Source organism: Sus scrofa, chromosome 14 (assembly GCF_000003025.6).
Source record: "Sus scrofa isolate TJ Tabasco breed Duroc chromosome 14, Sscrofa11.1, whole genome shotgun sequence".
NCBI lineage: Eukaryota > Metazoa > Chordata > Mammalia > Artiodactyla > Suidae > Sus > Sus scrofa.
Window position 1 is genome coordinate 22,649,641 of NC_010456.5, and position 239,023 is coordinate 22,888,663.

Here is a 239,023-nt window from a genome sequence, read left to right on the forward strand (position 1 = left end):
TATGAATTTTTACATAGGGAAACTACCCTGGATTATCCAGGTGGATACAACTGAATCACAAGAGTCCTTGTAAATGAAAGATGAAGCACTAATTAGAAACAGAAATACAGGGAACTATGTCTAGTCACTTATGATGGAATATGATAATGTGAGAAAAAAGAATGTATACATGTATGTATAACTGGGTCACCATGCTGTACAGTAGAAAAAAAAATGTATTGGGGAAGTAAAAAAAAAAAAAGAAACAGAGATATCACATATTGAGAAAGATGGTAGGCATTGCTGCCTTTGAAGAGAAAGGAAGAGACTGTGAGCCAGGGAATACTGGAAAAGACAAGGAAACAGACTCTCCTCTAGAGACTTCAGAAGGAACACAATCTGTCAATACTTTGATTTTAGCCGAATGAGACCCATTTTGATCCTTTTTTTTTTTTTTTTTTTTTTTTTTGCTTTTTAGGGTTGCATGTTTGGCAAATGGTAGTTCCCAGGCTAGGGGTTGAATTAGCTGACCTACACCACAGCCACAGCAACGCAGGATACTTAACCCACTGAGTAAGGGCAGGGATTGAACAAGCATCCTAATGGATACTAGTCGGGTTCGTTACTGCTGAACCACAACAGGAACTCCTGGACTTCTAACCTATAGAACAATTAGGAAACAAATTGCGTTGTTTTAAGCCACAACACATGCAGTAACCAGAAATTAATTCAGTAACTAAACAACCCAACTCAGATAAGTAGTACAGGAAATAATAAAGGAGTTTGGCTGGTCCCTTGAATACCTTAACTGTAAGTCATTGTTGTAGACTTTGTAACAAAAGATGAACCACCATTAGATGGCAAATGGTCCAGACAATCAAAAACATGAAAAGAGGGGGTTGCTGTCATGGCTCAGCAGAAGGGAATCTGACTAGTATCCATGAGGATGCAGGTTCCCTCCCTGGCCTCACTCAATGGGTTAAGGATCCAGCATTGCTGTGAGCTGCAGTGTAGGTGCAGCTTGGGTGCCATGTTGCTGTGGCTGTGGCATAGGCCGCCAGCTATAGCTCGTTTGACCCTAGCCTGGGAACTTCCATATGCCCTGGAAGCAAAAAAAAAAAAAAAAAAAAGTGAAAAGAGTTTCATTTTGTTAGATTTCAAGGGCCAAATCAATGTGTCCAAAATTAGATAATCAGATGACATAACACCTCCTGAAAAAAGAAAATGTCAAAAGTGGTGAAACATGCCTGGTAGTGCTGGGAAGGGGATCAAAGGACTGATACAATTTTCCAGGAGTAGGGAGGTCAATGCCCCCAAGTAATATGCCTACATAAAACCAACAGGCCAACTTTGGCAGGAAGTACAAGTCTCCCTCAATGGAACAAGGAATCAGGTTTGTCTCCTCACAAGCTACCTGCTAGCTTCTACATCAAAAAAATAAATAAATAAAATCCTTTACTTCTGCCAGTCTATGATGGAGACACTCCATTTCCAGTGTGATGACTATTACAGGTGGTAATCAGTGATAAGGAAGGCTTGATAATTTTCTTTTCTCAAAGAACCATGGACATCTACTTGACTGCTGTAGATAGTCTGATAGGCAGCCACAAATTGTTTTTATTTTCATTTTATTTTTTATGGCTGCACCCAAACATACGGAAGTTCGCAGGCTAGGGGTCAAATTGGAGCTGCAGCTGCCAGCCTACACCACAGCTCACAGCTCACAGCTGGATCCTTAACCCACTAAACAAGGCCAGGGGTTGAACCTACGTCCTCATGGATACTCTTCAGGTTAATTTCCATTGAGCCATGACAGGGACTTTAACAAATCGTTTTTATAGTCTAGAGCCCCACAGAGTTAGGTCTTTCTTTTCTTTTTTTCTTTTTTCTTTTTTTTGCTTTTTAGGGCCACACCCACAGCATAGAGGTTCCCAGGCTAGGGGTCAAATCAGAGCTACAGCTGCTGGCCTACACCACAGCCACAGCAATATCAGATTCAAGCTGCATCTGCGATCTGCATCACAGCTCTTGGCAATGCCAGATCCTTAACCCACTGAGATCAAATCTGCAACCTCATGGTTCCTATTTGAATTCATTTCTGCTGCGCCACAACATGAACTCCCCAAAGAGTTAGGCCTTCACCCTGTTGATCAGTACTCTTCAAAGTCGCAGACCAGACAATTGGACCATTGGCAACAATTTTTTTTTTGTCTTTTTGCCATTTCTTGGGCTGCTCCCACGGCATATGGAGGTTCCCAGGATAGGGGTCCAATAGGAGCTGTAGCCGCTGGCCTACGCCAGAGCCACAGCAACTCGGGATCCGAGTCAAGTCTGCGACCTACACCACAGCTCACAGCAACGGTGGATCCTTAACCCACTGAGTGAGGCCAGGAATAGAACCGGCAACCTCATGGTTCCAAGTCGGATTGGTTAACCACTGAGCCACGACGGGAACTCTGGCAACAATTTAAGAGTCCAAAGAATCAAGGTAAAGAGTTCCCTTGTGGCTCAGCAGGTTAAGGATTCAGTGTTGTCACTGCAGCACTCAGGTCTACTGATGAGACACAGGTTTGAGCCCTGGACGGAGAACTTCCACATGCTTTGGGCTCAGCCAAAAAAAAAAAAAAAAAAAAAAAAAAAGAAAATCAAGGTATTAGCCAAAGCTATGAGAGTGACCTTCAGTTCTGATCACTGAGTATTTCTGCTTTCATATCTGCATAGCTGGAGAGCCACTGAAGCCTGATGGACCCCAAAACCAAAACATGAGTGAATTAAGCCAGATTTTCAGGGAATGTCTTTGAATCAAGGATTCTTTGAACCTGAACCAGTGAATATGCTGAAGTGATGGGAAGGGGCAGAGAGGAAAAGCTTCAACCAGGGAGAAGCTGCCAGTTCTTCTTGTACAGCTGCTGGGCTATGTTCTTTTTTTTTTTTTTTTTTTTTTTTGCTTTTTTAGGGCTGCACTTGCGGCATATGTAAGTTCCTAGGCTAGGGGGAGAATTGGAACTGCATTTGCTGGCCTACGCCACAGCCACAGCCACGCCAGATCTGAGCTGCATCTGCAACCTACAATACAGCTCATGGCAATGCCAGATCTGTAACCCACTGAGTGAGGCCAGGTATTGAACCCGCATCCTCATGGATACTAGTTGGGTTCGTTACTGCTGAGCCATGAGCGGAACTCCTTGGCTATGTTCTTGAGTATAGCATTTCCATTTGAACTAAAGGCCTGATTAGCCAGGCACATAGTGTCTCCAACACCGAGTCCAATAAGGTACTGTGATTTGCTTCTTTTCTATCCAAACTAAATTTCTTTGAAGAAATTTTATTTATTTATTTACTTTTGGCCATGCCCCACAGCATGCAGAAGTTCCTGGGCCAGGGATGGAACCCACGCCACAGCTGTAACCAAAGCCTCAGCAGTGACAACACCAGATCCTTCATCTGCTGAGCCATGAGATAACTCTGAGAAATTTTAAATTCTGGTCTTTCCTATGACCTGAATCTGAGACCAGGAGAGATGTACTTTCTTCTTCTTTTTATGGCTGCACCTGTGACATGTGGAAGTTCCCAGGCTAGGGGTCAAATTGGAAACACAGCTGCAGGCCTATGCCACAGTCATGACAACACCAGATCCAAGCCACGTCTGCGACCTTCACCCCAGCTTGTGGCAAAGCCAGATCCTTAACCCAGTGAGGGGGGCCAAGGATCAAACCCACACCCTCCCACGGTGTTGGATCCTGAATGTGCTGAGCCACAATGGGAACTCAAGGAGAGATGCACTTTATGACAAAGTTGACATGGAGTTCCTGGTGTGGCTCAGCAGGTTACAAACCCTTCTAGTAGTATCCATGAGGATGTAGATTCCATCCCTGGCCTCATTCACTGGGTTAAGGATCTGGAGTTGCTATGAGCTGTGGTGTAGGTTGGCTTGGATCCCCCATTACTGTGGCTGTGGCTGTAGCATAGGCCAGCAGCTGTAGTTCCGATTCGACCCCTAGCCTGGGAAATTCCATATGCCACGGGTGCAGCCCTAAAAAGCAAAAACAAACAACAACAAAAATCACCAAATGATGCAGTTTAAATTACACAAAGGAATATACAGTGAAAGATGTCTCCCTCGCTCCTTTGGGTGCCTTCTTCCACTTCGGAGGTCTCCGTCCGATATCGTCTGGTTCCTCTCAACCGCGCAGTCATGGACCGCACAGTCCATGACTCGGCTCCTGGCCCACCCGCACCAAGTCTTCGCCCACCGTTCACTTTCAGGCGTCCAGCACTGATGATCCTAGTGCAGCCTTTTTTGGAACACACACCTTATTTCTGCTAGATTCCAAAAGGCGGAATCGCTGAGTCAAAGGAAACGTGCGTTTGAAATGAAAAGACTATGTGTGCACCGCTGCCCTCCAAGAAGCGGTCCAATTTATACTCTTACGACTGGCAACGGAGATGCTTGCACTCTCCAGAGCCCTCCCAGGACACTAGCAACATTCTGATCGCGGAGAAAGAGACATCCGAAAGTTTCTACCTGCACTTATCTCGTCGTTTGTCACATATCTATAAGCCATCTGCCCTTCCAACGCGGCTTTGAGAATTTGCTTCGGTGCCCAATACCCAAGTTACTCAGTCCCTTTTGCCCGGACTTATCATGGCGTCGACGGCAGCTACTTCCGAGATCCTCGGAGATCTAGAGGTCTCGGCCAGCATCAAAGATGTCGTCCCGGCCCCATCCTCCGGTCTGCGCACGCTCGGCTCACCTCCCCACGTCCACTCTAGATGGCCACCGCCCCTGTTCCGCTCTAGCCGCCAGGCTCGGTGGTCGCCACCGCCCGCCAATCGTAGGGCGCGGACGCCGCTGGCCCCGCCCCGCGGATCAGCTGAGGGATCAGCGATGTCTGTTGACAGCAGCGGCGGCGGCGCGGCCGGTTCCGGGTTCCGCGCGGGGCGGGGGGTAAGCGGGCTGCTGGCGCGGGCGGGACGCGGGGGAGGCCGGCGGCGCGGCCCGCAGCAGCGTGGCGGGGGCGCCGAGGCCCGGGCAGCTGCGGGAGAAGCGGCGGCCCCAGCCCCCGCCTTTGCGGCCAGAGTCTCACCCGACGTTTCCGGGGCTCGTCAGATGTGAATCCGATGGAGCGGCCCGGGGAAGGAGAGCAGCTGCCGCAGCAGCAGCCGTGGGGGAGGCTCCTCCGCCTGGGCGCCGAGGAGGGCGAGCCGCACGTCCTCCTGAGAAAGCGGGAGTGGACCATCGGGCGGAGAAAAGGTACGGGGCGGAGGTGGGATGGGAGACATGGGACGGACTGAGGACGAGTCCGGGATGGGGGCGGTGGACGGAGGCCGAGTGCTGGGGGACCCGAGCAGGGGCCAGGGCGGAGATCTGGGGCCCGAGGACGAGAGCTGGGCAGGACGGGACCCACCGCGCTGTGGGAGGCCCCTGGGCGGGGCGCTCTGAGCTTTCCAGTTTTTCCAGTGTAGTGGGCTCTCCTGTAATAGCTACCATTTATTCACTTATTGCTCTGCCCAGTCACTTCTGAGTGCTTCGTACAGATTCTTTAATCCTCGTTACAGCTATATGAAGTGGTACATTAATTTATTACGTAGAAGTCAGTGTTTTCAAGTTCATTACCACCCAACGCGTCTTCTCAGACCTTAACGGAAAAGAAATCAATAGCAGAAGGAACACTGGAAAACCCACCGATATGTGCAAAATTAAATAACACCCTTAAACAGCCATTGGGTCAAAGAAATCAAAAGGGAAATTAGACAATACTTTGAGATAAATAAAATATAACATACCAAAACTTGGGGGTTGCAGGTAAGCAGTGCTCAAGGGAAATTTATAGGTGTAGGCAGCTACATTCAAAAAAAGATCTGGGAGTTTCAGTCGTGGCTCAGCAGTACCGAACCCAACTGGTATCCGAGAGGATGCAGGTTGGATACCTGGCCTCTCTCAGTGGGTTAGGGATCCGGGGTTGCCATGAGCTGTGGCATAGGTCTCAGACGGGGCTTGGATCCCGTGTTGCCCTGGGTGTGGTGTAGACCTGTAGCTACAGCTCCTATTAGACCCCTAGCCTGGGAACTTTCATTTGCCACACTTGAGGCTAAAAAAGAAGGAAAAAAAAGGATCTTGGAGTTCCTGCTTGGCGCAGTGGGCTCTGTGGTGTCTTAGGAGCTCACTGGGTCACAGGTTCGATCCCCTGTCTGGCACAGTGGGTTAAGGATCGGGTGTTGCTGCAGCTTTGGCTTAGATCTGACTGCTACTCGGATCTGCCCCTTGCCAAGAACTCTATATGCCACGCCCAGCTCTTAGAGTAGAGCTGCTTAAATACTTGTTGATTTAAAGAACAAAGGAAGCTAAGAAGTTGAAGAAAAGTCATACAACTAGTGAGAGAAAGTGCCCTCACCCTCCAAGCTTACTGCCTCTGGACTAGAGGGGACCATCTGCTAAGTTTCCTTGTAGCTTTTCTCCTGGGAGAGAGGGGCACTGATCGGGTCAACAGAAATATTTAGTTTGTCAATAATTTATCATTCTGACTTTATACTTTTAAATGGGAGAATGAGAAAGATTACTGTTTCATATTACCCATTGTGATGTACTTGCGTGTCTTTATCGCTTGGGTTTTTTTGGAAGGCAGTCTTAAATACCAAGATCAAGTTAATTTTTTTTAACAACTGTAAAAGCATTTATATATCTTCGTTAGAAGCTTTTGGAGGTGCATTAATTGTCTTTCTTTGGTGTAAAAGGAAGTTTGGTGAAGAGCAGAAGCCCTGGAGACATACTTCTTGGGTTTCCATGGGACACCACCTCTGTAAATTTCTTTGGCTAACAATTTACCTTTCTGTACCTTTGTACCTACTTTGTAGGTTCATTGTGAAGATTAAAAGAGATGGTAAGTAGAGTGCTTAGAAGGATCTTGGCTAAGAGTTAGCACCTAAAGTTAGCCATTGTTATTATAACAGAACACTATAGTAGCATTTTACATGTTAATGCAAGGAACAAAAATGTGCTGGTATCAACCTTTCCAGCAAAACATAAAGGTTGAGGTATTAGTCTGCCCTGGCTGCCATCATAAATACCACAGATCAGGAAGCTTAAACAACAGAAATTTCTTTCTCAGTTCTGGAGTCTAGGAAGCCCAAGCTCAAAGTGCCAGTCGATTTGTTTGAGAACCCTCTTCCTGGATGGCAGACAGCCGCCTGCTTCTCACTCTGTCCTCACCTTCTGGACACAGAGCTTTGGTGTCTCTCCCTTTTTTTGTATGAACCTCAGCCCTATCAGATTAAGTTCCCACCCCAATGATCTCATTTAACTTTCATCACTTCACCAGCCCACTCCCTAAACACAGTCACATGGGGTTGTGGGATAGGGTTTCAGTGTATGAATTTTAGGGGAACACAAGTTGTAGAACTTGGTTATGTTTATATTTATTTTAAAACTATTATAGGACTGCTCTATACAAGGCATTATTTTGAGGAAAAGGGAGGGCAGAGTTCACGTGTGTGGGAGGAAGTGGAGGAATTCGCCTTTCTGAAGAGCTCCCCATTCCCAGGGGGTGGCGGAATGTGCGCCAGCCGTGGAGAAATGAACCAGCTGAGTGACAGGCAGGGCACATACCAAGAGTAGAACTTGAGAACACAGTGTTTCAGTTCTAAACAGGGTGCTGATGTTCTGGTGTGGAGAGGCCTGTTTAATACCCATGCTGGTGACATGCAGCTAGCCTGGGTCTGGGTTGTGAAGAGACCATCCTGGTGGTTGTGCTGCAGGAAGGGGGATCCCCTTCTAGGAGTCTTGTCTAACACTCAGAAATGACTTGTCTGGAGTTCCCAGCGTGGCTTAGCAGTTAATGAACCTGGCTAGCATCCGTGAGGATTCGGGGTCCATCCCTGGCCTTACTCAGTGGGTTAAGGATCCAGCATTGCCATGAGCTGTGGTGTAGGTTGTAGACTCGACTTGAATCCCGTGTTGCTGTGGCTCTGGCATAGGTCAGCAGCTACAGCTCCAATTAGACCCCTAGTCTGGGAACCTCCATATGCTGCAGGTGTGGCCCTAAAAAGTACCCCCCCCAAAAAAAAGAAAAAAGAAAATGAATTGTTTGGAGTTCCCATCATGGCTCAGGGGTTAATAACCCCGACTAGCATCCATGAGGACGAGGGTTCAATCCCTGGCCTCATTCAGTGGGTTAAGGATCTGGCGTTGCCATGAGCTGTGGTGTAGGTCACAGACATGGCTCAGATCCTGCGTTGCTGTTGCTTCGGTGTATGCTGGCAGCTACAGCTCCTATTCAACCCCTAGCCTGGGAACCTCCATATGCCACAGGTGTGGCCCTAAAACAGCCAAAAAGAAAAAAAAAAAGAAAATGAATTGTCTGAGGAGACATACATGCTGACAAAGCAAAAGACTCTTGGGAGGGGATGCCCAAGTGGAGACCAGGGAACCCTGGAGAACTGCTATGCCACATGACTCGCAGTCTCTGGTTTTATGGGAATGAGGTTAGTTTTTGGGCTGCCTCTGGCCAATTGTCTTGCTGGGCCCACATTTAGTCTGGCTCAGGGTCCTTCCTGGTGGCGTGTGCACCCCACCCAAGACCGATTCTGGTGCTGAGGATCCTAGGAGGATAGTCATCTCCTCCCTCCTGTTGGCCCCTCCTGAATCCTCCCAGTCAGTCTTCAGGGCAGCACATAGTCCTTATCAGGGCCTCCTGCTGTGAGACAATTCCTGCAAGCAGCTATTAATCCTGCCTGGCCAAGGTGGGCAACGGTTAGGGTTACCTATGCCCAGTGCAGTGGATGATCTTGAGCACAGGTGAAATCGGCCTTGGAGAAATGTAACAAAGCACTTCCCGTAAATGTAGAATGCTGGTGCAAATAAGATGTCTAGTGTTTGGGAGACATAGTTCACACCTAGTGAAATTCACCCCTTTTAGGTGTTGAGTTTTGAGAAATGGATGTATCACTACAGTCAAGGTGGAGAACATTTCAGTCACCTCAAAGAGGTCCTGGTGGCCTTTTGGAGTCAGCTCCTGCCCCTGAGCCCTAGCTCCTGTCACCTACTGATCTGATTTCTCTCCCTGTAGTTCTGCCTTTTCCAGAATGTCAGCCAAGGGGCAGCCCACAGCACCACACCACAGTCTTTGGGTCTGGCTTCCTTCCCTTGGCTGCTACTTTTGAGGTTCATCTCTGGCAGTTTTGTGTATCGGTAGCTTGTGCCTGTGTTGCTGAGCGGTGTTCTGCAGGTTGTTTATTCATTCACCACATGTACTGCTTTCTACGTTTGGTTATTAAAAATAAAGTCACTGTAGATCTTAGTAGCTATAGCACAAACCTGTTATAAGCAAATTAGTGGCTCAATATTAAAACACTCCTGAAAGCTTTTATTCTTTTGACTTAAGGAAAGAAGAAAGTATTTGAGGATTTTCACCCTGGATTTAGTGCAGATGTAATGATTGTATTCAGCAATAGAGGCATCCTCCTTCTGTTTTCCATTTTCTTAGACATGCCCATGTGCCTTTAATAATTCACTCAGTCATATTTTCTGTGACCCTTAGTCATTGCTTCAATTTTGTGGTGATTTGTGAAACCTCAGATTACACAAAGAAGAAATTAAGGGCTAAGATACTGAAGATATTTAGGAAGCCCCTTTGTTTCTTTAAAGTTGTATAATTATCAGGCTCTCTGAGTATGTATGCATATTGTAAAAATGTCACCAAGACGCAGGTGATGTGTAACTGGAGGTGTTGGTGGGGTATATCTTCTAGGTAATGAGGAGTCAGAAGGGTTCAAGACGTAGTCTTCCTTCACTTTGGATTAACACTTAAATGCTTTTTTTTTTTTTTTTTGTCTTTTTGCCTTTTCTAGGGCCGCTTTCTGTGGCATATGGAGGTTCCCAGGCTAGGAGTCCAATTGAAGCTGTAGCCATCGGCCTATGCCAGAGCCACAGCAACATGGGATCTGAGCCATGTCTGTGACCTACACCACAGCTCACAGCAACGCCAGATCCTTAACCCACTAAGCAAGACCAGGGATCGAAACCACAACCTCACGGTTCCTAGTCGGGTTCGTTAACCACTGAGCCACGATGGGAACTCCTGGATTAACACTTAAATGCTTTTTAAAAAATTTTTTTGTACTTAAGTCCTGTCTCTTTTTGCTGGCACAACATGGATCTTGATTTCCAATCTCATGCTCTGGTTAAGCAGAGGGTGGTGGTGTATGCGGGCCCCACAATCTTAAGCCAGCATGTCTCCTTTTCTGTTTTAGGTTGTGACCTTTCATTCCCTGGCAATAAACTGGTCTCTGGAGATCACTGTAAAATTGTAGTGGATGAAAAATCTGGTCAGGTGTCGCTGGAAGATACCAGGTAAGCTCCTTCTGAACTTCATTTCTGTTTCCTCTGGTAGCTTCAGGAAACTGACTTGAAGGCAGTGACTACGGATGAGAGACAAGGTCCTGCTTTCTGTAGCTCAGTAGTTGGCTAGGTGCTCAAGGTCCTGGGGGATGTATTTTCTGGTTTCACTTAGTGACACTTTAGGGTCTGTGACCCTTCTCAAAAGTGGTCAGATTTAAGCAAATATATCTCAGAAATAAGTAAGGCAGTGATACATTTTGGGTTCTTAACAACCTCTTCACATTAGACTTCTACTAATGAAAAAGTCCCTCCTTCCTCCCTCCCTTCCTTTCTTTCCCTTCTTCCTTCCTTACGTTCTCATGTGTATGTCTAGATCCATCTTATCTTTGTCAGTATTGTGTAATAACTTATTTGTCAGCTCCTTTACTGATGGGAATTTATTATTTTGACTTTTTCTGATTATAAATGACACTGTGGTGACTCTCCTCCAGAACCCTTTCCATTCAGGTCTAATTATTTTCTTGGGGTGCATTTATAGGAAGGAATGCTATGTCAGCAGGCACCTGTTTTAAGCCTGGTACAGGTGGCAGATTGCTTTCCATCAGAATCTTAATTGCATGCCTTTCCCACAGGATGTTTTTTTTAATCTTTATGAAGATCAAGTGCTATGAGATTCTTTAGTAACAAATGGTCTTAGGGATAGAAGACCAGAAGTTAGGTTTTATGAGGAAGAACTGATGCTGCCTTTCCTCCTTTCATAGGTAGCAGATCAAGTTCTTTACTTTTCTTTACGGTACATAGCGTACAGTAACAGTTTTGGTTCCAGAACCGCCTTTCTGCCTCAGGTCCTGGCTCTCCCACGCTGGCTGTGGCACAGTATTTGCTTCCTAGGGCTATTGTAACAAATCACCACAGTCTCAGTGGCTTAAAACCACACAAATCTATGATCTCTCAGGTGTGGAGCTTCAGAGTCCAACTCACTCCTCATTGGACTAAAACCATATTGGTGTCTGCTCTTTATGGAGGCCCCAGGGGAGAAGGGCTTTTCTAGCTACTAGACGTCACTGCTCTCCTGGGCTGAGGTGGCCATAGGGGCAGGGGCCTTCCAGGCAGAAGGAACTGCAGGTGCAAAGACCCCAGGCCTGAGCAGGAAGACCCCCAACACTACACTGGAGAGTCCAGACTTGAGCCTGAGGGCAGTGAGAGGGCACCCAAGGGCTTAAGCAGAAAAGGGAAAGCAGGGTTTTTTTGGTTAGAAAGAACTTGAGAACAGATTTTGGGAAGAGGCCTGGCAGCAGGGGCCTTGACAGGACAGTGGTGGCACTGCTGGGTTTTGTAAGAGTGGTGTCTCGCTAGGATGGCTGCCACAGCCCTTTGAGCACCCTCTGCCTAGGTCTGCTCCCACACGACAGTGGCCGAGCTGAGTAGGTGGGATGAAGACCAAGTGACTACATAGCCTGACCTACATACCATCCGGCCCTTTCCAGAAATCTATAGTGGAAGTTGGCTCAGAGGTGAAGATACAGCCTTTTCACCACTGGGGTCCTTAGCCTGTCACTGAAGTTAAGGCATGGGTGGATCCAGTGCCTAAAATTGGGTTGGTTTGCTCAGTTGCTGTGTTGGGCTTTTGTCAGCACACTGTTTCCCTTGCCTGCATATTGTCTTCGTCCACTCCTGACTTTCCATCTGATCTCCACACAGGAGCCCCTCCCCCAAAGGGCTTCCTGTCCCGTCTAACTTAGATTCCTGTGTCTTCCATCCAGCAGCATGGCCCCTGGTCAGCTGGGGAGACCTCCCAACCGCAGGGACTGGCGCTGACTCTCTTCTGCCCAGGACCCTCTCAGGAGGGATCAGTGCTCATCTGAAGAGTGAACTGAGCTGGGCTGTGGCTGCTGGAGGCGGGTGAGGGGTGGGGAGCTGTGTGGACAGAGGCAGGTTCTGAAGCAGGAGAGAAGCTAGAAATCACAGCCCAGGGCTGCTGGTCGGGCTGAGGCTCTGCTGGAAGCACCTGGAGGAGATCGTGGGGTTGGAACAGAAGAGATGTTACAATACCTGACAGTGGCATTGGGCTGGGAGTGGGGGACAACAGGAGGGCTTTTTCTAAGAGAATTGAACAGTAGCACTTGTGTATGTGTGCTGTTAAATATTTATGTCATTCCTGTGAGTATTTTTATCATCTTCTAAGTGGTAGTGATGAAAAATAATAATTTTATACAAAAATAAAAATGTCCTCGTAATAATTTTGTTAGAGGCCCACTTGAATCAGAAATAGCATTGAGGAGTTTCCATTGTGGCTCAGTGGTAATGGACCCGACTAGTATCCATGAGGATGTGGTTTCAATCCCTAGCCCTGCTCAGTGGGTTAAGGATCTGGCATTGCCATGAGCTGTGGTGTAGCTTTCAGATGCGGCTCGGATCTGGGGTTGCTGTGGCTATGATGTAGGCCAGCAGCTGCAGCTCTGATTCAACCCTTAGCCTGGGAACTTCCCTATGCCAAGGGTGTGGCCCGAAAGAAAGAAAGAAAGAAAGAAAGAAAGAAAATACCATCAAGATGAATATAACCCAACATTCTGACTTGCATTCAGAAATTCAGGTTGTTTCTGGAGTTCCCACTGTGTCTCAGCTGTTAAAGAACCTGACTAGTATCCATGAGGACTTGGGTTCGATCCCTGGCTTCACTCAGGGGATTAAGCTGTGGTATAGGTTGCGGAGACGGCTTAGATCTGGCGTTGCTGTGGCTGTGGTCTAGGCCAGCAGCTACAGCTCTGATTAACCCCCTAGCCTTGGAACTTCCATATGCCACGAGTATGGCCCTAAAAAGACAAAAAAAAAAAAAAAAAAATTCAGGTTGTTTCTAATATTATCTGATTGAATACTGTGCATTCAAGTGAAGTTATGTGACAGAAAAATAAACTTTTAATGTTCACTTGGTTTTTTTCAAAATGGAAAAGATGTATAAATTAGAGAATAACAGATCAAATGAATGTTATTCTTTTTTTAAAAAATTCTTTTCTTTTAGGGCTGCACCTGTGACGTATGGAAGTTCCCAGGCTTGGGGTTGGATCCGAGTTGAAGCAAGGCCAGATCCTTTAACCTATGGAATGAAGCCAGGGATCAAACCTGCATCCTCATGGATACTAGTGGATCCATATTCTCCGTCCTCATGGATGCTAGTGGATTCTTTACCCACTGAGCCACAATGAGAACTCCCTGAATGTTATTCTTTTTAAAATTCAGATAATGTAAAGTGGCAAAAAAATAAAATCATCTATAATCCTGCCGCTGTGAACATTTTGATCAAGCTATCTGTATATTTAGGTGTTTTTTTTTTTTTTTTTTTGTCTTTTTAGGGCCGTACCCATGGCATGTGGAAGTTCCCAGGCCAGAGGTCTAATTGGAGCTACAGATGCTGGCCTACACCACAGCCACAGCCACGAGGGATATGAGCCACATCTGCAACCTATACCACAGCTCACAGCAATGCTGGATCCTTAACCCACTGAGCAAGGCCAGGGATTGTACCCTCAACCTCATGGTTCTTAGATTCGTTTCCGCTGTGCTATGATGGGAACTCCTAATTTGATTTCTTTTTTAAATTTAACATTAGGAGTTCCCGTCGTGGCGCAGTGGTTAATGAATCCGACTAGGAACCATGAGGTTGCGGGTTCAGTCCCTGCCCTTGCTCAGTGGGTTAACGATCCGGTGTTGCCATGAGCTGTGGTGTAGGTTGCAGACACGGCTCGGATCCCGAGTTGCTGTGGCTCTGGTGTAGGCCGGTGGCTACAGCTCCGATTCGACCCCTAGCCTGGGAACCTCCATATGCCGCGGGAGCGGCCCAAAGAAATAGCAAAAAGACAAAAAAAAAAAAAAAAAAAAAAAATTTAACATTATAAGTCTATAAACAGTTCTACATTATCATACTTTAAACAAAGAAACAGGTGTTCCCTGGTGGCCTAGTGATTAAAGGACCTGGCACTGTCACTGCTGTGGCATGAGTTTGATCCCGGCCCAGGAACTTCTCTACATGCCATGGGCACTGCCAAAAATAATAATAATAACAATAATAATGATGATAATAAATTTCAAAAAATAAAAAAACGCAAAAAACAAAAATGGTTAATGTTGAGCTGCTTTCCTAGTGGTTGTAAAAAAGGAAAATTTTAACTCCCAAGTTATTTTAAGTGGGATAAATTGCATTTTTTGTTGTATCCACAGCACTAATGGAACAGTAATTAACAAGCTGAAGGTTGTTAAGAAGCAGACCTGCCCCTTACAGACTGGAGATGTCATCTACTTGGTGTATAGGAAGAATGAGCCAGAACACAGTAAGAGAGAGGCTTCCTGGATGGGCACACATGTGGTGTGTGGTGGGGAAGCCCCAGCCATACCTGAGAGCATTGTGGGAAGGGAGTCTGTGGAAGCTGAAACTTCCCAAAGGAATGTTAGTATTAGCTACATTCCCTCTGGGGGCAGCGCAGGGCACACCCGTGGCATGCAGAAGTTCCTGGGCCAAGGATCGAACTTACACCTTAACAGTGACAATGCCGAGTCCTTAACTGCAAGGCCACCGGGGAACTCCCTACATTCCCTTTTTTGTTTACATAGTTTCTGTCGTGAGTGGTGTCTGATGGAGAATGGGAGTGTTGGAGTTCCCGTCGTGGCGCAGTGGTTAACGAATCTGACTAGGAACCATGAGGTTGCGGGTTCGGTCCCTGCCCTTGCTCAGTGGGTTAACGATCCGGCGTTGCTGTGAGCTGTGGTGTAGGTCGCAGACGTGGCTCGGATCCTGCGTTGCTGTGGCTCTGGCGTAGGCTGGCAGCTACAGCTCTGATTAGACCCCTAGCCTGGGAACCTCCATATGCCGCAGGAGCGGCCCAAGAAATGGCAAAAAGACAAAAAAAAAAAAAAAAAAAAAAAAAAAGAGAATGGGAGTGTTGACCTTGAAGTCTGAACCCCAGCCATTCCTCCAAAACACCGCCATGGTTATGAGCCCTGAATCTCAGAATGGTGGCCCAGGAGAAGTGAATGGGAATGGGTGAGATGACAGTGGAAGAAATGGAGTTGGGAGAGTTAGACATAGGAGAAGGGGCCGGAGGCCACTGAGGGCTCTGCCTTCCTAGAGTCACAGGAGACATCAGGGTTGGACTGGACTCCATCAGGGATTTCCCAGCTCTGGGCATCGCTGTTTGTGTTTGGGGAAGAAGGATGATAAGAGGACATGGAGAGTTAGGGGAGTCCTTCGAAGGTTCCCAGGAATAGGAGGAAGGGGGCAGATTGTTCCCTAGGTTGTTCTTAGTAGGCAGAGGCAGTCCCTGGCCATGAGGATCTTGTGTCTTCTTCTGCTGGTTTGAAATGACAAGCAGGGCATAGATTCATCACATCCTTATTGCTTTGCTTCCCTTAGCCTCCTGACTGCAGGCATTTATTTTTCCTGAGGCTTTTTTTTTTTTTTTTTTTTTTTTTTTTTGCCACTCCTGTGGCATGCAGAAGTTCCCAGGCCAGGGATCAAACCTGCCAGTATCCCAGCAGTGACAATGCTGGATTCTTAACCCACTGTGCCACCAGGGAGCTCCCAGCCTTATTTATTTTAAACTCAGTTAAGGGGACTTCTGTTGTGGTTCAGTGATTAACGAACTCGACTAGTATCCATGAGGATGTAGGTTTGATCCCTGGCCTCGCTCAGTGGGTTAAGGATCTGGCATTGCCATGAGCTGTGGTATAGGTCACAGATGCAGCTCAGATCCTGCATTGCTGTGGCTGGGGCGTAGGCTGGCAGCTACAGTTCCAATTCAACCCGTAGCCTGGGAACATCCATATGCTGCCGGTGCGGCCCTAAAAGACAAAAATAAATTAAAATAAAATCTATTTTAAAAATAAATAAATAAAAAGTAAACTCGGTTAAGATGTTTGGGATCACTTACTTTAGAATCCCTTAAACTGGCAACCACAGATATGAACCGATAGGTCGAAACAGTCGGCAAGGACAGAGTGACTGTGGGGTCACGGGAGGGAGGAGCAGAGAAAAAGGTGTTGTTGCCCAGTGTGTGCCTGACGCTGCTCTGACCAATGGGTTTCCTTTAGATGTGGCATACCTCTACGAATCCCTAAGTGAGAAGCAAGGCTTGACAAGGGACTCCTCTGGTAAGTGAGATTGCTGGACATGTGGATTCTTGGCAGGAGAGTAGTAGTGCTCTGCCTGTGCCCTCAATTGTGCTCTTGCTCCTCTTGTGCTTACAGAAGCGAATAAAGAAAATGTGTTCCATGTGACCAAAGATACCTCAGGTGCAGGGCAAGGCGATGGTCCCCAGGTCCTACCGTCATCGCCCGCCACTCAGGGGTGCTTTGAGGAACCACAGCCATCAACGTCGACGTCAGACCTCTTCCCCACGGCCTCTACCTCTTCCGTGGAGCCCACTTCTGCAGGGCGAGGACCGCCCTCTAGCTCCGGTAAGAGAGGCACCTTGGGGTGGTAGCCACGTGGCTGCTAGTTCACTAACTGCCTTGTGCTTCTGAGGTGACAGACACACCCCTGAGGGGTTCAGAGGTGGCTGGCTATAGTGAGGTAAACTCAAGAAAAGGGCTGAAGGTCAGGAATTATAGTACTGTGGTATTTTTTATAGGTTGTAATGCGCATACTGTAAAAAATTACACAAAGGGTACACTTTGGTTTTTTTTTTTTAATGACATCTTGGATTAACTGCACCTAGTATGAATCAGTGGTGCCATAAACTGCTGTCTTTTCTGCGAGGCAAGTGAGTCAGAATTTCTCTTTGTCTCTCTCACAGGCTCCAGAGGTGCAGGTGCCTCCCCAAAAGGGTGTGGTCTATCTGTGACCAGTGGTGACATTGCCAGCTTCCCCTCGGCCCTCCCAGATAGGGAGGGAGCCCCCTTTCCTCTGTCAGAATCCCAGGATCAGGAAGATCTGGAGCCCGTCAAGAAGAGAATAAAAGCAGGTCAGAGCCCTGTGATTCTGTATCCTTGGTACCCCAACAACTCTGTCCCTCTGCAGAAGCCGAAGGCACTGTCCTAGGCTCTTCCAGATGGCAGTCCAGGCCTTTTTTTTCATGCTCATACTGTTGGGATTGAACTGTTTTTACTGTCAGGATATGCTCTTGGTCTGGAAACTGCATTCTCCAGTTGCAACGCTGTCTTGATAGGACAACCAGTTTTTAAGACTGTATTATCTTTAAGTGATAGTTTGAACCTTCGCATTAAAGGTGATTTAGGGAAAAGTCTACACCTTAAAAGCCAAAGTTGAGGGAATTCCTATTGTGGCTGAATGGGTTATGAACCCAACTAGTATCCATGAGGATGCAGGTTCGATCCCTGGCCTCACTCAGTGGGTAAGGATCCGGCATTGCCATGAGCTGCTGTGTAGGGTCACAGATGTGGCTTAGATCCCATGTGGCTTTGGCTGTGGCTTAGGCCAGCAGCTGCAGCTCCAGTTTGGCCCCTTGCCTGGGAACTTCCATATGCTGCAGGCGCAGCCCTAAAAAGTATAAATAAATACCAAAGTTAGGAGTTCCTTGGTGGCTCAGCAGGTTAAGGAGCCAGTGTTATCACTGCTGTGGCTTGAGAAACTTCCATGTGCCTTCGGTGTTGCCAAAAATAAAAAATAGAAAGTCAAAGTTTAAGAGATTGAAAAAAAAAAAATTTGGGAGTATTGCTGGTAGGACAGTAGCTGTGAGGCAGGCCTGAGAGAGGCCCACGGATTGGAGCAGTGTGACAGGAAGCCTCCAGGAGGGAGGGCCTCAGAAAGAAGCTGAATTGTCTTCTGTATTGAGTGGAGAATTGAATTGATTGGCCTGGGGAGATACGGAATGAAGCAGCAACAGGTACCTGAAAAAAAATAAGCAAGCAGGAGTTCCTTTCATGGCTCAGTGCTAACTAACCTAACTATTATCCATGAGGATGCAGGTTCGATCCCTGGCCTCGCTCGGTGGGTTAAGGATCTGGCATTGCCATGAGCTGTGGTAGAGGTCACAGATGCAGCTCGGATCTGGTGTTGCTGTGGCTGTGGCATAGGCTGGCTGGTGTAGCTCTGATTCGACCCCTAGCCTGGAAGTTTTCATATGCCACAGGTGTGGCCCTAAAAAGACAAAACTTTTTAAAAAGCAAGTACAGTAGTTCCCGTTGTGGCTCAGTGGTTAATGAATCCAACTAGGAACCATGAAGTAAAGGGTTCGATCCCTGGCCTTGCTCAGTGGGTTAAGGATCTGGCGTTGCTATGAGCTGTGGTGTAGGTCACAGACACGGCTCAGATCCTGCATTACTATGGCTCTGGCATAGGCCAACGGCTACAGCTCCGATTAGACCCCTAGCCTGGGAACATCCAAATGCCATGGGTGTGGCCCTAGAAAAGACAAAAAGAAAAAAAAAAAGTATAAAGATCAAACCATTTTTAACTCAGAACAATTGTATAAAGAAGAAAACTTAATTATAATGCTTGGATGGGCAGTGAATACTTAAACATAATAATGTAAATACAATATATTGAGCCAATAATTGTGTTAGAATAGTATCGGGAAGGAGGCCCTCCTTCTCTGCTTCAACAGATGTGATGCCGTGTTAGTGGCCAAAAAATAATAATAATAAAATAAAAATAAGATACAATGAGGACAAAGTCTTCTGTCCACAGGTCAAGGTATCTGTTTCCTCCATGGTTGTGATGGTCAGAACGTGTCCCTTTCCCTCCTTTCCCTTGCAGATGGGGAGCCCCACCTGAAGCTGCCCATGTTGGTGGCAGACCAGTGCCGGGATGCCCAGGCCAGCCTGGACGTCAGGGCTGCAGCCACGAAGCCAGATAAGATGGAGGAGACACTCACGTGCATCATCTGCCAGGACCTACTGCACGATTGTGTGAGGTACGTGTGTTGGAGGGACACACGTAGGGTGAGGAGGTAGGGCTCAGAGGAACAGGCCTGGGGGTCACTTTTGGGGTTATCCGCTGAGTTTACTGCAGCCTTTCTGTTTATGGGGCCAACAAGCTGGAAACCTGGCCAGGTAACCGAGGCCAATCAGACCTATGGAACTAAGGTGCGGTGGCTCTGACTTCAGTGGCCTGGTCCCCTCAGAGGTGGAGCTGGCGAGCTGTACCCAGTGGTCAGTGTCCCTCGTTAAAGAAATGCAGTAGTTAACATGGAGTGACCCTGGGCTATACAACAATAGATCCCTGTTGCTTATCTATTTTATATAGAGTAATGTGTATATATATGTTAATCCCAACCTCCCAATTTATTCCTCATCCCCACCTTTCCCTTTGATAATCATAAACTTGGTTTCAAAATCATTGAGTCAGTTTCTGTTTTGTAACTAAGTTCTTTTGTATCATTTTAAATGAAATTACCCATTTAAAGTCTGCAGAGATATTTAGTACATGAAAGATGTTGTGCGGTGCGGACCATTACTTCTGGCTCCTTTGAAATATCACCCACAAAGGTGACACTGAACCAGCAATCATCACTCTTGCTCCCTCTCCCTCCCTGCCCTTGGCCACCAATGGTCTGCTTTCTACCTCCATTGATCTACCTCTTCAGGATATTTCATATAAATGGAGCCACATCATTCGTGACCTTTTATGCTTGGTTTTTTCCACTTAGCACAGTTTTTGAGGATCAGAAACATTGTAGCATGTGTCCACATTGCATTCTTCTTTATGATTGAGTAACATGCCATTGTCTGTTCAAACAACAAAGCGTTTTATCTGTTTATCTGCTAGTGGCTATTGCCCTGAGTTGTGTCTACCTTTTGGCTATTGTGAATAGTGGTACTATGAACATGTGTGTACATGCATTTATTTGCATCCTTGGTTTAAATTTTCTTAGGTATATGTCTAGGAGAGAAATTGCTATCGGCAAAAGGCCGTCACACCCAGGAGTTAGCCCAGAGGGAGCAATTCAGGAAATCCTGCTGTGTGAGCCGTGTTCTACACACCCACATCACACTCCCTGTTAATAAAAGAAGTCTTTAAAGAGGACTCCTTATTGGGTTTATTCTCTTGAAGACCCTATCTGTGTGTATCCTTGAACAGGCAAACATATTTATACTTTATTCTGCTAAGCCTAAAATATAAAATATTTAAAATAAAGACAAACATTCCAAAGGGGAAAAAAACAAAAACAAAAACATGGAGTGAATGTCCCAGAACGAAGATCTGGACATAGCTTACGGCAAACCCTCTTATCTGTGGGAACTTAAGACTTAGAATCTGTCCGAAAACTGGCTATGTTTTGATTTATTTATTTATTTATTTTTGGCAGTGCCTTTGGCATGCAGAAGTTCCCAGGCCAGGGATAGACTGCACGCCACAGCAGTGATAATGCCAGATTTCTAACCACCAGGACATCAGGGAACTCCTGAAGTTCGGTTTAGAGCAGGTCTTTTCCACACCCGGTGTCTCCACTCTTCTCATTCCTGATACTTACTCTCTGTCCCTCTTGGAGCCATGTGGCCTCTCGTTTCTTACAGTTGACAAGCACAGAGTTAGAGCAGTTGAGAATGAATGCCATGGTTTTGCACAGGCACTATTTCTCAGGTGGGTTGTGAGAGGCTGTTGGTATCCCCCTGTGTCACCTGAGGATGCAGCCCTGGCCAAGTACCTGAGAAGCATAGGCCTGGGTCTGGCTGAGTCAGAAGAGCACAGGGGTCTGGGCAGTTATCTCATTTTTCTGTTTTGTACCCAAACCTCTGAGCAGGGCCCCCTCTGCCTCTGGGGAAGGCAGCAGCATGATGCTGGGTCCCTGGCCCTGGCGTCCGGGCCTGCTGCACTGGGTGGGCAGGTGCTCGGTCCTCAACTGCTCTGCAGCTCTGACAGTGTGTCCCTGTGCCCTCAGCCTGCAGCCCTGCATGCACACCTTCTGTGCCGCCTGCTACTCAGGCTGGATGGAGCGTTCCACCCTGTGCCCCACCTGCCGCTGTCCAGTGGAGCGGATCTGTAAAAACCACATCCTCAACAACCTGGTGGAGGCGTACCTGCTGCAGCACCCAGACAAGGGCCGCAGTGAGGAGGACGTGCGCAGCATGGCTGCGCGGAACAAGATCACTCAGGACATGCTGCAGCCCAAGGTCAGACGGGCCTTCTCTGACGAGGAGGGGAGTTCTGAGGACCTACTGGAGTTGTCAGATGTGGACAGTGAAGCCTCGGACGTTAGGTGAGCCTTTTAGGGGCAGGCCGAGCAGTGCGGGCCAGGTGGTCTGGGCTACTGCAACCTGGTGGCGGTGTCACCAGTCTTGTGCTGAGGACGCCACTTGCTCAGGTGACTGTAATGAGGCTTGCTCACTACCCTGCCTCCTATGATAGCCTTTTGTTTTAGGAATACATGGAACATTTGTTGTGTTTTTTTTATTGCTCATCTGTTGTTTTTTAAGTGTATTAAGCTATAACTGACATACAGCTGTATATACGTTCAAGGTGTCCAGCATAATATTTTGGCCTATTTACTATGAGAGGATTGCCATAGTAAGTGGTTGATCCCCTTTTATTTGCTGAGTTCTCGTCAAGTGCCCTGACTGACCGGCTGAGACACCACATAAGCACACTTATTCTCTGTGCTTAACTGGTGAGGCATGAGTCCTATGACGTAAGTTGCTGTATTATCACCTGTCCAGATGCTGTTGTACAAATGCCATGAGGCTGAGAGGATGCATTTCTAGGAGACCTTATTCTGTCTCCTGCAGAATATTGATGTTCTCTGACTCAGAAGTCCAGGGTATGAATTCTGCATTGAGGCTATAATATTTAAAAAGAGAAAAAATACCCCCCCCATTATCTTTGTTTCTTTTCACAAAGTTTTTCCCATGATGGTCAAGCAAAAGAAGAAAACAAAAAAAATCACTTTAGTATGGACTTATTTTTTGGTCTTTTCAGGGCTGCACCTGCAGCATATGGAGGTTACCAGACTAAAGGTCGAATCAGAGCTACAGCTGCCACCTGCAATACAGCCACAGCAATGCAGGATCTGAGCCGTGTCTGTGACCTACACCACAGCTCATGGCAATGCCAGATCCTTAACCCACTGAGCGAGGCCAGGGATCTAACCTGATCCTCATGGAGACTAGTCAGGTTCTTTGTCCACTGAGCCACAATGGGAACTCCCTAGTATGGACATTTTATTGTGTGTTACTCAGGCCATACGTTTGGGTAGTCACACATTAAGTCTTTTTTTTTTTTTTTTTTGGTCTTTTTAAGGCCGAACATGGCGGCATATGGAAGTTCCCAGGCTAGGGGTCCAATTGGGAACTGTAAGTGCAGGCCTACACCACAGCCACAGCAATGCCAGATCTGAGCCACGTCTGTAACCTACACCACTGCTCATGGCAACACCAGAGCCTTAACCCAGTGAACGAGGCCAGGGATCGAACCTATGTCCTCTTGGATGCTAGTCAGATTCGTTTCCACTAAGCCACGACAGGAGCTCCATGCTCTTTTTTTTTTTTTTTTTTTTTCTTTTTAGCATTTGTTAAATTTTTTGTAATGTTTGAATTTAAGAGGAAAGCCACAGTGCATATCCTGCATTTATAGTTTTGTGCACATGTCCAGTTATTCCTTGGGATACGTGCGTGGAAGGGGGAGGCTCAGCTCAGGAGTCTCACTGAGAGGGCACCTTGCTGGACTTCTGACATCTGTCATCAGATGCCCATCAGAAAGGTCCTCGTGTAGTTCTCATGTGGCACTGTGAGTTAAGGATCCTGCATCACTGCAGTTGTGTAAGTTGCAACTTGCAGCTCCGGTTCCATCCCTGGCCCAGGAACTTCCAAGTGCTGGGGGTGTAGCCAAAAAACCCCAAACAAACAGAAAGGTCCTAGTGATGGGTCTCCTTGGGATGTGTTGTGGTGAGAATGGGACAGGAAGGTGTCTTTTTCTCATTTACATGTTTATCTCACAAGTGCCATTGATCATCTTTTCACTGTTTGTGTGTTTTCTGGTCAGGTCTTGCCTAGTTGTCCTGTGGGTGGCAGGCTCAGGAGGGCATCCTCTGACTGAGACGAGGAAAGAGTGCATGGACCTCTTTCCTGCAGATTCTGTTTTACTGCTGGGTAGACAGTTAGGAGGTGCAGGGATTCCACTGCTGGTTGGACAGCCCCTGAGCAGAGCAGCATCCAAGCAAGCACATTTAGCTCAGATTTGAATGAAGGGAAGGGTGTTTCCTGGCAGCCGAGTGTCGCCCAGCATCAAACCCGGGAGAGCAGATCCTGCCCAGTGTGTGGCTGGAATGACTTCGCCCCAGGGGATGGTGCTGGGAATTGAGGGGCGAGGGGTAGACATCTCAGAGGCCCAGGAGTGGCCGAGGGAGCTGGGTGGTGGCAGGGAGCAGAGCCCACCCACCGCTGCTGTGCAGGATGAGCGCCAAGCAGCACCGGGTGAGGGCGTCTCCTTCCTCTTGGCAGACACTGGGTGGTGGCAGCTGGTGCAGAGCTGAGACATGGCAGTGGGACATGAGCCACAAGCTGGGGTCTGGGTCTTGTCACCACCCACCACAGCAGCAAGTTCGGGCAACACCTCATTCCTCAAGCTCCCGTGTGCGCTTTCCTTGCAGCCAGCCCTACATTGTGTGCCGGCAGTGCCCTGAGTACCGAAGGCAGGCCGGGCAGCCTCTTCCCTGCCCTGGTCCTGGCAGTGAACCGGGGGCACCACAGGCCCCCTCGGAGGCACCATCAACATCGACCAGCGTCACAACAGGTGAGACAGCCACACCTTCTTTGCTGTCCCAGCCACTTGGGATGTGGGCAGCCTTTCTGCTGGCCCCTCTCTGCTCTTTCTTGCCCACGTCAAGTGGTCCCACCACCTTCTATAGTCCCTTTCTTCTTATACCTGTTTTGGGCTGAGAAACCAGATAATTAACTTGGTTGTCTGTGGGCCTCTGCTTTGGGACACCTGAGGATTCAGTCCTGGATTTAACGCTTCCCCCCCGAGCCCGCTGCCTCAGGACAGTTGGTGTCCTGACTGTGTTTGACAAAGCCCAAATGACCATCACACGTGGGCCTCTCCAGTGAGGGACTGGCCTCTTTCCAGAATAGGTCATGATGTCACCAGAGCCGCCCTGAGCATCTGTTCGCTGTCTGTTCCAGTGGGCAGGTTCCCAAGCGCCATCAAGAAAGGGAAAGCATGGGAGTTCCCACTGTGGCTCCGCTGTAACAAACCCGACTAGTATCTATGAGGACTCGGGTTCAATCCCTGGCCTTGCTCAGTGGGCTAAGGGTCTAGCGTTGTGGTGAGCTGTGGTGTAGGTTGCAGATGCGGCTCAGATCCAGTGTTGCTGCGGCTGTGGTGACTCTGGCTCATGGCCCCACATGTTGTAGGGCCTGGCCTCTTCTTAGCCACTGTCAGCCTGAGCCTGTCAGGTATTGTAACCCAGAGCCACATTCTAAACTATCTGCCAGGACACAGTGCCATGGCCCTCGGAGGTTTTCCTGCAAACTCTGCATGTGGGCATGGCTGGGGCAGTGTGTGGACGTCCCTTTGGGACTGGTAGCGAGTGTGCCTGCACAGACAGCCTTCTGTGGGGTCTGAGATTGCCTGGGGGCTGAGCTGCATGGGCACAGGTCCTGGTGCAGGGTCAACTGGCAGAAAGCGAGTATAGAAATTGCTTCAGTGTTCCATGGTGTGTGCTTTATGGCCTGCCCTTCCTTTATAGGAAATGGTAGAAAACCTTCAAGTGATCGTTGAAATCTGGCTGCAGCTACTGAACCAAAAGATAACTTTGGTCGCTTTTCAGTCTATTTAAACTTTATCATTTAAATGGTAGCCTGCCACTTGGCTGTTGAGACTAGATCTGAATTCTGTCCAGGTTTTCCTGCAGGTCTGTGTCTTCATGTGTACTTGGTAACTGCCCCTCTTTTTTTTTTTTTCTTTTTAGGGCAGCACCCGCGACATATGGAAGTTTCCAAGCTAGGGGTCAAATGAAGCTACAGGTGCTGGCGTACATCACCGCCACAGCCACACTGCCCCCAAGCAGTGTCTGTGACCTATGCTGCTGTTCATGGCAATACCAGATCTTTAACCCACTGAGTGAGGCCAGGGATCCAACCTGCATCCTCATGGGTACTAGTCGGGTTCGTTACTGCTGAACCACAACAGGATCTCAAGTAGCCTCTCTCATGACATGCCTTAAGCTGCTCTTGCTGCCTGTATGCTGGAGGTGGTAGCGGCAGTGGCAGCCTGAGCTCTTGTCTGTTCTGCAGCCCAGGACTACGTGTGCGCCCTGCAGGGAAGCCACGCCATCTGCACCTGCTGCTTCCAGCCTATGCCGGACCGGAGGGCGGAACGCGAGCGGGACCCCCGAATCGCCCCCCAGCAGTGTGAGTGAGGGTGTGCATGTGCACATGCACCCTCTGCCTGAGGACCTTCCCCACCACAGACCCTCCCCACCGTGCAGCCTCTCCTGTGTGTCCTTCCAGTGCAGGTTTCTTAGGCATTGACTTTTGTGTGTGGTGGGAAGTAGGGACGTAGTTGTGTTTTTTCCAGCTGTGTAATCGGTAGTCCCTGCATGACCATCCTGAACAGCTTGTGTTCTCCCACCAATTCGTGCCCATGCACTGAAGTTCCATACAAGGAACATATGACCATACACCATAAACTGAAGTTCCATATAGTGGTGGTTCTTACTCTGGATCCTGTATCTGACATTTGTCCCACATTGGGGCCATAGTAGTTCTCCTCTGTCTAGCAGATGAACTGTGGCATTTTAATTGGCAGTTTGGGGATTACTGTGAAAATTGGGCTTGTTGTTGCTTTAACAGTTACATGGACCTACTCCTCTCCTTGCTGGGTGGTGTGACTGGCGATCATGCTCTGTGTCCACAGGTGCCGTTTGCCTGCAGCCCTTTTGCCACCTGTACTGGGGCTGTGCCCGGACCGGCTGCCTCGGCTGCCTGGCCCCATTCTGCGGTAATGCCACCCTGCCGCCAAGCTGCTTTGCCGTTCTGGTGGCCTTGAGGGTAGTGACGGAGTGGCCACGTGCTCAAGGAGAGGCCACGTGGGTCACCACACATTCGATCCCTTTCCCTGGCGGGCTGTGCAGCTTTGCCATTTTAGGCGTGTCAGCAAGTGTTAGTATAAAACCAAGGAGGAGCAGAACAGGGGGATGCGGAATTATACACAAGGGCCCCCACTAAGACACAAGGCCTGGCTGCCACGTCCGGACTCCATGGCCCCAGATCAGGAGCTGTGCAGACTGGCTGATTCAGAGGGGACTGGAACAGAAGGGCTTTTACTCTCTCTGCTTAAAGTTGCATTTTGTTGTGGAACTTCGTATTCTTTGGAGACTTCGTAATGAAGGAAATTTGGTTATCTGTGCTGGTGGGGTGGGGTGGCCTGGTGCTTTAGTAAAGTGACTATGAAACGAATCATGCTGCTTCCCTCCATTCCAACAGAACTCAATCTGGGTGACCGGTGTCTGGATGGGGTGCTGAGCAACAACAACTATGAGTCGGATGTCCTGAAGGTACGGACCGGCCTGGCGTGTAGACTCTCGGCCACCAAGGCCAACAGGAGGCCTCTCAGAACATTCCAGTGCCTGCATTTCTGACTAGTGCTGCCACTTTTTGTCTGTTTCTCCCCACATTCCCCCACGTAGGTACCCCTACCCCATTGCGCCCCTCATGCTAAGAAGCCACAGGAATTGTCCCCACAGTTTCAACCCCCACTTGCCCCGCGCAGAGCCTTTCTGGGGCTAAAGAGGGTGGGGAGCAGCTGGTCCTAGGGTGGAACAAGGGACTCCCCTCTGCCCTCCTGCCATGTGTCAAGGAGCAGCCTGGCATGCAGAATTTCCCAGGGGTCAAACCCTCAGCTCCTGCAGTGACAATGCTGGATCCTTAACCTGCTGCACCACAGGAGAGTTCCAAGCCCGCAATTTACATTCGCACTGTTTTAACATGTGTCAGTCTCTTCCCACGGGTCTCCCTTCAACCTTTCCTTTCTTTTCTTCTTCTTTTTAGGGCTGCAATTGTGTCATATGGAAGTTCCCAGGCTAAGGGTTGGATCAGAGTCGCAGCTGCTGACCTACACCACATCCACAGCAACGCCAGATCTCAGCCACATCTTCGACCTACACTGCAGCTACGGCAATACCAGATCCATAACCCACTGAGCAAGGCCAGGGATCGAACCCGCATCCTCATGGATAGTAGTCAGGTTCTTAAGCCACTAAACCACAACAGGAACTCCTCCCTTCACCCTTTCTGTGCAGGGCCATGCAGCCAGGGCTGAGGGCCTTACCACCTGAATGGAGCCTCATTAGTACCACCGTGCTCTGGTAGATGTCCACATGGCACTTTCTTGTAGGTTTGCACAGCAGGAGCCATGCAGTTCCATGTGTCAGGGACAGAACACAGATCCAGACCCCTGGCTTGTCATGTGGTCACGGGCCTGTCCCCGCACTGTGGCTGTCCTGGCCCAGGTTAAGTGTCTCATTGCTCCTGGGCCAGGAATGTCTTTGCAGAATTTGTGAGGGAATATGTAACTCTTACACTCAAAGTTCTGAAGCCAGCCTGCCCTTTGAGATGCCAAAGAAGCATCTCAGACAGAAATATCGGGTTCTGGTTTGTGCCTGATGACGTATCTGTCCCCCCTCCCCTGGTCCCTGAGGCCGCCCCACCTCCGTAGGCTGTGGTCCTCGGAGCAGACCCCCATGACCACACGCAGGGCTCTCGGCTGCCCTCTGCAAGTGCCCCTGCATTTAGCTGCTTTAGCTTGACCCACCTGCAAGCGCCTTCTATAGAATGTAAATCCTCTCGCTATTTCAGTGTTTCTCCAAGCTTGTGTTTGTTCTCTCACCCGTTCTCCCATTGTAGAATTACCTGGCCACCAGGGGCCTGACGTGGAGAAACATGTTGACGGAGAGCCTGGTGGCCCTGCAGAGGGGTGTGTTCTTGCTGTCTGGTAAGCTTCATGGCACCTGCCTTCCCCTCCCGAGTGTGATGCTTCCCAAGGATGCCTCTGCCTCTGGTAAAGCAGTCACAGTACTCGGGTACACTTAGGTGGTGCTACTTCTGTGCTTTCCCACATTCACAACTACGACCTTTGCCTCCCCAGCAGAGTCAGAAAGGTTCTCATACTCTTGGATTTTTTTTTTTTTTTTTTTTGGGTTTAAGTTGACATGACACATTCCAGAATCTCTTTTTTCCCATGGGGAGGGAAGGGGCACAGTTGGAGAGTGTTGCTGCCCGCTTGTCAGCATTAGGATCCTGGGGCTGGTTGTTCGTAAACCCTCAGGGCCCTTGTTGGCCTGTCACTCAGTGTGTTGGTGACTCAGTGAAGGCTCGCCCCCCTTTCCCAGGCACCCCTAGTGCATCGTGAAATGTGAATTGCTGTCATTGAGGGAGGGTCCAAAGAAATCAGCAAGTGATTCTTTTTTCTAGGACATAAATTATTATGAAAGACTAGAGCAGTTTGCTGGAGTCCTTCTACTATTTTTTTCTTGTGGGTACATTGTGATGAACTTCTTGGGTTTTCTCTGCTGGGATGGCTGTGTGTTATAGGGTCTTAACTCCTTTTGCTTTTTAATGGCTTACCATTTTTATAAGTATGACGTGGTTCACAAAGAAAATGTAAGTGGTACAGGGAAGTCTGAAGGGTAAAGTGAAAATCATTGATTCCTTTCACAACCACCCTTCTAAGTACCTATACCCATGTGTACATGATTTCCTAAATGAAATCCTACAGGTATGCTGGGAATAACCTACTATTTATTCACTCAGCAACATGTTTTGGACCCTTTCTATGTCAGTAAAGAGCTATATTTTGATTTTGATTTTTTTTTTCTTTTTAGGGTCACAGTCGCAGCATATGGAAGTTCCCGGGCCAAAGATCAAATCTGAGCTGTAGCTGCAACCTACGCCACAGCCACAGCAACACCAGATTCTTAATCCTCTGCACCACAGGGGAATTCCTATACCTTGATTTTTTTTTTTTTTTTTTTTTTTTTTTTCCTTAGGGCCACACCTGAGGCATATGGAAGTTCCCAGGTTAGGGGGGTCAAATTGGAGCTGCAGCTGCCAGCCTACGCCACAGGCACAGCAATGCAAGATCCAAGTCACAACTGTGACCTACCCTGTGGCTTTTGGCAATGCTGGATCCTTAACCCACTGAGCGAGGCCAAGGATCAAACCTGCTTCCTCATGAATACTAGTCAGATCCTTAACCCTCTGAGCCACAACAGGAACTCCATTTTTAATATTTAGTGGATTGGGGTTTTTTTTTAAATTTTTAATTATTATACAACACTCTGATATCATAGTTCATTTAGCCAGTTTGTTAGTAAAGGATATTTAAGTTATTTTCAGCTTTTTGCTATTTGAAACAACACTGGATCTGTTGAACATGCAGTACTGTAGGTTTAAAAATTACCCCCTTATGGAGTTCCCTGGTGGCCTAGCAGGTTAGGGATCTGATGTTAAGGTCACTACAGTAGCTCTGGTCACTGCCATGGTGCAGGTTCAATCCAAGGTCTGGGAACTTCCACATGCCACAGGTGCAGCCAAAAAAAAAAAAAATTGTCCCCTTAGGATAATAAACAGGACTGTTGGAGATGTGCCTTGGGGCTGAGGGCCAGCATCCCCTGAGCCCGTCCAGGTCTTAAAAATATGAAAGAGGCAACCAGTGAGATATGTTTTATCTGCCATGTTTGATCATTAATAAAATTAAAGGTCTTTTTGTTTTATGGGCCTTTTGCTTGTCTGTTTCTTGGTCCATATTAGGCTACTTGGATTTGCGGGGAATGAGTTTGTGTGACATCTTAGATAAGGGTACAACGCATTGTCATTTGTGTTGAAGACATGTCTTCTGCTCTTAGCATTTCGCCTTTGTCTTATGAGTTTCCATTGGGATGTTCAAACTGTCAGATTTACAAATCCTTTTCCTAAGTCCCATTTGGTTTTCACATCATCCTTAGAAATAGCCCAACAGAAGCTATTCATTCCTCTTTATACTTTTTGAGATTTTAAAAAAATCTGTATTTTTTGATCCAAGTGGAATTACTTCGCTCTGAGAAAATAAGTTGGTGTCTCCGTTGGTTTTGTTCTGTTTTCCACACACCCAACCCACGTCTCTGTGACTCCATCGGTGGGTCAGTGCATTGGTTGCCTAGCTGTGGGTAGGGTCACGCCTTTCCTAGAAACTCAGCCCAATGGCTGCTGGGCCTGTCTGAGGCTGTGTCCTTCCAGATTACAGAGTCACTGGGAACACCGTGCTGTGCTACTGCTGTGGCCTGCGGAGCTTCCGTGAGCTGACCTACCAGTACCGGCAGAACATTCCCGCTTCCGAGCTGCCAGGTAAGTCCCCCCCTGCCCCACCACCCCTGTTCTGTTGGCCTGGGCTTTAGGATGAACTAGGGGTCCTGTTTGGGCCTTGGCTCTGTGTTCTCGGCTGGGGAGAAAGGTGGGTGGGCAGGGGCTCCAGGGCCAGGTTCATCTCTGGGCTGTGTCTGCCCAGCGCCCACTTGGGCTCTGGGTCTGGGAAGTGGGTTTCTAAAACAAGATGCCCAGAGAATGTCCTCTGGACAGCTGGAGAGCCATCCTAATTCCAAGTTGGGTTTTCAGTTGAACGTCTTTTCCATTCGGGAATCTTAAAACAGTGCAAGAAAAAGAGCTGTGATGTGTGACTGGATGCTGTGCGTTTCAGCTGCAGTTTCTCTCTGGTCCTGGCCCTAGATCCACTAGGCTAAGTGTGCGTGTGAGAAACCTGACACATACTGCTTTTTTTCTCTTCCTAGTGGCTGTGACGTCCCGTCCTGATTGCTACTGGGGCCGCAACTGCCGCACTCAGGTGAAGGCCCACCACGCAATGTGAGTGCGGCGGGGCCGGGGGCTGGGACGCAGGCTGGAGGAGTCCCCCGCAGACAGGCAAACCTGCACTTTCCTAACAGGAAAGTTCTTTTTTGGTTTGGGTTTTTTTTTTTTTAAGTATTTTGGCCAAGTTGATATGGCAGCATATACTAATTTAGTTGTCACGCTTTTATAAAGTCACATCATATAAAAAGTCCTCAACACTTAAAAATGCTGCTTTTCAGAGTTCCCATTATGGCTCAGTGGTAACAAACCTGACTAGTATCCATGGGGACGCAGGTTCAATCCCTGGCCTTGCTCAGTGGGTTGGGGATCTGGTGTTGCCATGAGCTGTGGTGTAGGCTGCAGACATGGCTCAGATCCTGCGTTGCTATGGCTGTGGTGTAGGCCGGCAGCTGTAACTCCAATTCGACCCCTAGCCTGGGAACTTCCACGTGCTGTGGATTCGTCCCTTAAAAAATAAAAATAAAAATAAATGCTTTTTTGTCATCTCCTTTCGTGAAACATTTGCAGGCAGATACTCACATTCTTCTCCATGCAGCCCACTCATTCAGGGTTCAGTCCTTCTTAACGTGGTGGCTGTAGTTGCTGAGAACTTCCTTCCCCAGCCACCTCCATGCATGTGCTGCTGCATAACTGGGTCCGCCTTGGTGCTGCAATTACTCAAACACCCTCACTGGGAGTTCCCACGGGGTCTTTAGCGGCCCTCACACTGACATTTGCATAGCCACGTGCAGTTGCCTAAGGAGCAGGTTTGCCTCCACTTCCAAACCAGAAGGAAGTTACATGAATCAGTCTCGTGGGGAGTTCCTGCTGTGGTACAAGGGGATCGGGGGTGTCTCGGGAGTGCTGGGACACAGGTTCAATCCCCGCCTGGCACAGTGGGTTAGGGATCTGTGTTGCTGCAGCTGTGGCTTAGGTCTTGCCTGCAGCTTGGATCTCGGATCGGATCCCTGGTGCAGGAACTCTATATCCCTTGGGGCGGCCAAGAAAGAAAGAAAAAAAAAATCAGTCTTGTGGTTTGATGCTGTTTGAGGCTACCATAATCCCCAGTCATTTGAAGGTCAGATTAATGTAGCTGAGAGAGCACCCTTGGTTCAAGAGACGTCTGGAAGACGACAGTAAAGGTGACGGACTGCCTCTGAGGAATGATTTTGTGGAGTGGAAATCTTGCTTTGTATTTGAGCCTAAACTGTGTGGAAGAGACTATTTCGTCCTAAGAAAAGGGATTTTGGTAGTAACTGGGCAAGCTTTCTCAATAAAAACTTGGATGAGAACAGCAAAGGCCTGTCATCCTCTGGGACTGCCCTGTGGTGCCTGGGGGAACTGGCGTGGTACAGCCTTGAGTCTCTGCCCTGAGAAAATCACCTAAATGTTCAACTACTCTTATTTATTTATTTATTTAGTCTTTTCTAGAGCCACTACTGCGGCATGTGGAGATTCCCAGGCTAGGGGTCGAATCGGAGCTATAGCCACCACCCTACACCAGAGCCACAGCAACGTGGGATCCGAGCTGTGTCTGCGACCCACACCACAGCTCACAGCAATGCCGGATCCTTAACCCACTGAGCAAGGCCAGGGATCAAACCCTTAACCTTATGGTTCCTAGTCAGATTCGTTAACCACTGAGCCACAACGGGAACTCCAACTCTTATTTTTTTATTATTTTTTTCGTTTTTGGCCGCCCCATGGCATATGGAGTTCCCAGGCCAGGGATCAATGGCAATGCCAGGTCCTTTAACCCATTGTGCCAGGCCGGGGATTAATCCTGAGATCCTGGCGCAGAGATGCAGCCAATCCCATTGTGCCACAGAGGGAACTTCTTCAACTTCTCTTAAATTTTAAAAAGGAGTTTCCTGGTGGGTTAAGGACCTGGGGTTGTCAGTTCTGTGGCTCTGGTTACTGCTGTGGCATAGGTTCTTCCACATGCCGAGAATGTGGCCAAAAAGGGGGAAAATTTTTTTTAATTTTAGAAATAATAAAAATTTCAAAAAGAGAAAAGAGGCTGCACTTGGGGTTAGGTTGCTTTGACAGTATGAAAAACATACCATTGCCAAGCCCCCAGCCCACAGTTGACCTCTCTTGTCTCTTCCAGGGACAACTTCATAGTTCCTTTATTTGCATGTCTCTGATGCCCTCCCGTGTAATTGGACTGTTTTCTCCTTGCAGGAAATTCAATCACATCTGTGAACAGACGAGGTTCAAGAACTAAACTAAAGTGGGACACCGTGACGGCTTGGGAGTGTTGGAGGTCAAAGACACGTGTTTCAGAAAATACTGAATACAAACATTTTTAGGGCATTTTACGGTGCTGGGGCTCCTTGTGTGCGGCACTCTGATAGGACTTTTCTCTTGTGGAGAGACCCTCTTGGTGAGGATCCCACAAACTAGGGGTGCCCAGAGCCCTCCCGCCACAAGAACAGCCCCCAGCCGACCCTTCCCGTTGAGATGGAGATGCACATTTGCTCTGTACCTTTCCCACAGCCATGGTCAGAGCAGCGTCTCTCTTCCAGAAAAGCGTCATGGTAGAAAAAGGAGTTTGTTGGAAGCGTCATGTGGTTTGAGGAAAGGCAGCACAAGTTTACAGCCCGTGGGTCGCACAGCGTCCTGGGTGGGCGCCAGAGCGGCTGCTGTGGGTATTTTCATAGATTCGGTGCTTATCTTCTAATAAGACCTAAATATCTCAAACTGTAGCACAAATGATATCATTTATAACTTACAAATTGACTAAAATTGGGGGTGATGTGATATTTGAAAGAATAAGCATATGTTTCTGCTACTCCGGACCCCAGAGCCTCTGTGGAGCTCAGCCGCCCGCTGCTCCTCAGCACAACTGCAGCTCCGCCAGGCTGTCCTGCCAGGGTTCGGGGCCCAGGGCCGGGGTGCAGTTGACCCTGGTAGTGCCCCCAGCCAACCCAGAGTGTAAGGGGCCTTGGCCTCCCTGCCCCTTCCTCCTGCGTTGGGTTTGCCATGTCATCTGGAATAATACTTGAAATTTTGTTCTTTGTTTAAAAAAAAAAAAAAAAAAGTTTTTTTTTTGTTTTTTTTTTGTCATCTGTTGAAATCACCAGTTAGGTTTGTCGACAAAATTGTAAATTTTTTGCTTCTTCTCAGGAATACAATTTTCAGCTTTGTCTTGCTCTTGATACAGACTCTGAGAAGCAGCGCTCTGTGGAAGAAGGCCGCCTTCCCGGGTTCCAATAAACAAGCCTTGTCTGTTTCTCTCCCCCCTGCACGCTGGTTCCTTTGTTGAGGCTGTGATGTACTCCTTCCTGTGGTGGTGGGACTGGCTACCCATGTCACTAATTATCGGTCCATGTGACCCAGGGGTCGGGGCCCAGGGCTGAGCATTGGAGAAAAGGCACAGGTTCCCTTGGATCTGCCAACCCTGAGTCACGGCCTTTAATCCCAGGTCAAAGCCATGGCTTTGGGCATGAGACTGCCTTCCATACCTTGACCTTGGTTCATCAGCCCCTTCACTTCTGACCGAGACCCCTCCCCCACAAAGTAAGAACAGAGATGCAGATGTGCCGGCTTTCTTTGCTGAGGCTTGAGCAACATGCAGCCTTCCTGGGGCTACGCTGCATCGGACCTCAGCAGACACCACATCAGCCTCCCAACTCCTGTGTTACTTGGAGTCCTCATTTCTCTTTCTTTCCTTTCTTTCTTTCTTTCTTTCTTTCTTCCTTCCTTCCTTTCTTTCTTTCCTTCCTTCCTTCCTTCCTCCCAGGCCAGGGATCAGATCCAAGCCTCAGTTTCAGCCACAGCTGTGGCAACACTGGATCCTTAACCCACTGTGCCAGGCCAAGGATTGAACCTGCGTCCCTAGACTCCCAAGATGCTATTGATCCTATTGCACCATGGGGAGAACTCAGGAGTCCCCATTCTGATGAGCATATAGGGTCCGAACAGAGCTTGTCAGCTCTAACCTGAGGGAGGGGCCTTGGGACCAGGGCGGTGGTGCTCTGAGCCTGAGTGTGCACCATGCCAGCTTTTTATGACTTTCTGTACTTGCTGTTCCTCAGTGCCCTCCCTGCCCAGCAGCCAGCCCGCAGTTGTGTTGGAGCCCTGCTATGTGCTTCTGTCCTTGTGGCAGAGGGACCGTCATGTCTTCAGCTCCATGTCCTCTCAGTCTCACTCAGCCGCCCCCAGACCCGCGTCCCTCCTGGGCTCCCAACAACCCTATCAGAGAGCCTGCCCCCCCCCATCTGCTGGGCATTGTCCAGGGGCTGCACACCAGCCCCTCTTGGTCTGTGGGTCCAAGCACCCAGGTGATCACATAGAGTCCTCTGGGCGCCTCTGTCAGGGCTCCTGGTGTGATCACGAGCCCAGGAAGTCACCTGTGATACCTCATACCCAACAGGGTTGGAACCAGGCCCAGATCTGAGAGCCTCAGGCTGACATTAGTGATTCTGCCCCAGGGAAGTACCTAGTCTGGGAGACAGTGGCACCTGAGATGAGCCTTTCCTGCAGGGGCCCTGCAGCTAGACCAGCCCTGATGCAGGGAACAAGCCCAGAAAAGCTCAGGTTCTGAGTCAGGATTGGTGCTGCAGAGGACATCAGCTGCTCAGTGCCAGGAAACTAGCCTGCGCTCTGGAGAAAGGAAGCAAAAGGGGGTATTACTTGGGTTTAGGAAGCCCAGGGTAGACTTGACTGCAGTGTGGCTTGTCACCGTCCTGGGACCCTCCTCTTCCTGTTTTTTGGTGGCAGCTTCCTTCCAGTCAGAAGCTGGTAAACTGGTGGCTTCCCCACCAGTTCAAACAAGTCTGTTTCTGACCAAAGAGCTGATGACCAGCCAGACCTGAGCCTCCCACTCCCTGCCAGCTACCAGCACCCACCCCACAGGCCTAGCCAGGGGACACAGGCTCCAGTGTCACCCTCAGGAAAGCAGACAGACTCCTGGGCCACACAACCCACAAGAACTTAGCCCATCTGATTGTTGGACCTCATGGTCCAGGCCTGACCCCAATGGAACCATGCCGGCTTGGGTCTCGGTTACCTGGCCTGGGAAGGCCAGCCTAGAGTGGGGTTCATAGGTCCCTGCAGAAACAAGTAAGGTGTTGAAGTTCCCTTTGTGGCTTAGTGATAAAGAACACAACTAGTATCCATGAGGATACGGGTTCCATCCCTGTCCTTGCTCAGTGGGTTAAAGATCCTGAGTTGTGGCTGTGGTATAGGCCGGCAGCTGCAGCTCCAGTTCAACCCCTAGCCTGGGAACTGCCATACATCGTGGGTGAGGCCCTAATAAGGCAGAAAATAATAATAATAAATCTAAGATCTTTGGCACACAGAAAATGCTGCCCAATCTGGCCTCCGTGACTCTGTCTCCAAGTTCCCACCACTCCCTGGCCTATGACCTGCCAAACAGTACTTACTAAGAGATGAGTGCAGTGCTTCGAATAGCCTGCATGACATACAGCCCACCAAAACTGAATAAAAAAAAATAATTTGGCAGTTCCCACTGGGGCGCAGCAGAAATGAATCTGACTAGTATCCATGGGGATGCGGGTTTGATCCCAGGCCTCACTCAGTGGGTCAGGGATCCAGTGTTGCTGTGAGGTGTGGTGTAGGTTGCAGACGTGGCTCAGATCCTATGTTGCTGTAGCTACAGCAGCTGCAGCTCCAATTCAACCCCTAGCCTGGGAACTTATGCCTTTGGTGCAGCTCTTTAAAAGAAAAAAAAGATAATTTGAACAGACCAATAACTAGAAATGAAACTCTACAAGCAAAAGTCCAGGACAGGATGGCTTCATAGGCAAATTCTACCAAACATTAAAAAAAAAATTATACCTATCCTTCTTATTTGTTTATTTTTTTTCTAGGGCCGCATCCGTGGCATATGGAGGTTCCCAGGCTAGGGGTCTAATCAGAGCTGAAGCTGCTGGCCTACACCACAGCTCACAGCAATGCTGGATTCTTAACCCACTGCACGAGGGCAGGGATTGAACCCACAACCTCATGGTTCCTAGTAAGATTTGTTAACCACTAAGCCATGATGGGAATTACTACTTATCTTTACTAAACTCTGCCAAAAGATTGAAGAGGAACACTCCCAAAGATATTCTATGAAGCGACCATCACCCTCATACCGAAATCAGACAAGGATTCTACCAAAAAAATTACAGGCCAATATCTTTGATGAATATAGATATGGAGTTCCTGCTGTGGTGCAGTGGGTTAAAGATCCAGTATTCCTGCAGCTATGGAATGGGCTGTAGATATGGCCTTGGATTCAATCCCTGGCTCAGGAACTTCCATATGCTGAGGGTGTGGCCAAAAAAGAAACAAAACATATAGGTGCAAAAGTTCTCAACAAAATTTTAGCAAACTGAATCTAAAAACACATAAAAAAGATCATAAAACATGACCAAGAGACTTATTCCAAGTTCATAAGGATGGTTCAACATAAGCAAATCAGTGTAATACACATTAACAAAAGAAAAGTCAAAAACCACAAGATTGTCTAAATAAATGCAGAAAAAGCTTTAAGATTCAAAATCCAGACGTTCCCATCGTAGCTCATTGGAAACCAGTCTGACTAGTATCCATGACATAGGTTTGATCCCTGGGCTCACTCAGTGGGTTAAGGACCTGGCGTTGCCATGAGCTGTGGTGTAGGTCGCAGACAAGGCTCAGATCTGGTGTTGCTGTGGCTGTGGTGTAGGCCAGTGGCTACAGCTCTGATTCAACTCCTAGCCTGGGAAACTCTATGTGGATACAAGTCGGATTCTTAACCCGCTGAACCACAACGGGAACTCCACCCTGCTCTTTTCTCTTCTTAACTCATCACACCCTGTCTTGTATTTCTATGTTTGTTATCTGACTCTACAATAGAAGGTAAGTTCTGTGACAGTAGTGATTATATGTGGCATCAAAAATGGTACTTGGGAGTTCCCGTCGTGGCGCAGTGGTTAACGAATCCGACTAGGAACCATGAGGTTGCGGGTTCGGTCCCTGCCCTTGCTCAGTGGGTTAACGATCCGGCGTTGCCGTGAGCTGTGGTGTAGGTTGCAGACGTGGCTCGGATCCCGTGTGGCTGTGGCTCTGGCGTAGGCTGGCAGCTACAGCTCCAATTGGACCCCTAGCCTGGGAACCTCCATATGCCACGGGAGCAGCCCAAGAAATGGCAAAAAGACAAAAACAAACAAACAAACAAACAAACAAACAAACAAAAAAACCAAAAAAAAAAAACCCAAAAAGAACTACTTGTAAAAAAAAAAAATAGTACTTGGCATACATGGGCCACAGTGAATTGGAAGGAGGGAGGGAGGGAAGGAAGGTAGGAAGGAAAGAAGAAAGGTGGGTTGGCTAGTGGATAACAAAACAGGGTATATCTAAATAAGTATTATGCAGCTGTGAAAGGAGCTAAGTTCTGAAACATGGTAACACACAGATGAACCTCAAAATACTATGCTAAGTAAAAGAGAAGGCAGTCACAAAAGGCCACATGGTGTGAGATTTTATTTATATGAAATGTACAGAATAGGCCAATCAATAGAGAAAGAAAACAGATTAGTGGTTGTCAGGGGCTGGTGGAGGGGAACAGAGTGTATATGGACAAGAGGGATCCTTGGAGCTATCAAAGTGTTCTACAACAAACTGCAATAGATCCAGCTTCAACTAAATGGATTAAGCTCAGTGTTATTTACTAAAATTTAGTAAGTGTAACTGAACTTACTTTAAAAATCATTGAACTGAACACATAAAATGGGCTAATTATATTGTATACACATAATACCTTAATAATAAATAATAATAATAAAAATAAGGAGTTCCTGCTGTGGCACAATGGGATTGGCAGTGTCTCTGCTACTCTGGGACATAGGTTCAATCCCTGGCCTGGCATGGTTGGTTAAGCTGTGGGTTGCCACAGGTGTGGCATAGGTGGTAACTTTGGCTTGGATCTGATCTCTGGCTGCGGAACTTCTTATGCTGAGGGTCTGCCAAAATGAAAAAAAGAATAAAGTGGGAGGAATCTTCCACCCCATATTGTGGCTTGCTGTAAAGCTATTTTGGTGAAGACTGTGGTGTTACAAGAAGGCATGGAGATCAATGGACCAGGGCAGAGAACCCAGAAACATTCAACAAACAGCCAACTGATTTTTTTTTTTTTTTGGCTTTGCCCACAGCACGTGGAAGTTTCTGGGCCAGGGAAGGAACCCGTGCCATAGCAGGGACCCAAGCCGCTGCAGTGACAACGCCAGATCCTTAACCCACCGTGCCACAAGAGAACTCCTTTGTGTTCTTTACCTAAACCCTAAAAGCCCTTCACCTAAACCTCATGCCTATGCCAACAATGTTTTTTTTAAAGATAAAACACTGCTACCGCCCCAAAGCAGGAGTCACTTTTGCACTGGTACCTGAAAGATAAGTGAGGACTGGCGCGGTGGAAGGTTGGTGCTCAGGGGCGACGAACAGGTGCCAGAGCCACAACTCTGCACCTCACAGACCCCACCCCCGCGTGCTTACTAGCCAACCCCCAACGAGGTAGGGGCGGGGTGGAATGGCTACGCCGACACCCTGACAGCTAGGGCGGGGCGGGGACCAGAGCCTGGCCACGCCACTTCCGCCGGAAGCTCAATTGTCCGGCTTCCTGTCGGAGTTGGTCCGGCCAGTCCCGAAGCTACTTTTTAACAAGGGAAGGTGCTCCAAATTCGCTTCCTGAAGTCCGTCTCAGGCGAGTTTCGACTAGGCTGGATTCCAGCCCTGCGGCCGGAGCATTCGGGGCCCGAGGGCAGCTGCTGGCTAACAGAAGAGGGCTTTCTCTCTTCCGGAACGGAGACAGCGCACGCAGGCTTCCGGGGGGTCATTTTCCGTCGCCGCGCCGTGCTCCGCCCCCCGCGCAGCCACGTCTCAGCCAGAGCAGCCGGGCCGGGCGTTCGCCGCGGCTTCCGCAGCGCAGGGGTGAGGGTCGTGGGGCGGTGCCTGGGCAGAGGCTTGGGCTGGGGAAGGCGTGGGGAACAGGAGGACAGCGGTTGGGTCGGGGCCAGGGACAGGCGAAGGGCGGCTGGGCTTTGGGCGCACGCGAAGGGCCGGCCAAGGCTCCACCTGGAGCGGCAACGCCCCGCGCTAGTCCGGCTCCTCACCGTTGGTAGCCTCTGGGCCTAGAAGCTGCACTGTGCAGCTGTTAGCGGAACCGGCCTCATAAATATCCCAACATTCGCGTTCTTCCGTAGTGCTGTCCACGCGCGCCGGGGAGTAATTTGTTCAGAGGTTCCCACGGCTGCTGTTGGAGCTGCAGAGAAACATCTCTTGTCCTTGTGTAGAAGTTCTGTCAAGATGACAGGCGTGACATGGTGTCCGGTGGTTAGTGTGAAGCCTGGTTTAAAGAATCCGTGTGTGCTCTGCTCTCTCTCCACCTCGAGTCCATCTCATTTCTGGGTGTTTCACCAGAATGTGTTTCATAGCGGTGTTTTCATCAGTGTAGTGATAATTTCCAGAGGGAGTGGGACCAGGCGTCGTCTCTAGTATGATGCAGGTGAACAGCTCGACCTTCATTCAACAGCTCTTTGCTGAGTGTCGGTCGTGCCCGGCACTGTTCACTGTAGATCCTGGGTGATAGGATTGGAGTCGTGTCAGGGCCTCACTGAGCTCGCGCTGTAGTGGAGGGATACAGACAGTAAATGAAGCCATTTCTGAGAGAGTATTGCGTGGTGCTTGGGCCAGATCTATAAGAAGGTCTTGGGGGAGGTGACTTTTGAGTCAAAGCCTCTATGACAAGAAACTAGCCATGCAAACATGCGATAAGACTGTTTCAGGCAAGATGACCAAGTGTGAAGCCCTGAGGGAGGAGTAAATTGGTGTTTTTTTAGATACAGTATGGCAAGCGTGTAATGAAAAAGGAAGAAAGTGAGAGGGGACAAGGATGCAATGTAGGAAGGGGCTAGACGGTATGCAGCTTCCTAGTTCGTGGTAAGAGGCTTAGATTTTATTGTCAGTGTGATTGAAAACCACTGGGACATTGTAAGCCATTTACTGGGGACTCATGGTTTTTTTTTTAACATTTTAAATTATCCCTTAAATATTGCAAACATTACTGGAGTGATAGCTTTCAGTTGCAGTGCACCTCGAATGGTAAGAAAAGGAAATAAAAATCATATGACATAACTCAAATTCAGAAGTAGTCTTTTTTATTTTTTTTAAGCCAGTTGCCTTAAGCAGCAGTGTGCTTTTTTAACTTGCAATGTTAGTTTCAGATGTAAAACATAGTAATTTGATATAAATACTGGCTGTATTCTCTGTGCTGTACATTACATTCTTGTAACTTATTTATTTAATTATTTTTATTTTTTTTTGGCTATACTTCCCAGGCTAGGGATCAAACCCTCACCACAGCAGTGACAATGCTGGATCCTTATCCTGCTGAGCCACCAGGGAAATCCAGGTTTTAATCATTTATTTACTGAAGTTCCCACTGTGGCACGGTGGGTTAATGATCTGGCTCATCTCAGTGGAGGTGATGGATCAATCCCTGGCCCAGTGCAATGGGTTAAGGATCCTAAGTTGCTGCAGCTGTGGTGTAGGTCACACCTCTGGCTTGGATTCACTCCCTGCCTCGGGAACTTCCGTGTGCCAAGGGTGTGTCTAAAAAAAAAAAAAAAAACAAAATTCTTTAAAAATTTAAAAAATTTATTTATTTTATACCTAGTAGTTTGTACCTCTTAATCCCCTTCACCTACTTTGCCCCTTCTCCTTCCCTTCTCCAGTGACCACTAGTTTATTCTCCGTATCTGTGAGTCTGTTTGTTTTAATATTTGTTCATGTGTTTTATCGTTCAGATTCCACATATAAGTGATAACATACAGTATTTGACTTTCTCTGACTTATTTCACTAACATGATACCCCCTAGGAGTTCCCACTGTGGTGCGATGGGATGGGTGGCATTTTGGGAGTGCTGGGACTCAGGTTCAATCTTCTGCGCAGCACAGTGGATTGGTGATCGGTGTTATTGCACCTGTGGCTTGGGTCACAACTGTGGCTTGGATCTGATTCTTGACCCAGGAACTCCACATGCCTTGGGGCGGCCAAAAAAAGAAAACAACAAAAATAAAATCATAATATCCTCCAGGTCCATTCATGTTGTCACAAATGGCAAAATTTTATTTGTTTATTTTACCTGCACCCGTGACATGTGCAGGTTCCCAGGACAGGGATCAAATCTGCACCACAGCAACGACCCCAGCCACTGCAGTGATGGTGCCAGATCCTTAACCTGCTGTGCTACAAGGAAACTCCCAAACAGTGCGCTTTCTTAAATGAGAAAATCTTTGACTTTTAGCTATTGATTTTGACAAGCAACAATTAAAGGGAAAATAACACTAAATAGCTGCCATTTATTGAAGACACAGGACGTGTGTCTTATTGCACTTAATCCTAGCACAGATTTTTTATTTATTTTTTCATCATCGTACTGATGAGGTCACCAGCTAGGAAATCTGCCCCTCAGCTCATAGCTGAAGGTGGAGGACTCAGGACCTAAAGCCAAGATGTGTGATGTCTGAGTCTGTCCTTTACATTATATGATGACAGCAGGCTTTCTGGGCTTTCACTTTGGCTATGCTCTGTTTCTAATCGCCGATAGGGACATCTTAAATAAGATGGGCTAGATGGAGCTGTTCATGTGCAACTGCCAGATCCATGTAATCCGCCGTCTGGGGGAAGCTGGAATCACCTGGATGTTAGGATGGTGCTGCTCCTTCTGAAGTCTCCTGACGTCAGACAGTGGTGAACCTAGAGTTAGAAACACTCTGAGGTTCTAAGTGATGGCTGTGCCCCGTCTCTTCCCTCTGGGAAACACAGCAGAGTGCAGGCAGTCAAAAGTGGTACTGTGATTGGACTAGTTCTTTTTTTCAACTACAGAGTGGAGTGCATGTAAGTAATCACAGCTTCCTTGTTCTGTGCTCCCAGCTGTCTGACCCTCCTTGTCCTGTTTTTGTCGGCAGACTGAGATAATGAGGCCCTGAGTGACTGAGTCATGCTAAGGAAAGTTCATATGAGCTTGAGGGGAGACAGAGAATACCCATTTATATGTGTGAGGAGAAGTGTCTTTTCACTAGAGGCTGTGACTTCTGCCTCTGTGGCTTCAGGAAGCACTGCATGTGAACAGGAGCCACCTTCATAAGTTACCAAAACAAGTCACAGTCCTGGGCTCGAATCCTTGGCTGCACCTTCCATCTCTGGAGGGGGTAGGGTTCCTTGGGAATCAGAGACTTCTTGTTTAGCAAGAAATCCAAGTGAAAAAAAAGGGAATGTGCAAAAATGGAACAAGCAGAGTGAGTGATGGCATTGGGCTCAAATAGCCTGGTGCATTTCTCTCTGTCTGTGGCATGCCACCATCTCAGCCAGTGGTTCTCTTCCTTGCCCAGGGTTAAGGTTAGGTGTTGTCATGGCAAGATTTGGTGGCACATCCTCTGTGGCTCCTTTCCTGCCCTTTCTTCTCCGTTGGCATGTCCTGTCTTTAGTAGGTAAGTCCGATCCCGCTGGCTGTCCTGCTTTTCCTTCTCGGCCAGGTGACACTGCTCCTCTGGGTGGTGGCCATCACAAGCTGCTCTCCCAGGGGTGATCTTTGCCCTCACTGGAACTGTGGCTTCCAACTCTTTTTAGTAGAAGTAGAGTTTTTTGATATTTGAAAAGGCATTGTGGATGCTCAAGGATGCAAATGCTGTTATCATTTTGTTTTGGAAGCACTAGCTTGATTGCAGAGAGGTGGAACATGATGGGGAGGCAAGGATTTAAGTCCGTAGCCTGTGTTGGGCACCACTCCGTGCAGGGAGTATGTGTGGGGCGGAGCCGACTTGGGGAGGTGATTATGCCTCCAAGGGTGTTAGTGAGCGTGATGGAATAGAGGGCACCCACACAGCTGCAGTGTGATATGCATGCCGGGGGTGTCGTGAGGGCAGAAGGGAGTGGGCCAGGAAGAGGCTTGTGAGCAGTGTCCCATGGTAGACGTGGACGGATCCACAGGGATTTGCCTGGTACTCAAGGGGAGAAAGGCACCGTCACAGAGTCCAGGCTTCTGCCTGAAAAGCACTGACCTGTCTTTGTTACCCCCTCAGGCATCTTAGGGAGCATGGTGGAAATTTCGTTTAGACATCTTCACCTGCACCCCCACAAGACAGAAGCAGACATTTCAAAGCAAAATGCAAACATTTCCTTTTGTTAAGGGATGTGTCAGGATGGCTAGCACATACAGTATGCGATTTGCAGTGGCAGTTGATTCTGCATTCCCACACGTCCATCTGTAGTCATCCATCCTTGAAGTGGAGCCTGTAGTGAAGGGACAGCCTGGCCCTTCTTTAGTTTTTTTGTTTTTTGGCTTTGCCTGTAACACAAAAGTTCCGAGGCCAGGGGTCGAACCTGCACCACAGCAGCAACCCAAGCCACAGCTGTGACAACACCAGATCCTTAACCAGCTGAACCACCACAGGACTCCGGCCTGCCTATCCTTTTGCTGATATGCCTTGCCTTGCTTTGCCTTGCATTGCGGGCCTATTTTCTACAGTGTCACATCCTGGCCTGGCTGTCTTACCTCCAGATGTTGCCAGGGAGTGTCTGGGACAGCAGCCATGAGGCAGGCTCAGCGAGTGTCCCTGTGGTTTTCTCTGGAGCCAGGACCTTGTGAAATGGTGATTTTCAGAGGGGCCTGGGTGGAGGTGTGCATGTGCAAGGACAGGTATGGGGCCTCCAAGGGCCCATTTGTCTACCTAGCTCATCCCTCAATCTGGTAGGTGTGTCCAGGATGGAAGAGGTTATGAGATTGAGGGCTCATTGCACATAGGATCACTTTTTGGTTGGCCTTAGTACTTCCCTTCATTTCAGACGTCATCCTCAAATATTTACATGCGCTGGGCACCATGAGCCACAGTGGCTCCCAGTGCTTTTTTTTTTTGGTCTTTTTAGGGCTGCGCCTGCGGCCCATGGAGCTTCCCAGGCTAGGGGTCAAATTGGAGCTGCAGGCCTACACCACAGCCACAGCAACATGGAATCAAGCTGCATCTTCGACCTACACCACAGCTCATGGCAATGCCAGATCCTTAACCCACTGAGCGAGGCCAGGGATCAAACTTGTGTCCTCCTGGATGCTAGTCAGATTCGTTTCCACAGAGCCACAGTGGAAACTCCCCCAGTGCTTTTTGAATGAGCTATACTGGATTTTAGTTACCCATGTTTTCACACAGTTCTATCAATGGTCCTTTCAAGTACAGACCCGAAGTGCTGGTTTTGCAGGTAATAGCACACATAGCCTTTTTACCTTCATAACAGTGTCATAGCTGGCCTGCAGGGAACCAGACTGCAGAGGAATGTGTGAGTGCCACACACTACAGAGTTCCCAAGATGGACGCTGCTGTTGCTGGTCACTCACCACTGGGTAGACCAGGTTGTGCCAGCCACCAGGGATTGCTAGTTTGTAAGTGAGAGATGGTAGGGGACTGGACAAGCAGGTGCAGTGGCCCACTGAGTGAGGGTCAGCTCCTGCTTAGGCTCTTTTTCTGAAAGGAATGTCATGTAAGTTTTAGCCCTCAAACTGTGAAATGGAACAGTACTAGGATAATATGAAACCTTATCTTAAAGGAAGCAAGTACCAACACTTCTGCAGAATGAATAATAACAGCACCCTATCTTTTGATGAGGAAATGAGCTGATAATATCCTCACTACACTTCAAAAGCAGGAGTTCCCAAGTGGTTCAGCAGGTTATAGATTGGGCATTGTCACTGCTGTAGCATGGGTTAGATCCCTGTCCTGGGAACCTCCGCATGCCACAGACGCAGCCAAAACAACAACAACAAAAGCAATAGCCAGTTGCCAAACATGGGTGAAATTTTGCTTCCTTAAACTCAGCCTGGTAGGATGGGCTAAGAGATAGCAGATCCTGTAAGAAATAAAGGCTGCATTGGGTCACTTGCTGTGAGATACTTTATCTCTGGCCCATCCCAGAGTGGCCTCTCTCCATGTGTCCTCGTCCCCCTTTCTGTGATAGCATGCAGTTTACTCCACTCCAGGAAGTGGCATTGTCCACATTGCCTGGAGCTGTGGCCAGGGTACTGTCATGCCAGGTGTCTAGGGAGAGGAGCTTGCCCTGGGTGTCCAGTACTGAAGCCACTGGCCGCATGTGGATATTTACACACAAATTATGCGGATATTTACACACAAATTAAGTTTGAAGAAGTGAAAACTCACTTCCTTAGTCACCCAAGTCCTAGCCATTGACAGAGCTTCTCTTCCTGGCAGGATAATCTTAAAGACCAGCACCAATATAGAGAACACCTTGGGGAAAGGGCCTGGGTGTGGCCGGGTCAGCATTTTATCCTCAAAATCTGGGATGCTGGAGGATTATTGGTGCTCAAGGATTATTTCTTGAATGAATAAATCTACATGTGTTTATTATGCAAATGCAAGTTTGGAACTAAATGTTAGTCTTGGAATTGTTAGTTCAAATCTGACAAACAGCTCCCTGATGGCACAGCAGGTTAAGTAAGGATCCCACATTGTCATTGCTTCGCCTCGGGTCGCTGCTGTGGCACAAGTTTAGTCCCTGGCCCCAGAACTTCCAGTGCCTTGGGAGTGGCCAAAAAAAAAAAAAATCAGACGAAGTTTCATAACAATCTTCTTTCTCTTTTTCCTCCTCTCAGGTATCATGATATTACTTGGTTTGATTTCAAGCTATCTGTGAGCCTTCAAATCCTCTCCCCAAAATGGAAAACCTAGGGTGGTCCATCCCAGGAGCTCTTGGCTGTTGCTAATGGCAGAAATCAAACTCACCAGCAGTTCCCTCACAGCCCCTGAGTGTCAGCCCAGCCTGTGTCATCCTGGCCATGGATGGTGTGGTGGCCATGCAGGATGGTCCAGAGGACAGATCCAGCAATGGCCCCGAGGCTCTCCCAAAGCCCCCAGGCTCACTGGCGCTACTGGACCAGCAGGAGGAAGCCCAGTGTAAGTTGCCAGTTACTCTGTGTGCAGTTGACATTGTGCCTTGAAACAGAATGTGGGTCAGCTTGCATTTTGGAGGAAGACTGTGGTGTTCCTAATGAACTTTTTAATTCATTCAGAGTGTGTTTTTAGTAATCAGATGAGGGTTTTTTTTCCTTAGCTGATGCCAACTTTGAACCAGGCACCACGTGTGTTAAACAGGATAGGAGCCACCCCACTTTGCTGCTCCAGCAGGACAGAGCAGCGTTGTTTAGCCTTGAGGCTTCTGTAGGTCTTCACTGACACATTATTGTTCCCTACCTAATGTTCTACCTTTCTTGGTTGGTTGCCAGAATTTTGCTCACTGGCGTCCAAAAATGGTCCACTGGTGATCTGAGGATGATTGGATCCTCTTTGCACCTTTGACAAGTTATTTGTGCATCAGAAGTACAGGGTGAATTAGTCTCTCTGTTTTCATGCCCCTTCCTGGTCAGTGTGTGCTTGAAAACCAGAGCGTGTACATGTTCTGATTTCCTAGCAGAAACTGCATTCCTGTTCTTCTAAAACAATGCTCAAGCACCTAAAGTGGCTTTGCTGGTTGTCTGGTTGCCAGGCGAGCCCAGTGTGCTCAGGCCAAGACCAAGGGCTCTGCACTGGAATAGCTCCAGACCTGCCACTAAGAGCCGTGAGCCCTGAGGCAAGAGCCTCAGTTTAGCTCAGTCTCACTCTCCGCTTGAGAAAATGGGCAGATCTGCCTTTGTCTTAGGATAGTTCTGAGGCTGAAAGATGTGGCCTCTGTCAAATGTAGGCACGTGGACAGCACCCAGAAAGTGATGCTGACCATGTAGGTGACATCACAGTTACTTGTTTACCCATAATTAGGCTTGTGTTTGGAAATAATCAAGTCTTATGCTTTTTTGGCCCTTCTTTTAGATTTTTTTTTTTTAGAGTCCAATAGAATGCTCAAAAAAATTCCCTTGTTATGTAAACAGGAAGGTTTAGAGACTCTCCCAGATCTTTAAGCCCATGAGAAAGTGGTATTTAGGCCCTGATTAACTTACATTTGAAACGCAACATCTCCTCCCCTCCAGCAGTGGGGCTAGAGGGCTGTTTGTGTAAGAGAACAGGGGGTCATGTCAGGTCCCATCTGGCTCTGCTGCGTGTCTGGGGTACCCTGTTATATTCTGGTTTGCCTTTCAGGGTGGCCTGACAATAAGCAGCCGTATAGTTGGGATTCACATTTTAAGTGACAGAAACCTAGTTTAAATTTGCTTGGGCACAAAGGGAATTTCCTAGATGCAGCCTGAGTACGTCATGAGGTCCGAGTGCTGCTGACCCCAAGAGAAGGTGGGGCATCGACATGCTTGGGAACCCCTGGAATTCACCCGAAGTTCTTTGACTTGGTTCTTTGACTGCTGACAGGCTGGCCCATTGGTGGCCTTTCTTCCTTGTTTGCTTTTGATAGAGAAATAGGTTTCAGTTACTGTATAAACATGTCTGTAATGTTAGTGGAGGAAGCTGAGCTTGATACGTGGGCAAGTAGTCATCACTGGTTTGTCAGTCAGAAGCACAAACTCTGGGTTCTGAACTCAGCTTTGCCGTAATTATTCAGATCAGCTATTCTAACTCTGCCTTTGATTTCTTGTTTTGGAGGATAAACTTAAGTTTTGAAATCAGCCCTTTGTAAATGGGAGGCTGTGATACTGGTTGGCACTGCTGTTAACCTGCCTGTGAGAAACATCGTCAGCTCTGTTTTAAGCATTTGTGGGAGGTTTTTTGCTATTTTTTTTTTTTTTAAACAGACTCATAAGATTTCTCACCAGTTTCGTTAAAATGAAAAGGAAACACTCCTGCTTGCATTCTTGGGTGGAGAGTGAGGAGGGCCTTCCACAGATGAGGGGTCAGGCTCTGTGAGGCCGAGTAACTTGTCCCACATCGCCCACTTGCAGAAGGGAACCAGCTCCTCTCTGAGCAAACAGAGGCTGTGGGGAGTGTCCATGTGTCTGGATTCAGCTGTATGTCTGAAAAATGACTTTATCTCATTGTTAAAAACCATGACAGCCCAGCACATCATCTTTTCTAGGCACCAATGTCGAGGTAAACAGAGCATCAGATGAAGGCGGAAGCCAAGGGGACACCTGTCAGAATGGGCCGATGCCACAGTTCCCAGACCCTCCATCGTCAGTGGGTCCTGACGCCTCTCCAGGTGTGGCTGGTTTCCATGACAACCTAAGGAAGTCTCAGGGGACTAGTGCTGAGGGCAGTGGTAGAAAAGAAGCTTTGCAGTCCCTGAGACTCAGTCTTCCTATGCAAGAAACGCAACTGTGTAAGCATCTTCCTGCTGGGCTATTCCCACCCTCCCCTTCCTGCCTCCCCGGGCCCTTGTCACTCACCATGCTTGAGGCCCAGGTGTAAAGGGCCTGTGCGTGTATATGTTTTGTCTCCCTGGCTAGTGAGCAAGTAGCCAGTGAGGAATTGATCCCAATAAGCTTTTTTTTTTTTTTTTTTTTTTTTTGCTTTTTTGGGCCACACCTGAGGCATATAGAAAGAAGTTCCGGACTAGGGGTTGAATCAGAGCTACAACTTCAGCCTGCACCACAGCCACACCAGATCCGACCTGCATCTGCGACCTATGACACAGCTTGGGCAACACTGATCCTTAACCCACTGGGCAAGGCCAGGGATTGAACCCACATCCTCATGGATACTAGTTGGATTCTTAAGCCACAATGGGAACTCCTCAACAGGCTTTTTTATGAGTTACTTTCATGAACATTTATTTTCTGCTGAACCTTGTGGATTTGGGGGTGAACTGGCAGCCTGTAGAAACCTCTAGGCATTTTTCTTTTCTTCTCCTTTCTTTTAACCCCCTCTGGCCACTTCCGAGGCATGCCAAAGTTCCCAGGCCAGGGGTCGAACCCAAGCTGCTTGCAGTGACAACGCCAGATCCTTAACCCACTGCACCTCCAGGGGACTCTGAGTTTTAGATATTTTAAATTCTGTTACTAGCTAAAAAGTTGTCACAGTAGTTCTCCTCCTGTCTTTGAGCAACAGGCCCCTTGTCTGGAGCCGCCTGGGACAAGAGGCTGAGGTAACCAGTCCGGGCTTCTGGGGACACAGCTTGGCCTTTACCCAGCATGGTGTCTGAGCACCACTGGCATGAGTTCTCTTTATTTTCCAAAAGCTCAGTACATCATAATGCACTGCTGCAGAAGTTCAGATTAGTTGTGGAGGGAATCACAACCCCAGGTGTAACTGTGTAAAGGAGGCTCATTCGTGCTCCCCGCCCCTGCCTCCCATCAAGACTGATTTTCATGTTCCCCTGGACTGTCAGGGAGCAGGCCTAGAGCGTGGTGAGAGCCCTGGGCTGCTCACACAGGCACTCAGATTTGGTTATTTGGTTCCTAAAAGGCACAAAATGCCTGTGTCCTGTTCTACCAGCTGGAAGTTGCAGGGAGTGATATGCTGGTGGCGTGAGCACAACCCTGGGCCTGGCCACTGTGTCTGCCACCAGGCAGGTCCTATCTGTGGTAGGTGTCCAAGGCTCACAGTTTATAATCTCCACGTGGAATCAGTCCTTTCCAACTAGACGGCTGTGTGTCTAGAAGCCAAATCATGTCAGTACTAAAATGCAAGACAGGAATTCCCGTCGTGGTGCAGTGGAAATGAATCCAATTAGGAACTATGAGGTTTCAGGTTCTATCCCTTGCCTTGCTCAGTGGGTTAAGAATTTGGCATTGCCCTGAGCTGTGGTGTAGGTTGCAGACACAGCTCGGATCCCACATTGCTGTGGCTGTGGTGTAGGCCCATGGCTACAGCTCCGATTGGATCCCTAGCCTGGGATCTTCTATATGCTGTGGGTTCGGCCATAAAAAAAATAAATACATAAAAATAAATAAAATGCAAAACAGCCAAGTTGCTGTTCTGATTTGTCCTCTGTACCATGGTGCATTGTGAATTTCTAAATGGCCATTTCCCCACCACAGGCTCAACAGAGGCCTCACTGCCCCTGGAGAAGGAGGAGCAGGTCCGACTTCAGGCCCGGAAACGGCTGGAAGAACAGCTCAAGCAGTACAGGGTGAAGCGCCAGCAGGAAAGAGTGAGTCTCCCACTTTCGAACAAGCTCATGGAAAACGTCATGCGTGAAAAACAATCATTAATTGGGCATGATTTATTTCTCTCTGCTGGGAAGGGCTTTGTGCCTCTCTGGAAAGATCATTTTTCTCATGTAGTTCCCCCGCTTTGGGGAGAGTCCACAGGGCTCTGTTTCCTGTTCCCTCTGGTCCTTCTTCCCTTGAAACAAGCATATTTTATTTCTCAGTCCCCATGAGAGAAGAAGAGATGGCAGATACAGTACAGTTGCTCTCTGAACTTGAGCAGTTAGTGCTGGGTTTCATTTGTTTATTGTGTAAGTGTTATAGTTTCTACTGAATGGTGTTAAGATATGTGCCATGTCACACACATGGATAAGTACGCCCACATGCTATCCCAAAATCAGTTTTATTCAGGTGTGAAACTCTCATTAGGATGCTAATGAAAGCAGCCTTTTTAATCACATCAAGTGACTCTAGGAAAGGGGAGTAGGAATGTTCATTTCACTCTTCTTCCAGCTTCCCTATGGACTTGAAAATTTTCAAATTAAAAGAATTTAACTCTAGGAGTTCCCGTCATGGCTCAGTGGTTAACGAAACTGACTATGAACCATGAGGTTGCGGGTTTGATCCCTGGCCTTGCTCAGTGGGTTAAGGATCTGGCGTTGCCGTGAGCTGTGGTGTAGGTTGAAGACATGGCTCGGATCCCATGTTGCTGTGGCTCTGGAGTAGGCTGGCGGCTACAGCTCCACCTCCATATGCCGAGGGAGCGGCCCTAAAAATAGCAAAAAAAAAAAAAAGAATTTGATTCTAACTTAAAAAAAAAAAAGCCCACTTTCGATGAATGACTTAGTAGTGACAAGTCCTCATCAGGGTTGGCTGTTTGTTTTCCCAAGAGAGAACCTTGGCTTCTCGAGTGTCACTGCTCCGAAGCCAACATAAATGGACTGGAAGGTCCAGCACCAGGCTCTGAGCCAACAGAAGCTCCCGCCCGGTCTGTCCAGATGGATTGCCAGAAGAATTTACAATGATAGCCGGTAGTCAGTCATTATATGTGCCGGGCACTGTGTTAAGTTCCCCACACGTTTTATGCTGAGGCTCAGATGGGTAAGGAACTTGCTGGAGGTCACTCAGCTGTAACCTAGCAGAGCCAAGAAACAGACCAGACAGTGTCCCTTTGCCACAGCCTGTCCCCGGCCTGCCTGCCAAAGGCTTTAAGGACAAGTTCAAAGTTCTATTTGCCTCTCTTTTTCTTTTTCTTTTTAGGGCTGCTCTTGCAGCGCAGCATATGGAGGTTCCCAGGCTAGGGGCTGAATCAACTATAGCTGCCAGCCTACACCACAGCCACAGCAACATAGAATTTGAGTTGCGTCTGTGAGCTACACCACAGCTCACAGCAATTCCGGTTCCTTAACCCACTGAGTGAGGCCAGGGATGGAACCCATGTCCTTGTGGCTGCTAGTCAGATTCATTTCCGCTGAGCCATAACGGGAAATCCTGTCTGGCTCTTCCAACATTAGGCAACGAATGTGTCAGGAGTTCAGTGTGAAATTTATCATTTCCCTGGTTTTTTTTTTTTTTTTTTTTTTTTTTTTTTGTCTTTTTGGGGGCCACACCCGTGGCATATGAAGGTTCCAGGCCAGGGGTCTAATTGGAGCTGTAGCCGCAGCAGTACCGGATCCGAGCTGAATCTTGCACCTGCACCACAGCTCGAGGCAATGCTGGATCCTTAACCCACTGAGCGAGGCCAGGGATTGAACCCGAAACCTCATGGTTCCTAGTAGGATTCATTTCTGCTGCGCCACAGTGGGAACTCCTCATTTCCCAATTTTAATCATTTTGTGTATGTGTGTGTGTATATCAAACCTTAGCTTCAGTAGGAAAACTTCTCTCAAGCTGATGGACTCTTCGCCCGCTGCTCTGACCAACTTGACAATCCTGCCTGCCCACCTGCCCCCTGACCCCCACCCCCTGCTGCCCCACTGAGGAAGACAGGAAGATGTCAGGGACTTTGATCCCCACCTGTCCCTTACTCCAGAGACCCTCAGGCAGGACCAGCCAGGGCAGAGTGCAACCTGGAAAGTGCCATCCTCATGCAGATCAGCATCCGGTTCAGGCCTCCCCATAACCCGGGGAAGCTCAGGGCTGAAGTGGTCACGAGGGTCGAGGTGCCAGCAGCCAAGTTGAGGCTTGAACCTGCCTAAATGCAGAGCCATGCTCCCTATTGCGAGGCTTGTGACGAGTCAGCGTGGCCTGTTGGTTTATAGAACCGTACAGGATAACCGCGTGAAGCTTTGTGTAAGAGCACAGGTTAGTTCAAATGGGAAACTTTGCTGATGGAACCCATTATAATGGTTGTCCCACATGAAAAGAATCAGGAGCATCTCAATAGGTGCGGAAGAGGTAGCTGATAAAATTCAGAACTTTTGATTCAAAAATACAAACAAAAACAAACCAGGAGTAGAAGCACATTTCTTTAGGAATGTAGTTCACACCTCATACCTAAATGGTATAGACTTTTTTTTTTAATTGTTTGTCTTTTTAGGGCCACACCTGAGGCATATGAAGGTTCCCAGGCTAGGGGTCAAATCAGAGCTGTAGCTGCTGGCCTACACCGCAGCCATAGCAATGCCAGATCCGAGCCGAATCTGCAACCTACACCTCGGCTTATGGCAACGCTAGATCCTTAACCCACTGAGTGAGGCCAGGCATCCGAATCCTCATGGATTCTAGTCAGATTCATTTCCACTCAGCCACGACGGGAACTCCTAAATGGTATAGGCTATGAATAAAAGCCCTTCCTTGTTCATAGTCTGATAAATGTCCTGAGAACATCTCTGTCTGTGCCTTCACGTGGAGGGGATGATAGTTTTTATGCAGGAGGAGCACCTTCTCTGTGCTGTTTTTTTTTTTTTTTTTTTTTTTTTTTTTTTTTTTGTATTTTTAGGGCCACACCCAAGGCATATGGAAGCTCCTGGGCTGGGGGTCGAATCGCAGCTGCTGCTGCCGGCCTACATCAGCTGGAATACAGAAATGCTGAATCCAAGCCTCATCTGTGACCTACACCACACCTCACAGAACTCCAGGTCCTTAACCCCCTGAGTGTGGTCAGGGATTGAACCTGCTTCCTCATGCATACTAGTCAGGTTCGTTACCACTGGGCCACTTGATTTGACCTTTCCCACTAACCTGTCCTGAGTTATTGGGTAGAGGTTTTTTGTATCTGTTAGTTGATGTGTATTGCCCTCCAAATAGAGTAGACTAGTTTTTCATTCTGGTTAGCAGCATGTAGGACTGCTAACTTTCTCATCCTTGGCAGAATTAGAAATAACAAAAATTGAATTTTTGTCCTCCAATAGCTGAAAGAAACAACTTCCTAACAGGAAGTATTTATGGATTGGCTGTTTGGGTGTCTGGCAGTCTTTGTCCATTTTTCTCTTAGTGTCTTTTTCCTCTGGAGGTGCCATATATAAGGAAATTATCCCTTTTTAGTTAGCATTTACATTTTTTTTAGTTTTTATTTTTTGATTTTTAAATTTTATTTTTTAATTTTTGAAAAATTTTTGACTGCACCTGTGGCATGTGTAAGTTCTTGAACCAGGGATCAAACCCACACCATAGCAGTGACCCAAATGACATTCAGTGTTGACTGGATCCTTAACCCACTGAGCCACCAGGGAAGTCCCCCTTTGGTATTTTTGCAAATAATTTTTTCTCAGTTTGCCATGTCTTTTGACTTCTGGCATATTTTTTGCTGCACATCAGTTTTGAAATGTTTACAGTCAAAATTTTCAGTCTTTGCTGTTACTTCTTTTGGCTTTACTTCATATTTAAGAGGAGCTCCCTGTTTGAAGGATATAAACAAATTCACCCATGTTTTTTCTTATATAAAAAATAAGAGCCAGTATAAAAAGTATTAAAAAGTTTTGGTTTTGACTGTGAAAATTGACTCTGTTTGAAATGTTTTGAATGAAAGCAAGAGATAGGAATGACCCTCTTTGTGGACAGCTGGTCACTTGTCTCAAATTGCTTATTTTGTATCTGCCTTCTCCCCACTGGTTGGAATACTCCCTTATCGTGGTGCTTCATAAATACCTATAGACCCCACCTCATTCTCGTACCACTTCCTGGGCTGAGTTCTGTGTCATCAGCCTTTGTGCTGCTTTTCTAGTTCTCAGTGAATCTAACCATGGCAGCTTTCTAGTGTGTGTTACCATCCGGGAGGCCTGGTCAGTCCACTGCCCCACTCTCACTCCTCCTCACTGTTCCTGGTTCATTGTCCTTCTGGTTGTATCCTAGCATCATTTCAAGACACTCAGCCTCTACCTTGTCCCTTGCTGCTTTGGGATTGCATTGACTTTTTAGAATAACATAGAGTTTAAGATTAACCTGTAAGAGAGAGGCATGGTGATTTAGCACCAAGGAACTCTGTCTTCCTTCATTCCTAGACTCATTCAAGGCCCCTTGGGAAATTCTAGCTAACATGATGATATAAGAAAAAGAATTAAGAAGTATAAATATTGAAAAAGAGGAGAAGTGGTATTGTTTATCTAGTCACTTATGATGGAGCATGATAATGTGAGAAAAGGGAATGTATATGTATATGTGTGACTGGGTCACCTTGCTGTAGAGTGTAAAATTGACAGAACATTGTAAACCAGCAATAATGGAAAAAAAGAAAAATCATTTAAGATGTTTAAAAAAAAGAAATGGTATTACTATTTGCAGGTGTTTTTCTCAAGGAAAACTCTGGAGAACCAACTAAAAAACTGCTGTTATAAACGTTTACAAATGTAAAGTTATTAAAATAATTGGGGTTCAGAAAATTATGAGTTTAAAGTAAAAATATGAGGGAGTTTTCATCATGGCTCAGTGGTTAACGAATCTGACTAGGAACCATGAGGTTGTGGGTTCGATTCCTGGTCTTGCTCAGTGGGTTAAAGGATCCGACGTTGCCGTGAGCTGTGGTGTAGGTCACAGACGCGGCTCAGATCCCGTGTTGCTGTGGCTCTGGCGTAGGCCGGTGGCTACAGCTCTGATTCGACCCCTAGCCTGGGAACCTCCACATGCCGCGGAAGCGGCCCTAGAAAAGGCAAAAAGATAAAAAAAGAAAAAAAAAGAAAATTACTGGGAGAAGACAATATTTATAATATCAACAGAATGATAAAGTGTTTAAGTATTAAGTTAAAATGGCTACAGAAATTCAAGAACTTAGTTCTAGGGCATATAGCCAGGCTGTGGATCAAAATGGCAACAAATGTGGGTTAGAATTTAGATGCCCATAACTTCCTCTGTGAGGAACATGCAAGCAGATATGAATAAATGGAGGGAAATAGCTCATTATTCCCTCAGTAATTTAAGGCAGTTTTTTTTTTTTTTTTAAGGCTGCGCCAGCGACATATGGAAGTTCCCAGGCAAGGGGTTGAATCTGATCTGCAGCTGTGGACCTGCATCTCACCTGTGGCAATCCTGGTTCCTTTAACCACTGTGCTGGGCTGGGGGGGGTCAAACTTGATCCTCCATAGCAACCTGAGTCGCTGCAGTCAGATTCTTTCTTTTCTTTTCTTTCTTTCTTTCTTTTTTTTTGGGGGGGGGGGTGTCTTTTTAGAGTCACACCTATGGCATATGGAAGTTCGCAGCTTAGGGGTTGAATTGGAGCTGCAGCTCCCGACCTACACCATAGCCATAACAATGAGGGATCCGAGGTATGACATCCATCACAGCTCACGGCAATGCCGGATCGTTAACCCACTGAGCGAGGCCAGGGATTGAACCTGCATCCTCATGGATACTAGTTGGGTTCATTACTGCTGAGCTACAATAGGAAGTCGTACAATCCAGATTCTTAACCTATTATGCTACAGAGGAGCTCCAAATTCAAGGCAGCTGTAATTCAATGGAACTTCTAAAGTTTTATTGAAGTATAGTTGACTTACGATATTGTAATAATTTCTACTGTACAACAAAATGATTCAGTTACACATATACCTGTCTATTCTCTCAGGTTCTTTTCCCATGTAGGTTATCGCAGAATAGTGGGTAGAGTTCCCTGTGCTATAAACCAGGTCCCGACTGGCCAATCATTCCATATATCACAGTGTGCATATACCAGTCCCCCCCACCCCAAGCTGTCCCTTCCTCCAGCCTGTCCCCTTTGGTAACCATAAGTCTCCAACAGAACCTTTTTTAACTTGAAGAAAAATTTCGAGTTTATTTAAAAGAAAAAGTATGGAAGGATAGCCAGGAAATTTTTGTAAAGGAAGGGCTTCCTCTAATAGATGTTTAAACTGCTATCAGATCCCAGCCAGGAAAGGCATGTGCTTGGACCATCATGGGCCCTGACATGGAGGCAGTGAGGTTACAGAGGCGAGAAGGCCTGGGTGGAGTCATGGTGCTGAGCCTCGTGGTGGGGGGGTGCTCTGTTTATAGAAGTGGTGCGGCCTCTCTGGATAGCAGTTTTTGAGTGCTGCTTATCAGTTTCAAACGTAATTCTTGTACTTTTGTTTCCTTCTCAGTCCAGTCAACCCGTAACTAAAACGAGACTTTTTAGCACACTTGATCCTGAACTCATGTTGAACCCAGAAACCTTACCAAGGGCCAGTGCTGTGGCCATGACAAAGGAATACTCCTTCCTGCGCACCAGTGTCCCTCGGGGGCCGAAGGTGGGCAGCTTAGGGCTCCTGGCACATCCTAAAGAGAAAAAAAGTTCCAAATCAAGCAAAATTCGGTCTCTGGCTGATTACAGAACTGAAGAGTCAGATGCCCAGAACTCTGGTGGAAGTGTCCCAGCTGTGGACTCTGCCAGGGCTTCCCTGAAGCAGAACCGGAGCAGCGGGACGTCAGTGGTGTCTGAGGTCAGCCTGTGTCCTGAGGCTGACGACCGCCTGGAGAACGCGTCCCTGACGGGAGACAACGTGTCTGAGGCTGACGGAAATGAGAGCGACAGCTCCTCCTACAGCAGTGTCTCCACCCGTGGGGCACTCAGCCTGCTGGCCAACAGCCTGGGTACAAGAGAGGCCCCCTACGTGGTCAGTGGCCAGGAGGTGGCCGCTGCTGCCCTGGGCCAGTTCCCCTCCATCTCGGATGTCCTCCAGGCTGCTGCAGCTGAGCACCAAGACCAGAGGCAGGAGGTCAACGGGGAGACGCGGAGCCGGGCAGACAGCATCTGCAGCAGGTGGGTGAGGCAGGCATCCAACCGTACCCTTGGTCTTGGCTGCTTCACTTACACGTGGGTCTTCCTCTGTAGAAGATGAGATCGGGCGTAAGGAGCAGTCACCTGCAGTAGCGAGATATCCTGTCTCCCAGGGTTTGTGGAGGCCTGACTAAAGCTGTTCAGGTGCTCAGTGGGCTCGCATCACTGTAATGGTGTTCTGGCCAGCTGGTGCCCAAGGAGGCCCTGCTGTGGGCGGGAGGGTTTATTGTAGCAGTCTCATAAGAGCTTTAGCTTGCTACCGAAATCTCATTCCTTGTTTAATTTTTACCATTATTATTATTTTTTAACAGCCATGCCCATGGCATGTGGAAGTTCCCAGGCCAGGGATCAAATCAGAGCTGCAGCTGCCAGCCAGCACCACAGCCATAGCAACGCCAATGATTGAACCCACATCCTTATGGATACTAGTCAGGTTCTTAATCCCCTGAGACACGACAGGCACTCCTCCTTGTTTATTTATTTATTTTTTTTCATTTTTAGGGCTGCACCCTTGGCATATGGAGGTTCCCAGGCTAGGGGTTGAATTGGAGGTATAGCCGCTGGCCTCCATCATAGCCATAGCAACACAGGATCAGAGCTGAGTCTGCGATTTACACCACAGCTCACAGCAGCACCACATCCTTAACCCACTGAGCGAGGCAAGGGATCAAACCTGCATCCTCATGGATCCTAGTCGGGTTCATTAACCACTAAGCCACGAAAGGAATGCCCTCCTTTTTTAATTTTTAAAAATTAGGGGAGAGTAGCAGAGATGTGTGGGGTGTGGGGAGTATGGATAAGTGGAGAGGAAAGGTGACGATCAGTCGTATTTCCACCACCTGATCCTCTGTGCCTTTATCCTCCAGTGTGTCCATGGAAAGCTCTGTTGCTGAAACTCATGATGAAATGTTGCAGGTTCTTAAAGAAAAAATGAGACTTGAAGGACAGCTGGAAGCTTTATCATTAGAGGCTAGTCAGGTAATGGATATTTGATGGATGTATTAATGTACCGTGTCTAAGAATGTGCAACTCCTGTTTTGCTGCATGCGGTTTTACACGTGTCTTTAAGAATAAGCCTTAGCATCGGCAGCAACAAAGTCTGTGTTCTCAAATTTTTGTCTGCTTGATTTGTCAGCCTCAGAAAGAGGTACTGTTTGCTGCTCCAACCGCCTGTAGCTTAGCTTCTCCTTGTATTTCTATCAGTATTCTAGTTTCCTCTGAAATGCCTAACAGTCTATAACAGATTTCACCTTTCCCTAGCCTGGTAAAATTGTCGTCTTTGCCCCTTTACCACTTTTTGCTTTTTCTGATAGGAACTTTGCTTTGTCTGGTTAACATATACCTGAAAAGCCATTTTTCCATCCCTTAGTTTCAGCTTTCCTATCAGTGTTAGGGTAAATCACTTCATTGCCTTTGACTCTGCATTTGGCTTGGGGAGTGGGGATGGCACAAGACACAGAAAGATATCCTCTCAGGAGCCTGTGCTGTGGGCAGAGGAGGAGGCAACCCTGACTACTTGCTCTGCTTCTCATTTTTTTTTTTTTTTTTTTTTTTTTTTTTTTTTTTTTTTTTTTGTCTTTTTTGCTATTTCTTGGGCCGCTCCCGCGGCATATGGAGGTTCCCAGGCTAGGGGTCTAATCGGAGCTGTAGCTACTGGCCTACGCCAGAGCCACAGCAACGTGGGATCCGAGCCGTGTCTGCAACCTACACCACAGCTCACGGCAACGCCGGATCATTAACCCACTGAGCAAGGGCAGGGACCGAACCCGCAACCTCATGGTTCCTAGTCGGATTCGTTAACCACTGCGCCACGACGGGAACTCCTGCTTCTCATTTTTGAGGTGGCTTTTCCCCCCTTTTTTGGCTGCCCCAGGGCATATGGAATTCCCGGGCCAGGGGTCAGATTCGAGTTGTCGTTGTGACCCACACTACAGCTGCAGCAATGCTGTGTCCTTTAACCTACTGTGCCGGGCTGGGGATCAAACAAAGCTGTGTCCCGGCACTATGTCCTGGCACAGCAGAGACACCATGGGTGGCATTGTGCCACAGCGGGAACTCTTAAGGTGGCTTTTTTTGTACCCTCCATCTTGGGACATAGATTGACCACCCTGGGTACAGAAAACTCTTGACTGAGGAGATGATTACCAAGATTTTAGGGTTAATTTTGGTTGTACTTGATTTTCATCTTCTGCCCTCGTTTAGTGTGTAACCTCATCACATACAATTATGCTTCATCTGTATTTGCTCCCAAACAATTTCAGAATTTTAGCTTGCTTTTTCTTTTTTCTTTTTTGGCTATACCTCTGCCATTCAGAAGTTTCAGGGCCAGGGATCAAACCTGTACCACAACAGTGACCAGCGCCACAGCAGTGACAATGCCAGATCAATGCTAAGCCACCAGGGAACTCCACCTTAGCATGCTTTTACTTTACCTTCTTAGCCTCCTGGGATTTGATTTGCTCTTCAGTTGTGTCCAAAATCAAGATCTTTGTGGGTTGTTAGGGGTGCAAAACTTCCTGACATTTCTATGAAGATACCACTTGTACTAATTACAAAATCTTATTGCATTTGCTCAGTTAACTCATTTTTCAGGGGTATTTCATGAGGTTGATTTTCTCCTGTTATGTGTTGAGAGCAGCTGTCTGCTCCTTGCTGCATTTTGGAATTGCTGACTTTACGGTGGGTGGGAGATGCTGATATAGGGGTGGAGGGGCCGTGAAACGGCACCTGCCCTTTGCTCATTGTCTGTCCTCTGCTGCCTCTGGGGCCTGGGGCTTCTCGAGATACCACCTTTCCTCTCACTCCCTGCCATGTCCTACAGACAGTGGTCCCTGCGGTCCTGCCCCCCAGCCAGACAGTGCCTCAGGCTGCTCGGTGCCCAGCGGCCCATCTGCCATCCCACAGGGCCTGTCTTTTGTAACGGCAGCCTGTCCCTGAAGACTTACCCTGTGGATTTTGTTTTCCCCAGAGATGAGCCTGGCTGCTCTTCCTCTGTTAGAGCTCCCTCGGCACTCCGGGTGCTCAAACTGTGTGTGCTTGTGCCCTTTTTTGGTTTTTCAACAAATGTATTTTCTACCAAATGTATTTTCCAACAAGCTTGTGGGTGAGCGGGTGCTTCCACAGAGTCATGGAAAACATGGTGCTTTTTTGTAAAGTCCACATGTTGGACACCTTTCTTTGTCTCACTGGCTGTGTTTCAGCAGACCTCTTAGTACACAGGGTGGAAATGATGTATTTTCCTGAAAGTCAGTATGGCTGTTTGGGGTCTTTCAGGCACTTAAAGAAAAGGCGGAGCTGCAGGCGCAGCTGGCCGCCCTGAGCACGAGGCTTCAGGCTCAGGTGGAGCACAGCCACAACAGCCAGCAGAGGCAGGACTCACTCAGTTCGGAGGTGGACACCTTGAAGCAGTCTTGCTGGGACCTAGAGCAAGCAATGGCCGACCTGCAGAACATGCTAGAAGCCAAGAATGCCAGCCTGGCGTCCTCCAACAGTGACCTGCAGGTGGCAGAGGAGCAGTACCACCGACTCATGGCCAAAGTGGAGGAGATGCAGAGGAGCATGCTCAGCAAGGACAACACAGGTGGGCAGCCTGTCCCCACATCTACTTCCTGATTGCATGCAGGTACCAGAGACCTGGGGGCCCACAACCTGTGGTGACACCAACCTGTGGTCATCTCAGTGCTCTGGGGTGCTGGAGTCCCTTCTAATTGATACAGATGTGTCCGCTTCCCTAAAGTAAATGTTTCTATTTTGGATTTCGGTTTTCGTTTTGTCTTGTTTTGTTTTAGGACCGAACTTAAGGCATATGGAAGTTAGCAGGCTAGGAGTCAAATCAGAGCTGCAGCTACAGGCCTGTACCAAAGCCATGGCAATGCCAGATCCTTGATATACTGAGTGAGGCCAGGGATTGAACCCATGTTCTCACGGATCCTAGTTTGGTTCATTACCTTTGAGCCACAGTGGAAAATCCTAGATGTTGTTTCTGATTGAGCCTGTGGAATTCTGGACATTCTTGCAGGTTCATCAAAGGGGTGGAGTGGTCTCACAAATGGGCTTTGACCTTGATTGTCAGTAGTGATCTGCCTTCAAAGTCCATTGTTGTTTGTGGGTATTAGACCTGCCTGCTTATTCCACACAATCAAAGAGGCTATTTAAAATAATTTATTTTATTTTATTTTTAGGGCTGCACCCATGGCATATAGGAGTTCCCAGGCTAGGGGTCAAATTGGAGCTGTAGCTGCTGGCCTACACCACAGACACAGCAATGCCAGATCCAAGGCTCGTCTGCACCCTACACCACAACTTGTGGCAACACAGGATCCTTAACTCACTGAGCGAGTCCAGGGATCAAACTTGCATCCTCGTGGATACGAATTGGTTGGATTCTTAACCCACTGAGCCACAATGGGAACTCCTGCTATTTAAAATATTTAAAAGCAACACTTAGACTGTTGACTAGTAAATCTTTGTTTTTCCAGCCCTAAGTTCAGTTTTGAGGAACCACCTCCGAAATGATAGACAAATGGACACAGTGGAAACGAATCTGACTAGTATCCATGAGGATGCAAATTCAATCCCTGGCCTCACTCAGAGGGTTAAAGATCTGGCGTTGCCATGAGCTGTGGTGTAGGTCGCAGATGCAACTAGGATTCCATACGTTGCTGTGGCTGTGGTGTAGCCTGGCGGCTACAGCTCTGACTCAACCCCTAGCCTAGGAACCTCCATATGCCGTGAGTGCAGCCCTAAAAAGACAAAAAAAAAAAAAAAAGAAAAAGAAAGCAAGAAACAAAGAAAGTTAAGTGAGGTGCATTGAGAGAGTAACACACAGAAAACCAGGTGACCAGGTGACGAGATGTGACCAGAATCCAACCCATTATTTCCCCAGGAGCCTTCGTAGAGAAGCGCCGCTGTGAGGAAGGGGTGGCTGTGGTCCCTGCCGCCTGCAGAGAGGCTGGCTGGATGGGGCGTCGGTGCAAGCACTGTGCACTCCCGGCAGCTCGGGGGTCTGAGTGGCTGTGCTTGTTTGCTTTCAGTGCACGACCTGCGGCAGCAGATGACAGCCCTGCAGAGCCAGCTACGGCAGGTGCAGCTGGAGCGCACGGCGCTGAGCAGCAAGCTGCAGGCATCCCAGGCGGAGATCTCGTCTCTTCAGAGTGTCCGGCAGTGGTACCAGCAGCAGCTGGCCCTGGCCCAGGAGGCCCGGGTCAGGCTGCAGGGCGAGATGGCCCACATCCAGGTATGGCCCCTGGTGAGGCGCATGGCTCACAGTTCACATCTCCTGTGCGACAGTTGCTTTTTTATTTGAAAACCTGCTGACCCCTCCTCCAACACACATCCCACCCTGTACAGTAACCTTCCATGACACAGAGTTTTGCAGCCCTTGCCTGAGCATTTTTCCTTCTAAAATCATCCTCTTGGGGATATCCTGTGATCTGAGCTCTGACTGGAACGAATCATCCCCTCTCTGGCGGGTGCTTTCCATCCTTCAAACTCAGCTTTGAAATAAATCTACATCTGCCTAGTCTCAGGACTCAAACTGGTCCCCGTGGAGCTGTGCCTTTCTCCACTTGCCTGCACCCTGTGGAAACACATCCCTATCTTCCCACACTGCCCATGTGCAGCATGTCAGCCCCTGATTCTGCGTGAGTGGGAGCAGGTGCAGGTCCACAGGGTGAACCACGGCACTGGGGAGCCTTTGGCAAGGTGTGAAATGTGCTTCCTTCCAAATCCCTGTGTTCCCACTAATTGGACCGCCTATGAGGGCACTGAGGATGGCTTGGTCAGCCTGTCTTTTTTGAATTTTACTGTGGGTTTTAGTTTCTCTCCTAACTTTTTTTGGTCTAGATAAAATATTGTAGGTTAAGTAAAACTTCATTTCTCCAGTGGAGGATGTAAAATATTAATTTCACCAAACCTCACCACATGCTCCTTTAAAAAAAAAAAATCTGAAGTCAACAAACATACAAAATAGTGGGGCTTTTTTTTTTTTTTGCTCTTTCGGGCCGCATCTGTGGCATATGGAAATTCCCAGGCCAGGGGTCGAATTGTAGCTGCAGCTGCCAGCCTATGCCACAGCCACAGCAACACTGCACCTGAGCTGTGTCTGCTGGAACCTTAACGCACTGAGCAAGGCCGGGGATTGGACCCCCATCCTTAATGGATACCAGTCAGGTTCTTTTCCACTGAACCACAGCGGAACTCCCCAAAAGAGTGGGCTTTAAAAAAAAAAAAGTTTATATTAAGCTAGAGGACCATATAGATAAGCATTTGTTCTACTTATGATGTACTTGGAAATAAACTCTTGGAAGTCAGTGCAACTTTGAAGCTATTGTGCATTTATTTGCAGCATAAAGTATTTAGAGAAGCCAGATTTGTATGCCCTGACATAAGTCAGAAATGGAGATTGAGAGAAAAAAACTGAGGAAGGGTCCAAGGGAGTGACAGTTTGAGAACCATAGCTTGTTTTCAGATACGTTCAGCATTCTTAATTAGGGTGTGTAATACATTTTCACCCTCCTTTCCCAATGACATAGACGTGTCTTGGGAACATTAGGAGGAGGAGAATGCTGCCAGGATGGGTGGCTGTGAGGCCCTGCCTGAAGGGGTCCTGGGAGCAACCCTCCTGGGCTAGCCCTGTGTGGAAACCCTCACCCTGGCGGCCTCACTTGTGCTTGGAATCGATCGACTCTCTACCGTGTGATATATTCTTTGCAGGTTGGACAGATGACCCAGGCAGGCCTCCTGGAGCACCTGAAACTTGAGAATGTGTCCCTGTCCCACCAGCTGACAGAGACCCAGCAGAGATCCATCAAGGAGAAGGAGCGCATTGCCGCCCAGCTCCAGGGCATTGAGGTGGGACCACAGCGTGTCGCTCTTGTCTTGGGGTTTGGGTGTTTTTTGGGACACTGATCAAGGTTAAGAAAACATACCAATACATGCACACATATGCATATAAACATTAATGCTGTGTATGTATGTGTGTGTATCTTTTTTTTTTTTCTTTTGCTTTTTAAAAGGACTGCACCTATGGCATATGGAAGTTCCCAGGCTAGGGGAGCAGTCATGCTGTAGCTGCCAGCCTATGCCACAACCACAGCAACTTGGGACCCAAGCCATATCTATGACCTACACTGCAGCTCATGGTAACACCGAATCTTTAACCCACTGAGTGAGGCGTGGTATCAAACCCGCATCTCATAGATACTAGTCGGGTTTGTTTCCACTGAGCCACAACGGGAACTCCTATGTATGTACATCTTTATTCTTTCAAACTATGTGTGATGACTTAAATTTTGGGGATTGTGTTCCTCACATTGACCACATGCCCATCCCCTTTCCATCTCTGATTATCAGTGGTAACTCAGGGCCCTTCTCTGAACAGCCATGTGGGACAGAGGGAGGGCAGGCAGGGAGGAGCTGAGTGCACTTTTGTCTGCGAGCCCCCAGCCTGTGTCACCATTTAACCCCCCAGCAGCCATGTGGGGTTGTTAAACCATGTCCAACTGCTTCCATGGATTACTCCAGGGTAGTGAGATGCCGTGGCTTTGATCTGTGCTCTTTTTCACCCGTGAGACCTTGGACTACATCTTAACCTCTCTGGGCTTCATTCCTTTTTTTTATAAAATGAGGAGGACAATACCACTTTGTAGGCTTGTTGGAAAAAGTAAAGAAGAAACAGGGTATTTATCCTCTTGACTGTGTGCAACAGGGCAGTTTTGTGCTGAGTGTCAATGGCTTTTCAGTTACATGGAGAGTCAGTGTCCTGTGACTGGTGTGGCCTCCCATTCCCCCTTCTCTGCATGTGTCCCTTCGTCCTCACGGATGATGTGGATGATGAAAGACAGTTGTGTCTGTCAAACATGTTTCAAGGGCTCAGTGAAAAAGCTGAGATGACTTAAAGTTATAAGCTAGTGTTTCTTCCCTAAGAAAACACCTAGATACTGGGTCTCATCTACATAGTTGAGATGTAAGGAATGCCATGTTTATCCCATGGTGCTGGTCTCTAGGTCACCAGGTGGCATCAGGAAGTAATCTCAAGAAAGAGAGTGACCTGTGTGTCACAACCAGAGTGGGGACATGCTACAGCCTGTGTTCACACAGGCGGCAGTTGTGGTGTTTTCAGTCATTGCTTAACCAGTTCTTAAAACTGGGTTATCGGCTTGCTGCTCTCTTTAGCCAAGCCCAGGGTTCAGCAGGGGTGCTGGGGGTGGAGGAAGTGGTGGGCAGCCTGTCTTGTAGACAGCAGATCACCAGCTTTCTGCCCCCTGAGGCCCTTAGGCCCTCTGTCTCCCTGTGGGTTGCAGACAGGGCAGTGATGTGTATGGGGGCTTCTGACCAGGCTGAGGGGTTTACCTGCTGAGTCGGCTGTAGCCATGAGGTTACCCTGCTTCTTAATAACACTCTATCTTCTGGGCCTAGGCTGACATGTTGGACCAGGAGGCTGCCTTTGTGCAGATCCAAGAGGCAAAGACGATGGTGGAGGAGGACCTGCAGAGGAGGCTAGAGGAGTTTGAAGATGAGAAGGAGCAGCTGCAGAAGATGGTGGCCTCCGTGGCAACCCTGGAACAGCAGCTAGAGCAGGCAAGCACTTGCACGGCCTCGAGTTCATGCCCAGGATGCCCAGGCCGGACTCATTGTGCTGGTTTGTGCTGGTCTGTCCCTTGGTTGGCCCATCATCGGACCTGGCGGGTGTTTACTTCTGCTAATGTTAGATGTAGACCGCTGCTTGCAGAGTGTCATCCAGATTACTCAAAACCTGAACCTGGAAAAAGTATAGACTCTTGGGGCAAACGGTGTTTTCATTCAAGAGTAGTCATGCTGACTTGAGTACCTTTTTTCCAGGTGAAGTTGACTTTGCATCAGCGAGACCAGCAGCTTGAGGCTTTGCAGCAGGAGCACCTGGACCTGCTGAAGCAGTTCACCTCGACTCAGGAGAATCTACAGGCCAGGGAGCAGGCCCTCGGTGACCTGCGGGTGCGCTGCGATGAGCTGCAGGCCCGGCTGGATGAGCTGCAGGGGGAGGCCGCCTCTAGGGACGACACGATTTGCGTCCTGCAGAATGAGAAGATTGTCTTGGAGGTGGCTCTGCAGGCAGCCAGGAGGGAGGAACTTGACCCAGGGTCGAAGCGCCAGGAAGAGAGTACTGAGGAAACGTCGGAAACTTTAGAGCGATTGAGAGAAGAATTAGCCATCAAGTCCAGCCAGGTAATGACGGTTATCACCCTGTGAGGAAGTCATGCATATAGGAATTTTTTTTTCTTTTTTAACTTCTTTAGGTTTTTATTTTTCCTATTATAGTTGATTTACGTTGTTCTGTCAATTTCTCTGTATAGCAAAGTGACCCAGTCATGCATATACATACATTCTTTTTCTTACATTATCCTCCATCATGTTCCATTGCAAGTGATTAGCTGTAGTTCCCTGTGCTATATAGCAGGATCTCATTGTTTATGCATTCCAAACGCAATGGTTTGCATCTACTAACCCCAAATTCCCAGTCCATCCCACTCCCCCTTGGCAACCACAAGTCTGTTCTTCAAGTCCATGAGTTTGTGTCTTTATAGGTTCATTTGTGCTGTATATTAGATTCCAAATATAACTGATACCATATGGTATTTGTCTTTCTCTTTCTGACTCACTTCACTTAGTATGAGAGTCCCTGGTTCCATCCATGTTGCTGCAAATGGCATTATTTTATTCTATGGCTAAGTAGTATTCCATTGTATCTATGTACCATGTCTTCTTAATCCACTCATCTATCGATGGACATTTAGGTTGTTTCAATCAATGTCTTAGCTATTGTGAATAGTGCTGCAGTGAACATAGGGGTGCATGTTAATGTTTTCAGTGAAAGTTTTTTCCAGATATATGCCCAGGAGTGGGATTGCTGGATCATAGGAAAGTTCTGTATTTATTTTTCTGAGGTACCTCCATACTGTTTGCTGTAGTGGTTGTACCAATTTAAATTTTCACCAACAGTGTAGAAGGGTTCCCTTTTTTTTACACCCTCTCCAGTGTTTGTTATTTGTTGACTTGTTAATAATGGCCGTTCTGACCGATGTGAGGTGGTACCTCATAATAGTTTTGATTTGCATTTCTCTAATAATTAGTAATGTTAAGCATTTTTTTCATACGACTATTGGTCATCTGTATATCTTCTTTGGAGAAATGTCTCTTCAGGTCTTCTGCCCATTGTTCAATTGGGTTGTTGGTTTTTTTGTTGTTGAGTTGTATGAGTTGTTTGTATATTTTGGTGTGAGGGTATGTTCCAGTTTCATTGATTTACATGTGGCTGTCCAGTTTTCCCAGCACCACTTGCTCAAAAGGCTATCTTTCCCATTTTATATTCTTCCCTCCTTTGTCAAAGATTAATTGACCATAGGTGTCTGGGTTTATTTCTGGGTTCTCTAGTCTGTTCCATTGATCTGAATATCTGTTTTTGTACCAGTACCACACTGTTTTGATGACTGTGGCTTTGTAATATTGTATGAAGTCTGGGAGAGTTATGTCTCCTGCTTGGTTTTTGTTCCTCAGGATTTCTTTCACAATTCTGGGTCTTGTATATAGGGGTTACATATAAATTATATTGGTTCCATATAAACTTTTGTATTGTTTGTTCTCTTTCCGTGAAAAATGTCATGGGTAATTTGATAGTGATTACATTGACTCTGTGGATTCCTTTGGGTAGTATGGCCGTTTTTACAATATTAATTCTTCTAATCCAGGAGCATAGAATATCTTTCTGTTTCTTCGGATCCTTTTTAATTTCTTTTATTTATTTTTTTGGTCTTTTTATCTTTTTTTAGGGGCCACACCCATGTCATATGGAGGTTCCCAGGCTATGGATCAAATCAGAGCTGTAGCCACTAGCCCACACCAGAGCCACAGCACGTCAGATCCTTAACCCCTTAACCCACTGAGTGAGGCCAGGGATTGAGCCCGAGTCCTCATGGATGCTAGTCGGGTTCGTTAACCACTGAGCCATGATGGGAACTCCCCGAATCCTCTTTAATTTCTTTCATTAGTGTTTTACAGTTCTCAGCATATGAGTCTTTCACCTCTTTAGTCAGTTTATTCCTAGGTATTTATTTATTTATTTTGTCTTTTTAGGACTGCACCTGAGGCATATGGAGGTTCCCAGGCTAGGGGTCTAATTGGAGCTATAGCCACTGGCCTATGCCTCAGCCACAGCAACACCAGATCTGATCTGAGCCTGCTACCTATACCATAGCTCATGGCAACGCCAGATCCTTAACCCACTGAGTAATGCTAGGGATCAAACCCGAGTCCTCATGGATGCTAGTCGGATTTGTTTCTGCTGAGCCACGATGGGAACCCCTATTCCTAGGTGTTTAATTTTTGGTGGTATGATATTTTTTTTTCTTTTTTTCTTTCTTTTTTTTTTTTTTTTTTGTCTTTTTTTTGCCATTTCTTGGGCCGCTTCCACGGCATATGGAGGTTCCCAAGCTAGGGGTCTAATCAGAGCCGTAGCCACCGGCCTATGCCACAGCCACAGCAACGTGGGATCCGAGCCTCGTCTTCGACCTACACCATAGCTCACTGCAATGCTGGATTCTTAACCCACTGAGCAAGGCCAGGGATCAAACCCGCAACCTCATGGTTCTTAATTGGATTCGTTAACCACTGAGCCACAACGGGAACTCCTTTGGTGGTATGATTAAAAAAAATAACTGTATTTTTATATTCCTTTTCTTTTCTTTTTTTTTTTTTTTTTTTTTTTTTGTCTTTTTTGGCCTTTTCTGGGACTGCTTCCACGGCATATGGAGGTTCCTAGGCTGGGGGTCCAGTCGGACCTACAGCTGCCGGCCTACGCCACAGTCACAGCAATGCCAGATCCAAGTCACGTCTGCGACCTACACCACAGCTCATGGCAACACCGGATCCTCAACCCACTGAGCAAGGCCAGGGATTGAACCTGCAACTTCATGGTTCCTAGTGGGATTCGTGAACCACTGCACCACGACTGGAACTCCTCCTTTTCTAATACTTCATTGTTAGTATACAGAAATGCAACTAATTTATGAATATTGATCTTATATCCTACTACTTTGCTGAATTCGTTGATCAGTTTGATTAGTTCGAGTAGATTTTGGGTTGAGTCCTTAGGGTTTTCAATATAGAGTATCATATTATCTACATAGAGTGACAGTTTTACCTCTTCTTTTCCAATTTGAATACCTTTTCCTTCTTTCTTTCTTTTTTTTTTTTTTTTGTCTTTTTGTCTTTTCTAGGGCCACACCCGCAGCATATGGAGGTTCCCAGGCTAGGGGTCTAATCGGAGCTATAGCCACTGGCCTACAACACAGCCACAGCAATGTCAGATCTGAGCTGCATCTGTGACCTATACCACAGCTCACAGCAACGCCAGATCCTCAACCCAATGAGCAAGACCAGGGATTGAACCCTCAACCTCATGGTTCCTAGTCGGATTCGTTAACCACTGAGCCACAACGGGAACTCTCCTTTTATTTCTTTTGTTTTTTGGATTGCTGTGTCTAGGACTTCGAGTACTATGTTGAATAAAAGTGGTGAGAGTGGGCATCCTTGTCTTGTTCTAGATTTTAGCAAGACGACTTTCAGCTTTTCTCCATTGAGTATTATAATGGCTGTGGGTTTGCTGTAAATGGCTTTTATGTTGTTCGGGTAGGTTCCCTCTATACCCAGTTTGGTAATTTTTTGTTGTTGTTGTTTTTTTAGGGCTGTACCCATGGCATATGAAAGTTCCCAAGCTGGGGTTCCAATCGGAGCTGTAGCTGTCAGCCTACGACACAGCCACAACGATGCCAGATCCGAGCTGCATCTGTGACCTACAGCACAGTTCACGGCAATGCTGGATCCTTAACCCTCTGAGCGAGGTCAGGGATCGAACCTGCATCCTCATGGATGCTAGTTGGATTCGCTAACTGCTGAGCCACAATGGGAGCTCCAACTTTGGTAATTTTTATCATGAATGGATGTTGGACTTTGTCAAATGCTTTTTCTGCACCTATTGAGGTGATCATGAGTTTTTTCACTTTTCTTTTGTTAATGTGGTGTATGACGTTGATTGATTTGCATATGTTGAACCATCCTTGTGAACCTGGGATGACTCCCAGTTGGTCACAGTGTATGATCTTTTTTATTCTTTTGTTTTCGCTTTTTTAGGGCCACATTTGTGGCATATGGAAGTTCCCAGGCTAGGAGTTGAATCAGAGCTACAGCTGCCTGCCTACACCACAGCCAGAGCAACGTGGGATCTGAGTGGCGCCTGCGACTCACAGCTCATGGCAATGCCAGATCCCAGACCCACTAATTGAGCCCAGGGATCAAATCTGCATCTTTGTGGATACTAGTCAGATTTGTTTCTGCTGAGCTATGATGGGAACTCCCTGTATGATCTTTTTATATGTTGGTGGATTCAGTTGACTAAAATTTTGTTGAAAATGTTCATGTCTATGTATATCAAAGATACTGGCCTATAATTTTCTTTTTTGGTAGTATCTTTGTCTGGCTTTGGTATTAGGGGGATAGTGAATTCATAGAACATCTTTGGGAAGGTTCCTACTTCTTTAACCTTTTGGAAAAGTTTAAGGAGGATGGGTATATGTCCTTCTTGGTATGTTTGGTAGAATTTACCTGTGAAACCATCTGGTCCTGGACTTTTGTTTGCAGGGAGTGTTTTTTATTTCATATTCAATTTCATTTCTAGTGATCTGTCTGTTCAATTGATCTATTTCTTCTGATTCAGTTTTGGCAGGATGTATGTCTCTAGAAATTTGTCTCTTTCTTCTAAGTTGTCAAATTTGTTGGCATACAATTAATTGTTCATAGTATTCTCTTACGGTTTTTTGTACTTCTGCAGTATCCATTGAGATTTATCCTTTTTTCTTATTTTGTTTATTTGGGTTTTTTCTCACCTCCTGGTTAGTCTGGCTAGAGGTTTGTCAGTTTTGTTTACTCTTTCAAAGAACCAGCTCTTGGTTTTATTGATTTTTTCCTATTGTTTCTTAAATCTCTATTTTATTGATTTTCTCTCTACATGATTTCCTTCCTTCTGCTGACTTTAGGTTTTGTTTGTTCTTTTTCTAATTATTTTAGGTGGTGGGTGCATATAGGAATTAATGCTGGTTGTTACGTCCTTTTTTTGTACACCTCCTTTTGTAAACGTGGAAGCATCCTTCCAGGGCAGCACCCAGGGCTCCGTTTGGAGCCAGCTGGTTGGGGGTTCTGGTTCTTAGCAACTGGGTGTGTAGAGGCTGAAAACTGGGAAACTGAGTTGGTTTGGGGCTTTGAAAGGAATCTACAGAGTTCCTGTTGTGGCACAGTGGAAGCAAACCCAACTAGCATCCATGAGGATAGGGGTTCGATTCCTAGCCTCACTCAGTGGGCTAAGGATCCAGCATTGCTGTGAGCTGTGGTGTAGGCTGCAGACATGGCTCAGATTCCATGTTGCTGTGGCTGTGGCATAGGCCAGCGGCTGCAGCTCCAATTCAACCCCTGCCCTGGAAGCTTCCACATGCCATGGTTGCAGCCCTAAAGAAAAAAAAGGGGCGGGGTGCGGAATCTACCAAGAAACACCAGTTTCTCTCCACCTATGATGAGGAGCTAAGATTGGGGAAAGCCGTGTGGGACTTTGCTTCTTTCCCTTCCATGTGCCTGAGTGCATGCGACCTCCCTGGGCACATCAGCAGGGCAGTGGGTGAGGGTGGGAGGCCTGAGGGTCCATGACCTAGCACGCCACACCTGAGAGCTGCTATGCTGTTTGTGATGATGTTGGCAGAGATTGAGCAGATGTCGATGAGAAAGCTGTAGGGTGTGGAGGAGGTGGAGGTAGTGTCGGGAATGCTTTTGTCTTGGAACCCCACTCCATGAGCAGCAGAGACAAGAGGAAATGGGTGCCACTTGCTTCCTCTGGGAGGTAGGCTGCAATCTCTCTGTAGACAACCCATGCTGTCACCTTGTAGAGCAGACGCTCTGAGGCAGGCCATCCACACATCTGCATACCTGTCCCTCCTTAGGTATGCGTCCTTTCTGGAGCCATCAGTGTAATGTCTGCACATGTGTCCCTTGTAGGTGGAGCACCTGCAGCAAGAAGCTGCCACCCTGAAAAAGCAGACACAGAAAATCAAGGAACAGTTTCTTCAACAAAAGGTAAAATGGGAGTTCCCTGGTGGCGCAGCGGATTAAGGACCTGGTGTTTTCATTGCAGCAGCTCAAATTGCCGCCGTGGCATGAGTTCAATCCCTGGCCTGGGAACTTGTATATGCCACAAAAGTGGCAAAACAAAAAGAATGTGTGGTTGGTTTTCTTTCTGTGAGACAAGCGCATCAAGAATAACCTGTGTATTTAACTATTGCCCTAGAAAGAAGTTATTCAGAAGGAAGGTAATACCCAGACTCCAGGTTTAAGGGCAGTTCGCTGATTCTAAGATACACCTACACCCCTCCCATTTTTGTGCCTCTGAAGGCAGATGCATTTTCACGGTGGGGCTGGCATCTGTATCTCTTGGGTCAGGCCCTGCTGTCCCTTCAGAGTGAGCATGTGTCACTACCATGCGGGTGTAAAAAAAATTACACCACAGTGTAAAAATTACACCAAATGTAAAAAATTACCCTACGATCCAGCATTGAAATAAGATGCTTCACAAGTCAGTGAAGCCAGTTACGCTGTGGGAGGGGAAAGCACAGAGCGTCAAGGGTCTGAAGAAGGGTGACCAAGGGCGTTGCAAGTGATTGTGGGTCTTATCACGTAGTTGTGAGCAGGGTGCCAACCAGCAGCCAGACAGCACACCTGGAGGGACAAGAGACACCTCTGCCCCCGAGAAGGGTCCAGTGGCCCATGTGGCTGTTCATGTCTTACCCAGACCTGCTCAGGTGGTAAAACTGGGCTGGGTCTCATTGAGTGGTATTTGGATTTGGTGAAATAGGTTATCTTTAACCCCACCCCCATCCCCGCAAGCTCTGTCTGGATGAGTGGGGAGCACTTTTATTTAAGCCACTTGAGCCCTCGGAAGACCCCGCCCCTGTGGCTGCAGCTCCTGTCTTGTTGGGCAGGTGATGGTAGAAGCCTACCGCCGTGATGCTGCCTCCAAGGACCAGCTTGTCAGTGAGCTGAAGGCCACGAAGAAGAGGCTGGACGCAGAGGCAAAGGAGCTGAGGCAGGAGTTGATCAGACTTCAAGGGGAGAAGAGGTCTGTGGAGGTCGAGCATGCACGCCTGCAGAAAGATGTGACCCAGGCCCGACAGCAGGTGGCGGATCTCGAAGGGCACCTCCAGTCTGTGCAGAGGGAACGCGACCAGATGGAAATGAACTTACAGGTCTGGGGCGGGGGGGGGCTTGGGTCTATGAAGGTTGGGCTGGATGTGCTGGGGCCACCATACTGTGGGTGTGATGTGTCAGGTCCCGAAAGTGGGCCAGACAGGGTCCAGGGAAGCAGATGGGCTAGAGGCTGCAGCTGAGAGCTAGGAGGGTACAGGTGGAAGAGAGGGCCTGGGGAGCTGGGCCGCAGGGCCAGGGGGCTGGGGAGGCTGCAGCTGCGAAAACACATGTGCTCAGGGCTGCAAGGAGGAAACAGCAGTGAGAGTAATGCTGGGAGGAGCCTTGAGGGCCCTTGGGCTCTGCAGGGGATTGCCGGAGGCCTTCCCACTTGTTCCCACCAGTGTTCTTGGCACAGGCCGCCCAGGACAACCTTGACCTCAGTAAAGTGGTCACTATCACAAGATCCTCTGTTAGGATCTTCCTCAAAGCCTGTGTCCTGCAAGGCAGTCCTGGAAGGGTGCCATTTACCCATGAGGAAGCCAGTCCTAACTTTGGGTTTCTGGTGGAGGGCTTTGCATGCCTCACTGTCTTTTTCTCCCTTTATCTGAAGTCTTTGCAGTTTGATAAAGAGCAGATGGTTGCTCTCACGGAGGCCAACGAGGTGCTCAAAAAACAAATAGAAGAGCTGCAGCAAGAAGCTACGAAGTACGTGGGTTCAGGGCATGCGCTGGCAGGGGCAGGGCGGGTGAGAGCCATGTGGGGATCCCCAGCACTGTCCACCCTTCACAGGTCTACTAAGAGGTGGCCCAGGATGTCAGATTCCAAATTTGAAGCTGGAAAAGCGATTCTGTCATGATTTGGCGGTTACACACGAATGTGCTAACACATCCTTTAACAAACGCTCCCTGTTGGTTTTTGTTTAGTTTGACTTTACATGTCAAGCCCTTGCTGTGACGCCTTCCCCACCCCTAGCTCCTTGACCAAGTGGACGTTCCTCTTCACCCTCACCTTTCTAGCGCAGGAGATGGGAGCCCCGGGGACCTTTTTCACCCCCCGGGTGTCCTGTGTGCTCTGCTCTGGTCAGCTCCTGATTTATAGTGAACCTAACCTGAGTGTTGAGCATCTTGCTGCTTCTCACGGAGAATTTCTGTTTGGTGTGAGAGGACAGTTCTCCGCCTTCACGAGATCACTTAAACAGCTCCAGGAGGGGAGGCCAGGGGTGTACGTGCAGAGCTGGGCACTGAGGGGCACCCAGCAGCCATGTGCTGGGGAGTCGGATCCTGGGTAGCAAAGTAGTTGGAGAGGAGGGACCTGGGCAATCCCCTCTGAAGCCCTGGAGGATGGAGCTTAGATGGGATGCACTTGGCCTTTGCTTGGGGTGGCCCCAGAGGTTAGCTGAGGCCTCCACCTATCTCTGCCTCACCCCAGGGCCATCACTGAACAGAAGCAGAAGATGAAGCGGCTGGGCTCAGACCTGAGCAGCGCCCAGAAGGAGATGAAGACCAAGCACAAGGCCTATGAGAACGCCGTGGGCATCCTTAGCCGCCGCCTGCAGGAGGCCCTGGCAGCCAAAGAGGCGGCAGAGGCCGAACTGGGCCAGCTCAGAGCCCAGGCGGCCAGCAGCAGTGACGACTTCCCCCTGCATGTGGGTAACTAGTCTGCTTTGGCCAGTCCTGGAGGCTGGCGTTTACAGGCCTTTCCCCTCCAAAAACCTCCTAGAAAAGAAATGTAAGGCTAGCGTGTGGGCAACATTTCTTTAAAATGCCACGTGGCATCGGTGTGACCAGGGACTCTGGCATTGTGTTTAACCCCTACAGGCCTGTGCGGAGTAGAGGGTTCCACCTTGGCTCCCCTCCTCGTTCCATCCCCCTCCACTCACTTCTTTGAGCACCACACCTGGGGCATGAGAGGGAGAGGGCTGAGGTTTGGAGAGCCTGGAGGGCTTCTTGGCAAGGTGGCATCTGAGCTGGTTTTGAGTGAAAGGGGCACCTTGGCAGAGGGCTGCTCCCATGCAGGTGTGTGGTGCATGGGGCCAGCTGGGGGGCTGGCTGGAGGGGGCGCTGTGGTGGGCTGGGGTCAGGGGGTTCTCACTGGCTCTTACGTGAGGCAGATCTGTGAGCAGGCTGAGACCTGCTCACTCTCCTGTCGGGAGGACCCAGTGGGCAGTGGGAAGAACAGCGAGGCCAGTGAGGCCAGAGAGGTAGCTGAGATGATGGGAGTATGTGGAGGTGGCAGGATGGCAGGTGGGAGGAGCTGATCGGAGACAGGGTGGGATTGTCGCTCAGTTCAGAAGGAAGGGGACCCTGCACGGGCTGAGCAGTGAGGGGCAGGGTGCTTTTGCTGTTCTTCCTGTTGTGACATCATGAGGCAGGAGCCTTTTGCTTTGGATTGTGTGTGTGTGTGTGTGTGTGTGTGTCTTTTTAGGGCTGCACTTGTGGCACATGGAGGTTCCCAGGCCAGGGGTAGAATCAGAGCTGCAGCTGCCAGCCTACACCACAGCCACAACAACACAGGATCCAAACCACATTCATGACCTACACCACAGCTCATGGCAACACCGGATCCTTAACCCACTGAGCAAGGCCAGGGATTGAACCCGCATCCTCATGGATTAGTTTCCACTAAGCCACAGTGGAATTCCTGGATTACTTTTTAGGGTAAAGGACAGGACAGCAGGGCAGGGCTTGGCTTTGTGTGTGTGTGGGTTTTTTTGGGGGGGGTGGGTGCTGTCCTGCAGATATTCATGGGTAAAGGATTTTCTCTGGCATCCCACTGTCATTGGTAGTCTCCCCAGCTCCCTGCCAGTCTGGATGTGACCACTTCTTTTCACTTTTGCTAAGGAGTATAAAATTCTACCTGAGCAAATTTGCGTCATGTTTATGACTCACCAATTAGAGTCATTTCATTTATGCTTAGTGATTATATTTTTTCTTGCATTTGTTTCTCCTCTCAATGTGAGAATTCCTGAGTTAGAGGAGACTATGTCATAGCATGGTGGGTGTTCTCCTGCCAAAATGAATAAATTCAATGTTCTCTCTTGCCTGCTTACTTTATAAAATGTTGGGAGAGAACATTTAATTTATTGCCTTTATACTTTAAAATATCTCTCTGTGTAATTCTTTGACTTGCATGGTACCAGGGATGGATGTAAATGCCACATAGAGTGTGTCACTCCCTTGCTGCATGGCTGGTGGCAGCCAGGCAGAAGCACAGTCGGAGAGTTGGAACCCTGATTCAACCTGTGCTATGGCCCTTGTAAGATGGGGCCCTCAGGCAGCTGACTCACCTTTCTGATCCTCAGTAAAGTGAGGCCAAAATGAAGTAAATTACAGAACCTGCCTCACTAGGGTGGTTCAATGAAGAGACACAAGTGAAGGGTTCAGACCAGTGCCTGCAGCAACAGGGGTGTGTGTGTGTGCGTGTGTGCACGTGTGGTATTGGTTATATTGTCCCTGGTGCAGCTTACTTGCTACAGGTGGTAACTGGTAGCTCTTAATCAGCAAGTTGAAATTGTTCTAGATTTTCAAAGTATTTAACTGAAAAGTTCGTTTTGTTTGTGAGTTGTTGCTGTGTGCCTGTTGGGTTAATCACATCCCATAAAGGGGCTGGAGGGGGGCTTACTGCCTGTCAGGTATGGGCAGCAGGCCTGCAGGGCATGCGAGATGCAGGGCTGTGTTGAGGGGGTGGGAGTTCACGATGAGACCCATGACCAAACCCACCCTCCTGTCTGGCCATCAGGAGAGGATCCAGGCCCTGGAAACGGAGCTGCAGACTGTTGGCCACAGCAAGACGATGCTGGAGAGGGAGCTCCAGGAGGTCATCTCAATGACCAGCCAGGAGCTGGAAGAACAGCGGGAGAAGGTGCTGGAGCTGGAAGACGAGGTAGCCCTGCCATTGCACAGCCTGTGGACATAGCCCTGGTGGAGGAAGGGGCCCGAGTCGGCCTGGCCTATGTGCTCGGCATCTGTTCTGCAGCTGTGGGGGCCATCTGGCCGCTCGCTGGGTCCCTGATCACCCACACTGCTTGACCCCACGTACTCTAGCAAGGCCTGCTGGGCCCACTGCCCCTCCAGTTTGGTGGTCATCATATTCCCAGTGGCAGCCCTGCTGCTCCCAGTTAGAATCTCTGGTTGCCAATAAGAAACCCAGCTCAAATTCCACACACCTCTCAGGCCCAGAGATTGTTGTGGCTTCAGGTGGTGCTACATGCAGCTGCATTGTGATGTCAGCAAGGGTTCTGCATGGGGTCCCAAGGTCCCAAGGCTGCTGTCAGGAACCATGGGGCTGCGTGCGGTTCACAGTCATCTCTGTGTCACACTCAGTTCTGAGCCTGCTTGGGCTCCAACCCTGGATGTGTTTCTCCAGAAATATGGTCCTCAGGAGAAAGCGGGGCTATTGGTTAGGGTCTAGGGAAGGACCGACCCATGGTTGCAGCAGCCTTCCCTGCTCTGAAGCAAGGGTCCACTGCGTCCGGGTGGCCCTCGGGCTCTTTGTCATTACGTTTTGCTGTTAGCTGTCATTTCTGGTGCCCCATAGCTCCAGGAACCAGAACATGGAACTGCCTAACTTTGCAGTGACTTTGATTTGTTTCAGCTTCAAGAGGCCAGAGGTTTTAGGAGGAAGATAAAGCACCTTGAGGAGTCAAATAAGAAGTTGGCTCTTGAATTAGAGCATGAGAGAGGGAAGCTTACCGGCCTTGGACAGTCCAACGCAGCTTTGCGGGAACACAACAGCATCCTAGAAACGGCTTTAGCCAAGAGGGAGGCAGACCTCGTGCAGCTGAATCTTCAGGTACTGAGGCTCATGGAGGAGCCTGGCTTAGGCCAGGCAGCACTCTGAATGCCTCGAGTGCACGGCCTGTATATAGTCATGGAGGTTGGAGGCGTGGGAGCAGGTCCAGGGGATCTGGTGAGACCTCAAGCCTCCTCTTGAAGCCCTAAGGTGGTGGTAGAGCTGGGGCACTTCTGATGGGCCCATAATTGAGCCGTGGATGGACTAAGCTCAGTCTGTGATTTCCTTCTATGTGGGCAACTCTGGGGGCGGGAGAACAGGTGGATCCCCTTCCAGCTCAAGGCAGTTATACTGTACTTAAGGGCCTCTGACTTGAGGGCCTTGTGTGAGTGCTGACTGGGTTCGAACCCTAGCAGGGGTCTCACTGCAGACCCTGCGGTTGGCTCCTCAGCTCTGCAGGCTCTCTGGGGATTGAGGAGCAGGCTGGGTGTTTGAGGGGAGTCTTCAAACGGTGTTCTGCAGCCAAACCAGACATCAGTGAGCTTTCAGACTTTCACTGTGCATGGGCTCTTAACACCCCTGCACCTGGCTGCCTCACCATCCTCATTACCTGCTCACCATGAAGGCCTTGGCCCTTAGAACCCCTGATGTATGTGCAGTTTTGGGGTTTCTAACCTCCTGCTTGAGTATGGTCATGATTCTACTCCTGTGATCTGAGATTTCAGTTTTTGCAACAGTGTTCTCCAAGATGAAATTCTTGCTCGTTTCCTGGCTTGTACCCTTGTTGGTGACAGGTTTCGATGGCATTGCCACTGTGATGCTAGATTGCCCCTCCCTTGTGGCACTGAGCAGAGTGGCCTGCACTTTCTTCCGGGCTTTTCAGGCTTTGGAAATGAGACAGCCTTCCTTCCTCATCATTCTTGGCATGTACTGCAGGTGCAGGCAGTGTTGCAGCGCAAAGAGGAGGAGGACCGCCAGATGAAGCAGCTTGTGCAAGCTTTGCAGGTGGCGCTACAGAAGGAAAAGGTGACAGTGCGCAGCCTCGAGGAGCAGGTGTGTGGCTTCTAGCTGGTTCTAGTTTGCAAACGCGTAGCCTTCCGGAATGTAATTTTTAAATATTTAGGAACTGAGTATTGGGTGTTCTTTTGTGGAGCAGTGGGTTAAGGATCTGGTCACTGCTTGGGTTGATGCTATGGCACAGGTTTAATCCCTGGCCTCGGGAACTTCCACATGCCACAGGTTTGGACACAGACAAATAAGAACTATGCCACCAGGGAACTCCTAAAGCATTTTTTAAAAATAGAACTAGTTTTAGAGTTGTCCTCTGGTACAGTGGGTTAAGGATCCAGCATTGTCACTGCTGTGGTGGGGGTTAGATCACTGGCCCAGCACCTTCTAAGTGTTTTGGGCACAACCAAAAAAAAAAAAAAATGTTTACAGACATTAAAGTACAGATCATCTTGAGTCTGTACCTAGTGACAACCGCTGCTAATATCTTTTATTGGGTTTTTTCCCTCTTATATATGAGTTCTTTCTGTATTTGTCTGTCATTGTCATATATCATAAATATTTTTATTAAACTTTCTTTTTTTCCCTTTTGGGCTGTACCTGCAGCCTATGGAAGTTCCCAGGCTAGGGGTCCAATCAGAGCTGCAGCTGCTGGTCTACCCACAGCCACAGCAACGCGGGATCCTTAACCCACTGAGCGGGGCCAGGGATTGAACCCACATCCTCATGGATACTAGTCAGGTTCACTAGTGCTGAGCCACAATGGAATTCCTCACTCAACTTCTTTTAAATGAAGTGCTTTCTATTGCAATAAAACATGAAAACAGTTGTTTTATTATTTTATTATTGGAAAGGAAAATGGAAAATTCTCTTATATTCTGAGGATTTGCTTGTCTTCTGAGAAACCTTGAGATGAACTATCATTAACTATGAAAAAGCTAGTTGTGTCATAAGTGGATAATAGTAGCTTTATTACAGTTAGATGGTATGATGGAAAGGTAGTTTCCTACCAAATACATGAATTATGAATAATGTAATAAGAAACATGCAGGCATTCCTGCTGTGGCACAGTGGGGTAAAGACCCAGCATTGCCGGAGCTGTGGCATAAGTCTCAGTTCTGGCTCAGATTCAGTCCCTGGCCTTGGAGACTTCCATATGCTGCTGGTGCAGCCATAAAAAGGAAAAAAAAAATATGCAGATGAGTAAATTGACTATACTTAAAAAAAAAAGTTAAAGAATAAAATAAAAAGAAATATGCAGAGGTACCTGAGGAAAACTGTTAACAAGTACTTAGACCAAGAAAATTGAACACATCTGTTCACTCAGCAGGTGCTCGTACCATGTTGCATTCTTGTGGGCCAAGCAGGTGTCAGGTCCTTTAATCCTTGGAAAGCTCTGGAAGCTAGAACACAAGGCATCAGGGCAGCTGCCTCCACACACCCCGGGCATAGTCTTTGAGTCTCTGCCTCTGTACTCAATGACACTGGCTTCTTCTTCCCAGGTTGCTGCTGCCAAGGCGGAGGCAGGCCATAACCGCCGTCACTTTAAGGCCGCCACCCTAGAGCTGAGCGAGGTGAAGAAGGAGCTTCAGGCCAAGGAGCAGGAGGTGCAGAGGCTGCAGGCAGAGGCCGATGGGCTTCAGTGAGTACAAGCAGGCGGGCTGGGCGGCCGCCACCAACAGGCTTCCTTACGTGTCCCCCTCCATCTCCAGTTAGCGCATATACCACATCAAGGCCACCTGTGCTTTAGCAAGTTGCTAAGAACTCTGGAGGCTAATCTAAGGAGAAATAAATCTGAGTCCTGGCTCAAGACCCTGAAATTTGTCCCTGAGCCTGTGGGCCCTACTCTGTGCCTCGCCAGCCCTTCTCTGAGCATAGAGTCTTGGGGCATGCCTGTGCCATCACTCACTGTAGGCTTTCATCAGGCGGCTGCGCACATGTTAGGCACTGCTCTGCCTCCATCCCTGTGGGGCTTTCCCTCCCATCATCAGCTGTGCACTGGGCTCACAAAGACGTGTGTCCATCCCCCCACCAGCCCCCCTGGGTGTTGTGAGAACAGGCTGAGACAGTGCACTGCAGAGCTCCTAGAACAGTCCCTGCCCTGCAAGGGGCCAGTAGTATACAAGTTTTGTCATTCGGACTGTCACCCAAGACATTTGACATTCAACTGAAAACATTTTAGAGTAGGAAGGTAAATGGAGAATGCTGTAATCTCATTCTTCCTTGTCTTTTATGCCAGGATCCAAGAGGGGAAGCATTCCCAGGAAATAGCACAGTTCCAGGCGGAGCTGGCAGAAGCCCGGACCCAGCTCCAGTTCTTGCAGAAGCAGCTGGATGAGCAGCTGAGCAAAGAGCCCATAGGAAACCAAGAGGTGACCCACCGGGGCAACTTTACAGCAGAACTAGACTGCTGGGTGGCACATTCACTTCATTCTCTGCCTTCTTGGAAAGAGATATTTATTTTTTTCTAAGTATGATATTGGATACACAGAGGTAGAGTTAGAACAATTGTATAATGCAAGAAAGCCATTTTAAAACTCTTGTGGTCATGTGACTCTTCCCCTTGTCTAGATGGAAAATCTCAAATGGGAGGTGGATCAGAAAGAGAGAGAAATCCAAGCCCTGAAGCAGCAGCTGGATTTGACGGAGCAGCAAAGTACAAAGGAGCTAGAGGGGGTACAGCAGTCGTTACAGGTGTGTGTCGTGTGAGGGCCCTGGCAGCCCATCTCAGGCTCTTCCAGTCCCGTGCCAGGGGACTGAGTATAACAGGAATTCCAGATGGATTGAATGCTCCCACCAGCCGTTTTGCAGACATCCTATCTCAGAGAGGAGCCCAGGTCTGGCAACTGAAGGAGACTGAGCAGAAGCCAGAAATCCAGGGCCCCACCCTGGGCGGGGCAGTGTGATGTGCAGCAGGCGTGGTTCCCAAAATGAGACCATCCATGTGAAAAGTTCACCAGTGTGTGATAACCTTCTCTTCGAAGGAATCCATGTGCAGCTGTGACTGCTCAGGGGAAGGTCGGGGCGGGACTCTGGCTGAGAGGTCTCCTGGGTGGGCAGCCCTGATAGCCATCAGAACTGGCCTGTGTTCTGTCTTAGGAGCAGTTAGGCTTCTTCTAGTCAACAACCTTGGAATCTCAACAGATGATTCCTGGGTTCATGTAGATCATAGACAAGGGAATATCTTGGCTTTTGGGCCAAGGCTCTGGTGTGTGGTAAGAACCTGGAATTCAGGCAGCGGCTGGACTCCTAGGGAGGAGCGTCACTGGAGGGAAGCTGCACAGACACTTGAGCAAGTTCCAGCCCTGGAGTGTGATGGGCCAGCTGAGGTTGTAACAGTGTGTTAAAGACCTTTCCAGTTTAAACACCTGTGACTTTGCCTTCTTTAGAATATCAAATCTGAGTTGGAGATGGCACGGGAAGATCTGTCCATGACCCAGAAAGACAAGTTCATGCTTCAAGCTAAAGTGTCGGAGCTGAAGAACAACATGAAGACTCTGCTCCAGCAAAACCAGCAGCTCAAGCTGGACCTGCGGCGGGGTGCAGCCAAAACGGTATGAGGCCTAAGCCAGCAGCTAGCAGGGCCTCTGCAGTCGTGTTGCCAGGAAGCTGGTGAATTCTCTAGCCACTCAGTCCTGAGGTTACATGTAACCAGCACTGAGTGACTGTCGTGTGAACATCAGGGCAGTGGAGCATGGTGCTTGGACAACAGGCCAAATCACTTTATTGTGCTTTTTCCAGTAGAATGTTTGCCTCTTTCCATGAATTTGAACACTTTCTTTTTTCTTTTTTGGCTGCCCTGTAGCACGTGGAGTTCCCAGGCCAGGGATCAGCTCCTAGCCACAGTTGTGATCTAAGCTATGGCAACACCAGATCTTTAACCCTCTGTGCCTGGCTGGGGATTGAACCTGGGTCCTAGCGCTTCCAAGATGCCGCTGATCCCTTTGCACCAATGGTGGGAACTCCTCAAGCACCTTTTTAATTGTCATACTCGTTATAAACCAGATGAGGCCCTGGTTTGCTTGTTAACAAGAGCCCAGTGTCCTCTGGGTGAGCCCTGCTCACACAGCGCACAGCAGCTGCCAGAATGGGCTCAGGCCCCAGGGATCCTTGAAGCTGCCATCATGAGCCCTCACATTGTCTGCTCACCCACAATTTGTTTCTCTACTCAGTCTGTATAAATATTTTGCAGGAGCAAAGAAATCACTCAGATTCAGAGGTTGCTTTAGCATAGTTTGCTTAGCCATGGAAAAAATTTGAAGTCCTAGGAAGGGGACTCTTATGAATTGGAAAATTGACCCAATTCGTTAGGGACACCCAGAGTTAAGGCTGTGGTCACTCATGAGAAGCCCCATACTCGAGCTCTAATTTAGGGGGCTCGTCCTTCTGAGGAGCTAGGACTGTGCTGTTTGTCACATGCATTAGGGAGGTTTTCTATTCAGCCGACATCTCTTGAACCCTCTGGGCCACCCGCTCTGCTGATTAGAACAAATGGGATGAGATTTCAAAGGGGAGGCACCTCAGAGAGTGGGGACCTGCTGGGAAGGGGCGGGTTGTCGTCGTCTGAGTAGGGAGCTAATAACCATGTGCTCTCAAAAACAGAGAAAGGAGCTGAAAGAAGCCACCTCGTCCAGCCCTGTGACACCGGTGAAGATCCCTGACTGTCCCGTCCCAGCCTCGCTGCTGGAGGAGCTGCTGCGGCCCCCACCCGCCGTGAGCAAGGAGCCCCTCAAGAACCTCAACAGCTGCCTCCAGCAACTCAAGTATGGCTGCCTCCGGCTGGGCTCTCTTTCCAGATACCTTGCCCTTTAGCTGGGAAGGGCCTTTCCCATTGCAGCACTGAATCCCCAGCAGAGGCTGCCCAGCTCTTGGTGGGGGGAGGTCTCATGCCTCTGGCTTCAGTTGTAAGGTGGGAGCAGCCTGGAGCTCAGTGACCTAAGAAGCCTCAAGTCACAGGACCTGGGCCCTCAGCAGCTAGGCGGTGGGAGGCCAGTGTTAGGAGGGCAGGCTGTGTGTCGTGTTTGACCCCGTGAGTGGAGGCGGGCAGGCCAGACCCTGAACTCTGTTCGCACATTCTCCCTGAACAGGAGCCGCCCGGCCTGCTGGCCTCTGCCTGGTGCAGGGAAAATGCCCAGAATCTCTTGGGTCCTTGCAGGTCCTATTGGTCCCTAAAGGCACTGCGTATGTGGGAGTGACTGCCGTTCAGTTGAGGCTTGTCGGGCCAAGTCCAAGGTGACTGGGGAAGCGAAGGCATCTTCCCGTCTCTCTTCTGACTCCTCCTCTCTCTGCCCCTGTCTTCCCAGGCAGGAGATGGACAGCCTGCAGCGCCAGATGGAGGCACATACCGTCACTGTGCACGAGTCGCTGTCCTCATGGACTCAGGGGGACCCCACGAGCCCCTCCCCTCCGGGTGATCACGCCAACCCCAGAGGAGACACGGAGAGACCTGGTCAGAGCAGGGCCTCCGGGGAAGGGCTTGGAACGGCGGCTGAGCGTCCGCACCATGAGTGCTTGTAACCACCTGGAGGAATGTTCTCTTGTCAATATTATTTATTTGACTGTGTGCTCTATGTTTTTCTAAGAGATGAAATTTAAGTTTTGCGTTTGCCTTTACAAGGAGTAAACTAACAGAATGAGAGCCTAGGATTGAAAAATAGTCATTTATATCACAACCAGCTTTTCCCAGGAAGTGACCAAATCATAAAACCTAACTTAGGTCTCAGTGAGACACTTGCAGGTGTGTCTAAGGGTCTTTGCAGAAGGAGGCCTCTCAGGCATGGTGATATTTGCCACTCTGGGCTGCCGGCTGATGGGGACGCCGCACGGCTGGGTCTGCTTTCTCACTTTCCTGTTTGATTCAGGAGGAGCTTTACTTCCCAGCAGAAGTGAGACTTTGCACCTTTAGTTTTTATTTTATTGTATTTTATTGTATTTTATTTTATTTTACTTTATTTTATTTTATTTTCGATAGCCATCCTTCCATGGAATGTGTATATAAATACCGAAAATCATAACCTAATCTTTAAAAAGTATATGCTCTTATTATTTAAGAATGACCTGAACTGTCTTTTTATTGATTGCCTTTTGAAAGTCTGTTGTTAGGGAATACTGTACAGGTTGGAATTAGGAATGTCAGTCAGAGAATTATATTTTAAGAAATGTAATTATTTTATTTACCTTCTAAAACCAAATATTCCTAGACAGAAGTCCTTTGTTATTTTAGTTTCACTTTGTTTTGAGGATCTTTCCTCGTCGTCAGTGCACGACTTGAATCCCGTCTGTCTGAATCCTGGCCCCAAGGGGCCTCCTTTACCTTGGCAGACCCCCAGGCAGTCCTGATGGCCACCAGGAAACACATGCAGATGCCAGGGTCACCATGTGCTGACCTGATCCATGAGAGGAGGGGAGGAGGAATGAGGCCGAGGCACCCCCCAGGTTCCAAGCCAGGGAACGGGGCTTCTCCAGGTCTCACGCTGCTTTGCCCTTGTGGCAGAAATGGATTCTGTGTGGTGACAGCCTTGGAAGGGCTGGAGGGCCCTTTACCCTATCACCTGGCCAAGGGCCAGCTCAACATCAGAGAGGGTCCCCTGAGCCTTGCTTGAAATCAGACGCCCCAAGGTGTGAGGCTCCACTTGGAGTGACTGAGACTCGAGGTCTGTAAGTTTGCCCCTGCTCTGCTAAGGGTCTAAAATAATGTTTAGGTTCTAAGTTAGAGGAGAGAGAGGATGGCTGTGTGACCCTGTGCAGTAGGCTGGCCTAGAGGTGATGTCTGCAGTGTTACTGACCAGGCCAGATAATGCTCGTGTCCTTGTGTCACCTGGAACCCTTTCGTGGAGAAAATAGTCTGGTATCTTTAATGTTTCTGTTCTCTTACTGTGCTGTTGGAAGGTTAATTGACTAGGTTAACTGTAGCATTAACCACAAAGAGATGTTTAATGTTTAAAATTTCCCCAGCAAGTATTGGAACTTCTAAAATATGTGTATCCTTTTTACAGGGTTAAACTTGGAAATTATACTTGAAAACTTCATTATAATTATATCCTACTTTTCATTTTAAGTTGGAAATCGTTTTTTGACAAAATTGATTTTGTATCATTGGGAAAGAAAAATGGTAATTGACATTCTTTTTTATTTTGGCTGTTATCCTTTGTTTTAGAGCAAAGAAATCACACTTAGCCTCACTTTGTAGCTGCTTTCTTACTCCTTGCTAAGGTCTTCCAGAAAATCAGTGTGTTTCCTTCTTAGGAAAGGATGAGTCCTGAATATATCCATCAAGAGAAAGCCAATCTCTGCCCCTCACCTCCTTTTCCTTTATTGAGTTACCCTCTGTGCATGTGGTGTCTGTGCATGTGCACACGCCCGCAGCAGCAGCCCCTCCCTGGGGTCCCTGCCAGCATCCTGTGCCAGTTACCTTTCAGTTCCGCCTGCGCCTGGCCTGCCTCTAGCCTGAGCCCTCTGGCTGCCCCACCCCCTGCGATGTCTGTTCTGCGCCCCTCAGGCTTTCTTGTCTGGCCCACAGTTCCTGACCTAGGGCTCTTATGTTCAAGCTGCCCTAACATGTCATCTTGAAAGAGGACCTTGGACTTTTAAATCACCTGCTCTTGATGTCTTCCCCCAAACCCCCAATCTCCAAGGGACTTTACTGGCATTCCTACCTCCCAGAGCTCGATTCCTTACTTTGAAATCGTCTTCTTTTGGGGGCAGCTGTGGCAGTGAGGAATTTACTCCTGGAAAGCAACAGCCAACTCGGGAGTACTTACAAGAACAAGTTCGCCATTGCATTGTATCTGTATGTATGGCTCATCCTGTGTGATGAATACTGTATGTGTGTCCTCACTGAAGAGAATGCTGGCTTGAACACTTTATGATGTTATTACTTGCTTTTCTTATGTTCCAAAAATAAGATGTGGTTATCATTGATTTTTTCCACGGTACACATCAGATAGATGCCACGGATCTTATAGATTTACATGCCTTTGTTTTACTATTTAGAAGGTGTAACTGGCGGTGTTTTTGATAGGATGTGAAACTGGCTCATCCTCAGGCCTGGGGTCCAGGTACCAGGATGGGCTTTGACAAAGTCAGCCTGTGGAAGCTGCCTCAGGAAGTCTCAGTAAATGCTTCCTCGGTTTAAAGACTTTAGTTGGCATAGGGATACTGCACAAGCCATTGGCCTGCAAAGTTGCTATGACACGTGTTCTGTAACAATAATTAAATGTCTTGTGCAAAGATTTCTGGAAGAGAAAGAGAATCAGCCTGGAGCCTTCTGTCAGTGCCCCTGATGTGCTCAGGGCTTGGGTGTGCCAGACACTCAAAGCCTTGTACAAACAAGTGTGCTCACTCCCCTTCCAGGCATATCTCACTGTACGTGATCTTGGGTCACAATAGGATCCTTGATAGGATCCTTTTAGAGGATCTAGAAAACTTGGAGGTTTTAGTTATTCATGTCTATTAAAAATTTCCTCATTAAAAGGGAGTCCTCAGGTTGGGGCTGTTCAGGGGAAGGGTGTCACCACGCACAATGAATTGTAACTTTAAAAAGCATGTTGATTTTTTTTTATAAATTTAAGTGTGCTTGGGAATCCCCTGAATTTTGTGCAATAAACTATTTTTTGTTAAAGATTTTTATACTTCATTGGGGGTGGGTTCATTTTAGTATTTATATTTTGTCCTATTTGGGAGTAACTTTTATCTCATGTTGTTACAAGCTCTGTTCCAATACCTAATAAGATTTTATGGTTCTGCCAAAGTCTCAGATGGCTGTGAAATTTAACTTGCAGTGCTTTGACTCCAGCAGAAGTGCAGCATCCTCCCCACTTGTCTTCCTTCTTTACCACACTTCCCTTGTTGCCAGGCGCAGGTAAGTAGGACGGAGGGAAGCGGTCATAGGAATAACAGGGCAGGTGCTTTTGAGTACCCTGGGAGGAGAGGATGGTGCACTTCCTGTGCTGGAGGGTTGTCACCCAGCCCCCGGCTGCCGCTGACTGTCAGTCACCCACAGCAGTGGGACCATAACTCTGAGTCTCAGTTTTGCGGCTCCCCAGTTTCACCTGTCTTTTTCATCCATACCTAATTTTATTTGGCCACAGGTACAGCAGCATGATGTGGGATCTCAGTGCCCAGACCAGGGATTGAACCTGGGCTGCAGTGGTGAAAGTGCTGAGTCCTTACCACTAGACCACCAGGGAGCAACCCCATCCCTATTTTATTCTTTATTTTTTATAATGATTTTTATTTTTTCCATTATAGTTGATTTATAGTGTTCTGTCATATGGAGGTTCCCGGGCTAGGGGTCGAATCAGAGCTATAGCTGCCGGCCTATGCCACAACCACAGCAATGCCAGATCAGAGCCTCGTCTTTGAGCTATACCACAACTTATGGCAACGCCAGATCCTTAACCCACTGAACCAGGCCAGGGATCAAATCTGCAACCTCCTACTCGGATTTATTTCAGCTGTGCCACAACGGGAACTCTTTTTTTTAATGGCTATGCTATCTATACCTATGGTATATGGACTGTATGGCTATTTTTTTTTAATGGCTATACCTACGGTATATGGACATAACGGCTATTCCTAGGCCAGGGACTGAATCCAAGCTGCAGCTGCGACCTGCTGCAGCAATGCTGGATCCTTAACCTGCTACACCAGGCATTGAACCTGTGCTACCAGCAGAGACAGCACTGGATCCTTAACCTGCTATGCCACAGTGGGAATTCCTCTGAGAGTGAACCAGATGTAGATTCTTCCAGTTAAATGCTGTCATTAATAACCAGAACAGTAAAAATTGTACAGAAGAAAAGTAAACTGGTGATTACAGAATTTGATTTTCTGATGAGACTGATACATTTTTTTCCTTTGCCTCCATCTATTAGCTTCTATAACCAGGGTCAGGCATTACGTGTGTTAATTGTGTGTGCTACATAGATCTAGTAGTTTTCCTGAGCCTCCTGAAATATTGATGATGCAGATTTTCTTGCCTATGATTATCATGGAGGTTAACTGCCCTATGTATCTGTGGTTTCCTTTCCCTATAAAGTTGCTAAACGTTTGTAGGCACTGAACTGATTTGATAGATTTATTTTTTTTTAACGTCTATCTCCTTCGTCAAATAGATGTTCTGTGCTACACCCTCTTAACAGTTGTACAGTGGATTTTAGAGGAATGGCCTGGGTACAAATTCCTGGGCAGCTGTTTCCTCTCTTAAAGGGGGTTTGAAGCCAAGCAGAAATGTGTGGGATGTGCACCCAGAACTTAGCACCAATGGGGCAGCTGGTGTTTAAGAATCACCAGGTCACACAGTCTCATCCCTCAGGCAGACAACGTGGGGAATACAAACAGGATTGATTATGCTGCTGACGTCCAGTTTGATGGATAAACACAGTAGCTGTTGGAAGTCTCCAGACCTTTCCCTAAATGAGAATGGCTTCTTAAAATCAGTGATTTTGAAAACCAGAAGCCACATTTGTTGGAATCCTTCTGCTTGCCTTCATGCATGTGTTCACTTAACAAAGAATGTTGTGGGTTCTGGTAAAAAGTATTCTTTGGCAGTGCCTTTTACCTGGAAACATGGGAGACATGTAACTGCATTGGTGCAGCTGGAAGGGGCGCTTCCAAGAGCTCAGGCTCAGAAACAGTGACCCCCCCACCCCCCCCAACAGCAAGCCCCTGGGTGGGGCTGGAAGTGTGTGTATCACAGCACTAGCACCTGAAGGCAGCGTCTCAGGAAACCCCTGGCAGCTTCATCTCCTCGGCCCCCCTTCACTTGGTCTGGGGGTTACAAGTACAATGTGACCCTGCCTTTCCTGAGCAGCACAAGTACCCACAACAGGCCAGGAGCACCCTAGGCCTTGCCTGGACATCAGGCATCTCGCCTGCCTCCCTTTCCCTGTGCTACCTGCCTCGCCTCCACTTAGCACATGTCTGAGCACTGTGGTTGTCAAGCATTTTTCCCAGAGCAATTTCAAACCCGCCCCACAGGAGGAATAAGCCTGGCTTGTAGTGTTTGGTGATTCCAATGTGTGGATACCCCATGGGGCAGATCTCACGCTCCCATTGTGCAGGCACTGGGAGCTGAGAAGGGGTGTGGGCTTTTGCAGGTAGGAGATGCTGGCACATCAGACTCTCCCCTAGGGATGTGACAAATGAGCAGAGAGCAGACTTAGCTCAACTTTGTAAAATCTTCCCTGATCCCAAGCCCAAATGACTCTTCCCTGTGCGGCCTTACACATATGGAATTAAGTTTATTTATTGTCTTTTTATGGCCGCACCTGTGGCATACGGAAGTTCCCAGGTAGGGACTGAAACGGAGCTGTAGTTGTCATCCTGCGCCACAACCCCAGCGAGACTAGATCCAAGCCACATCCTTGACCTACGCAGCAGCTTGCAGCAATGCCCGATCCTTAAGCAAGGCCAGGGATCGAACCCATATCCTCATGGATACTAGTCAGGTTCTTAACCTGCCGAGCCACACAGGAACTCCTATCCCAATCTTATCTGAGTGTAGACTGTACTAGATGGTGGTGTGGAGGATCCTGCTAGAATGGGATTCTTATTAGCCGGATTCCACAGAAAATCCTGGAATTAAGACTCTGGTTAGGCTGATAAAGCTGCTGTAAGAGACCCTAAAGTTCAGTGGCTTAGAGAAGTTTCATGTAACAGCCCAAGCATAAAAACAGCTGATGGTGAGTTCCCTGTGGCTCAGTGTGTTAGGATCTGGTGTTGTTACTGCTGTGGTACAGGTTCAATCCCTAGCCCAGGAACTTCCACATGCCATGGACGTGGCCAAAAATAAACAAACAACCCCCCCCGCCCCCCCACACACACACACAATGGCAGATTAAGGCAGCTTCTGGTGGCACGGACTTTTTTTTTTTTTCTTTTTAAATTTTTTTTTCAAGTGCCTTCTAACCTTCAGCTCTGTCTGTGCTCCAGATCCCACCTACCTGTCTGCATTTCCCAAGTGGAAGGCATGTGGCGTTTCCTCCTTCTAGAGTGCCACTTACAAGCTGTGTACACTGTTGCCTTCACTTAGTCACTGGGCCACACAATGTATTTAGTGGGGTAGAGGCGTGTCCAGCTGCAGCTGGGAATTTCTATTAGTAATGAATAGAGAATGGATGCTGCTGGCAACAGCCGCTACATAATTCACAGTCTCTCCAATGAATCCCCTCTGCTCAGAATTATTGGGATGTGTGATAACCATTAACAAAATCCCTCATGATGGGGGATGACCCTGCTACCCCTTACAGGCGCGTGCACACGTGCATGCATGTGTAAAACATGTTTTTTCAACTAAGAAAGAAGTGGGGAGTGTGTGTGTGTAAAATACGTTTTTTTTCAACTACAAAAGAGGCGGGGAGTTTCCGACATATCTCAGTGGTAACAAACCTGACTAGTATTTGTGAGGATGCAGGTTCAATCCCTGGCCTCGCTCAGTGGGTTAAGGATCTGGCATTGCTGTGGCTGGGGCATAGACTGGCAGCTGTAGCTCCGTTCCACCCCTAACCTGGGACTTGCATATGCCACAAGAAGTGGTAACAACAGATAAGGTTTCCTGAGCCCTCACTGCGAAGAGGCTCTGCAGCAAGGGCTTGGCATATATTACTCAACTCTGAGATAAGTGCAGTTATCATCCCTCTTTACCCCAGAGAAAATCAAAGCTGAGGGCAAATAAGTCACTCCCTAAAGTCCCCCAGGAGGCAAGGGCGGGGACAGAAAGGTCAAGCCTGAGAGCGGTGGGGGACAGAGATCAGTTCTCAGGTACTTAGCAATGAAAAACAACAGATTTCATTCTAACAAGGGGCTCTTTATTCCTTTTTAAATGTAGACAACATTGACACTAAAAAACGCAAAGTTTTTTTTCGGTTTGTTTGTTTTTGTCTTCTAGGGCCCCTCCCATGGCATACGGAGGTTCCCAGGCTTGGGGTCAAATCGGACCTGTTGCCGCTGGCCTACACCACAGCTCAAGGCAACGCTGGATCCTTAACCCACTGAACAAGGCCAGGGATTGAACCCATAACCTCATGGTTCCTAGTTGGGTTCATTAACCACTGTGCCATGACGGGAACTCCAGGCAAAGATTTTAAGTGTACATTTTGGTGACTTTTGACAAACCTCAGCCAGTGTGTATCTGTATTACTATGATCCAAGAAAGACGAAGAGCATCATCTTTTTCACAAAGCCCCCTCAAGCCCCCCTCAGTTCACCACCCCACTGAGAGGCAACCTCTGTTCTGATTTCTATCACCATAAACTTTGCCTGTTTTTTTTTGTTTGTTTTTGGTTTTGTTTTGTTTTTTGCTTTTTAGGACCTCACTTGCAGCATATGGAGGTTCCCAGGCTAGGGGTGGAATTGGAGCTACAGCTGCTGGCCTACGACACAGCAACGCTGGATCCAAACCGAGTCTTGGACCTACACCACAGGTCAGGGCAACACCAGATTCTTAACCCACTGAAGGAGGCCAAGGATTGAACCCAAAACCTCATGGTTCCTAGTCAGATTTGTTTCTGCTGCTCCACGACAGAAACTCCAAACTTTGCCTGTTTTTGAGACATTAAAAGGAAGGAATTGGAGTTATCAGTGGTAATGAACCTGACTAGTATCCATGAGGATGTGGGTTTAATCCCTGGCTTTGCACAGTGGGTTAAGAATCCAGCGTTGCCGAGAGCTGTGTTGTAGGTTGACAATGTGGCTCAGATCCTGTGCTGCTGTGGCATCAGCCCGGCAGCTGCAGCTCCAATTCGACTCCTAGCCTGGGAACTTGCATATGCCACAGGTGCTGCCCTAAAAAGTGAAAAAATAGAAAAGGGAAGGAATCATATAGTACTACTTTTGTACTCTTTATCTTTTTTTCTTTTTATCATTGCACCTGTGGCATACAGAAATTCCTAGGCTAGGGGTTGAATTAACCTGCTGAGCCACGATGGGAACTCCAGGTTCTTTCCCTTAGTATGGTTTTCAGATTCACCCACCTAACTGCTGAATAATATACCTCCACAGGATCATCATGTGACAATTCCAGATTTGTTTATCCATTCCTCTGAGGCTTATCCAAACATCCTGGGTGTTTCCTGCTTGGGCTCTTATGAATAAAGCTGCCATGAATATATATGAACTTCCATATTCACACCTAGGGCTGCACTATTGAGACACAGGGAGGTTCATATTTAACTCTGCAAGAAAATGCCTCACAGTTCTCAAAGTGGTTAGCTCATTTTACAGTCCTACCACAGTTTATGAGAATTCCAAAACTGCCCCACATCCTCACCAAGATTTGATACTGTTGGTCTTTTAGTTTTAATCATTCCGGTGGGTGTAAAGTAGTATCATTGTTGGTTTAATTTGCAATTCACCCATCCTCAAATTCACTGACTTTTCTGTTCTGCTCAAGTGACTATTAGTACTGTCCAATTTTTTTTTTTTTATTTTTTGTCTTTTTGCTATGTCTTGGGCCGCTCCCACGGCATATGGAGGTTCCCAGGCTAGGGATCTAATCGGAGCTCCACAGGCATTAATTTTTTAAATAGAAAAAAACCTAAAGTTCCCATCGTGGCTCAGTGGTTAACGAATCCGACTAGGAACCATGAAGTTGCAGGTTTGATTCCTGGCCTCGCTCAGTGGGTTAAGGATCCGGTGTTGCCGTGAGCTCGGATCCCGCGTTGCTGTAGCTGTGGTGTAGGCCGGCGGCTACAGCTCCGATTAGACCCCTAGCCTGGGAACCTCCATATGCCTCAGGAGCGGCCCTAGAAATGGCAAAAATTAAAATAAAAAATTAATGCATGGATTATAGAGTAAAATTCATTGTTTTATCGTACATGTCTGAGAGTTCTGACAAGCTTAGGTAGTTGTGTCCACCCATCAGGACAGAATGAATGTTTCCACCGGTCCCTAAAATTCCCTGTGTCTCTTTATAGTCTGCTGCGCCCCGGCCCGCGGCGACGACTCCCCAATCTGTCCCTGAGAGTTAAATGGGGTCGCACAGCCTGAAGCCTTACGAGACCCCCTCCGTTTCTTGGGAGACTTAGGTGCCAGCAGGGCTGGGGTACGAAGAGAGTTATCTAACCGGCCAGAGAAGCCGGACACAGACAAGAGTCCGCTGCAGAGTTAACAGGTATCAGTTCAGTCGGCTTGCTTCACGTGGGAGAAACTTGTTCTCTAAAATCGTAAGCTGTCAGTAATTTAGCTGTTGTAAAGTTAAGAATAAAATATCCAAAGCTTGCCTGTAGAATCATAGTCGCTTTGACCCGACGAAGCAGGCACGTCCACACTGCGCAACGCAGACCTGGTCTTTCCAGGGAAACCCTGTGGGTTCATCTGTGATTCCCGCCGCGACCAAAACCTGGGCCCGGCCTAAACCTCCGCACGGACTCACCCGCTAACTACGCCTCCACCGGGCTGCCCACCCCGAGTTTGGACACGCTTTGGGACCCACCCCGAGCTGCCCGCCCCAGGCCTGGGCCCGCCTTGACCCGCCCAGGTACCGCCCGCCTGCGTCAGGACCCCGCGTGCCGGGCTGCCAGCGCCACTGCCTGACCGCTCAGTTACCCGCCCCGCGCCTGTAGGGACTGGAGCCGCGAACGCACTCCCTCGTCTGGCTGCTGGGCGCGGGGACGAGCGCCTTGTTTCGCTCGTGCAGACTCGGCCCCGCGCCAGCCGCTGTCGGGCGCGGCGCCGTCAGGCGGTGGTGCGGACAGCCCGGCACGCGGGGTCCTCGGGCGGCCCTCGGCGGTGGCGGCGGCGGCGGCGGCGACAACCGGGCGAGCGGTGGCAATGCTGTGGCCCCGGCTGGCGGCAGCCGAGTGGGCGGCGCTGGCCTGGGAGCTGCTGGGTGCCTCAGTGCTGCTGATCGCCGTGCGCTGGCTGGTGCGGCGGCTGGACCGGCGGCCGCGGGTCCTGGGCCGGAGTGGACCTCCCGACCCGCTGCCCTGCGCGTCCGCGGCCCCATTCCCAGATCCAGGTAAGGCCGGTCCTCTGTCTCCCGGGATTCATATCCCTTCCCCTCCCTGGTCTCCTCTCTCGGGGCCTGGATCCTACCCCGGCAGGAGTCGGTGTTCTGGGAAGAGACTTGGAGTAAAACTACGGAGTCCTTGACTTACAGATGGGGAAAAGCCGTGAGACTGGAAGCTCGGGTGCCGCGTCTGCAAGCACTTCAGTTAGTTTGAGGCCTTAATTTGAGTAGGCCGAGTGAACCTCAATTGAGGGCATCCGGGACCCCTTGCCCGCAGGCCTGGTTTCTTTCTGGAGGATAAGCTAGAGTTCCTCTAATACTTTGATGGGAAGATGAAAATTTTATTAGCACATAGCACAATTGATGATCTCATCTTGAAATTTCCTGACTAAAGTTGTCCTTACGCGTGACTTATTTCTTAACAGCTGAGAAAACAGGCCCCAGGAATATTTGCTGCGGCAGAGATAACACAGGTCCGAGGCAGAAGCCAGGTGGGGGTGTAGGCCTTTTGACATGGAGTCCAGCTTGCCCTCCATCCTGTTGAGTTTCTGGTTGTTTTACCTTCTCTCATCCCCTTAGGAAAGTTTTAGGTGGCACCTTTAGTGATAGCATGCTGATTTGGCCAGCATGCTGGCTGTCAACACTGTGCCAAAAAATCCAGTGCAGGACACCTGAGACAAGAAATTATGCAGACACTAATGCTAAAGGATGCATGAGGCCAGTAGGGTCTGGGGCTAAGAGATTATAGTTTGGAGTCTTTTTCGCGGTTTTTTTTTTTTTTTTTTTTTTTTTAATGTCTTTTGAGGGCTGAAGGTGCGGCATATGGAGGTTCCCAGGCTGGGGGTCAGATTGGAGCTGCAGCTGCCAGCCTACAACACAGCCACAGGGACGAAGGATCCAAGCCGCATCTGTGACCTACACAACAGTTCACAGCAACTCTGGATCCTTAACCCACTGATTAAGGCCAGGGATTGAACCTGCCTCCTCACGGATACTAGTCAGATTCATTTCCGCTGAGCCATGATGGGAACGCCTATTTTTAAAATGTAGCTTTCATTTTAAAATCTTTTTTTGGTCATGCCCAGGCCATGTACAAGTTCACTCACAACAGCAATGACTCAAGATGCTGCAGTGACAACCCCAGATCCTTAACCCACTGTACCACAAGGGAACTCCTAAGATCATTTTAGATTTTTTTTTTTTTTTTTGTCTTTTTAGGGCCACATTTGTGGCACATGGGGGTTACCAGGCTAGGGGTCTAATCAGAGGTGTTGCTGCCAGCCTACGCCAGAGCCACAGCAATGCCAGATCTGAGCCTTGTCTGCAATCTACGCCACAGCTCACGGCAACGCAGGATTCTTAACCCACTGAGCAAGGCCAGGGATCAAACCCACAACCTCATGGTTCCTAGTCGGATTTGTTGCTGCTGCGCTATGGTGGGAACTCCCAGATCATTTTAGAATTTAAAAAAATTACAAAAATAGTATAGACAAATAAACATGGAAAGATGTTCAACATCACCAGCCAATAGCAAAATACAAATTAAACCTACAGTGTGAAGGTCCTGTTGTGGCTCAACAGGTTAAGAACCCGACTAGTATGAGAATTCAGGTTCAACCTCCAGCCCCACTCAGTGGATTAGGAATCTGGCATTGCCATGAGCTGCAGTGTGGGTCGCAGATGCAGCTCAGCGTTGCTGTGGCTGTGCTGTAGACCAGTGGCTGCAGCTCCAATTTGACCTCTAGCCTGGGAACTTCCATATGTTGTGGGTTCAGCCCTTTAAAAAAAAGTTCATAGGATTGTGGCACAGCAGATTAAGGATCCAGTGTTGTTATTGCAGTGGCTTGGGTTGCTATTGTGGCCCAGGAACTTCCACATGCTGTGGGTATAGCCAAAAAAAAAAAAAGTTTGTAGCATATAGTTCCATTTATATAGCATTCTCAAGGTGAAAATATTATAACGACGGAGGACAAAGTAGTGGTTGCCAAGGGTAGGGGATAGTGGAGGAGATTGGATGTGACAGTAAAGAGGCAGCAGGAGGAGATCTTTGTGGCGACGGAACAGTTCATTAACTAACCATTAACTAACCAGGTACCTGTGAATCTATACCTGTGAGAGACAACAGGGAACTACATCCAAAGACACACAAGAAAAGAGTGATTGCAGAAACTGCTGAGGCCGTTGAGCTTGCTCCTTGTCCTGTGTCCATGGCAGTTGCCAGGTTTGGATGATGCACTACAGCGTTTAAGGTGTTGCCATTGAGGGAAGCTGTGTGTTGGGTTCACGGGACCTCTCTCTACTACTTTTCAACTTCTTGTGTTTTTAGTTATGTCAAAATAGTTAAAAGAAATCCTGTGTACATCCACTTAGATTCCCCCGGTGTTCATATCTTACATAATCACAGGACAAGTCAGAATCACAGGAAACCAAAAAGCATTGTCCAATCTGCAGACCTACCTCAATTTCGTATACCTGTATATTTATGTCTCTGTCAGTCAATCGATGGAGGTCTTGCAGATACTTCTCTTTCTAGCCCAAGGGTCAGCAGACTATGGCCCACTGGCCAAATCCAGCCCCAACCTCTTTTTATTCTTAAAAAATTTTTTGTCTGCGCCTGCGGCATGCAGAAGTTCCCAGGCCAGCGATCAAACCCATGCCACAGCAGTGACAATGCTGGATCCCTTAACTCTCTGAGCCACCAGGGAACTCGGCCTCTACCAGTTTTTGCAGTGCAGCCACACTCTTTCATCTATGGCTATTCTTAGTGCTTGAGGGGACTTTGGGTCACAAAGCCTCATAGTTTACTCCCTGGCCCCTTGCAGAAGTTTGCTGAGCCCTATCTAGCTTTCTCTTTATTTGTAGCTCCCTTCTCTGTCAGTGAGGAGCCTGGCTCTCATTACCTCCAGTATATCTAGTTACTTGCTGAGTCCTAGAATGCATTTAATGTAGCTTCAGAATTGCTAACCTGTACCACTGCGAGAACCTGACAACTCTAGTGTTTGTATGCTCTTTCTCTGTCTTCACTCTTTTTTTTTTTTTTTTTTTTTTTGTCTTTTTTTTTTGCCATTTTCTTGGGCCACTCTCATGGCATATGGAGGTTCCCAGGCTAGGGGTTGAATCGGAGCTGTAGCCACCAGCCTACGCCAGAGCCACAGCAACGCTGGATCCGAGCCGTGTCTGCGACCTACACCACAGCTCACGGCAACGCCGGATCGTTAACCCACTGAGCAAGGGCAAGGATCGAACCCACAACCTCATGGTTCCTAGTCGGGTTCGTTAACCACTGCGCCACAACGGGAACTCCCTCTGTCTTCACTCTTGAAGCTCATGGTCATGGATTACTATTTTTCAGTTACTGCCTTCATTCTCCCCCCCCCCCCCAGTTATATTACTAACTTGTAATACAGTTGAGCTCTTTTCTTTTGGTTTCTATTCCACTTGGGGGTCTCGTCCCATCTATTTGTTTGTGTTTTGTGTGTGTGTGAGTCACAAACCTGTTTCTAAGTCAGAACATATACAAAGTCCTGTTCAGAGGTGCTGCCCCCTAGAGTTCCCACTGTGGCTCAGTGGATTATGAACCTGACTAGTATCCATGAGGACGTGGGTTTGATTCCTGGCCTCACTTGGTGGGGTAAGGATCCAGCATTGCTGCATCCTGCATTGTAGGTCCCAGATGCACTTGGATCTGGTGTTGTTATGGCTGTGGTGTAGGCTGGCATCTGCCACTCCTAGCCTGGGAACTTCCATATACAATAGGTGTGGCCATTAAAAAGAAAAAGTGCTACCCTCCCCTGCAGGCACCTCCACCCTCCCCTGAAGCTAACCAGTCTTGTTAGTTACTGCTTTATATTCTCTTTCTTTTCCACACATGGGCTGATTCTTGTGTGTTGTATTAAAAATATTAGTAACAGAGTGTATATATTCAGAGTGTTTTTATTCAGATTGACTTTCAGCATGTATACAAGATTCATAAGCCTATATTATGCAACTGCATAGCTGTAACTGGTATTTATGGATAATTTGTCAGTGTCAAACGCATATTATTTTATCTAATTCTCATTACAGCCTAAGGAGCAGAGCTATTATTATGTCCATTTTATAGACGAGAAAATCGAGGCCTAGAGTTTACATAACTTGCCCAAGGTCACAAAGTTAGTGATATAATGTCATGTAAGTTTTCTATTCAGGGCTTGCTTGCTTATGAGGACAAAACCCCTTTCAAACTAGCCTACGTTAAAAAGGTAGCTTTAGGAGTTCCTTGGTGACCTAACAGTTAAGGACTCAGTGTTATCACTGCTGTGGCTTGGGTTCGATCCCTGGCCTGGGAACCTGTGCATGATGTGGGCGAGGCAAAGATTAATTAAAAGGTACATTTAGGAGTTCCCCCTTTGGTGCAGTGGGTTAAAAGTCCGACTGTGATGGCTCAGGTTGCTGTGGAGGAGCGGGCTGGATCCCTGGCCTAGTGCAGTAGGTTAAAGGGTTAAAGGATCCAGCATTACCGCAGCTGTGGCCTAGGTCACAGCTGTGGTTCGGATTGGGCTGGAACTTGCATATGCCCTGGGTTTTTTAATTAAAAAAAAAAAAAAAGTATCTTTAGAGTAAGGACACAGGGATGGCATGAAAGAGAATATTGCCAGGATCCTCTGTTTATTCGTAGCATCTGTCCCAGTTGCCCCCGACTCTTCAAACTTTGCCTTGTATGTGTTCCTTTCATATCAATTCCTTATCACCTCTCTTGCCCTTACACCCAGCATTCATTCAGAGACTCTCATAGGGGCTCTCCCTGGGTAGAATCCTTTGTTCTGTGGCAGCTCTAGAGGGGCCTGTGCAGTCCGTTCATTTCTGAAATCTAGGCGTCAGAGGTGAGAGGTAGCATCATAAAAAGTTCTTTAAGAAGAAATACACAAAAGTATCCATCATCTAGCTACAAGTATTAGCATTTTGTGAGTCCTGTTTTTCTGTCACTGCCCCCTCTGTTTTGCTCTCCTGGAGTAATTTATAGCCAATCCTGGATATCCTGTCATTTCATCTAAACACTTCTTAAAACCCTTTACCCCAGTTTTGATGATATATGTTTATATGTCCAGTTATTTCTTTCCCTAATTTTTTAAAATTTTATTTTATTTATTTATTTTATTATTATTATTATTATTTTGCTTTTTAGGGCTGCACCCTCAGCATACAGAAGTTCCCAGGCTAGGGGTCGAATAGGAGCCACAGCTGGCAGCCTACAGCACAGCCATAGCAATGCAGGATCCAAGCTTTGTCTGCGACCTACACCACAGCTCACAGCAACGCTGGATCCTTAACCCACTGAGGATTGAACCTGTGTCCTCATGGAAGCTAGTCGGATTTGTTTCCATTGAGCCACAATGGGAACTCCTGGAATTTGTTTTTTACTTTTTCTTTCTGATAGTTTATTATTAGTGTATAAAAGAGCAATCAGTTTCTGTACACTAATCTTATATCCTGCAACTTTGCTAAATTCATTTAAGAGAGGATGTACTTATAGCCATCGATTTGACTTTTCTTATCTTAGGCCTAGGCGAAATGACAATGGATACCATCTTGGCTCGATTGAAACTCCTGAATCCAGATGACCTTAGAGAAGAAATTCTCAAAGCTGGATTGAAATGCGGACCCATTACATCAACCACAAGGTTCATTTTCGAGAAGAAATTGGCTCAGGCTTTATTAGAGCACAGTACACTGCCTTCACACCCTTCTGACCATGACGCCACGGGTGCCACTGTCCTTGGCCAGGACACACGAAGGATTATGAAGTCTGCGGTAGGGAGCCCAGCTGAGCAGGTCAGCTTTTCTGAGGACAGAGATTTTGGTTATAGTGTGGGCTTGAATCCTCCGGAGGAAGATGCCATGACGTCTGAGACCTGCTCGGTGCCCTTCAGTGCCTCGGCGGGGGTCAGCAGCCACAAAGCCATGCTGAGGGCCTCTGCAGAGCCGCCTCTGTACTATGGGGTGTGCCCGGCATATGAGGACGCCCTGGCAAGAAACGGTAATGTGACAAGTGGGAGTTTTCTATATAGGTGGTGCACAGATACCAGGGGAAAGTGATTTTGAAAATCACTGAATAGGAGTTCCCACTGTGGCTCAATGATAATGAACCCAACTAGAATCTGTGAGAATGCAGGTTCAATCCCTGGTCCTGCTCAGTGGGTTGAGGATCCGGTGTTGCCCTGAGCTGCAGTATAGGTCACAGACACAGCTCGGATCTGGTGTTCCTTTGGCTTTGGCCGGCAGCTGCAACTCTGATTTGACCCCTAGCCTGGGAACTTCCCTATGCTGTAGGTGCAGCCCTTAAAAGCAAAAAGAAAAAAAAATTAAAAAAAGAAAATCACAGACTACAGAGGAGGAGAAAGGAGCATTTCATCACCATTACCTCATCACTCCAAATTAACCAGTTAATATTTTTATGCAGAATTCTGAGTGTTTTATAAATCTATATAGGAATTGTTAGAAATTAAGAGTGCCCATCGTGGCACAGGGGTTAACAAACCCAACTAGCATCCATGAGGATGCGGGTTTGATCCCGCACTCAGTGGGTTAAGGATCTGACATTGCTGTAAGATGTGGTATAGGTTGCACGTGACTCGGATCCTGCACTGCTGTGGCTGTGGTGTAGGCCGGCAGCTGTAGCTCCATATGGAACCTCCATATGCTGAGGGTGCTTGTTTAAAAGCAAATAAATAATAAATAAGAAAATTGGACTCTAACAGAGACATACTTTGCAAGTATTTATTGACTGGCTCCATTTTTTTGATTAATCATCTCTCTCCCTTTTTTCTTTTTTACCATAACCTGATCAGCTTTTATATTTAATGAATACAAATGGCCAATGAAGGTATAATTTTCAACATCAAAGATTTTTTTTTTTTTTCTGTCTTTTTTGCCATTTCTTGGGCTGCTCTGGTGGCATATGGAGGTTCCCAAGCTAGAGGTCGAATCGGAGCTGTACCCACTGGCGTAAGCCAGAGACACAGCAACGTGGGATCCGAGCTATGTGCGACCTGTACCACAGCTCACGGCAACGCCGGATCGTTAACCCACTGAGCAAAGGCAGGGAACGAACCCGCAACCTCATGGTTCCTAGTCGGATTCATTAACCACTGAGCCACGATGGGAACTCCTCAACATCAAAGAATTATAATTTTAAAAAATTGATAGCTTTGGGTAGAATTAATGAAAGTTTGATATTGATTACAGTAAAGTTGCTTTTTATAAAACAAAGTATATATAATGTATTGATCCTACTTATTGTTGTTTATTTATATTCAAATTTAGACTTTTTATTTTATGTATTTATTTTTGAGTCTTTTTTTTTTTAGGGCCACACCCATAGTGTTTGGAAGTTCCCAGGCTAGGGGTTGAATGGGAGCTGCAACTGCAGGCCTGCACCACAGCCACAGCAACATGGAACTGAGCGGTATCTGCACCTACACCACTGCTCACAGCAATGCCACATCTTTAATCCACTGAGCAAGGCCAGGGATTGAACTTGAGTCCTCGTGGATCCTAGTTGGGTTCGTTCCCCCTGAGCCACAATGGGAACTCCTTTACTGTTATTATTTTTAATATATTTTAAGTTTTTCATAAATAGGAATTCCCTGGTGACCTAGTGGGTTAAGGATCTGGTGTTGTTACTACTGTGGTGCGGGTTCAATCCCTGGCCTGGGAATTTCTGTATGTCATAGGCACAGCCAAAAATAAATATATTTAACATAAATATAAATATATATGTATGTATGTACATTGTCTTTACTTTTATGAAATTGGTATATAGAGGTGCTGGGTCCAAATATACTTTTTGGGGGGTGGTAATCTCCATGGCATATGGATGTTTGAACCCGTGCCACAGGAGTGATAATGCTGGATTGTGAACTTGGTACGCCACAAGAGAACTCCACTTTTTTTTTTCCTTTGTTTTCGTTCTTGGCTGTCCCACATCATATGGAGCTCCCAGGGCAGGGATCAGATCTAAGCTGTAGTTGCACTCTAAGCCACAGCTGTGGCAACGCCAGATCTTTATCCTGCTGTATTGCAGCAGGAACTCCTTTCTGCATGTTATTAAACTTTCTTTTTTGTCTTTCAAATAAGGGAAACCTCTATCTTGTTTTAGGTTGATTACCTTTTTTTTTTTTTTTTTTTTTTTTTTTTTTTTGTCTTTTGTCTTTTTTTTGTTGTTGTTGTTGTTGTTATTTCTTGGGTCGCTCCCGCGGCATATGGAGATTCCCAGGCTAGGGGTTGAATCGGAGCTGTAGCCACCGGCCTACACCAGAGCCACAGCAACGCAGGATCCTAGCCGCGTCTGCAACCTACACCACAGCTCACGGCAACGCCGGAACGTTAACCCACTGAGCAAGGGCAGGGACCGAACCCGCAACCTCATGGTTCCTAGTCGGATTCGTTAACCACTTCGCCACGACGGAACTCCTGATTACCTTTTTATTATTATTTTTATCCTGTGTATTTCATCCCTGTGACTCATTTATTTTGTAGCTGGAAGTTTTTGCCTCTTACTTTGCCTCACTTTTTTCACTAATCCTCCCACCCAAACCACCCAGTCTGGCAACCACCTGTTTGTTCTCTGTCCCACATCATATGGGAACTTCCACATGCTGTGGAAGTTTGTTTCTGTTTTGATTCTGTGATTCTGTTTCTGTTTTGTTTGTTCATTTGTTTTTTAGATTCCACATAAGTGAAATCACACAATGATTGTCTTTGACTCATTTCTCTTAGCAAAATGCCCTCCTTATCCATCCATATGGCCACAAATGGCAAGATTCCATTCTTTTTTATGGCCGAGTTAAGTATTCCATTGTGCATGTATGTGTATGTGTCTGTATATATATATGTATATATACACACACACAGATATATATATATATATATATATCACATTTTCCTTAACCATCCAACGATGGACTTTGGGTTGCTTCCATTTCTTAGGTATTGTAAATTATGCTCCTGTGAACATAGGGGTGCATATGTCTTTTTAGATTAGTCTTCATATGTCTTTAGCTGAATACCCAGAAGTGGAATTGCTAGATTAAATGGTAGTTGTATTATCTTTCTGAGGACCCTCCATACTATTTTTTTTATACTGGCTGGCACCATTTACATTTCCACCAACAGTGCATGAGGGCTCCCCGTTCTCTACATCCTCACCAACACTTGTTATTTGTTGTCACCTTATTTATTTGGTGATAGTCTATTTGTATTTATTTGATGAATTGCTTGGTCATGTATATTAACCATTTTTATGAGCCAGTCAACATTATCATTCTTCTGTTGTATCAGTTAAAAATTTATTCTCCCAATCTGTCATTTGTATTTTATGAGCCTATGAGTTTGTACAGAACTTGATCATGGTAGTTCCCCTACAGAATGTTAATATTTTTACATAATTGGAGCCTCCTTTTTCTTTTTTTTTCTTTTTTCTTTTTTTCTTTTTTCTTTTTTTTTTTGTGGCTGTACCCACAGCATGTGGAAGTTCCCAAGCCAGCGATGGAACCCAAGCCATAGCGGTGACCTGAGTCATAGCAGTGATAACACTGGGTCCTTAAACTGCTGAGCCACTAAGGAACTTCTTTTTTTTAATCTATTCTGGGTTTCTTGGCATGAATAGAAAGGCATGCCCCACCCAAAATTATATTTAAAATTTCTCTTATATTCTTTGGTAATGTCATAGTTTTCAACTTTTTATTTTTATTCATAGTTGTAAATTTTGTTTTTTAGTATGAAATAGTATCCCTGGATATAAAACTACCTATTTAAGTATAGAATATGTACTTATAGATATAGAATATCTATGCACATATCTGTGGTCATGATTATTATGTTCTTTTGGCTAGCTGAAGCCCTTTGTCTTCAAGATTAAAAATCTGAACTGTTGGAGTTCCCGTCATGGCGCAGTGGTTAACGAATCCGACTAGGAACCATGAGGTTGCAGGTTCGATCCCTGGCCTTGCTCAGTGGGTTAAGGATCCGGCGTTACCGTGAGCTGTGGTGGAGGTTGCAGATGCAGCTCGGATCCCTCGTTGCTGTGGCTCTGGTGTAGGCCGGCGGCTACAGCTCCGATTTGACCCCTAGCCTGGGAACCTCCATATGCTGCGGTAGTGGCCCAAGAAATGGCAAAAAGACAAAATAAATAAATAAATAAAAATTAAAATCTGAACTGTTAATGAGAGAAAAATCAGGAGTTCCCATTGTTCTGGTTAAGAACCTGACTAGTATCCATGAGGATGCAGGTTTAATCCCTGGCCTTGCTCAGTGGGTTAAGGATCTGGTGTTGCCTTGAGCTGCAGTATAGGTTGCATAGGTGGCTCGGATCTGGCATTACTGTGGCTGTGGCGTAGGCCAACAGCTTCAGTTCTGATTTGACCCCTAGCCTGGGAACTTGCATATGCCTCAGGTGTGGCCCTAAAAAGAGGGAGAAATCAGACAGACAACAAGTAACAGTTGTTGATTACCACACCCAGAGCTTCAGATGTGAATTAGGTGGCAATTGTTCCAGTAATTTATCTCTAATTTTCCTTTGTTGCTTTTCTTGCACAGAAAGGATTCATGTTTATGAAGATAAAAAGGAAGCCTTGCAAGCTGTCAAAATGATCAAAGGATCTCGATTTAAAGCTTTTACAAGCAGAGAAGATGCTGAGAAATTTGCTAGAGGAATTTGTGATTATTTCCCTTCTCCAAGCAAAACCTCTTTACCACTTTCTCCTGTGAAAATGACACCACTCTTTAGCAATGGTGGGTTAAAAGGTAAATTATAGGAGTTCCCACTGTGGCTCAGTGGGGTAAGGAACAGACATCTTTCTAAGGAAGTGAGTTCAATCCCTGGCCAGCTAAGGGTTAAGGATCCAACATTGCTGCAGCTATGATATAGGTTGCACCTGTGGCTCCTATTTGCGCCCCCCCAGGAACTTCCATATGCTTCATGTGTGGCTGTAATTAAAAAAAAAAAAGTAATTTTATGCCAAGGTTCATGTCTTAGCATTACTATCAGATTTCCCCTGGGTCTTTTGTGCCCTCTTTCCTTGTGTCTAGTTTTTCTCCACCTTAGAAGTCCAGGGTGTTGGGAGTAGGGCACTGAGGCCCAGCCATGAAATAGCTGGAGGATGGGTCAGTTGGCTGGTGTGGGTGGGGCAGCCACTGTGACCCCAGAGCTGCTGAGGCCTTTTTTTGCGGAGACTTTGCACTCTCCTTCCCTGCTGCCTTGTGGATTCAGGGCCTTTTTAAAGGCTGAGATCTCACTACTTCCCCCTGGGGCTGCACCTCCCACCTCCGTGGAGGACTGTAGCACCTGCTTGGCCACAGATCCTTCTGCAGTGATCAGGCTCGCCTGCAGGAGCCGTCTAGCCAGAAACCTAGCCACACCCACTCCCAGCTCAGAACCAGCATCTGCTGAAGGGCCTTTGCAGTTGGCATTGGAGGAAACCCCAGTGGTCTGGCCTCGGTCTGGTGCCCACCATGAGCATCCCAGGCTGGCTGGGGTTCCCAAGGAACTCTCCTTTCCTTGCAGAAAGTTGTCCTTCGGTTGAGAGTCTCTTGTGCCTCCTCTGTCCCCTCTCCTCGGCATTTCTTCCATGATAGCTAGAATAATTTCAAACATTTCTGGGTTTCCCTCTCCACAGTTTGTGAAAATGCCTCAAGATTGCTGTCACACATCCACAGATGCTGTGATTAAACCAGCGAAATCCCTCCATGCTCACTGCCTTTCTGAGGATTTTCCGTGCATTTGGAAGTGTACTTCCTGTGCTCTGCGAATGTAGATGGTGCCCTGCTCCCCCACCCCACCGAGCGTAGATGCCTCTTCCCCTATGTGCTGCAGCTGTTGCCAGAGCCAGTACACGTCATGCTGTGTCTGCTGTGTAGCATCACTTTTTCTTTTTCTTTTTTTTTTTTGCCACACCCACAGCACATGGAGGTTCCCACGCCAGGGATTGACTGACCCCTTGCCGCAGTAGCAGCCCAAGCTGCAGCAGTGACAATCCCAGATCCTTAACCTGCTGCACCACTAGGGAACTCCTCATTGTTTCTTGCCATTTACTCCCAGCTAGATCGGCCTCTGTGCAAAGGATTGCATTCATTGTAGCACATAGTGGATGATGAGGAAATGTTTGTGAAATTGAATGTTCTTAACTTACATCTCTTCATAACAGATGGGTTGTACTTGTCTGAGTCAGAAGCCGCAAACAGAGAGCGAGCGAACAGTTATAAGAATCCCCGGACGCAGGATCTCACCGCCAAGCTTCGGAGAGCTGTGGAGAAGGGAGAGGAAGACACCTTTTCTGATCTCATCTGGAGCAACCCCCGGTATCTGATCGGATCCGGGGACAACCCCACCATCGTTCAGGTGAGCCTGCTTCTGGCCTCATTTGCGTGGAGGCTGCAGCTGATGAGAGTGATGCTCAGGGTCTGCACTTGTCTTCCAGGAGGGCTGTCGGTACAACGTCCTGCATGTGGCTGCCAAGGAGAACCAGGCTGCCCTATGTCAGCTGACCCTAGAGACGCTGGAGAACCCCGAGTTCATGCGGCTCATGTACCCGGACGACGAGCCGCACATGCTGGAGAAGCGCATCTGCTATGTGCTGGACCTGTACCTCAACACTCCCGACAGAGTGGTGCGCTGCCCCTGCCCTGGGTCGTGGGGTGGTCTCAGCTGAGATGGGTGGGGTGGGGGGGGCTGTGTGTGTTCCTAGCATCTGAGCGTGTCAGCTGGGAGGAGGGGCACATTCCTGTTCCCAGGTGTCATAGTGCTTAGAAGGAGGCGGGTGGGATGGTTCCTGCAGGAGAAAGAGGAACGGTGCACCTGGGCCCGGGCAGGGCTGCTCAGCTCACCTCTCTGCTGGCCTTTGTGCAGAGAGCCCTGAGCTGATGGGAGGCTGGGAGGATGCCAAAAAGCTGGAGGTGGAAGGAAGGGAAAAGGGTCTGGTGCCTTGTAGTCTAGTGTTCTGTGTGTGTTTCTTTCTTTCTTTTCTTTTTTTTTGGGGGGGGGAGCTGTACCTGAGGCATATGAAAGTTCCCAGACTATGGGTCGAATCAGAGCTATGGTGTCCAGCCTGTGCGACAGCCACAGCAATGCAGGATCTGAGCTGCGTCTTAAGCCATTGAGCAAGGACAGGGATTGGACCCTCATCCTCATGGATACTAGTCGGATTCGTTTCTGCTGCACCACAATGGAAACTCCATCTCTTTCCATTTAACGTTACATTAGGAGTATTTCCTGTGAGGTTAAAATGTTCAGTGAGGGGGGGGGGTTAATGGTGCCTAAAGGGAAAACCTAGGCATGGCTGAGAACCAAGAATTGTACTAGGTGTTGGAAAAGTTGTGGTTGGCAGGAAAGGGAATTTAAAAAGCATATTGGAGGAGTTCCTGTTGTGGCGCAGTGGTTAACGAATCCAACTAGGAACCATGAGGTTGTGGGTTCGATCCCTGGCCTTGCTCAGTGGGTTAAGGATCCGGTGTTGCCGTGAGCTATGGTGTAGGTTGTAGTCACGGCTCAAATCCCACGTTGCTGTGGCTCTGGTGTAGGCTGGCAGGTACAGCTCCGATTAGACCCCTAGTCTGGGAACCTCCATATGCCGTGGGAGCTGCCCCAGAAAGGCAAAAAGACAAAAAATAAAATAAAATAAAAAATAAAAAGCATATTGGAGCAGTTCCCATGGTGGCTCAGTAGAAATGAATCTGACTAGTATCCATGAGGACTCTGGCCTTGTTCAGTGGGTTAAGGATTTGGGATTGCCATGAGCTGTGGTATAGGCTGGCAGCTGCAGCTCCAATTCGACCCCTAGCCTGGGAACTTCCATATGCCTAGGGTGCAGCCCTAGAAAGACCAAAAAAAATAAATAAATGAAAAGCATATTGGAGGAGCTCCCTGGTGGCTCAGTAGGTTAAGGACCTGGTGTTGTCAGTGCTGTGGCTCAGGTCACTGCTGCTGTGGTGCATGGGTTTGATCTATGTGCCACGGGCAGGGCCAAAAAAAAAAAATTAGGGTTGTAATATATTATTTTGTAACACATAGTGCATATGGTACATTGAACTGCGGAATTGGAAAGCAAGAATAACTACTAAATTTAGCAAAATTAGAGTGGGCCTAAAGAGGAATCAGCAGTTATATAAAAGTAATAGTAAGCATGAAATAGGATAGAAGGGGCAAAATCAGCGTATCAGACTAAGTGTGAACAAACTGAATGAATAAGGGTAAGTGCTTAGGCCAGCAGCTACAGCTCTGATTCAACCCCTAGCCTAGAACTTCCATATTCTTTAGATGTGGCCCTAAAAAGGAAAAAAAAAGAGAGGGAACTTTATTGGAACACAACTCTGCTCATTCTCTGTGCACAGCTACAGAGAAGAGTGGAGTAGGATGACTGAGGCAGAGCTAGATGGCTTGCGAAACCCCAGGTGTTTACCATGCTCCCTGAACTGAGTAAGCTCACCAACCCTGGACAGGGGACAGGTTGTGCGGGAGAGTGAGCAGAGCAAGCGGTAGTGTCGTCAGACACATAAGTTGTCTGAGGGGATGAGATGGCCCTAGAGGGTATGTGGCATAGCGAAGGAGCTGAGCTCCCTGGGGCCGCCCAGTGGAGGGGACTGGACTGGAGCTGGGGGTGTTGAGTGCAGACAGCCTGGGTGAGAAGCAGAGGGACGCAGCCAGGGTGGCTTGAGGGAGGGGTGGTGCTGAAGCTGGGACTGCAGTAGCTGCATGTGGCTTGCAGGCCATGCTCTGGTAACCATGAGTGGGCTCTGTTTTGGACATTCTGCATCCAAGCCTGTGGCAGCAGCTGTGGGGAGCTGGCATGCGGAGGGTACCAGCAGGGGCGGGTCAACATCGAAAAATACCAAGAAATCAGGAGGGGCAAGTTTCATTTACTGGAGGATGAGCCAGTAAAGAGAGTTTTAGGTACAGACCAATTCATGGCCTTTGCTTCATTTTGGATGTTTCCTTCATCTGTTTATTTTGCTTCTTGAGCATTGGTTTTAAGACATTGTCCTGGGCTCTGCATTGTTGAAGCCACTCTTTGCTGAGCAGGTGTCACCTCAGCTCTGTTGTAAGCTCCCCAGGGCACGAGATACACAGTAAGTGAGGTGCTGTGCTGGGGTGTGTGCTAGTGTGCCAGTTACATTTTAGTTATAAAAACATTGTCTTTTTATGGTCTTTTATTTTTGAGGAGTTTTGTTTGATTGGGCTTTTTTTAGTCTTAAAACAACCTTATGAGACGAAAAAGTATATTTAAGAAATAAATGTTCTTCCTTTGCATCTCTCTCAGGGCTACGACACACCATTGCATTTTGCTTGCAAGTTTGGGAATGCAGATGTGGTCAATGTGCTTTCCTCACACCCTTTGATTGTAAAAAACCCAAGGAATAAATATGATAAAACACCTGAAGATGTAAGTACCTATTAAAATGCTATTACTGGAGTTCCCTTGTGGCTCATCGGGTTAAGAATCCAGTGTTGTCACTGCTATGGCTCTGGTTACAGCTGTAGTACTGGTTTCATCTTTCACCTGGGAACTTTTTTTTTTTTTTTTTTTTGGTCTTTTTCCCTTTTCTTGAGCCGCTCCCACGGCATATGGAGGTTCCCAGGCTAGGGGTCTAATCGGAGCTGTAGCCACCGGCCACAGCAACGCAGGATTTGAGCCGCGTCTGCAACCTACACCACACTCACGGTAACGCCGGATCCTTAACCCACTGAGCAAGGGCAGGAATCGAACCCGCAACCTCATGGTTCCTAGTCGGATTCGTTTAACCACTGCACCACGACAGGAACTCCTGGCCTGGGAACTTCTGTATTCCATGGATGCGGCCAAAAATAAATAAGGAAATAAATAAGTAAAATGCTATTACTACATGGTGTTAGTAATGAAAATATGTAAAATTACAGTTCGCAGTCACGGCCCCTGTGAGGTCAGAAGTAACTCTGACTTTGTGACTGTGTTTGCCCCATGGGCACATCTTAGAACCCCAATTGTTAAAGTAAGAGGGACTCTGAAGAAGATGCGTCTGCAGACCCCAGGGGGAATAACTTTCCCCGTTTGCAGCTTTTATTTTCCTGACACGTGTTGAGGTTGTTCTCAACAGCTCCCTTTGTCTTTTATCAAGTTCCCTCTGTGCATGCTCAGCATCGGAGAGAACAGAGGAGGTGGTGTTGAGGGTGATGGCGGTGGTGGTGAGGAGGATGGTGGTGTTCAAGGAAATGGTGACAGTGAGGAGGATGGTGGTGGGGATCACTGGAATAAAGACGGTGGTGGTGAGGAGGGTGGAGGTAGGGATCATTGAGGGAACTTGGCGATGATGAGGTGGACGTTGAAAGTAGCTGACAGTGTGTTCAGCTCACTGTGCAACAGGTGCTGCCTAAGCCCCTCCTATGTATTCTTATCTGCCCCATTCTAGCCTTATGAAGCAGGCCTTGTCATGATCTATATTGGCAGTTGAGTAAAATGCACCTTAGAGAGGGCAGAGGTGCCTCTGTGCAGTGAGGTGGTGAGGGAGGTGGACCTAAACAGAAACAGAAAATGGGTTAATTTGTCCCACGCGTTAGAGCTGTTACTGGCCTGGGCCTGCCAGCCCTTTAGAGATAGAATATGTGTGGTCCTGTTCTGGAGCGAGCGCCTCCTTTGTAGTTGCTATGATACAGAAGTAATGCCCACATCTGTAGAAATTATAGAATACACATAAAAAGAATAAAATTTGCCAGGCAATTCTATGGCTTAGAAATTGCTATTATTTTGCATAAACCAGACACAACTTTTTGTGTGCATATGTATGGATATTTTTTCAATGTAAAGTGCAGTTTAGTAACTGACATTTCTAAAATATTGGCTCTCTCTCACAGCCAGTTACAGACTTTAAAAGAATTTAAAAGAAAATACTGGGAGTTCCCGTCACGGATCAGCAGTAATGAACCCGACTAGTATCCATGAGGATGTGGGTTCGATCCTTGGCCTTGCTGAGTGGGTTAAGGATCCACTGTTGCTGTGAGCTGCAGTGGAGGTCATAGACGTGGCTCGGATCTTGAGTTGCTGTGGCTGTGGTGTAGGCCGGTAGCTGCAGCTTTGATTTGACCCCTAGCCTGGGAACTTCCATATGTTGTGGGTGCAGCCCTAAAAAGACAAAAAAAAGAAAGAAAGAAAATACCTGCACTGCTCAAAGAGTACACTGTACAGCTTTTTCCCACAGGCTGGCAGAAGATGGTAATTTTGTGGTTCCTTCCTTCTTGTTTTAAGGTTATTATTATTATTTTTAATGCTTATAGCTAAAGTGTTCACAGTTGTCTAACGACTGAGAACATCTATTCCTATAGTTGCAAAAATAAAACATTTGTGTTCATGCTAGATAGGAGTTCTGTTTCACTCCAGCCCAACAGTAGTGCCCAGGTTCCCAGGCAGGGAATGCACAGAACTGCAGGTATCAGCGTGTCTGCGTCTCTGCTCTGACTTGATGGTGCACCCTAAGATTTCCTTTTCTTGCAGAAAATTAGATGTAGAAGTTCCCACTGTGGTGCAGTGGGTTAAGAATCTGACTGCAGTGGCTCAGGTCTCTGCAGGGGCATGGGTTCAATCCCTGGCCCGGCACAGTGCGTTAAAGGATCTGGCATAAGTTGTAGCTGTGGCTCATATTCAACTCCGGGCTCAGGAACTTCTGTATGGTGAAGGTTCGGCCTTTAAAAAAAAAAAAAAGAGAGAAAGAAAATTAGGAGATTGTAGAGCAGCATAAAGAAAAGGTAAAAATTCACTCAATCTCAGAGTTTGTTCTTCTTGTCCTCAGCACTTGAAGTCTTTACCGAACATTCTAGAAGGAAAATTACACTGTTCCACACACTTTTTTTTGACTCTGGGCTTTATGAAGCATTCAGCATTAGGACATTGGCCTTGTTTTGACTTTAAAACTTGCTTTTATAAAATCATTTTCATGGTAAGAAAATGTTATGAAAAGTTAGATTTAGAGTGTTTCACCTAACTTTTTTTTTTTTAATAGGTTATTTGTGAAAGAAGCAAAAATAAATCCATGGAACTGAAAGAGCGGATTAGAGACTATTTAAAGGGTAAGGTGGGGAGTGAGGCCCCCATGAGGAGGGTGCTGGGGAGCAGCCTGGCCGCGCAGTGGGAGTGAAGCGGCCCCCATGAACCCCTCACAGTTACCCTTTCTTCCACCTCCCTTTTCGGAGAGGCCAGGTCGTCTGTCACTTGACTGCTGCTCACAGCCTCAGCCTTCAGCCTCCACAGGCCTCTTGGGCATGGCCGGCAAAGCAGGAGGAACATCGCTCTGTCTGTCTGTCTGTCGCTCCCTCACCCTTTTGGCTGCCGCCCTCTGTCCAGGGCCCTGTCCTCCCCAGCTTCTCAGGCCCTGGGGGTGGGGAAGGGGGGGCCTCCTGCCCAGGCCCTCGAGACTCGCCTCGGCTTCCCGGGGCTTCATACCTCCCATCAGGAGCCTCTGTGCTCGCAGGCCTCAGAGAGCGAAGGTGGTAGAGGTGAAGCAGGGATCCCCCTGCCCTCCTCTGATGTTTCCGGTGAGTCTGAGGAGTTGGCCGCAGTCATGCTGTCCCTGGTGCTCCCGCTGCCCAGGCAGCATTGCCTCGGGGACTTGACACTCTTACCTCCTGCTCGCCTCTTTTTTTGCTTCTCCCGTTCCCACTCCTATCCAAGTCCCTGTTGGTCTCCACTCAACCCAGGGTCAGTGGGGCCACTCTTAGGAACTTTTATTGTCGCAGCCTCCACTGTCAATAGCATGCCTTCTCAGGGCGCCTTCCTGCCCCACCACCCTGTGTGGTGGCTACGGGCAGCCTTTGTTCTTTCCAGGCTTCATGTCAAGGTGTCGTGTGACTCAGGTCTGTCTAGAAACGTGTATCAATGATGTAAAATTATAACACAGGAAAAAGACGGAATTGGGAAGGGAGGTTGTGTTGAAGTGCGACTTCTCTATAATGTTCCTCACACTCCCATTTAAACACTGTTCTTGTTCACAAGTCCTGGTGAGGAGCTGTTTGCTGCTCTCCCTTACTCTCCTTTTTTTTTTTATTTATTTTTTGCTTTTTTTTTTTTTCCCCCTAGGGCTGCACTTATAGCATGTGGAGGTTCCCAGGCTAGGGGTCGAATGGGAGCTGCAGCCACAGTTCTACAGCACAGCCCCAGCAATGCTGGATCAGAGCCGCATCTGCAACCTACACCACAGCTCACAGCAACACCGAATCCTTAACCCACTGAGCAAGGCCAGGGATCAAACCTGCGTCCTCATGGATACTAGTCAGATTTATTTATGCTGAGCCACGACAGAAACTCTTTTTCTTTTATTTTTTAGGGCCATACCTGTGGCATAGAGAAGTTCCCAGGCTGGGGTTCGAATAAGAGCTAAAGCTGCCTGGCCTGTGCCACAGCCACAGCAAGCCAGATCTGAGCCACATCTGCGACCTACACTGCAGCTCACGGCAACATCAGATCCTTAACCCACTAAGTGAGGCCAGGGATCAAACCTGCATCCTCATGGATCCTTGTTGGGTTCGTTACCACTGAGCCACAAAGGGAACTCCCATCCTTTTCCTTTTTTCTTCTTGCCTGCCAAGAAAGGACACAGTGCTTGTTCTGTGCAGGAGTGGTGCAGACCAGCCTCTTGCCCAGGCATTTGGCTCTAGAGCTTTTGCAGCCTTTTTTTTTTTTTTTTTTTGGCAGAAATTCCCAGGCCAGGGATTAAACTTGCACCATAACAGTGACCTGAGCCCCTGAAGTGAGACACCAGATCTTTAACCCACTGAAGAGAACTCCCAGCCTTTTTATTGTTGTCACCTTTGCCTCGCTTGCAGAACCTGTGGGGGTGATGAATGTGCTGTTTCTCTGGCTGATTCCGGGAGGCCAGATGTCCACTGAGGCACAGGCTGTCTAGGCAGCCTGTTCAGGTGGTGTGTTTCCTCCGCCCAGGTCACTACTATGTGCCCCTCCTGAGAGCAGAGGACACGTCTTCTCCAGTGATCGGGGAGCTGTGGTCTTCGGACCAGACGGGTGAAGCCTCTCACATAGGCTACAGCGGAGGTGGCCCCAGAGACCCTGTCCTGACCCTGCGAGCCTTTGCGGGGCCCCTGAGTCCGTCCAAGGTGAGCTTCTGTGGAAGCTTCTGGAACAAGCTCCTGGCTATCCCTGCCAGAAGTGCTGGCCTGTCCAACCCCTCGCTTTGTGCTTGGTCATAGAGACCAGTTCTTGCAGAGCCCCAGTGCATTGTCAAGGGGGCTTCAGAACCTTCACTGAGGGTGTGTCTTGATCCTGTCCCTCACCTATTAGTCAGGGCCCGTGTGTGATGAGCCCTTGCTTCCAAGAAGCCAGGTTAACGTGGCTGACCCTCCCCTGGCCAGCGTCACCTGGCTCCCCACCTGTGCCAGCGTCTTGACCTGCTAGCTAGGCTGCCTGTTCAGGAGTCTTGGATTTGCACTGTTACTCGGAAGTTCACCTTCCAGAAGGAGGTCCTTCATATACTGACCTGTCTATAATCTTTAATCTTGTTGAAAGAACTTTCTCAATGATTAGTTACCCAAAACTACAGAAATGTTAGGATTAGATTCAGCAGCACCAATATTTATTTTCCATAAAACATGAAAAGCACCAACGTTTATCTTCCTCTCCTGTGATGGGAAAGTGACTTGGGGCTCAGGGTGGCACCTCTACAGTGTCTCCCTTGGGGCCTCCTGGTGCAGCTCTGACCATTAGCCAAGGCCGGGTTGGTCTCTTGGCTCCAGGACAGGTGGGCGCATTGCCTGCAGGTTGAGGCGGGTGCCTGTGGTGCTGGTGGCTCTTTACAGTACCAGGTGACCTGGGTGCAGAGCATAGCTCAACACACCCTCTCTTTCGTAGGCAGAAGATTTTCGCCGACTCTGGAAAACCCCGCCTCGAGAGAAAGCAGGCTTCTTCCACAGTGTCAGGAAATCGGATCCAGATAGAGGCATTGAGAGAGTGGGAAGGTACTTAAAGGGCCCTAAGTGACCATCATTTTGGATGCTGTGTGCTTGTGTGAGATTGAAGCTAAAGAATTGCAGCTGCCTTCCCAATGGTAGTTCCCAGATCGAGTTTACTGGGAGAGTGTGAGGGCTGTAAGTCCTTGCAAAGGTGCAGGCTGCAGCTCATGCAGCAAACGTCTCAGTCAAACAGTCCCTCCAGGGCAGAGGGGTGTCTGAGAGGCACCAGTGAGTGTGTGGTAGGTGCTAAGCATCAGAGGAGGGCGTGGCCAGAAAGTACTAGTAAAGAAGTGCCTGGAAAGCATTCCTTCCCCAGTCAAGAAGGTAATTTACAGTGTAATCAAATTAAACTTAGTTGAGTCATTTTAGAACTTTTTCTCAAAATATATGTGCCCAGTGTTAGGTTTACAACTCAAAAGTGAAAAGGGCTTCTACGCGTTTATGTCTGGCCCAAACCAGAATCATCTCCAACTTTATGCCGTTGTTTCATGAAAACAAAAAGGTCTCCATTAGTGGAGTTTTACAGTTGACCCTCTCTAGCTCTCCTGAGTGTCAGTGTGAATGGTGCGTTTGGGTCGGGGTCTCCTTCCTCCCCAGTGGCCTTGTTGGCTCATTCCATAACACGGCAGAGTCTGAGAGGGAAACTGTGCTCGCTCTTACCCTGGGAGGGCGGCTACTTCAGCCCCAAATTTAGGGTGAAGTGAAATCCAGACCAAGATCACAGGCGTTGCTTTGGCACTGTCAGCATCAGGCTCCTTTCTGTGTAGGCAGTTCTGTGAGTTTTTGTCCTGGTCTCACAACCGGTTAACTGTGCTTTATTCTTTCAGAGAGCTGGCTCATGAGCTGGGGTATCCCTGGGTCGAATACTGGGACTTTCTGGGCTGTTTTGTTGATCTGTCTTCCCAGGCAGGCCTGCAAAAACTAGAAGAATATCTCACTCAGCAGGAAGTAGGCAAAAAGCCCCAACAAGACATGGGAGAAAACTCAGCCTGTCGCCAGGAGGACACTTCAGCCCTCGGTAAGAACATGGGCTGTGTCCTGGGAACCAGCCGGCTTCCTCCTTGTTTCCCTGCCTTGGAGGGAGGAGAGCTGGGCCCGGAGGCTGTATTTCTGTGTGCAAGGTCCTGCCAGCCTTTTTCAAGAAGGTGGTTTTCTGTCTTGGAATCTGAGGAGGAGGTTTTGAATGAGAAGGGCCTGGGCTGGGGTTTTGTGACTGTGCCTGGGGGCACCCTGCGCGTCCTCTCACCCACACCCTGAAGGGCTGCCTTTTTTCCCCCACAGGCCGTCACAGGAAGGGCAGCAACTCCATCTCTGTGGGGGCGTTTCTAGATGAGGATGAGGATGTGAGCTTGGAAGAGATCAAAAATCGGCAAAACATTGCTCGAAGCAGCACACAGCCTGCAGTCACTGCTTCCAGAGCCTCGGGGTGTAACATCCACCCCTCCGAGCAGAAGTCAGAACTCATAGAAGCCTCCGCCCCCACCATTCCCCACAGCAACAAAAATGGGTTTTGCAGCCCCCTGAGTGAGGGCAAGACCCTGGGGGGGAAGAGGCCAAAGGCCCCAGTTGGGGAGGAAGCGTTCCTGTCTCCTGTCTCTGGCTTGACTGTTGAGTTTGATAAACTGAATTTGCAGAATCTAGAAAGTAGCTTTTCTAAGACACCAAAGAAAAACTCGAAAACTCAAGAGAAGATCCTGGCATCAGGAGTGAGTGCAGAAGGTGACGGGTCTGGACTCCCAGCTGCCGACCCTCCCGGAGAGACGCAGATGAGGACAGAAAGCGAGATGTCAGCTGGGATTTCGAACTTGTACCTGGGTCCCACCAGCCCCAGGCTTGCGGCCCAGCAAAGCTGTGGTTCTGTGACTTCAGGGCCCTCGGGGGTCAATGCCTCACAGGACCCAGTCCAGAGGCGCTTCCTGTCTGGGTACGAATTAGGGGGCATACACACACCATCACGGGGCATGCACATGAACGTGGAGCAGTGGGAGGGAACATGAGGAGGCCCACTTCAACCCGCAACCTGGCAGACCTGCACCTCTAGTCCTTGGGTCTTCCAAGTGGGTCAGGGCTGGCATCCTCGCTGGCTCGATGTGTCTGCTTTACTTCCTGAGTGACCCAGCTGTGCTAGGAGTTTAGTTCATTTTAGGAAGGAGGGCTGCCAGGATCTTAGTCCCCAGCTTCTGCTCAGCTGTCCTCGGGGTGGGACTATGCAGAAGGCAGTTTCACAGCAGGACCCGTCCCCTCAGCACATCGCCTCCACTGTCCCCACCTGGGCCTCTCCGCAGCCTAGATCGTATTCCTCTGCCTGAAGGTTGTGGTGGTGCTTGACATCTGTGCTTTTTTTCTCTTATTTTCTTTCGGTTTGCCCCTGCATCATGCAGAAGTTCCTAGGCCAGGGATCAAACCCACACCACAGCAGTTTGTCACTGCCAGATCTTTAACCCGCTGTGCCACAAGGGAACTCTCAGATGTCTGTGCTTGTTATCATGGTGGTTCCTCCTTTTTCTCGTACCTTCCAGAGAGGAACCATCAAAACTGGATCGGGATGTTCTGGCAGCTCTGGAGAACGCGGACGTGGACCCTCAGCAGTACCCAGCTGTGAACAGGTGGAAGAGTGCCGTCCTGGGCTTCTCCCCCTCAGACAGACAGAGGTACCAGTGGGCGTTACACAGGGGGCGTCAGTAGCTACATTTGTACAAAGGTTCATCTGGACCACTGTCAGGCCCGTCAGGGAGCTCCCCTGATGTGTGGCTGCAGGTGGCAAAGCGGGAGGGGTGATGCCCACGGTGATGGGTGCAGGGAGGGGTGGCCAGGGTTTCTGCGCAGGGTCACCTGCGGCTCATGCAGGAAATCGCATGAGCTTTGACTCTCCAAGGCCCCTGGTTCTGAGGCTTAGTGCGCCTCTCCTGGAGCCTTGGTGGTCCCTGGGGCTTGGGTGTGGGGGCCCAAGTCCTGTCTGGTCAGCACCTTGCTGACTGGCTGCTCTCGTTCCCCAGCTGGCCCAGCCCCGCGACGAAAGGGAAATGGAAGTCTCAGCTGCTGGACCTTGGGGGCCCTCCACTCAGCAGCCCTGGGAGAAGCAGCCCCACGGTGGGCAGCCCTGTGAAGCCCGGCCCTGCGCCCCACTCTCCTGGCCTGGGCAGCCCTGGGCGCTACAGCCCTGCGAACGGGGGCCAGCTCCGCAGGATGGCGCGCTTGGCCCAGCTCGCGACCTTGTAGAGCACAATCGTCCTTTGGTTTTCAAAAGAAGAAAGGTAATGTGTAACTTGCTAAAATTTCACCGAAAAAAGAACACATCCTGATTATTTTATCAGTCCTCCTTTAGAGGATAAGAGAATTTTAGAAAACGCAAAAAATATTCTATATAAATGTAATCTTCTGATATTTTGGGAGAAGGTGATGAAAGCAGACGCAGACAAATGTTCTGAAAACTGTCAACATGGCAGTGACAACCTTAGTTATTAGCCACCCCTCGATGCACAGGGAACACAGAGGCACCAGGCAGCCTGCTTGCCAGAAAGGCCAAGTGCGTGCCCACATCAGCAGTACCCCCGTGGGAGCTGCGCTCATCTCACCTCTGTTCTTAAGGCAGAGGTGAATTTTGGGGAGTCTTTGACTTTCCAGTTCATGATAGAAAATCCTCTTTGCTTGTCAGTTGACCCTGTTGGTTAGAAAAGTTGACAGATGGACGTTGGGGAGGAAAAGAACCTTGAATGTCTCAGACTTGCAGCAATGCTTGTAATCACTGAAATGAGTCACCAGAAGATAAAAGTAGCTTTTCTCGGAAGAAATCTAGCCCTTGGCAGTTGTGCAAATAGTCACACAGAACTCACTCACCAGCAGTCACTCAGAGGTGGTTTCTTTGTCACCCGCACTTGACCTCACACAGTGCCCCTTATTTAGCTGCCCATGCGTGGTAATAAAGTAATGTGTAAGTTGTTCTCTGGTTTTGAAATGCATCCCATATTTTAGCATTCACTTCAGCTGTATTTCCTGTACGAGAGAGCATCACGTTTTTAGTAAGAAACTAAAGGTTTACTTTGGAGGGCGTGTCTGGTCCCAGTTGCGCTGTTCGTGAGTGTGGTCTGTCTTAGCCTTGCCCTTCCCCTTGTTTGTACTTCCTGGAGGGTCTGTGCACAGAATCTGGGGGTCTCCATGTGCCAAGGATGCCTAAGATGCTACAGCCAACTGAAGGGCTGTCTCTCCCGGGTGTTAGCGACGCCAGCTTGCAGGAAGCTGTAATCTGGGGACATTTCCAGTGTCTGGTCCAAAGTGAAAACTGCCAGTGCTTCTGCTGACTTTGGTGCCTTTTGTAAATCACTTTTGATTCTCTTGAACTTACTTTTTGAGGCTATCCAGCGATAGGAAGGAGACGTGAGATTCCTTTTTATTCCTAAAAATTCTGAATTGAAACTTGTTTTAAAGCACCTTTTCTTTCACATGGTAACAAAGAGACAGGTCAGGAATACTGGAACCAAGATTTAGAGTTTAAAACTCAAAAAGTTGTTAAACAGGATGTTTTCACTTGTTGTGTAGGAGACAACCAATATGTAAGACAGAAAAACATTCTGTTCTAAAAACCAAATGGCATTTTAAAAAGGCATCTGTGTTCTCAAAGCAATCAGAATACAGATACAGTCATAGCAGTGAACTGTTTTCTCTAAAATTTGACCATGCCGTCCTGTATATTGTTGTAAATATTCAGATGGAAATTAAAATAGTGATTTGCCCTAATTTTGCAGACTGCTGTTCCTGTTTTCTGAAGTTTAGGCCTTCTTTGACCATTGTTTCTATGAGGTGGCCCCGGTTCCAGTGAATGAATGCATTGTCATGTATCTTATGGTGACTTTGTCTTTTTAAAACTTCTTAATGAAATAAATTATTTTTGAAACCACATGTTAATCATTCTAAGCTTTCAGGAAGACCTCTCACCTGTGCCCAGGCAAATATCCTATCAAAATTTCAAGCAATTTATTTTTGGGCGGGAGGCTACACCCATGCCATATGGAAGTTCCCAGATTAGGGGTCGAATTGGAGCCTCAGCTGCCTGCCTACATCACAGCCACACTGGATCCTTAACCCGCTGAGCAAGGCCAGGGATGGAACCTCTATCTTCATGGATACTAATCTGGTTTGTAAGCCACTGAGCCACAATGGGAACTCCCCTTAAGCAGTGTTTTGGCCGAACAGTACATTAATCCAAGAGTGGTTTATTTGCTCTTTGGCCCTTTCATTTCTGACACACTTGTGGAAAATGTTGACATCAGTTAAACTAGCGAACGTTTTATAAATGCTCTTGGGAAAGGGAAACCTCTTTTTGTGACATTGACAGTGTGTTCTCTATTTCGGAGGTGACAAGAATCCCTCTGCTGCAATGGGTGGTGGCGCCACAGGCTACAGGGCAGGGGGTACCAGCAGGTTCCCAGCTCTGGGGGCGAGCAAGCACCCCACGTGGCAAGGACCAGACTCTCGGGGATAGGTTGCGGCTATCTCCAGAAGCCTTTCCAGCTCTCAGAGATGGCTATGGGCTAGTTGCCTGGTTGGGTGTAGTTGCCAGGGCCATGGGGCGCATCCCTGCCCCGTCCCCTTAGCCATGTTTGCTTGCCAGGCTGTTCAGGGCACGTGCTTTTTTCATCTCATGCTCTTCTGCATCTGGGCACAGAAACCTATATTCTCCAGCACATGGGTTCCTCTCTCAACCGTCTCAAAAGGATTTTGGAACAAAGAGCAATACAGTCACTAGGACCAGGCTGAAGTCCCACTGTTGTCAATTCTTGAGGCACCACTTTTGTTTTGATAAAACAGGCTGTTACTGACATTCCATAAATTTTCAGTCACCTGTCCCACTCTAGGAGACAGTTTCCTGCACCACGTCCCTGGGCCCGTCACTGACCCTGTCCAGTCACCCACCCACTGCTCCAGGGCTCATGTTCCTAAAATGTGGCCCTGCTTCTCAAAGGTCTAGTGTAAAGGGTGGGAAGACAGGCCTGCAGACAGGACAGCAAGGGCGCTGGAAACACCTGCCAGGCCCCATGGGTCAGGGGTCTCCCTGTGACCTCTGGTCTTGAAGTTAGCAGAGTCCCTGGCTTCCTTATCAAAACTGCTTCTACAAAATGGAGTGTACTTGCCAAGCTCACCGTCCTGGGTCAGGGCCTCTCACTGAGGCCCCTGGTGGGCAGAGACCCTACCAAACCCTTAGCCCAGGGTACACACAAAACTGGGGAAAAGAGCTTTCTGCTGGAAATTTCAGTGATTCTGCTGCTGCACATGCCTGCGGTTTTCTTTAAAACATTCACAATTAGTGCTTTGAAAAAAGTAAAATAAAATTTTATTTTGTAGTTACTTCCAAAGTTGACAGAGATGGATCAGACATCCCAATTAGTTTCACTGATTGCAGAAAATGTTCATAACCACTTCATAGAAATTAAAGTTTTTCCTAAATTAACAAATCTGGACAGACACATCGTATCTAAGCATTTTAACCCATAAGCCTAAGAGAGTAACAGCCAGAGGCCAACGAAGATTAAACCGTCAGCTGGACCTCTCAGTGCGACTACCTGGCCCCTCCTGTGAGACCTACGGTTGCTGTCACCTGCTGGGGTGCTCCTGTGTGTCGGAACAGGCCTGGTGACACAGGTGAGTTTCACATCCAAAAGCATCAGGGTGTGGAACTATGGAGTGAGAAGTTGGTTTTCAAAGAACCCAGACGAGGAAAATCTTTATTTGACAAATACTTCAGTGACAAAAGAATTTTAAGAAGTGAAAACATATGAAGCAAAATAAGTTAAGAACGGAAGCACTGGTGCCCTCCTCTTCCTGCCTGGCGGAGGACCTGCAAAGGGGCCAGAGGGCCAGGACTCTTGGCGTCTGCCAGCCTCGTCCAGTCCCTCAAACCGGCCTCCCCAAGCCCCACAGCCTCATGCTGGTAGGCGAGAGCCAGGCAGAAACACTCTGAGTGTTTCCCTTTCCCGCCCTGGCCAGGAGCTTGCCAGCTTGCCCCCTCAGTGGCCACTCCCGCCTGCCGAGGCCTCACCCTAGAGGGAAGACCCGGAGAAGCCTGTGTTCCCGAGGCCAGGCAGGGGCTGTGGAGAAGAGCAGGGCCTGGGGGCCGCCCTCAGGAGCGGGAGATCTTGTCAGGAGGCATGAACCCTGTGTCCCCGAGGGCCCTGAGCGCCACGCGGCCATCTGGCCGGACCACCAGGTGGGTGATGCTGCCGTTGTTGAGGGAAAGACGGAGCCAGCCTTCTGGGGGGAACTGCAGCGCCCTGGGGAAGAAGGAACATGCTAGAAATGGGGCCTCAGAGCCGACCTTCCTGGGACTGGGACCAGCACCTGCCGGTCCCTCGGGTCTAAGCAGGGGTTTTTCAGAAGGAGCTGTGGGGGGATGCCAGTCAGTCAAACACGGGGTGAGGTGAGGGCCCAGCCCCCCCTGGAGGGATCAGCCCAGCAGCAGGCTTGCAGAGGACTCGGGAATACACTGGTTTCCTACAAGTGCATGCAATTTAATTCATTTTCCTGGTGTCACCAAAAGGGGGCTGCCACGAGCTGCAGCAGGTTCCCTCCTGACCTGTTCTCCCCCAGGAATGGGCAGAGCTGGAGCAACTCACCACCTCTGTACCATTTTCATGCTCTTAAAAAAAGTTTTTTTTTTTTTTTTTTTGTCTTTTTAGGGCCAAACCCACGGCATATGGAAGTTCCCAGGCTAGGGTTGAATCAGAGCTGCAGCTGCCAGCCCACACCACAGCCACAGCAACACCAGGTCCAAGGCATGTCTTAAAAACTTTATATAGCACTGGGAACTATATCTAATCACTTATGAGGGAGCATGATAATGTGAGAAAAAAGAATGTATATATGACTGGGTCACCTTGATATACAGTAGAAATTTGACAGAACACTGTAAACCAGCTATAACGGAAAAAAATAAAAATCATTAAAAAAACCCAAAAAACCTTTTTAGACATAGTATTGGCTGAAAAGCGCAGTTATGGCCTTGACCTCTGTGTGAGTCGCCAAACATCCTCTGTCCCCCAGCCCATTGGGGTGGACAAGCAGCAGGGCTAACACTCTGGGAGGAGTTTAGCCCACTAAAAGGAGTCACTACCTTCACGCTGCTTCCTAACCTCAAGGTCACCCTCCTAAGTTGCGAGCAGAGTACCCTCACAGGCCCTACTGCTGGCACTCTAGTTCCCAGCAGCCATATTTTTTGTTTGTTTGTTTTTGTCTTTTTTAGGTCTCACCTGTAGCATATGGAAGGTCCCAGGCTAGGGGTCGAATCAGAGCTGCAGCCACCAGCCTACGCCACAGCCACAGCCACACCAGATCCAAGCCACATCTGTGATCTACACCACAGCTCATGGCAACGCTGGATCCTTAACCCACTGAGTAAGGCCAGGGAGCAAACCCATGTCCTCATGGATACTAGTTGGGCTCATTACTGCTAAGCCACAATGGGAACTCCCCAGCAGCCCTGTTTTCAGCACAGGCACCATTCTTCCAAGTCCCAGCCATTTCTGGCCTGTCTTCAGCACTGGTGGCGCCATCTAGTGATGTAGGTGTCACCCAGGCCTGCCTCAAGCTGACCCTTCCTCCCAGCCGCCAGGCTTCTCCCCAGGGCCATGAGTGTGACACCTGAGGGCAAATGGCCCCAAGTGAGAAGGGCGACCCCCACAGCTACCACCAAACACTTTGCAGCGGGTCCAGGGGGAGGCAGGGTTCCAGTTACTCCAAATCTTGCACTAAGTAGGATTTGGGCAAATACAGAAGCACTCAGCTGGCCCTCCATGTGCAGGGCTCTCTGTGACTTGGGGCTGTGGCTCAGGGCGGGGGTCACTTATGAGGGCCCTGGAACTCTCTGTGGTGCCAGGAAGTAAGAAAGTGATCAGGGCCAAGGACACAGGAGCCCCTGGAGAGCTTACACCATCCAACACTGGAGCAGCCAAATGACTAATGTGGTCAGATTACAAACAACCCAGCCTGAAACAAACCCATGAGCCGACGATTGCAAATAATTCCAATTAATAAAGGGAGGGAGTTCCCTGGCGGTGCAGTGGGTTGTCAATTCTGTGGCTCAGGTTCGATCCCTGGCCTGGGAACTTCAACATGCTGCAGATGTGGCCAAAAATAAATATATAGAGAAAAACACAAAACCACTAAGTAAAAACTACCCAACAACTGTAGTGGCAGCACCTAGTGACAGGTGCTAAAGCCCATGGGAGTTAAATCTGGGGTGTCAGCGTTGCCTCCTAAAAAGCGCAACCTCGGAGTTCTCGTCGTGGCGCAGTGGTTAACGAATCCAACTAGGAACCATGAGGTTGCAGGTTTGATTCCTGGCCTTGCTCAGTGGGTTAAGGATCCTGCGTTGCTGTGGCTCTGGCACAGGCTCCGATTGGACCCCTAGCCTGGGAATCTCCATATGCCACGGAAGCAGCCCTAGAAAAGGCAAAAAGAAAAAAATAAAAATTAAAATAAAATAAAAGTGCAACCTCATGGTGCAAGGACCCAGAACACGGCGCCTGAGCTGAGCGGCCCCATCAGCACCGCTGGGAAAGTGGCCCACCAGGGCACATCAGTCTGGTCTGTTCCTACCAAAAACACTTGGTCCTGAGAAAAGCAAATTGAAGGCCGTTCTACCAGACAACCAACTCAGCCTGTGGAGAGCATTGGGGTACAAGGAGGGAAAACGGGCTGCGTGACCCCAGGACCCTCACCGGCACACGATGTAACGGATGACATTGGCGTGGCAGATGAAGATCTCATAACTGTCCTCCTGCTGCTTGGCATCAGCCCGGTGGATGTAGTTCCGGAAGGCAGCCTCGATCCTCGCGCCATCTTCGTAATACTGCTGGGGGCAGAGAGAGGACTTGTGCGGATGGAGGCCTCGCGGGCATCAGGAAAGGAGGGCCCCGAGTCTGGGCACAGCAGAGGGGCTGCCTGCCCCGGGGAGTTCTTACCACAGCCTCTGGCTTCCAGTGAGACACTGGGGGATCGGGCTCGATGGGGGCGCCCTCCCTGAGCAGGTCTGTGCTGACCCTGCAGACGCCTGTGGAGAGGCACAGGGCTCAGTGGCACCAGGAGAAGCTGCCTGCCCTCCCCACTGCCAGGCACCTGAGAGCGCCTGGCACTCACCTGGCAGGTGTTTGCTGATGATGTCAGTGGTTTCTATGGCGCGGGTCATGGAGGAATGGACGATTTTATTAAATTTCAACCCCAAGCTTGCAAGACGGAGACCAGTTAGCTCAGCCTGCTCACGACCTGGAGGGTGAAATACACCAAGGATCACATGTTACTGGGGCCACTCTTTGTCTGCCTCACAAATACTTCAGTCCCACTGGGGGTGGGGGCAAGACAGGCAGCCCCTCCCATGGCTCAGGCCTAACTAGGGGACCAAGCTTTCAACAGGTAAAACCAAGGAAACAGAGCAGCCACCTTCGGCTCCACACAGGAAAAACGTTAAAAACAGTGACCACAACAATAAATAAAAAATAAGCAGGGAGTTCCCCTCATGGCTCCGCAATAATGAATCCAAATAGTATCCATGAAGACACACGTTTGATCCCTGGCCTTGCTCACTGGATTAAGGGGTCCGGCGTCGCCATGAGCTGTGGCATAGGCCGCAGATGCAGCCCGGATCCTGTGCTGCTCTGTGGCGTAGACTGGCAGCTGCAGCTCCGACTTGACTCCTAGCCTGGGAACTTCCATATGCAACTAGTGGGGGCTGAAAAAGCAAAAAATTAAATAAAATTGATGACGTTTTCAGAGCCTGCCTTGTGTCAGTTCTGCCTGCTAATTACTGGTGATGACAACGCCCACATCTGGGCAAGAGCCCCTGACACAGGTCCAAAGAGGCCCAGCCACTTACCCAGGGGTGTCAGCGTGCGGTCCTTCTCCAGGGAGGCGTCCACATGGTACTGGGAGTGCCTGATGAGGAAGATGTGCCGAGTGGCCTTGGCTTTGTAGTGGTCCAGCCTGGACGCCAGCTCTTCTTCTCCGGGTTCAAGGTTCCTCTTCCGCAGATTGACCAGGGATAGAGGTTCTCGCCTAATGTTGAAATAGGAGAGACAGTCTTTCTGACAGAGGGGTTTCCCATCTTGAGAAAGCACAAAAGCAAAGGCCTCCGTACTCCACCCCTGCCCTGAGCACATGCCACACATCCCAGAACTCAGCACCAGGCCTTCTCTGGGCCACTGGAGCAAACAGAACAATCAAAGCCCCTGTGCCACTCATGTCCTTGGGAGGAGACTGACAGTCACAGCAAGGCAACCAGTGACACGGAGAGGACAGAAGCAAGTAACAGGAAGAAGTGGCTGTGGGAGGGCAGGCAGGAAATGCCCACAGGTCGGCCCAGCAAATGGGGACACTGTGCCCAATAGAAGCCACTGATCACGTGGCTACTATAAGTCAAAATAATGGGGAAAAAATGGATAAAATAAATCTCCATTTCTCCAATCACACTAAGCACATTTTCAATACTTGGTAGCACGTGCGGTGGTGGTTATCACATTGGACAGTGAGGAAAAAACTGTTCCACTTATCGCAGGAAATGCCGAGGAGCTGATCACGGGCTGGGAGGGACAGCAGCAGCAAAGATGCTCAAAATGCCAAAGTCTGGCGCAGACAGGCACTCTGGTTGCTCCCGGCTGGGCTGGCAAAAGAATGCCCTCAGCTGAGGCAGAGTGGTGGAAGGATAAGTTTTGAGGGGAGTAATGAATTCAAGGCTTCTGCATGGGCCACTGTGCCAGCATGGTACGGCATAACTGCCAGGCACATGGGTAGGCATGTGGGAGCCTGTGGTAGAGCCAGAGAAGACATCTGGAATCTACAGGCACAGACCCAGGAAGCCTCATTCCTCAGAAGAGGCTGGAGACTTCACTGGATAAGGCTCTGGAACTTTCCAGAATGTACACCCCCCCACACCCCCAATCTAGACTTAGTAACCAAATACAGTACATCAACCTCAAACAAAGCTGGAGTCTGGCTCTACCTCAGCTAAGTCCTTTAAGCTCAGAGTGAACGTTTCCTTAAAAAGGCCCAAGAAATTCAGAAGACTATACTGATGTTTAAAAAAGAGAATATAGGAGTTCCCTAGTGGTTCAGGGGGTTAAGGATCTGGCATTGTCATGGCTGTGGCTTTAGTTACCACTGTGGTTCAGGTTTGATCTCTGGCCAGGAACTTCCACATGCTGCAGGTGCAGCAAAGAAAAACATATAAGTAAAATAAAATAAATAAGAGAATACTACCCCAGTATATAACCATGAGAAAAAGAGACAAATCCCATGTTGCAGGTGTGGCCATAAAAAGGGAAAAAAAAAAAAAAAAATCCCAATTGAGGGACATTCTACAAAATTCCTAACCAGAGCTCCTCAAAATTGTCCAGGTCACCAAAATAAGGGAAGTCTGAGAAACTGTCAAAACCAAAAGGAGCCAGGGCTGCCTGTCAGGTGGGATCCTGGAAGAGATAATGGACGATATGTAAAAACTGAGGAATCTCAAGAAAGTATGGACATCAGTTAATGATAACATGTAACTGGATCTCTGGTTGTGACAAATATTCTATATTGGGTGTGGAGTATACAGGAACTCTATTACCTTTCCAAGTTTTCTCCAAATGTAAAACTAAAATAGGTTTTTCTTAAAAATTAAAAAAAAAATACCTACGAAGTTCCTGATATGACTAACAATAAATATTAGTTCTGCACCCCACACTCAGAGTCAACTGTCAAGTAGTAAAGAACTAGGACTATGTAAACCAACCCACAACAGCCACTCCCAGACTCCAGAGCAGCGCTGTCCAATAGAAAAAGAACACTGGCAACGTATATAATTTTAAATTCCCAAGTATCCCCATTTACAAAGTAGGAAGAAACGGGAAATTTCAATAACTCACTTTATTTACTCCAATGTATCAAAATACTATCGTTTCAACCCAGTACTTTAAAATCTGCACTGCTTTGTTTTTTAATTCTAATTAACACTGAGTAAACCTAAATATTGTTTCCTGGTCACAGGTGCCACATTTCAAGTGCTCAATAAGAACAGGTGACAGCGAGCGGCCAGGCAGGGGCCCGAGACCCCGGGAAGCTCAGGTTCCTATTCAAGATGGCTGCTAGTCCTTATCCTTCTATATCTTCCCAGCAGATTCCCTTCCTTTTAAGGACCCACATCCACCTCCTTCTCAGCTGGACTGAAAACAGGGAATCATTATCTAATCTGAGGATTCCCAAGTTGAGAGAGAGGAAATAAGGAAGAGAGCCCTAAGGAAGCCCAAGCCCTCGGTCTAGGACGGCAAATAGCCACTTCGGGCTTCCCTGTGTACTGGGCACTGTCCCCGGCATCACTGTGCTAGTTCCTCAGAACGACCCTCCGGTAGACGAGCGTGCTGAGGCTCAGAAGTGGGGCCGGGCGGGACGCACGAGGAAACTGGGGCTCAGAAAAAGTCGGGGGCGGCCCACATCCACAGGCAGCCTTGCAGCCAGAACCGAAAGAGAAACCCGCACGCAAGCCGGCCTCGCCCGCCCTGCCTGCCCCTCTACCGACCCCATCGGCCGAATGTAGCCGCCAGGGCCCAGGAGGGCTCCCGCCGGCGGCCGTCTGGGGCTGCCAGGACTCCACCCGCGGACCCCGCACCTGTCCCAGTTGGGGTCCCAGACGCCGGGCCCGGGGCGCGCGGCCCCCGCCCACGCCGGCGGCTCGACCACGCGCGGCTCCGCGTCCCCGCCCGCGCGGGGCTTCCCCACCGCCACTGCGGAGAAAAGGACCGCAGCCGAGCCCCCAGCCAGGCCGCAGGCCGCCAGCTGCAGCGCCTGCCGGAACGCCATGCCGGCCAGACTCGCGCCAACCCCGCGCAGGCGCTCACGGGCGCGGACGGCACCCCGTGAGGGACACGCTTCGTCAGGCGTGCGCTTCCCGCCGGAGGGTTGCGCGGGGGTCGCCGGGAACGCCCAACCGGGCAGGGGACGACTTCCGGCATCCAAGGTGCAGCCCCCGCGGTGGGCGGTGATCCTCTAATGCTCCTCTCGGTCTGGTGCTGCAGGCCCCGGGTGCCTGCCGTTCCCGACTTCGGGTGGCGAGGGTGGCGGGTGTTCACGCGGCGTTCCAGTGGAGCCGCCTTCGGGGGTGGTACCGACTGGAGCTGGCGCGCCGTGGGGTCTGGGCGAGGGGTCAGCTCTGCAAAGAGCCCGGAGGGAACCCGTGCCCTACAGATAATTGGGGTTCTAGTGTAAGTGAACTGGGGATCTCCTACAGGTTGCTTTGGGTTTGGGGGGGTTTGTTTTTCTAGGGCATACGGAGTTTCCCAGACTTGGGGTAAAATCGGAGCTGTAGCCACCCGCGTTACACCACAGCCACAGCAACGCAAGATCCAAGCCGCGTCTGCAATCTACACCACAGCTTGTGGCAAGGCGGGATCCTTAACCCCCTGAGCGAGGCTAGGGATCAAACCCTCGTCCTCATGGATTCTAGTCCTGTTCGTTAACTGCTCAGCCACGACAGGAACTCCCGGTTGCTTTGTTTTTAAGTAGTAAAATAACACGTAACATAAAACTTAGCATCTTAACCTTTTTTTTTTTTTTTTAACTTTTTAGGGCCGCACCTGTGGCATATGGAAGTTCCCAGGCTAGAGGTCCAACCGGAGCTGTAGCTGCTGGTCTACGCCACAGCCACAGCGACACGGGATCTGATCCCTGTCCTACACCACAGCTCACCGCATTGCCAGATCCTGAACCCCATGGAGGCCAGAGATCTAACCCACATCCTCATGGATCTTAGTAGGATTCCTTAACCGCTAAGCCAGGATGGGAACTCCATCTTAACCATTTTTAGGGACACAGCTCAGTGGCATTAAGCACTTTGTCTTTGTCGTGCCATCTCCAGAACTTTTTCATCTTCTCAAACACTTAACTCCCCACTCTCCTCTGCCAGCCCTTAGCACCCACTACCCTACATTTTATGACTTTGCTCCAGGAATCTTCAGAGAAGTAGAGTCAGGAGTACTGTTGTGGTTCAGTGGGTTACAAACCCAATTAGTATCTATGAGGATGCTGTTTCCATCCCAGGCCTTGCTCAGTGGATTAAGGATCCGGCGTTGATGGAGTTCCTGTCACGGCGTAGTGGTTAACGAATCCAACTAGCAACCATGAGGTTGCGGGTTCGATCCCTAGCCTTGTTCAGTGGGTTAAGGATCTGGAGTTTCCGTGAGTTGTGGTGTAGGTCACAGTCTCGGCTTGGATCTGGTGTGGCTGTGACTGTGGTGTACGCTGGCGGCTACAGCTCTGATTCAACCCCGAGCCTGGGAACTTCCATATGCCACAGGTGCGGCCCTAAAAAGAAACAAAAAATCTCTCTGTGTAAGAGTTCCCATTGTGGCACAGCAGTAACAAGCCTGACTAGTATCCATGAGGACTCAGGTTGATTCCTGGCCTCGCTCAGTGGGTTAAGGATCTGGCATTGCCGCGAGCTGTGATGTTGGTCACAGATGAGGCTTGGATCCCATGTGGCTGTGGTGTAGGCTGGCAGTGACAGCTTTGATTGGACCCTTAGCCTGGGAACTTCTATATGCCACAGGTGTGGCCCTAAAAAGACAATGACAACAACAAAATCATTCTGGGTTTTGGAGAACAAATGTATTCCACATAAATACCCAGATGTCTGCTTAAACATGGTATCTTCAACCCATGCATTTGTCTCCTTCCAAAAGGTCACTTACAAAACTGACAGTAAAAAGTTTTAGAAAGAAAAAATTCATAAGAATGTATTTGTGTCCACAGAAGCAATAAAGCAGAGAGATCAGCTAATAAAATTTTGGAAGCTGGATATCAGATCATTATTGACTTGAAAAGATGGAATATCAGTTTCCTTCACTGTGGGAAGCCAAGAAGCAAGCCCCATTAGTTCAGTGAGTCTGGAAGAGTCTGGTGAGTTACAGGTACCAGCCCACCTCTGAGAACAGGACAGTGGGTGGGGCTACCGACTGAAAATGTGTAAGAAGTTGCCCCTTTCCATCCCCTCCATCACCGGGGTATTCAGGTGAGCCCCTCACTTCCCTCATGGCAGAAGACTAGGAGACTTTCATCCCAGAGGATCTGAACCAAAAGGACTCTGGAGTTGAGAACAACACACAGCTGAGACTGGGATGCAGTAATATGAGACTGATGTGCTACCTACTGCACTAACTAGGCACCTGGGATGTAGTAATAAAGATGAAATTCTAGGAGTTCCTGTCGTGGCTCAGTGGTTAACGAATCCGACTAGGAACCATGAGGTTACGGCTTTGATCCCTGGCCTCACTCAGTGGGTTAAGGATCTGGTATTGCCGTGAGTTGTGGTGTAGGTCGCAGACTCGGCTTGGATCCCATGTGGCTGTGGCTGTGGCTGGCAGCTACAGCTCCAATTAGACCCCTAGCCTGGGAACCTCCATATGCTGCAGGAGTGGCCCTAGCAAAGACAAAAAGAAAAGAAAAAAAAAATGAAATTCTATTAAGTTCATGTGCTAATAATAGGACCCTAACCTCTTTTCTCCAGTTAGCCACAAGAGTGCTGGCCACTGTGTTCATACAGTGCTCCCCTACAGCCACCATCCTTCCCCCCACCCTCCGAAAGAAATGAAAAGCTTCTCTGGGCAAACTGACCAGCCCTGAAGAAAAGACCTGAATCATTGAGAACAGGTGATTCCTAGCAAAGCTGGGTCCCTGCCTGGTCAAGGTCCACAGAGAGGGTTCTATTGGACAAGTGCAGCCAGTGCACCCTAAGCTCCCAAAGTGCCTGAGTAGCTTTGAATCTTTCGTCCTTCCTTCCTTCCTTCTCTCTCTCTTTCTCTCTTCCTTTCTTTTTTGCTGCACCCATGGCATGTGGACATTCCAGGGATTGAACCCACGCCACAGCAGCAACAACGCTGGATCCTTAACCTGCTGAGACACCAGGGAACTCCAACTTTGACTCATTAACAACGATGCACAACCAAGGGTCAATAGGCATTTAAGGAAATCCTGATGGGGAAGACCAGGATCAAAACAAACAAAACAGGAGTTCCCATTGTAGCTCAGTGATAATGAATCTGACTAGTATCCATGAGGATGCAGGTTCAATCCCAAGCCTCGATCAGTGGGTTAAGGATCCAGTGTTGCCATGAGCTGTGGTGTAAGTCACAGACACTGTTTGGATCTGGCATTGCTGTGGCTGTGGTGTAGGCTGGCAACTGCAGCTCCAATTCGACCCGTAGCCTGGGAACTTCCATATGCAGCCCTAAAAAGGAAAAAAAAACAAAGAAACAAAGATCAACAGGCATTTCAGGAAATCCTGATGGGGAAGACAAGGATCAAAACAGACAAAACGAAACAAGACAAAAACCCTGAAAAAATATAAACAGCACATGAGACAGGAGAAAAATTTCAAAAAGTATAATTAAGATCCAAAGGGCTATTGGATCCATGAAATAAGGAGGGAACACTATCAGGAAGGAATGTTCTGAGAGTGAAAAATCCAGGAGGGAGGGTTAATGTAAATGAGCAATAGGAGGGCAGAGTCAGCTGAAGAGTGGTCAGAGGAAGGGCCTCTCAGAAGCTCAGAGGAAGGTCTAGAGGGGTCTAGAAAGTCATGGTGCCAGGGGGCTAAGCAGGAATACAGTGAAATATTTTACCACAATACTTCAAACATTTTAAAAAATCTGAGGGCAGCCCTCTGATCACTCATTTCTTCCAAAGCAACAGCAATTATTCTGAGAAATGAAAATCACTACTGAAAAAGCTACGTTAGAGTTTATTGTGATCCTAATTTAATCCAAGGTGACAGGTGAAATGGTCTCTGTTTTAAGTTTTGAGGTCAAAACCACCTAAGGACAGCTACTGCCTTTTTAAAACCCAAGATTCTGATATTAAGATATTCAGCTATTTCTCCATCCATCATTTGAGGGCATCTTAAATACATGATCTAGCCTGCTCTCTCACTCCAAGCAGGTGAGCGTCCCCCGCCCACTTCTTCTGTGTGTCTGACACTCTTTCCAGGACATCTTCACTTCCCCAGAGAGGCCAGGTAGGCATACCAGAACAGAGCCACCACGTTGGCAAAAAGCACCCGGAACTGCCAGAGAGAACACAGACAGACCGAAGTAAAAACGTGGCCCTATGGATTTCCCTCGTGGTGCGGTAGGTTAAGGATCAGGCACTGTTACTGCAGATGCTCAAGTGGCTGCTATGGCACCGGTTTGATCCTGGCATGGGAACTTCTGCATGCCTCAGGCACAGCCAAAAAAAGAGAAAAAAAAAAAGAAAAGAAAAAAAAAGTCCTTCATTTTTTTTTTTTTTTTTTTTTTTTTTTTTTTTTTTTTTTTTGCTTTTTAGAGTCACACCCACAGCATATGGAGGTCCCCAGCCTAGGGGTCGAATTGGAGCTGTATCTGCTGGTCTAAGCCAATGCCACAGCCATAGCAATGCAGGATCCAAGCCTCATCTGCGATCTACACAACAGCTCATAGCAACGCTGGATCCTTAACCCACTGATCGAGGGCAGGGGATTAAACCCTCATCCTCATGGATACTAGTCAGATTTGCTTCCACTGTACTACAATGATAACTCCAAAAGCAGTCCTTTGGAGTTCCTGATGTGGCTCAGTGGTAACAAACCCACTAGTATCCATGAGGACTCGGGTTCGATCCCTGGCCTCACTCAGCAGTGTAGGTCACAGATGTGGCTCAGAACTGTCATTGCCATGGCTTTGGCATAGGCTGGCAACTAAGGCTCCAATTCTCGACCCCTAGCCTGGAAACTTGCATATGCCTCAGCTGTAGCCCTAAATTAAAAAAAAAAAAATATATATATATATATATACACATATATATATATATACGTGTATATATATAGCCCTGGGCACACTCACCAGGCCCCAGCCCCCCAAGGATAGAGCTCATCTATTGGTCAGTCCATCCACCCACTGCTGGATTTGCTGCACCTTCAATTTGTACAAAGTTCTGTGCTAGACCCCAGCAGCGGGGGGTGATGTTTCTGGGATGGTAAGGAAAACACTCCTTCACTGAGCCCTTTAGCTTCTGGTTCAGCCTCTCTTACCCCAGGACCAGTCACCATGCTGGTGGCTTTACCCAGCTCCTTCCTGACAACTCCATGACCTGCTCTTCACTCTAACTCATCCTGTTCCCCTGCCCTGCTTGGACCATCAGAGAGATGTACTCCCACTTGAAATCACCTTTAGCCAGTGACAGTGTCTCCCTCGCACATAAGCTCCATGAAGGTGGCAGTCGGGTCTATCCCACTAATCACGGTAGCCCCAGGGTCTAGAGCAGCAGGTGCTCAGTAAATATTTGCTGAATAAACTCCCTGCCCCTAAGTACCTGCCTGCAACCGCCATTCATTTATTTATTCATTTGTTTGGTTGGTTATTTATTTATTTATTTATTTGCTTTTTAGAGCCGAACTCATGGCATGTGGAGGTTCCCAGGCCAGGGGTTGAATTGAATCAGAGCTACAGCTGCCAGTCTACACCATAGCAACGCAGGATCCGAGCCACGTCTGTGACCCACACCACGGCTCATGGCAACGCTGGATCCTTATCCCACAGAGCGAGGCCAGGGATCGAACCCGCAACCTCATGGTTACTAGTCAGATTCGTTTCCACTGTGCCATGACAGGAACTCCTGCAACCACCTTTTAGAAAACTCTCTGAAAAAATAATAAAATTTTTAAAAAAGAAAAGTTCTCTCATGGTGCAGCAGGTTAAGGATCCGGCGTTGTCACTGCAGTGGCTTGGGTCACTGCCGTAGTTAAGGTTCTGCTGGATCCCTGGCACAGAAACTTTTTCTTTCTTCTTTTTTCTTTTTTAGGTCTGCCCTCGAGGTATATGTAAGTTCCCAGGCCAGGGGCTGGCCTACACCACAGGAATCTGAGTCACATCTGCAACCTACCCCACAGCTCATGGCAACACTGGATCCTTAATCCACTGAACAAGGCCAGGGATCAAACCTGCATCCTCATGGATACTAGTCAGGTTTGTTTCCTATGCGCCACAAGGGAAACTCTGGGAAGGTCATTTTTAAAGCCAATGGAGGAGTTTCTGTCGTGGCTCAGTGGTTTAACGAATCCGACTAGGAACCATGAGGTTGCAGGTTCGATCCCTGGCCTTGCTCAGTGGGTTAAGGATCACAGCGTTGCTGTGAGCTGTGGTGTAGTTCGCAGACCCAGCTCAGATCTGGCATGCTGTGGCTGTGGCCAGCGCCAACAGCTCCGATTGGACCCCCTAGCCTGGGAACCTCCATATGCCGCGGGTGCGGCCTTACAAAAAAAAAAAAAACAAAAAAAAAAAACGACAAAAAAACCCCGCAGTGTGGCCTGGAGGACTGGGTCCCACCCAGACGCTCCGCCCCCACGGCTCAGAGCCCGCCCACCGCCCTCTGGGCGAGTCCCAGTTTCAGAGCCGGCTCCGCCCGGCCAAGCACAGGTGTGGCTCTGGCTCCGCAGCTGAGGAGCCTCCCGCCTCCCGCTGAACTAACATCCTTCTGCCGGGCCCACGGAATTCCATTCCCAGAAAGCCGAGCGCTGCCGGGACCCCGCTTGGGAGGCAGCTCTCTGTCGCTTTGCCTCCCCGAATCCAGAACGTTAACGACTCCAGGCAGCGAGAAAAGCCTCAGAAGGATCGTAGAACTTAGGCTGGCCCCATGCCTCCAGAAAAAGAAGCCCCCCTCTGGCTCCGCGCGGTACCAGGCTGTCCTCACCTGCAAAGGGACGTAGTTGACATTGATAAACTGCACTGGGGTCCAGACTCGCCAGTTCATCTGCAGCGCCGGCCAGAATCCTCTCTTCATCTTGGCAACGAAGGCGGCAAAGTCTTTCCCCTGGAAAGGGGGAAAACGCAGAACGTGAGCAAAAACAGGGCACCCGCTGGGGCCCCCCAGAGCCTAACACAATGATTTCTTTAAAACTGCAGGGATTTTTCCTATTTGTATGTACACAGCACACACGGGTACTTAACTGGCGGTGCAGCTATATGGAGCTAAGCAACCAGCAGGAAAATCAGAGTAGCTCGTAGGCCATCACTGTGCTGCAATGTTGGCCCACGAGCTGATAGTATAATTCGCACAACTCACCTGGCACCAGAGCTGCTGCTGCTTATGACTGAGCTGTCAGTTCTTTCCAAAATAATCTCCATTAGGCAAAAACCACCCAGCAACTGATTTTTATTTTTTCCATTATAGTTAGTTTATAGTGTTCTGTCAATTTTCTATTGTACAGCAAAGTGACCCAGTCACACACACACACACACACACACACATATATACATTCTTTTTCTCCCATTATCCTCCATCATATTCCATCACAAATGACGAGATATAGTTCCTTGTGCTTATAACATGAATTTTTAAACTTTATTTTTTCCTTTTTAGGGCCACACCTGTGGCATAAGGAAGTTCCCAGGCTAGGGGTGGAATTGAGCAGCAGCTGCTGGCCTATGCCACAGTCACAGCAATGTTGGGTCTGAGCTGCGTCTGTGACCTACACCACAGCTTGTGGCAATGCTGGATCCTTAACCCACTGAGTGAGGCAAGGTATGGAACCCACATCCTCATAGATACTAATATCAGATTCTCAACCCACTCGGCCACAACAGGAACTCCAAAATTTTAAACTTTATGCAAACGTTTTAACTTTATATGAAGTTAGAAGACAAACACCTAGCCATCTGAAGCAACACAGAGGGACCTAGAAATTATCATACTAAGTGAAGTAAGTCGGACACAGAAAGACAAATATCATTTGATATCACTTATATGTGGAAGCTTAAAAAATGATATAAATGAATTTATTTATTTACTTATTTATTTATTTACATTTTTTATGGCCACACCTGCAGCATATGGAAGTTCCCAGGCTAGGGGTCAAATAGAGTTACAGCTGCCAGCCACAACCACAGCCACATCAATGCCAAACCCAAGCCGAGTTTGCAACTTACACCACAGTTCATGGCAACACTGGATCCCCCATCCACTGAGCGAGGCCAGGGATCAAACCTGCATCCTCATGGATACTAGTCAGATTCGTTTCTGCTGCACCACAATGGGTACTCCCAAATGAACTTACTTACAAAACAGAAACAGACTCACAGATTTTGAAAAGAAACTTATGGTTACCAAAGGGGAAAGGTGGGGGGAGGGATAAATTAGGAGTTTGGGATTAACACATACATACTACTGTATATCAAATAGATAATTAACAAGGACCTACTATATAGCACAGGGAACTCTATTCAAGATTCTGTAATAACCTATATGGGAAAAGAATATGCAGAAGAATGGATATATGTATATGTGTAACTGAATCACTGTGCTTTACACCTGAAGCTAACACAACATTGTAAATCAACTATACTTCAATAAAAAATAAAATTTAAATTAAAAATGGGAAAAATATCTGCAGCTTGTATTCGGCAGAGGATTGATATCCTTAATATATGCAAACATACAAATCCATTAAGAAAAAAAGCAAACACTCTAATGGAAAAGAGGCAAAGTTCGAGTTCAAGTTGTGGCTTAGTGGGTTAGGAACCCGACTTAGTATCCATGAGGAGGTGGGTTTGATCCCTGACCTCACTCAGTGAGTTAAGGATCCAGCATTGCCATGGCTGGAGTGTGTAGGCCAGCAGCTCTGATTTGACTCCTAGTCTGGGAATTTCCATATGCTATGGGTGGGGCCCTAAAAAGATTTAAAAAAAAAAAAAGTGAGAAAAAAAGCAAAGTTCATGGAAAAAATACAGCTAAGCATATAAAAAGGTGTGCAACCTCATAAACAAAGATCCATACATTAAAGTGTTTTACATCTGTCTGATTGCAAACTATTTAAAAGAAAAAAAAATCACAATTGTCAAGAGTGTGGGGAAACCAACTTCACACAGAGGAATAAATCATAAGGATTAAGAGCTCTCTGGAGCCACAAAACCTGTCTCTATCCTGACTCAGGGACTCACATGTTACAGGAACTCCACCAGTTGTTTATCCTGTAAATGACTGAAGGCTTCAGCTTCTTCACCTGTCAAGTGCTCAATAAATATCAGCTGCACCTCTATAGGGAGGAGAGACAAGGACAGTGTCCTTGGACATTAATTCTAGGCATTAGCCAAAAGGGACAGGCAGAGATGGTGGAACGATCTGCAGTTTGTAACATGACATCTGCGATTGCAAAACAGTAGACGCTGAGGCATCTGTAGTGTGCAGTTGTACAGTGTAGTCCCACTTGTGTCACTGATGTGGTAGGTACTTTACGCACTTTGGTAACATCTGACGAATACATAGAGGGTTTATGATTTTCAATGAGAATATATTCCCTCTCTATTTGGAAGGGAAAAAGGGAAGAAACTGCTGTGGTACCCTCACTTTTGATATAGGGACCCTTTACTTTCTCCCACCTCTGATTTCCTAAGGACTTCCCAATTCTTTCTTTCTATCTTTTTTTTTTTAGGGCAGCATTTGTGGCATATGGAGGTTCCCAGGCTAGGGGTGGAATTAGAGATATAACCGCCGGCCTACACCACAACCACAGCAACGCAGGATCTGAGCTATGTCCAAGACCTACACCACAGCTCACGGCAACACCGGATCCTTAACCCACTGAGCAATGCCAGGGATTGAACCTGAGTCCTCATGGATACTAATCAGGTTCACTAACCACTGAGCCACAATGGGAACTCCCAAATATTTTTCTTTTTTTCTTTTTTTGGTCTTTTTAGGGCTACATGAGCACCATATGGAAATTCCCAGGTTAGTTATCAAATCGGAGCTGCAGCTACCAGCTTATACCACAGCCATGCCAGATTTGAGCTGCATCTACACTGTAATTCATGGCAATGTCAGATCCTTAATCCACTAAGCAAGGCCAGGGATCAAACCCACATCCTCATCACCTAGTTGGGTTCTCAGCCCACTGAGCCACAACGGGACTTATGTGCAACCACAGTGAAGCTGAAGCATCTTTGCTGTCACTCCCCCCGCCAACCAGGGTCACTTTAGACCTCAAGGGGTCTTCTTCTTAGTAACAAGAACTTGGGAGTTCCCGTCGTGGCTGAATGGTTACCAAACCTGACTAGCATCCATGAGGACACGGGTTCATCCCTTGCCTCACTTAGTGGGTTGAGGATCCAGCATTACCGTGAGCTGTGGTGTAGGTTGCAGACTCAGCTCGGATCCTGCGCTGCTGTGGCTGTGGCGTAGGCCGGCGGCTATAGCTCCTATTCAACCCCTAGCCTGGGAACCTCCATATGCCGCAAGTGCAGCCCTAAAAGACAAAAAGGTAAAAAAAAAAAAAAGAAAAAACAAAACAAAAAAACCTTGAGATGTGCTTTCAAAATAAACCTCAGGTGAGACACATTAACCTGCTGTGACTGGTTGAAACAAATTACTTTCAGGACAAAACATGACTCATCTAGGGTACACAAAGGACGGAGATGAGACGATGTGGGTGCCAGTTAGTGGGAGTGAGGTTGGGCATATTAGAACAGACATTCCTGGTAATTCCAAGTGAACACACCTCAAGTGTTCTGTTGCGACGTTAAGTCTATGCTGGTGGGGTTCCTGTTGTGGCTCAGCAGTAAATGAATCCCACTAGTATCCATGAAGATTTGGGTTCCATCTCTGGCCTCCAATGGGTCAAGGATATGGCATTTCTGTGAGCTGTGGTGTAGGTTGCAGTCTCAGCTGAAATCCGGTGTTGCTGTGGCTGCGGTGTAAGCTGACAGCTACAGCTCTGATTCGACCCCTAGCCTGGGAACTTCCATATGCTACAAGTGTGGCCCTAAAAAAAAGTCTGTGCTGGTAAGTTAACCTCTTCAGAGCACTTTTGATGTCCAGACCCTGAGTTAGCACAGGCTTTTCTGCAACATCCTTAGGGAGCTTAAACTTCTGGTACCCTGGATCTCTCTGGCAGTCTGGTGAAGTCCACGGACCCACTTCTCAGAATCATGTTTTGTGAAGTATAAAACATGTAGGACTGGAGTTCCCATTGTGGCTTAAGAATCTGACTAGTATCCATGAGGATGTGGGTGGGTTAAGAATCTGACTAGTATCCATGAGGATGTGGGTTCAACCCCTGGCCTCACTCAGTGGGTTAAAGATCTAATGTTGCTGCAAGCTGCAGCACAGATCATGGATGCAGCTCAGATCTGGCATTGCTGTGGCTGTGGTGTAGACCAGCAGCTACAGCTCCAATTGACCCCCAGCCTGGGAACTTCCATATGCCTTGGGTGTGGCCCTAAAAAAATAAAATATGTAGGGCTACAAAAAATCCAATTATACTGAAGTACAGCTATCAAAATATTCAGAAAACAATTTTATGATAGACTGGTACATGTGTTTTTTTTTTTTAGGGCTGCACCTGTGGCATATGGAAGTTCCCAGGCTAGAGGTTGAATTGGAGCTATAACTGCCGGCCTACACTGCAGCCACAGCAACACCATGGGATCCAAGCTGCATCTGTGACCTATACCACAGCTCAGGGCAATATCGGATCCTCAACACACTGAGCCACAACGGGAACACCCTGTGCTTTTTTTTTGGCTGCCCCCTTGCCATGTGGAAATTCCAAGGCCAGGGACTGAACCTGCACCACACAGCAGTGACAATGCTGAATCCTTAACTTGCTGACCTACCAGGGAACTCGTGCATGTGTTTCTTTATTAACATACTCAGTGATGGGACCTGGCTGCAGGTATAAAGAATGATGGAGAACACCCACTACCTGGGATTGCTACCACAAGCCAACAGGCGCTGCTGACCCAACTGAGGCTTGCTTCCAAAGTTCACAAAGGAAAATGTGAATTTTCAACCTGAGTGTAGTGAGGAGTTCACAGACTCTCTGAAGTCCAAGCACAGGTGCCAGGTTAAGAATCCCCATGCCCCGAGGAAGAGCTGTCAATGCCTGGGTGCTACTGCAGACACCAACCTCCAGGAAGTTCATGATGAGGAAGAACAACAACAGGAAGGCGGGTGCGAAGAGGAGCCGGTCCAGGAGGAGCCTCTGGACGCTGGCCCAGGGGGCCTCAGGAGGGATCCAGTGCTCCAGGAAGAGATAGAAGAAGTGACTCAGCGGCCCTGTGAAGAAGAACCTGAGGCCGGCAGAGGGGGTGAGCGGGACACACCCTTCCTGGGTCCAGCTTCACCTCCCAACCCCGGATCCTGCACCCTGCCTCCCTGAAGTCCCTCAGCCCTGACTGCACAGGTTTGTGAGGTCCTTCTTGAAAATATGCTATGAATTTACTTCCAGCTTTTTTTTTTTTTTTTTTTTTTTTTTGCCTCTGACAGGCCAGGCTTATTCCTGCCTCGGATCCCCTGCTTGTCACATGGCTGCTTCCTTCCCAACACCACTGGCTTCGAGCGCTCCTCCCAGATGGTCCTGAATAACGAATCTACTACTGTCCCAGCCACTCTATATTCCAGGCCCTGTTTCATTTTCTTCAGCGCATTTAGCACTGAATGTCATGAACTCATTTGTTTAGAGTGACTTCTCTTCACCCCTAGAGGGTAAATGCCATGAAACAGGGTCTGTCTGCTCACTGCTGTGTCTGCAGTACCTAGAACAGGGCCTGGCTCAGAGAAGGTGCTAGGTAGTAAGCAAATAAATGGATGCTTTGCCTGGTGTTTGAGCTTTTCAGCAAATCCTCTGGGATCGCTAACAGGGCTGACACCTGATGCGCTGGCTTGTCTGTATTGCTACTATTCATTCTAAAGTGCACAGAGTACTCAGGAGAGGCCTGAACCCAGCCACCAGGTCTAACAGGATGACAGACCTGAGGCTTCAGAAGATCCAGGATCAAAAGATGGGCAGGGGCTCTGGGTGCTTCCAGGTAGACACCAAAAGTCCTTAAACAAGCAGTTCTCACTTGACTGTCCCCTTTCCCTGCCCTTTCACCTTTCATAGAATGTTAAGTGGTCCAGAGCAGGGCTTTTCAGGTAGAAGAAAATGTAAATCTTGGGGATGGAAGCTGAATGGACAAGTTCTTCCAGGCGATTCTGATACCCTCTCCCCTCTTGGGGTTGGGGGGGGTTAGGACTTTATTTACGTATTTTCTTTTTTAGCTGCCCACTGGCATATGGAGTTCCTGGGCCAGGGATCAGATCCACGCTATAGATGCAACCTATGCCACAGCTGAAGTGATGCTGGATCCTTAACCCACTGTGCCAGGGCTGGTATCTAACTCAGCGATCCCAAGATGCCACTAATACTGTTGTGCCACAGCGGGAACTCCAGATTTTTTTTTTTTCTTTTTTTGGTCTTTTTGTCTTTTTAGGGCCGCACTTGCGGCATATAGAGGTTCCCAGGCTAGGGTCTAATTGGAGCTGTAGCCGCTGGCCTATGCCGAAGCCACAGCAACGCCAGACCTACAGCACAGCTCACGGCAATGCTGGATTCTTGACCTGCTGAGCCAGGCCAGGGATCAAACCCGCAACCTCATGGTTCCCAGTCGGATTTGTTTCCGCTGCGCCACTATGGGAACTCCTAGAACTTTAAATACATTGTGGAAAAGCTGTGATGACTCAAGTTAGCATGCTTACAGATATAAAAATATTACTTGCGAATTCTGAATTAAAAAAAAACAACACTTTTATTGCCAAAGACTTCAGAATATCCATCACTGCAAACACTACTGTTGCCAGAGAACTCAGAGTGGATTTAACTGGTAAAACTGCTGAATTTCTGTGCTTTTGCAATTCAAAAAGTGGTTCAGAAATGACAATTTTCAGGATCCCTAAGTATTTCTTTTCTGTATGTTTATGCTACAAAAATAGCAACACAAACTAACTGGCTGTATTTGGGTCTGGATTCCTCTTTCAGGATCTGCGGGTCTTGAAGTATGATTTTAGGTTCAGGCCATCCGCTCTCAGGTGTCTCAGCCAAATTAAAACGGCCACCCCCACCCACCTGTGTAATTCAAACTAAAAACCAGGGGGAGGGAGTGGGATGGTCTGGGAGTTTGGGGATAGTAGATGCAAACTACTGCATTTGGAATGGATAAGTAATGAGATCCTGCTGTATAGCACAGGGAACTATATCTTGAGATGTAACATGATAGAGGATAATATGACTGGGCCACTTTGCTGGACAGCAGAAATTGACAGACCATTATAAATTAACTATAATAGAAAAAATAAAAATCTTAAAAATAAAAACCAAATGAAACCATAAGTGAAGTTAACCTTATCCACCACTCTGATATTTTCCCCATAATGACATCAATGCTTCTGCAAAATTATTTTTCCAAATTAGACTATGCCAGGTCTTGACCTGAGCTTTGTGGCACTGAGCCTGCTCTTGAGTAAACCAGCCCCTTTGGGGAACTCACCCATAAATGGCATATCTGAGAGGCCCATTGACATCTAGCTTTTGAGAACAGCTTTCTTTTTTCTGCTTCTTCTCAATCATCTGGGCCAGGAAGTTCCCAAGTGCTGACAAAATGCCACTGTGGACAGAGAGGTATTCAGAAAACAGAAATGACCTACAGGAGGCATCTGATGTTCCTGCATGAAATTAGCATGGCAGGTCTACGAACGTGCTTGGGACGGGTAGACATGAACCTTTATTAGAGCAGCCAAAATATAAGTTCTCCATCTCAAAAGCTGGAGATGATAGAACTTAATACACATGCACACACACACACACAAGCACAGTAAGATTTCCAATTGGTAGGTTGTACTGATGTCATATCCTGCTTGTGATATTATTCTATAATTTTGCAAGAAGCTACTGTGTGGTTATAAAAGGGCAACAGGAGGGATCCTTATTTATTTATTCGATTTTTTCTGCTTGTAAGGGCCAAACCCATATCCTATGTAAATTCCCAGGCTAGGGATCAAATTGGAGTTGCAGCTACCAGCCTACACCATAGCCATAGCAAGAATCTGAGCTGCGTCTTTGACATACACCACAGTTCACGACAACACTGGATCCTTAACCCAAGGAGCGAGGCCAGGGATCGAAACCGAATCCTCATGGATACTAGTCATATTTGTTTCTGCTGTGCCACGATGGGAACTCCCAGGAGGGATCCTTATGATGAAACTATTTTTGCATTTTGACTACAGTGGTGGATACACATACCTGTACATGTGTTAAAATTGCATGTAACTAAACATACACACAACCACACACTCATGGATGAGTACAAGAAAAGCTGAGGAAGTCTGAATAGGATCTAGGGATTGTATCCACATCAGTGTCCTGATTGTGATACTGTACTATAGTTTGACAAAATGTTGCCAGTGGGGGAAACTGGGAAAAGCAAAAGGGATCTCCCTGAGTTATTTCTTACAGCTGCATGTGAATCTACACTTATCACAATAAAATTTTCAAAAAAAAGGTGGAGACAGGCCTAGGTGCTCAAAGGCTTGGTCTACGGCTGCCTTCTGAGAAGATCTCCAATCTATAAAATGTGAAATTCTTAGTAGGGGCAATAAGGACCCTCTTGACCTGATCCTTGGCTACGTGTTCCTCAACCTCTCCTTTGCTCACTGTTCTTTTTCTCCAATGGCACAGACCTTCTTTCCAGGTCTCCATTATTAGCTTGCTCCTCCCTCAAGACCTTTGCATCTACTGTACCCTCTACCCTCTGCTTTCCTTCTTTGCATGGCCTGCTCCCTCCCTTCCTCAGGCATGTATGTATGTATGCATGTATGTACGTGTGTGTGTGTGTGTGTGTGTGTATGGGCCCACTCATAGCATGCAGAAGTTAGTTCCCGGCCCAGGGATTAAATCCCTTCCACAGCCGTGACTGGAGCCATAATAGGGACTATGCTAGGTCCTTAACCCACTGAGCCACCAGGGAACTCTGTCAGGCCTCTATTTCAAGCTTTGTGGGTTTTTTTGGGTTTTTTTTTTTTTTGTCTTTTTAGGGCTGCACCCATGGCATAATGAGGTTCCCAGGCTAGAGTTCAAATCGGAGCTGTAACTGCTAGCCTATACCACAGCCACAGCAACACTGGATCCAAAACACATATGCAACCTACACCACAGCTCAAGGCAATGCCAAATCCTTAACCCACTGAGCGAGGCTAGGGATCAAACCTGCATCATGGATGCTAGTCAGATTCGTTCCAGCTGAGTCACGACAGGAACTCCCCAAGCCTCTATTTAGATGTCTCCTCTTCATATAAAACTCCCCTGACCACTTTATCTGTTACATATTTTTCTGCTTTTTGTCTAGTTCTTTCTTCCAACACAAGCTCTGTCAGGGTAGGGCCCTCACCTACTTATCTTAATCGCTGCTCACATTTACCGAAGCCTGAATTAGTAAAAGGGGACACGCTTGTAAAATTGATAATTTAAAAGTAATTAAGGGGAAAATGGCTCATAAAAAAATTAATACTCCAAAGAATAGGGCCGAGCTAGCCAGCAGCACTGGGGGCGCTTTGTCAGCTTTCTCTCAAAGCGAGAGAAAAAGCAGCTGGAGAAAACAAGACTTAACACCTACCACCCGTGTAGCCTTCCCACGCCTTTCCCAAAGGCATGTACCTCAACGCCATTCTAATCCTCAGAACAAATGAGTACTAACCAGCCGCAAGGCAGCAGCAGATGGCAGGTGACAGACCTCTCTCCCAGCCCCATTCACCTCGGACGGGCGTTACCCCCAGAGCAGAGGGGCTGAGCTCGTGCGCTCCTTTACTCTGGTCCCTGGGTCCGTATTTTTAGGAACCGAACGCACTAGACCGCACGTGCTCAACTTTCCGGTGAATTTAAGATCTCTGGAGGGTTGTTTCGACGCACGGGGATTTTGCCTTTCACACTCAGGCCCCCACGTAGAATACATCTATGGGGCTGGGTCACCGAGTCGTTCGAGCTCCAGGTCGCCCCCCGCCCGCGCCCGTTCCCTCCGCGCCGACCTGGTGGCCGCCTTGGTGAGCACCGGGTAGAGCCGCAGAAGGCGCAGGTACTGGGCGAGCGCCCGCCGCGGGAGCGCCCCGAGCCCGGCTTCGGTCCGCAGTTTCGACGCTGCCGGGGCCATAGTCTTTCCTGAGCCGCGCCCGCCAGGGGCACCGACCCCACTGTGGGCTACCTGAGTGCGGGGTAAAGGGCGCCGGGCGCCGGGCGGGGAGGGCCGGACATTTCCCGCCCCGCCGCGGGCCGCAGGGCCGCCGGGGACAGACCCTAGGGTGAGCGACACACGCCTCCGCGGACTTTTTCCCGAGTCCCTAACCAGCCCCCACCCCCCCCTAGGGCGCCAGCTGCGATTGGCGCTCGGTTGGGCGGGGCGCAACACGCCTCCTGATTGGGCCGCGTTGGCGGTGGGAGGGGCCGCCTTCCGGTATCTCGCGAGATTTGGTGGGAGCGCGCCAAATTTCTCCAGGGAAGTGGTAGCGGCGGCAGTGCAGGCGCAGCACGGTGCGATGGTTCTGAGGAACACCGGGCGGCGGCGCGCGGAGCCCGGCCCGGAGGGCGAACCCAGCCGGTGAGGGGCGGCCTGGCCTCCCGGGCATGCAGAGGGCGGGCTCGGCCGCCCTTCTTTTCCGCCAGAAGCGGCGAGAGCGCTCTGGGCGCTCTCCGCGGCGGCAAGACTGGGGTCCGGGTTTGAGAGTCGGGGGTCTCTCTGCTGCTGCCCCTCGCCCCCGAGGTGCCGCCTCTGCACCCCCGTCAGCTTGTTCGAGGCCCTCGCGAGTGGCCCAGCGGAGGCGCGGGTGGGGAAGGGACGCCGGATGAGAGGAGTGTCTCTGGGACTGAACCGAGAGGAGGGACTGCGCGGGAACCTGGGCCTTTGCCGACTCTTCACCCTGCGGGGTAGTTCCTAGGAGGGGCTGACAGGCGTCCCTGTCAACGCCACCGTCGCTACCGGTGACCACAGAGAGCTGGCTGAGGCTTTGTGCTCTAACCTCCAGCCCCCCCCCCCCCCCCCGCGCTACGCGGCATTTGTGCTGGAATCGAGGCGGCAGAGATGCGAGGCATGGACCCGGGTTCTCTCCCTATCCGGCCCCTTGCTTCCCTCGGACTCGCTGCATTCCTTAGGGCGGCGGATGCCAGCGAAGCTGCCAAAGAAGAGTCGCTTTTGACTTTTCGCAGAGTGCTCGGACAATGTCTCATTTAGTAAACAGTCAGTATGGTAGTTATCTTTGTTACTGTTGTCTCCATTTTTCAGATTTTCTACTGCCACGGGATAAACAGTGAGTTATACAGCTCCCCAGAAAAGCCTCGAGAGGTGATATGGTCCAAGTGAGCAGTTTTCGAATCCACTTAATCCCACTCACTTGGTAACAGGATGGCACCCATGCCGTGGTATTTGGAGGAATGCAGTACAGAGGGCTCCCCGCCCACGGGGCGATCCTCCATAAGTAGTATTTCATTCAGTCTTGATCTGATAAAAGTTATCTTATTGGGAGTTGCAGTCCTGGCACAGTGGAAACGAATCCGACTAGGAACCATGAGGTTGCGGGTTCGATCTCTGACCTAGCTCAATGGGTTAAGGATCCGGCCTTGCCCTGAGCTGTGGTGTGGGTCGAAGACGCAGTTCGGTTCTGGCGTTACTGTGGCTCTAGCATAGACCAGCAGCAACAGCTCTGAAGAAGGTTATCTTTACTCTAGCAAGGCCTGAAATACAGTTTTTCTGCATTTTTGATCTAAGGTGAATCCAGAGATTTTTATTTTATTTTTGGTGGGCAACTCTGCAGTCTGTGGAAGTTCCTAGGCCAGGGATTGAACCCATGACACGTCTGAGATGCTTACTCTGGAGGGATGAGGTTGGGGGGGTGGATGGTGTCATCAGTGGAAACTAGACCGTCCTGCTTTCCCTCAGGGATGATGGCCCCTCTTCCTCAGTCTCTGCGCTCAAGCGCCTGGAGCGCAGTCAGTGGACGGATAAGATGGATCTGCGGTTTGGGTTTGAGAGACTCAAGGAGCCTGGTGAGAAGACAGGCTGGCTCATCAATATGCACCCCGTAAGCACGTGCTTTCCTCCGACTTCCCGCTCCCGTGCAGGATTGGGCTGCATCCTTGTGGCATAGCCCTGGTCTGAAGAGTAGGTGACACCTGGCAGGAACCTGTTTGGGCGATATGGGTGGAGAGGAAATGGCTCTCCTACTTTGTTCTTCTTTAAATTTCTTTGGGTCATTGTCATGGTACAGTGGAAACGAATCTGACTAGTGTCTATGAGGATATGGGTTCTATCCCTGGCCTCACTCAGTGGGTTGGGGATCTGGTGTTGCCCTGAGCTGTGGTTTAGGTCACAGAAGCAGCTCAGATCCTGAGTTGCTGTGGCTGTGGTGTAGGCCAGCAGCTGTAGCTCTGGTTCGACCCCTAGCCTAGGAACCTCTATATGCCAAGGGTGCGGCACTAAGGAAAAAAAAGTTTGTTTGGGTCATAAAAACGCCACTGGGTTGACTGAGGTGAGGGGCATCTCTGTTACCCCTAAGAAATGAGAGGGAAAAGAGAAATTCCCATCTGGAGGCTTTTATGATGTGGTTCTTGTGAGTGGGGCTGGTGTTTTTAAGTGCTAGTTTCCCAGAGAAAGAGGAAAAGGCTCTCATACTGTGTAGAGGATAACCTTGTGCCCGTGTTGACTGATTTTCTTGTAGACTGAGATTTTAGATGAAGATAAACGCTTAATTAGTGCAGTGGATTACTACTTTATTCAAGATGATGGCAGCAGATTTAAGGTAAGCCTTTGAACCCCGAGAAGCAAAAAACCCCTCAGTAATGAGACATAGCTGTACCCCAAATGACAAGTGTTCTTTTAGCTCTGTACCTGTGAGGTGAGAGGGGATGGGAGGCCTGTAGTGCACAGCCACCCAAAGCTCATCAGGAACTTGGGTCCCTTGGAGCCGCATTAGTCGCTTAAGATGCCCTAAGAGGAGTTCCTGTTGTGGCTCAGCAGGTTAAGACTAGTAACCATGAGGATGTGGGTTTGATCCCTGGCCTCGCTCAGTGGATTAAGGATCCGGTATTGCTGTGAGCTGTGGGGTAGGTTGCAGATGTAGCTTGGATCTGGCATTGCTGTGGCTGTAGTGTAAGCTGGCAGCTGCAACTCCACTTCGACCATTGACCTGGGAACTTCCATATGCAATGGGTGTGACCCTAAAAAAAAAAAAAAAAAAAAATAGTGCCCTAAGAGAAGCTAGCTTGGAAGGAGTGCAAAATGGTCAGTGTTGTGTCCCTTATATTCCTCAAACAACCTGTCTTCATTTTTTTCCCTTTTTTCTTTTTCATCCCCCCTGAATGGGTGGTGACTCTTGCAGGTGGCCTTGCCCTACAAACCATATTTTTACATTGCCACCAGAAAGGTAAGTCTGTAATTCATGGCATCAGGTCAGATGACTTGTGTCTCATTCTTTGGTTGGGGTGGGGGTAGGGGCTTCATAACTGGACATAAAGAGGTTTCTGGAGAAATAGGCAAGGAAGGAAATCATTTATACTAACGGGAAGTCCTTTCATTCTAATCCTGATTTAGGGTTGTGAACGAGAAGTTTCATCTTTCCTCTCTAAGAAGTTTCAGGGTAAAATTGCTAAAGTAGAGACTGTCCCTAAAGAGGATCTGGACTTGGTGAGTATCACCCAGCCCTTTAAGGGTAAATGAGGCCAGGCCCACCCTGCTTGTGGGGTGAGATGGGAAGAGGACAAGTTAGCACTTGTGGGGCAGGGCAGGTGTTGGGCTTTGGTGACTATCCCCACATCCTTTTAGAGGACTCTAGTGGCTTGCTTGGTGCCACATGCAGAGTTGGACAAGGTGCTTTGGAGTTGCCAACTCTTCAACTCATTGAATTACTTTTGAGTTGTTCTCCCCTTATTTTCTCTCCCCCGTAAAGTGTTTTTTCTCCTGAACTCACGAGCACCATTTGTTTACTCTGTAGCCAAATCACTTGGTGGGTTTGAAGCGAAATTACATTAAGCTGTCCTTCAACACTGTGGAGGACCTTGTCAAAGTGAGAAAGGAGATCTCCCCAGCTGTGAAGAAAAACCGGGAGCAGGGCCACGCCAGCGATGCCTACACGGCCATGCTCTCCAGGTGAGCTTCATTCCTTTAAGCATGGCAGCGGGGCAGTCCACAAGGACTGTTTCCCATTTTTTCCTGAGTTGACAAGATGGGTAGGAGGGGAAAAACTCAATAATAAAGTTACCTTAATGATTGGCTTCAATCACTGTGGAAACACTTTTGAGCAATAAGGTAGACTTTCTCTTTTTGGGGGCTGCGTCCACGGCAGAAGTTCCCAGGCCAGGGGATCGAACCCACATCCTCATCATCCTCATGGGTACTAGTGAGATTTGTTTCCACTGAGCCACAATGGAACTCCCATCCTAGACTTTCTTGTATGGTCTATTTTTGTTAAATGAATGGTGGCTTTTCAGCCTATATTTTTAGCTGTCCCTCTTTTTTTACATAGTGGTAGATTTGTGGCTCCAAGTTGAGTTGCTGTAACAGTAGACATTTTAGATTCCTAATCCCACCACCTTAACACCATCTGTTTTCACTGTCTATTTATAGCAAGTGCTAAGTTGTCTGCAAATGGTATTGAGTACCTAGATTTACATAGTACAATCTTCTCCAGAGAACCCTGGGGTTATACAGAGAAATTTAAAAACAGGACGCCAAACACCGTTCATTGAACATTTAGACATTAACCGTAATAGGTAATAGGATAAGAGATTAAGAAGAAATCTTGGCTAACTAAAAGTTATGATGACTTCAGAAGAACTAATTGTAACCTTTGACAAAAGTAGATCAGTTGGGATCCTGAACATTTCTGCAACCCCATCTTCCCCGTCAGTGACCTAATTACTCTTCAGATAATTTCAAGTTAACCAGAGACCGAGTCCCCAGAGGCCTGAGCCTTCTCTAAAACTCATTGTCCTTTTTTTCCCCCTTAATAGTCCATTCAGTATTTGGAAGCTAATATTGGAGTGAATATTCTAGTGACAGTGATTTCCCACTTGGATATAATCAGAATAACTATGATGCAGAAATGGTTACTGTTTACCAGTCATGACACCTTGCCCAGAGCTTGTGATCGTTTCCTTAGGACACTTTCACAGGGTGGGCCTGTTACTGTCATCCTCATTTTTTTTTTTGATGAAGAAACAAGCTCAGCAAGGGTGGGTCACTTCTGTAGACATGCCTCCTAAGTAACAGCTTCCCTTCTTTGTGCTCTTTTAATTGGGGTGTAACTTACATCCTATAAAATGCACGTCCTAAGTGTACTGAATTTCCTTGTGTTGGACTGCTGCTTGGTGGGGTGGGGGTCATTCCTTAAGGAGGGCCTCCTGTCCTGATCATCTCACCACCACTACCCCCTTTTTTAGGGCCGCACCCATAGCATTATGGACGTTGCCAGACTAGGGGTCAAATTGCAACTGCAGCTGCTGGCCTACTTCGCAGCTTACAGCAATGCTGGATCCCTTGACCCACTGAGTGGGGCCAGGGATCAAACCCACATTCTCATGGATACTAGTCAGGTTTGTTACTGCTGAGCCGCAGTGGGGATTCCTAGCCACTTTAATTTACCTGTTGTGTTTATACTGTGGACTCTGGTCTTCCCCCTCCAGCCCCGGTGGAGTGTAGTTGAACAGGCTGCTCTCTTTATTTTGCAGTGTTCTCCAAGGAGGCAGTGTGGTCATGGATGAAGAGGAAACCTCTAAGAAGATTGCTGACCAGCTGGACAACATTGTGGATATGCGGGAGTATGATGTGCCCTACCACATCCGCCTCTCCATCGACCTAAAGATCCACGTGGTGAGTGGGCTGTTGGACGTGGGTGGTTCCTGAAAGCCAGGACATGACATTGATGGATAGATGCATAGAGAAATAGACTTCTGTGGACTTGGAACTCTTTAGTCAATGCACCACGCATCCTGCAGGCTCATTGGTACAATGTCCGATACCGAGGAAATGCCTTTCCAGTGGAAATTGCCCGCCGAGATGACCTGGTTGAACGACCTGTGAGTATGGCTTGCATTTCCACCCTCCTAAATTTTCCAGTTTGTGGAGAGATCTAACTCAGCTCTGAAAGGTGAAGAAACTTGTTTGCTCCTTTTTCCTTTCTTTATTTTTTTTTGCTTTTTAGGGCCGCACGCATGGCAAATGGAAGTTCCCAGGGTAGGGGTTGAATCAGAGTTGCAGCTGCTGGCCTGCGTCACAGCCATAGCAACACAGGATTCCAGCTGTGTCTGTGACTTATACCATAGCTCATAGCAACACTGAATTCTTTTTTTTTTTTTTTTTTTTCCCGTCTTTTTAGGGCCCACCCCTGGCATATGGAGGTTCCCAGGCTAGGGGTCTAATTGGAGCTGTAGCCGCCGGCCCATGCCACGGTCACGGCAATGCTAGATCTGAGCCATGTCTGCGACCTACACCACAGCTCATGGCAACGCCGGATCCTTAACCCACTGAGTGAGGCCAGGGATCAAACCCGCAGCCTCATGGTTCCTAGTCAGATTGTTTCCGCTGCTCCATGACAGGAACTCTAAACTCTGAATTCTTAACCCATTGAGCAAGGCCAGGGGTCGAACCTGCATCCTCATGGATGCTATTGGGTTTCTTACTGCTAAGCCAGAATGGGAACTCCTCATCATGGTATTCTTGACGTAGGTTGGTCAACCCCACAATGCCTGTCCCTCTTCTTCCCAAACCTTTCCCTGCAGCGGCTCGACTCTTGCTTTTAGTAACTGGCAGTAGAGTTGGAGGTGGTGGGTATCGAGAGAACCACTAGGGTCTCTAGAGCTCAGCTTGGTTTGTGGCTACATTTTGTCCCTCCAGGACCCTGTGGTTTTAGCGTTTGACATTGAGACAACCAAACTTCCCCTCAAGTTTCCTGATGCTGAGACTGACCAGATTATGATGATTTCCTATATGATTGATGGTCAGGTGAGTGGTGCCTTCTAGGATGTAAGTTCCGTGTGAACAGGGACCATATCTTTGCCCCAAACCAGAACAGTGTCCACTCCATGTTAGGGTTTTTGGTGAATAATGAGTGAATGGAGCCCACAAAATGAACAAGCAAGCTGTTTTGACATCAGCTACAGTCTGCCTTCCAGTGGGAATCTGAGGGCAAGTGGTGTGTCTCCTCTTGGGAAAGCTGGGGGTGCTTCCATTTTCTGCAGAAATTTTTATAGAGTCTCTGGGCTGCATGTAAAGAGGCGTGTCTACAGCCTTGTGGCTCTGACTTGGGCTGACTGCTGATGCACTTCCCAGGGCTACCTCATCACCAACAGGGAGATCGTCTCAGAAGATATAGAAGATTTTGAGTTCACCCCCAAGCCAGAATATGAAGGGCCCTTCTGTGTCTTCAATGAACCTGATGAGGTAGAGGTGTTGCTTGGGAACCTGCTTGATGTTTGGGGTTGGATGGGAAGAGGAGGCCTGATAACTCTTTTAGGCCTTGGCTTTTGTTAGATCGTAACAGCAGCTGGACTTGTTCCCAGGGGCTGGTCCTTGTCCACAGAGAGGCATGGAGGGGTGGAATTAAAGGCCTTATGGGAGGTTGCTGCTTCTCAGCATTGGAGAGGTGCTTGAAAATAGTTTGCAAAAGAGGGAAAGCAATCCTCTGACTGCTGGGGTTTGTTGAATTCAGGTTCATCTAATCCAAAGATGGTTTGAGCATGTCCAAGAGACCAAGCCCACCATCATGGTCACCTATAATGGAGACTTTTTTGACTGGTGAGTCTGAAAGGAGCAGAAGGTGCAGCGCTTGGTGGCCTGGTCGGGGGGGCTCCTCACTCTTGGAGAGGAACTCGCGTGTGGCACCCCCTGAGGACAGTTTGCCCTGTCTCTGTGGGAATTAGAAACTCACTGCCCTGTGCTTGTCCATCCTTCATCCTTAGGCCATTTGTGGAGGCCAGAGCTGCGGTCCATGGTCTGAGCATGTACCAGGAGATAGGGTTCCAGAAGGACAGCCAGGGGGAGTACAAGTCATCCCAGTGCATCCACATGGACTGTTTGAGGTAGGCCCCGCAGCTCACCTGGAGGTGCTTTGCAGTCTCTCGTGAGGACTTTCTGTGAGTGAGGTCCCTTCTAAAACACATTGGTCCTATCCACGCCCTCTTGAGGGAGGAAGGTAGATTCCAAGGAGAAGCTCCTGTCACCTAAGAGGACAGGTGCTGGGCCACTGGCTCTGACCAGGTCCAGGGATGTGTCTTTTTTTTTTTTTTCCTGTCTTTTTGCCATTTCTTGGGCCACTCCCACGGCATATGGAGGTTCCCAGGCTAGGGGTCGAATCAGACCTACAGCTGCCAGCCTACACCACAGCCACAGCAACGCGGGATCCGAGCCACGTCTGCAACCTACACCACAGCTCACGGCAACGCCGGATCGTTAACCCACTGAGCAAGGGCAGGGATCGAACCTGCAACGTCATGATTCCTAGTCGGATTCGTTAACCACTGCGCCGTGACGGGAACTCCCAGGGATGTGTCTTTGATTGTTTGTTCGTCATCCAGTCAGTCAGCAGACACATGCTGGACACTGGTCTTCAGGGTATGGAAGCCAGACTGGAAAGAGGCCTGGTAGATGAGGTTTGGTACTGTGGGAGCTGGCGGAGGGGCCTTGTTCCTTCCCCACATGAAGCTGTGTGGCGGCTGCCAGTCTCTCTTGAAGGGCAAGCATGGTGTCTGGACAGGCTGGAGTGTCCCAGCTGAGGACAAGCAAATGAGTGACCCAGAAGGAATGCTGGAGAGGAAGGGGGTTGTGCCCTGTGGGGAGGTGGTGGTCATGGGGAGCCACTGATGCATTTGAAGCTTGATCCATTTTCTTGTTAGCCCTGGCGTAGGGCACGGGGCTTGAAGGGAGTGGGCTGGGTCATAATGCGAACAGGAGTGAAGAGAGGGCTGGATGGGAAATATCTGAGAGGCAAGGACTTGGGGATCTACAGATCTGTGGGCAGAGGTGGAAGAATCATGGGGAACACTGGGCTCCTGGGGCAACAGGCAGAGCTCAGGTTCAAGGTAGAAGCAGGCCTGGGAGCCCCATTCATGTGGGGAGCATGGTGTAAAAATCAAAAACCAAAAAAAGGAGTTCCCATCGTAGCTTGGTGGAAATGAATCTAACTAGGAGGTTGTGGGTTCGATTCCTGGCCATGCTCAGTGGGTTAAGGATCCAGCATCCAGCATGCTGTGAGCTGTGGTGTAGGTCGCAGATGCACCTCAGATCTGGCATTGCTGTGGCTCTGGTGTAGGCCAGTGGCTACAGCTCTGATTTGACCCCTAGCCTGGGAATCTGCGGATGCCGCGGATGCAGCCCTCAAAAGATAACCCCCCCCCAAAAAAAAAGGTAATAGTTGATGGATTGTCAGGCAGAGAAGTAGAGGAGAGGTGGGGCCCTCGATGGAGGCGGTGATGTTGGGAGGCCACAGGGGACATTTCTGGGGAGAGGACGGCCTTCAGGGCAGGGGGAGCCAAAAAAGCTGAGATCAGATGTGGCCAGTAGGGAGTGTGGGTCTGCGAGAGGCAGCGGTGTCAGTTGTGGGCTGAGTCCTGGGGAGGAGGTGGAGACGGGCATGGAGTTGAAGGGGCACAGGGTGGTGAGTTGTTTTCATGCCAAGGGGTAGGCATAGCAGGGCAGGCCCTGGCAGCACCCATAGGGGACAGGCTGTGGAGGGATCTGGAAGGCTAGAGAGAAGGCCAGGTTCTTTCCCCTCACATCTGTATTTCTCTGAGGGCAGAGGGCAGTCCTTTGAGTTTGGAGGACTGGCTCTGGCAACTGCCTGTGTTTGTGGGCTTTCTGTGAAGCTAACCAGATCCGGTTGAGGGCTTTTCACAAGGGACCTGGGCCATGGGAAGTCCCGGAGCCCTTTGGAGTACCCGTCAGGACCCTGCATTTTCCTCCGCTGTGTCGGCTTGGCCACCTCTCCCAGGTTCCTGGGCCGCTTCTCAATCATCTCTGAGTTTTGCTCTTTCCCAGGTGGGTGAAAAGGGACAGTTACCTTCCTGTGGGCAGCCACAACCTCAAGGCGGCTGCTAAAGCCAAGCTGGGCTATGACCCTGTGGAGCTGGACCCCGAGGACATGTGCCGGATGGCCACCGAACAGCCCCAGGCACGTGCGCTGCCTGGCTGAGTTCACCTTAGGCTGGGGAGGGAGGCCTGCTGGGTGCCTCGCTGACCTTGCTCCGATGATCTCCTTAGACTCTGGCCACCTACTCAGTGTCAGACGCGGTAGCCACCTACTACCTGTACATGAAGTACGTCCACCCATTTATATTCGCCCTGTGCACCATTATCCCCATGGAGCCTGACGAGGTTAGTGCCTCTCCTGCCTGCTCCCTGAAGGGGTGGCCCCAGGGACCCAATGCAGACATGGCCCCTGGACTTTTGTGCTTGGCTCATGTCCTGGCATTTCCCCCCGCAGGTGCTGCGGAAGGGCTCCGGGACGCTGTGTGAGGCCCTGCTGATGGTGCAGGCCTTCCATGCCAACATCATCTTCCCCAACAAGCAGGAGCAGGAGTTCAACAAGCTAACAGATGATGGCCACGTGCTGGACGCCGAGACCTACGTAGGGGGACACGTGGAAGCTCTTGAGTCGGGCGTGTTCCGCAGCGACATCCCCTGCCGGTTCAGGATGGTGCGCCCCTCCTGGGTCTCCTGAGGCTTGGGCCCCTTCCCACGAGGGACCCAGCCCATAAGGGCTGGAGTAAAGCCCTTGGCCCCTGCTTGGCCTGTAGCCCTGTCCTTTGTCTGCCTTCCCTCTTCTCGGGTGCTGCAGGGCGAGCACTTGTCTCCTTCTGGAGCATTCTTTTTGTAGCTTTCCACCCGAGGCACTTCAGTTAGTGGGAGGGCGTTTTCCTGCCTTATGGGTATCTTCTCCTGCTTGTTTGTGTTAGAATCCTGCTGCCTTTGACTTCCTGCTGCAGCGGGTGGAGAAGACCATGCATCATGCCATCGAGGAAGAGGAGAAGGTACCCATGGATCAGGTCACCAACTTTCAAGAGGTAATACTTGGGGGATCTGGAGAACAGTCTGTTTACACAGGCTGCCTTGCAGACTGGCTTCTGTCAGTGGCCTGCTTATTGTGCACCTACTGGGTGGGGTGCTTGGTCACTGAGACAGAGGACACAGGGCCTCGTGTGGTCTAGTAGGAGGGGACTGTGTGGTGGTCACGGTGAATGAGGCAACTTAGTGAGACAGGAGAATTTCGCAGAGAATTTTGATAGCTTTTGGAACATAGCTGGGGGCCGATGGAGAGAGGAAGGCCAGTTTCAGGCCAGTTCATTTGAACTGTGTTTTGTAGGCAGTTGGGGAGGCATTGGAGTGTTTTTAATTTTTTATTGTCAAGGAAACTTTTTTTTTGTTTTTTAGAGCTGCACCTGTGGCATATGGAGGTTCCCAGGCTAGGAGTCGAATCAGAGCCACAGCTGCAGGCCTACACCACAGCCACAGCAATGCCAAATCTGAGCCGCATCTGCGACCTACACCACAGCTCATGGCAACACTAGATCCTTAACCCACTGAGCGAGGCCAGGGATCAAACCTGAGTCCTCATGGATGCTAGTTGGATTCGTTTCCACTGAGCCATGACAGAAACTCCAAGGAGACTTTTAAAATGATGATCGAAGTTCCTACAAATTACAGGGTAGAATATAGTGACTGTAAAATCCATCACATGGTCATTAGGAAGCACCATTTACAAAATGTGTCACATGATGGGAGGTCTCAGGCATCTCCCTCCTTAATGGTCCTGTTCTGTCAAGCCCTGCTTAACACTTCAGCATTTTCAGTTGCTCTAGTGGTTTGCAGTTTTCACCAGTTTTAGAATTGCCTTCAAGAAATGTCTTATAGGAGTTCTTGTTGTGGCTCATCAGGTTAAGAACCCGACTAGTATCCATAAGACACGGGTTCAGTCCCTGGCCTTACCTAGTGGGCTAAGGATCTGGCATTGCCTTCAGCTGTGGTGTAGGTCACAGATGTGGCTTGGATCTGATGTGGCTGTGGCTCTGGGGTAGGCCAGCAGCTAAACCTCCGATTCTACCCCTAGCCTGGGAACTTCCATATGCTGCAGGTGTGGCCAAAAAAAGAAAAAGAAAAAAAAAAAAAGAAAGAAAGAAATGTAACAGATTCACCAGGTAGAATTCAAACAAGAATGTGTGCATGTGCTCTGCTAACTATAAAGTCCTGTGCAGCTGTTGTCAGCTACATCTGTCATACACTTTGGGAACTCCCCAGGATCAGCTTGGGAAGAAGGGTCTGGGCTGAGTAACAAACAGGAGGTAAAGAACACCTTGAGGGAACCAAGTCTGAGAGGCAGTGAAATGAGTGAGGAGTGAGGCAGAAAGAGGGACTGCGCAGCCTTAGTGAGTCTGGATGTGAACTCTTTCAAGATGACAGGTGCTATGTCTCAGTAGCTGCCTCCAAAGCCCCTGACAGTATTTTCTGCAGGGCGGCCCAGGGTCTTTAGGAAAAGGGAGCAGGTTCACCTTTTATTCCTGAGTGATCCTCCTGGCAGTGGTGCGAAGACAGCCTTGGGAGGTGTCAGCTGAGGGATCACAGTGCTGTCTTGCGTGTCCAGGTGTGGTCCCCTGTCACCTCAGCCTTCCTTCTTATTTGGATCTTCTCATCTTCCCTCCTTGAGCAGCTTTTTAAACATGCCTTAGCATGCTCTCCAAATGGTTCATTTACATAAAATTCAGTTAGAAACAGTAAGTATTACATTTCTGGTGTTTCCTCTTCTACTTGATAGATATACCGCTTAGTCATTTTTTTCCCTTACAGTTTTAGTTGGACTACTTTGAAGGGTTTTAAGAAACTTTTAAATACTAAGGGCAGTTTTGCATTCAAGTGATTTTCTAATATGACTTTACCAAATTTAATGTTACTTTATAAAAAGAGATGGCTACCCTTCTTATTAATGTTTTTCTTGTGGTTAATTTTTACATAATTTAAATGTGGTTTATACTTCAGTGCGTAAATCAGAGGTTGGCAGGGAGTTCCCATTGTGTCTCAGCGGAAATGAATCTGACTAGCATCCATGAGGATGAAGGTTCAATCCCCAGCCTCGTCCGTGGATTAAGGATCCGGCATTGCTGTGAGCTGTGATGTATGTCGGCAGCTGCGGCTGCTCTTGGACCCCTAGCCTAGGAACCTCTGTATGCCGAAGGTGCTGCCCTAAAAAGCCAAAAAAAAAAAAAAGAAGAAAAAAGTAAAGCAGAGGTTGGCAAACTACGTAGCCCATGAGGTCTGTTACAGCCAGCAAGCTAAGAATAGTTCCCTTCCTTCCTCCCTCCCTTCCCTCCCTCCTTCCCCTGTGGCATATGGAAATTCCTCAGCTAGGGATTGAATCTGAACCACAGCTGGGACCTGCATTGCAGCTGTGCTGGATCCTTTAATCCCCTGTACCTAGCCAGGGATCAAACCTGTGCCTCTTAACTCAGTTGTGTTCTTAACTCACTGCACCACAATGGGAACTCCTCTTTTTTTTTTTTTTTTTTGTCTTTTTGCTATTTCTTGGGCTGCTCCCGTGGCATATGGAGGTTCCCAGGCTAGGGGTCCAATCGGAGCTATAGCCACCGGCCTACGCCAGAGCCACAGCAACGCAGGATCCGAGCCGTGTCTGCAACCTACACCACAGCTCACGGCAACGCCGGATTGTTAACCCACTGAGCAAGGGCAGGGATCAAACCCGCAACCTCATGGTTCCTAGTCGGATTCGTTAACCACTGCGCCATGACGGGAACTCCATGTTTTTTAAATGTTATTTTAAAAAAAGACTGTGTGACAGACTGTGGCCATGAACCTGAAGTATTTATCATCTGGTCCATCACAGAGGTTTGCTGATCCCAAATCTAAAGTTTTTTTTTGAGCCGGCTTGTCTAAGAATGCCAGTGTAGTAAGTTAAATTATCCAATAAATGCTAGGTTAATTCCTAAATGTAGTAGTTCTCAAAATTTTAGTGTGACATTTCTTGTGAACATACTGGACAAGATGAACCACGTATGTAATGTTCTGTTTTAACTAGGTATTAGATTTGGGGGAGTGAATATAAATATATGACTATCAGAAACCTGTTTAGCCTTTTATAGTTTCAGTGACTTTTTGTTTTTTAGAACAATATTTTTATTTCTAGAAGCTCTCTATTGGTTATTTTTCAAATGGGCTTGCTTGCTTTAAAGTGGACTTTTAGGAGTTCCCGTCATGACTCAGTGGTTAATGAATCTGACTGGGAACCATGAAGTTGTGAGTTCGATCCCTGGCCTCGCTCAGTAGGTTAAGAATCCGGCATTGCCATGAGCTGTGGTGTAGGTCGCAGATGCAGCTCTGACCCCACGTTGCTGTGGCTCTGGCGTAGGCTGGCGGCTACAGCTCCAATTAGACCCCTAGCCTGTGAACCTAGAAAAGACAGAAAAACAAAAAATAAATAAATAAATAAATAAAGTGGATTTTTAGAATTCCCATTGTGGCTCAGCAGGTTAGGAACCTGGCGTAGTGTCTTTGAGGATGTGGGTTGGATCCCTGGCCTTGCTCAGTGGGTTAAGGATCTGGCATTGCCACAAGCTGCAGAATAGGTTGGATCCTGTGTGGCTGTGGCATGGCCCGGCAGCTGTAGCTCCAATTTGATCCCTAGCCCAGGAATTTCCATATTCCCCAGGTAGGGCCCCCAAAAGAAAAAAAAAAGTAGACTTTCTCTCTTCTTATGTGTGTGTGTGTTTTTTTTTTTTTTTAACTAAAAAAAGTTTTGTCTTTTTAGGGCACACCCACAGCGTATGGGGGTTCCCGGGCTAGGGGCTGAATTGGAGCTTTAGCCACGGGCCTATGTCACGGCCACAACAATGCCAGATCCAAGCCACATCTACCAAATCACAGACCTGAATTAGGGCCCATGGTGACAGAAGCTCCAGGAAGACATATCCCTCGCCCAGAGCCTAGAAGAGACATGGCTTCAGTGAGCACGCTTATTCTAGTTTATCTTTCTGTGGAGGTGCCTTTGAGAGGCCTGCCTTTTATTTGGGGCCTGCGTTTTATCTCCCTGCTGTGTGCGGGCTGCCCTTCCCTGAGGAGGCCTCAGAAGGAAAGAGCTCACAGCACAGGCCTGAGGCTGCTGACCTCAGGAAAGCCTGCTCCGTGGCTGCCCTACCCTGGTGGCTGGGAACTTTTCAGGAGGTTTTTCACCTTCTGAGAGGAATGCCTTACGTCTCCTTAGGTTTCCTGTGCAAACAACATGATTTATGCTGTTTCCTCCTACATGTCTGGAGTTTTGGTCTGTGCAGGCTGAGGGCCAATGTGATTGGCCCCCAATAAACACCCTGGGCGCTGGGGCTCCATGAGCTTCCCCCGAATGGTCCCGTCTTGATGCTGGAAGAATTAAGCTCATCCCATCTTGAGCCTGGGCTTCTCCTGATTTTGTCCCAAACGTCTTTCCCTCTGCTGATTGAGCTCTGTGTCTTTTCATGTGAGTCACCAAACCTGGGAATGGTTGCAGTGACCCTGCCACAGGACTCAGCCTCTGCTAGGTCCCCAACTGAATCAGCTGATTGTTCATGCTCTGGTTGTGATTCTGCTTATTCTCTGGGGATGACCTAGTGGCACTTTCTTTTTGTCTGTTTAGGCCCGCACCCGTGGCATATGGCATTTCCCAGGCTAGGAGTTGAATTGGAGCTGTAGCCACCAGCCTGTGCCACAGCCACAGCAGCAGCAGATCTGAGCTGCATCTGCAACCTATACCACAGCTCATGGCAACACTGTATTGTATCCTTTAACCCACTGAACAAGGCCAGGGATCAAACATGCATCCTCATGGATACAAGTCGGATTCATTACCACTGAGCTACAATGGGAACTCCTAAGAGGGCTTGTTCTTGAGCCCATGCCAACCTCTTGATCCTTCTTCTCTGTCAGATGAGGGGTTGCCGGGACAGGGACGGCATGTCACACACCTGCATCAGGGGGCACTGGTGGCCCCCAGGAAGTGTGGCTGTTGATCATCTAACTGGGTCCCACACTCTTGTTCAGATGGGCCATGCCGTGTGAGGCCACAGACTGTCATGCACTTTTTTACCAACCCCCAGAGTTCTTTTGGGGTGGAGGCTGCTGCTTCCTCTGATGCTGTCCTCTGCCCTTACTTGCAAGTCCCTGCACCTACAGGCCTGGTGTTGGTGGTTGTGGTATGTCTGAGACCCTAGGTGCTTTCTCTGTCAAACTGTTCAATCTCTAGTTTTCATGTTGGTCACCAGGCTCCACTTCTTTCCTCTTTCTTGGTAGGTGTGTGATCAGATTAAGACCAAGCTCACCTCCTTGAAAGATGTTCCTAACCGAATTGAGTGTCCTCTGATCTACCACCTGGACGTGGGTGCCATGTACCCCAACATCATCTTGACAAACCGCCTGCAGGTGAGCCAGATTCTCACATTAGAACTAAGCTCTTTCTGCCCAGACCCTAACTGCTCCCTCTGTGTCCCCTCACAGCCCTCTGCCATGGTGGACGAGGCCACCTGCGCTGCCTGCGACTTCAACAAGCCTGGAGCAAACTGCCAGCGGAAGATGGCCTGGCAGTGGAGGGGCGAGTTCAGTGAGTGTGTGCCCTGGGAGGGCCGCCCAGCAGGAAGTGGGCGTGGTTCTCCATCATGGACTGTTCCCATCACCCCTCCTAGTGCCGGCCAGTCGCAGCGAGTATCATAGGATCCAGCACCAGTTGGAGTCAGAGAAGTTCCCTCCCTTGACCCCAGAGGGCCCAGCCCGGGCCTTTCATGAGCTGTCCCGTGAGGAGCAGGCTAAATATGAGAAGAGGAGGCTGGCAGGTGAGACCACGTGCCCTCTGACTCTTGGGTCCCCCTTGGGTTGTTTGGGAGTGTCACACTGGGAGATCAGGTGGACCAGCTGTTGAGCTAGATGAGACCACTGTTGGCTGGTTCTTCCTATAGGCTTCCTTTCGTCACCATCTTCCCACGAGTGTTCAGGTACCCAGCCCTTCTTCCTGTGTTCTTTGTGCATTTGGTCTCTTGGATTTGATTCATTAGCAGCATGTCTTTGAGGTTGCTGCTCCTCTGTGTTAACCTAAAAAGTCTCATTTGTTGGTATCCATAGCCAAGCTCTTTTGTTTTGGTTTGGTTTGGTTTTTTGCCTTTTTAGGGCCACACCTGTGGCACATGGAGGTTCCCAGGCTAGGGGTCGAATTGGAGATGTAGCTGCAGGCCTACTCCAGAGCCACAGCTTTGAGGCAATGCCAGATCCTACAGCCACTGAGCAAGGCCAGGGAGCGAACCCACATCCTCATGGATGCTGTTTGGGTTTGCTAACCGCTGAGCCACGACGGGAACTCCGTTTTTTCATTTGCTTTTGTTTTTGTTTTTTTGTTTTTGTTCTTTATTGCCAAGTTCTTTTGGCTGTGCCCCGGAGGCCTGCCTCCTGTGTGGAGCTAAACTGTCCCCCACTCTCACCTGGGCCTCAGATTATTGCCGGAAGGCATACAAGAAGATCCACGTGACCAAGGTGGAAGAGCGTCTCACTACCATCTGCCAGCGGGAGAACTCTTTCTACGTGGACACAGTGCGTGCCTTCCGGGACAGGCGCTACGAGTTCAAAGGTCTCCACAAGGTGAGTCTGACATTTGTAAAGTTGGAATAAATTCTAGTTTCTAAGGTGAAAAATCTTTGCTTGGTGTTGTCTGGATGTTTTGCCCCCAACCCCTGAACTGAGCTGGCACATGTTCAGACAATAAGTGTGCAGTTGCTTTTTTTGTGTTTTGTTTTGTTTTTTGTTTTTGGCTGTGTCCGCAACTTGTAGAAGTTCCCGCAGGTATCAAACCTGTGCCACAGCAGCGACCTGAGCCACTGCAGTAACAACACCAGACACTTAACCTGCTGCACCACCAGGGAACTCCTTTGCAGTTGTTTGTTTTTGTTTTCCTTTTTTGGCTGCCCCATGGCATACGGAGTCCCCCAGCCGAGGATCAGATCCGAGCCACAGTTGCAGCCTACATCATAGCTGTGGCAATGCTGGATCCTTTAACCCACTGTGCCAGGCTGGAGATCGAATCTGTATCCTGGTGCTGTAGAGATGCCACTGATCCTGTTGTGCCACAGTGGGAATTCCTATGCAGGTTTTTGTTTTTGTTTTGTTTTGTTTTGTTTTGGTCTTTTTTAGGGCCACACCCACGGCATGTGGAAGTTCCCAGGCTAGGGGTCAAATTGGAGCTATAGCTGCCAGCCTACACCACAGCTACAGTGATGCCAGATCTGAGCTGTATCTGTGACCTACACAGCAGCTTGTTGTGGCACCAGATCTTTTTTCTTTTTTTTTTGTCTTTTTGCTATTTCTTTGGGCCGCTCCCGCAGCATATGGAGGTTCCCAGGCTAGGGGTCGAATCGGAGCTGTAGCCACTGGCCTACGCCAGAGCCACAGCAACGTGGGATCCGAGCCGCGTCTGCAATCTACACCACAGCTCATGGCAACGCCGGATCGTTAACCCACTGAGCAAGGGCAGGGACCGAACCCGCAACCTCATGGTTCCTAGTCGGATTCGTTAACCACTGCGCCACGATGGGAACTCCGGCACCAGATCTTTAACCCACTGAGTGAGGCCAGGGATCAAAACCCTCCCCTCATGGAGACTAGTTGGGTTCTTAACCCACTGAGCCACTATAGGAATTCCTGGGCTGGCCATCTTTATAAATAAAGTTTTATTGGAACTGAGCTTAGTTTGCCCACAGTAGCAAGGGAGCAACTGAGTCAGAAGCTGAGGCTGCACATCTACAGGACACATCGTGTGGCCCTTTACTTTGCCAACCTCTGACTGGGAGGACTGAGGGGAATGTTTTTACCTATAGATTTCATCCAGTAGGATTCGGGAAAATACATAGCAATTCCTCTATGTATATTAGCAGGCAGTTGCTTTTTATTTAGGCAAATGGAGTTTTTTCTAAGAGACCTTCCTTCACTGCCAGATTCTGTGAGTCTTCATTCACATCCCACCCTGCTCTGATAGCCTGTAATCATCATGCTTAATCATTATTAACTTTTTTGTCATTTTTCATTTTGGTTAAATGTATATAATGTAAAATTTAACAGAAGTGTAGAAGTCAAAGGCATTAAGCACATGCATATTGTTGTGCCACTGTTACCACCATCCATCTCCAGAACGCTTTATCTTGCAAAACTGAAACTGTACTCATTTTGCAGTAATCCCTATTTTACTTTCTGTGGACTGTGAGTCTGACTACTCCAGAAAACTCAAATAAGTGGAATCATACAGTATCTGCCCTTTTGTGACCAGGTATTTCTCTCAGCCTAATGTCCTCAAAGGTCATTCATGTTGTAGCCTCTGTCAGCATTTCCTTTTTTTTTTTTTTTTTGTCTTTTGTCTTGTTGTTGTTGTTGCTATTTCTTGGGCCGCTCCCGCGGCATATGGAGGTTCCCAGGCTAGGGGTCGAATCGGAGCTGTAGCCACCGGCCTACGCCAGAGCCACAGCAACGCGGGATCCGAGCCGCGTCTGCAACCCACACCACAGCTCACGGCAACGCCGGATCGTTAACCCACTGAGCAAGGGCAGGGATCGAACCCGCAACCTCATGGTTCCTGGTCGGATTCGTTAACCACTGCGCCACGACGGGAACTCCTTCTTCTTTTTTTTTTTTTTTTTTTTTTTTAGCATTTCCATTTTTTTTTTTTGTCTTTTTAGGGCCACACCCGCAGCATATGAAGGACCCCAGGATAGGGGTCAAATCAGAGCTATAGCCGTTGGTCTACGCCACAGCCACAGCAATGCCGGATCTGAGCCATGTCTGTGACCTACAACACAGGTCATGGCAATGCCGGATTCTTAACCTACTGAGCGAGGCCAGGGATCAAATCTGCAACCTCATTGTTCCTAGTTGGATTTGTTAACCACAGCTCCAGCATTTCCTTTTTTTTTTTCTTTTTACAGCTGCACCTACTGCATATGGAAGTTCCTGGGCTAGGGGTCCAGTCAGAGCTGTAGCTACAGCCTACACCTCTGCTCACGGCAATGCTGGATCCTTAACCTGTTGAGAGGCCAGGAATCAAACCTGCATCCTCATGGATACTAGTCCGGTTCGTTTCTGCTGAGCTACAATGGAAACTCCAGCATTTCCTTTTTAAGGCTGAATAGTAGTCCATTGTATGGTTATAACACATTTTCTTAATCCATTTGTCCATTGATGGATAGTCGGGTTGCTTCCACATTTTAGGTATTGAGAATAAATCTACTGTGAACATGGGTGTGTAAGTATCCCTTTGAGGTCATGCTTTCAGTTCTTTTGGGTATATACCCAGGATTGGAATTGCTGAATCTTATGGTAATTGTATTTAACCTTTTGAGTAGCTGCCGTACCATCTCACTTTATTTTATTTTATTTATTTATTTATTTTTTTGTCTTTTGTCTTTTTGTTGTTGTTGTTGCTATTTCTTGGGCTGCTCCCGCGGCATATGGAGATTCCCAGGCTAGGGGTTGAATCGGAGCTGTAGCCACCGGCCTACGCCAGGGCCACAGCAACGTGGGATCCGAGCCGCGTCTGCAACCTACACCACAGCTCACAGCAACGCCGGATCGTTAACCCACTGAGCAAGGGCAGGGACCGAACCCGCAACCTCATGGTTCCTAGTCGGATTCATTAACCACTGCGCCACGACGGGAACTCCTCACTTTATTTTAATTAAACTATTGAGTTACTTGTTCATTTGTCTTCCTCATCAGACAAGTGCTGAGGGTATAGTGACTGTATCCATCTTTTCTTTACAGTCTAACACAGCACCTAGTACATAGTAGACACTCAGTAAATATCTTCTTCTTTTTCTGTCCTTTACATACCAAACTTTAAAAAAATGTCAGAGGAAGTTCCCATTGTGGCTCAGATACGAATCTGACTAGCATCTGTGAGGACACAGGTTCGGTCCCTGGCCTCACTCAGTGGGTTAAGGATCCGGTGTTGCTGTGAACTGTGGTATAGGTTGCAGATATGACTGTAACTGCAACTGTGGCCAGCAGTTACAGCTCTGATTGGACCCCTAGCCTGGGAGCCTCCATATGCACTGGGTGCAGCCCTAAAAATAAAAAAAAAATTTTAATTAAAAAATGCCAGAGTTCCCATCATGGCTCATCGGTAATGATGGGAACGAACCCAATTAGGATCCATGAGGACATGGGTTCCATCCCTGGCCTCAATCAGTGGATTACGGATTCAGTGCTGCTGTGAGCTATGGCATAGGCTGGCAGCTGCAGCTCCATTTGGACCCCCTAGCCTGGGAACTTTTTTTTTTTTAATGATTTTTATCTTTTTCATCATAGCTGGTTTACAATGTTCTGTCAGTTTGCTACTGTACAGCAAGGTGACCCAATCACACATGCATATATAAATTCTTTTTCTCACATTATCATGCTCCATTGTAAATGATTAGATATTTTTCCCAGTGCTTTACAGCAGGATCTCATTGTTTATCCAGTCCAAAGGCAATAGTTTGCATCTATTAACCCAAGATTCCCAATCCATCCCACTCCCTCCTCTTCCCCCTTGGTAACCACAAGTCTGTTCTCCAGGTCCATGAGTTTCTTTTCTGTGGAAAGGCTCATTTGTGCCGTATATTAGATTGCAGATATAAGTGATATCATATGGTATTTGTCTTTCTCTTTCTGACTTACTTCACTTAGTATGAGAGTCTCTAGTTCCATCCATGTTGCTGCAAATGACATTATTTTGTTCTTTTTGATGGCTGAGTAGTATTCCGTTGTATATACATACCACATCTTCTTAATCCATTCATCTGTTGATGGACATTTAGGTTGTTTTCATGTCTTGGCTATTGTGAATAGTGCTGCCATGAACATACGGGTGCATGTGTCTTTTTCAAGGAAAGTTTTGTCTGGATATATGCCTAGGAGTGGGATTGCTGGGTCAAATGGTAGCTCTATATTTAGTTTTCTGAGGTACCTCCATACTGTCTCCCATAGTGGTTATACCAATTTACATTCCCACCAACAGTGTAGGAGGGTTCTCGTGATGCCATTTAAATGATATGTGTATTAGCAAAGGGGAGGTGATATATACTAAAATAACAATAATTCATTTCAGGTGTACTGGTATAATATCCCCTTTCCCCTACACCCATATTCCTGTCTTGGCTACGTGCAGAAATGCTGCTCTTTCAGGGCTATTAACTCCCTGACTTCCTGTAACAAGATTCAGGCCCCATGTCTTTCGTTTTGTGTTCTAACCATCAGGGTTTGTGGCTAGAGTGTGCCTGGTGCTTGAATGTGCCTGGTCTTCCTTCAAGGTAGTGGAAGTGTCACCTGGTTACTGGATTCTTTTCTTGAGTAGTCATTAGCTTACGACAGTCTCCCAAACTTGCTTAAAATTCCCTCTCTGGGGAGTGCCCATTGTGGCTCAGTGGTAACAAACCCAACTAGTATTCATGAGGATGCAGGTTTGATCCCTGAACTTGCTCAGCAGATTAAAAATCTGGTGTCGCTGTGAGCTGGGGTGTAGGTCACAGACGAGGATCAGATCCCATGTTGCTGTGGCTGTGGTGTAGGCGGGCAGCTGTAGCTCAAATTTGACCCCTAGCCTGGGAATTTCCATAAGCCACAGGTGTGGCCCTAAAAAAATAAATAAATAAGTAAAAGTTCCCTCTCTGTTTTCTTTGATCCCCTAGTGGGATTTCTAAATTAATTATCCTACTCTGTCCCTATCATTTGTTCCTGGAAATTGTATGCCAAAGTATTTAGGGGGGGCTGGGTTGTGATTTCTACAACTTTCAAATGTTTGTGCTGATGGAGAAAGGGGATGGACTAAAGGAAATATAAAAATATCAATGGTGGCCCCTCTTATATATGGCCTTCACTGTCCTTCCTTTTCAAGTTTTCTTTAAGTTTGAAATTTTCAAAATGTTAAACCCTCGGGGCCATTAACTGTACATAGAACCTGAGCCTGAAGACACTAGGGGCTGATTGGTCTTTATGTGGCTCTCAGGTGTGGAAGAAGAAGCTCTCTGCAGCTGTGGAGGCAGGGGACGCGGCGGAGGTGAAGCGCTGCAGGAACATGGAGGTCCTGTACGACTCCCTGCAGCTGGCGCACAAGTGCATCCTCAACTCCTTCTATGGCTACGTCATGCGCAAGGGGTAGGCTCCTACTGGGTGGGGCCCATGGGGCTAGTGAATGCATGAACTTAGGTTGGGCGGAGCCCAAGGGTGCAGGTGAGAAGGAGAGTCGGGGTCTCAGTTCAGGGAGAGAGCAGGTTGGGGTGGGGGTCGAGGTCACGCTGACCTGGAGGGTCCCGGGGGTCTAATGGGGGGCATGCTGGGCATGTTTTGAACATCCTGGGCTGGAGACAGCAGTCTGGTAGTTTCTGGCATGTGCTAATGAGGTGTGTAAAGCCTTCCAAAAAGTTGAGAAAGCTGGGAGTGGTGGGTCCTAAAGCTAAGCTGGAGACTGTTCCTGAGGTCGGGTGCCAAAGGGAGATGAGGCGAGGTGGGGCCTGAGTGTGTCTGTTGGACCAACGGCTAGGTGGGTGGGGGCTGAGGGAGAACAGGTCACAGAAGGTGAGGTCTGGCCAGGGCGGGGGACTGGGAGGGTCAACATGGGCACCTCTGGAGAAGGAGAAAGGTGGGGTTGAGGGAGGGTGGCTTTACTTGTTGCTTTTTGATGGCAGAGAGGGAGGGGCTGAGAACTGGAACCTGAGCAGGATTCCCTGGGGTGGGGAGGGGCTGGCCTCAGGTCTGAGACCTGGTGTGAACAGCGAGCCTGGGCATCTGCAGGCTTGTGTTTTCCCTGAGAAGCCAGAGCATGCCTGTGGGGGTTGGGAGAACAGAGAAGGCCTGTGGGGAGGAGGCTTGTGGAGGACGTGCCACCCTCTGGGCTGGCATTAGCCATCCTGCTGATGAGGCCGAGGTCGTGAGCTATTGCAGTGGCAGCATGCTGCATCTTTCCAAAACTTTCCTGAGCTCAGCCTTGCACCTTGACATAGAAACAGAGGAGTGGCCTCGGCAGAGCTGAATTCCACTAGTTCTCCTTCAACACTTCACATGTCCATTCTTGTCCCCTTCTTGGCATCGTTCTCTCCCTCCCCCAAAACCCCACCTCCTCTACTGACCTGCACCCCCCCTCCCCCGCCCCGGCTGTCATTGTCCTTCCCAGGGCCCGCTGGTACTCCATGGAGATGGCCGGCATCGTCTGCTTCACGGGGGCCAACATTATCACCCAGGCGAGGGAACTGATTGAGCAGATCGGGTGAGTGGTGCACCCAGCTCAGCTGCTAGTTGGGGGGCGGGCACGCCTGATAGGGAAGGCCGGATGTCGGGGGGTAGGGAAGAGCAAGTAGGTGAAGGTGGAGGTGGAAATTGGCAGGTGTTTCATTTCATGGGTTCACAGGAGGAGCCCCATCCACTGTCAGGACTCCACATGGGGTTCTTGCTAAGGAGGCCACAGTCCAGCATCCATCCATCCAGCCTCACTTCTCTGTTTCTCTGAAGGAGACCCTTAGAGCTGGACACAGATGGAATATGGTGCGTCCTGCCAAATAGCTTCCCTGAAAATTTTGTCATCAAGACGACCAGTGTGAAAAAGCCCAAAGTGACCATCTCCTACCCCGGGGCTATGTTAAACATCATGGTCAAGGTGAGCCTGGGTCTCCAGAGAGGGGCTACTGTTTGGGCTTGGGTTCCTAGTGCCACCACTGAGGCATTTGGGAAAGGGGACAGCACTGGCTCTCATACTGATGTGCTTACCTTCCTGGTTTCAGACCACCCTGCCTCCACTATTCAGATTGGTTTTCTTTCTTTCTTTGTTTTTTAATGAATTAATTTTTTTTTAGGGTAACACCTGCGGCATATGAAAGTTCCCAGGGTAGGGGCTGAATCGGAGCTGCAGCTGCTGGCTTTTGCTATAGCCACAGCAACATGGCATCTGAGCCACCTCTGTAGATTGGTTTTCTGTAGGCTGAGCATCTGTCCAGAAAATGCTGTGCTCCAGAGTTATCTGACTCTGGAATTTCTGCTGTGACTCAGCAGGTTAAGAATCCGACATACTGTCTGTGAGGATGTGGGTTCGATTCCTGGCCTCGGCTTAGTGGGTTAAGGATCCAGCGTTGCATGGCTGTGGTGTAGCCGGAAGCTGCAGCTCCGATTCGACTTCTATGTGCTGCAGGTGCGGCCCTAAAAAGAAAAAAAAGTTACTTGAGTCTATATTCTCCCTCAACGTTAAACCCAGACTTAGAGAATAATCTCACAAGTAGAAAACAGAGAATGCCCATATATCCTCAGCCTGCTTCCCTTAACGTTATGATCTTCTGTAAACCAGTATAATTGTTTATACAGGACCTCAGTTTCTCCAGGACCTCAGGCTACTTTTGGTCTTCCTGTCTCTTTAGTCCCCTCCAGCCTGGCAGCCCCTTGGTCATTCGGCTCTGTTAAAACCAGGACACTGGTGATGAGTACCTGTCGAGTGTTTTGTTTACTGCTCCTAGATTTGGGTTTGTCTGTTGCTCTTTGTTATTAGACTGAGATTATTTGGGGTTTGGGGAGAAAAGCCCCAGAGGTGATGTGTCCTGAGTTGGTATTCTGTCAGGGCACGGTGTCAGAACCTGCACTTCTACTCCTGCTGGCTTCCCCGCTGCCATGTCGTGGGTGTGAATCAGTGAGTGTGAGAGTATTATCTGAGCCACCGGAGGAATCAGTAAATGCTGTGGAGGAAATACTTTTTTTTTTTTTTCTTTTTTGGCCACCCCAAGGCGTAGAAAGTTCCCAGGCCAGGGATCAGATCCAAGCAGCAATTACAACCTTCCCTGCAGCTATGGCAATGCCACATCCTTAATCCACTGTGCTGGGCCGGGGATCGAACCTGCTTCCTAGCACTCCAGAGATTGCGCTGATCCCTGTGTCACAGTAAGAATTCCTGGAGGAGATACTTTGTGGGTTTTTTTTTTTTTTTTTTTCCTTTTCTTTTTTTTTTTAGGCTCACACCAGCAGCATGTGGAAGTTACCGGGCTAGGGGTCGAATCAGAGCTATAGCTGCCAGCCTATACCACAGCCACAGCAACTCTCTCGGGATCTGAGCTGCATCTGTGGCCTACACCACAGCTCATGACAACACCGGATCCTTAACCCACTGAGTGAGGCCAGGGATTGAACCCATGTCCTCATGGTTACTAGTTGGGTTTGTTACTGCTGAGCCTCAACAGGAACTCCTGGAATGTGTTTTATTTATTTATTTTTATTTTTTAATTATTTGTTTTGTCTTTTTGCCACTTCTTGGACCGCTCCTGTGTCATATGGAGGTTCCCAGGCTAGGGGTCAAATTGGAGCAGTAACCGCCGGCCTACACCAGAGCTATAGCAACGTGGGATCCGAGCTGAGTCTGCCACCTACACCACAGCTCACGGCAACACCGGGGATTGAACCCACAACCTCATGGTTCCTAGTCGGATTCGTTAACCACTGAGCCACGACGGGAACTCCTGGAATGCGTTTTAATTTACTTACTTTACAGGGTGTAGTTCTGTGGGTTCTGACCCTCACATATAGGCGTGAGTTTCCCTGGTGCTGCCCTTGGTTGTCAGCCTCTCTTCTCATGCCCGAACCCATCTCCCCAGCATGTTCTTCGTATGATGATTTTTACCTTTTCCAGAATGTCCAATGAACAGGAACATGTTGTGTAACCTTTTGGACCTAGCAGGAGGCACTTTGGCTGGTCTATATTGGGGTGTGTCAGAACACTGATCCCGTTTTCTTGCCCAGCTTGCTGACCCTTCACCCTTGAGGGGGGTAGCTGGTCTTGTCCAGGTTGGGATGGTTACCAGTGAGGCTGCCCTCTCTGCACTCTTGCAGGAAGGCTTCACCAACCATCAGTACCAGGAGCTGGCTGAGCCTTCCTCTCTCACCTACGTCACCCGCTCAGAGAACAGCATCTTTTTTGAGGTTGACGGACCCTACCTTGCCATGATCCTGCCAGCCTCCAAGGAAGAAGGCAAGAAACTGAAGAAGAGGTAGGAATCCCATAGCCCTTATGCTCGAAAAAGGAAAGGGTGGGTTAGGTTTAATAGCTCCTCTAGAAAATGGACCAGGGCATAGGATGGGAACAGGACAGGTCTGCGGTTGGGCCTTTTTTTTTTTTTTTTTTTTTTTGTCTTTTTAGGGCTGTACCCACAGCATATAGAAGGTCTCAGGCTAGGGGTTGAATCCGAGATGCAGCTGCCAGCCTCTGCCACAGCCACAGCAACGCCAGATCTGAGCTGCATCTGCAACCTGTGCCACAGCTCATGGCAACACTGGATCCCTAACCCACTGAGCAAGGCTAGGGATTGAACCTGGATCCTCATGGATACTAGTTAGGTACTTAACTTGCTGAGTCACAATAGGAACTCTGGTTTGGGCTTTTTTGATTCGATTTCCAATGCTTTTATCAACACTGATACCACTAGCTCTGTCTCCACAGAGAACAATCTGGTTCTGCAGATTGCAGGCCCTGCAGTCACTTTTATTTTGGAGTAGCATAAACCTCCAGGGTAGAGAGATGTTTGCTGCTTGATGGATGCTAGCAGGGAGGGTAGGAGAGAGAAGGAGGAAGGCAGAGGACTGATGAGAAGCAGCTGGCATGCAGGCTTCTGTTCTCTGCCACGCCTGCCTGTGTCTCTAGGTATGCCGTATTCAACGAGGATGGGTCCCTGGCCGAGCTCAAGGGATTCGAGGTCAAACGCCGAGGGGAGCTGCAGCTGATTAAAATCTTCCAGTCCTCGGTGTTCGAGGCCTTTCTCAAAGGCAACACACTGGAAGAGGTATATGGCTCTGTGGCCAAGGTGGCTGATTACTGGCTGGACGTGCTGTACAGCAAGGTAAGGGACCCAGGGTCCAAGGCGACAGATGAACTCAAGGCTAATTCTGATGAAATCCCACGACTTTATTAGTGCCAGGGCCTCTCAGAATTTCCTTCAGCTTCTGTATCCACTGATGGAATTCTGTGAGGGAGACTGATAGGAGGATAATGAACAGATTGAAGCTGTTTATCCTCCTCAGACAGCCCCCTTGGGCTCCTCATCGCTGAAGAATGCTGCTGGCCCCTCAGCTGGTTCAGCTGTTGGCTAGCTGGCCACTTGTCTTCTTTTTTCCCTCTTGGTTCCTCCTCTCTCATCTTTTTCTTCCTTTTAGTAGAAAAATCACCAATTAATCTGCCTTTCCTCTTTTATTGCAGTCTTAGTGCTAATAGCTCAATAAATGTTTCTTATTTTCTGCACAGTTGTTTGGGGTTTTTTGTTTTGTTTTGTCTTTTTTCTTTTTTTTAAGGCCACACCTGCAGCATATGGGGGTTTCTAGGGTAGGGGTCTAATAGGACCTGCAGCTGCCAGCCTACACCATAGCAACACAGGATCTGAGCCACATCTGCGACCTACATCATAGCTCTGTAACCAACTGAGCGAGGCCAGGGATCGAACTTGTGTCCTCATGGATACTTCAAATTTGTTTCTGCTGAAACTCGATGGGAACTCCTGCATGGTTTAATAACATAAAAATTGGGGAAAAAAGGGGGGTGGCCGTCATGGCTCTGTGGTTAACAAATCTGACTAGTATCCATGAGGACACAGATTCGATCCCTGGCCTTGCTCAGTGGGTTAAGGATCTGGCATTGCCATAAGCTGTGGTGTAGGTCGAAGACATGGCTCAGATCCTACGTTGCTGTGGCTGTGGCATAGACCGGCAGCTACAGCTCCAATTTGACCCCTAGCCTGGAAACCTCCTTATGCCGTGGGTGTGGCCTTAAAAAGCAAAAAAAAAAAAAAATTGGATTTCCCTTGTGCAGCAGGTTAAGGATCCAGCATTGCCACTGCAGTGACTTCAGTCACTGTTGTGGTGTGAGTTCAGTCTCTGGACTTTGAACTTCCACATGTTGTGGGTGTAACCCCCCCCACTCAAAAAACATAAAAGTTAAGGCTTTGTTGTGGTTTTTGTGTTGCTGCACCCTGGCGCAAGACAGCCCTGTTACACTACTGCCCTCAGCTCCTCAGGTTGGAGGAATGCAGGACTTTAATGGAGGAAAGCCTTGGGAGAGCTGAGTGTGGTATTCCTTTCCTCCTGCATGACGTTTTGCCCATTGCCTCTTTCTCTAGGCAGCTAACATGCCTGATTCTGAGCTGTTCGAGCTGATCTCTGAGAACCGTTCCATGTCTCGGAAGCTGGAAGATTACGGGGAGCAAAAGTCTACGTCCATCAGCACGGCCAAACGCCTGGCGGAGTTCCTGGGGGATCAGATGGTGAAGGATGCAGGGCTGAGCTGCCGCTACATTATCTCCCGGAAGCCCGAGGGGTCTCCAGTCACAGAGAGGTGAGGCTTTCCGGGATTAAAGAGGAATTCCATAAGGGGCTGGGAAACTCATGCTGCTATGGAACCTCTGTACCTCCTTAGAGGTACAGCTCCTTAAACAGTGCAGGGATGGTCAGGACCTGAAAGAGGCAGGAACTGGGCTGTGGACCCCTGCAGATCAGATAACACGAAGGCTTGCTGGAGCCCCACTGGGCCCCCTAGGAGTGGGGATGTCTTGGAGGGTCTGCTATTAGGGGCCCATCACGAGTCCAGTTCAGGTGTAGACCAGGGCTCCAGATCACTCACACCCTCGAGGAGAGAGACGCCAGCTTGGCTGGAGAGGTTGCACTGGGGAGCCTCACAGAATGCTCCAGCATCTGAGGCTTCTTTGCACCACCAGTGACATGCCTGCCAACCCCCTTTACGACAGAAGGAAATGTCCTCCAGCTTCTGGAACTTTTCAAGAGCAACGGCAAAGCTGCCATCAAATAGCAGCTTCCAGGCCTGATTCTGGAAACTCCAGGGTCCCTAGGACAGTTGTGTCACCAGTGCTCCTTCGGCCACTTGAGTGTTGCATGGGCTTCATGAATGAAAGAGGAAAGTACAGTGTATCAAAGCCACAGTCTTTCCCATTGATGGTGTGTAGAATGAAAGAACTCAAACCTGCCTGTGAGTGTGTGACTGTGGCAGAGCTTCCTGCCAAGAACTCCAGGACTAGAGTGGCCTGTGGGCAAACGCAGGAAAGTAGTACTAAATTCCATCAAGAGAAACTCAAAGACAGCCTCGGCAGTGGTGCACTATTCTTGTAATCAGGGTCTTGCTGCTCCTCCGGTGAGGTGGCCCTGCGACTTGCTGTGACCAGTAGAATATGGCAGAAGTAACATGCAATTGCTGAGCTCTGGTCCCAAAAGACCTTGCAGTTCTGCTCTTGCCCTCTTCTCTTGCTGCCTGGCATGGCCAAGAGATGGTGGGCAGAAGGAGTTCTAGGCCAGGAAGCCTGAGAGCTCAAGTGCGGGAGGCCCAGCTGATAGCACCAACTGCCATGCCCATAAGGGAGGCCACTGCAGCTATACCAGTGACTTGAAGAGATCACCCAAATTATAGACTCCTGAACAAGAAATGGTTATTGGTTATTGTTTCAACCCAATGTTCATAATACAGCAGTAAATAACTGTAGAGCCTGAAACTTCAGTAATCAGTGTCCTTACCTATGCTAGAAAGGCTTGAAGAAAGAAGTCAATGAAACACATCAAAAGTTTTTCTTAAAAAGAGTCATAACAAGGAGTTCCCGTTGTGGCGCAGTGGTTAACGAATCCAACTAGGAACCACGGGGTTGTGTGTTCGATCCCTGGCCTCGCTCAGTGGGTTAAGGATCCGGTGTTGCCGTGAGCTGTGGTGTAGGTCGCAGACACGGCTCGGATCCTGCGTTGCTGTGGCTCTGGCGTAGGCTGGGGGCTACAGCTCCGATTCAACCCCTAGCCTGGGAACCTCCATATGCCACAGGAGCGGCTCTAGAAAAAGGCAAAAAGAAAAAAAAAAAGTCATAACGAAAAGAAGGAATTTGATGTGAGGTTAAAATAGATGATAGAGTAAAATAAAGAATTCCTGTGTCAGAGTTCCCATTGTGGTGCAGCAGTAATGAACCCCAACTAGTATCCATGAGGATTCGGGTTCAATCCCTGGCCTCACTCAGTGGGTTAAAGGATCTGGCATTGCCAGGAGCTATGGTGTAGGTTGCAGATTCAACTTGGATCCCGAGTTCTGTGGCTGTGGTGTAGGCCAGCAGCTGTGGCTCCAATTTGACCCCTAGCCTGGGACCTTCCTAATGCTGCAGGTGTGGCCCTAAAAAAGACAAAAAAGAAAAAAAAAAAAAAAAAAGAATTCCTATATGTCAGTAAGAAAAAGGCAAACAACCGAAAGAAAAAGTGGGCAACAGATATGAATGGGCAGTTCAAAAATGAAGAAATCGATGGCTGGCACATGCAGAGATGTTCAGACTCATAGTAATCAAGAAATGCAGATTTTAAAAATGCCTCTTGATTGGAAATGAAGAGTCTGATGATACCAGTTGTTGGTGACCATGGAGACTAGCGCTCACACAGTGTGTGTGGGAGTGTGGATGACAATCACTTTGGAGAGAAACCAACAGTGCATGATGGAGTAACAGACCCCCAGTTTACCCCCGTAGCTGAACACGTCAGTGAACCTGCCCCCACGTAGCTTCCCGTGTGTGTTTACATGGTGTTTAAAAGCAAAGTCTAGGGACGCAAAAGTGTCCATCAGCCAGAAAATGGAGGAATGTATTTCTTATGCAATAAAATGGTCTTCAGGTGTTGGGATGATTGAATCAAGGCTGTCACTACACTGATAGAGCTTGAAACATTTGAACAGGAAAGGCAGACTGCAGGACAACACACAGAGTGCACTTCCATCTGTTTAAGTTTACACACATGGGACGTGCACACATAACTGCTGTAAAAGCATGCCTGGATTGATAAACACCAAGATAAAGACTGTTTACTTCTGTATGAGGAAGGTCAGGGGAGCTGCACAGAGGACTTCATCCTTATTTTTACTTTTTCATCCATGATATAAAAATGACAGTGCCAGTTTGAGAGCCCTGGATGGTGGGTGCCCAGGTGTCTTTCTAAGTTTCCTCATAACTTCGTGATAACAAATACTGCCTCTAGTGAAGGAAAGGAGTAGTGACAGTTGCCTTATTGCTTTGCTAGTGATGTGAAAACTGGCTTCATCTTTCAGGAGAGCAGGTGGACTCTGTATTTTACTCAATGAATAACATGTTTTTAATGTTTTATTATATGCATGCTCATGAATATATAATTTGTGTAAGGATGTTTGTAACAGCTCTGTAAACAGTGGCCAAATACAACAGACCAGATGGCCAATGATGGGGAGGTGTTAAACCATGATATTTTAATATGGTGACGTATTATGTAATTATTAAGTATGATAAATGTCAGATGTAGGTACAGTTTATTATACAAAATAACTACATTCAATAAAAACATAGGTTACAGGAGTTTCCATTATGGCTGTGCAGTAATGAACCTGACCAGTATCCGTGAGGACTCGGGTTTGATCCCTGGCCTTGCTCAGCATGTTAGGGATCCGGCGTTGCTGTGGCTGTGGCTGGCAGCTGCAGCTCTGATTTGACCACTAGCCTGGGAACTTCCATATGCCACCTAGAAAGACAAAAAAAAAAAAAGGTCATAAAGTAGGTTGTAAGTACTTATTTCACATAAAATACTTGGTATCAACACTATGATTGGATTTAGGGAGATTTTCACATTTGTGAGTTTGTGTCTCTTCTTACCCAGGGCCATTCCACTCGCCATTTTCCAGGCAGAGCCCACGGTGAGGAAGCACTTTCTCCGGAAATGGCTTAAGAGTTCTTCCCTTCAAGACTTTGATATTCGGACAGTGAGTGCTGGTTTTTTTGTTTTTTCTACTCCCAGAAGTTTCGAAGGAAAACTCAACAGGGCAGAGTATCCCTGACTTAGGTCACCTTTTTTGTTTCCATACTTCACTCTTAATTTCCTCCTTTCTATTATGTAAAGAATGAAGGAAATAGTTGTACACCTTAGGGCAAAACTGGAGACACTAGGTGCCAGCGAGGCCCTTGCCCTGTGCTCTTGGATGGACTAAAGCTTGGGGTCTGGCCCAGGGTTCTAAGTGCTGGCCTGCCCACCTCTGATCCTGGGAGGATCATTTACCCTCTCCACCTCAGCTTCCTCCTCTGAAACAGGCGCCTGTTGGCATAGAATTTCTAAGAGGGTTAAGTAAGACACATGAAGGCTTATTCAGCACAGTGCGTTGCAGAGTGAAGCACGCTGCTGCTGCTTGTCTCTCACGCGCACCCTGTTGGTGCTGGCCTCCTGCACACTCAGATCCTGGACTGGGACTACTACATCGAGCGGCTGGGGAGCGCCATCCAGAAGATCATCACAATCCCTGCGGCTCTGCAGCAGGTGAGCTGGAGAGCCAGTGGGAACAGGGCCCAGTGTGATGTAAAAGCCTCAGAAACCTGGGCCAGGCCCAGACTAGCTGTCAGACAAGTGATAAGTGTCCCCTTCATGCAGGTGAAGAACCCAGTACCACGTGTCAAACACCCTGACTGGCTGCACAAAAAACTGCTGGAGAAGAATGATGTCTACAAGCAAAAGAAGATCAGTGAGCTCTTCGTCCTGGAGGGCAAGAGACAGGTGAGGGGGCCTGGCCCAGGATAGCAGAGGTTGTGACAGCTGAGGCTGGGTAGGACCGCTGGGGCACACAGAGCCTCCATGATTTTGGAGGCTTCCATTCTAGCATATGGAATGTTTTTCTTTTTTGTTTTCTTTCTCTCTCTCTCTTTTTTTTTTTTTTTTTTTTTTTTTGTCTTTTTTAGGGCCTCACTTGTAGCATATGGGAGTTCCCAGGCTAGCTGGCGAATCAGAGCTCTAGTTGATGGCCTACACCACAGCCACAGCAACGCCAGATCTGAGCCACATCTGCGACCTACACCACAGCTCTTGGCATCACCGGATCCTTAACCCACAAGGAGCAAGGCCAGGGATTGAACTCGTATCCTCGTGGATACTAGTCTGGTTGGTTACCACAGAGCCACAACTGGAACTCCATGGAATTTTAACACATCTTCCTCAATTTTTGGAGCAACCAGTCCAAAAACTAGTAAAAATATGCAAGGTTGGAATGACACAGTTGCTAACTAGATTTAGTTAATAGAACCTTGTGCTCAGATAATACACCTTCTTTTCAAGAACACCTAAACATAAGACCAGGCAAAAAATAAAATAAGTGGGAGTTCCCGTCGTGGTGCAGCGGAAATGAATCCAACTGGGAACCATGAGGTTGTGGGTTCGATCCCTGGCTTCGCTCAGTGGGTTAAGGATCCGGTGTTGCCGTGAGCTGTGGTGTAGGTCAGCAGCTATAACTCTGATTCGACCCCTAGCCTGGAAACTTCCATATGCTGCAGGTGTGGCCCTAAAAAGACAAAAAAAAAAAAGTGATGACGATGGAAATTAGAAATGAATTACTGAATGAAAATACTATCAGAGGAGTTCCCATTGTGGAGCAGTGGAAATGAATCTAACATCCATGAGGATGCAGGTTCGATCCCTGGCCTCGCTCAGTGGGTTAAGGATCTGGCATTGCTGTGAGCTGTGGTGTAGGTCGCAGATGCGGCTCGGATCTGATGTGGCTGTGGCTGTGGTGTAGGCCGGAAGCTGTAGCTCTGATTCGACCCCTAGCCTGGGAATCTCCATATGCCGTGGGTGCAACCCTAAAAAGCAAAAAAAAAAAAAAAAAAAGGAAAATACCATCAAAATTTGTAGGAGGCAGCTAAAGAGTTTTTATATGTAACTTATCTATTTAATTGCATATAGTAGAAAAGAAAAACCAACAGAAAGTTAAGTGAGCTAAGCTTCCAGTTGAGGAACTGGAGAACAGCAGTAAACCAAGAAAGTAGAAAAGGCTACAGCACCATGTGGAGGAGGCAGGAACTCAAGCTCAAGCAGGAGCTGGGTGGACACCTTGGCCAGAATCACCACCATCAAGGCAGTGAAGCTCGAGATCCAGGTTCTATAGCAGCAGGTCGATGATGCAGAGTAGAGGTCTAAGTGCCTCCAGCGGGAAGTGGAGAGAGAAAGGCGGGCCTGGGAACGGGCTGAGGCTGAGGTGGCCTCCTTGAACTGTAGGATCCAGCTGGTTGAAGAGGAGCTGGACCGTGCTCAAGAGCACCTGGCCACTGTCCTACAAAAGCTGGAGGAAGCCAAGATAGCTGCTGATGAGAACGAGAGAGGTATGAAAGTTATTGAAAACTGAGCCTTAAAAGGGGAGGAAAAAATGAAACTCCAGGAAATCCACCTCAAGCTAAGCACATTGCAGAAGAGGCGTATAGGAAGTATAAAGAGGTGGCTTGGGAGTTGGTGATTATTGAGGGAGACTTGGAACGCACAGAGGAGTGAGCTGAGCTGGCAGAGTCCCGTTGCCAAGAGGTAATCAGTCTGAGCAGATCAGACTGATGGACCAGAATCTGAAGTGTCTGAGTACTGCTGAAGAAAAGCGCTCTCAAAAAAAAAAAAACAAATCTGAGGAAGAGATAAAGATTCTTACTGAAAGACTCAAGGAGGCAGAGACCTGTGCTGAATTTGCTGAGAAATCAGTAGCCAAGCTGGAAAAAACAGTTGATTTGGAATATAAACTGAAATGCACCAAGGAGGAGCACTTCTGTACACAACGGATGCTGGACCAGACTGTTTGCCCTGAATGAGATGTAGAGCACCCCAGGCCCGCCCTGCCGCTGCTCCTTCCTCTGACCCTGACCCCGCCTGAGGCCAGCCTGCCTGAAGCTGACCTTTAAACTGAGGGCTGATCTTTAATTGGAAGGCTGCTTTCTCCTTTAATCACCTCTCCCACCCCCACCCCCACCCCTTTGCCCTTTTCACCAAACTGTCTCTGCCTCTCCTGAGAGATTCCAATTGGGCTAGAGGCTGAGCTCCTTTGGGAACAACATTTAATGGAACGTGAGCACAATGCAAAGTGTCTTTGAAGCATGCTGTGATGTCACATTTTGTAATTACCTTTTTTGTTGTTGATGTAGCAACCATTTGTAAAAAACATTCCAGATAATTCCACAAGTTTGAAGCAGCAGTCTAATCCCTTTCTCACTTTTGGAAGGTAACTTTTCAGCTTAATGCGTATTGCCCTCTCTATAGAGGAAGGATAATGGTATGGGCCTCCCTTACTGAGAGCCAAACAGCCCAGAGAAAGACTTCATTATGGGAAACCTCATTGCTCTGTAAAAAGTACCCACCAAGTAGCCGTGAACTCCACGGCTCAGTGGTTGACGAATCTGACTCGGAACCATGAGGTTGCAGGTTTGATCCCTGGCCTCGCTCAGTGGGTTAAGGATCCGGCGTTGCTGTGAGCTGTGGTGTAGGTCGAAGACAAGGCGCAGATCTGGTGTTGCTGTGACTTTGGCATAGGTCGGCAGCTACAGCTCCAACTAGACCCGTAGCCTGGGAATCTCCATATGCCATAGGTGCAGCCCTAAAGAGACAAAAAAAGTACCCACCAAACTGGAAAGGTGATTCTAGGGGTTAGCCAAAAAAAAAAAAAAAAAAAGTGCTGTTCAGGTTTTCAGCTTCACAGTATCTTTGGGCCACTTTACTTTTGTTTTTCATCAGAAGTGACCAAACAAATTAAGATGATGAGACCAAATCCTCTATCCTGTTCCCAGATGCTCAGAGAATGGATCATGTGCCCCTATGTCGAGGTGACCACTTATTTGCCCTCCTCTCTCCTTGAAAGAAAGAAAATTATGTTTTGCCACTGATTTCGCCCTATGAAACTCGTCTTATCACCCTTTTCTGGGTCTAAGCTGCTGTCTCTTATAAAAGTGCCATCTCATTGTGCTTTGTGTCAGTTAATGCTAGAAAAATCCTGAAAGGCTTATGTACAAAACTGTTTTTGAATTTTATATTATTTTGAAACTTCGCTTCTTTGGGGTTGGGGCACACTAGTCACCCCATCTGGCTGTGAGCTCTCTACAGTCTGAGCTGGCAATGTGTTGAGCGCTTAAAATATCTTTCCCTACACAATTCTGCCCACCGCCCCCGCCTTTGGTGAGGGATGTTAGGTGTGCATCCTGTAGCTTAATTGGCTTAAAATGTACTCTTCTGGAGTTCCCATCGTGGCGCAGTGGTTAACGAATCCGACTAGGAACCATGAGGTTGCGGGTTCGGTCCCTGCCCTTGCTCAGTGGGTTAACGATCCGGCGTTGCCGTGAGCTGTGGTGTAGGTTGCAGACGCGGCTCGGATCCTGTGTTGCTGTGGCTCTGGTGTAGGCTGGCAGCTACAGCTCCGATTGGACCCCTAGCCTGGGAACCTCCATATGCCGCAGGAGCGGCCAAAGAAATAGCAAAAAGACAAAAAAAAAAAAAAAAAAAAAAAAAAAAATGTACTCTTCTTTGTGGTCTCTTTGGGGGCCAATTGGGAGAATGAAAAACCAATAATGTAACTGTTTTCATACTGAAAATTGATGTGTCTTTTTGAAATAAAGAACCAGTCCCTCTAAAAAAAAGAAAAAAGAAAGTAGAAAGAAAGGAGTTAAAATGGCAAGAGCAGCAATGAATGAAGCAAACAGTAAAACCAAAACCTTGGTCTTTGAGAAAACTGATGAAATAGACAGATGTTTGTCAAGATAGAAATTTTGGCTTTTGTTTTTTGTTGTTGTTGTTGTTTTTTGTCTTTTTGCCATTTTTCTTGGGCTGCTCCTGTGGCATAAGGAGATTCCCAGGCTAGGGGTCGAATCGGAGCTGTAGCCGCTGGACTACGTCAGAGCCACAGCCATGCGGGATCTGAGCTGCGTCTGCAACCTACACCACAGCTCATGGCAACGCCGGATCCTTAACCCACTGAGCAAGGCCAGGGATCGAACCCGCAACCTCATGGTTCCTAATCAGATTCGTCAACCACTGAGCCAGGACGGGAACTCCTGGCTTTTGTTTTAATGAAAACAGATTATCATTGCAGATATAGGGAAGCCTAAAAAAATATATAAAGAATTACCTTACCTAAACAATTGAAAAACTTAGGTGGAATGAACAGTATCCTTAAAAAGAATTATTCAAACTGACCTAAGAAGAAATAGAAAAATTGAATTGAATTATAACCATTAAAAAAATTGAACTGTTGGAGTTCCCATTGTGGCTCAGTCATAGCAAACCCAACCAGTATCCATGAGGATCTGAGTTTGATCTCTGGCCTCGCTCAGTGAGTTAGGGATCTGGCATTGCTGTGAGCGGTGGTGTGGGCTGGCAGCTACAGCTCCAATTGGACCCCTGGCCTGGGAACTTCCATGTGCCACAGGTTCAGCCCTAAAAAAAAGAGCAAGCTGCAGTAGAATGTGCAGCATGTGCCTCCACTTTTTTTTTTTTTTTTTGGTTTTTCTAAGACCGCACCGGTGGCACATGGAGGTTCCCAGGCTAGGGGTCTAATCAGAGCTGTAGCCACCAGCCACAGCCACAGCCACAGCCACAACTCGGGATCCGAGCCGAGTCTGCAAGCTACACCACAGCTCACAGCCTAAAGCAATGGTATTTGTTGTTTATGGATATGGAGTAAAAGTACGAAATGTATGGGGAGTGGTAGGCCCTGTGCCTGGGGAACTGGCAGGGAGAATGGAGGGGCCCTTTACCTATGCTTTACAATATTTTATTTACTTATTAATTTATTTTGTCTTTTTAGGGCTGCACCCTTGGCATATGGAGGTTCCTAGGCTAGAGGTCGAATCAGAGCTACAACCACTGGCCTACACCATAGCCACAGCAACTCCGGATCTTTAACCAACTGAGGGAGGCCAGGGATCTAACCTGCATCCTCATGAATACTAGTCAGATTCATTTCCACTGGGCCATGACGGGAACTCCAATATTTTATTTCTTAAGAAAAGAAGAAAGTTCTGGAGCAAACACAGAAAAATGTAAACATTTGCTTCATAATGGTTGTACCTGAGTGACATTTTCTTTCTGACCTTTTCACTATTAAAAGTTTAAAAGTAGATTAGTCTGGGAGTTCCCTGGTGGCCTAGTAAAGGGTCTGACCTTGTCACTGCTATGGTGCAGGTTGAACCCCTGGCCTGGGAACTTCTGCTTGCCACAGGTACAGCCCCCCAAAAAACAAATTTAAAAATAGTCTGGAAATGAATGTTTGCATACAAGTACTTTATCTTATTCAGAGGATGCACTTATGATGGATTTCCAGAAGTGGAATTTATTGAGAGGGATCTTGCTGTTTTAAGGCTCCTTTGGGTCTTTGCAGGTAGGCGTGGCCCAGGCTTCGGAAGGGGCCCCGAGCTGCAGCACTCCCGACATGGAGGACCTGGGCCTCTCAAGGCCGCTCCACTCAGGGGTTCCTGTTGCCACCAAGAGGAGGCGCATCCTCTGGGAGAGCCAGGAGGAGTCGCAGGACCTGGAGCTGATGGTGCCCTGGCAGGAGATCTTGGGGCAGCCTCCAGCACTCGGGACCACCCAGGTGAGAAGGCTTGGGGAGTCCGGTGTGGGGTGGAGGAGGGAGTGGGGACCCTGGTCAGGCCTGGGTCACAACGAGCTGTCTCCCTGTGGAGTCCGCCGAGTAGAGATGGGTGGCGAGATGAGCCCAGGTCTTACCAGAGCAGCTGGGAGGTGTGCTTGCTGCAGAAGGATGTTTCTGTTTTCCCGAGTGCTCAGTTGAATTTCCCGTCTTCTTCTCCTCCTGACCTGTTCTGCCCCTGTCCCAGGAAGAGTGGTTGGTATGGCTCCGATTTCACAAGAAGAAATGGCAGCTGCAGGCTCGACAGCGCCTTGCTCACAGGAAGAGGCGGCGTCTGGAGGTGGCAGAGGGTGTGCCACGGCCTGGGGCCATCCGAGAGGGACCCTCTACAGGGCTAGGGGGCTTTTTCCGAAGAACTGCTCGCAGCATTCTGGACCTCCCATGGCAGATCGTGCAGGTGTGGACGGGGGTCAGTGGTGGGTGGGACATCCTGAAGGTCAGGAGCACAGCTGACAGAAGGGGTATCTGGTCAGCTCACCATCCTGGGGGCCGGGGCCAGAAGGAGTAGGAAGGGCAGGCCTTTACCTTTGTGTCTCTGTGAGGGGCTGGCGCTGGAGGCCACTTGGGAAGCAGCCTGCCGTTGGGAGTTGAGTGCTTTCTGTGACAAGGCGAGACCTGCATGGCTGTACAGTCTGTGTTTCCCCTTCAGATCAGTGAGACCAGCCAGGCTGGCTTGTTCAGACTGTGGGCTGTCATCAGCAGTGACCTGTATTGCATCAAGCTGAACATTCCCCGGGTCTTCTACGTGAACCAGCGGGTGGCCAAGGTGGAGGAGAGCCCTTCTTATCGGAAGGTATGGTCTGTGGGGGCGGGGGGGACGACAGCTGGTGTTGCTGGTCATTGGGGTCAGCTGCCTGTGCAGCCTCTGAGGATGTCTCCACGATGGCGGAGGCCACATAAAGATTTGGGCTTTGTAGATATAAAGACCTGGTGAGTTTGGTGACCTTGAGCGAGGTGTTCTGGAGCCTCCATCTCCTGAGAACCTTCTTAGGATGCCATAAAAGTTAATTAGGGGAGTTCCTGTTGTGGCTCAGCAGTAACAAACATGACTAGTATCCACAAGAAAGTGAGTTCTATCCTCAGCCTTGCTCAGTGGGTTGAGGATCTGGTGTTGCCATGAGCTGTGGTGTAGGCCAGTGCCTGCAGCTCTGATTTGACCCCTAGCCTGGGAACTTCCATATGGTGTAGGTGTGGCCCTAAAAAGACAAAAAAAAAAAAAAAAAAAAAAATAGTGTAAGATTCAGTGGCTTTTAGCATATTGAGTTATGTAGCCATTCCACAGTCACTCTTAGAACGTTTTTATCACCCCCAAAAGAAATCCGTGCCCCTTAGCAGTCTTTCCCGTCTCCTGGCCCTCAGGAAGCACTGGTCCACGTTCTATCTCCAGGTGGTGGGTTGGGACATGTCACATACATGGAACCCTTCAGTACGTGGTCCTCCTCACAGCTGTGGTATCCTCGGGGCCTCGGTATGGTCTCTGTCCCAGCTCCCAGTGAGCCCTACGCCGAGCTTGTTTACCGAGCAAATGAGCACATTTCTTGGTTGGTGCCAGGAATCACTTAGGTTGACATCTAGTTGAGATCAGACTTGGATGTTTGGGTGACAACTCGGCTGAGGAGGCTTCCTGCAGATGACACTTGCTTCAACCAGAAGATTCAGCAGAACGTGGATCTAGAAAGAGAACAGGGAGGATGAAGGACAGGAGATCAAGATCTGGAATTCCTGTGGCTTCCTGGACATGCTGTGATGGAACTTTGTAGGAGAACGTCCTGCCCTGGAGGATATTTTCCCCTTCTCCTGCCCCCTCCTCCCCAAAACTCCTTGGTCTGGCTCCCGGGGGGCTCTCCCAGTCTTCTGTCCACGAAGACGTAGCTTCTCTCCGAGTTTTTGCTTCCCTACCCTTAGGTTAAACCCAGGAGAGAATGGAGGAAAATAAGCCGGGAACACCTTCCCCTGAGAGTGTGAGAGCTTGTCTGTATTTTAGAAGCCTCAGGTGGCTTCTCAAAGCTATGTCCAGACTTTCTGATTGTACTCATTGGGAGAGATGGACTGTAGGGGTGTTGACTCCATGGTTGTGGGCTGCAGAAGTCCTAGGCCTGTTTGATGTTGCATGTACATGTGTTTAAGTGCGTGCGTGCGCGTGTGCCTGTGTGTTGTAACAAACATGACCACTTAATTTAGTCATGGGGTGAACCATCTTATCACCAGGTGAACCGGGTCCTGCCTCGCTCCAACATGGTCTATAACCTCTACGAGTACTCGGTGCCAGAGGACATGTACCAAGAACATATCAATGAGATCAACACTGAGCTGGCGGCACCAGACATTGAAGGCGTGTACGAGACCCAGGTAACCGTTTTCCCAGCTGAGCTGTGCAAGGATCCAGCTGGACGGAGTGGTGGGAAAAAATCCCAGAGGGCACAGACAGGCTGGCCACAGTGCTAAGGGCTCTGTCCACAGACACGGTGGATTTCAGCCTTGCGTTTGCACAAGATGTCCTTGGGCCGTGCCCTGCCCCCTCAGCCCTCCCACCACCCTGTCCGCCCTCTTCCAGGTCCCATTATTATTCCGGGCCCTGGTGCAGCTGGGCTGTGTGTGTGTGGTCAATAAGCATCTGGTGAGGCACCTTTCAGGCTGGGAAGCAGAAACCTTCGCCCTGGAGCACCTGGAGATGCGCTCTCTGGCCCAGTTCAACTACCTGGAACCAGGTATGGCAAGTGACCGCCGCCCTTGCTTGGTCTCAACTCCCGTACATGTTGGGGAACGGGCCATGTCCCCCATCACATCTTGAGTGACGGGCTGTGTCCCCTTGCAGGGAGCATCCGCCACATCTACCTGTATCATCACATGCAGGGCCACAAGGCTCTCTTCGGCATCTTTGTGCCCTCACAGCGCAAAGCCTCTGTGTTTGTGTTGGATACCGTGAGTTCCTGGGTCGGGGCGGCGGGGAGAGCCTCCCTGGGCAGGAAAATCTCATGTCCCCACCCCTAGTTTCCAGAAGCCTCAGCCCCTGAGGTAGAAGTGGGGCTGCAGCTCGGGGCTGCCGCCTCCGTCCCCACAGGGAGGGGCTGACCCAGCCCTTGTTGTCCAGGTGCGAAGCAACCAGATGCCCAGCCTCAGCGCCTTGTACTCCGCTGAGCACAGCCTCCTGCTGGAGAAAGTGGGCCCCGAGCTCCTGCCCCCCTCCAAACACACGTTTGAAGTTCGGGCTGAAACCGACCTAAAGATCATCTGCAGAGCCATCCAGCGCTTCCTGCTGGCGTACAAGGTGAGCGCCATCAGGGTCCTGCCGCCCTGGGAGCCCAGCCCCCTCCCCAGGTGGCGCCAACTAGCTGCTGACTTCCCTGTGCCCAGGAGGAGCGCCGGGGGCCCACACTCATTGCCATTCAGTCCAACTGGGAGATGAAGAGGCTAGTTAGTGAAGTTCCCGTCTTGGAGGAGTTCCCGCTAGTGCCTATCCATGTAGCTGATAAGATCAGCTACGGGGTCCTGGACTGGCAGCGCCATGGAGCCCGGCGCATGATCCGGCATTACCTCAACCTGGACACTTGTCTGTCACAGGCCTTCGAGATGAGCAGGTGCGCTGAGCAGAGGGGTGTTTCTGGCCATCTTAGTTATTGCTGGCCTCATGGTCTCTGGTAGCAGCTTGGCCTTTCCTGGTTGTTGTCCCTCTCCTGGGGCTAACCCCCTGTCCCCCTGGGGCTGGCCCCTTCCCCTGCAGGTACTTCCACATCCCCGTTGGGAATCTGCCTGAGGACATATCTACCTTCGGCTCCGATCTCTTCTTTGCTCGCCACCTCCAGCGCCACAACCATCTGCTCTGGCTGTCGCCCACCTCTCGCCCTGACCTGGGTGGGAAGGAGGCCGACGACAACCGGCTCGTCATGGAGTTCGATGACCAGGCCCCTGTGGAGATCAACAGTTCAGGCTGTTACTCCACAGGTGTGTGGGCAGGGCACATGGGGACATCAGATATTGGTATTTCTACTGTTTGTTGCCATTCCGTGTAGGTGGGAGCGGCCTGCAGGCAGCCTCCGTGGGTGTGGGGTCTGCCATCAGCCTGAGTTCAATGCTTGCTGTTTGTTGGCTGCCCCAGGTGGCAGTGATAGTTCTGAGATGGTGCTTCCTGGGGTCGGGCTCTAGCCAGGAGGGGTCAGTGCACAAGCAGTGGTGTCTGTGTGCAGTGTGCGTGGAGCTGGACATTCAGAACCTGGCCGTCAACACCATCCTGCAGTCTCACCACGTCAATGACATGGAGGGGGCTGACAGCATGGGCGTCAGCTTCGACGTGATCCAGCAGGCCTCCCTGGAGGACATGATCACGGGCAATCAGGCTGCCAGTGCCCCCGCCAGCTACGACGAGACGGCCCTCTGCTCTAGCACCTTCAGGTACTCAGGAGCCTACATCCCTGAGCTCATCCCTCATCTTTTGTTCTTGTGCCCTTTCTTCTCCAAAGGCAGAGCAACAGTTTGGCACCTAGAAGGAGCAATAGGAAATCTTTTTACCTTTCTCCTTGTCTTGGAAACTAAGAGTTAAGACAGTGTCACTAGTCAGAAACCAACACAGGGTCAGGCCCCTTCCTCAACCCACTTGTCTTTTGCCACCCTCCAGGTATGGGTGGCAGTTCTAGGTGCTGCATTCTGGCCCCCTTTCTATGGCCAGAGGTGTGCCTGCAGGGAATTGCCGTGGGATGCACAGCAGGTATCCCAGTATCTGCTGTGGTTTGAAGCCACACAGAAGGTAGCGCGAGTTATAGGGCTTGGGTCTCAGGAGAGAAGGCAGTGGTGATGTGGCACGGAGCGCGAGTGCTCTTCCCAGTCCCCCTGGGTGATATGGCTGTCGCGCATTGTAGAGATGAGGAAACCGAGGCCCCATGCTGTGGTCATACTGCAGCTGAAGGGAAGGGTTGGCATTCAAAAGCAAGTCTAGCAATTCCAGAACTTTCCTGTTGCCTTCTTACAGGAGGAGGATAGGACTTGCAGCCCAGGAGACTGCTAGAAAGAAAGGTTCAAGGGTTAAGACATGCATGGTATGGTCAGGGCCAACTGGCCAGAGAAATGGACAGTTCATAGATGCACACTATTACTTGTAGAATGGATAAGTGATGAGGTCCTGCTGTACAGCACAGGGAGCTATATCCAGTCTCTTGGGATAGAACATGATGGAAGATAACATAAGAAATAGAATGTATATATATGTATGAATGGGTCACTTTGCTGTGCAGAAATTGGCACAACATTGCCAGTTCACTCCCTACAAGTGGTGGAGTCAGACAGTAGGTGGTAGGATGGTCACACCGAGTGGTGGCTTTGTGATGCTGTTGCAGAATCGTCGGGTGATTCCACAAGGTGCAGCCATGGTGAAGCAGCCAGTTAGGCAGGAGGGCAGGGGCCCTGCGGGTCTCTGCTGGGAGTCTGTTCCTGGTTCTCCCAGCAGAGCGAGGTTCCTTCTTGAAGGACGCCCCATCTGCTCAGCGCCATCCCAACACTAGCTGTGGGGAAGGCACAAAAGCTGGGGTTGATTGAGTGCAGTGGTGGCAGGGGCTGCGGGAGAGTGACAGAATTGGACGGTGTGGCAGGGGGTGCAGAGGCTACAGCACAGCGGGGAAGAGCTGCTGCCTACAACAGTGGGGCGCCCTCTGAACCCCCTTCTCCAGGATCCTGAAGAGCATGGTGGTGGGCTGGGTGAAGGAGATCACACAGTACCGCAATGTCTACGCCGACAACCAGGTGATGCACTTCTACCGCTGGCTGCGGTCTCCGTCCTCACTGCTGCACGACCCTGCCCTGCACCGCACACTCCATGGCATGATGAAGAAGCTCTTCCTTCAGTGAGTGCTGCCAGCCCATGCTGACCCCACACCAGAAAGTGGGCACCTCTGGGATCTGTAGGATGGTCTCCAGGGAGCAACACTGCAGGTCTGATAGATATTGTCAGATTACCTGGATAGGAAATGCTGATTCGACTGATACCATCAAGGGGCTCCTGAGAAGGTTGCGCCACTGGTTGTACTATCAGCGATGATTGGTGTTGATTGGTGTCAGCAGTTGATTGTTCTATTGGCGTGTCCCTACCAACACGGTGGGTCATAATGCCAGCCCAGTGGTTTGGGATGTGATCTCTTATACGCTTAATTTGCAGTCCTTGTTGTCAATGAAATTGGACTTTCGTTTTTTTTTTAGGGCCGCACCCATGGCACATGGAAGTTCCCAGGCTAGGGGTCAAATCAGAGCTGCAGCTGCCAGGCTATTCTACAGCTACAGCAACACCAGATCCAAGCCACATCTGCAGCTGACACCACAGCTCAAGGCAACACTAGATCCTTAACCTACAGAGTGAGGCCAGGGATTGAACCTGCATCCTCATGGAAACTAGTTGGGTTCCTTACCACTGAGCTACAAAGGGAACTCCCAAAATCGGACTTTGTTTTCATATCCTTGGCCCATTTTTCTGTAGTTTGTTTTTTTCCCTCATTGATATGTCTGACTTTTCTAGGTAAAAATTAGCCATTTTCCTGTGATACGCATTGCATGTTTTTTCCTCACTCTTTGTCTTTGGTTTTGTTTACGATGGGGTTTTGCTATGCAGAACTTCATTCTTTGTGGCTTCTGGGTTCTAAGTGTGTTTTCTACTTCAGGACAGTCAGCTTTTTTCTCGCAGTATTTTCTGGTGTTTTCTTTGTGGGGTCCCGACTGTTGACTTTGAACTTGGTTCACAGGCTCATCGCTGAGTTCAAGCGCCTGGGGTCATCGGTTGTCTATGCCAACTTCAACCGCATCATCCTCTGCACCAAGAAACGGCGAGTGGAAGACGCCCTTGCCTACGTGGAGTACATCACCAACAGGTGTTAGCACCCCTAGTCCTCTTCATTCCTTCACTTGTGTTCTTATCTAATGCTATTTACTGTCTGCTGACATATCTCGTAGTATGGGTTGGTCAGTAACAATTTTTTTCTGGCTTTGGATATCTGAAAAAGCCTTTATTTCACCTTCACTTTTGGAAGATCTTTTTGCTGAGTGTAGCACTGCAGATAGATTTTTTTTTTTTGCTTTTTTTAGGTCCATATCTGCAGCATATTTAAGTTCCCAGGCCAGGGGTTAAATCAGAGCTGTAGCTGCTGGGCTGTGCCACAGCCACAGCAATGCAGGATCCAAGCTATGTCTGTGACCTACACTATAGCTCACAGCAATGCTGGATCCTTAACCCACTGGGCAAGCCCAGGGATCGAACCCGAGTCCTAATGGATACTAGCTGGGTTCGTTACCACTGAGCCACAATGGAACTCCCAGATGTCTCCTTAGTATTATGTTTATCATTTTCCCTAGAAAGTATGAGGGATGATAAAGTGTGAATCCACTTTAAAGTCATTTTTTAGAATAAGTGGAGGGTACACAAACAATAAAGGAAGGAAAGTGGAGAAAAAGGGGAAAACTCTTAGTTTCACTTAACCAGTTTCTGTTTCGCTTCTCTTCAGCATCCATTCTAAGGAGATCTTCCATTCTTTGACAATTTCTTTCTCTCGATGCTGGGAACTCCTTCTCTGGATGGATCCATCTAACTATGGTGGCATCAAAGGAAATGTCCCCTCTCGTATTCACTGTGGACAGGTAAGAGAACCAGTGTTGGAGAGCTGAGGTTGGAATCTGAAGTGATGTCAGGAGTCCACATTTGTCGCTTCAGCACACACTCGGTAGTGACAGGCCTAGTGCCAGGCATGGTTCTAGGCCCCAGTCATGTGGCAGGACAGGAGGGAATACCTTGCCGTCTCAGAGTCTGTGAGGGCAGAGATTGTGAACAAGCCAACGGTAGGTGTAGATAGCGGTGTAAACAATGGTGAGGGCTCGGATAAACAAAGCGGAGTGTGCAGAGAATGCACCATTAGGCAGGGCTGACTCATGGGAGGTTGAGGGGTCCGCTGAAGTTGTGGTGGGATTGCAGTATGAGGCTGCCACGAGTGACAGCCAGGCAGGGACACTGGTCCTGATGTGGGCTGAGAGCTGGCCACTTGGGCCCTCAGGCTGTGAGGAGACCTGGCTCAGTGACAAGGAGATTCTGGTGGGGAAGAGTCAGGGCCTGACTTCTACTTGGGCCCTGTCTGGACGACGCCACAGGAGGTCGAGGTCTGAGTAGGAGCCCAGTTAGTGTCGCCCAGGGGAGGGGGCAGAGCAGGGTGGAGTTAGGGAGGAGGACTCAGGTGGGTATTGAAAGTGGATAGGCCAGCAGAATGAATGTGGGGTGGTGCCCAGGGGCATGGAGTGATGCCTGGGCAGGTAGGTCTTGTGGGGTCACGCCTGGGGGTGTGAACCTGCATAGACCTGACAAGAGAACGAGTGTGAGGAGAGGGGAGTCGTGCTTGGCTGGGCCCGGGGTGTCTGCCATGCCTGACTTAATGTGCACAGATGGAGATGCAGGGGTCAGGGGGTGGGAACTTGGGGTCACCCGGCAGCGTGGTGGCTGAGGCTGGTGAGATCACGTGATGGGAGTGTGGGCTGAGAGGACCCCCAGGTTGGTCCCCATGGTGGAAGCCAGCAGAGGGTGGGGAAGCTGGAGGAGGGGGCCTCAGGTATCAAAGGGGGCACCCGCAGAAGGAAGGAGCTGTGCTGCTGAGAGTAGTCAGGCTGCCCTTGGTGCTAGGTTGGGGAGGTCCACTGAGATGGGAGGGAAGGGAGTGCAGGCTGTGTAGACCAATGAGGGGAAGGTGGTGGTGGTTGCTATCAGAGTTCAGATGTTGAATGAAAGGTACTGTCAAGAGGGGCATCCTCCATAGAGTCAGGTGTTAGCAGAACTGTCACCATCCCAGGAGGACCTCTTTCTCCACAAGAGCTGGTCACCTAAGAAGTGCCCCCCCGCCTTTTTTTAAACGGCTGAACCTGCAGCATATGGAAGTTCCCAGGGTAGGAGTCAGTTGGAACTGCAGCTGCCGACCTACGCCACAGTAACACCAGATCCTTAACCCACTGAGCAAGGCTTGGAATCCTCATGGTTACTATGTTGGACTCAACCTGCTGAGCCACGATAGAATTCCCTTTGGTTTTTGGTTTTCATTTTGTTTTGTTTTTTCTTTCTCTTTTTCCTTCTTTTTTGGCCAGCCCTGGGCCAAGGATCAGACCTGAGCCACAGTTGCAAACTAAACCGTACCTGTAGCCACGCCGGATCCTTTAACCCACCGTGCCAGGTGTGTCCTGGTGCTACAGAGATGCCACCGATCCTATTGCACCACAGTGGGAACTTGAGGAAGCATGCTTGATTCTTCCCTTCCTGTAGAGTGGGGCTTGAATAACTTGACAGTGAATACTCTGAAAGAGCAAGATGAGAGTAATGGTCAGCTGTGTACTGAATGGGAGTTCCTGTTGTGGCACGGCAGAAATAAATCCGACTAATATCCATGAGGATGCAGGGATGATCCCTGGCCTTGCTCAGTGGGTTAAGGATCCAGCATTGCTGTGAGCTCTGGTGTAGGTCTCAGACACAGCTTGGATCTGGCATTGCTGTGGCTGTGGCGTAGGCTGGTGGCTACAGCTCCAATTACACCTGAGGCCTAGGAACTTCCATATGCTGCAGGTACAGCCTTAAAAAGCAAAAAACAAACAAAAAACTGTGTACTAAATGCCTCTATGCTCCAGGCATGTTCCAGAGGTGACCTTCTTGCAGCTGCCCTGCAGGAGCCACTAGACAAGCGTCACCCTAGATGGCCTGGGCTCAGCCAGGGCGGCTTCACCCACTGAAGGCTGTTTGGGAAAGCTGACCATGGTTGTCTCTGTGTCACAACAGGACTCCCCTAAAGAGGGCAGAGTGGAGGAGGAGGAAGCTGAGGAGGAGGAGGAGGAGGAGGAGGAGGAGGAGGGAGGCTCTAAGGAGCTAGATGTGGAGGATTTGCTGGAAAACAACTGGAACATCTTGCAGTTTCTGCCGCAGGCAGCCTCCTGCCAAAGCTACTTCCTCATGATTGTCTCAGGTGAGTCATCCACACTTGATGTCATGTTCCAGCCATGCAGTCAGTGGGAATAAGGTGGTTCTGGCAGGAGCAGGACCTGTGTCTGGGCTCCTGAGAGGCAGAGAGGAGACCCTTGGCCCCGCCCAGAGCCAGTGAGGAAGGCTGCCCTGGGGCGTCACTGAAGGGCTCATAGTCCTGCCCCCCCCAGGTTTGTGCATGTGCACAAATAGTGACTAAATTAAACCCCAAGTAGAAAAGTTTAGACACTTCCTGAACAAATTACCCCCCCACCCCAGCTGCCTGGCCTTTGAGGCTCAATTTCTGCTTATAAGAAACTGGTATTTGATTTGGGTCTAAAGGTTTAGTGTTTACAAACCAAGTTATCTAGGTTGATGTGCAAATACAGTGCATAAATTCCACCGCTGTTGTACTTCCGAGCTGATCCTTGGATCGGAACAGTCAGTGAAGAGCATCATAAGTCGTTAGCAGATACACAGACACAGATATAGGTTTCCCCACATACAGAGCGACAGACAGTTTCTTTTATATTTTATATTTCTGTCTACTTGCCTTTGAGTCTTTCATTTTCTTAAGTTCGCTTTTTGAATGACTGACCCGGGTGGAGCTTGGAGAGATGTGCTGACCCTGGGTCACATCCAGTGTGAAGGTGAATACGTGTTGCCTTCTTTGTGCAGGACTCTCTCTGACTATGAACTTGTGCATCAGCGAGGGCTCCTGCTCATTCTCATTTCTCTCTTTGACTTTGGCTCATCTACGTGCAGCAAATGGAATCATCACTAACAATGACATTTCAGCCCAGCCTGGCCGGCGCTGTGAGCAGCATGCGGCTGGGTGCCTCTCATTCCAGTTGTTCCTGGTGTTGCCGACGCCTCTCTCTCCTCCTCTGCAGCCTACATCGTGGCCGTGTACCACAGCATGAAGGAGGAGCTGAGGCGCAGCACCCCAGGGAGCACCCCTGTGCGGAGGAGGGGGGCCAGCCAGCTCTCCCAGGAGGCCCAGGGGGAAGCTGGAGCCCTTCCCGGTGAGCACCCTGCTATGTGAGGCCTACCCTATGTGCTCCTGGAGGGGAGGGGGGTCCCCACTCCTTCCCTGGTGTCCTCATTGCTGTGTGAAGTAGGGAAGCAGCTGCCATGTGGCTTCTCTTCCCAGGTATGATCACCTTCTCACAGGATTACGTGGCGAATGAACTCACGCAGAACTTCTTCACCATCACACAGAAGATTAAGAAGAAAGTCACGGGCTCTCGGAACTCCACTGAGCCCTCAGAAATGTTTCCTGTCCTCCCTGGTTCTCACCTGCTGCTCAATAACCCTGCTCTGGAGTTCATCAAATACGTGTGCAAGGTGAGGGCGCTCACACTGATAGTTTGCACAACACTCACTCACTGCACCATGCTCCATGCAGCCGCTGTGTGAGGCATTTGGGGCTCACAGTAGACAAGACAGGAAAGCCCTGTGTCCTCACGGAGCCTGCCCTCCACTGGGGGACAACTAGTCAGTGAGGGACAGGTGAGCCCAGAGAGCACAGGTGCTGAGGGGTGGGCTCAGAGATAGGGCGGGTGAGTAGGGCCCTCTGATGGGGCCTGGGGCTCAGTGTAGGGCCTGAGAGGGGGATGAGGTCTGAGCAGAGGCAGGCAGAGGCCCTGGGGTGGAGGGTGATCTGGGGGTGCTGGCAGGGGCTGAGCAGGTGAGCCGTGGGATGGCGGGTGTACACCGCTCCCATGGGGCTCATGGACCAGACTAGGAAGTGGAGGAGGCTTTCCAAATGTCCGGGCTGCTGTGGAACCCAAGGGGAGAGCTTGCTGGGACGCTAAATGCCTTTCTGGGAAAGGCAGGCTGAATCAGACGACGGGATAGTATTACCAGATAAGACCCAGCAGGCGTCATCTTGTACAGAGCACTTTACTTACTGTCCATTAAGTAAGTGATCAAGTGACTTCTGATTGTAGTAAAGGAATTTAGTATACCATTTTATTTTATTTTATTTATTTATTTTTGTCTTTTTGTCTTTTAGGGCCACACCTGTGGCATATGGAGGTTCCCAGGCTAGGGGTCTCATCAGAGCAACAGCTGCTGGCTTACTGCACAGCCACAGCAACGCCAGATCCAAGCCATGTCTGCAACCTACACTGCAGCTCACAGCAACGTCAGATCTCTAACCCACTAGAACCTGCAACATCATGGTTCCTAGCCAGACTCGTTTGTCTCCACTGTACCACAACGGGCATTCCAAGTTAATTTTTGTACAATTATGTATGGTCATATTTCTATATAAGCATATCCAATTATTCCAGCACTAATTGTTGAAAACATTATCCTTTCTCTATTTATTATGTTTGTGTCTTTTTCAAAACTGGCTGTGCACGTGTGTGAGTCTGATTCTCTGTCTCCATTGATCTAAATGTCCATCTGTTCTCCAGCACCACACTGTCTTAATTCCTATAACTTTATCAACAAGTCTTAAAACTAAGTGTGTGACTGGTTTAACTTTCTTCTTTTTCAAAATTATTTTGGCTATTCTCAATCCTTTGCCTTACCTTATAAAGTTTGAGTCAGCATATCAGTTTTTACCAAGGAAAAAAACATCTTCCTGGGGAGTTCCTATTGTGGTGCAGCAGAAACGAATCCGACTAGTATCTGTGAGGATGCGGGTTCCATCCCTGGCCTTGCTCAGTGGGTCAAGGATCTGACATTGCCACAAGTGTTGCCGTGAACTATGGTGTAGGTTGCAGATTCCGCTTGGATCCCACATTGCCGTGGCTATGGCTGTGGCTAGCAGCTACAGCTCTGATTTGACCCCGAGCCTGGGAACTTCTACATGCTACAGATGTGCCCCTAAGGGAAAAAAAAAAAATCCTCCTAGATCGTTGATTGGAGTTGTTTTGAGTCTATAGATTAATTTAGGGAGACTTGATAACTAATGTTGAGGCCTCCAATCCATGAGCCGCTAAATCTTTCCATTTCATTATGCTGGGGCTTTCCGCACATAAGTATTGCATATGTTTGCACTTCAAGTGTTTATGGAGTTTGGTGCTACTGTAATGGCACTGATTGTTTGAATTGTTTAATTTTGATTTTTTTATTAAGGTATAGTTGATTTACAGCATTGTGTTAGTTTCAGGTATACAGCAAAGTGATTCAGTTACACACATACACATATCCATTCAGGGAGCCGTTCTGACTCCACAGGTCCTGTCTTTGGACACGAACATCACAAACCAGGTGAACAAGCTAAACAGAGACCTGCTCCGCCTGGTAGATGTTGGTGAGTTCTCAGAGGAGGCCCAGTTCCGAGACCCCTGCCGCTCCTACGTGCTCCCTGAGGTCATCTGCCGCAGCTGTAACTTCTGCCGGGATCTGGACCTGTGCAAGGAGCCCTCCTTCTCTCAGGTGGGCACCCCTGGAGTCCAACGATCAGGGAGGTCCTGTGGTACCCCCTCGAGGGACCCCCATCTCTGCCTTTTGGGATTCCACCTGCTGGGCCCCCACTGGCCTTGATGTGAATTAGAACAAGCAGGCACTCTTTCCCAAGCCACTTGACCCCCACACACCAGAGCCTTGTCCTGGCGAAAACGTTTAAGTGATGACGGGGGTGACACGCGTGTGCCCTGGAGCTGCGAGCAGGAGGTGTCACACGTGCCCCCGTGGAGTCTTCTCAGGGCGGTGTGGAAAAGCCACTGAGGAGGGTGATCTGGTCCCTGTCCTTCTCTGCCTAGGATGGGGCTGTGCTGCCTCAGTGGCTCTGCTCCAACTGTCAGGTTGCCTACGACTCGTCAGTCATCGAGATGGCCCTGGTGGAGGCCCTGCAGAAGAAGCTGATGGCCTTCACCCTGCAGGACCTGGTGAGCTGCAGGCCTGGCACTGGGGCATCTCTGCACCCAGTCTGCCCGCCCCCGGTTGGCAGAGGGCTTCTCAACAGCAGTTAGCACCTGTGGGAACCTCGCAGGTCGTAACCTGGGCCTCCAGGGAGACCAGCTCTTGGGTCAGGCCTTGTCCATTAGCCCAGCTTACTCCTTCTTACAGCATCTATTAGGCACATACAGGGGCCAAGTGCTGGCTTCATGAACCTCTTATTCTAGTGGCAGGAGATGGTAAACAAGACAAAGTGTGTAAATGGTGATGAGAGTAAGGTGAACAGACGGGGAGTGTGTGCGAAGACAGGTCTTTCAGTGTTAGACGGAGGCATGGTCTCACCCAGAGGGAGCATCTCAGCAAAGACCTGAGGGAGGTGGCTGGTGTGATGGGGTGTCCACAGGGAGGGTGTTGGGGAGCAGCTGGTGTGTTTGGATAAAGCCCATCATCAAGCGTCAGATTGTGTTCGTAGTTGAGGTGAAGGCCATGGCCCATGGCGGGGGTTGGGACGGAGGCCTGGCAGGGGCAGCGGGGAGGCTCCTCATGAGGCTGCTTCTCCTTACAGGTCTGTGTGAAGTGCCGGGGAGTGAAGGAGACCAACATGGCTGTGTATTGCAGCTGTGCTGGGGGCTTCGCGCTTACCATCCACACTAAGGTGGGGACCCCCTCGGCCATTTGCCCTTTCTGTCCCTTGCCCACACCTGCCTTTCTCCTTAATTGCCTGGCCTCGCACTTGCATCCCTGCGCCTCCTCTGGGACTAGGTCTCACTGCGACTGGCCTTCCTCTAGGTATTCATGGAGCAGATTGGAATCTTCCAGAACATTGCCCAGCACTATGGCATGTCGTACCTCACGGAGACCCTAGAGTGGCTGCTGCAGCAGAACCCCCAGCTGGGTCATTAGCATGCTGGGCAGTGCCCGTTCTCTGCACCTAAGAAAACCATCCTCAGGAGGCTTTCGGGGAGTAAGACACACATCCCAGAAGAGGCAGGAACCAGCCAGAGCAGGAATTGGCTCCACCTACAGGTTCCAGGGCCCCAGCCTCGGTCCAGGGCAGCCCTCTCCAGGCCCAACAAGCGTGTCCATAAGGGCTCCCAGGGCATGTTTCTTGCTGGTGGAACACTATTGCGGCTGCTGCTGCAGGGCCCCTGGCAGCCCCAGTCCTTCTACCCTCCCCTCTGCTGCCCTGCGGTCCCCATGGAGGTCTTCTGTTTGAGCTGAGATCCTAAAGTGGCAGAACCCAGGCAGACCCAGACATTTCCTGTACACTAAGATCTGGGGCTTGGGCTTCTCTGTCTGTGGAGACTAACGGTCAGAATGGGGTTTACAGAGGTGTTCCTGTTTTGGCACAATCACCTTGTCTGCAGTGATGGGACTGGGCCGGTGGCAGAACAGCTGAGGGAAGGAGGGTCTTGGCCTGGGGCTGGGCCACAGTGGGGCCTGGGAGGGGGCAACCACAGCAGGAGGCCTGGGGGAACAGGGGAGGGGTGAGGCGCACCGTTATCCCGGATTTTGACATCATCTGCTAGCACCTGGACTCGAGAATGTATTTCTTCACATGCAAGACTATGTTTTTTCCTGTAGTCACAGGCGGCTCTGTTCTTGCTTCTCAGCCTCAGGGATCAGTCCAAGACCTCTGACCCCCCAGGGCCTGCCAGGTATCCGACTGTCCAGAGGCAGAGGGTCCTTAGGCTGTGCCACCTTTAAAATGGAACACTTAGCACTGGTTTGCTCGGGGCTGGGGCTGCCCTGCTTTCCCTTCCCGGTCAGGCTGGGCAAGAGCAGTGGGCTGGGCTAGGAGGCTGCCTTCCCACCATCTGGGGAAACTTTTGCTGGATGTGAGTTTTTCCTTCCACTTTGCCAACAGCCCCAGAACATAAAACCAGCTCTGCACCTTGTTTTTTTTTTTTTTTTTTTTTTTTTTTGTCTTTTGTCTTTTGTCTTTTTGTTGTTGTTGTTGTTGTTGTTGTTGCTATTTCTTGGGCCGCTCCCGTGGCATATGGAGGTTCCCAGGCTAGGGGTTGAATCGGAGCTGTAGCCACCGGCCTACGCCAGAGCCACAGCAACGCGGGATCCGAGCCGCGTCTGCAACCTACGCCACAGCTCACGACAACGCCGGATCGTTAACCCACTGAGCAAGGGCAGGGACTGAACCCGCAACCTCCTGGTTCCTAGTCGGATTCGTTAACCACTGCGCCACGACGGGAACTCCTGCACCTTGTTTTTAACTAAATGTAATTGGAAATAGAAAAAGAAAATCCAGGAGTTCCCATCATGGCTCAGCAGTAATGAACCTGAATAGGATCCATGAGGACACAGGTTCAATCCCTGGTCTCAGTCCATGGGTTAAGGATCCGGCATTGCCATGAGCTATGGTGTAGGCAGACAGCTGCAGCTCCGATTGGGCCCCTAGCCTGGGCTTCCATATGCCACAGGTGTGGCCGTAAAAAAGAAAAATAGGCAGATTGGCAAGGCAACAAACACATTAAATGTGAATCATCAACTCAGAAACCCCAAATGGGTGGGTATTGGGGGCCCCACTGTTGGCTCCAGAACCTAGTTTAAATTCGTTCTTGTCGTCTAATTGATGCTTTGAATTTTTCTTTTAATTTACACTTTTAACTTTCACATTTCTTAAAAGTTTTACTGTGTGTATGTATGTGCTGCCCCTTGGTGTCTGGAAAGAAGGAAGGAAACTGACTGAGGTCTGTCCATCTGGGTTTGCTGGCCCCTGGGTACCGCCTCCCAAGCACGACCAGGCCCAGTAACTACAGGAAACCCGACTCTGCTTGGAGGCGATGGAGCCCATCAGCTCCCAAATGGAGATTAAATCAAATTAGAACTGGGTGAGAGGGGAGGGCTAACCAGCCTTCCTGGAAACAGAGCTGGAAAAGTCCCAGGAGAGCAAGGATGGGGCTGTGTGCCCATCCCCACTGCACAGTTCCCTCTGAGGTCAGCCTGCCCTGGAGGAATTTGGGGCAGTGGGGGGTCCCAGGGTCACTCTCAAGCTTGGGGAGGGAAACCTGAGCCTCTGGCCCTGGTTCTTGAGCTGCAGCCCAGCCCCAACTGGAAAAGCCAGTTTCTCTAAAACTGTAGCTAGATGTCTGTGAGCCAGACACTCCGGATGTCATAGGCATTTGGATTACCCCTGGAGCTGAACTTTCAGGCACAGGAGAATCTGCAGGGGTGGCTGGGGAGCTTCTCCAGGGTTTGCTGGCTCCAGTGAGTGGTGCTGGCCCAACTGACAGGAATGGGGGCCAGCTCTGACCTTGGGAGTGAGTGATGGGGTCACAGGGGAGACCGTCTGTGGGAGGCACTGGGCCTTAGGACTGTGCACTCGTCTTCACCATTGCAGGAAGAACCACCTCAGGTCCAGTTCTGGTGTCCTCAGAGCAGGGCCTGAATGGGCAGAGCTGCTGAATGGAGTGACCCCGTAGCATCCAAGGATGTAACCAGATTACCAGGGGGCCTGAGCCTGCTAGTGCCAGCTCCCCACATTCCTCCAGCCCTGCACCAAAGCCCTTCGTCTGCCCCCACTTTAAGTAGAGCCTCAGGGCCTAGAGGGACTTTCTTAAGACCGACCTAAGCTTTGGATCTTCTTGGTTACAACTCCACCTCCTTCCTGGCTTTTTTCCCCAAGAGGCACCATCCTTTTCCCATATTTTGAAGTTTGGGATCTGGGGTGACCCCTGCAAGAAGCTGGTAAAAGCATTAGGGGTCGTCATACGTTCTTAGCCTGTGTGGCCCCCAGGTCAGACATGACTAACCTGGCTGGACATGGGGGTAGCAGTCAGTCCACACACTGCACTCAGGACCAAGTACTCCACAGCCCCATACCCAGGACCTGCCACTGCATGTTTGTCTTAAGAGCCTCAAGATGCTTTTCTCCAAAGACAAGGCCAGAAGGTTCTGGTCACAGGTTTATTGGACTCAGTATGTGATTTCTTGGCTATGAGGTGAGCAAAGGATTGGAGGGTGGGGAGCAGCTGGGGAGAAGGTGGAGGTGGAACTTGCCCCCTCTAGGCCCCTGGGCAGTTGGGAGAAAAGACGGAGGGCAGGCGGGAGCAGGGGCCCCCCACTTCAGGTCACCCCACTGCCTGGTTGCACAGGGGTCCTTTGGCTGCTGGTTTTGCCAAGGTGTATGGGCAGGGCCCAGGTCTAAGGTCCCAGCCGTGCTCCTGGGGACTGTCTTGGGACCAAAAACTTCAGGGGCTCCGATAGGCCCAGGTCTCCGGTGCCACGTGATAGAAGGCAGGAGGGGGCTCAGAGCTGGGCCAGACCTCGGGCGTCTGTGAGTGTGCAGTCCTGTTGGGAAGGCTCAGAGGCGCAGAGCCCTGGTCCTGCACCCCCGCCAGGAGCATCCACCATCTGCTCAGATGGGGCAGAGGTGGGGCAAGGCCGTGGAGGTGGGACAGCCAGGACCTGGCTCTGCCCCTCACCCCACAGCTGGCCTGCCAGCCCTGGGAGTGTGGAGCAGGGACCAGGTGGGGGAGGCGCCTGGCCCAAAACAAGGGCCAGGATCACAGGCCAGCTACCTGAGGAGTGCCTCGGTGTACACACCTTGTCAAATTTCTTATGGCTGTAGACCTTGTTTTTGTTCATGAATGTTAGCAGGATCCAGTCACACAGGAAGGAGCCCTGAGACAGACAAGACCGCTGTGTAAGGGCCTGGCAGCCCCCCCACCCCCAACCCTAGCGTGCATGCCTTACCACCCCAATGGAGGTCAGCGCTGTGGCCAGGTTAATGATGGTGGGGATCAGGCTGAACTTCCCTGCCTGGGGGCAAAAAGGCCACCTTAGATGGTCCAGGAGCAGGGCTCCAGGGAGGAGTGGAGTGTGGGGAGATGGAGGGTGGGCCAGCCCAAATCCCAGGTGGCAGAGAGGGTTGGTTTACCTGTCCATGAACGATGACATCAATTCGGATCCCGTAGGCTTTGATGAGTGTGCGGGTGCTGCTGCCGTTTATTCTATAATACTTGGCGAACCTAGGACGGAATGACCCAGAAGCACATCAGACCCAGGGTGGAATGGCCTGGATGTGCGAGCCCTGGCTCCCTGACCCTGAGGGGCATAACAGTGGGTGCACCTGTTGCCCAGTCGAGCAGCTCCAAGGCTGCTGACCACAGGCACCTCTGAGCCTTTGGGCATCTGCCTTTTTTAGCTCCTGGACCTCCACAGGCAGGGCAGATGAGGACCCAGCTATCCCTAGGCTACTGAAAGTTACCTGAAGTTGTAGCCAGATGAGGCTGGGATGTGCTTGGGGTCGAGCCTTCGGAAGGAGTACTTGGGGTTGCACATGGATGCTGACAGGTCCAGGTCACAATCCCAGTTGATAATGACACCAATGACACCACCCTGCCCAGAGGTGGGCACAGAGACAGTGCCAGGATCCACTCAGAGGGGACCGTCAAGCCCTGAGGTCCTGCTAAAGGCTGTGCATGGGACACATACTATGGGGCATTCAGGGCAGAGAGCTGGGGAGGGAGACTTGTTGAGTGCCCTGCTTCCCAGGCAGGGGTGCCAGCAGCCAATGGTGTGACTAGGAGTCAATAATTTAGCAGGAGCCATGCAGCGACCAGATGGGTCAGCTGATCATGTTTCTCTTTCCTCTGCCCAGTCAGAGCCAAGGCTGGCCAAGACTGCAGAGGGACTGGGCTGTAACGAGACCCGTTGAGGGCCAGTGGGAGCCATCACCTGCACAGGCAACTGTCCAGCCCACTCTCCCTGGCTTCACCCTCACCGTGTGCGCCAACTCTGTGAAGTTTTCCCCTGCCTGCTCCACAATGTAGCCCAGCTTGAAAATGGGGCAGTAGAGGTCAGAGACCTCGTGGAATGTGCAGTGTCTCAAGTAGCCATCCTTCCGGTTCTCAATGTTGCCCCTAAGGACAGAGCCCAGCAACATCAGATGGGGAGAGGGCAGAAGCCAGCCACACACCCCCAAACAACACATTCCAGGAGGCAACTCCCACCAGTCCTGCCCTTGTCACCACACCCTGAAGACTTACTTGGAGAACTGGAATTTGGGGTAGTGGATGCTGTTCTTGATGAGGATGGTGAAATTTGGGGCCATCTTGCCGAGAAATTGGCTGAGGAGGCACAGACTAAGTGTGTTTAGTCGTCCCTCCCCCAGCCTCCTTGGCTGCGAGGTCCTCCCCTCCCCTCACATCCTGGTTCTGGTGGATGAGGAAAAAGGAGCAACTGCAGAGTCGCGCTTGGTCCCAGGTGGGTGGGGGTCACCGGGCATGCACACCTGACTGAGGCGCCATCCTCCACTGGGCACCAGCCAGACACCTCGCAGGTCTTGGACGGCCCGTGGTAATAAGGTACGCAGCGCCCGGTCCGCAGGCCTGCGGGCAGACTCACGCTCAGGAGGCGAGGGGCGCCGCCCCAGCCCTGCCCCCAGCTGGCGCACACTGACCGTTTCCTAGCATATCCAGCTGCCCAGCCACGCAGTCCTCGTCCGAGTCGCAGGTGGCATTTCTGACCCTCATACTCTACGAGGGGGAGACTGCTTGGTCAGGGGCACGACACCCTTTGGCCCCAGGCCACCTTGGTTGGTGCAGCTGACCAGGCAGGTCCCCTCCCTCCCACCCCAGCTCTGCTCTCGACCCAGCCTCACCTCCGCGCAGGTTCCGAGGGTCTGGAAGGAGGTGACCTCGATCCTGGTGATGATGCTGAACACGCTGCCCCCCTAGCCTCAAAAAGAAGAGACAGTCGGCCCGAGGGGGCAGCTCCGCCACCACTCGGTCCCACCCTCAAGGTGCGCGGCGTACCGCGTGGGGCCCGCTTGGCGCACCTCGGGGGGTTTCACGTACTCCTCCACGTCCCACACTTTGTGCTCTGACAAGGTGAGACCTTTGACCTTGGTGATGACGGAGCTTTCCGGGCCGGTCTCGCTGTCCTGGTAGCTCTTCTGCACGATGAACACGTACCTGTGTGGACTGGCAGGGTCGGGTCTCGAGGAGACCCCGGGCAGGCCCAGGACGCCTCCCCAGCTCCGCTCAGGCCGGATTGAGGCTGCGTCACCGCCTCTTCTCGGAGGCCAGATAGGGTCTGCGGGGCCAAAGGGGCCAGCCGGGGCCCCCAGGTGTTCTCCACCCGCCTGCGCCCCGTTCTCCTTGCCCAGCGATCTTCTCGCCTCCAGCCCAAAGCAGACTCTCCAACCTGGGACGTCCTAGCGGCCCCTTCCCCGGCCCTCGCCCCCTACCCCGGGCTCCCCCTCCCCGCTCCCGGCCCCGCGCGCACCCACCACACGAAGTAGAGCAGAATGAGCAACTGCACGGTGCGGTACACGATGCCCAGGCGCCGGTTCTTCACCACGATCACCTTGGGTGTCTCGTAGTCCCAGAAGGCGGACCAGCAGCCTCGAGCCAGGCGCCGGGCCGCGGCCGCCCCGGCTGCCGCGGGGGACTTGGGCTCGGCGGCCGCCATGGCCCCGCAGCTCGAGAGGCTTGGGACGTGGCACCGGCCCTGAGGGCTGGGGGCGCGGGCTTGGGGGGCTCCGGTGGGCCCGCCTCCGGGGCGTGGCCTCGCGCGCCCCGCCTCGTCCCGCCCCAAACCAGGTTGGTCCCGGACAGGAGGGCGCCTGGCAGAGACGCTCCGCGCACCTGGCAGGTGTCACCAGGTGGATCCCCAGGCGGGCAGAGGCTTCGTCGCGGCAACGCTCGCCCCAAGCCGGCTCAAGGAGGCGTGGAGACTGACCAGACCCGCGCCGCCCTGGGGAGGACGCTTAATTTGCGGGAGGAAGTCGCGACTGGGCACCGCCTGCATCCTCAGCGTCTCCACCGTGTCTCATGTGCAGCGTACAGTAAACCCCAAGAGCAATTCCTTAACAAAATGTATAATTTCCCCAATTTTGTTGGGATACAATCCACATGTGAAGTTATGTAAGTTTAAGGTGTGCAACGACGTGATTTCCCAAGGGCAATCCTTGATTGGTGCCCACAGTTCTCCGCAGCTGGGTAAAGGCACACTGCCTCCAAGGTTCAAAAACCTGGATCCTTTGGAGTTCCCGTTGTGGCTCAGCGGAAACGAATCTGACCACTATCCATGAGGATAGGGGTTCAATCCCTGACCTTGCTCAGTGGGTCAGGGATCCTGTGTTGCCCTGAGCTGTGGTGTAGGTCGCAGATATGGCTCAAATTGGCATTGCTGTGGTGTAGGCTGGCAGCTGCAACTCTGATTAGACCCCTGCCTAGGAACTTCCATATGCCATGGGTGCGGCCCTAAAAAGAAACAAAACAAAACAACAACAACAGAAACAAACAAACCTGGGGAGTTCCCCTTGTGGCTCAGCAGAAACGAATCTGACTAGGAACCACTAGGTTGCTGGTTTGATCCCTGGCCTCTTTCAGTGGGTTAAGGATCCAGCATTGCCCTGAACTGTGGTGTAGGTGGAAGACATGGCTCTGATCTGGTGTGGCTGTGGCATAGACCGGCAGCTGTAGCCCTGATTCGACCCCTAGCCTGGGAATCTCCATATGCTTCAGGTAGAGCCCTAAAAAGCAAACAAAAAACAGAAACAAACAAAAACCTGGATGCCCTTCTTTGCTCACACACTCCTCTGGCTTTTATTTAGATACATGTTCAGTTCAAGCTCCCTCCTGCACCCAAGACAACAGCTTGCAACTCTAGGCTTCTATCCGTCATTTCCAACTTTCTTTTGTTTCGGTTTGTTTTTTCCCCATATTTTTGGTTTTGTTTTTACTTTTCGGGTTTTCACTTCTGCCTCATTATTTTGGAGCAAATCCCAGACATCAAAATATTTCACAAAATGATAAAAGTTAAAGATTTTTTTTTCTTTTTTGTCTTTTGTCCTTAAAGGGCCGCACCGCGGCATATGGAGGTTCCTAAGCTAGGGGTCTAATCAGAGCCGTTGCTGCCAGCCTACATCACAGCTCACGGCAATGCTGGATCCTTAACCACTGAGCAAGGCCAGGAATCAAACCCGCAACCTCATGGTTCTCAGTGGGATTCATTTCCACTGTGCCACAACTAGAACTCCAAAAGTTTAACACTTTTTTTTTTAAATTAAATTCACATAGCATTTAATTAACTGTTTTAAGTAAACAATTGTATGGTGAACAATTCTGTGAAATTTAGTACATTCACAATGTCGTGTAACCACCATTATATTCTTCCAAAATATTTTCCTCATCACCAAATAACATCCCTTACCCATCAAGAAGTCACTCCCGGGAGTTCTTGTCATGGCACAGTGGAATCAAATCCGACTAGGAACCATGAGGTTGTAGGTTCGATCCCTGGCCTCGATAAGCGGGTTAAGGATCTGGCATTGCTGTGAGCTGTGGTATAGGTCACAGAAGTGGCTTGGATCTGGCATTGCTGTGGCTCTGATGTAGGCTGGCGGCTACAGCTCCAATTAGACCCCTAGCCTGGGAACATCCATATGCCACAGTGTGGCCCTAAAAAGACAAAAAAAAAAAAAGAAGAAGAAGAAGAAAAGAAATCACTCCCTGTTCCCCTTCCTCCACACACATACTGGCAATACCAATCTACTCCTCTCTCTAAGGATTTATTATCTGTTTTGGATATTTCATATAATGGGATGATGGAATATTTTTTTGTATCTGACTTCTTTTGCTTAGCATAGTGTTTTCAAGGTTTTTTTTTTTTTTTTTTTTTTTGTCTACATCATAGGCATGAGGAAGTTCCCTGGCCAGGGATCAAACCCCAGCCATAGCAGCAACCTAAGCCGCAGCAGTGACAATGCTGGATCCTTAAACCCGCTGAGCCACAGAGGAATGCCCTCCCTTCATTTTTATGGCAGAATAATATTCCAGTGTATGGATATTCCACAATTTATCTATTCATCTGCTGATAGACATTTTAGTTTTTACATCCTGGCTATAGTGACTAGTGCTGCTATGAACATTCATGTACAAGTATTTGAACACTTATTTTCAAATCTTTGGGGTATATCTTAGAAGCAGAATTTCTAGGTCATTCTGTGTTTGACTTGAGGAACCACCAAAATGTTTGCCAAGCAGCCAAACATTTTTCATTCCAGTCAACAATACACAAGGATTCCAGTTTCTACATATGCTTATCAGCACTCATTTTCTGCTCACTTGGTTATTGCCAGCCTCGTGGGTGGAATTATATAATTTATGTAGATTAATGTCTATTTAAGTCCATTGCTCATTTTTAAAATTGTCTTGTCTTTGTTGTTCAGTCGTTCAATTCTCTGTATATTCTGGATACTTAACTCATCAGAAATATGATTATCAAATATTTTCTCCCAGTGTAGGTTGTCTTTTTACTTTATTTATTTATTTATTGCTTGCTTGTTTGCTTTTTTAGGGCCACACCCATGGCATGTGGAAGTTCCCAGTCTAGGGGTCAAATCAGAACTGCAGCTGGCCTATGCCACAACCACAGCAACGTGGGATCCAAGCCACATCTGTGACCTACGCCATAGCTGTGGCAATGCCAGATCCTTAACCCACTGAGTGAGGCCAGGGATCACACCCTTGTCCACATAGGAGTCAGATTCATTACTGCTGAGCCATGACAGTAACTCCATCTTTTTACTTTATTGATAACAACCTTTTTTTTTTTTTTTTCTTTTTTGGCTGCTCCACAGCATATGGATTTCCCAGGCCAGGGATCAGATCCAAACCTCAATTGTAACCTATGCCACAGCTGCAGCAACGCTGTATCCTTAACCCTCTGAGTGAGACCAGGGACTGAACCCACATCCTCAAGGATACCTGTTGGGTTTGCAACCCTCTGAGCCACAACTGAAACTCTCCTACAACTGATTTTTTGTCACTGTCATTTTTGTTTGTTTTAAATTTTTTGTTACAGTTGGTTTACAGTGTTCTGTCAACTTCTGCTGTACAGCAAAGTGACTGAGTCATACATATACGTATAAAATATATATATATACACACATTTTTTTTCTCATTATCTTCCATCATGTTCTATAACAAGTGATTGGATATAGTTCACTGTGCTGTACAGCAGGACCTCATTGCTTATCCCCACAGCTGATTTTTGTGGGTTGATGTTCTACCTTGCAGATTTGTTCAACTTCATTTATTAGTGCTAGTGGTTTTCTTGTGGATTAATTTCTTGTGGGTTTCCTGGGGGTTTTCTCTTTATAAGTTCATATCATCTGCAAACACTTTTCTTCCTTTCTGATCTGGATGCCTTTCATTTTATCTAATTGTTCAGTCTAGAACTTCCAGTACAATGTTGGATAGCAGTGGTGAGAGCAGGCATCCTTGTCTTGTTCCTGTCTTAAGGGGGAAGTAAGGGGGAAGATTTCTCTCTTTCACCATTGAGCACAAAGTTAGGCAGGGCTTCTTCATAAATGCCCTTTACCATGTTGAAGAAGTTCCTGTCTTTTACTACTTTACTTTTCTGAGTGTTATAGTGAAAGAATGTTGGATTTTTTTAGAAACTTTTGGAGTTCCCTGGTGGCTCAGCAGGTTAAAAACCTGGGCCCATGTTTTTTTTTTTTTTTTTTTTTTTGTCTTTTTGCCATTTCTTGGGCCGCTTCTGCAGCATATGGAGGTTCCCAGGCTAGGGGTCAAATTGGAGCCACAGCTGCTGGCCTACACCAGAGCCACAGCAACGTGGGATCTGAGCTGCGTCTGCAACCTATACTACAGGTCATGACAATGCTGGATCCTTAACCCACTAAGCAAGGCCAGGGATCAAACCCGCAACCTCATGGTTCTTAGTTGGATTCATTAACCACTGAGCCACGACAGGAACTCCTGGGCCCGTGTTTGATCCCTGGCCTAGGACCCTTTGCATGCCACTGGCACAGCCAAAATAAAAGACAAAATACAATTTTTTTCTGCATTAGTTGAGATAATCATTTTCACTTTCTTGGTGGTGTCCTTTGAAACAATTTTTTTTTTTTAATTTGGGAGAAATTCAATTTATCTATTTTTTTTCTATTTTGGTTACACTTACGTTTTCATTTATAAGAATCCATGCCCAAACCTAAGTCTACAAATATTTACACCTATGTTTTCTTCCTTTTTTGTTTGTTTGTTTCTTAGGGCTGCACCCGTGGCATATGGAAGTTCCTAGGCTAGGGGATGAATCGGAGCTGTAGCCCAATCTACACCACAGCAACAGCAACACCAGATCCGAGCCTTGTCTGTGACCTACACCATAGCTCATGGCAACGCTGGATCCTTAACCCACTGAGCGAGACCAGGGATCAAACCTGCAACCTTATGGTTCCTAGCTGGATTCATTTCCGCTGCGCTGCGACGGGAACTCCACGCCTATGTTTTCTTCTAAAAGTGTTATGGGAGAGTTTGCTGGTGGTTCAATGGATTAAGGATCCAGTGTCATTACTACTGTGGCACAGGTTCTATCCCTGGCCCTGGGAACTTCTGCGTGCTGTGGGCAAGCCCCCCCACCCCCACCCCCGCCCCAAATTTATGGTTTTAGCTCTTATACTTAGGTCTTTAATTCACCTTGAGTTAAATTTTTTTTTTTTTGGTCTTTTTTGGGTAAAACCTGTGACATATGGAAGTTCCCAGCCTAGGGGTCAATTCAGAGCTGTAGCTGCAGACCTACGCCATAGCCACAGCAACACCAGATCTGAGCCACATCTGTGAACTACACTGCAGCTCATGGCAATGCCAGATTCTTTACCCACTGAGCAAGGCCAGGAATTGAACCCACATCCTCATGGATATTAGGTGGGTTTGTTACTGCTAAGCCACAATGGGAACTCCAGCTTGAGTTAAATTTGTTTTGTTTTGTTTTGTTTTTGCTTTTTGGGGCTGCACCTGCAGCATGTGGAGGTTCCAGGGCTAGAGTTTGAATCAGAGCTACAGCCGATGGCCTACACCACAGCCACAGCAATGCAGGATCCAAGCTGCATATGTGACCTACACCACAGCTCATGGCAATGCCAGATCCTTAACCCACTGAGCGAGGCCAGGGATCAAACCTGCAATCTCATGGTTCCTAGTCTGATTCATTTCTGCTCTGCCACCACAGGAACTCCTTGAGTCAAATGTTTACAATGAGAGGTAGAGATAGCCTAATTCTTTTCCAGCACTGTTTATTGGAAGGCTACTCTTTGCCCATTTAATTATTTTCATATCATCGTCAAAATCAATTTATTTTATTCTATTCTACATATTTATATTTTATTTCTTGGTTCTCAATTCCATAGATCTAAATTTCCCTTTTTCTTTCTTTTTTTTTTTTTTTTGGTCTTTTTTGCCATTTCTTGGGCCGCTCCTGTGGCATATGGAGGTCCCCAGGCTAGGGGTCTAACCGGAGCTGTAGCTGCCAGCCTACACCAGAGCCACAGCAACGCGGGATTCGAGCCGCATCTGTGACCTACACCACAGCTCATGGCAACGCCGGATCGTTAACCCACTGAGCAAGGCCAGGGATTGAACCCACAACCTCACGGTTCCTAGTCAGATTTGGTTAACCACTGAGCCACAACGGGAACTCCTAAATTTCCCTTTTTCAAAAAAATTTTTATTATAGTTGCTTTACAATGTTGTGCCAATTTCTGCTGCACAGAGAAGTGACTCAGTTGTATATATGTATACACTTTTTCTCATATTATCTTCCATCATGTTCTATTGCAAGTGATTGGATACAGTTCCGTGTGCCGTACAGTAGGACCTCATTGCTTATCCATTCTAAACGTAATAGCATGTTGGCATATGGAAGTTTCTGAGCCAGGGATTGAGCCACAGCCACAGTAGAAGCAACGCTGAGTAGTTACACTGTGAGCCACAGGGAAATCCCATAGAGCTACATTTCTATCCTTCTGTCAATTAAGTACGAGTAAATTACTGGGTCCTGTGGTAATTGTCTTGATTACTGTTGCCTTGTTGTAAGGTATGAATTTAGGAAGTGTGAATCTTGCAAATATACTCTGCTTTTTCTTTTTTGCTGTTTTTTTTTTTTTTTTTTTTTTTTTTTTTTTTTTGCTTTTTAGGGCATATGGAAGTTCCCAGGCTAGAGGTCTAATTGGAGCTGCAGCTGCCAGCCTAAACCACAGCCACAGCAATGCAGGATCTGAGACATGTCTGTGACCTACACCACAGCTCATGGCCATGATGGAAGCTTAACACACTGAGCGAGACCAGGGATCGAACCTGCATCTTCATGGATACTAGTTGGATTTGTAACCTTCTGAGCCACAATAGGAACTCCAAGATTGTTTTGGGAAGTTCCCTTGTGGCACAGTGTGTTAAGGATCTGGCTTTGCTGCAGCTGTGGCACAGGTCACCACTGGGCATGGATTCAATCCCTGGCCAGGAACTTCCACATGCCACGGGTGTGACCAAAGAAAAAGAGATTGTTTTGGCTCCTCCAGGTCCTTTGAATTTTCGTATGGACTTTAGGATCAGCTTAGTTCTGCAAAGAAGCTACCTGGGATTTTGATAGAAATTGTGCTAAGTTCTGCATAAATTCAGAAAATATTGTTTAATTTTTTTTTTTTTTTTTGGTCTTTTTGCCTTTTCTAGGGCCTCACCTGCGGCATATGGAGGTTCCCAGGCTAGGGGTCGAATCGGAGCCACAGCGGCTGGCCTACACCAGAGCCACAGCAACTCGGGATCTGAGCCGTGTCTGTGACCTACACCACAGCTCACCGCAACGCCGGATCCTTAACCCACTGAGCAAGGCCAGGAATCAAACCCGCAACCTCATGGTTCCTAGTCAGATTCGTTAACCACTGAGCCACGACGAGAACTTGTTTATTTAACATTGTTAAGCCTTACAATCCATGAACATGGAATGTCTTCCCATTTACGTAGATCTTCTTTAATTAAAAAAACTTTTAGGGAGTTCCCATCGTGGCTCAGTGGCTAACGAATCTGACTAGAAACCATGAGGTTGTGGGTTTTTTTTTTTTTTTTTTTTTTGGTCTTTTTGCCATTTTCTTGGGCCGCTCCCGCGGCATATGGAGGTTCCCAGACTAGGGGTCGAATCGGAGCTGTAGCCACAGGCCTACGCCAGAGCCACAGCAACGCGGGATCCGAGCCGCATCTGCAACCTACACCACCGCTCACCGCAATGCCAGGTGCTTAACCCACTGAGCAAGGCCAGGGATCGAACCCGCAACCTCATGGTTCCTAATTGGATTTGCTAACCACTGAGCCACAACGGGAACTCCGAGGTTGTGGGTTTGATCCCTGGCCTCGTTCAGGGGGTTAAGGGTTAAGAATACGGCGTTGCTGTGAGCGGTGGTGTAGGTCGCAAAAAAAAAAAAAAAAAGGAACGGACGTCATAAACCCCTGGGCGGGGGAAATGGGCTTGTAGCACAACAAAGCTAACTAATATTAATACAAATTTTGAGATATAAAGCTGACTGGTATAAATTTTGAAAAAGAAAAAATAGGTTAAAGAATTTTATCAAAATCCTTTTCTGCATCTATTGAGATGATCATATGGTCTTCATTCTTCAATTTGTTAATGTGGTATATCACACTGGTTGATTTGCAGATACTGAAAATTCCTTGCATCCCTGGAATTAATCCCAGTTGATCACAGTGCTTGATCCTTTTGATGTGTTGTTGGAATTGGTTTGCTTGTATTTTGTTGAGGATTTTTGTGTCTATGTTCATCAGTGATATCTATAATTTTATTTTTTTCTTGTATCTCTGTCTGGTTTTGACATCAGGGTGTTCGTGGCCTCATGGAATGAATTCCAAAGAGTTTTTTCCTCTGCAATTTTTGGAATAGTTTCAGAAGGATAGGTGTTAATTCTTCCGTAAATGTTTTGTGGAATTCACCTGTGAAGTCATCTGGTCCTGGACAGTTGTTTGTTAGGAGTTTTATTTATTTATTTATTTATATTAAAAGAAAAATTTTGTTTAGGGCTGCACCCGCAGCATATGGAGGTTCCGAGGCTAGGGGTCAAATTGGAGCTACAGCTGCTGGCCTCTGCCAGAGCCCCAGCAACACCAGATCCAAGCCACATCTGCGATGTACACCACAGCTCCCGGCAACACCAGATCCTTAACCCACTGAGTGAACCCAGGGATTGAACCTGTGACCTTATGGTTCCTAGTCGGATTCATTTCCACTGCACCACTATGGGAACGTGTTAGGAGTTTTTAAGTTGCTGGTTCAATTTCAGTACTTGTGATTGGTCTGTTCACATCTTCTATCGATTCCTGGTTCAGTCTTAGAAGATTGTACTTTTCTAAGAATTTGTCCATTTCTTCTAAGTTATTTATTTCATTGTCATATAGTTGCTTGTAGTTGTCTCTAATGATTCTTTGTATTCCCTATGTTGTAGGTTGTAACTTATCCTTTTTTTGTTTCTAATTTTACTGATTTGGAGCCTCTCCCTTTTTTCTTCTTTATGAGTCTGGCTAAAGTTTTATTAATTTTGTTTATCTTTCCAAAGAATCATCTTTTAGTTTTTTAATTTTTTTTCGGGCCAAGGGATATGGAAGTTCCCAGACTAGGGGTTGAATCAGAGCTATAGCTTCAGTCTATGCCACAGCCACAGCAACGTGGTGTCCAAACACATCTGTGACCTACATGCAGCTCACAGCAACACTGGATCCTTAACCCACTGAGCAAGGCCAGGGATCAAACCTGGATCCTCATGGATACTAGTTGGATTTCTTTCCACTGTGCCACAGCGGGAACTCCACAATCAGTTTTTATCTTTAAAAATTTTTTTTTTCTTGGGAGTTCCCGAGGTTGCAGCTATGATTTGGATCTGATCCCTGGCCCAGGAACTCCATATGCTGCTGGATGGCCAAGAAAGAAGAAGAAGAAAAAAAAAACTAAAAATAGAGTTTCCATATGCCCAGTAATCGCACTCCTGGCCATATATCCAGAGAAAACACTAATCTGAGAAGATACATGCACCTCTATGTTCATTGCAGTACTATCCGCAATAGCCAAGACATGGAAACAACCTAAATGTCCATCAACGAATGAATTAAGAAGATGTGGTACATATGCACAATGGAATATTACTTAGCCATAAAAAAGAACAAAATAATGCCATTTGCAGCAACATGAATGGACCTAGAGATTATCATTCTAAGTAAAGTAAGTCAGACAAAGACAAATATCATATATTACTAGCATGTGGTGTTAAAAAATGATACAAATAAGAGTTCCTGTCGTGGCTCAGTGGAAACGAATCTGATTAGCATCCATCAGGACAAGAGTTTAATCACCGGCCTTGCTCAGTAGGTTAAGGATCCAGCATTGCTGTGAGCTGTGGTGTAGTTTGCACACATGGCTCGGATCTGGCATTTCTGTGGCTGTGGCGTAGGCTGGCAGCTACAGCTGCTGTCGACTGCTAGCCTGGGGACCTCCATATGCTGTGGGTGTGGCCCTTAAAAGACAAAGTACATGAATAAATAAATAAAATAAAAAATTGTACAAACAAACTTATTTACAAAACAGTAACAGACTCACAAACAGAGAAAACAGATTCGTGGTTACCAAAGGAGATAGCAGGGTGAAGAGGAAGATAAATTAGGAGTTTAGGATTGACAGATACACTTTACTATGTAAAAGTAAACAACAAGGACCTACTGTCTAGCGCAGGAACTATATTCTATAATCTCGTAATAATCTATAATGCAAAATGATCTGAAAAAGAACAGTTTATATATAAATATATAAAAATTATATATAAATATATATATAAATGAATTACTTTGCTGTACATCTGAAAATAATGTAACACTGTAAATCAACTCTGCTTCAATTTAAATAGGTGAAAAAATTAGTTTTAGCCTCATAAAGCTTTATTTTTGTTGTTGTTTGTTTTTACTTAAAAAGGCATTTTAAAGGTGAAAAACTAGGAAGTTCCCTTGTGGCTCAGTGGGTTAAGGATCAAGTGTTGCTGCTGTGGTTCTGGTTACTGCTGTGGGATGGGTTTAATGGCTGGCCTGAGAATTTTCACATGCCATGGGTGGGGCCAAAAAAAGTGAAAAAAATCAAGTTATTCAATTGAATTCTAAAACCGTTGGTTAAAGGGAAATGTTACTCTCTGATAAGAATAGAATTGTTTCTTTAGCCACATCCAGGGCATGCTGGGTCAGGGATTGAACCCCCACCACAACAGTGACCTGAGTCATAGCAGTGACAACGCTGGATCCTTAACCTGGGCCACAGGAGAACACCGAGGGTAGAATCTTTAAAACTTATATTAAATGAAACTGTAAAAACAACCAACTGGAGTTCCCGTCGTGGCACAGTGGTTAACGAATCCGACTAGGAACCATGAGGTTGCGGGTTCGGTCCCTGCGCTTGCTCAGTGGGTTAACGATCCGGCGTTGCCGTGAGCTGTGGTGTAGGTTGCAGACGCGGCTCGGATCCCGCGTTGCTGCGGCTGTGGCGTAGGCCGGTGGCTACAGCTCCAATTCAACCCCTAGCCTGGGAACTTCCATATGCCGCGGGTGCGGCCCAAAGAAATAGCAAAAAGACAAAACAAAACAAAACAAAACAACCAAGTTATAAGCAAAAGTTCAAATAGATTTCCTTTTCTAGGAGTTTCTGTCGTGGCGCAGTGGAAGTGAATCTGACTAGGAACCATGAGGTTGCAGATTTGATCCGGCGTTGCTGTGGGCTGTGGTGTAGGTCGCAGATGCGGCTCGGATCTGGCATTGCTGTGGCTGTGGTGTAGGCCGGCAGCAACAGCTCCGATTAGACCCCTAGCCTGGGGACCTCCATATGCCGTGCGTGAGGCCCTAATAAGACAAAAGACAAAAATATATATATATATATATATTTCCTTTTCTAAATAGCTTGAGATAAAATTCACATACTATATACTTCACCCATTTAGAGTGTATAATTTGTTGTTTTTAGTGTATTTACAGAGTTGTGCAAATATCCTCATGATTGGTTCATCTCCCCATAAGAACCCGCACCCCCATCTCCAGCGCCGCCAGCCTCCCCCCGCCCCCCCACCCCCGGCGACCTACCTGGGGGTCGTGTCTGCTCCGTAGTCTCACTCTCAGCTCAGTCAGCCTGTCTGGGATCATGCCTCCTCCTGATCTGACCTGGGTAGGGTCTGGGACAAGGTGCTGACCCCTGGCCTAGACCCTCCAGGGACTCCGGAGCAGCCTGCTTGAGGCTCCAGCCAGCCCAGCCACCATGTATGTGTGGGTGGAGAAGCCGAGTCTGCAGGTCGCTCCACCAGCCCAGCCGCCATCCGACTCCAAGTGAGACCCGGCAGCTGAGCCCAGTCAACCCTCAGAAGAAAATCACATCTTGCCCTTTGGGCCACTGTGTTTGGGGGCCTGTCAGGCAGTGGTCAGCCACTAGACTCTGTGCTGAACAAGCCCATCACCCCCTGATAGCAGAACCCAGGGTGGCCCTGGACTCCCCATGCCTTCACCTCCCTCACCTTGGTCAGTGCCCAGACCTGGCTCCTAATTCCCACCCCCACCCCCGCGGGCCTTGGTTCAGCAGCGCCAGCCTCTCGCCTGCCCCACGTGGCCCCAGAGCTTTCTGAGATGCTCCCTGGTGCTGTGTCCTTGAGCCAGAGTCTGCTCAAGGGGCTCGCCGGCACTCCAGGCCTGACCCTCCCACCCGCCCCAACACCCAGGCCCATCCTCCTCTTCTGCCTGGACCCCCACCCTGCCTCCGCCCACCTGGGGAACCCCCCTCTGAAACCATCGCTCCCCTAAAGGCAACCTCCACTCTCCATCACCTGTTGACAGGCCGTTTGACAGACAGGCTGACAGACCATCCTCGACCATTTCTAGACCAAGACCTCCTTCCTAGGGAGTTCCCGTTGTGGCTCAGCAGGTTAAGAACCTGACTAGTATCCATGAGGATGCAGTTTTGCTAAAAAGGAAAAGTGAAGGAAAAAAAAAAAAACCTTCCTAGGTGATAGGGTGCGACGAGAACACAAGGTCTTTTCCTCCGCAGACCCCGGCAAGCTGTCAGTAATAAGTCAGTGAATATTAACTGAATGAACAGTGTGTGCAAACCCCCCATCTGAGAACAAACTGAGCTGGGAACCCATAGACCCCCAGGCAGGTGGGAGGCGGCGGGAACTGAGAGTGAAAGGCTCTAGGGGCCCTTGACCAGAAGTGGGGTGTCCCTCATGATTCTCATGTGGGCCAGAGGCCCACCGTCAGGTTTGGCCTGGCCACTGGCCCCTGGCCACAGTACATTCTGTCTCTTATTTGGAAGGATGACTTGCCAGTGAGGGTGAAGGTGGAGGGCAGGCACGGGCGGAGGAGGGGCTGGGAGCTGCGCCAGCGATTCTGGGCAGCTCTGCCCTGGGCTCCTGGGGACTGACGCCTAGGTGGGCACCTTTCCGGAAGCCACAGCCTGACCAGTCTCACTTCCACACAGAGGAGTAGGTGGGACCCAAGAACAAAAGGTAGGGCCACCGTGTACCGAAGCCATTGTCAGCTTGGAGAGGGTTTTCCTGCGGAGGATGGCAGTTTCTGGGTGAGGGCCCAGTGCCTGCTTGGGCCCACGGCAGGGTGCCCCTTTGTCACCTCTCTTCCTTAGCACCAGAGGTGAAGCCGGCCTCCCCACTTAGGAAGCGAGAGAGGTAGGGTAGGTGGGGCCCCCAAACATGAGGGGTTTATACTGTGGTTTTATAATATCATTTATTGGGATAAGTAAAGTTTTGGGCATAATTTGGCATCAGGCTTTTAAAATTTTTTTTATTTTTTTATTTTTAGGGCCGCATCTGTGGCATATGGAGGTTCCCAGGCGAGGGGTCTAATCAGAGATATAGCTGCTGGCCTACACCACAGCCACAGCAAGGCCGGATCCTTAACCAACTGAGTGAGGCCAGGGATCAAACCTGCAACCTCATGGTTCCTAGTCAGATTCATTTCCGCTGTGCCACGATGGGAACTCCCTGGCATCAGGCTTTTATTTGACAGATTGAGATACTAAGGAATCCTCCCTGGCATTGATGTTTGGAAGACAAAACTGTGGGAAGACACCTGACCTGAGAGATTTATAAATTGATATCCAAAAAGAGAGACTCTACACATAGAAGAATACTTAGAAATAAGTGGGGGCTGTGAAGTCCAGAGAAAACTGCTCTGGGACCCTGAGAGTAGGCCTGTGATCTTTTTTTAAAAAATTGTGGTAGGAGTTCCCGTTGTGGCTCAGTGGTAATGAACCTGACTAGTACACATGAGAATGCAGGTTCAGTCCCTGGCCTGGATCACTGGGTTAAAGGATCCTGTGTTGCTGTGAGCTGTGGTGTAGGTCACAGACGAGGCTTGGATCCCATGTTGCTCTTGCTGTGGCTGTGGTATAGGCCGGCAGCTGCATCTCTGATTGGACCCCTAGCCTGGCAACTTCCATATGCCGTGGGTATGGCCCTAAAAAGAAAAAAAAGAAGAAGAAAAAAAAGAAAATAATGTTTATTTATTTATTTTTTTAAATCCATGTTGGGAATTCTCCTCTGGCACAACAGGTTAGGGATCCAGCATTGTCACTGCTGTGGCTCTGGTCACCATTGCTGTAGTGCAGGTTTGATCCCTGCCCCCAGAACTTCTGCATGCCATATGTGCAGCCAAAAAAGAAGGAAAAAATAATCCCTTTTGATGGAGAAAGATTGGGAAGTGGGGGTGCCATGAGCCTGGGGCAGGGACTCCAGAGCCCTCTGGGTACCCTCAGGCCGAGTGATGGTGAGCCCTGGGCTCCTGCTGCTGCTGCTGCTGCTGCTGCTGCCCTGCATGCTGCCCTTGGCCTCGTTGCACACCTGGAAGACTGGGTGGCATCAGTTCCACAAGGTACCATGCCCGCATCACCCAGGCCCACTCAGGGCACCCCTTCCCTGCCCCTGGGCTCTGTGCTCCTTCTCCTGCCTCGCTTCTGAGTACCTCCACCCCCAGGGCCCTCAGGTCCCCAGGATGGCTGACTGCTGACTTATGGCCAGAGCCGGGAGGCCAGGTCCCAGGTCCAGTGGGTCCCTGCTGCCAAGGACAGAAGCTGCTCCAGGGGCCCAGCAAGGGGTAGAGTGGCAGGGGGTGCAGAGGAGGAGATGAGGGAGGAGGCAGGGCCAGCAGGTGCTCAGCTTGGGTGCACTGTGGCGTGACAGCAAAGACACCATGCTTCTCTGCCTGTCCTGGGGCTGTGTCATGTCCCTGATCCCCTTGGCCTCCTCCATGGTGTCCCCTGCCCAGCAGGGCATAGCCAGGATGCAGGAGGCCGTTGGAAATCAGGCAGGAGGGAGGGGGTCGTGTGAACACCTAGCTTTGTGGTTCCTGTCCCCCAAGGCCTCTGGTTTCCTCTGGGCCCCAGCAGCCCCGCCCCCACACTTAGAAATTGGCTCCTTCCTGTGTCTTCTTGTTTTGCACCCTCTGGGCTGCCCAGGGTGGCTCCTGGCCTCCAGTCACTGAGCTCAGATGGTTTAAACTCTCAGCCAGTAAGAGCTTCAGTTGCTTACCTACAATAATGTAACCCACAGCAATGGCTCTTTGCAGCCTTTGGTAATTTTGAGATTGTAATGGAGGGTTTTTTTTTTTGTTTGTTTTGTTTTTTTTTTTTTTTTGCTTCTTAGGGCCGCACCTGCTGCACATGGAGGTTCCCAGGCTAGGGGTCAAATTGGAGCTACAGCTGCCAGCCTACACCACAGCCACAGCAACGCCAGATCTGAGCTGCATCTTCAACCTACACCACAGCTCACGGCAACGCTGGATCCTTAACCCACTGTGTGTGGCCAGGGATCGAACCTGCAACCTTGTGGATCTCGTCGGGTTTGTTACCACTGAGCCACAACAGGAACTCCTGTAAAGGAATTTTGAGACCAAAATTTTGAGAAGGTGGGTGAGCAGTGGGCCGGAGCCGTGGCTTCTGCTCCAGCTCCTTGTGGGCTCTGTGATCCTGGGCAAGTTGATTACCCTCTCTGAGTCGCAACCTCTCAGCTGGGAAATGTGAGACTGTGTAGGGGGACCCTGGAAGCTTCCTTCGTGGCATGGCCTGCCCTGCTGCTCGGCCCCTCACCAGGTCCCTTTGTGCTCTGAGCCTCAGTTTACCCTTCTGCTTCCCCACCCACCTCAGTCAGTGAATGTTCCAGAAGGAGTCTGGCAGTCCAGCCAAATTGGAAGCGTGGGGGAGGAGCCCTTGCTGGGGAGTGGGTGAATGGAGCCCCAGCTTGGCAGGGCATCGGGGAGTCCTGTGAGGAGCGCTGGGAATGCCAGAGCAGCTGTCACCAACAGCTTGAGCCCTGAGAAGTTCTGCACCCCCCAGACTGTGCTCCAGAAGTGCTTGCCCTGGCAGAAAATGCACCCTGCCCCAGTGGGCAGGGGTGGGGAGGGGTGGGGGTGGGGATGTGGCCCCTGGGGAGGGGGGGTCTGGATCTGGCAGAAAGACGAGGTCTCCTCTCCCTGCAGCCGAACGGATACATGTGCTCAAGGCACTCAGAGTGCCAGAGCAACTGCTGCATCACCAACAACTACGGGAAGCTGCTGTTCTGCACGGCCAGGACCATCTTCTTACAGTGTGTGCCCTGGCGCAAGGTGAGGGCGAGCCCCGGCCTGAGGGGAGCCCCAGGGGCTCTGATCTGTGTCTGACCTCTGACCTCTGTGTCCCCCAGCCCAACTGGGACTATTGTACCTACCACAGCGAGTGCCAGAGCAAGTGCTGCCTCAGGCTGAATGAGGTCAGCAAGCACCGCTGTGTTCCTCAGACGGGGATCCTGGTCCAGTGCCTGCCTGTGGTGAGATGGGGAGGTGGAGGCGGGGGGGATGGGGACAAGGGGAGATGGGGACAGGGGGCAGGGGGATGAGGACAGAGGGGATGGGGGGACGGGATGGGGGAAGGGACCAGGGGATGCAGGCGAGGGGGTGTGGGAGCGGGGATGGGGTAGGGACAGGGGACACGAGGCAGTGGCCAGAGACGTGGTTCATTGGGAGAGGACACTGGTGTGAAATGTGGGTGTGCGGGCCTGTGCTCTGACACTGGACTCCAATTTATTATAAAGGGTCTCTGACCAGAGGTTAAGAGCCAGACTTGGCCCAGTGCGTCCTCAGATGCTCGCTCTGGTCCCTTAGCACCCAGGGCTGCACTGGTTATGGCAGGTCCACAAAGCGAGTCCCCAGGTGTTGGTGAGGCAGGAAGCTCACTGGTAGCCTTGCCTGGAGGCGCTGTCAGTGCCCAGGGGAGGTGTTGCCCCTACCCCCACTGCTGCCACCAAAAGTCTTCTGCTCCCACTCGTGGACTGGAGTCCCTCTGGGTGTTTGCTAATTTTTGCTGTGTCCTCTAGTGATGTGACCCGGGTCTGTGCCCCGGAGACCACCCGGACCCTGAGCGTTTCACTCCGGATGGTGCTGTGGACGTGGGAGCCCCTTACACGGTTCCCGGGGCTCTTCCTGGGACGATGACCACCTGCAGGATTAGACATCTAGCCGAGAGCTCCTGGGACCCACTAGTGTCTGAAAACCAGGTGCAGCTGCTGGAGCTTCAGTGTGACTGAGCATCAATAAACCCCCCACCGAAAGGAGCGTGTTTGTGCAGTTGTGTCCCAAAAGGCCCGGTTAACCAGAGAGGCAGGGCTCCTCTGACCTCGCTAACCGTGAGGACCACCCGGTAAAGACCCCTGGGTGCTGGGTCATGCGTCCTCCTCCCTGGGCCCGTAGGATACCTACCTTCCCCTGGAGCAGAGGTCCTGGCTTATCAGGAAACTTCCTCTGGTGGCTTCTTGGAGCAAACACCACAGCCGGCTCCTCTCTTCCCAGAGCACAGGAAGCCTGGAGAACTGCCTTCCTCTGAGCCCATCTGGCCCACCCCTGGCTGTTTTTCTGGGCTCTGTTTAAAAAATTCCCCTCCCTCTCCCACCCTCCCACCCCTGTCCTCCCGTCCTCCTCCCCCTCCCCCCTCCTCCCCCTCTCCCTTCCCTCCCCCCTCCTCCCCCTCCTCCCCTCCCCCTTCCCTCTCTTCTCTTCCTGCACACACTTACCTTAAGACTGAGAAACTCTGCTCCCACTTACCCAAATTGCACTGAAAACATATGGCATTCCCATAGTGGCTCAGGGGTAACTTAACTAGTATCCATGAGATTTCGGGTTTGATCCCTGGCCTCGCTCAGTGGGTTAAGGATCTGGTGTTGCCATGAGCTGTGGTGTAGGTCGCAGACTTAGCTTGGATCCCACGTTGCTGTTCCTGTAGAAACCTGCTCACAGTCTATTCATCCGTCACTCATCACTGGAAATAACCAGGTGTCCCTCGGTGAGTGACTGGATAAACAACATCCCTCAGGAGGACACTGACGGCACAGCCACCAGAGCGGAGAGGAGGAGCCAGCCCCAAAGGTCACATGCTTGAGGTCCCGTCCACATGATTCTCCAGAAAAGACACAACTGGACCAAGACAGCTGAGCAGCTGCAGGGCTGGGGCCCGGAGGGCGGGGACCGCAACAGTCCCAGGCGGAGGAAGTGGGGTGCCTTCTGGCTGTGGGGGGACACATCCGTCTGTGGCTGTCTTCACATCTGACCTGTGTTTGGAAGTCTCTGCATTTTCATATCACTCATGAAACAGACCTTAAAAACACCCAAGGCTGTGTGGGAGGGAGGCAGGGCAGGTGTGAGGACCGCCCCCACAGGCCATGGGAGTGTCACTTAAGGCTCCCTGCTCTGTCCTGAGTGTCCTCTGGAGGAGGCTGGGGTTTGTCTGGGTCCTTAGTTCATCAGCCCTGGAAGCGTCCAGGCAGGACCCAGCCTCCGCTCCACATGCCCTTCCTTCAGCCCCAGTCCCCTAGAATCCACTTGCTGTCTCTGGGGATCTGCCTCCATCTACACTCCATGCAGATGGCCTCACAGCACGTGGCCTACTGTCTGGGTTCTCTCACAAGTTGGCTCAAAGCCCTCTTAAGTCTCCTCCACAGTGTGTGGGTGGCAGAACTTGGTCCATTTTTGTGGCCAAATAATTTTTTTTTTTTGTCTTTTCAGGGCCGCACGGAGACATGTGGAGGTTCCCAGGCTAGGCGTAGAATCAGAGCTGCAGCTGCCGGCCTGCACTACAGCCACAGCAACGCAGGATCCTTAACCCACTAAGTGAGGCCAAGGATCAAACCTGCCTTCTCATAGACCCTAGTTAGATATATTTCCGCTGAGCCATGATGGGAACTCCCACTAGTTGGATTCTTAACCCACTGATTGTGGCCAAATAGTTTTCCATGGTTTGGATGTAACCCAAAGACAGACATTTGAGGGGTTCCCACTGCTGGCTGCTGTGAATCATGCTGCTGTGTGCATTCACTCACAGGCTTTCTGTGGACAGCTGTTTAGTCTCTGGGTCTGCGCCTGCGAGGGGAACCCTGGGTCTTACAGGTAACCCACGTCGCACCTTTTAGGAAAGTACAAGATGACTTTCCAAAGTGCCGCGCCATTTCGCTCCTCCATCAGTGGTGTGTGAGGATCCCAGGGTGTCCACACCCTGGACGACAACACGTGTTCTGGTGTGTCTCCTTGGTCCTGGCTACCCCAGTGGGTGTGACATGGCTCCCAGGTGACTGCAGTTCATTCTTTAAAAAAAATATGGCAAAACCAGTTCCCACAGTGGCTCAGCGGAAACAAATCTGACTAGCATCCATGAAGATGCAGATTTGATCCCTGGCCTCGCGCAGTGGGCTAAGGATCCGGCATTGCCATGAGCTGTGGTGTAGTTTGCAGACGCGCCTTGGATCTGGTGTTGCTGAGGCTGTGGTGCAGGCCAGCAGCTGCAGCTCAGATTTGACCCCTGGCCCTGGAACCTCCATGTGCCATGAGTGTGGCTCTGAAAAGACAAAAAAAAAAAAAAAAAAAAGGCAAAACCAGAAGGATTCCTCTCCTTAGCTTAAAATATTCTGGAGACACTGGGAGTAGAGGCCAGACCTTCACCGTGGTCTCAGGGTCCTCCTCTCTGCCATCTGTGTCCCCAACCTCATGTCCTCTCCTAGTTCCCACCATCCTGCCCACCTCCTCGGTCCTCCTGGGGCTGATCTCCTGCAGCAGGGCCTCAGCCCAGATGCCAACCCCACCTCCCAGCCAGAGCCCCCCAGTGCCCCCCCCAAGTCTGTCCTCAGATGTCACATTCTCAGTGGGGACCTCCCTGACACCCTGAAAACCCCCTTCCTTGTCTCCTCAGCCATCAGGGCCTTGCGATGCACCAGACACTTTGCCTGCTTCATTGTAAACCATCCCTTCTGGGGCTGTGGACCCACCGTGGCAGCGTTTTGCCTGCTTGCTTCTTTGATGCCCCCACAGAGCCCCAAAGGCACCTGGCACTGGTAGGCAGCAGGAAAACTTCAAGGATGAGGGTGCATGGAGTTCCCATTGTGGCACAGTGGAAACAAACCCGTCTAGTATCCACAAGGACGCAGGTTTGATCCCTGGCCCGGATCAATGGGTTAAGGATCCCTCGTTGTTGTGGCTATGGCATAGGCTGGCAGCTGCAGCTCCAATTCGACCCCTAGCCTAGGAACCTCCACATGCCGCTAAGTGTGGCCCTAAAAAAGCGCAGCAAAAAAAAAGGATGAGGATGCGGCTCCTCCAACACAGCCCCTGGTGGCCACCAGGTGGCGCAGTCCGACGACAGCATGTCACAGCCTTCTGGTGCTGCTTCTCTGATGATATGGGGACCAGTGGGGGGTAGGGGTGGCTCCTCCACAGACCCTAGCATTTTCCCTTTTCAGCAGGAAATCAGCAATTTTCCTATCAGCTTCAGGTCTCCTGCGGGTTAACCAGGGATGAGAACTTGAATTTGAGGAATTTCAGGGGACATATTGCATTGGACCTGGCAGGGGGTCATTCTCTTGCTTGGGCAGGATTCAGAACCCAGGAGAGGTCACCATGAGGCTTTGGTCCCAGGCACTCTCAAGGGAAAGGGGGCTGGGACACCTGCCCCCCTCCCTCCAGGAGAGCCTGTCTGGGGCACCCAACTCCTTGGAGCACGTGGCTGGCAAGGCCTCAGGGGCACACAAGCAACCTCTCAGTTTTCTGGGGTGGGTGGGCTGGGTGAGTAATTTCTCATCCCCAGTGCCAACCACAGCCCCGAGCCCCCTGAGGTCTCCCGCTTCCTGTGGCTCTTCCTCTACCCACCCACCCATGGCTCTTCTCCACTCGTTTCTTCTGCTCTGGGGTCAGAAACCATCCTACGGTCACTTTTATGTGTTGTTTATTTGTTTTGCTTTTTAGAGCTGCACCTGTGGCATATGGAGGTTCCCAGGCTAAGGGTCTAATCAAAGCTGCAGCTGCCAGCCTAGGTCAGATCTGAGCTGCATCTGCAACCTACACCATAGCTCATGGCGACGACGGATCCTCAACCCACTGAGCGAGGCCAGGAATCGAACCCTCAACCTCATGTTTCCTAGTTGGATTCATTTCTGCTGTGCCATGACAGGAACTCCTCTATGTTTATTATTATTATTATTATTATTATTATTATTATTTTCCTTTTTGGCCACCCCACAGCATATGGAGTTTCCAGGCCAGGGATCAGATCTAAGCCTCAGTTGTGACCTACACCAAAGCTGCAGCAACAGTGGATCCTTTAACCCCCTGTGCTGGGCCAGGGAGTGAACCTGCAGAGACACCACCAATCCTTTTGTACCGCAGTGGGAATGCCTTCTATATTTTTATTTATTTGTTGTTATTATTTGTTGTCTTATTTTTTGTCTTTTCAGGGCTGCACCTGCAGCATGTGGACGTTCACAGGTCAAATCGGAGCTGCAGCTGCTGGCCTATGCCACAGCCACAGCAACACCAGATCTGAGCCACGTCTGCAACCTACACCACAGTTCACAGCAATGCCGGATCATGAATCCACAGAATGAAGCCAGGGATCGAACCCGAGTCCTCATCGATACTAGTTGGGTTATTACTGCTGAGCCACAGAACTCCTCCTTCTATATTTTTAGAAACAGCTTTATTGAGAGAAGATTCTGATGCCACACGATTCAACCATTCAGTGGCTTTTAGTGTATTCACAGGGTTATACAACAATCTCCACCGTCAATTTTAGAACATTTTCATCACTCCCAAAAGAAACCCCAGGCCCCTTAGCCATCACCCCCATCTCTCCCCACATCCCCCAGCCCCTGGCAACCACGCATCTCCTTCTGTCTCTGGCATTGCATGTTCTGCATGTTTCATACAAGTGGGATCATGTAATGATGCAGTCTTTGTCTGCTTCTGTGGCTTCCCATCATGTTTTCAAGACTCATCTGTGGGAGTTCCCACTGCGGCACAGTGGATTAAGGATCCAGCTTTGCTGCAGCTGTGATGTAGGTCCCAGCTGTAGCTCAGATTCAGTCCCTGGCCTGGGAGCTCCATATGCTGTGGGAGCAGCTGGAAAAAAAATGAAAGGCTCATCTGTGTTTTCACCTGTGTCGGCGCTGCTTCCTTTTCATGAGCACTGTGGCTGGACCACACCAGGTTTATCTGATCACCTGTCGATGGAATTTATTTATGTATGTGTTTGTCTTTTTGCCTTTTTCTAGGGCCGCACCCGAGGCATATGGAGGTTCCCAGGCTAGAGGTCTAATTGGAGCTGTAGCTGCCAGCCTATGCCACAGCCACAGAAACGCGGGATCCGAGGGATTGAACCCACAAGCTCATAGTTCGTACTTGGATTTGCTAACCACTGAGCCATGACAGGAACTCCTGTTGATGGAATTTAGGCTGTTCTCACCTTGTTGAACATTCGTGTACATGTTTCTATGTGGACGTGTTTCCAGTTCTGGGCAGATACCTGGGAGTAGAATTGCTGGTTCGTTTAAAATTTTCTATTAGTTACACTTAGTGGCTTAGTGATAATGAACCTGACTAGTATCCATGAGGAGGCAGGTTTGAACCCTGGCCTCACTCAGTGGGTTAAGCATCCAGCATTGCCCTGAGCTGTGGTGTAGTTTTCAGACACGGCTCAGATCCAGTGTTGCTGTGGCCATGGTGTAGGCTGGCAGCTACAGCCCTGATTTGACCCCTAACCCAGGAACTTCCATATGCCACAGGTGCAGCCTTAAAACACACACACACACACACACACACACACACACACACGTAAAAAGAAACAGGTGAAATTAATTTTAGTAACATTTTACTTAACTCAATAGATCCAAAATAGTATCATGAGATATCTCACATTCTCTTTTGCAATAAATCTGGGAAACCCAGTGCATTTTCTACACTTTACAACTCCTCTCAACTTACATGCCTGGTTTCCATTGGAGGTATCTGATCTATATTTAGATTTCATAAGCTGTATAGCTGAAAAGATTCACAGGCCCAAGTTGTTCCAAACAAAATTGCAATTATGAATAATAGAGTTGCCAGTTCTTTATTTATTTAGTTACTTTGTCCTTTGTCTTTTTAGGGCTGCATTGGCGGCATATAGAGGTTCCCAGGCTAGGGGTCTAATTGGAGCTACAGCTGCCCTCCTGCACCACAGCCACAGCAACTCGGGATCTGAACTGCATCTGCGACCTACACCACAGCTCACGGCAACACCAGATCCTTAACCGACTGAGCGAGGCCAGGGATCAAACCCTCAACCTCATGATTCCTAGTCGGATTCATTTCTGCTGTGCCACAATGGGAGCTCCAGGACATCATTTTAGATTAGGGCTTTGTTTTCCCCGAGTCACTTTTTTTTTGGTCGTGGCATGCAGCAGCTTGATGTAGGATCTCAGTCCCCAGACTAGGGTTGAACCTGGGCCGCATCAGTGAAAAGGCCGAGTCCTAACCACTAGACCACCAGGGAACTCCCTCAATCACCTCTTCAAAAGCCCACATCCACACACAGTCACATCCTGAGGTCCTGGGGGTTGAGGTTTTCAATATTTGAATTCATGAGAGACACAGTTCAGCCGAATCATTCTAGAAACGCCTTAAATGGGCAGAAAGAGCTGCTGGCCCCAGGACCTGGGAAGTGAGAGGAAGAGGATGGGGCTGTTCACGGAGAAGCCTCTCATCTGTCCCCTGGAGGCTCAGCTTGAAGGAGGCCTGGGTGCCCCCTGCTGGCCTCCTCACCACCCTGGGCTGCCCTGATTTGGTTACAGACAGAAAGCTCCTCAGGGGAGGACCCAGGATCCACCACCTTGGGTCCAGGGCCAGGAGGAATCTGCTGGCAGGCCACGTGGGGGCCTGCAGGGGAAGCTGGTGGCTCCAAGCCCCCCATACTCACTGTCAGCAGGAGCTAAGCTGTGCAGAGTGACAGCTGACCCTAAGATCACTTTCTACAGGGCCTCACAGGTGTCACCGCTGGCCGTGGCCCTGCTGGCAGCACCATCCCCGAGGCCCCGAGGCCCGGCAGGGCGGGGTGGGGGCTGGCCCCAGATGCTGCCCTGCAGAAAGGACTCAGGTGACTCTGTCCAATGCAGTTCACACCACCACTCCTGAGTCCCAGGGAGGACAGGAGCACCTTCCCCTTGTGGAGAATGACATGGTCCCCAGAATGTACGCCCAGGCATCCTCGTCCTCAAGGGAGACCCCATGAATGCCTAGGAGCCCTCAGGATCACATGCAAAATGTGTCAGTGGGGGGAAATGGGGCCACAATTTTCCTGGCTTGTTATTTGTTTATTTTGCCAGACTGCATTTTATTCTGTAGTCATAGAAAGCATTTTTTTTTTTTTTTTTGGAGTTCCCATGATAGCACAGCAGAAACGAATCTGACTAGGAACCATGAGGTTGTGGCTTCAATCCCTGACCTCACTCAGTGGGTTAAGGATCTGGCGTTGCTGTGGCTGTGGTCTAGGCGGGCAGCTGCAGCTCTGACTGGACCCCTAACCTGAGAACTTCCATATGCCACAGGCACGGCTGTAAAAGAAAAAAAAAAAATCCTTCTTAGCCATGCATAAGTTCAGGGACATGAAGAGCCTTCACACTGTGTGGGACAGTCCTGCTGTCCAGTGCCAGAACTTCATCTTCCCAAATGGAAATTGCACTCATCAAACTCCTGACATTTTTGTCGTGAATTAAAAAAAGAAATTGAGTATAGGTGACTTACAATGTTGTGCTAATTTCAGGTGTACAGCAAAGTGATTCAGTTATACATATACACATAGCCATTCTTTTTCAGATTCTTTTCTCTTATGGGTTATTGAGGGAGTTCCCTTCGTGGCTTGGTGGTTAATGAACCCAACTAGGATCCATGAAGACTCGGGTTTGATCCCTGGCCTTGCTCAGTAGGTTAAGGATCCAGTGTTGCCATGGGCTGTGGTGTATGCTGGCAGCTGCATCTCCAATTAGACCCCTAGCCTGGGAACATCCATATGCCACAGGTGCAGCCCTAAAAAGCAAAAAAAAAAAAAAAAAAAGAATATTGACTAGAGTCCCCTATGCTATATAGCAGGTCCTTATAATTTATCTATTTCATATATAGTAGTGTGTATCTGTTAATCCCAAACTCCTAACTTATCCCTCCCTCCCTACCCCACGTTTCCCCTTTGCTAACTGTAAGTTTGATTCCAAAATCTGTTGAGTCAAACTCTTGACATCTTAACAGAGATCTAGGATGAAGAAAGGCTAAGAACTGGTGTCCCCGGGGCCATCCCATCTGTGTTGGTATCCGTTCTCAGTGTCCAGCTGGTGACCTCTGGGAGAGCGCCGGCTCTTGTATGTTCCCTGGGGCCTCTGCCACTGGTGTCCTTGTGAGCCACAGTGGACCCCTGTCTCCCCAGGAGACCCTCCAAGACCCACAGGGTTTCAACTGTAATCTACAAGAGGACAAGCTCTTTTACCATTTCATTACTGGAAATGGAATTTTTTTTTTCCTTATTAGGACCACACCCAGGCTAGGGATCAAATCGGAGCCACAGCTGATGGCCGACACCACATCCATAGCAACATCAGATCTGGGCTGTGTCTGCAACCTACACCACAGCTCATGGCAATGCCAGATCCTTAATCCACTGAGCAAGGCCAGGGATTGAACCTGCATATCTTGGATACTAGTCGGGTTTGTTACCACTGAGCCATGATGGGAACTCCATGGAAATGGAAATCTTTGGGTTGATTTTTACCTTCTGAAAAGAAGAACTTTTTTTTTAAATGGCCACATCTGTGGCATATGGAGCAGATCCAAGTTGCAGTTGCAACCTACACCTCAGCTGCAGTATCGCCAGACCCTTTGACCCACTGCGCCAGGCCAGGGATCAAACCTTCATCCTGGAGCAGCAGAGATGTCATTTATCACGTTGTGCCAGAGCGAGACCTCCAAGAATTACTATATTTTAAGATCTCCAGCAAGGAGCTGCAGAAAATGAATAGAGCTCATTTATAACCACTTAGAGATGGACCACTTGACTCGCCCCCAAAGGAGGATCTGCCAGCCACTCGTGCAGAGCGGGGGGAGTCTGCCTCAACCGGGTTCTCTACGGCCACACCCTTGCTGGGAGTCCAGATCCTTTTACCAAACAGGGCTGGAAAATGACAAATTCTGGACCTGAGCGAGCCGCGTCCTCTCCAGAGATCCCCATCAGATTGTCCCAGGATTCCACGGACAGCATCCCAGCTCGAAACTGTTCTCCACTCAGCCCTGCTCTCCTTTTTCTTCCACAGATCGTGTTTCCAAATAAACATTTTTTGCCCTCCCCTTCCCGCCAAAAGAAGTTGGCACCTGTTTCTGTAACCGTCCAAGCCGCCCCCCTCGCTGCACTTTCCACCTGGTGGTCACCGGACAGTGCCATCTTTCAAGTGGACAGTAAAACAAAGCTGTTCTCTAGGATGTGAGGCCAAGGTGGGGGCGATGGTCAGGGGAGGGGGTGCTCAGGGGGCTGCTCTCTGCTCCACTATGGCCTCGGCTGGAGCCCTGACCCCTGCTTAGCACTGGCAACAAGCGGCAGGGGGTTGGTGGCCATCCCTGGAGGCACTTACTGTGCGTGGTCTCCCCCCAAAAGCTGATTAGAAATAGCAAGAGGTGTCAGTTCCCCGGTTGTTGTTTTTAGATTAAGTCGTCTGGGCGGCTAATCCCTGAGATGCCACAGGACAGGGCAACCACCCCCCGGAAGTGCTTTATGGTTTCAATAATGTGGTGGGAGAGCAAGCGCGTGCTTTGCATTATTTATGGCAAAAGGGACGAAAGCTGGCCGTTAGAGTAGGAAACCACAGGCAGCAGAGCCTCCGGGTGGGTGGTGGCCCCACGGGACCCATGAGGAGTGAGCCCAGAGTCCCCGGAAGGTCCTCTTTGGAGCAGAAAGGGCAGGGGCTGCCCCCTGGGGAGCCAGGGAGGGAAGCCCCAAAGGTTTGGTTGCAAAAAGTCATAAAATAGACAAACCTCTGAGAGTCTGGTTGACAAAGAGGACACACCAATCAGCGTGAGAGGCATGAAAAACGATGAAGACTTGGAGGAAAGACAGTTTTAAAAACTCCAGCAGGAGTTCCTGTTTTGGCTCAGTGGTTAATAAACCTGACTAGTATGCATGAGGATACGGGTTCAATCCCTGGCATTGCTCAGTGGCTAAGGATCCAGTGTTGTCGTCACCTGTGGTGTAGGTCACGGACACAGCTCAGATCCTGAGCTGCGGTGACTGTGGTGTAGGCCAGCGGCTATAGCTCCGATTCGACCCCTAGCTTGGGAACCTTCATATGCCATGGGTGTGGCCCTAAAAAGACAAAAAAACAAACCAAAACAAAACAAAAAAACACCCAAAAAAACCCTCTAGGAAGGGGAATTCCCATTGTAGCCCAGCGGTTAACGAATCTGACCAGCAGCCATGAGGATGCAGGTTTGATCCCTGGTCCCAATCAGTGGTTTAAGGATCCGGCATTGCCGTGAGCTGTGGTGTGGGTCGCAGACATGGCTCAGATCTGGAGTTGCTGGGGCTGTGGTGTAGGCTGGCAGCTGTAGCTCCGAATCGACCCCTAGGTCGATTCCCCTAGGATTCCCCTAGGCTGGGAACCTCCATATGCTGCAGATGCGGCCCTAAAAAGCAAAACAAAAAACAAAACAAAATTCTAGGAAGGCGTTCCTTCCCATTGTGGCTCAGTGGTAACGAACCAGACTAGTATCCATGAGGATGAAGGTTCAATCCCTGGTCTCGCTCAGTGGGTTAAGGATCCGGCATTGCCATGAGCTGTGGTGTAGCCTGCAGGTGTAGCTTGGATCCTGCCTTGCTGTGGCTGTGGTGTAGTCGACCCCTAGCCTGGGGAACTTCGTATGGTGCAGGTGGGGCCCTTTAAAGACAAAAAAAAAAAAAAAAAAAAAAGGCAGGACAACCTATGCCTCCTTCCATGGACAACGAGGGGCAGGATGAGCCCTACAGCCCTGTCCAGACACAAAGGGCCCGGGGAACAGTTCCACTGTGTGCTGGGAAGGTCAGGGCATTGCAGACACTTGTTACCTGGCACTATAACGTCTGCCACGGTAAGGGAGGACGATAAAGAGCAAGGAGCTAGTCTGTGCAATCGCAACCACCAACAAGAACACATAACTTTCTTTATTAAAGGCTTAAAACACATAAAGGAATATGCATAACGAGAAGGAATGTGTGTCTGAGTCCTTGTGTATCTGCAGCGTTTTTCCCTGGACTGGAATTTGGCCAGGATGTTTTATTTTTTATTTATTTATATATATATTTTTTGCTTTTTAGGCCCAAACCCATGGCATATGGAGGTTCCCAGGCTAGGGGTCGAATCAGAGCTATAGCTGCTGGCCTACACCACAGCCACAGCAACGCCAGATCTGAGCCCTATCTGTGACCTAACCACAAGTCATCGCAATGTCAGATCCTTAACTCACTGAGCAAGGCCAGGGATTGAACCTGCAACCTCATGGTTCCTAGTTGGATTCATTTCTGCTGCGCCACGATGGGAATTCCTGGCCAGGATGTTTTAAAATTGCTTCTTTGGGAGTCCTTGTCATGGCGCAGCAGAAGTGAATCCGACTAGGAATCAGAGGTTGTGGGTTCGATCCCTGGCCTCACTCAGTGGGTCACGGATCAGCGCTGCCGTGAGCTGTGGTGTAGGTCGCAGACACAGCTTGGATCTGGCATTGCTGTGGCTGTGGTGCTGTGGCTGTTGTGTAGGCTGGCAGTGGTGTAGGCCGGCAGCTGTAGCTCTGATTAGACCCCTAGCCTGGGAACCTCCATATGCCATGGGTGTGGCCGTAAAAAGACAAAAGACAAAAACAAACAAACAAACAAAAAAATTGCTTCTTTGGAAGATTCATTGTGATGCAGTGGGTTAAGGATCCAGCACTTTCAGAGCTGTGGCACGGGTTGCAACTTCAGCACAGCTTCCATCTCTGGCGGAAAATTCCACATGCCACAAGTGTGGCCTAAAAACAAAAACAAAAACCCCCAAACAAACAAAAAAACACAACCCACTTCTTTAAAATGTCCCACTGGAGTTCCCATTGTGGCGCAGCAAAAATGAATCCAAGTGGTATCCATGAGGATGCGGGTTTGATCTCTGGCCTCAGTCAGTGGGGCGCGGATTCAGCATTGGCTTGAGCTGTGGTGTAGGTCGCAAACTTGGCCTGGATCCTGAGTTCCTGTGGCTGTGGTGTAGGCCGGCAGCTACAGCTCCAATTTGACCCCTAGCCTGGGAACTTCCATATGCTGTGGGTGCGGGCCGCCCCCACCCCGCAAAAAAAGGCAAAAATAAATAAATAAAATATCCCACTGCACTTTAGCTTTATTTTTTCCCCCAATTCTATTAGTCGGATGGTGGCCCTCCTAGCTAGAAAGGCTAAGTCTCTCACCTTTTCTACATCTTCTTTCTTTTTTAGAAGATGCCCTGCAACATATGGACTCCCAGGCCAGGGATCAGATGGAGCTGCAGTTGTGACCTACGCCAAAGCCGTGGCCATGCTGGATCCTTCAACCCACTGTGCCCCACCGGGGATTGAAACTTCATCCTGGAGCTGCAGAGACATCATTGATTGTGTTGTGCCACAGGGGGAACTCCTCACATCTTTCAACTCTGTTTCTCTGTTTTATCTTCTAGGGGATTTTATTAAAAAAATTTTTTTTTTGCCTTTTTTAGGGCTGTACCCATGGCATATGGAAGTTCCCAGGCTAGGGGTTGAATCAGAGCTGCAGCTGCCAGCCTATGCCACAGCCACAGAAACGCCGGATCTTTAACCGACTGAGTGAGGCCAAGGATTGAAGCCCCATTGTCATGGATACTAGTCAGGTTCATTACTGCTGAGCCACCACAGGAACTCCAGGGATTTTATAAATTTAATAAATTCTATCTTTTAATTAATTTATCAAAAAAAATTGTTTGACAATCCTATATTTTAATTTCCAAGAAGCCTCCCAGGGGTTGTGCTCCAGTGTGTATTGAGGGTGCTGGGAGGTGGGTGTGCCTTACAGATAAGGGTCCCTACGGGCCACTGGTGTAGCTATGGGTGCTATTGGGTAATGTGGCACCATGGAGGGTGTTCCCCAGGGGGCAGGACTCCAGTACTGACTTGGCTCCCTCGGTCATCCCCTTCAAGGTGACACTCCATTAGAGGATGTGACCCCTTGAAAACGATGTCTCTTAGGGATGACCTGGCCCAGTGCAGACACCAAAACTCTCCTGAAGGTGGTGTTCGTCAGGGAACCTTTTCTGGGACAGGGGCTGGCAGTACAGGCCTCCTTGTCCCTATGGTTCAATGCAGACCCTGTCTTCTGGCTTTCATTTATTATTTTTAAAATATGTGTTTATTTTTAGGGCCACATGTGCAGCATATGGAAGTTCTCAGGCTAGGGGTTGAGTCGCAGTTGCAGCTGCGGGCCTACATCACAGTCACAGCAGTTCGGGATCCGAGCCAAGTCTGTGACCTGTGCCAAAGCCTGCAGCAATGCGGGATCCTTAACCCACTGAGCGAGGCCAGGGATCAAACC

At 49.0% G+C, this 239,023-nt stretch overlaps 8 protein-coding genes, 1 long non-coding RNA gene and 1 pseudogene across 25 annotated transcripts; 6 read left to right on the plus strand and 4 right to left on the minus strand.

The window, feature by feature from the left end:
- On the plus strand, positions 4,822-34,330 carry CHFR (checkpoint with forkhead and ring finger domains). 4 transcript variants are annotated; one of them, XM_001928455.6, is made up of 17 exons: positions 4,822-4,927; positions 5,090-5,233; positions 10,228-10,327; positions 14,531-14,640; positions 16,397-16,456; positions 16,553-16,762; positions 17,101-17,268; positions 19,023-19,179; positions 21,148-21,465; positions 23,851-23,993; positions 25,496-25,612; positions 26,118-26,201; positions 26,687-26,757; positions 28,106-28,193; positions 30,476-30,583; positions 31,024-31,096; positions 33,266-34,330. In XM_001928455.6, exons 2-17 carry the CDS (start codon positions 5,101-5,103, stop codon positions 33,306-33,308), a joined length of 1,983 nt encoding a protein of 660 aa, XP_001928490.1. In that variant the 5' UTR covers positions 4,822-4,927; positions 5,090-5,100; the 3' UTR covers positions 33,309-34,330. The 4 variants fall into 4 exon arrangements, 3 of the variants coding, with proteins under 3 accessions (XP_001928490.1, XP_013845781.1, XP_005657355.1); XR_001304636.2 differs by having other exon boundaries at positions 4,889-5,233; positions 31,024-31,176; XM_013990327.2 differs by having other exon boundaries at positions 4,889-5,233; positions 31,024-31,076.
- GOLGA3 (golgin A3) lies at positions 39,664-88,904 on the plus strand. 3 transcript variants are annotated; one of them, XM_021073868.1, is made up of 24 exons: positions 39,664-39,773; positions 46,729-47,029; positions 49,089-49,331; positions 50,992-51,104; positions 57,612-58,270; positions 59,155-59,266; positions 61,562-61,868; positions 63,322-63,524; positions 65,003-65,140; positions 66,707-66,868; positions 67,130-67,492; positions 73,361-73,438; positions 74,341-74,604; positions 75,156-75,250; positions 75,974-76,190; positions 78,284-78,427; positions 79,139-79,336; positions 80,213-80,329; positions 81,787-81,926; positions 82,524-82,656; positions 82,856-82,978; positions 83,674-83,838; positions 84,887-85,047; positions 85,588-88,904. In XM_021073868.1, the coding sequence occupies exons 2-24, from the start codon at positions 46,912-46,914 to the stop codon at positions 85,799-85,801; spliced, it is 4,467 nt and encodes a 1,488-aa protein (XP_020929527.1). In that variant the 5' UTR covers positions 39,664-39,773; positions 46,729-46,911; the 3' UTR covers positions 85,802-88,904. The 3 variants fall into 3 exon arrangements, with proteins under 3 accessions (XP_020929527.1, XP_020929526.1, XP_020929528.1); XM_021073867.1 differs by having other exon boundaries at positions 39,700-40,000; XM_021073869.1 differs by lacking the exon at positions 39,664-39,773 and adding an exon at positions 39,801-40,000 and having other exon boundaries at positions 49,089-49,211.
- On the plus strand, positions 95,995-122,088 carry ANKLE2 (ankyrin repeat and LEM domain containing 2). 2 transcript variants are annotated; one of them, XM_021073938.1, is made up of 13 exons: positions 95,995-96,242; positions 101,773-102,249; positions 106,809-107,015; positions 108,416-108,609; positions 108,689-108,877; positions 111,524-111,646; positions 114,234-114,300; positions 116,168-116,340; positions 117,092-117,198; positions 118,020-118,210; positions 118,474-119,116; positions 119,712-119,843; positions 120,189-121,926. In XM_021073938.1, the coding sequence occupies exons 1-13, from the start codon at positions 96,056-96,058 to the stop codon at positions 120,409-120,411; spliced, it is 2,913 nt and encodes a 970-aa protein (XP_020929597.1). In that variant the 5' UTR covers positions 95,995-96,055; the 3' UTR covers positions 120,412-121,926. The 2 variants fall into 2 exon arrangements, with proteins under 2 accessions (XP_020929597.1, XP_020929598.1); XM_021073939.1 differs by having other exon boundaries at positions 96,002-96,242; positions 106,809-107,003; positions 120,189-122,088.
- On the minus strand, positions 123,495-131,264 carry PGAM5 (PGAM family member 5, mitochondrial serine/threonine protein phosphatase). Of its 2 annotated transcripts, none has more exons than XM_021073941.1 (6): positions 130,820-131,264; positions 128,054-128,232; positions 127,321-127,446; positions 127,146-127,234; positions 126,903-127,033; positions 123,495-124,457 (listed from the first exon to the last, which is right to left on the minus strand). In XM_021073941.1, exons 1-6 carry the CDS (start codon positions 131,008-131,010, stop codon positions 124,307-124,309), a joined length of 867 nt encoding a protein of 288 aa, XP_020929600.1. In that variant the 5' UTR covers positions 131,011-131,264; the 3' UTR covers positions 123,495-124,306. The 2 variants fall into 2 exon arrangements, with proteins under 2 accessions (XP_020929600.1, XP_020929599.1); XM_021073940.1 differs by having other exon boundaries at positions 126,903-127,036.
- Positions 134,572-148,379, minus strand: PXMP2 (peroxisomal membrane protein 2). Its single transcript, XM_021073942.1, has 5 exons — positions 148,051-148,379; positions 145,518-145,634; positions 143,120-143,282; positions 137,908-138,027; positions 134,572-135,265 (listed from the first exon to the last, which is right to left on the minus strand). Exons 1-5 carry the CDS (start codon positions 148,170-148,172, stop codon positions 135,197-135,199), a joined length of 591 nt encoding a protein of 196 aa, XP_020929601.1. The 5' UTR covers positions 148,173-148,379; the 3' UTR covers positions 134,572-135,196.
- On the plus strand, positions 148,506-203,178 carry POLE (DNA polymerase epsilon, catalytic subunit). Its single transcript, XM_021073944.1, has 49 exons — positions 148,506-148,616; positions 149,952-150,093; positions 150,730-150,810; positions 151,390-151,434; positions 151,602-151,694; positions 152,002-152,156; positions 153,737-153,878; positions 154,004-154,084; positions 154,902-155,009; positions 155,337-155,447; positions 155,716-155,801; positions 155,966-156,085; positions 158,040-158,172; positions 158,262-158,375; positions 158,485-158,697; positions 158,957-159,064; positions 164,325-164,453; positions 164,529-164,631; positions 164,714-164,860; positions 165,511-165,656; positions 171,046-171,194; positions 172,210-172,302; positions 172,545-172,689; positions 174,897-175,054; positions 175,705-175,900; positions 177,170-177,384; positions 180,702-180,804; positions 181,272-181,352; positions 181,464-181,586; positions 187,204-187,416; positions 187,661-187,870; positions 188,123-188,266; positions 189,682-189,822; positions 190,028-190,181; positions 190,289-190,395; positions 190,565-190,741; positions 190,828-191,051; positions 191,195-191,415; positions 191,658-191,862; positions 193,131-193,304; positions 194,193-194,318; positions 194,949-195,081; positions 197,246-197,429; positions 198,319-198,450; positions 198,579-198,772; positions 200,618-200,818; positions 201,145-201,270; positions 201,846-201,935; positions 202,070-203,178. Exons 1-49 carry the CDS (start codon positions 148,555-148,557, stop codon positions 202,181-202,183), a joined length of 6,852 nt encoding a protein of 2,283 aa, XP_020929603.1. The 5' UTR covers positions 148,506-148,554; the 3' UTR covers positions 202,184-203,178.
- LOC110256847 lies at positions 182,656-184,241 on the plus strand (annotated as a pseudogene).
- P2RX2 (purinergic receptor P2X 2) lies at positions 205,188-208,934 on the minus strand. Of its 9 annotated transcripts, none has more exons than XM_021073950.1 (12): positions 208,530-208,876; positions 208,077-208,221; positions 207,900-207,971; positions 207,699-207,774; positions 207,531-207,627; positions 207,286-207,366; positions 207,021-207,159; positions 206,505-206,635; positions 206,175-206,265; positions 205,991-206,056; positions 205,841-205,918; positions 205,188-205,569 (listed from the first exon to the last, which is right to left on the minus strand). In XM_021073950.1, the coding sequence occupies exons 1-12, from the start codon at positions 208,709-208,711 to the stop codon at positions 205,486-205,488; spliced, it is 1,242 nt and encodes a 413-aa protein (XP_020929609.1). In that variant the 5' UTR covers positions 208,712-208,876; the 3' UTR covers positions 205,188-205,485. The 9 variants fall into 9 exon arrangements, with proteins under 9 accessions (XP_020929609.1, XP_020929607.1, XP_020929608.1 ...); XM_021073948.1 differs by having other exon boundaries at positions 205,188-205,648; positions 208,530-208,861; XM_021073949.1 differs by having other exon boundaries at positions 205,188-205,648; positions 208,077-208,212; positions 208,530-208,851.
- Positions 221,274-225,845, plus strand: LRCOL1 (leucine rich colipase like 1). Of its 2 annotated transcripts, none has more exons than XM_021073241.1 (5): positions 221,274-221,624; positions 222,890-223,005; positions 224,608-224,733; positions 224,811-224,933; positions 225,480-225,844. In XM_021073241.1, the coding sequence occupies exons 2-5, from the start codon at positions 222,898-222,900 to the stop codon at positions 225,480-225,482; spliced, it is 360 nt and encodes a 119-aa protein (XP_020928900.1). In that variant the 5' UTR covers positions 221,274-221,624; positions 222,890-222,897; the 3' UTR covers positions 225,483-225,844. The 2 variants fall into 2 exon arrangements, with proteins under 2 accessions (XP_020928900.1, XP_013838190.1); XM_013982736.2 differs by lacking the exon at positions 221,274-221,624 and adding an exon at positions 221,634-221,801 and having other exon boundaries at positions 225,480-225,845.
- On the minus strand, positions 223,962-226,037 carry LOC110256741. Its single transcript, XR_002338658.1, has 3 exons — positions 225,862-226,037; positions 224,835-224,928; positions 223,962-224,002 (listed from the first exon to the last, which is right to left on the minus strand). It is a non-coding gene; the product is annotated as an uncharacterized LOC110256741 (long non-coding RNA).

Bases quoted from the DNA above. Each gene is read 5' to 3' on its own strand.
- GOLGA3 (XM_021073868.1), top strand. From the start codon at position 46,912: ATGGATGGTGTGGTGGCCATGCAGGATGGTCCAGAGGACAGATCCAGC. The intron at 49,332-50,991 runs GTAAGCATCTTC...TCCCCACCACAG, and splicing joins TATGCAAGAAACGCAACTGT to GCTCAACAGAGGCCTCACTG. The intron at 82,657-82,855 runs GTGACCCACCGG...CCCCTTGTCTAG, and splicing joins AGCCCATAGGAAACCAAGAG to ATGGAAAATCTCAAATGGGA.
- LRCOL1 (XM_021073241.1), top strand. From the start codon at position 222,898: ATGGTGAGCCCTGGGCTCCTGCTGCTGCTGCTGCTGCTGCTGCTGCCC. The intron at 223,006-224,607 runs GTACCATGCCCG...CTCTCCCTGCAG, and splicing joins GGTGGCATCAGTTCCACAAG to CCGAACGGATACATGTGCTC. The intron at 224,734-224,810 runs GTGAGGGCGAGC...TGTGTCCCCCAG, and splicing joins AGTGTGTGCCCTGGCGCAAG to CCCAACTGGGACTATTGTAC.
- PGAM5 (XM_021073940.1), bottom strand. From the start codon at position 131,010: ATGGCGTTCCGGCAGGCGCTGCAGCTGGCGGCCTGCGGCCTGGCTGGG. The intron at 127,447-128,053 runs GTAAGTGGCTGG...TTCACCCTCCAG, and splicing joins CCGCACGCTGACACCCCTGG to GTCGTGAGCAGGCTGAGCTA. The intron at 127,235-127,320 runs GTGAGTGCCAGG...GCCTCTCCACAG, and splicing joins CATCAGCAAACACCTGCCAG to GCGTCTGCAGGGTCAGCACA.
- P2RX2 (XM_021073945.1), bottom strand. From the start codon at position 208,711: ATGGCGGCCGCCGAGCCCAAGTCCCCCGCGGCAGCCGGGGCGGCCGCG. The intron at 207,775-207,899 runs GTGAGGCTGGGT...TCCCCCTCGTAG, and splicing joins CCCTCGGAACCTGCGCGGAG to AGTATGAGGGTCAGAAATGC. The intron at 206,057-206,174 runs GTAAACCAACCC...TTTTGCCCCCAG, and splicing joins ATGTCATCGTTCATGGACAG to GCAGGGAAGTTCAGCCTGAT.
- CHFR (XM_001928455.6), top strand. From the start codon at position 5,101: ATGGAGCGGCCCGGGGAAGGAGAGCAGCTGCCGCAGCAGCAGCCGTGG. The intron at 17,269-19,022 runs GTCAGAGCCCTG...TTTCCCTTGCAG, and splicing joins CAAGAAGAGAATAAAAGCAG to ATGGGGAGCCCCACCTGAAG. The intron at 26,758-28,105 runs GTACGGACCGGC...CTCCCATTGTAG, and splicing joins ATGAGTCGGATGTCCTGAAG to AATTACCTGGCCACCAGGGG.
- ANKLE2 (XM_021073938.1), top strand. From the start codon at position 96,056: ATGCTGTGGCCCCGGCTGGCGGCAGCCGAGTGGGCGGCGCTGGCCTGG. The intron at 96,243-101,772 runs GTAAGGCCGGTC...TTCTTATCTTAG, and splicing joins GGCCCCATTCCCAGATCCAG to GCCTAGGCGAAATGACAATG. The intron at 111,647-114,233 runs GTAAGTACCTAT...TTTTTTTAATAG, and splicing joins ATGATAAAACACCTGAAGAT to GTTATTTGTGAAAGAAGCAA.
- POLE (XM_021073944.1), top strand. From the start codon at position 148,555: ATGGTTCTGAGGAACACCGGGCGGCGGCGCGCGGAGCCCGGCCCGGAG. The intron at 158,698-158,956 runs GTGCGCCCCTCC...TGTTTGTGTTAG, and splicing joins TCCCCTGCCGGTTCAGGATG to AATCCTGCTGCCTTTGACTT. The intron at 180,805-181,271 runs GTGAGTGCTGGT...CTGCACACTCAG, and splicing joins AAGACTTTGATATTCGGACA to ATCCTGGACTGGGACTACTA.
- PXMP2 (XM_021073942.1), bottom strand. From the start codon at position 148,172: ATGGCCCCGGCAGCGTCGAAACTGCGGACCGAAGCCGGGCTCGGGGCG. The intron at 143,283-145,517 runs GTGAGTTCCCCA...TGCCGGCCTCAG, and splicing joins CTCAGATATGCCATTTATGG to GTTCTTCTTCACAGGGCCGC. The intron at 135,266-137,907 runs GTGAGGACAGCC...TCTCTCTGGCAG, and splicing joins TCAACTACGTCCCTTTGCAG to TTCCGGGTGCTTTTTGCCAA.